The 270,845-nt window shown below is 37.6% G+C and overlaps 1 protein-coding gene and 2 pseudogenes across 4 annotated transcripts; all 3 read right to left on the bottom strand.

Annotated features, from left to right (window-relative positions):
• Positions 1-39,959: 39,959 nt before the first annotated feature.
• LOC119530501 lies at positions 39,960-40,666 on the bottom strand (annotated as a pseudogene).
• Positions 40,667-68,022: 27,356 nt separating this feature from the next.
• On the bottom strand, positions 68,023-215,272 carry GAB1 (GRB2 associated binding protein 1). 4 transcript variants are annotated; one of them, XM_037830726.1, is made up of 11 exons: positions 214,613-215,272; positions 116,633-116,927; positions 100,104-100,329; positions 95,568-96,169; positions 94,200-94,285; positions 93,705-94,008; positions 82,310-82,399; positions 80,201-80,294; positions 79,171-79,294; positions 74,559-74,681; positions 68,023-72,388 (listed from the first exon to the last, which is right to left on the bottom strand). In XM_037830726.1, exons 1-11 carry the CDS (start codon positions 214,682-214,684, stop codon positions 72,230-72,232), a joined length of 2,175 nt encoding a protein of 724 aa, XP_037686654.1. In that variant the 5' UTR covers positions 214,685-215,272; the 3' UTR covers positions 68,023-72,229. The 4 variants fall into 4 exon arrangements, with proteins under 4 accessions (XP_037686654.1, XP_037686653.1, XP_037686656.1 ...); XM_037830725.1 differs by lacking the exon at positions 214,613-215,272 and adding an exon at positions 200,269-200,412; XM_037830728.1 differs by lacking the exon at positions 82,310-82,399 and having other exon boundaries at positions 214,613-215,268.
• Positions 215,273-236,028: 20,756 nt separating this feature from the next.
• Positions 236,029-238,523, bottom strand: LOC119528857 (annotated as a pseudogene).
• Positions 238,524-270,845: the final 32,322 nt, after the last annotated feature.

The raw sequence follows: 270,845 nt of genomic DNA, 5'->3' as shown, positions 1-270,845 counted from the left end.
TAGCTATGTGACTACAGTCAAGTTAACTAACCTCTTTGAAGTTAGATTACTCTTCCCTCATTATGTCATAAGGATTAAAAGAGGTAGTGCATATAGGGTGCTTAATACAGTGCCTGGCATATGGTAGATATGGCTTCCAGCGGTAGATATTCTTATTCTGAAGAACCATAAACCTGCAAGTCAGAGTCTAGTTAAAGGAAGAGGAACTTAATGGCTTTTTGAAAGGAAGAGAATGAGGGGAATGAAGGCAGGAAAACTAGTGTTTTAACCACGTTTCAGGCAACTGTGTACTGCAATGTAAAACCATGTAGTTTTCTCTCCCAAATATACAAGCATATACTGTTTACACATACAATTCCCTCTGTGAAATTTAGCATGTTAGAACAGCATGTGCTGTATTGAAATAGAGTGGAACAAAGAGATGGTGCCAGAGGATAAAATACGCCAAAGAACCAGGACATTTTTATTCTTGATTGGGAACAGAAAGGAGTTATATGTTTCAAAGACAAAGTCATAATGCTGTAGCAATCCTCACTGCATATTCATTTTATGTTGTAAAAGTCTAGAAAAATAAAGTCTAGTTATTACATGACAACAATAAAACAATACTAGGTTTGTGAGTATCTTAAGAATGGGGAATTCCCAACATTAAATAACAGTGATGACACTTTGTATGTATCTTTTTTCAGAGATCTCTTACCTAAGTCATTTGCCAAATTAAAAGGATTCCGGCTAATGAGAAACATTAACTATACTCTTAATAAATTAAGGTAAGTAAGCTTTAAATACATGCTCCTCATATTTGATCACCAATTTGCATCATTGTATGATTTTGTATGTTAGGTGTATATATGCATATGTATGTTACCATTTAAATTCATATTTTCCTTACTATTTACAATGTAAAATTCAGTTCCTTAAAAAAATTAATTTCTTTGTGCATTTCATTACTGCTTGTTAAATATAATTTTTCTTTATCAAATTGGTTCTAGGGAAAATACTTCCAGAAACCCAAATGTTATGACCCAAAGTTGAATTATAACTGCCCCACTCAAATCTTTACAGGTTAACTGACAATTACAAAGCAAACTACTATTTCCACAACTTTCCTTAATAAAACTCAAAGAAAATAAAGATCTAACATTCATAAGAATTAACTGTAGCTAAACCTCAATTAAGGAATTATGGGTTCCTTTGTACAAAAATTTTGTTCACTGTTACTTATAAAAATACAAAAATTGTAATTTAAAACTCATTAAAAACATCTGGCTTTCAGTAATGGAGAAATAGCTTGCTCCTATCAAATCATTAGATAACACCTATAAACTCTAGAAAAATATTTTTAAAAAGCTAACTACCTGTTCTGGTTTGCTAATGCTGACAGAATGCAAAACACCAGAAATGGATTGGCTTTTATAAAAGGGGTTTTTATTTGGTTACACGGTTACAGTCTTAAGGCCATAAAATGTCCAAGGTAACACATCAGCAATCAGGTACCTTCACTGGAGGATGGCCAGTGGTGTCCAGAAAACCTCTGTTAGCTAGGAGGGCATGTGGCTGGCATCTGCTCCAAAGTTCTGGTTTCAAAATGGCTTTCTCCCAGGACGTTCCTCTCTAGGCTGCAGTTCCTCAAAAATGTCACTCTTAGTTGCACTTGGGATATTTGTCCTCTCTCAGCTTCTCTGGAGCAAGAGTCTGCTTTCTCATCTGCAGCTCCTGTGCTTTCTTCAAAGTGTCCCTCTTGGCTGTAGCAAGCTCGCTCCTTCTGTCTGCTCCTATATAGTGCGCCAGTAATTTAATTCAGACCCACCCAATGGGCGGCCAACTCCTCCATGGAAATTATCCAATCAGAGTCATCACCCACAGTTGGGTGGGGCACATCACCATGAAAACACTCAAAGAATTACAATCTATTTAACACTAAAATGTCTGCCCCACAAGATTGCATCAAAGAATATGGCTTTTTCTGGGGGACATAACACATTCAAACCAGCACAGTATCTGAAATGGAAAATTCACTGGATGGAATGAACAGTAGGTTGGAGACCAAAGATACTGAAGATACATCAATAGAGATTATAGTATCTGAAGAACACAGAGAAAAATAATGAAGGTATATATAAATGAAAAATAAAAATGTGTAAAAAATGAAAAGAACCTCAGTAATCATTGGGTTACCAACAGGCCTAATATAAAGAGTACCAGAAAGAGAGAAAATAGAGGAGAAACTAAGTTTGAAGAAATATTGGCCAAAAAGTTCACGATTTTTTTGAAAAATATAAACTTACAATTCCAAGAAGCCCAGTGAAGCCAAGATAGTAAAAATAAGTAAAATGAAAACTGCATCTAGTCACTGATGAAAATCACATATAAAGAGAAAATACTGAAAGTAGGCACTGGAAAGCAATACATTCAATATACTGGAACAAGAAATAATGGAGGCCAAAAGAACAGTGGAATGATATTTCTTAAGTGCTGAAAGAAAAAACTCAAAATGTCCTTCAAGAATGAATGTGAAATAAAAACATTTTCAAGTATAAAAAATGAAGAGAATTAATGGGCAGACCTGCATTACAGTAAATGCTAAAAGGAGAGGAGTCCTTCAGGTTGAAGGGAAATGATGCAGATGGAAATGTAGATCTTCAGGAAGGCATGCACATAAAATGCAAGTATATGGGTAAATATAAAATATTATTTTCCTTTTAATTTCTTTAAGTACATGTAATTGTTTAAAGCCAAATGATAACATTGTATTTTGGGATTTAAAATGTATGTATACTTCTGACAATTACAGCATAAAGGATGGGATGAAGAGTTGTAAATGGACATACACAGTTATCTATATGGAGACAAGATTTTTACATTTTTTTGTGAAGTGGTAAATTTTAACTATAGGCTGAAAATGTTAAATAATCCACAAAGAAAACACACATGCATGCACACACCACATACACAAACACACACAATGAGACAAAGAGGTATAGCAAAAATAGAATAAATAAAATGGATTTCTAAAAAAATCTGTTACAGCAAAAGAAGGCAGAGATATTGAACAAAGGAACAGAAAATAAATGGGACAAACAAAAAACAAGTAATAACATGAAAGACCCACAGACAACTATGTCAGTAGTTACACTTAATGTAAATGTATCAACAATGCCTAGATTAGTGTTTGATTGACTAATTAGTGCTGTAGCCTAAACAAGTTGACATATCAAATGACCACCATAATCCATCTCTTGTCAGTGTAGCTCCCAGACACATAGCTTTTTAAAAAAGTGAAGATATCAAACACTCCTGTTAAAAAATGTTGCTCTTGGGGTGTTTTGTACTCTCCAGAGCAAACACTCGGCTAGCATCCCAAAGAGTCAGCAAAAGTTTGCTTTCAGCAGCCATCTTGAAAATGTGTCTCTGAGCTGTTCTCCAAAATGTCATTCTCAGCTGCCCTGAGGTCCTTTTGTTTGTGAGATCTTTTATAGGACTCCAGTACTTAAATCAAGACCCACCATGAATGGGTGGGGTCTGTATCTCCATGGAAATAACTTAATCAAATGTTTCACCCACAGTTGATTGAGTCATATCTCCATGGAGACACTCAGTCAAAGGATTCCAACCTAATCAACACTAATATGTCTGCCCCACAAGATTGCATTAAAGAACATGGTGTTTTGATGGATATAATACATCCAAACCGGCTCACTTAGCATTTCCAAATGTCTGGGTCTGTCTCAGCTCTAAACTCTCTTCAAAATATCTCTGCCTTTTGTTTTCTCATAGAGGATGCCAGTAAACTAATTAAGACCCACCTTGAATGGGTGGGATCACATCTCCATGGAAATAATCTAATCAAAAGTTCCCATCCACAATTGGGTGGGTCACATCTCTGTGGAAACAACGTAATCAAAAGATCCCTCCACAATAGGTCTACACCCACAAGATTGGATTAAAATAACATGGATTTCCTGGGGTACATAATAGATTGAAATCAGCACAATGTATTAACAGGCTAGAGAAGAAAACTCACATGATCATAGCAATCAGTGCACAAAAGGCATTTACCAAAATTCATGCATTCATGATAAAAACTCTCAGAAAATAACAGAAATAAAGGGTAACTTCCTCCACTTGATAAAGTGCACCTACAGGGAATGTACAGCTTGCATTATGCTGAATGAGATCATTGCTTTTCCCCTAAGATTGGAAACAGGGCAAGGATGTCTGTTTTCACCATTCTTATTCAATATAGTGCTCTAAGTTCTAGCCAGTGCAATAGGGCAAGAAAAGGAAATTAAAGACATACAGGTAAGAAAGGACAAATGAAACAGTTCCTATTTGCAGAAGACATGATTATCCATGTAGAAAATCTCAAGAGTTTAAAAAAAGAAAAGACAAAAAGCAAAAAATCTTGATCCAGTAGCTGAGTTCTGCAGGGATGTAGGGTAAAAAAATAAACATTCAAATCAAACTTCTATATACTTCTATACACATGGCCACTGAAATAAAAGATACAATACCATTTTTAACAATTCAAAAAATACTTATATGTAAATTCAGCAAAGCCAGTACAGGATTTGTATGCTTAAAACTACACAACACCAATGAAAGAAATCAAAGAATATATACATAATTGAAGAAACTCATGATCATCAATTAGAAAATCCAACATAAAGCTGTCAGTTCTCCCCAAGTTGATATATAGGTTTAACGATTCTTATTAAAATTCCAACAAGATTTTTTTGTGTGTGGATATAGAGATGTTTATTCTAACATTTATATTAAAAAGCAAAAAAAAAAAAAAAAAAACTAGAATGCTTGAAACAATTTTGAAAAGACTAATAAAGAGAGAAGAGTCAGTTACCCAATTTAAAGATTTATTATATAGCTAAAATAATCAAGACTGTGCAGTATTGGAAAAGGGATAGACATATGCATCAATGGAACAGAAAATAACTCAGAAATAGATCCACACAAATATGCTTAGCTGATTTTTGACAAAATTGCACAAGCAATTCAATGGAGGAAGGATAGCCTTTTCAACAAATGGTGCCTGAGCAACTGGATATTCATATGCAAAAAAAAAATTAAAAATTTTTAAAATGAAACTTTATCTAAGACTCAAAACTTGTATAAAAAATTAATTCAAAATAGACCAATGCAAAAGATAAAACTAAAACTTTTGGCAAAAAAATAGGAAGAAATGTTCTGCATCTAGGGCTAGTCAAAGAGTTCTTAGCCTTTAACACTGAAGCTGTGTTCAGTATAATGAAATAATGAAAGTTGGATTTTCATCAAAATATAAACTTTTGCTATGCAAACATCCCTGTTAAGGGACCTCTGAGGAGCTGGGGGAAAATGTGGAAGTGTTGGACTTCCTCACCTGGACTGTTGGTGATGTTCTCACAAACATTGAGGACTATCAGTTTAGAATCCTGAGCCCTCTATCTTGGAGCTTGCCCTTAAGAAGCTCATTACTGCAAACGAGAAGCTAAACCTGCTTATAATTGTGCCTAAGAGTCTCCCCCTGAGTACCTCTTTGTGCTCAGATGTGTCCCTCTCTCTCTAGCTAAGCCACTCACCAGATGAACTCACTGCCTTCCCCTCTATGTGGGACCTGACTCCCAGGGATGTAAATCTCCCTGGCAATGCAGGATATGACTCCCCGGGATGAATCTGGACCCGGCATTGTGGGATTGAGAACATCTTCTTGACCAAAAGGGGGATGTGAAATGAAATGAAATAAAGTTTCACTCCCTGAGAGATTTTAAATGGAGTCAGGAGGTCACTCTGGTGGACATTCTTAATGCTCTTTATAGATAATCCTTTTTAGGATTTAATGTATTGAAATAGCTAGAAGTAAATACCTGAAACTATCAAACTCCAACCCAGTAGCCTTGACTCTTGAAGATGACTGTATAACAATATAGCTTACAAGGGGTGACAGTGTGATTGTGAAAACTTTGTGGATTGCACTCCCTTTATCCAGTGTATGGATGGACGAGTAGAAAAATGGGAACAAAAACTAAATGAAAAATAGGGTGGGATGAGGGGGGATGATTTGGGTGTTCTTTTTTACTTTTATTTTTTATTCTTATTCTTATTCTTATTCTTTCTGGTGTAAGGAAAATGTTCAAAAATAGATTGGGGTGATGAATGCATAACTATATGATGGTATTATGAACAGTTGCTTGTACAACATGGATGATTGTATGGTATGTGAATATATCTCAATAAAACTGAATTTAATTAAAAAAAAACTTTTAAAAAAAGCCCTGTTAAGATGAGACAACAAGGGTGGGAGGAAATATTTGCAAACCACATTATCAGACAACAGGCTACTATTTACACTATATAAAGAACTCTCAAAATTCTTTTTTAGGATGTAAGCAAATAATCTATTTAGTACATGGAGAAAAGGCATGAAGAGACATGTCCCCGAAGAAGATGTACAGGTGGCAAATAAAAAGAATATGAAAAGATGTTCAAAATCATTAACCATTGGGAAACACAAATTAATGCCACAATGAGGTTATCATACACCAATCAGGATGACTTAAAAAAATTAGTTACAACATCAAATTCTGGTGACAGATATGGAGAAACGGAGCATGCATACATTGCTGGTGGTAATGTAAAATGGTACAGTCACTCTGGAAAACATTTGAGTACTTTTAAAAAATCTAAACATGTAACTGTCATTTGACCCAGCAATGCACTCCTAGGCATTTATCCCAGAGAAATGAAGACTTAACATTTGTACAAAACCTGTATGAGGTTAGTCTGAAACCCCAATACATCCCAAAGTAATTTGGGCAGGGAATAAAAATGTACTTGCAGTGCCCCCCTGAGGAACTGGGGAAAAGTGCAGAAATATTAAACTTCCCCACCTGGTATTCTCACAAGCTATGAGGACTACCCATTTAGTAGGTTGAGCCCTCAACCTTGGGGATTGTTTTTATGAAGCTTGTTATTGCGAAGGAGAGGCTAAACCTGCTTATAATTGTGCCTAAGAGTCTCCTCCCGAGTACCTCTTTGTGCTCAGATGTGTCCCTCTCTAGCTAAGCCAACTCAGCAGGTGAACTCACTGCCTTCCCCTCTATGAGGGACATGACTCCCAGGGACGTAAATCTCCCTGGCAATGCAGGACATGACTCCTGGGGATGAGCCTGGACCCAGCATCATGGGATTAAGAAAGTCTTTTTGACCAAAAGGGGGAAGCAAAATGAAATAAAGTTTCAGTGCCTGAGGGATTTTAAATGGAGTCGAGAGCTCATTCTGGAGGGTGTTCTAATGTGCTATATACATATCCCTTTGTAGTTTTTAGTGTATTGGAATAGCTAGAAGGAAATACCTGAAACTGTCCAACTGCAACCCAGTAGCCTTGATTCTTGAAGATGATTTTATAACTATGTAGCTTATATGGTGTGACTGTGTGATTGTGAAAACCTTGTGGCTCACACTCCCTTTATCCAATGTATGGACAGATGAGTAGAAAAATGGGGACAAAAATTAATTGAAAAATAGGGTGGAATGCCCTTACCTCCAATATGGGATAGGACCCCCAAGATGAATGAGCCTTCCTGGCAACATGGGATATGGATTCCAGGAATGAGCCTGATCCTGGCATCAAGGGAGTGAGAATGCCTCTTTGACCAAAAGGGAGAAAAGAAAGGCAACAAAATAAGGTTTTAGTGACTAAGAGAATTCAAATAGAGTCAAGAGGTTGTCCTGTGCAAGCTTCACCTAGATGTGCCAAATGACCACAATATGATAAGCCCAAGTCAACAGTAGTCCCCAAAACTCTAAAGAATACCTGGATACCTATCTGAGACTCAATAAAACTTTCACTCACTAATTTTATTCATCAGAAACTTAAATCCTTTAGAGTGCTCCTATGCCAGCTAAGTCCTGAAACCCAGAGGCAATAGCCTCTTCAAGAACATCAACTAGATGTGTCCTCTTTGCTCATAAAGTTGACACCCCTTTTCAACATGAACAAGTTAGGGTAGTCACTGCCTAGACATCCCTGAAGATTGGGAAAGTGATCAGACAAGAGGAAATAGTAGCAACAGACAAGATGAAATTTAACAAAGGATTATGAATATTGAATCTTTATATAATTTTCTTTTTCTTAGTTGCTAGGGTATTAGAATAGTTAGAAGGAAAGAACTGAAATGGTGGGACTGTAACCCATAGCATCTGTTCTGGTTTGCTAAAGCTGCCAGAATGCAAAATACCAGAAATGGATAGGCTTTTATAAAGGGGGTTTATTGGGTTACAAAGTTACAATCTTATGGCCATGAAAATGTCCAAACAAAGGCATCAACAGTAGGGTACCGTCACATAAGAATGGCCAATGGCATCCAGAAAACCTCTATTAGCTCAGAAGGCACATGGCTGGCATCCACTTGCTCCCAGGTTGCGTTTCAAAATGGCATTCTCCAAAATGTTGCCCTTGGGGCATTTTGTCCTCTCTTAGCTGCAGCTCCTCTTCAAAATGTCACTCTCACTTGCACTCCAAAATGTCACTCACAGCTGCTCCAGCACCTGGGCTGTGTGGCTCTTTTTAAAGTACTCCAGTTATCCAAGTAAGACCCACCCTGAATGGATGGAGCAACACCTCCATGGAAATTATCCAGTGAAATTTGATTGAGTCCCATCTCCATGGAAATACTGAATCAATAGGTTCCAACCTAATCAACACTAATACATCTGCCCCCACAAGATTGCATCAAAGAATATGGCTTTTTCTGAGGGACATAATATATATAAACTGGCATAGCATCCTTTGAAATTTGTTCTACATCTACTTGTTAATTGTAATTTGAAAGCTATACCATTTTGTATATATGTGAGAGTTCTCAATAAGGAAATAACAAACTATAGTACTATAACTCACAATAACTTTTGAAATTTCCTATATACCTACTTGTTAAATCATACTTGGGAAGATATTACTTTTTTGCATATATGTTATTTTTCATAATAAGAAAATAACTAAAACTGTGGAATTGCAATGTATAATATTCTTTGAAATTTGCTCTCTAACTACTTGTTAAATTGCACTTGGGAAGTTATCACTTTTATGTATATATGTTATATTCTACAATAAAAAATATGATAAAAATAGGGTGGGATGGGGGGTTTTAGGTGTTTTTTGTTACTATTTTTTCTTTTCTTTTTTGAGTAATGAAGATATTCAAAAATTGTGGTGAAGAAACACAACTAAACAATGGTACTATGAACAACTGTACACTGTGGATGATTGTAGGGTATGTGACTATATCTCAATAAAACCGAATTTTTAAAAAAAAAACCTGTACAAATGCATATAACAGCTTTACGTATAATAGCCAAAGTCTGGACAACACAGATTGTCTTTCAATAAGGGAATGGTTATACAAACTATAGTACATCCATAACAGGGAATACTGCTTGGCATTAAAAAAGAATAAACTATACACATAAAAATCTGGGTGAATCTCTAAAGAATTATGCTTAGAATTATGGACAATCCCAACAAGTTAAATACTGTTTGATTCCACTTATATAACATTTTGAAATGACGAAACTATAGGAATGGGGAACAGAGTGGTGGTGGACAGGAGTTAAGGAGGGAGGGAGATAGGAAGGAAACAGTGTGGCTATATAAAGGAAACATTAAGGAAACTTGTGATAGAAATAGTCCATATCTTGACTGTATCATCAATATCCTGATCGTGGTACTGTGCTATAATTTTGCAAACTGGGCCATTGGTGAAAACTGGGTAAAGGATACATGGGGTCACTCTGTATTACTTATTTTCTTTTATTAATGTATTTGTAAATAGTAAAGTTGTAAGCTTAGAGAGAAGTCATGCAGAAAATACAGAGTTCCCATATATCCTCTGTTACATGCATATTTTTTCCTATTATCAACACTTTGCATTAGTCTGGTAACTTTCTTACATTTGAGGAAACAATAATATTATAATTATACTATTAACTATAGTCCATAGTTTACATAGGGTTCACTATATTGTACAGTCCTATGGGCTTTTTAAAATTTTTTATTCGAGTAACATACATGCAACCTAAAACTTACCCCCTTTAACTGCATTCAAATATATAATTCAGTGGGGATTGTATTCACAATGTGGTGCTACTATCTATTACCAAAATTTTCCGTTACTCCATTACCAGTCAAGGATTAACTCCCCATTCCCTACCCCTACCCTGGCTCCTGATAACCTGTATTCTAGTTTCTGACTCTATGAATTTGCTTATTCTGTTTATTTCATATTGGTGAGATCATACAATATTTGTTCTTTTGTATCTGGCTTGTTTCACTCAACATGATGTCTTTGAGGTTCATTCATGTTGCCACATATATCAGAACTTCATTCTTTTTATGACTGAAAACTGTTCCATTGTATGTATATATCATGTTTTACTTATCTCTTCATTTATTTTTTAATCCTAATTATGAGCATTTGGGTTACTTTCACCTCTTGGCTATTGTGACTAATGATGCTGTGAACATTCAGTACAAGTGTCTGTTTGAGTCCCTGCTTTACATTCTTTTGGGTATTGTGCTGATTGAAACTCTTATGGACTGCAGAAAAGCCAGGATCTTTTAACCCAATCTTGTTGGGTGGAACCTTTTGATTGAGTGTTTCCATGGAGATGTGACTTACCCATTTGTGGGTGAGAACTTTGTTTGGGTTATTTCCATGGAGGTGTGCACCCCGCCCATTCAGGTTCATCTTGATGGGTTCACTGGAGTGCTTAAGAGAGCTCAGGAGTCAACAGAGGAGCTAATGCTTGGAGACACTTAGAGATGCAGACAGAAGGATGTTTGTAGATGCTAAGAGATGAAGCCCAGAGTTTGCCCTTCAGAAACTAAGAGAGGACCTCCAGATGCTTAGAGAAAAAAAGCCCTGAGAGAGAGAAGGAAGGATGCACAGAAGCTGAGAGAGAGGCTGAGAGACAGAAGCCCAGAGAGAGACATTTTGGAGAAAGCAATTTTGAAACACAACCTGGGAGCAAAGGACAAGCAGACACTGACCACATGCCTTCCCAGCTGTCAGAGGTGTTCCAGACACCATTGGTCTTCCTTCGGTGAAGTTATCCTCTTGTTGATGCCTTGGTTTGGACACTTTTATTGCCTTGGAACTGTAAATTTGTAACCTAATAAATCCTCTTTATAAAAGCCAATTCATTTTTTGTATTTTGCATAGCAGCACCTTTAGCAAAATGGAACAGATATATACCTAGAAGTGGGATTGCCATGTCATGTTGTAATGCTATACTTAATTTTATGAGGAACCAGCAAACTGTTTTCCACAGTGGCTACACCATTTTACATTCCCAACAACAATGAATGAGTGTTTCAATTTTTCCACATCTTTTCCAAAACTCATTTTCCATATGAGAATGGTATGAAATGGTATCTTATTGTGGTTTTAATTTGCATTTCCCTAATGTCTAATGACATTGAGCATTTTTCATGTGCTTATTGACCATTTGTATATCTTCTTTGGGAAAATATCTATACAAGTCTTTTGTCCATTTTTAAATTGGGTTGCTTGACTTTTTGTTGTTCAGTGTAAGATTTCTTTATGTATCATGGATAATAAGCCCTTATGGAATATGGAGTTTCCAAATATTTTCTCCCATTCTGTAGGTTTTCTTTTTAATTTCTTGATAAGGCTTTTATACACAAAAGTTTTTAGCTTTGACGAATCCCTTTTTTTCCATTTTATCTTTTGTAGCTCATGTTTTTGGTATACAGTCTAATAAACAATTGCCTAACACATGGTCCTGAAGAGGCTTCCATATGTTATCTTCTAGAAGTTTTATGGTTTTGATTCTTATATTTAGGTCTTTGATTCATTTTGAGTTAATTTTTCTATATGGTGTGTGGTTAGAAATCTACCTTCATTCTTTTACATAAGGGTATCCAGTTTTCTCAGTACCATTGTTGGAAGAGATAATTTTTTCACCATTGAGAGGACTTGGATCCCTTGTCAAAAATCAGTTGGCCATAGATGTGGAGGTTGATTTCTGAATGCTCATTTCAATTCAATTCATCCAAATGTCTGTCCTTTTGCTAGTACCATGTTGGTTTGATTACTGTAGCTTTGTAATAAATTTTAGGAAGTGTGAATGCTCCAACTTAGTTCTTCTATTTCAAGATGATTTTGGCTATTTAGGGCCTATGGTAGTTTGAAGCTATTATGTACCCCAGAAAAGGCTATATTCTTTTCATCCATTCCTATGGGTGCAGACCTGAAAGCATTGAAACCCAGGAGCGAAGGACCAACACATGTTGGCCATGTGTCTTCCTATGTGACAGACGTTTCCCAGATGCAGGCAGCCTTTCTTCAGAGTTCAGGTGTCATCCTGGTGATACCTTAATTTGGACGTTTTCATGGCATAAGAACTGTAATTTGTAAGCTAATAAATTCCCATTATTCAAGTCCACCCATTTCTGGAATACTGTATTCCGGCAACTTTAGCAAACTGAAACAGATTTTGGTTCCAAGAAATGGGATTCTGTAAGAGAACAGCTTTATAACTGGATAAGAAGAAGATTATGTAAGAATTGTGAGATGCTTGATAGTAAGGGCCTAGATTGCTTTAAAGGGACTGTTGGTAGAAATATGGACACTAAAGGTACTTCTGATGAGACCTTAGATTGCAGACTGAAAGAAAGGTGACCCTTGTTTTAAAGTGGAAGAGAATTTGGAAAAATTGAGTCCTGATGTTGGATGAAGGCAGAGTTTGATAGTGACAAACTTGGATATTTAGCTGAGGAAATTTCCAAACTTAATGTGGAAAATGCAGCCTGGCTTCTCCTTACAGCTTATAGTAAAATGTGAGAGGAAAGGGGTAAGCTGAGGACTGAGCTCTTGGGTACAAAGAAACCAGAAGTTGATGGTTTGGAAAATTCTGGGCTTCCAGAAAGTAAAACCCCAGAGAATAGTGCCCTGTGTGAAGATTTAGCAGAACATAGAACCAATCAGCCATTTCAGTGCAAGTCAGGCTTGGAGATGGAGTTATCCAGAAAGGATTTGTGGAAACTACTATTGTCTGATGGCTGGGACCCCTATGTGCTGCATGCAAAACTCATGAGTTAGTTTTTCATTAAGATCTGTATGAGTGGAATCACTGCCAGCCTGGACTAAAAGAGACAGATAAGGGACAGATTGAAGGAAAAATGACTTCAAAGGCAGAACCTTGGAAACCAAGGTCTGGAACTAAGACACCTCAGGCTAGGAGAGCAGACCCAGCCATGCATGTAGAAAGGGTGAGTTTGCCTGGGAGCTCACAGAGGGTGGGCCTTCCACCGAATTGTTCTGAAAGAGTGTTACCACCCCAGGGCTCTTAGATGTCTGGGGGATTGAGGAGAGCTTGGTCGCCTGGTGGTTCAGGAAGAGTCCTCCTGCCCTAGGCTTCAGAGAAGGTAGAGCACATTCCCCAGGGGTTGGTGAGAGTCTAGCCACCACCCCATTTTTCCTGAAGGAATTGAGCCTGTGCCCTGTTGATGGCCTAGAGTCTGGCCACCACCCCAATATTTGAGGAGAGGAGATTCTAGAGTTCAGCTGCTACCCTGATGCTTGAGGAGGGTGGGGCCAAGAACATGGCTATCTCTCCAATGTCTGGAGATATTGGAGCCCTCATCCCAGTGTTTGGAGAGAGCAGGGCTGTTGCAAAAGCTCTTGGAAAGGGTGGGACTGCCACTCTATTAAGCCCTGAGGATAAAATGTCATTCTATAGATGACTTCCAGACCTGGAAATCAAATGAAGTATGTATACCCTGCAGGTTTTCAAAACTGTTTGGGTTCAGTGACCCCTGTTTTCCTTCCAGTTTCTCCCTATGGCAATGGGAATGTTCACTTTATGACTGTCCTTCCTTTGTATATTGGAAGCAGATAGCTTGTTCTATATTTCACAGGTCCACAGCCTGATGGGACTTTTGCCCCAGGATAGACCACACCTGTAACTGATTTTGATGAGACTTTGTACTAATTGTTACTGAAATGACTTAAGCCTTTTGTGATATTGTGATGAAATGAATGTATTTTTCTCATGGAAAGAACATGTCTGACCTTCTTGGGGTCAGAGGGTGGAGTGTGGTAGTTTGAAACTGATATGTATTCCCAGAAAAGGCCATGTTCTTTTCATCCATTCCTGTAGGTGCATACCTATTGTAGGTGGGACCTTTTGGTTAGGTTGTTTCGCTTGATATGTGACCCAGCCCATTCAAGGTGGGTCTTAATCTTTTTACTGGAGTCCTTTTTGAGATGATAAAAGACAGAAGAAGTGCAGAGAGCTTAGAGAGAGAAAAACCCCAGAGAAGCTAAGAGAGCACCTGTAGGACACAAAGAGGAAGACACTGGAACCAGAAGTGAAAGCATTGAAACCTGGGAGTGAAGGACCAGCAGACACCAGCCGTGTGCCTTCCTATGTGACAGATGTGTCCCAGATGCAGGCAGCCTTTTTTCAGACTCCAGGTATCATCTGCTGATGACTTAATTTGGACATTTTCATGGCCTAAGAACTGTAACTTATGAGCTAATAAATTCCCGTTGTAAAAGCCAACCCATTTCTGGTATATTGCATTCCAGCAGCTTTAGCAAACTGAAACAGGGATCTTTACTTTTCCATATAAATTTGATGATTGGCTTTCCATTTCTGCAAAGAAATCTATTGGTATTTTGATTGGGATTGTGTTGAATCTGTAAATTGCTTTGCTTAGAATTGACATGGTAACAATATTTAGTCTTTCTGTCAATAAACAGGAATATTCCATTTATTTAGGCCTTCTTTGATTTCTTTTAGCAATGTTTTGTCATTTTCTGTGTACAAGTCCTTTACATCATTGTATAAATTTATTCCTCTATATTTAATTCTTTTAGTTTTTATTGTAAATGGATGTTTTGTCTTGATTTCCTCTTCAGATAGCTCCTTACTGGTGTATAGAAACACAATCAATTTTTTTTAATTCAGTTTTATTGAGATGTATTCACATACCATACAGTCATCCATGGTGTACAATCAACTGTTCATAGTACTATCATATAGTTGTGCATTCATCACCCCAATCCATCTTTGAACATTTTCCTTACACCAGAAAGAATCAGAATAAGAATAAAAAATAAGAATAAATAAGAACATCCAAATCATCCCCCTCACCCCACCCTATTTTTCATCTAGTTTTTGTCCCCATTTTTCTACTCATCCATCCATCATACACTGGACAAAGAGAGTGTGATCCACAAGGTTTTCACAATCACACTGTCACCCCTTGTAATCTACATTGTTATACAATCATCTTCAAGAGTCAAGGCTACTGGGTTGGAGTTTGATAGTTTCAGGTATTTACTTCTAGCTATTCCAATACACCAAAACCTAAAAAGTGTTATCTATATAGTGTGTAAGAAGGTCCACCAGCGTGACCTCTTGACTCCATTTTGAAATCTCTCAGCCACTGAAGCTTTATTTCGTTTCATTTTGTATCCCCCTTTTGGTCAAGAAGATGTTCTCAATCCCATGATGCTGGGTCCAGATTCATCCCCGGGAGTCATAAGCTGCATTGCCAGGGAGATTTGCACCCCTGGGAGTCAGGTCCCACATAGGGGGGAAGGCAGTGAGTTCACCTGCTGAGTTGGCTTAGCTAGAGAGAGAGGGACACATCTGAGCACAAAGAGATACTCTGGGGGAAACGCTTAGGCACAATTATAAGCAGGTTTAGCCTCTCCTTTGCAGTAACAAGCTTCATAGGGGCAAGCCCCAAGACAGGGATCAGCATATCAATCCATTAGTCCCCAACATTTGTGAGAGCATCAGCAACAATTCAGGAGAGGAAGTCCAACATCTCTTCATCCTCCCCCAGCTCTTCAGGGGTTCCTGAATATATATTTTTATTTCCACCCAAATTACTTTGGGGTGTGAAACACAACCAATTTTGCTTGTAGATCTTGTTCTCCACCACTTCGCTGTTTTGCATATTCATTCTTCACAAAATCAGCAAAAACCCACTTTATTGTGGGTTTTTCAGGATTTTCTATATATAGGAAAATGTCATCTGCAAACTGGGGAAGTTTTATTTCTTCCTTTCCAATTTGGATGCCTTTTATTTCCTTCTTTTGCCTTATTGCTCTGTCTAGAATTTCCAGTACAATGTTGAATAACAGTGGTGACAGTTCACATCCTTATCTTGTTCCTGACATTAGGAGAAAAGTTTTCAATCTTTCACTTTGTGTGTGATATTAGCTATGGGTTTTCATATATGCCATTCATCAGGTTGAGGAACTTTCTGTTCCTAGTTTTCTAAGTATTTTATCAAGAAGGGGTGCTGGATTTTGTGAAATGCCTTTTCTGCATTAATTGAAATGATCATGTGTTTTTTTTCCTTCATTCTGTTAATGTGTATTACATTAATTGATTTTCTTATGTTGAATCAACCTTGCATACCTAGTATAAATCTCACTTGATCATGGTATATAATTCTTTTAATATGCTGTTGGATTCAGTTTGCTAGTACTTTGTTGAGGATTTTTACATCTATATTCATAAGAGATGTTGGTCTGTAGTTTTGTTTTCTTGTGATGTCTTTATCCCTCTTTGGTATAGAGGTGGTGGGTCAGAGTTATGTTCTCATATATGGCCCATTTTGTATATTCAGTCTCTCAAGAGGAAAAAGTGCCACTGATATATCTTAATAATCTTCTAATAATAGTTTGCTTGTATTTAATGGTTATGTTGATAAAATGCTATTTAGATTATCTTACTATATGTAAATACTGTAAGGTTCTCTGCAGTAAAAAACTATGTGTGTGTGTGTAAATATATGTGAAGAAGTTTAGTTCTAAGAAAACTACTAGTGCCTCTACGAGTTCCTACAGTATTATTTTTACTTGGGAAAGTCTGTTGTAAAACATGTGATTGTGGTAGACTCAGTTGTCCTCCAATAACCATTTTGTGGTGCTGTCTCATTTTAGCTGGGTATGTGGCCATCATGACTAAAGACTGCACTTCCCATCATTCCTTGCAGCTAGGCATGACCATGTGGGTGGAGGATGACTGCAATTTCTCATGCTTCCCCTACATGAGAGAGAAATGAACTTCTGTGTTGTTGAAGCCACTGTTATTTTGAGCCCCTGCTGCATACCACTAAACTACCTTCTACAATACAGTGTTTGATCTTTCTCTTTTGTACAATTCTGTTCTTGAAACTGTGATTTTTAAAATGAACTAGGAGGGCGGGGCAAGATGGCAGACTGGTGAGCTGTATGTTTTAGTTACTCCTCCAGGAAAGTAGGTAGAAAGCCAGGAACTGCGTGGACTGGACACCACAGAGCAATCTGACTTTGGGCATACGTCATACAACACTCATGAAAACGTGGAACTGCTGAGATCAGCGAAATCTGTAAGTTTTTGTGGCCAGGGGACCCGCGCCCCTCCCTGCCAGGCTCAGTCCCGGGGGAGGAGGGGCTGTCAGCTCCGGGAAGCAGAAGGGAGAACTGCAGTGGCAGCCCTTATCATAAACTCATTCTACTGATCCAAACTCCAAACATAGATAGACTGAGACCAGACACCAGAGAATCTGAGAGCATCCAGCCCAGCAGAGAGGACACAGGCATAGAAAAAAAACAACACGAAAAACTCCAAAATAAAAGCGGAGGATTTTTGCAGTTCTGGTGAACATAGAAAGAGGAAGGGCCCTGAGGCGCATATGCAAATCCCGAAGAAAAGCTGATCTCTCTGCCCTGTGGACCTTTCCTTAATGGCCCTGGTTGCTTTGTCTCTTAGCATTTCAATAACCCATTAGATCTCTGAGGAGGGCCCGTTTTTTTTTTTTTTTTTTTTTTTTTAATCCTTTTTTCTTTTTCTAAAACAATTACTCTAAGAAGCCCAATACAGAAAGCTTCAAAGACTTGCTATTTGGGCAGGTCAAGTCAAGAGAAGAACTAGGAGAGCTCTGAGACAAAACGCAATAATCCAGTGGCTGAGAAAATTCACTAAACACCACAACTTCCCAAGAAAAGGGGGGTGTCCGCTCACAGCCATCATCCTGGTGAACAGGAAACACTCCTGCCCATCTCCAGCCCCATAGCCCAGAACTGCCCCAGACAACCCAGTGTGACGGAAGTGCTTCAAATAACAGGCACACACCACAAAACTGGGCGTGGACATTAGCCTTCCCTGCAACCTCAGCTGATTGTCCCAGAGTTGGGAAGGTAGAGCAGTGTGAATTAACAAAGCCCCATTCAGCCATCATTTCAGCAGACTGGGAGCCTCCCTACACAGCCCAGCAGCCCAGAACTGCCCTGGGGGGACGGCACTCACCTGTGACATAGCACAGTCATCCCTCAACAGAGGACCCGGGGTGCACGGCCTGGAAGAGGGGCCCACTTGCAAGTCTCAGGAGCCATACGCCAATACCAAGGACTTGTGGGTCAGTGGCAGAGACAAACTGTGGCGGGACTGAACTGAAGGATTAGACTATTGCAGCAGCTTTAAAACTCTAGGATCACCAGGGAGATTTGATTGTTAGAGCCACCCCCCCCTCCCTGACTGCCCAGAAACACACCCCATATACAGGGCAGGCAACACCAACTACACACGCAAGCTTGGTACACCAATTGGACCCCACAAGACTCACTCCCCCACTTACCAAAAAGGCTAAGCAGGGGAGAACTGGCTTGTGGAGAACAGGTGGCTCGTGGACGCCACCTGCTGGTTAGTTAGAGAAAGTGTACTCCACGAAGCTGTAGATCTGATAAATTAGAGATAAGGACTTCAATTGGTCTACAAATCCTAAAAGAACCCTATCAAGTTCAGCAAATGCCACGAGGCCAAAAACAACAGAAAATTATAAAGCATATGAAAAAACCAGACGATATGGATAACCCAAGCCCAAGCACCCAAATCAAAAGATCAGAAGAGACACAGCACCTAGAGCAGCTACTCAAAGAACTAAAGATGAACAATGAGACCATAGTACGGGAGATAAAGGAAATCAAGAAGACCCTAGAAGAGCATAAAGAAGACATTGCAAGACTAAATAAAAAAATGGATGATCTTATGGAAATTGAAGAAACTGTTGACCAAATTAAAAAGATTCTGGACACTCATAGTACAAGACTAGAGGAAGTTGAACAACGAATCAGTGACCTCGAAGATGACAGAATGGAAAATGAAAGCATAAAAGAAAGAATGGGGAAAAAAATTGAAAAAATCGAAATGGACCTCAGGGATATGATAGATAATATGAAACGTCCAAATATAAGACTCATTGGTGTCCCAGAAGGGGAAGAAAAGGGTAAAGGTCTAGGAAGAGTATTCAAAGAAATTGTTGGGGAAAACTTCCCAAATCTTCTAAACAACATAAATACACAAATCATAAATGCTCAGCGAACTCCAAATAGAATAAATCCAAATAAACCCACTCCGAGACATATACTGATCATACTATCAAACACAGAAGAGAAGGAGCAAGTTCTGAAAGCAGCAAGAGAAAAGCAATTCACCACATACAAAGGAAACAGCATAAGACTAAGTAGTGACTACTCAGCAGCCACCATGGAGGCAAGAAGGCAGTGGCACGATATATTTAAAATTCTGAGTGAGAAAAATTTCCAGCCAAGAATACTTTATCCAGCAAAGCTCTCCTTCAAATTTGAGGGAGAGCTTAAATTTTTCACAGACAAACAAATGCTCAGAGAATTTGCTAACAAGAGACCTGCCCTACTGGAGATACTCAAGGGAGCCCTACAGACAGAGAAACAAAGAAAGGACAGAGAGACTTGGAGAAAGGTTCAGTACTAAAGAGATTCGGTATGGGCACAATAAAGGTTATTAATAGACAGAGGGGAAAAATATGACAAATATAAACCAAAGGATGAGATGGCCGATTCAAGAAATGCCTTCACGGTTATAACATTGAATGTAAATGGATTAAACTCCCCAATTAAAAGATATAGATTCGCAGAATGGATCAAAAAAAATGAACCATCAATATGTTGCGTACAAGAGACTCATCTTAGACAAAGGGACACAAAGAAACTGAAAGTGAAAGGATGGAAAAAAATATTTCATGCAAGCTACAGCCAAAATAAAGCAGGTGTAGCAATATTAATCTCAGATAAAATAGACTTCAAATGCAGGGATGTTTTGAGAGACAAAGAAGGCCACTACGTACTAATAAAAGGGGCAATTCAGCAAGAAGAAATAACAATCGTAAATGTCTATGCACCCAACCAAGGTGCCACAAAATACATGAGAGAAACACTGGCAAAACTAAAGGAAGCAATTGATGTTTCCACAGTAATTGTGGGAGACTTCAACACATCACTCTCTCCTATAGATAGATCAACCAGACAGAAGACCAGTAAGGAAATTGAAAACCTAAACAATCTGATAAATGAATTAGATTTAACAGACATATACAGGACATTACATCCCAAATCACCAGGATACACATACTTTTCTAGTGCTCATGGAACTTTCTCCAGAATAGATCATATGCTGGGACATAAAACAAGCCTCAATAAATTTAAAAAGATTGAAATTATTCAAAGCACATTCTCTGACCACAATGGAATACAATTAGAAGTCAATAACCATCAGAGACTTGGAAAATTCACAAATACCTGGAGGTTAAACAACACACTCCGAAACAATCAGTGGGTTAAAGAAGAAATAGCAAGAGAAATTGCTAAATATATAGAGACGAATGAAAATGAGAACACAACATACCAAAACCTATGGGATGCAGCAAAAGCAGTGCTAAGGGGGAAATTTATAGCACTAAACGCATATATTAAAAAGGAAGAAAGAGCCAAAATCAAAGAACTAATGGATCAACTGAAGAAGCTAGAAAATGAACAGCAAACCAATCGTAAACCAAGTACAAGAAAAGAAATCACAAGGATTAAAGCAGAAATAAATGACATAGAGAACAAAAAAACAATAGAGAGGATAAATATCACCAAAAGTTGGTTCTTTGAGAAGATCAACAAGATTGACAAGCCCCTAGCTAGACTGACAAAATCAAAAAGAGAGAAGACCCATATAAACAAAATAATGAATGAAAAAGGTGACATAACTGCAGATCCTGAAGAAATTAAAAAAATTATAAGAGGATACTATGAACAACTGTATGGCAACAAACTGGATAATGTAGAGGAAATGGACAATTTCCTGGAAACATATGAACAACCTAGACTGACCAGAGAAGAAATAGAAGACCTCAACCAACCCATCACAAGCAAAGAGATCCAATCAGTCATCAAAAATTTTCCCACAAATAAATGCCCAGGGCCAGATGGCTTCACAGGGGAATTCTACCAAACTTTCCAGAAAGAACTGACACCAATCTTACTCAAACACTTTCAAAACATTGAAGAAAATGGAACACTACCTAACTCATTTTATGAAGCTAACATCAATCTAATACCAAAACTAGGCAAAGATGCTACAAAAAAGGAAAACTACCGGCCAATCTCCCTAATGAATATAGATGCAAAAATCCTCAACAAAATACTTGCAAATCGAATCCAAAGACACATTAAAAAAATCATACACCATGACCAAGTGGGGTTTATTCCAGGCATGCAAGGATGGTTCAACATAAGAAAATCAATCAATGTATTACAACACATTAACAAGTCAAAAGGGAAAAATCAATTGATCATCTCAATAGTTGCTGAAAAAGCATTTGACAAAATCCAACATCCCTTTTGGATAAAAACACTTCAAAAGGTAGGAATTGAAGGAAACTTCCTCAACATGATAAAGAGCATATATGAAAAACCCACAGCCAGCATAGTACTCAATGGTGAGAGACTGAAAGTCTTCCCTCTAAGATCAGGAACAAGACAAGGATGCCCGCTGTCACCACTGTTATTCAACATTGTGCTGGAAGTGCTAGCCAGGGCAATCCGGCAAGACAAAGAAATAAAAGGCATCCAAATTGGAAAAGAAGAAGTAAAACTGTCATTGTTTGCAGATGATATGATCTTATATCTAGAAAACCCTGAGAAATCGACGATACAGCTACTAGAGCTAATAAACAAATTTAGCAAAGTAGCGGGATACAAGGTTAATGCACATAAGTCAGTAATGTTTCTATATGCTAGAAATGAACAAACTGAAGAGACACTCAAGAAAAAGATACCATTTTCAATAGCAACTAAAAAAATCAAATACCTAGGAATAAACTTAACCAAAGATGTAAAAGACCTATACAAAGAAAACTACATAACTCTACTAAAAGAAATAGAAGGGGACCTTAAAAGATGGAAAAATATTCCATGTTCATGGATAGGAAGACTAAATGTCATTAAGATGTCAGTTCTACCCAAACTCATCTACAGATTCAATGCAATCCCAATCAAAATTCCAACAACCTACTTTGCAGACTTGGAAAAGCTAGTTATCAAATTTATTTGGAAAGGGAAGATGCCTCGAATTGCTAAAGACACTCTAAAAAAGAAAAACGAAGTGGGAGGACTTACACTCCCTGACTTTGAAGCTTATTATAAAGCCACAGTTGCCAAAACAGCATGGTACTGGCACAAAGATAGACATATGGATCAATGGAATCGAATTGAGAATTCGGAGATAGACCCTCAGATCTATGGCCGACTGATCTTTGATAAGGCCCCCAAAGTCACTGAACTGAGCCATAATGGTCTTTTCAACAAATGGGGCTGGGAGAGTTGGATATCCATATCCAAAAGAATGAAAGAGGACCCCTACCTCACCCCCTACACAAAAATTAACTCAAAATGGACCAAAGATCTCAATATAAAAGAAAGTACCATAAAACTCCTAGAAGATAATGTAGGAAAACATCTTCAAGACCTTGTATTAGGCGGCCACTTCCTAGACTTTACACCCAAAGCACAAGCAACAAAAGAGAAAATAGATAAATGGGAACTCCTCAAGCTTAGAAGTTTCTGCACCTCAAAGGAATTTCTCAAAAAGGTAAAGAGGCAGCCAACTCAATGGGAAAAAATTTTTGGAAACCATGTATCTGACAAAAGACTGATATCTTGCATATATAAAGAAATCCTACAACTCAATGACAATAGTACAGTCGGCCCAATTATAAAATGGGCAAAAGATATGAAAAGACAGTTCTCTGAAGAGGAAATACAAATGGCCAAGAAACACATGAAAAAATGTTCAGCTTCACTAGCTATTAGAGAGATGCAAATTAAGACCACAATGAGATACCATCTAACACCGGTTAGAATGGCTGCCATTAAACAAACAGGAAACTACAAATGCTGGAGGGGATGCGGAGAAATTGGAACTCTTATTCACTGTTGGTGGGACTGTATAATGGTTCAGCCACTCTGGAAGTCAGTCTGGCAGTTCCTTAGAAAACTAGATATAGAGTTACCATTCGATCCAGCGATTGCACGTCTCGGTATATACCCGGAAGATCGGAAAGCAGTGACACGAACAGATATCTGCACGCCAATGTTCATAGCAGCATTATTCACAATGGCCAAGAGATGGAAACAACCCAAATGTCCTTCAATGGATGAGTGGATAAATAAAATGTGGTATATACACACGATGGAATACTACGCGGCAGTAAGAACGAATGATCTCGTGAAACATATGACAACATGGATGAACCTTGAAGACATAATGCTAAGCGAAATAAGCCAGGCACAAAAAGAGAAATATTATATGCTACCACTAATGTGAACTTTGAAAAATATAAAACAAATGGCTTATAATGTAGAATGTAGGGGAACTAGCAATAGAGAGCAATTAAGGAAGGGGGAACAATAATCCAAGAAGAACAGATAAGCTATTTAACGTTCTGGGGATGCCCAGGAATGACTATGGTCTGTTAATTTCTGATGGATATAGTAGGAGCAAGTTCACAGAAATGTTCCTATATTAGGTAACTTTCTTGGGGTAAAGTAGGAACATGTTGGAAGTTAAGCAGTTATCTTAGGTTAGTTGTCTTTTTCTTACTCCCTTGTTATGGTCTCTTTGAAATGTTCTTTTATTGTATGTTTGTTTTCTTTTTAACTTTTTTTTCATACAGTTGATTTAAAAAAGAAGGGAAAGTTAAAAAAAAAAAAAAAATAAGATGCAGTGCCCCCTTGAGGAGCCTGTGGAGAATGCAGGGGTATTCGCCTACCCCACCTCCATGGTTGCTAAGATGACCACAGACATAGGGGACTGGTGGTTTGATGGGTTGAGCCCTCTACCACAGGTTTTACCCTTGGGAAGATGGTTGCTGCAAAGCGGAGGCTAGGCCTCCCTATGGTTGTGCCTAAGAGCCTCCTCCCGAATGCCTCTTTGTTGCTCAGATGTGGCCCTGTCTCTCTAGCTAAGCCAACTTGAAAGGTGAAATCACTGCCCTCCCCCCCTACGTGGGATCAGACACCCAGGGGAGTGAATCTCCCTGGCAACGTGGAATATGACTCCCGGGGAGAAATGTAGACCCGGCATCGTGGGACGGAGAACATCTTCTTTACCAAAAGGGGGATGTGAAAGGAAATGAAATAAGCTTCAGTGGCAGAGAGAATCCAAAAGGAGCCGAGAGGTCACTCTGGTGGGCACTCTTATGCACACTTTAGACAACCCTTTTTAGGTTCTAAAGAATTGGGGTAGCTGGTGGTGGATACCTGAAACTATCAAACTACAACCCAGAACCCATGAATCTCGAAGATAGTTGCATAAAAATGTAGCTTATGAGGGGTGACCATGGGATTGGGAAAGCCATAAGGACCACACTCCACTTTGTCTAGTTTATGGATGGATGAGTAGAGAAATAGGGGAAGGAAACAAACAGACAAAGGTACCCAGTGTTCTTTTTTACTTCAATTGCTCTTTTTCACTCTAATTATTATTCTTGTTATTCTTGTGTGTATGCTAATGAAGGTGTCAGGGATTGATTTGGGTGATGAATGTACAACTATGTAATGGTACTGTGAACAATCGAAAGTACGATTTGTTTTGTATGACTGTGTGGTATATGAATATATCTCAATAAAATGAAGATTAAAAAAAAAAAAAAAAAAAAAAGACATAATGCGGAGCAAAATAAGCCAGGCACAAAAAGAGAGATATTGTATGTTACCACTAATGTGAATTCTGTGAAAAATGTACAATGTTTTATATTGTAGAATGTAGGGGACCTAGAGATACCAATTAGTGGAGGGGGAATGATAATCTAATAAGAACAGATTATGATTATGATTATGGTTTGTAAATTTTCTTGGATATAGTAAGATCATGTTGGAAGCAATAGAGTTATTTTAGGTTTTTTTTTTCTCTTATTCCTTTGTTTTCTTAGGGGTTGTTAATTTTCTTGGGGTATGGAAGGAACATGTTGGAAGCAATGTAGTTATTTTAGATTATTTGTTTTTCTTACTCCTCTGTTTGGACATGGTTTATTAATTTTCTTGGGGTATGGTAGGAACATATTGGAAGCAAAGTAGTTATTTTAGGTTATTTGTTTTCCTTAATCCATTGCTTTGTTTGAAATGTTGTGGGGTTTTTTTGGTTGTTGTTTGCCTGTTTGTTTTTAATTTTTTGATAAACAAAGTTAAAAAATTGAAAAAAAATCAGTAGAAAAATGGGAGTAAAAACTAAATGACAAATAGGGTGGGATGGGGGGATGGTTTGGGTATTCTCTTTTCACTTTTATTTTTTATTCTTATTCTGATTCTTTCTGATGTAAGGAAAATGTTCAGAAATAGATTGTGGTGATGAACGCTTAACTATATGATCATACTGTGAACAGTTGATTGTATACCATGGATGACTGTATGGTTTGTGAATATATTTCAATAAAACTGAATTTAAAAAAAAAAAAAATCAGTAGAAAAATGGGAGTAAATACTAAATGACAAATAGGGTGGGATGGGGGGATGGTTTGGGTATTCTCTTTTCACTTTTATTTTTCATTCTTATTCTGATTCTTTCTGATGTAAGGAAAATGTTCAGAAATATATTGTGGTGATGAACGCATAACTACATGATCATACTGTGAACAGTTGATTGTATACCATGGATGACTGTATGGTTTGTGAATATATTTCAATAAAACTGAATTAAAAAAAAAATGTCATTCACAATAGCATCCAAAAACATTAAATATTTAAGGATAAACTTAACAAAATATGTATAAAACCTGTACAAAGAAAACTAGAAAACTCCGCTGAGAGAAATCATACAAAAACCAATTAAAATGGAAAGATACCATGTTCATGGACTAGAAGACTTGTTATTATAATGTCAATTGTCTCCAAATTGATGTACAGATGCAAAGCAATCCAAATCAAAATCCCAGAAGACAATTTTAAAAATAGAAATTGACAAAATGATTCCAAAATTTGTATGGAAATGCCCAACAATTTAAAAAGCACGAAGTGGCCCATTTATACTGCCTGATTTCCAGACTGTTTATAAAGCTACTGTGAACAAGCGAGTGTGTTAATGTTATAAGGACAGTCATAATGGGACAAAAGAGAAAGTCTAGAAATAGACCCAAACATAATTTTTGAAGAAGGGGATATAAAGAAGGAGTTGACTTTTCAATAAATGTTGTGGGAACTAGATACCCACATGGTAAAAAATAAACCTCACATCTCACCTTAAAACAAATACAAATTTAACTCAAAATGTTTCACAAAACTAAAAGAAAAATCAAAAACTATAAAAATTCTAGAAGAAAACAGATGATAAAATATTTGTGGCAAGATACCTGGCAAAGGTGGAGTGAGAAGGCTGTTAAATCTTCCTCTCAAAAACAACTATAAAATGAGACAAAATTGTCAAAAAGAACAATTTTAGGGCTCTGGGAAATGACTAAGGAAAACTATATAGACAATTGTTTAGTTATTAAAAACTTAGACATCGAGAGAATAAAAATATATATGCAGGGTTCCCCTGAAGTGGGGGAAAATGCAGAAGTGATGGGCTTCCTCACCTTAATGGTTGTTGATGTTCTCACAAACACTGAGGACTGGCAGTTTGATATGCTGAGCCCTCTATCATGGGACTTGCCCTTATGAAGTTCTTTACTGCAAAAGAGAGGCTAAACCTGCTTATAATTGTGCCTAAGTCTCCCCCTGAGTACCTCTTTGTTGCTCAGATGTGGCCCTCTCTCTCTAGCTAAGCCAACTGGGCAGGTGAACTCACTGCCCTCCCCCCTACGTGGGGTCTGACTCCCAGGGGTGTAAATCTCCTTGGCAACACAGGATATGACTCCCAGGAATCAATCTAGACCCGACATTGTGGGATTGACAACATCTTCTTGACCAAAACTGGGATGTGAAATGAAACGAAACAAAGTTTCAGTGGCTGAGAGATTCCAAATGGAGTCAAGAGGTCACTCTGGTGGGCATTCTTATGCACTATATAGATAACCCTTTTTAGGTTTTAATTCACTGAAATAACTAGAAGTAAATACCTGAAACTATCTAACTGCAACCCAGTAGCCTTGACTCTTGAAGACGATTGTACAGCAGTGCAGTTTACAAGGGGTGACAGTGTGATTGTGAACATCTTGTGGATCACACTCCCATTATCCAGTATATGGATGCATGAGTAGAAATATGGGGACAAAAAACTAAAAGAAAAATAGGGTGGGGAGGGGATGATTTGGGTGTTCTTTTTTACTTTTTTTTTTAATTCTTATTTTCACTTTTTCTGGTATAAGGAAAATGTTCAAAAATAGATTGGGGTGATGAATGCACAACTATATGATGGTACTGTGAACAACTGATTGTACACTTTGGATGATTGTATGGTATGTGAATATATCTCAATAAAATTGAATTAAAAAAAATAAATAAATAAAATGAACTAATTAAGATCTACAGGGAAAAAAGCTGTTTAGAGACAAATATTCAAAAATGCCTTTTTGCATGGAGCTGGTGTCCTTCCATGCAAAAAGGAAAACAAAAGAATATTACCTGAAGATGAGCCCCCCACCCCCAAATCTGAGTTCACCATTTAGTGTAGCTTAATGCAGAGACACACTGAATGAGCTATGGAGAAAAAGAATGTTTGTTTATACTGGCAGGAGGGCAGGGGAAACTTCCCAGATCTGCCTCCCTTTAGTGATTTTTCTGATTTTTTGCATGACTTTTATACCCATTAGAGACAAAGAAAGATAATCACCTTGGGTAACAGGTATCGGGGTCTGGAGAACTTCATTAGTTCCTTATCTCAGTTATTTACCACTTCCTTTAGGATTTACATCCTCCCAGATACCTGGCGCATGGTGCCTCCAGTTCTTGGGTGATAGATGAAAGAACATAAACAATGGTGACTAATGTATAGCTCAGTTGGTGTCTATTCATGTCTGGGTGCATACTTTACATACTGCTCTTCTATGAGACTAAAACTCAAATACACAGTTTACTTACAGTTTTTTGTTTGTTTATTTGTTTGTTTTGTTTTGTTTTAAGAATCTTGCAAAGTTTATTGGGGGCATGGCAGGAATGAAGATAATTTCATAGGCTCATCACCTTTCACCAAGAAGATTTCAAACATGCAGGGAAACCCCACTTTTTTTTTTCCCCAAAAGAAACAATTTTCTGTCACCACCTTTTTTCCATCAGTTTAAAATAAATCCTACCTATTGGATCAGCTTGCTGGTCAACAAAGGAGGCATTGTTCTACATTTCTTCAGAAAAAGATAGGGCATAGCCCGTTTTGCACTGTTAAAAAACAAAACAAAACAAAACACAAAAATGAAAAATCCCATGGAGAGTGGCCCAACAGGTAAGAATGAGTAAATGAAACCTGAATGAGGTAAAGGTTTGGCTGCAGACTTTGGGACTCTCCTGGAAGGTAGAAATGAAACTTGGAAGGTAAATACAGTCAGAGCCACAATGATTCCTTTTTTATTTATTTATTTATTTTAATTCAATTTTATTGAGATACATTCACATACCATGCAGTCATACAAAGCATACAATCAGTTGTTCACAGTACCATTGTATAATTGTGCATTCATCACCAGAATTAATTTTTGAAAATTTTCATTACCACATACACAAAAGTAATCAGAATAAAAATTAAAGTGAAAAAGAACAATTAAAGTGAAAAAGAACACTGGGTGCCTTTTTTTTTTTTTGCTCCCATTTCCCCATTTTTCTACTCATCCATCCATACAGTGGACAAAGGGGAGTGCGATCCACATGGCTTTCCCAATCACATTGTCACCCCTCATAAGCTACATTGTTATACAATCGTCTTCAAGATTCATGGGTTCTGGGTTGTAGTTTGATAGTTTCAGGTATTTACTGCCAGCTATTCCAATTCATTAGAACCTAAAAAGCGTTATCTATATTGTGCGTAAGAGTGCCCACCAGAGTGACCTCTCGGCTCTTTTGGAATCTCTCAGCCACTGAAACTTATTTCATTTCATTTCATATCTCCCTTTTGGTCAAGAAGATGTTCTCCATCCCACAATGCCGGGTCTTCATTCCTCCCTGGGAGTCATATTCCATGTTGCCAGGAAGATTTACACCCCTGGGTGTTAGATCCCATGTAGGGGGGAGGGCAGTGATTTCACCTGCCAAGTTGGCTTAGCTAGAGAGAGAGGGCCACATCTGAGCAACAAAGAGGCATTCGGGAGGAAGCTCTTAGGCACAATTATAAGTAAGTTTAGCCTCTCCTTGCAGCAACATTGCTTACAGTTTTAAGGTTACATTTAAAATGCCAATACTACATACTGAGACACAAAATTGATAATTCTCAAGTTCCAAAAAATCAATTTCTTTTTGAAACTTCTGCTTTGCAGGTAAATATGTGTATCATCTGTCCAGAATAGCAGGGACATGTTTAATTGACACATTTAATAAATTTGTAATTATAAGTTTCATCAATTCACAGTATCATAGTTCTTAAGTTTCTGGAATTAAAATTTTATTAAGACTGTCAGAATGTTAAGTAATTTACTTCCTGTTTCAGATATAATTTTGTTTAAGTAATGATTACCTTCCTAGACTGAGATAAGTAGAAGAATCTAGCCACATATCTGAGCATCACCAATTTTTAAATCTTGGAAGAGGAAATAAATGAGTATAATGGCTTATGTTAGTTTGAGAGCTTACCTGTGTCTGTAGCTTCTGTGGTTTCTGAAATGGGGAAAGAAGGAGTGAAATGTCTCTTCTTTAGTGAAAGATGGGATTAAAGAAAGGAAAACCTTCTTTTCAGAAGTTCATTAACAAGGTACTAGGAGCTCCTGCAAGAGGACTGGGCAGCTAGAGCACATTTGAGCCTCCAGGAGGGGTGGAGCTCCAATAAGGCCATAAGGCCCATTTTCCCAGCTCCCCACAACACAATTAGAAAGGTCTGGCAAAACAGAAGCTGTCTTCCCAGCTCCTTGGTGACGGAAAAATTAAGGCAAGAGTGAGGAGAGGAAAAATACAGGCTCAGAGAAATTGCTCAAAATCATGCACATCCAGCAGAGTGAAGAGTAGGCTAAGGCCCTGGCCTCGCCCTAGGAGATAAGCAGATCTTGGTGAGATGGCTGTTAAAATGGCCTGCAGAAAACATGGAGGTTTCAGACTTGGAGTCTCCTTGGCTGGACTGCAAGTGCTAATGGGGTTTGCACAAGGAAGCCCTCTAGTACAGTATTACTTACTGCCAGGCAATAGTTACTCTAAAGTACTTGAATTTCTGGAAATTACATGAGGCAGGCACCCTACAAAATCCAGGCAGTTTAAAAAATTACCAGCCCTATTCAGTTCCAGAAGGGAAGCCTAATGCCTAGTCAGCCTGTTAAATTTAGATAAAACCATCCTCCATGCTCTGTGATTTTATTGGATACTCTCCACTTTGGCACACAGAAGAATGTGACTGTGTGTTCCTTCTCCATAATGACTTTGCAGTTATCATAGAATTGAGAGTGCTGATTTTCACCCTTATAGCCATTTTTTGTTGTTGTTTAATGCTGAAAATAGCTATAGCACTAACTTGATAAATTCTCAGTGATTGTTTTATGGAAAAGTGAAAACTTTTGGAAATGTCAGAAAATTAATTGTAAGGGTATTGGGGCATAACTAAATGTAAAATAAATATAAAACTGCAACTGAAATATGCTATAATAGAAATTGTTAATGTATTTTATGTTGGTCTTTATAGAATCTAAACAGTACTCGAAACACAGATCTACCACACTTGTGCTACTTAATTTTTTAAATCAAATTTTTAAAGTGTTTCTGATGAGTGTTTAGTGTTAATTTGATTATATATTCTAACTACCTTAATTGGCTTTTAATAGTTGAGCTAGTAGAATAATAAGATAATAAATATCTGAGTTTATATAAAATGCTTTTTAAAAACTTGAAAGTCGATACCAAAGCCACGTATCATCAAAGATAAATGAGGACACCAATGTTTCTGAAAGTAAAGAGTTAAATAAGAATTCAAGGCAAACCTTCAACGGCTTATATTTGTCTCTTTCAGCCACTTCATTGCTATTTTAGGTTAATTGTATTGAATTTTATTTAAAATATTTTCTGCTTTGAATTCTCTAATGTACCCTGGGGGAGATAAAAATTTCTTCTCTATTTTAAGAAATAAGATATTATCTGTATACGCTAACAGGAAGCAACATCTGGACAAATAATCTGTAACCCTAATCCAAACTAATTTGGATTAAAAATAAGAAATGTAAAAGGGTTTGGCTGATTGTGACACCAAAGCAGTAGGCTTTTCCTCCTCTCTCTCAACTCTATTTTCTTATTAAAAACTATAGCACTAAGAATAGACAAAGTATTAGAGAAATGTATGGCAGTAAGGTCAAATACATATTGTGTATGAGAATGACTGAGATGGCTTGTTCCTGTTGATAGCATTTTAAATCTTGGTTATATTTCCCTGTGTTATGCTGATTACCTCTTACCAGGTATCCCCAGACGCCATAAACCACATGGTATTGCTCTGACTGCAAACACCAATGGGTCCTAAATATAGTGCAAGAGCACTGTTTGGTCCAGAAAAAACTTTCCCCAAATAAATACTCTCTCCCACACATCACAGTCCCAGAGCTGACTATTGCCTGGAATATTGTCCTGCCCTCTCTCTCTTTAGAAGCCCTTAATTTTCCCCTTATTATTTTGTCTTGATTTGGTGCCTCAATAACTTATTAGGTGAATCTTTAGTAAGATAGGACATCTGCTGTTATGTTGACCATCTCTCATTGAGAAAAGAATCTACTGCCCTGAGCTAATAGGGTTTAACTTCTATTACAGATTAATTTAATCAGAATTGATAAAACTCTAAATAGAAAATACACTTAAAAAAATAATTGCAACTAGATTATGAACTTCTGTGAGTTTTCGTGTTTTCCGTAACTACTCTCATATCAAAGAGAATGGGAAAATAAGCTGTTTTGTTTTGTTTTAAATTTCATCCAGACCATTGAAACTGCAGAAAACTGAATGGAATTTTGGATTTGTGCCCATAGCCTAGCCCACGTGGGTCAAGGCATATTTCTTATCAATGTTCTACACAGACTCTAAGTCTGGGACCTAATTTACTGAGCTTTCTAAAAATTTTGATTTAGAGTAAGCCACCCACCTTTAAACAGCTTGGAAAGTTTATTTTATAATTAAAGCTTCTTATAGATTTCTGTCTCTAAATTAATTGTTTACATTTAAAATGGAATAATAGGAAAGACATGGTAGTGGAATATTCCACCTGCTTTACTTTTATTCATATATACTTAAATGTGGTATGGAATATCCATAAAGCCAGATTCTAGCCTGAGTTTGTGTCAGAATAACCTGAAATACATTGTGGTAGTTTGGAAGCTGTTATGTACCCCAGAAAGGATATTGTTCTTCTAATCCATTCCTGTGGGTGCAGACGCATTGTAGGTGGGAACTTTCAATTGAGATGTGACCCACCTCATTCATTGTGGGTCTTCTCTTCCTGGAGTCCTTCATAAGAAGAATAAAATACAGAGAAGCTTAGAGATGAATATTGAGAGAAGGTCACAGAAAAGCCCCAGAGAAGCTGACAGGAAGCCACTGAAGCCAGAAGCTGAAGCAATGAAACCCGGAGAAAAGGACAAGCAGACATCACCATGTGTCTTGCTATCTGACAGAAGAGCCCAAGCTTGCTGGTAACTGGTCTTCAGAGAAGGTATCGTCCTTTTGATGCCTTAATTGGGACATTTTCACAGCCTTAGAACTGTAAATTTGTAAGTTAATAAATCCCCATTTTTAAAAGCCAGTCCATTCTGGTATATTGTATTTTGTCACTTTTAGCAAACCAAAATATACATGTAGTCTGTTTTTCTCTAAAAGCCAACACTAAAATGTTTTATAGGAATGGCAGGTTAGCTTGTTTCAGAGTAACTTGCTACTGAAAACATCTAGAAAGGCTGTCCAAAGTATTAAAACCATATGTTTAAGGCACCTGCAAACTAACAAGGCAGAGAGGACTCAGGGGGCCAAGATCCTTAAGATCTGGAGAGGAGAGCTAGTCTGTTGATCCTGCTTTTCCCTTGAGGAACTTGCCAATTTGAAAGCTGTGCTGAGGAGCCAAGTAATGCTTTCAGCACCCTCACAGGGCCGGAAGGACAAATATTAGAGATTTTGGAGCCTGCTGAAAAGGAGGGGTTCTGGTAAGCACCATAAGCTTTCATCTGGGCCTCCTTAAAATTCTACCCTAGGAGTAAGAGTGAACAAGAAATAGATCAGATTAAAGTGACCTGCATCTCCCAGAAGCAAGCATGAAAACTTGGAGGATGGTAAAATCATCTGGAAACTCAAAATATCCCTACAGTTTTCCAACACAATGTCTGCAATTTGAATTAAAAACAAAACAAAAAATGAAACAAAACAGTAACCAGTCATGCAAAAATACAACTAGCAAAAAATATTAAGGAAAAAAAAATACAAAAGTACAATATTAATGAAAAAATTCAGATATTGGAGATATCAAACATAAACTTTAAAATAAATGTAATTATTGTGTTTAATAAATGAAAAGGTGACTATTGCAACAATTTGTAAATTATAAAACTATTCTGAATCTGAAAAAAGCATAATTGAAGTTAAAAACTCAATAGAAGGATTTAATAATAGATTAGAAACAGAGAGATTTGTTGAACTGGGAAATAGGTCAGGAGATGATATCCAGACTGAGGCACAGAGAAACAAAAGAATGTAAAAGGCATATAAGAAGTGCAAGAGACATATGGAACATGATGAAAAGACTTAACATGTGTAACTGTCATCTCAGTAATAGAGGAGAGAATGAGCAGAAGTAATATATCAAGAGTTAATGGCTGAGAGTTTTCCAAAATAGACAAAAGACACCAAGAATCAGATTTAAATAGTGCTATGAGCCCTAAGGAGCTATGTAAATGGAAGTCCATGTTTAGGCACATCATAGAAAAATGCTAAAAACAAAAGACAAAGAAAAAATCTTAAAATCAGCCAAAGAAGAAGGATATGTTACATTTAAAAGAATGTCAATAAGAGATTGCAGACTTCTCTAGAAAAGTTGTGTGACACCTCTACCTAAAAACTATTGAGTGAAAAAAGAGACCTAAATAAATTGATTTATGATATAGGTGGCACAACATAGAAAAAGGTAAATGGTGGTCTGTTCAATAAATACTGCTGAATCAAGTAGATAGCTTTATGGAAAAAAAATCCTCATACCATGTACAAAAATTAATTCATCATAGATTATAGATCTAAACATTCAAGGTAAAATATGAAGCTGCAAGTAGACAATATGGGAACATATCTTCATGACTCTGCAGTAGGCAAAGATTTCTTGAACAAGAATCAAAAAAGTGCTAACCATAAAATATTGATAAGTAAGACAGATAACTTATGACATTAAAATTAGGAACTCTTTATCAAAACATATTGCTGCTAGGATGAAAAGAAAAGTCCAGAATGGAAGAAGTTGTTTACAATACACATAATTGATAAGGCTCTTATCCAGACTATATAAATAACTCCAAAAATAAATAAGAAAAAGATGAGCAACTCAATAAGAAAATATACAAAAGGCTTGAGTTACAACATCACAAAAGAGAATCTCCAGATAGTTCAGTATTGATCAGGTAATACAAATTAAAATCATAATGAGATTTACTATACACTTACTAGAATGACTAACATTAGAAAGATTGACAATATCAAATGTTGACAAGGGGCGGAGCAGCTAGAATTTTCATATGCTGATGAATGAGCCTATAAATTGGTCTAACCACTTTGAAAGCTATTTGGCAGTATCTACTAATGCTGAATCGTACGTTCCTTAAGAACAAGCAATTCTTCTCTTAGGCTATATGCATAATAGAAATGCATACATATGTTAATCAAAAAACATAAAAATGTTCAGAGCAGCATTAATCATAACAGCCCAGCACCAGGAATTACCCAAATGCCTATAAACAGAATGGATTAAGAAAATTGTGGTATATTAATTCAATAGAATACTACACAGAAACAAAAATGAATGAATTGTTGCTGTATGGAACAGTATGTAGGAAACTCACATAAACAATGTTGACTCAAAGAACTTAACCACAAAATGATTCATACTGTCTGATCCCATTCATAGAATGTCTAAAAATAAGCACAACTAGTCTATTGTTAGAAATCAGGATAGTCATTATCTTGGTGGAGGCCCGGTGACTGGGAAGGGGAATGAGCCCCTCCTGGGGCTAGTAATATTCCATTTCTTGATCTGAGTGGGGGTTCTCCCTTTGAGGCAATTCATCAAGCTGTACGTTTATGATCTCTTCTTGTTTCAGGATGTTATACTTCAATTTTAAAAGTTGTATACAAAGAAAAATCTGACATGACGCTGAAATTCAAAATATGCTTAATCAAACTTTGTTCGCTAAAAACCGAAATTCTCTTAAGTTGTCATTTTCTGACTGATACTTAATCGTTAATTCATATGATAAAACATTTGACAATTTGCAGTAGCTTTTTGGAATCTTCTCAAAATGTGCGAATTCCCTGGCCATTCCAAATAAACCCATAACAACCTTCCTGCTAACTTGAGTGCAATCTGTTTTTGCAACAAATTCTACATTTGCTGTTCATGTGTGGGGAAGCATTTTTGAACAGTAACTAAACTCCCCCCATCTGGATATTTCCTTTTCCTTCTTTGCCTTTATCCTTATTCAAGCAGCTAGACAGGACTGTCCTCATTGTTTCAGAGCAGGGGATTCAACATAGCAGAGAAAAAAATGGAGTGTATTTACTGACTAATTCAACAAATATTTATTAAGAGGTTATGTCCTCATATTCCAATGGAGCTTACATGTTTGGTGGTTGGAGGGGATGAAAATATTATAAAGTTTATGAAAAATAAAAATATAAGATAGGGATAAATGCTATTCAGAAAATTAAAAGAGATCATTGTGTTAGACAATGATGGGTTTAGATTGGGAGGTCAAGACAGTCACCTAAGGAAATGATATTTTTTGCTGAAGTCTGAAAGTAAAAAAAAAAAAAAAGCCTTATAAAGATCAGAGAAAGGGCATTTCAAGCAGAAAACAGTGCAAAGGCTCTTGCTTAGGAACTTGTTTTAAGAGTGTGGTAAGCAGAATTCTCCAATGAGCCCCAATGACCCAGGCTCTTGTATAATCCCCTCCCTTTGAGTGTGAGAGGCACCTGTAACTTGCTTCTAAATGATACAATATGGCAAAGGAGGGGGAAAATCTATGATACAGGGAAAAGAAGGAATAACTAAACTCTTTGAAGTGGCTACAGATGAGATTGGGAACACAAGTAGACGTCTGACAGGAGCTTCACTCATTGATATAGAAGTGAAAGCAGATGGTTACGTAGAAATCCAGGTAGGTATATAGACATGGTGGTACAGAGATGGAGGGAGTTTCTTTTTAATTACCTCTACAAACTTAATAATGTATGAGTCAATTTCAATAGCTGAGAGTGAAGGTGAGAATTCATGGGAGTAGGGGTGGGGTGGGGTAGAGGGGAGTGGGAGAGAGGAAGAGTTGTAAAATCATTGTTTTAGACAAAGAAAGTGAAAATGATAGTAGGATGTCAAGTAGTATGAAATAGCCATTTGAGATTTGTGATGGAAAATATGAAGAGAATTTTGTCTTCTGTTTATCTCCATCAACGTGCTGATGCTTAGTTGCAGACAGGGAGTAGACACACAGTTGAGTTTAATAAGATCATGCAAATGAGCATGATGGAGAAAGAGTTCAAGGTTTCTGCAAGGCAATAAGTGTAATGATGGAGCATGGAATTTAAGCTTGCAAAGGGAGGATATGAGAGCATGATCACTGTGAGTGTTAAAGAAGTGGATGTCTTCATGAAGTTGATGAATTGCTGGCATGGGAGTAGTGGAGTAGATGAGCTCATAGGATGATAAGTGCTGACCACAGACTGGGAGGTTTAGAGTCAAGATTTTTGATGAGTCAGTGATGACAAGGTCAAGGATATGACCATGGAAATTAGTGGTAAGATAAGGTGTGTATCAATCTGGTCCCAATCAGAAGACCAAAACCACAAAGTAGTTTAAACAGGGAAGTTTTATAGTAAGAATTACTAAGCTGGGATACGGGGGTAACTATAAAGGTGTAAAGAGAACTCTGAAGGGTACCTAGAGCTAAAGGAGAATATCCAAGAAACGACAAACTTGGAAGGGGGACCCCTCTTAAAGGTGGGGTTCAAACTTTGTTGGAGAAGGGGTGGTTTCAGCCTACTGGATGACAGAGAAGTCTGGATTGTCTAGACCGGAGCTGGTCAGCAATAGCTGGGAAAGGAAGAAGCAAACTTCTGGAGTCTGAGTTGCAGCTGGTAGGCAGAAACCTAGAAGAAGTGGGGGCCCTCTGTGGATTTAGACCTGGGGTGTATGACGTTTACCTTGGGAAATCGATAGGAAGGTGGTCACCAGGCTGAGGGACTGTATGCTCTCTGGGGGAATGACAGGAGCAGAACACTACTGAAAGTCTTCACCCACCCAGATTGCTGAGCAACTGGGTAGCAGGAGCAGAAAAAAAGCGAAAGTGTAGTAACTTGAACAGGAAGGGAAGCCCCTTCCTTCTGCCATGTTCCTCCAGTGCCCTGTACTGATAAAGCTCCACATGGTGAATTTGAAGCTGAGAGGCAATTATAACCAGCACAGAATGGAAAAAGAAGAGACTTGTAAGGCATGATCAAGGAACTGAGAGATTAAGATGTTAGATGAATTTTCCTCTTGGATGTTGAAATCACCAAGAATTATAGTCAGCCTTGCTGTCTTTTTGACAGTTGTGTTTCAAAGACCAAGGCTCTTAAGGGAATTGCAAGGTCTCAGACATAGATAAATGATTTGAGAGAAAAGATTATGAATAAGAGTAAGTTCTCTCCAAATACACCCAAAAGATAGGAGCAAAAAAGGACTGATGAGAAAAGCTTAAAAAATCACCTAACTCCAGGGGTTTCCAACATCCTAGTGGAGCAGCACATTTTGGAACTAGACTAATTAGCCGTGTAACTTTTGCCATGTTCTAGTTGTCTTACTGTAAATTAGGGATAATACTAGTACTTATTTCATGGGATCAATTTTAGCTGGAAATGAGATAATATGTGAAAAATACTTAGATTAGTATTTGGCAATACATGAATGTTAGCTGTTATCAATGTTCCCTGGAGGTGTCTCAAGGAATGTACAGCAGTTATGAGGGAGGTTATGCATAAGATTATTTCAACTAGAATAATTGTTCATATAGCTGTTGAATACATTGGGATTATATTTAAGATTTTGTTTGAAATTTGTTCTGCTGCCAAAGAATTACAAAACCTCTCTAATCTACTGCAACAGTTCTTTACTTGATCAAATTGAGATTAACTCTCTAAAGTTATGTGGCCAGTTAGTCAACCTCTTTGACTCCAAAGCTAGTGATCATCATACTATATTTTTTTTTAAGAAATTAAATATTTATTGAACAAATACAGAATAATTGAACTAGGGTGTGTTTTAACCTGAAGATACAATAAACAAGTTCAAATAAACAAGTTCAAATAAACAAGTTCAAATATTCAGAGAGTTCAAATATTCATAACTCTAAAGTTATGTGGCCAGTTAGTCAACTTCTTTGACTCCAAAGCTAGTGATCATCATACTATATCTTTTTTTTTAAGAAATTAAATATTTATTGAACAAATACAGAATAATTGAACTAGGGTGTGTTTTAACCTGAAGATACAATAAACAAGTTCAAATATTCAGAGAGCTATCACACAAAAAGTGAAAGATTGGTTGTCCAGTATGTCTCCAAAAGGCAGAACATGAACCAAGTGATAAATGTAAGCAACCAATAGGCTGCAGGATAGTTGTGCAAGGTTTATCACTTATTTTAATAGCTTCTTTTCCAATATCATGCACTCCACACTTACTTTTCCCTTCTTCTGAAAGGAGATATTATAACTTAACGTTTCTCATGAATGCCTTAAGTAGGTTGCATTTTCATGGCAAGTCCTCTACTGCCAGCATGGATAAACTCACAGCATCAGAAAAACATCTGAAGTTATCAAACCGGTTTATTAAGGAAATGGTTTTTTGTTCCTCAGCTACATTTTTCTACATTAGTGATTATCAGGAGGTGGGGAAATAAAGAGAGCATATTCTCCAAAAAGGGTGAATCACAATCCCCAGAAATTGTGATAATACCTTCTTTGGACAATTGTCCTCAAACCCCAAATGAATCATTACAACTGTCAACCAGTGGTACAGATGGGAGTGTTGTGTGTTAGAGAAAAAACAGTTGTCAACCACTGCTCTACATTAAACAGGAGAGCTATATTTATGAGTTTCTCGGAAATATAAACTAACTGCATAATTCTGATGGGCTCCATCCAAATTGTTAAATAGTACAAAATGAGAATTGTTTCAACAACTATTTGGCATGATGTTTAAGGACAAAATAATATATGTGTATTTTATCATATAGTCAGTAAACAATGCTAAAGGGCTTAATCCATACAATAAATTGAGAATAAATACTTGACATTTCTGTATTTGTTGATATACTGGATTCTGAAGGTGGATCTTGAACTCAGAATGACAAATAGGTTTTCAAGGAAGGCCACATAATCCGTCAATCTGGCTAACATCTGTTCATTGGGGATTGGTGGAACTGGAGCAGACTCTAGTAAGGGAACATCCAGAGCCCCTGCTACTGGCTTTTTGGACATAATCATTCTTGTGGTGGGAGCATCTTGCCATCCTTGCTCTAATATTCTTTTATAGCCTTTTCAATGGGAAGTACAAGATAGGCTGCAAAGTCATCAGCGATTATGGAGGTACATGCTTCAGAAACCAGGGTGGAAGCTCTTCTCCTCATTGTACCTTTTAATGTTTGCCTGGTTGGCTGGACGATCTTGGTCCACGAGTGATGGCTACTAGTTGTGTAGATCCCAGGGAAATCTCTCTGCCTGATTCTCTGTCCTACTGACTAAATTCTCCCAAGTTCAGAATTGGCAGATTTTATAGAAGGTGGTATTTTTTCCCAAACATAACTTGCATTATTCATGTCATTATGGAGCAGATGTAAAGCTGGATGCTGACCATTCACTGGGGGTGTAGCAATTCCTCCAGGAGTCTCGAGCCCCTGATTCTCACATTGATCCAGCAACTTTTTGAAACTGAAGGCACTTTCTGCCGTCACCTCCACTGGCATCTTCCCCATTGGTCCCGCTGCCACCATACCTTCCCGAAAACCAGACCCCAGACTTTCCGTAGGGGTGTTGCACATGCAATGACATACCCCACCCCCAACTATATCTTTTTAAAATTATGAATTCCCCGTAGAATTTATAGATTTTGAAATTAGAAACTTCTTTGACAAATTACTAAAAGTCTCCTATAATGTTATTGATATGAGTTGCATTTGATTTCTGATGTTATTTATTGTAGTCTAAATGGTTCACATTATACTATCCCCTAATTCTTTAATGAATTTACGAGATTCAGGATTACAAAAAAAATTCTATCAGTCTGAAGTTTTGGTCTGCAGTTAGGGATAGCTGCTTTCAGGTGGACTGTGATGCTTTGACTTTGCTTCTTAGTTTAAATGGCTAGATTCTGAAGCACAGTTAAAATGATGCCAATCATAAGCAAAATTTTCTTCTGGGTTATATCTTTAGAAACCAATTTTATGTGCCTAAGAGTCTCCCCCTGAGTGCCTCTTTGTTGCTCAGATTTGGCCTCTCTCTCTAGCTAAGCCAACTTGGCAGGTGAACTCACTGCCCTCCCCCCTATGTAGGACCTGACTCCCAGGGGTGTAAATCTCCCTGGCAACGCAGGATATGACTCCCAGGGATGAATCTGGATCTGGCATCATGGGACTGAGAATGTCTTCTTGACCAAAAGAGGAATGCAAAATGAAACAAAATAAATCTTAGTGGCTGAGAGATTTCAAATGGAGTAGAGAGGTCATTCTGCTGGACATTCTTACACACTATATAGATAACAATTTTTAGGTTTTAATGTATTGGAATAGCTAGAAGCAAATACCTGAAACTACCAAACTCCAACCCAGTAGCTTTGACTCTTGAAGACGATTGTATAACAATGTAGATTACAAGGGGTGACAGTGTGATTGTGAAAACCTTGTGGATCGCACTCCCTTTATCCAGTGTATGGATGGATGAGTAGAAAAATGGGGACAAAAACTAAGTGAAAAATAGGGTGGGATGGGGGAGATGATTTGGGTGTTCTTTTTTACTTTTATTTTTTATTCTGATTCTTATTCTTTCTGGTGTAAGGAAAATGTTCAAAGATAGATTGGGGTGATGAATGCACAGCTATATGATGGTACTGTGAACAACTGATTGTACACCATGGATGACTGTATGGTATGTGAATATATCTCAATAAAACTGAATTTAAAAAAAAAGGTAATTATGTAAAGTACCTAATCAATGTCTGGCAAATAAGAGACATTAAAAAAATGCATCTATTATTTTTCATTTAAAAAAAAAACAATTTTAAAAATTAGTGCAAGATGTAAAGACATAGAATCTTTCATAAGTTAGCCTTGTTTTCTCTTTAACCCTCCTCGAACACTGTTATTCCAAAGGCTAGAATTAAAAGTACTCACTTTGAACCTTTGACATTCCAAGACCTCCACCTGGCCAAGGAAGTTACCCAATCCAGATTAATTCTCTGCCATGAAAAACCACCACAGACCACTTAAGTCCAAACACAAAACCCTATAAATATTTTACTATGATCTCCCTCTTGTGAGATACATCTAAGGTCTTTCCTTCCATCTAATCAAATTGCTGCAACATTTAAACTTCCAGCACCAACTTTTTAAAACAATGTTATTGAGGTATTATTTACATATCATAAAATTCACCTATTTTAAATGTAAATTAAGTGATTTTTTAAAAATTTACTGAATTGCCACCATCACCATAATTACATTTTAAAACATTTCTATCACTCCTATAGATCCCTCTTGCTCATTTACAATTAATCTGCATTCCCACCCTTGGCCTCAGGCAACAGCTTATCTACTGTCTCTATAGATTTTCCTTTTACAAGCATTTCATATAAATGGAACAATAAAATATGTGGTCTTTGTGTCTAGCTTCTGGTATTTATCAAAATGTTTTGGAGTTTCATCAATTTGATACTGTGTTAGTGTTTCATTCCTTTCTATTGCTGAATAATATTCTATTGTATGAATATACCACATTTTGTTTATATACTCAAAGCTGATGGACATTTGGGTTGTTTCTGCGTAGTGCTGCCATGAGCACTCACATGCTAGTCTTTTTGTGTATGTGTACTTTCTTTCCTCTTGGATTGATACCTTAGTGTGGAAATTCTGGATCATATGGTAAATTTATGTTTAACTATATTGGCTTTCTATTGTTGTGTAACTTTGCCACAAACATAACAACTTAAAACACCATACATTTATTATCTTACATTTTCCATAGGTCAAGAGCATGGGCACAGTTTAGCTGGGTCCTCTGCTTAGGATCTCACACTGAGGTATTCAAGGTGTCAGCTGGGCTGCATTCCTTTTTGGAGCTCAGGGCCCTTTTTCAGGCTCCCACAGTTGTTGGAAGAAGTCAGTTCCTTGTGGTTGTAGGACTTAGGTCCCTGTTTACTTGCTGTCTGTCAGTTGGGAGCTACTCTCAGATCCTAGAGGCCACCTGCAATTCCTTACCATGTGTCCTTCTTGCAGGCTCTCTTACAGTGTCTCTTACACTATGGAATCTTAGTTCTTCATGGCCAGCAAGAGAATCTATCCTTCCAGGAAGGGCCCAGTCTTTCTTTTAAGGACTCTCATTTGATTAGGCACTGGAAAAAAATATTTAAAGTACTGACAAACAATTGCCAACCAAAAATTTTATGTCCAGCAAGACTTTCTTTCAATAATGAGAGAGAGATTAAGACATCCCAGATAAACAAAGACTGAGGGAGTTCATCACCACTACACCTACCCTAAAAGCAATGCATTAGACAGTGGATCAAAGCAGCATGAAGAAATAAAGACCTCTGGTATAGGTAACCCAATGGGTTGTGTTTATTGGTATGTAATGCCACTTTTTGAATTCTTACAGGTTTTAAATGCAAATGTGTGAAAGTAATGATAAATGTAAAGTTTTGGATATATAATGTACAAAGATACAGTTTTCAAAAAGTATAATAAAAAGGTGGGGAGATGGAGGAGATAAGAAAGGTGCATGTATATGCTATTGAAGTTAAGTTGATGTTAATCAAAAGTGATTTTATAGATTTAAGATGTTAACTTTTAGCCCCATGGTAATGACAAATAATATATATGAAAAATATATAGAGAAGGAAATGAGAAGGGACTCAAAATGGTACACTAAAAAAATCAAATAAATATGAAAGTAGGCATTGATTGAAGAATTGAAGGAGAAAAAAGAATATTCTGTCTTACAAAGATAGAATATCAAAATGGCAGAAGAAAGTCCTACAATATCAGTAGTTACTTTAAATGTAAATGGATTATACTCTCCTGTCAAAAGGCAGAGAATGGCAGAATGGATAAAAAAGCATGACAGAACTATACATTGTTTGCAAACTCCCCTTATATTCAAAGACACAAAAAAGGTTGAAAACTTAGGAAAAAATACACCATGTAAATAGTAACTAAAAAAGAGCTGGGGTAGCTATACTGATACCAGATAAAATAGACTTAAAGTAAAAAACTGTTACAAGGGACAAAGAGATCACTATATACTGATAAAAGGGCCAATTCGACAAGAAGACATGCAATTATGAATATATATTGCCTTAATGGCAAGGACCTAGAATATATGAAGCAAATATTGGAAGATTTAAAGGGAGAAATAGAGGGTTCTACATTAATAGGAGCAGACTTCAATAAACCACTTTCAATAAGGGATAGGACATCTAGACAGAAGATCAGAAAAGAAATAGAAGATTTGAACAATACTAGAAACCAACTAAGCCTGACAGATATACCTAGAACACTTCACCCAACAGCAGGAGAATATACATTCTTCCTCAGTGCATGTGAATCATTCTGCAGGTTAGACCATATGTTAGCCTCAATAAATTAAAAAAAAGTCTCAATAAATTAAAAAATATTGAAATCATTCAATGTGTCTTCTCTGGCCACAATAGAATTAAGCTGCAAATCAATAGCAGAGGGAGAAATAGAAAATTCACAAATACTTGGAAAATAAACAATACACAATCAATGGATCAAAGAAGAAATCACAAGGGTGATTAGGAAGTATCTTTAGGTGAATAAAAATGAAAACACAACATACCAAAACTTATGGGATGGTGATTGAATCAGTCATCAAAAGCCTACCAACAAAGAAAGTCCAGGACCTGATGGCCTCATAGGCAAATTTTACCAAGCATTCCAAGAAGAATTAATACCATTCCTGCTCAAACTCTCCCCAAAAATTGAAGAGGGAACACTACCTAACTCATTCTATGAAGCCAACATCACCCTAATACCAAAGCTGGATAAAGATACTACAAGGAAAGAAAACTTTAATCTCTCTAATGAATATAAATGCAAAAATCCTCAATAAAATACTTGTAAAATAAAATAAATCTAACAGCACCTTAAAAGAATTATACACCACAGTCAAGTGGGCTTTATTCCAGGTATACAAGGGTGGTTCAACACAAGAAAATCAGTTAATGTAGTGCATCACTTGAACAAATTGAAGGGGGAATAACCACATGAGCATCAATTGATGCAGAAAAAGCATTTGACAAAATCCAGTAACCTTTCTTGATAAAAACACTTCAACAGATAGGAATTGAAGGAAATTTCCTCAGCATGATAAAAGGTATATGTGAAAAACCCACAGCTAACATCATACTCAATGGTGAAAGACTGAAAGTTTTCCCTCTCAGATTTGGAATGAGACAAGGATGTCCACTGTCATCATTGTTATTCAACATTGTCCTGTAAGTTCTAGCTGGAGCAATTAGGCACAAAAAGGAAATAAAAGGCATTCAAATCAGAAAGGATGGGCGGGGCAAGATGGCAGACTGGTGAGCTGTATGTTTTAGTTACTCCTCCAGGAAAGTGGGTAGAAAGCCAGGAACTGCGTGGACTGGACACCACAGAGCAATCTGACTTTGGGCATACTTCATACAACACTCATGAAAACGTGGAACTGCTGAGATCAGCGAAATCTGTAAGTTTTTGCGGCCAGGAGACCCGCGCCCCTCCCTGCCAGGCTCAGTCCCGTGGGAGGAGGGGCTGTCAGCTCCGGGAAGGAGAAGGGAGAACTGCAGTGGCAGCCCTTATCAGAAACTCATTCTACTGATCCAAACTCCAACCATAGATAGACTGAGACCAGACACCAGAGAATCTGAGAGCAGCCAGCCCAGCAGAGAGGAGGCAGGCATAGAGAAAAAAAAACAACACGAAAAACTCCAAAATAAAAGCAGAGGATTTTTGGAGTTCTGGTGAACATAGAAAGGGGAAGGGCCCTGAGGTGCATATGCAAATCCCGAAGAAAAGCTGATCTCTCTGCCCTGTGGACCATTCCTTAATGGCCCTGGTTGCTTTGTCGCTTAGCATTTCAATAACCCATTAGATCTCTGAGGAGGGCCCTTTTTTTTTTTTTTTTTTTAATCCTTTTTTCTTTTTCTAAAACAATTACTCTAAGAAGCCCAATACAGAAAGCTTCAAAGACTTGCTATTTGGGCAGGTCAAGTCAAGAGCAGAACTAGGAGACCTCTTAGACGAAACGCAGTAATCCAGTGGCTGAGAAAATTCACTAAACACCACAACTTCCCAAGAAAAGGGGGGTGTCTGCTCACAGCCATCATCCTGGTGGACAGGAAACACTCCTGCCCATCGCCAGCCCCATAGCCCAGAACTGCCCCAGACAACCCAGTGTGATGGAAGTGCTTCAAATAACAGGCACACACCACAAAACTGGGCGTGGACATTAGCCTTCCCTGCAACCTCAGCTGATTGTCCCAGAGTTGGGAAGGTAGAGCAGTGTGAATTAACAAAGCCCCATTCAGCCATCATTTCAGCAGACTGGGAGCCTCCCTACACAGCCCAGCAGCCCAGAACTGCCCTGGGGGGACAGCACTCACCTGTGACAGCACAGTCATCCCTCAACAGAGGACCCGGGGTGCACGGCCTGGAAGAGGGGCCCACTTGCAAGTCTCAGGAGCCATACGCCAATACCAAGGACTTGTGAGTCAGTGGCAGAGACAAACTGTGGCAGGACTGAACTGAAGGATTAGACTATTGCAGCAGCTTTAAAACTCTAGGATCACCAGGGAGATTTGATTGTTAGAGCCACCCCCCCCTCCCTGACTGCCCAGAAACACACCCCATATACAGGGCAGGCAACACCAACTACACACGCAAGCTTGGTACACCAATTGGACCCCACAAGACTCACTCCCCCACTTACCAAAAAGGCTAAGCAGGGGAGAACTGGCTTGTGGAGAACAGGTGGCTCGTGGACGCCACCTGCTGGTTAGTTAGAGAAAGTGTACTCCACGAAGCTGTAGATCTGATAAATTAGAGATAAGGACTTCAATTGGTCTACAAATCCTAAAAGAACCCTATCAAGTTCAGCAAATGACAAGAGGCCAAAAACAACAGAAAATTATAAAGCATATGAAAAAACCAGACGATATGGATAACCCAAGCCCAAGCACCCAAATCAAAAGATCAGAAGAGACACAGCACCTACAGCAGCTACTCAAAGAACTAAAGATGAACAATGAGACCATAGTACGGGAGACAAAGGAAATCAAGAAGACCCTAGAAGAGCATAAAGAAGACATTGCAAGACTAAATAAAAAAATGGATGATCTTATGGAAATTAAAGAAACTGTTGACCAAATTAAAAAGATTCTGGACACTCATAGTACAAGACTAGAGGAAGTTGAACAACGAATCAGTGACCTCGAAGATGACAGAATGGAAAATGAAAGCATAAAAGAAAGAATGGGGAAAAAATTGAAAAAATCGAAATGGACCTCAGGGATATGATAGATAATATGAAACGTCCAAATATAAGACTCATTGGTGTCCCAGAAGGGGAAGAAAAGGGTAAAGGTCTAGGAAGAGTATTCAAAGAAATTGTTGGGGAAAACTTCCCAAATCTTCTAAACAACATAAATACACAAATCATAAATGCTCAGCGAACCCCAAATAGAATAAATCCAAATAAACCCACTCCAAGACATATACTGATCACACTGTCAAACACAGAAGAGAAGGAGCAAGTTCTGAAAGCAGCAAGAGAAAAGCAATTCACCACATACAAAGGAAACAGCATAAGACTAAGTAGTGACTACTCAGCAGCCACCATGGAGGCGAGAAGGCAGTGGCACGATATATTTAAAATTCTGAGTGAGAAAAATTTCCAGCCAAGAATACTTTATCCAGCAAAGCTCTCCTTCAAATTTGAGGGAGAGCTTAAATTTTTCACAGACAAACAAATGCTGAGAGAATTTGCTAACAAGAGACCTGCCCTACTGGAGATAATAAAGGGAGCCCTACAGACAGAGAAACAAAGAAAGGACAGAGAGACTTGGAGAAAGGTTCAGTACTAAAGAGATTCGGTATGGGTACAATAAAGGATATTAATAGAGAGAGGGGAAAAATATGGCAAACATAAACCAAAGGATAAGATGGCTGATTCAAGAAATGCCTTCACGGTTTTAACGTTGAATGTAAATGGATTAAACTCCCCAATTAAAAGATATAGATTCGCAGAATGGATCAAAAAAAATGAACCATCAATATGTTGCATACAAGAGACTCATCTTAGACACAGGGACACAAAGAAACTGAAAGTGAAAGGATGGAAAAAAATATTTCATGCAAGCTACAGCCAAAAGAAAGCAGGTGTAGCAATATTAATCTCAGATAAAATAGACTTCAAATGCAGGGATGTTTTGAGAGACAAAGAAGGCCACTACGTACTAATAAAAGGGGCAATTCAGCAGGAAGAAATAACAATCGTAAATGTCTATGCACCCAATCAAGGTGCCACAAAATACATGAGAGAAACACTGGCAAAACTAAAGGAAGCAATTGATGTTTCCACAGTAATTGTGGGAGACTTCAACACATCACTCTCTCCTATAGATAGATCAACCAGACAGAAGACCAATAAGGAAATTGAAAACCTAAACAATCTGATAAATGAATTAGATTTAACAGACATATACAGGACATTACATCCCAAATCACCAGGATACACATACTTTTCTAGTGCTCATGGAACCTTCTCCAGAATAGATCATATGCTGGGACATAAAACAAGCCTCAATAAATTTAAAAAGATTGAAATTATTCAAAGCACATTCTCTGACCACAATGGAATACAATTAGAAGTCAATAACCATCAGAGACAGAAAATTCACAAATACCTGGAGGTTAAACAACACACTCCTAAACAATCAGTGGGTTAAAGAAGAAATAGCAAGAGAAATTGCTAAATATATAGAGACGAACGAAAATGAGAACACGACATACCAAAACCTATGGGATGCAGCAAAAGCAGTGCTAAGGGGGAAATTTATAGCACTAAATGCATATATTAAAAAGGAAGAAAGAGCCAAAATCAAAGAACTAATGGATCAACTGAAGAAGCTAGAAAATGAACAGCAAACCAATCCTAAACCAAGTAGAAGAAAAGAAATAACAAGGATTAAAGCAGAAATAAATGACATAGAGAACAAAAAAACAATAGAGAGGATAAATATCACCAAAAGTTGGTTCTTTGAGAAGATCAACAAGATTGACAAGCCCCTAGCTAGACTGACAAAATCAAAAAGAGAGAAGACCCATATAAACAAAATAATGAATGAAAAAGGTGACATAACTGCAGATCCTGAAGAAATTAAAAAAATTATAAGAGGATACTATGAACAACTGTATGGCAACAAACTGGATAATGTAGAGGAAATGGACAATTTCCTGGAAACATATGAACAACCTAGACTGACCAGAGAAGAAATAGAAGACCTCAACCAACCCATCACAAGCAAAGAGATCCAATCAGTCATCAAAAATCTTCCCACAAATAAATGCCCAGGGCCAGATGGCTTCACAGGGGAATTCTACCAAACTTTCCAGAAAGAACTGACACCAATCTTACTCAAACTCTTTCAAAACATTGAAGAAAATGGAACACTACCTAACTCATTTTATGAAGCTAACATCAATCTAATACCAAAACCAGGCAAAGATGCTACAAAAAAGGAAAACTACCGGCCAATCTCCCTAATGAATATAGATGCAAAAATCCTCAACAAAATACTTGCAAATCGAATCCAAAGACACATTAAAAAAATCATACACCATGACCAAGTGGGGTTTATTCCAGGCATGCAAGGATGGTTCAACATAAGAAAATCAATCAATGTATTACAACACATTAACAAGTCAAAAGGGAAAAATCAATTGATCATCTCAATAGATACTGAAAAAGCATTTGACAAAATCCAACATCCCTTTTTGATAAAAACACTTCAAAAGGTAGGAATTGAAGGAAACTTCCTCAACATGATAAAGAGCATATATGAAAAACCCACAGCCAGCATAGTACTCAATGGTGAGAGACTGAAAGCCTTCCCTCTAAGATCAGGAACAAGACAAGGATGCCCGCTGTCACCACTGTTATTCAACATTGTGCTGGAAGTGCTAGCCAGGGCAATCCGGCAAGACAAAGAAATAAAAGGCATCCAAATTGGAAAAGAAGAAGTAAAACTGTCATTGTTTGCAGATGATATGATCTTATATCTAGAAAACCCTGAGAAATCGACGATACAGCTACTAGAGCTAATAAACAAATTTAGCAAAGTAGCGGGATACAAGGTTAATGCACATAAGTCAGTAATGTTTCTATATGCTAGAAATGAACAAACTGAAGAGACACTCAAGAAAAAGATACCATTTTCAATAGCAACTAAAAAAATCAAGTACCTAGGAATAAACTTAACCAAAGATGTAAAAGACCTATACAAAGAAAACTACATAACTCTACTAAAAGAAATAGAAGGGGACCTTAAAAGATGGAAAAATATTCCATGTTCATGGATAGGAAGACTAAATGTCATTAAGATGTCAATTCTACCCAAACTCATCTACAGATTCAATGCAATCCCAATCAAAATTCCAACAACCTACTTTGCAGACTTGGAAAAGATAGTTATCAAATTTATTTGGAAAGGGAAGATGCCTCGAATTGCTAAAGACACTCTAAAAAAGAAAAACGAAGTGGGAGGACTTACACTCCCTGACTTTGAAGCTTATTATAAAGCCACAGTTGCCAAAACAGCATGGTACTGGCACAAAGAGAGACATATAGATCAATGGAATCGAATTGAGAATTCAGAGATAGACCCTCAGATCTATGGCCTACTGATCTTTGATAAGGCCCCCAAAGTCACTGAACTGAGTCATAATGGTCTTTTCAACAAATGGGGCTGGGAGAGTTGGATATCCATATCCAAAAGAATGAAAGAGGACCCCTACCTCACCCCCTACACAAAAATTAACTCAAAATGGACCAAAGATCTCAATATAAAAGAAAGTACCATAAAACTCCTAGAAGATAATGTAGGAAAACATCTTCAAGACCTTGTATTAGGCGACCACTTCCTAGACTTTACACCCAAAGCACAAGCAACAAAAGAGAAAATAGATAAATGGGAACTCCTCAAGCTTAGAAGTTTCTACACCTCAAAGGAATTTCTCAAAAAGGTAAAGAGGCAGCCAACTCAATGGGAAAAAATTTTTGGAAACCATGTATCTGACAAAAGACTGATATCTTGCATATATAAAGAAATCCTACAACTCAATGACAATAGTACAGTCGGCCCAATTATAAAATGGGCAAAAGATATGAAAAGACAGTTCTCTGAAGAGGAAATACAAATGGCCCAGAAACACATGAAAAAATGTTCAGCTTCACTAGCTATTCGAGAGATGCAAATTAAGACCACAATGAGATACCATCTAACACCGGTTAGAATGGCTGCCATTAAACAAACAGGAAACTACAAATGCTGGAGGGGATGTGGAGAAATTGGAACTCTTATTCACTGTTGGTGGGACTGTATAATGGTTCAGCCACTCTGGAAGTCAGTCTGGCAGTTCCTTAGACAACTAGATATAGAGTTACCATTCGATCCAGCGATTGCACTTCTCGGTATATACCCGGAAGATCGGAATGCAGTGACACGAACAGATATCTGCACGCCAATGTTCATAGCAGCATTATTCACAATTGCCAAGAGATGGAAACAACCCAAATGTCCTTCAACGGATGAGTGGATAAATAAAATGTGGTATATACACACGATGGAATACTACGCGGCAGTAAGAAGGAACGATCTCGTGAAACATATGACAACATGGATGAACCTTGAAGACATAATGCTGAGCAAAATAAGCCAGGCACAAAAAGAGAAATATTATATGCTACCACTAATGTGAAGTTTGAAAAATGTAAAACAAATGGCTGATAATGTAGAATGTAGGGGAACTAGCAATAGAGAGCAATTAAGGAAGGGGGAACAATAATCCAAGAAGAACAGATAAGCTATTTAACGTTCTGGGGATGCCCAAGAATGACTATGGTCTGTTAATTTCTGATGGATATAGTAGGAGCAAGTTCACAGAAATGTTGCTATATTAGATAACTTTCTTGGGGTAAAGTAGGAACATGTTGGAAGTTAAGCAGTTATCTTAGGTTAGTTGTCTTTTTCTTGCTCCCTTGTTATGGTCTCTTTGAAATGTTCTTTTATTGTATGTTTGTTTTCTTTTTAACTTTTTTTTTCATACAGTTGATTTAAAAAAGAAGGGAAAGTTAAAAAAAGAAAAAAGAAAAAAGAAAAACAAGCTAAAAAAAAGATGTAGTGCCCCCTTGAGGAGCCTGTGGAGAATGCAGGGGTATTCGCCTACCCCACCTCCATGGTTGCTAACATGACCACAGACATAGGGGACTGGTAGTTTGATGGGTTGAGCCCTCTACCACAGGTTTTACCCTTGGGAAGATGGTTGCTGCAAAGGAGAGGCTAGGCCTCCCTATGGTTGTGCCTAAGAGCCTCCTCCCGAATGCCTCTTTGTTGCTCAGATGTGGCCCTGTGTCTCTAGCTAAGCCAACTTGAAAGGTGAAATCACTGCCCTCCCCCCTACGTGGTATCAGACACCCAGGGGAGTGAATCTCCCTGGCAACGTGGAATATGACTCCCGGGGAGGAATGTAGACCCGGCATCCTGGGACGGAGAACATCTTCTTGACCAAAAGAGGGATGTGAAAGGAAATGAAATAAGCTTCAGTGGCAGAGAGAATCCAAAAGGAGCCGAGAGGTCACTCTGGTGGGCACTCTTATGCACACTTTATTCAACCCTTTTTAGGTTCTAAAGAATTGGGGTAGCTGGTGGTGGATACCTGAAACTATCAAACTACAACCCAGAACCCATGAATCTTGAAGACAGTTGTATAAAAATGTAGCTTATGAGGGGTGACCATGGGATTGGGAAAGCCATAAGGACCACACTCCACTTTGTCTAGTTTATGGATGGATGAGTAGAAAAATAGGGGAAGGAAACAAACAGACAAAGGTACCCAGTGTTCTTTTTTACTTCAATTGCTCTTTTTCACTCTAATTATTATTCTTGTTATTTTTGTGTGTGTGCTAATGAAGGTGTCAGGGATTGATTTGGGTGATGAATGTACCAGTATGTAATGGTACTGTAAACAATCGAAAGTACGATTTGTTTTGTATGACTGCGTGGTATGTGAATATATCTCAATAAAATGAAAATTTAAAAAAAAAAATCAGAAAGGATGAAGTAAAACTTTCACTATTTCCAGAAGACATGATCCTATATTTAGAAAGTCCCAAAAATCTACACAAAAGCTACTAGAGCTAATAAATGAGTGCAGCAAAGTGGTGGGGTACAAGATCCACATGCAAAAACCAATAGTGTGTTATCACTAGTAAGGAGCAATCTGAGGAGGAAATCAATAAAAATATTCCATTTACAATAGCACCTAAAAGAACAAAATATCTAGGAGTAAATTTAACCAAGGATGTAAAAAACTTCAAAACATTACTAAAAGAAATGAAAGAAGACCTGAATAATTGGAAGGACATCCCGTTTTCATGGATTTGAAGACCAAATATTAAGATGTCAATTCTACCCAAATTGATTTACAGGACTGTCCTAGTTTGCTAATGCTGTAGAATGCAAAACACCAGAGGTGGATCGGCTTTTATAAAAAAGGGGGTTTATTTCACTACACGGTTACAGTCTTAAGGCCACAAAGCATCCAAGGTAACACCTCAGCAATCGGGTACCTTCACCGGAGGATGGCCAATAGCGTCCGGAAAACCTCTGTTAGCTGGGAAGGCAGCTGGTGTCTGCTCCAAAGCTCCGGCCTCAGAACGGCTTTCTCCCAGGACGTTCCTCTCTAGCAAGCTTGCTCCTCTTCAAAACATCGCTCCCAGCTGCACTCAGTTTGTTTCCTCTCTCTGAGTCAGCTCATTTATATAGCTCCACTGATCAAGTCCCACCCCGAATGGGCGGGACCATGCCTCCATGGGAACATCTCATCAAAATCATCGCCCACAGCTGGGTGGGGCACACTCCAAGCAAATCCAACCAACACCAAAACTTCTGCCCCACAAAACTACAAAGATAATGGCATTTGGGGGACACAATACATTCAAACCGGCACAAGGACCAACATAACCCCAATCAAAATTCCAACAGACTTCCTTGGTTCAGATAAAAATAATTTGAATAGCAAGTGTTATGTGTAGGCATGTTTGTAAATATACAAAGGAGGAAGAAGGGGAAGTAGTGATCTGTATTCAGATTTATTCTGCAACCTATGTATGGTGAGAATAGTGCAACAGTATCCTCATCTGTAAAATTTATAACATAGCCACTATTTTGTGATATCAAATAAGATGATTATAAATATCCGAAAATTAAAAATACTATTCTGAAACTTTAAAAAAAATAATAGAGGGGCATATAGGGAAAAATATACCTATTGCAAACTAATTACAGTTAGTAGTATTTTAATGTTCTTTCATCAACAGTAATAAATGTAGTATACCAATACTATGAGTCAACAATGGAGGAGGGGTAGTTAGGGGTATGGGAGGATTTGAGTTTCCTTTTTTCGTCTGTATTTCTTTTCTGGAGTAATGAAAATGTTCTAAAAACTGAAAAAAAATTAATTGTGGTGATGGATGCACAGCTGTATGATGGTACTGGGGGCAACTGATTGTACACTTTGGATCTTTGGATAATTGTGTGGTATATGAACAATCTCAATAAATTAAAAAAAATTTTTTAAAAATGTACAGGGTTCCTATTTGGAAAGATGGAAATGTTTTGGTAATGGATGGTGGTGACGGGGGCACAACATTGTGAATGCATTGTGAATGCAGTTAACAGTACTATAATAAATATCTGAATATGATTAAATAAAAAAATTCTAACAGGCTACTTTGCAAAATTGGAAAAGCTAATTATGAATTTTATCTGGATGGGGAAGCAGCTTCAAATAGCTAAAAACATCTTGAAAAAGAAGAATGAAGTGGGAGGTACCACACTTCCTGACTTTAAAGCATATCACAAAGCTGCCATGGTCCAAACAGCATGGTATACTGGCATAAAGACAGACATATTGATAAATGGATCCAAATTGAGGTTTCAGAAATAGACCCAGGCATTTGTGGTCAATTGATCTTTGACAAGGCTGCCAAGTCCACTCAACTGGGACAGAACAGTCTTTTCAACAAATGGTACTGGGAGAACCAGATGTCCGTATCCAAAAGAATGAAAGAGGATCCCTATCTCACATCTCATAAAAAAATTAACTCAAAATTGATCAAAGACCTAAATATAAGAGCCAGGACTATAAAACTACTAGAAGAAGATGTCAGGTAGCATCTTCAAGATATTTTGGAAGGTGGTGGTTTTTTAGACCTTACATCCAAAGCACAAGCAATGAAAGAAAAAAAATAGATATATGGGACCTCCACAAAACTGAAAACTTTTGTGCTTCAAAGGACTTTGTAAAAAAGGTGAAAAGGCAGCCAACACAATGGGAGTAAATATTTGGACACCACATATCTGATAAGGGTTTAATATCCAGAATATATAAAGAAATTGTACAACTCAACAATAAAAAGACAACCCAATTTAAAAATGGGCAAGAGACTTGAATAGACATTTTTCCAAAGAGGAAATACAAATGGCTAAAAAGCACATGAAAAGATGTGTGTCTTTTGACACACTGAATTTCTTTATATCATCCAATAGTTATACAACTACTCTTTGGTTTCAGTAAAACACTGAAAGGTATCAAAAACACATTTACTAAATACAAATTTGAAACCATTATCAATACGCTATTAGAAAGCTGAAATGATACTATCATATCACTAAACACTCAATTATAGGCAGTATGCAATCCTCTTGCAAAGTTATTGACATTATTAATGAGGATGTAGATTCTAGAAATAGAGCCTTAAGCATAAATTGAAAATACCCACTTTAAATGTGTATTCTTAGGACTATTTTGGCATGATATTTTATGTCAAATACTGGTAGAATCAAAATACTGCAGGACTAAATTCAATGTACATAATGCCCTTGAAAGTATCAAAGAATTGAGAAATTCTATGAAGACATATAAAATGATGATGTTTACAAAAGCATATATTATTCATTTTAAACAAATACAGTTTCTTGACATTGAGTCCAAAATCTCCAATGTAGAAATCCTGAAGAAAGAGTAAGAACTGTCATATTGACTGCAAATGACAAGTAAAATGACAAATAAAATGATCCAACATTAAAGTAACACATTTAATCTCTTTGTTTCTACATTGGATACAACAATATTATCCTTGAGAGAGAGTTTCCTCGGTGTATACATATATCAAACCTCATCAGTTTATATACTTTAAATATGTACAGTTTCATGTAAGTCAATTAAACTTCAATGAACTGTTTTATTTTTCCAAAAAAAAAAAAAAAGAGAAAAGCTGACAATACTGAAACATCATGGCTTGTCCAATTCAGTGCTTCTCAAAATTTAATGCACACGTGAAACACCTGGGGATCTTATTATAAGGCAGTTTCTGATTAGTAAATCTGGGGTGGGGCCCAAGATTCTGCATTTCCAACAAGCTCCCAGCTGATGCCTTGGTCCTTGCTCGAAGAATTACAATGAGCTTGAACACAGCAACTTGCTAATAGTATATACGTGAAAGGAACTGATGAACATGGTATGAAATGTGATATCAGTGGTTCACTGATGTATCTGAAAACATTAGTTTATTTTCTAAAAATCCAGTAGGAATCTTGTTGAATTATTATAATGTATTTACAGCAATAGTTTAGTGAACATAGTTTCAAATATTTTTGGAGCTCTCAGAAGATATTTTTCTTTTCCAGTAGCCATTGCCTGTGAGACTGTAGCCTTTCAAATTAAAATTTATTTCAAATCAGTTAAGGTCTACAATGTCACAAGAAAGACTGTCAAATCTGTGGACACTATGGAAAAAAACAAGGTATTATAGTACAATTAAAATAGTTTCAAGAAGTTCATTTCCAGGGTTTTTAATTGATTATTAATTTATACTGATTATTTCATCCTGACTCTGAATTCCCAATTCTTTTTTTTTTAATTAAATTCAGTTTTATTGAAATACATTCACACACCATACAATCATCCATGATATACAATCCACTGTCCACAGTATGATAACATAGTTATGCGTTCATCACCACAATCTATCTCTGAACATTTTCCTTACATCAGAAAGAACCAGAACAAGAATAAAAAATAAAAGTGAAAAAAGAACACCCAAATTATCCCCCCATCCGACCCCATTTGTCCTTTAGTTTTTATCCCCATTTTTCTACTCATCCATACACTAGATAAAGGGGGTGCGATCCACAAGGTCTTCACAATCACACTGTCACCCCTTGTAGTCTACATTATTATATAATTGTCTTCAGGAATCCAGACTGCTGGGTTGGAGTTTGGTAGTTTCAGGTGTTTACTTCTAGCTAATCCAATACATTAAAACCTAAGAGGTGTTATCTTTATAGTGCATAAGAATGTCCACCAGAGTGACTTCTTGTCTCCATTTGAAATCTCTCAGCCACTGAAACTATTTTGTCTCATTCTGCATCCCCCTTTTGGTCAAGAAGATACTCTCAGTCCCATGATGCCGGGTCCACATTCATCCCCGGGAGTCATATTCTGCATTGCCAGGGAGATTTACAGCCCTGGGAGTCGGGTCCCACGTAGTGGGGAGGGCAGCGAGTACACCTGTCGAGATGGCTCAGTTAGAGAGAGAGGGGGCCACATCTGAGCGACAAAGAGGCACTCGGGGAGACTCTTAGGCACAATTACATGCAAGTTTAGACTCTCCTTTGCGGTAACGAGCTCCATAAGGGCAAGTCCCATGATCAAGGGCTCAGCACATCAAACCGCTAGTCCTGATGTTTGTGACAACATCAACACCAGTCCAGGTGAGGATGTCCAACACATCTGCACCTTCCCCCAGATCCTCGGGGCTGGGGAGGGGGAGGCTGTAAATATATTTTTTATTATCTGCCCAGATTACTCTGTGAATTCCCAATTCTTTTGATTACAATTTCAAACTTTCTATAATTTCATGTTAAAACATTATTTGTATAATTTATTCATAAGATTTTATACTAATTTTACATATGACTTTTTAATGTAATTATATTGAGATATATTCACACATCATGCAATCGATCCAACATATACAATAAATGTTTCACAGTATCATCACGTATTTGTGTATTTATCACCATAATAATTTTTAGAACTTTTGCATTACTGAAAAAGAAATGAAGAGAAAAACGAAGACCCTGAACTCTCATACCCCTTATCCTTCTCTCTAGTTGACTGCTAATATTGCACTCGACCCAATTTTAAGACTTACAATAGAGGTAGGTTAACTAAGACAGTGTAGTATTGTCAGAGATAGTACATATGACTTTTTTTGAGGAAAAAAATTATTGAGAAATAAATAATAAGTGAACTTAAAATCTTTTTCACTCATAAGTGCCACATGGAGAAGCAGCAGCTCTGAGTATAAGGTGTGAATGAATTGATGAATGAATTGGATTTTATCCTGAAGGCTGTGGGAGTCTCCTGAAGGATATTAGGCAAGTGAGTGATGTGATTGGATTTGTAATTTGGGAAGAGCCAGTTGGCAGGAGTGAGGATGAATAGAGATGGTGGATCCAGAAGTCATGTGAGAGGCTGGGCAGAAAACTAGAGAGGAGAGCTATAGCAGAGATCCCAGTGAGAAATGATGCAGTTGCAAATTCAGGCAGTAACAGAAGAGTGAGAAGAGAACAGATTTGAGAAATAAAGGAATATTCACTATTTTAGCTAAGAGAAAAGAGTGAAGGTCATAAAAATGTATAAAGAATTCTTCACAGTCAAAATATACCAGAAAACAGGCATTGATAACTATGAATGTGTCATTAATATATATCCATTTCTGAATATATTCCTTGTCTCCAAAATCTACCTGTCCATCAGTCTGTCCCCTCTCTGGGTTCAAGAGCCAGGCTTGCTATGTGTTGCTAATTCTCCTCTCCAAATTTTCTCCAGCTTCCTCTGGCTACAACATCAGGGAGTTAAAGCAGGAGCAAATCATACAGTCCCTAAAAGCTGCTAAGAAGGTGAAATAAAGCTACTCAACTTAAATGTCACAAAAATCATCAAAAGCTGTTAAATCTAGTCCATCCTGGGATGTGGTTGTAATGTTTTAAATAGTAACAAGAATTAAGTAAAATGAAGTAGAAACAATTCTGACAATTGGCCAATCGATGAATTGGTCTGTTTCCACAAGACCTAGGGTAGAATTGTGGTAGTGTAGGACTGAAGAAGTGGAAGAAAAGGTCATCAGAGTTTGAGGAATTGAGAGGTTAATATCCACAAGGAAATTAACGTCTCCCAGAGTTGAATGAAATACAGACGAGGGGAAGGTGGTGAGCCATGGGGAGTGGGAGGGAGTGACCACTGAATGAAAGGCCTGACCAGGAGTCATTAGATTATAACAACAAGGAGGGGAATGCCTTAAGCTCCTAAATTGCTAAGGTTTGGGAGGAGGAAGGAAAACTTGTTTGAAGCAGAACTGGAGAGGAAGAAGGGAACTCACCTTCTGCTCTCAGGACCTGGTGTATGACAGGAAAACAACTCCACTTGAAAGAGTTGGGGAAGTGACAACCTTGGGGGAACCAACATTCAATCAAGGTGATTAGCAGAAGGAAACAGTTGATGTAATGTTTTTCAGAAAACCCGAGGAAAGGCTTGGGAACGAGGGAAGGGGTGGGAGCCTGTGGAAGCTGATGGGGTGAACATCTCGAGGGCGAACAACCGAAGATGACAGATGGTAAGACTTCAGGGGAAGGCTGAGGTGACTGAGCATGTCAGGCACTCTAGCAGGTGCGGTGGCTGCCTCTGTGGTTGGGGTGCTTTCAGTGGTGCTATTGGGGGTGGCAGAGTGCAGTCCTGAGGAGGACAATTCCTTCCTCATCTTGTGAGTCTTTGGGTGATCATTTCAGCTCAGAAGGTCTCCATCTTTACAACTACAAAAGGAGCAAAGACGTGGAAACAACCCAAATGTCCATCGACTGATAAATGGATAACTGAAATGCAGCCTGTACAGTCAATGGAGCATTATTCGGCCTTGTAAAGGAATGAAACACTGAACATGCTACAACATGGATGAACTGTTTACATATAATGTTAAGTGAAAGAAGCCAGTCATAAAAGATCACATGTTGTGTGATTCCATTTATATTAATATCTGGAAAAGGGAAATCTATAGACCCAAAAGGTAGATCAGTGGTTCCCTAGGGCTGGGGGTGGGGTGGGAGAATGGATAGCAGCTGTTAATGGGTACCAGGCCTCTTTGGGGAGCAATGAAAATGTTCTAAAATTGATGGTGGTGCTAATTGCACAACTCTGTGAATAGTCTAAAAACCATCGAGATGTGCACTTTCAGTCGGTGAATTATATCCCAATACAAAAAGGAGAACAAATGCTCTTATTCTAATTCAACAAAATGTATGGATGTGAGAATACCTTGGAGACCAAAAAGCACCAAGCACGCTATGCCAAGTCCCGTGGACACGCTCTTTTGAGGTTAAACAAAAGGGCTAATATTTTGGGCCTGGTCATAACTGACTTACTGAAGCCATGAGGACAGACCATATGGCCTGAAGGAACTTTCAGAATAGTAATTCTGGGAAAGAATATCATGTACGTTTATTCCACTTTTTGTCAGGATTCCCCCGGCAGATTCAGTTTTCTGCACTAGAGGGCGCTGTCCACCAAATAATAACTTGTTCATACGTTCTGGAAACGCACGAATACAATCTCGGAACAAACAAAACAAAGTATCATCAAGTACAACTGAAATTTAAAAGTCCCATGAATATATATGAATTAATATATATGAATTTGACTATGAGTGCATAAAATATTTGGAAAGATACATAAGTGTTGACAAGAGTGAAAGATGTTTGACTATAATCTTTTACGCTTTTTAGTTTTGAACCATGTTCAAACATTAAATAGGAAAAAAGGTTATAAGGAAAATTATTTTGTGCTCTCATTTAGATAAGATATGAAGTTGAGAATAGGGATGTGGAGAATATCTGTAAAATATAAAGGGATTGTTCAAATGTTTTTAAAAATGATTGCCAATTCAACTTATAGCTTATATTTTAAAAAATACATTCTTCTAATGAACTCAAGGATTTTCCCATGTATTATTTATTCTTACCATTCTTTTTTCTTTTTTTAAAAAACCAGATACAGGAAAGAATTTAATTATTCCATAGTTTTTACTTTTATATTGTCAAATTTTTCAATAGGAGGGCTGAAAGAATAGTACAATAAATACCCACCACCTTTATTCAACAACTATTAATATATTCTGTTTAAATCATTTTCTCTTTATATATGTGTATGTGTGTGCATGTTTTAAATGTATTGTCATATAATTTTCTCAGATGCCCTACCCCTAAATATTTCAGCATTCATCTCTTTGATGAGGAATACTTAACAACATTTCCATCAGATTATTATTACACTTGAGAAAACTAAGAGTGGTAATCTAATATCATTTATTATCCATTTAAAATTTCCTATTTGAACCTAAAATGTCTTAGATTGCTTTTCCTGCAAGCCAAGAACCCATCAACATTTATACATAGTATTATGTTTGTTATGTCTCTTTAGTCTCTTTGATTCTATAAAATTAACATCATGTTAATATTAATGTTAATGTTAATATTCTATGACATTAACATTAGTGCAGTTGTGGGTTTAGAGAGCAATCATGCACAAAACACAGGATTCCCAGATACCACCCCACCACCAATACCCTGCATTGGTGTGGAACATTTGTTACAATTCATGATAGCACATTTTTTGTAATTGTACTATTAATTGACACCCATGATTTAACTTAGGGTTCATTGTTTATGTAGTGTAGTTCCATGGATCTTTTTAAAAAAATTTATTCTCTTACCATATATACAATCTAACAGTTCCCCTTTTAATCATATTCAGATACATATTTCCAAGCTGTTGTTTACATTCACAATGTTGTGCTACCATCACCACCATCCATTACCAAAACATCTCCATCATTCCAAACAGGAACTGTACATTTTGTTGTTGTTGTTGCTGAATTTTATTTTGAAATAAATTCAAATTTACAGGAACAGTTGTAAAAACAATACAAACCCCATACACAGAACTCCAGCATACCCCGACTCCCCTCCCCCGACACCCCGATCCACCAACTTGAACATCCTGTCATGCCACCATTTCTTTCCCTCCCTCCTCCCTATCATCCATCATCTGTTGCTCTTCTTCTGAACAGATGAGAGCAAGCTGCACACATCCTTGAACAAACAATATAATTCACATATACATTTCCCATGAACAAGAACATTCATTTATGCAATCACGTTAAGTGCAGCTAAGAAGAGGAACTGTATATTTTAAGCCTTAACTTCCCATTCCTTATCCCGAACCCATACCCTATATTCTAGATTCTGACTCTATGAGTTTGTTTATTCTAATTGTTTCTTCTGAGATCATACAATATTTGTCCTTTTGTATCTGACTTATTTCACTTAACATGTCTTCAAGATTCATCCATGTTGTTGCATGTATCAAGACTTAACTCCTTTTTACAGCTGAATAATATTCCATTGTATGTATATGCCACATTGATTCATCCATTCATTGGCTGATGGACACTTGGGTTGTTTCCATCTTCTGGCAACTGTGAATAATGTCACTATGAACATTGGTGTACAAATATCTGTTGGAATCCCTGCTTTCAATTCTTTGGGTTATATACCTAGTAGTCAGATTGCCAAGTCAAGTGGTAGTTCTATATTTAGCTTTCTGAGGAATTCCAAACTGTCTTCCACAGTGGATGTACTATTTTACATGGCCATCAGCAATGAATGAGTTTTCCTATTTCTCTGCATCCTCTCCAACACCTGTTATTTTTTTTTTTTTTAACAGCAGCATTTTAATGGTAGTAAAATGATACATCATTGTGATTTTTGATTTACATTTCCCTGATGGTTAATGATATTGAGCATCTTTTCATGTGCTTTCTGGCTGTTTGTATATCTTTAGAGAGATGTCTGTTCAAGTCTTTTGCCCATTTTTAAAATCTGATTGTCTTTTTCTGTTAAGTTGAAGGATTTCTTTATATATTTTGGATATTAACCCTTCACTGCATATATGGTTTCCAAATATTTTCTCCCATTATGTAGGTTGTCATTTTACTTTCATAATAAAATAGTTTGAGGAACGAAGGTTTTTAATTTTGATGGGGTCACATTTATCTATTTTTTCCTTTCATTGCTTGTGCTTGGGGTGGAAAGTCTAAGAAACCACTGCCTCACACAAGGTCCTGATGATGCGTCCCTATGCTTTCTTCTAGGAGTTTGATAGTTCTAGCTCATGCATTAAGGTCTATTAATCCATTTACATTTAAAGTCACTACTGATAGTACAAGATTTTCTTCTACCATTCTGGTATTTAGCCTTTGTAAGTGTAATACATTTTTTGTCCTTCACTTCCATTAAAGCCTCTCTTACATTTATTTGCTTTGTTGTGTTGTACTGTGTTGAGTGTCTTCTCACTCTATCTGGATATATTTTTTCATCTATTTTCCTTGTGGCTACCATAGGGTTAAAATTTAACACCCTAAATATATAGCAATCATATTTGGTTTGATAACAACTTCACTGCAATAGTGTGCATACAATTTTCTTTTACCTTCTTTCCCCCCAACATTTTTTTGGCACTTGTTGCCACTTACATCTTTGTACATTGTATATCCAAAAACCTAGATTTATCATTATTTTTTATGCATTTGTATTTTAGCACCTGTAGGAAGTAAGAAGTGGAGTTACATACCAAATAATAACAATAATATTGGCATTTATAATTACCCAAAGGCTACCTTCACCACGGGTCTTTATTTCTTTATGCTGCTTTGAATCACTCTCTAGAGTGCTTTTCTTAGAGTTTGAAGAACTCCCTTTAGCATTGCTTGTAGTGCTGATCTAGTGATGATGAACTCCCTCAGATACTGTTTCTCTGAGAATGTCTTATTCTCTCCCTCATTTTTGAAAGAGACTCAAAATTCTTGGCTGGCAGTTTTTCTTTTTTCCTTCAGCACTTTAAATGTTTTAAGCCACTGCCTTTTTTCCTCCATGGTTTCTGATGAGAAATCAGCACTCAATCTAAGTGGGACTCCCTTGTATGTAACTAGCTGCTTTTCTTTTATAGCTCTCAGAACTTTCTCCTTGTCCTTTGCATATGATAGTGTATTCAACATATGATGGGGTGTATTTTTCTTCATGTTTGTCCTGTTTGGTGTTCTCTGAGCTTCTTGGATGTGCACATTCAAATCTTTTGCTAAGTTTGGGAAGTTCTCTGTCATTTTTTTGACTATTCTTTCTGCCCCTTTCTTTCTTCTCCTTCTGGGACTCCCAAAATGCATATATTGATGGTGCCCCATAGCTGTCTTAGGCTACCTTCACTTTTAATAATTCTTTTTTTCTTTCTACTCCTCAGCTGGAGTTATTTCAAGTGTCTTGTCTTTGAGTTCACTGATTCTTTCTTCTGCCAGTTCCAATCTGGTCTTGAAACCCTCCTGGGCATTTTTTCATTTCAGTTGTTCTTCAACTCCAGTAGTTCTGTTTGGTTCCTTTTTAAAATTTCTGTCTCACTATTTAGATTCTCATATTGTTCATTCATTGTTTTCCTATTATCCTTTAGTTCTTTTTCTATACTTTCCATCTCCTTGAGCATTTTTAGTATTAATTTTTTAGGCTTTCTTCAATATGACCATATTCTTGTTTCCTTTGTTGTTGTTTTCTGTATTTTAATCCTTTTCCTTTGATGGGCCATCATTTCCTGTTTCTTTGTCTTGTACTCTTTTTGCACACTGTACATTTTAATATTTTAAAATGTTATCTCTGGGCTTTGGTCCCTGGAATGTCTGTTTGTTGGTTTTATAACTAGTTGATGGAAGAGATATTTTTGAGTTTCAGCCTTCCTATAACTGAAGGTCTGCCCAAGGTAAATGCAGTGAGCCGAGTTTTCCTTGTCTTTCTGGGCCCTCCTCTTGTCCTGGGCTTTTGCTTCTTAGTTATTTTACAGCTTCTCTATTTATAGGAATTTGATTGCTCCTGTTTCCCAGGAGGCAGATCTCCCTTTCCTGGGTATTCGACTCTGGGAGGCCTTTGTCCCGTACTGTGCTTCTATAGTTTCTTTACACCGTTTTGTCTCATGTTGCTTTTGCCTGGAGGGCAAATTCTGGGAGGAGGGTCACCTGGGAAAGGAATTCCCTAAGTCAGTCTTTCCCAGCCAAACAAGGCTAGGGACATAGGAATGGGGTGCAAAACTGACTCCAAGTGCCCTGGGGAGGGGATAAGGAAGGGCGCTAAGATATCTCCCATGGTTCCCAATGCTGAGCTTTCCTGGCCTGCCCAGCAAATGCTGCCCTTCAGCTAACTGTCCCCCAAAGCCCCGAGGAAGCCTTCTGTCTTTAAATCTCCACCGCCTTCACCCCTGTCTGGGGAGGGCTGCCAGGCCACAAGTATACTCTAGCAGTCCCGTATAGTCCTCGTGAAGAGGAATAGAGGCCTCCCAGCAGCACCAACTTGCCAGCTGGGTGAGCAAACCACCTTGGAAGCAGATCCCAGGGGACTGCAGCCCCGGCTGACTTGACAACAGTCTCACGAGAGGCTCTGAGTCAGAATTGCTCAGAATATCTGATGACTATTATTGATTTAAGCCACTACATTTTGGCTTGTTATGTAGGATTAGATAACTAATACAATCTTCATGACCCTCCACCCAGGACAGAGTCCTCCTTATTCTGTCTCTTTCTTCTCTTTTTACATCTTTCCTCTCCTCACAAAACAACTGAACAAATAGCAAGAAAACCCCTTGTTCATATTGTTCTCTTGTGGAATGCCCCCTTTCCCTCCACAGCCTATTAAAATCTTGCCAATCCTTCAAAGTGCAGCTCAGTCTCTATCTTCAGGAAACCTCTCTTGATGACAATGCTTTGACAGTCCTTCCTTTGGTAGCTTATAGTTCGTACCACAGAAGTAATTATCTAATTACTGCCCTGTCATTTGTTATTATTTCACACATATTAATTTGTAAAGATAAAGACAATGTAGTAAATCTCCTGTGCTCCCCATAGCCACACACATAGGGACCACTCAAGTTAAATGACTTAACTTTAAAAGGCCACCATCCAGGAGACTCAAAATCTGGCACAGTGGTGCTTGCTTCTCAGTCTGAATTCCAAAACTATTGTTTTGTCTAAAGATTGGAATAAGCGACTTTCAAACTCAGTGTTTTTACAAAGCCAATTAAAAAACAATTTTAGAGTTATAGAAGGTAGTATATTTTACATACAAAAGAAAAATTTTAAGTAGGGATAACTAAATAAGGGTGTTGAGGGTTAAGGTTATAGCATGTGACATGTGTAATCCTACAAACCCGAATGTTGCTAATGAAACTCTGTTCTTAATAGAATTTAAGATGGGGTTCTGGTACCCCATTCAGCAAGAATCCAATAATCTTCCTGCTCCTCTTAGCATATTGTTGTGGGGTTTTGTTTTTGTTTTTGTTTTTGTTTTTTGCCATGGGAGATGCCAATTTAAAGGTTCCTGGAGACAAAAAGTTATGGCCAGCAGAAGTGGTAACATGTTTTACTGTCAGTAAAATCCTTGGAAATTCATCAAAACTTCAATTTTAGAAGAGAAATTTTGTTTGGAATAAACACTGACAATACATTTCAAATTAAAACTCAAGATCATTGCTTGGTATGCAAGAGAAACACTCAGATGAATGAATTAGTACCTGTCTGAGAAAGTGGGCTTTTTTGGATTTATTTAATTTTTTTCTTTTCTATAGCACTGTAAGTCCCACACATCGAGTAAACCAAATGTTCTGGGTACTACATAGATCACAAAAGCAGAGATATATTTCCATTACTCCAAACAAAAAACAAACAAAAAAATTCAGAGACATATTGAGTAAAAGTTAATCACTTATAATCCCATGAGTAATAATAATAAAAATCCATGTAATGAAGTATAGAGTCACAGGTTTAGAAATAGTTAATTTTCTATAGGTTGTTCATTTTATTAAAAAAAATAATTTTGCATATTTAAACAGGGCATCTAAGTGGAAATGTTATCTGATCACGACAGTAATAAAATTCCTCCCATCACTGATGCAGTCCTTAAATGTGCAGTAACACACCATCACAGAATTTCCAGGGTTCTTTAAATAATTATTCTCCATGAGAACTTTCCTAACAAAACTGCAGCTCAAAATGTGTTTCTGTAAGAGGAAGTCGTTTTTCACCCAGAGAAGTTATATGCAAATACCCAGAAGTTTCACCATTTACAAGATGATAGACAAGTGAGAAGAGAATGACCTCAGAGAAGACAACTTCACCCTCCCAAAACTTTCCAAAAGTCAGAGTTGAAAAATGCTGAGCTGGCTGGACTAAAAGACTGACTTTTGCAATTCTTGGGGTTTTATGCAGTACCGGAGGTGTTTAAAACCTATTAATGAAAAAGCCCAGACAGCTAATAAAAAAGATCATTTCCCAAGTCATGTTTCACATATAAAGCCTATTTTCTGATGGTAAATGTTAACAGAGGCTCTTATTTGTCATTTTACTCAATTCAACAGTGGTAACACTGGCTAAATGGAAAAAAGTGATGGCCATATGCTTGTGGCAACACTCTCAGAAGGACTAGGAAGCCTAGGCAACAGCAGCATTAGATTTTTGGTCCAGATCAAGACTCTAACGAAGTGTTAGAAATATAAATTTATACATCCTTATTAGTTGATAATTTTAGTATCCAAACTGTCTATTTAAGGTCTTGAAACAAAACTGTTTGAAAAGTTTTATTTGGCAGCAGAAAACATCTACAACTGGATCTTTACAAAAAAGATGTGCGAGAGGGAGAAATAATTTTATACATAAGGTTTTGCTGTTGAAATTTAGTGTTTATAAACAACAATTTAGGTTACAAGATTTCTTACAAAACCATATGTCTTTTACCTAAAGGAAGCACAAACTATGTATATCTCATGACTAAGCAGTTTGCTGAAACTCATGATAGAGACTACACTGAACCTAAAGATATGGAATAGAAGACAAACTAAGTTATTTCAAACTGCAGTAATATATAAACATATTTAGACAGACTAAAAAAAAAAAACGATCTCAACAACCATGACACGTGATTTCTCATCAAGTCCATGATGTCTACAATATTCATTTACACCATGGTTTTTCATCGCATAGTTGTCAGTTTTAAAAACTATATACAAATTTACATAACATGTTTACTGACAGTAACTATCATGGATCTATGCCTCTCTCTGTCTCCACATGATTTGGTCATATGTACAATGTCTGTCGATTGCAAATATGACCCGAAGATAGGAAAAGAAGGATGAACCCACTTCGTTTCCAAATTTGTAAAGGCTTTATATTCATTCTGAATACTAATACCCACACTTTCAATGGGCCAAAATAAAAAGGCACTAAGAGTGTTTGGGAATACCCAAGAATTCTGGTCAGTGTCTACTTGTATAATGTACATGCACAAGTAGTTAACATTTTAGTAAAATACTACAAATACTATTTTCTCTAAAGAGAGAAAGCAACTTCCCCTTAGTAGAAAAAGTGAAACAATCCCTGGTGTTCAAGAAAAATTTCCAGTTTAAATACATTTATGAATAAGAAGATTGTGACCCCTACTAATTAAATAAAAAAGAATCCAGTAGAAATTATAACATAAACTAAATGTACAAGTATAGAAGTATTTCCCTATCAAAAGTCCATGATTAATAATGTTATATATATATATATATATATATATATATATATATATATATATATATATGTATGTATTATGTGTGTGTGTGTGGTATATACACACACTCATAGTACCTTTATGGGATTCTCTAAAATGCCCACAGTAGCTTATATTGTATTGATAAAGATAAAAACTTATGAACTAGAGAACACATTAAAAACATCTTTAATAGCTTACTAAGTGATATCTTCTAGGGGTTGAAATAGCTTAAACTTTTCAAGTTTGAATTTTGAAAGCAGAACTATGTTTTGGTATTCAAACCTTCATAAAATTTTACAGTTTTTCTAAATAAGGTATAAAAGTTAGAGAACATCAAACATGTGGGAAAAAAGACTTCTCATCTGGAACATCATACTGTCACATGGTTAACCAGTGGTTTTCAACCCTTGCCCTACTGAAACCTAGCTTCGTAGAGGTGAATTAAGGATATATTAAAAGGATTTGATTCAAATTTTGTTTTTATAAGTGTATATTTTAAAAACCTAATAAAATGCATGTTCTAAAGTGTTATATATCTCTCTTTTACCTTACTGGCGACTACTGATGAATTGTCTTCCATTACTAGGATAATTTATTTTTTTAATTTTTTTATAGACCCTGGAATTTAATTTCATCTATCTATATTTAATTAAAAAATCTCCCAGGTGTTTAAAACCTGTTACTATTGGCACTTACTTGTATCTGTGTGAATCAAAATTTTCTTGATATTATGCAAATAAAACATGGTACAGAAATAAATTACTGAGTTTTCATCAACTATCTATAACCCCAACTTCACATTTGTGTTATTCAGAAATCTTATTCTTAATAATGGACTCAGCTAAGTAAACACAAATGTGAACTCAAAATACATTTATCCTGATAAATTGGACTTTTCAGGCTTTATGTATTTGAGTTACGTATAAAATTTCACTTACGAAAAGATTCTACTGCTAAAAAATGTTTGGAAAATACTGTTAAAGAAATTGTCTTTTAATTTAATTTGTGAATATGATGTTTAATGTGATTTAGTTTTCTAAAGCAAACTGCCTTTCTAATACATTCCAATTCTTAAATTACCCTGCAAAATGAGAACATTCTACAAATTGGAGTGCTGCAGCTCTTCAAAAAATGGTGAATAACTTATAAAAAATTAAGGTAAAATCACACCAAAAAATACTCAATTGCTTTAGTCCTTTCTGACAGCCAGCTTTAAAACACAATTTTTACTTTTGAATTAACCATATATTTATCATTGTGTTTTGGATCTAAATATATGTTCATGCTCCAGGTAACACAATTTAGTATCTTTACATATTAACTGTGTTGTGTGTCTTGTGTTTAGGCACACTCCAATGATTTTAAGTTTTATTTTGTGGTCTCATCATAAAACAGCTTACACACCGAACTCAAACAACATTTTTTATTTAAAATTCCACCTCAAAATTCATTTCTGATTTTAGTTTTTGTTTAAAAAGAAGCAAACATTTAAAAGCATCAAATGTTACTAGTCTACAATTCATCTTGCTATGAACATTTTTAGCTTGTGTGGGGAGATAAACCTATTAGACTTGATTAGGCACAGTACTCTTGGCCAATAGGCCAGAATCAGGGCACATCTGTGTACTCAGGCAGCAATCAGAGGTCTGAATTGAGGAAGCCACACCTCAGCTGTGGCCACTCTTAGCTCTACGCCCCCTCCAAACCTGTTTGTGAGTCCCAGGTCAATGCATAAGAGATTGTATGTAACTTAGCAGAACAAACAAAACAACCACACCTGCCTTCAAAATCACACTGCAAAGTCAAAACAGATGAACAAAGTTGAAGCATCACTCTCATTTATGGTTTTGCTATCCACACATCACAGGACCATGTTATAGATAAGACGAATTGTAAGATTCTTCTGGTGACTTCAGAAATATGATTGGAAGGGGTCCATGACTATAAGATTTCACATTATAGCAAGGCTCCAATATTTCTTGAATTGGGGCAGTGACTATAAATCACAGTACAAAATTCTTAATTCTTTTGTTGGAAAAGCAACAGGTGCTACATACAAGAATCACTTATATAACATCTATTTTTTTTAATGAAGATATAAAGTATTAATTGCATAGGGATCTAAATATAAGGCCAAGAAGAACATTAAGTAAAAAAAAAAAATCATAAAAAGGGCACTATGGTGTCAAAAGAGAATTTTCATTCTCAGAGTAATAAATCTGAATTACTGCCTAATTAAAAATCACAGTATGTTGCTATAACTAACAGTGAACATCAACTGTTCCATTAACTCCAAATTGGAAACCAATATTAGGACTAACAAGAACACAACTAAAGCTCATTGTCTAAACCTGATCAGTGTATTAGCACATTCAGTGCCTGGTACGTACCTGACTAGTTACATAATCTACTTTTTGTAAATAATATAAAGTTTAATACATGTTAACAAGTGTAAAAGCACATCATCACTGCATGCTAGCAGTGATTTATAGGCTTACTGGATAGTTTAACTATTCAGTCTTTAAAGAGTGCAAGATCCCACCCGGCAGAATCTTCACCCAATGAACCAAAAACATCATAATTAACAAAATATAATAGAATTCCACCACTAAAAACTAAACGTACATGAACCAGAGAGCTAGTTCTTGAAACTAGTATGTACATTATCCTCAGCAATGAGTGATGAGTCCAACTACACTTTGTATTTTCAGCTACCCAAAGTTTCAGTTAGAAAGTTAAACTGTGAATCTACTTCTCATTTAATATTGTTAAAGTGTAGTTCAAACAGCAATTTCCAAATCTAAAAGTAGCTTCATTAACTTAGTATTGTTATAGAGAGTAGTGTGAGGAGAAGCAAGTACTCCCAAAGGAATTACGTTAAGGTACATTGGGAATACCCAAACCAATGTTTTAAATGAAAAAGTGCATAAATACTGTAATAATACTACAAGTGTGTTAACTGTGGAACAAATGTTTCTCTGGGAGCTAAACAATGCTATTTTTGTACATTATTTACATGTTATGAATTGTTCAGATACCACATAGCACCATTTAGGGTCTCAGTTGCTCGATTATATCTGCAAGGTCCTTTGACTTCAACTCCATTCACTGGAGGATCTGCTTAGAGTAGAAGTGTCAAATCATCTTCACTCAAACACTGCTATGGATGTGGTTCTGTTTTCAGGATTTTTTACAATTCTGTTCTCTTGTGTTCAGAAATGGCCAAGAAATATTTTCATTTCACGCTCTTGGTTGGTGTTTCAGATTCGGTGGACTGTCTCCCATCAGTCCAGGCTTCCCGGGTGCTCTTTAGTGCCAGGGTTTTCTGCTGGTCAACCACAACATAATCCACTCTCTCATCCGCTACACTGCTGCCGGAGCCACTGCTCTTTTGCTAAAAAGCAAAGGAAAAGAAGTTCCATATGTAAAGGAGTATTTCTGAGTGAAATATCAGTCTTGCAACACACACAAACACACAGAATACTCATGAAATATATTCTATGGGGTGGCAAAAAAAAATCTCAATTCAACAGGGTTGTCTCTCTCAATTATACAATACTTCTTCCTTAAATTAAAAATTATTTATATATAAGGATTCAAACTAATGTACTCATCACAGATGAAATTCATATAAAGACAGCACACCCCTCGTTCATCTTAAGATTCAGAGCTTGTATCTCCCTTTAGCCTTTAGCTTAAGCTTGACTTTTTTTTTTTTTAAGTCTTGAGAACATGTATCCATACTTTCAGAGTTAAGAAATCTTTTTTGAAAAACAACAGTTCAAGAATGGGAAATTGATAGGCTGAAGGGCCTGCTTCCTCCTAAGATGCAACTGGATACTTGCTAACTTAAAAGAAATACAATTATTGATGCATTTCTGGGCTCAATATAAAGTAAGGGAAATACCCACAGTGTAAGAGGAAACAGGGAGTGGTGAGCTGATAAATTATAAAGGCAGAGTTGTTTTTAGGAAAGATGTGACTCTCATTAACATACAGGAGACTAGGCCTTGGGGCCCAAGTTAGGAGGTTAGGAGTGCATGCTGAGTCTGAGATCAAGCGGTCCTAGGGTGGTAGCACCTACTAGCAGAAGCAAATGTAAATTCTTTTGAGAGTAAATTTAGACCAGCAGGATTCCCACAGATATGTTCAGCAAAAACAAATTCATAATAAAAATTTATGAAACCCAGAAGGAAATAAGCCACCAAGAGTTTGAGTCAGCAGAAACAATAAACACAGATTCAGACCCCCAAAGACTTCGGATATTGAAATTATAGCAAACACAGTATAAAGAATATCTATGTATAAAATGTTTAACGGAGTTAAAAAAACAAAAAGAAATGAAATAAAGTAACAAGTAAGGAATAAGAAACTATTAAAATCAGCTAGATAGTATTTGAAAAAGAACCAAACAGAACTTCCTTTCAGAAATGAAAAATAAAATAATTGAAGTTAAAAACTAAACAAATGGGTTAAACAGAAGAATTGAGAATTAGTAAACTAGACAACAGATATAAAAAATTACTCAATTAAGCCCAGAGAAAAGAAAAAAAAATATGAAAGAGTGGTAAAAAAGAGAACAGAGCCAAAGTTCTAACATAAGTCTCATCAGAACCTCAAACAAGAGAATAAAAAGAACAGCAGAGAAGAGAGCTTTAAAGAAATAATGACTGAGAATTTTCTGGAATTGACCAAAAATATGAATCCAGAAATAGAGACAGCACAACATCTACTAAACAGGATAAATAAAAAGAAATCTATACTTAGACACATTATCATGAACCTACAAAATACTGAAAACACAGAAAAGATCTTAAAAGCAGTCAGAGAGAAAAGTCAGATCACCTAAAAAGAGATTACAATTAGACCGACAGAATTTTTAACAGGAACAATAGAAGCCAGATGACAGTGGATTAGTATCTTTTATGTGTTGAGAGAAAATAATTGTCCATTAAGAACTGTGAACCCAATAAAACTCTCTTTCAAGAATATGGGCAAAATAAAGATGTTTTCAGTTAAACAAAAGCAAAGAATTTATCACCAAAGACCTCCACTAAAAGAACTTCTAAAGGATGTATTTAGGTGGAAGGAAAATGATTATAGAAGTAAGGTATGATATACAAGAAGGAATGAAAAAGAAGTTGGTTAACATGTAGGAAAACATTAATAAACACTGTTTATATAACATAATAAGAATAGTAATAATAATGTCTAACAAAAGACAGAGTTAAAATTCTAAACAAAAATGGCACCTGAGTCATATGGAAGTAATTTGAGCTAACACTGGAAAGTGAGTGAGGACACTGATTAACTTTAGAATTTATTAAGTAAGCATTTCAATGGTAACCATCAAAAGAGTAGGAAGTGTGTAACTGCCTATACGGTTAGAAGGGAAAAAATACATTTATCAGTTTTCATAACGTTGTTGTTACTTGTGATTTATGAAATAACATTACTAGACTTCATAAACTTAAACATACCCAATAAAGTTCACCAAAAGGAGATATGATTCTCCAGGTTTAAAATGTGAGCTAATGGTATTTATAGAACGAGGTTTCACTTACCTTTCGTGGTGGTGTGGATTTCCCGGAATCTAAATCTAAATCTAGGTATTCCACTTGTTTGTCTCTTTTGGGCTTTATCATAGGGCTGCTTCCTCCATCAAGACTATTACTACCAAAAAGATTCTGAAAACATAATACAAAGAAAATCAACCCTTGAACATTCACGAGACATACTGCTCATCTTCTTTGGCATTTGCTGAAGCCTAAATATTTATTTTCAAATGGGCATCACTTGAAGAAATACCTGCTTAGAAAATTAAATACCCTTGGAGGACTGGGGGAAAACAAGTAACATTTTTAAAAAAACTGCTTAAAACTTAGCTTCTTAGATGAAGCTAAAATAGTTTCAAAAGTCAAACTTGGTTCAAAGTAAGCTTGGGACATCAAGCTAGTTAGTTGCAATAGCTTAACTTGAACATTATTAAAAACATAGTTATTAAAAATGTAACTACAGTGTCCTTATACTCCTTGATTTTAAATTAAATTCAGAAAGAACCTTCTATAGTTCACTGAAAGGCTTTCACACTAAAATTAAGCTAGGTTCAGTATGTTAATTTTAGTCTATATATAATGACTCTACTGGCTAAGTCTATTTTGTTTCAACCATCTAGAATTTTTACCACTTAACTTCCTGTCTTCTCTTAGCCTGATCCCTTCTCTCCTAATAGTAATTGTACAACAGAAGGATTCCTCTTTAAAAATGTTAAAGAAAAAAGGAAGATAGAGAACAGCAATAAACAGCAAGAGCCAAAAAGCTTGAATCAGAAAAATGAAAAAGAACTAGGTTAATAGGATCTCAAAATAAAAATAATGTATGAATATATGACATGAACTTACATCCCAAATATACCCTCTAATTATGCCAGTCTTCTAAATGTGCTTCAACAAATGACTTATTTCCATTCTATGACTTGCTGCTTGGAAAGCCCATCTAGAAATGTTTGTGACCCCTCCTAGGTAAGACTGAATACTCAAAAGAGACTTTCTCACTCTTGTGCTCTCCACATGTTGATATTACCAATCACATATTATTGCAGATACTTATGAAGAAAATCATAATAATGTAATAAACTTAAAAAAATTGTATAGCCGTTATGATGTACAAAACAAACTTTGAAATCTGCTTAAATCTTGTTCTGTTGATTCTTTTATATTGCTATTCCATTTCTTTTTGTTCTGGATATACAGAATAAGCTATGTTTGGGAAAAGGCATTCACTGGAAAAATACTGAGTCTGTTTCCTCACTGGCGGCAGGGTTGTTGCCAGCCTGTATGAAATCTTTTTGTGAATTAGGTAAAGGTGCCCCTTCCTCTGGTAAGACACAGCTCTGCGCCAAGGCACACAGCTTGGTGAGTGGAACTGGGCCTGGATCTCATGGACTTACATACTCCTATGCAGTAAAAGGCTGCACAACTGAATGTGATGACCCAGATTTTTAAAACCAAATTCAGCTATTGCTAATAAAACATTTGAAAAATATTGACAAGAACATGTAGGGTACCAAAATGTAGGCAGGTTTTGGTGCTCAAATTGAACCACTCTGTCCCCACCACCCCCATTATTTTTTTTCCTAATTCATAAAATATGAAGAAGCTAAAATCATCAAGAAGTTTTTTTTCTGAATGACTCTGTATTTCGCTTTCACATAGAAAACCAGGCAGCTGTGTGTGTGTATAAGTGACATTCTCTATTCATATGTGAGCAATGAAAGAACCCACAGCCTGCAATTCCCTGACCACCAGTGGCTAGATGTGCTCACAGCATTACAGGGTCACAAAAGGAGCCCACGAGTTCCCATGACCTGTACCTAATTCCAATAAGTTGTTCCTAAAGAGAACTTCTAAGAATTGCTTAACTATTTTATGTCTAATTATTACTAGGAACTGGAATTTTTTTTCAACTGTAAGTACTGTTAAAATGTGTGTGCCTACAACAAAGTCTTGTTGCTCTTGATCTAATCTCAAATGGGAACAGCTTGTCTCTTGCCTTTAACCCAGTTTCCCCAAAACAGTTTAGAGAAACTCTGGATGCTAGGAGTTATTATAACTGTTCTGTGCATTAAAAAACTTATTCTCATGCTGTTTTTCTAAAAAAATATGTAAAATTTTAAAATGTGATTTATTATTATGTAACAATATTTATGCCTTTAATAACAGGATACCATCACTTGAATTTCAGGAGTCACATGAAGAGTTTACTTGTTGAATGCATGACTTCTGATCTTTGTACAAATGAATGGGCAACATTTACCAATTCATAGTTACACTATATATTGCCTTCACCATGATCATTGATCTAGAAAATGTATCATGCTTTAAAAATGTCAATTTACAGAATTTAGTATTCTTTGTATGTATAAATTAGATTTGAACAGATCCTGTTTCAGCTTCTCTGGGACTATATTTTAAGTGACTTCATCAATCCAAGCACACATTAGATCTTGTGAACTTCTCTGGTATTCCACTGATACATTAAGTCTTCAAATCAAGCAGGTTCAGGAAATACTGCTGTAACTATTCCACTGTCTTCTAAAAAAGAGTTGCATGGGTTACAATGAGCCTCTGCAGTTGGCACCATGCAGTGATGGAAATGGCACAGTTGACTTTCCTAGTGTACATGGGAGATGGATGTTCTCACCTGGGTTGTTTTTGCTTATTTCTAACACCCAGAGACTAAGTACCTCAGAAATTCAGCAGCTTATGGTTATTTAGACACCTCTACCAGGCAGGTAAATGAACTTGTCTGGCTTTATGTCAGGTTAAAAAGAATAATTTTATATCGTTATTTCCTTTGACTTTCTGATTGTAATGTTTTTCTTTCTAATCTTTTCCCTTCACTTAAACACTTATGCATGACAAACTGTATTTTCAAGCTTTCCTATTATTAAGTCCTTTTCAAGATTTTTTTGGTTATTTATTATCTTTGGCAAGATGATAGACTCTTCAGTATCTCTAACTAATTTTATAAAAAGAAAAAAGTTCATTCAATTACCTAAGGATGAAAATTGGTGACAATATCTACCCTGATGTAGCATTTAGGATTACTTAGACCCTTATGAGAGAATATTGACTATAATGAAGAAAAAAATGAAGTTAATAAATCATAAGACTGTTCAAGTTGAGAAAGCAAAAGCAATAGTCAATTAGTAAAAATTTGCTGTCTTAAAAAAAATTAGTTGAAAACATTACTGATATAGTTCAATGCTGATATAAACTTTTAAAATTTTATTATTCATTTTTAGACACTTTATAAATTTAATAATATTTTAAATTTAACTAGCTTAAGCACCAAATAAAACTTTTTCATATCATATAATTATGTTCCCTGACAACATATACTTGCAAGGAACTGTTTTTTGCCTAAAGCCTATTAAAGATAAAAAACAAATTCATCAATAGAATTGGGTTTTATATTTTCGGATCTCTAAAGAGAATTGTTTTAAAGAAAATAAATCCACTGAAATATTACTCATTCCAAGTTTTGACATTAGAGATTTGCTTATCCTGGCAGACAGTGCCTTGCTGTTCCCCAATATCTGCTTTCCCCTCTTCCACACGAATGGAGTTATCAGCTGGGCCCACTGCCCCTCATAACAAAGGCTAAGTTCCCAGCCGTTTTTGTATCTAAGTGTGGGTACATGCAGGCTAAGTACTGGTCAACAGTTTGCAGAAGGCAGCTGCTGGGAACCTTCTTTATGAGGCAGCTGGCCTACACCCTTTGCTTTTTTCTTCTCCTTTCCCTCTATTCTGTGGCTTGGAATGTGGATCTGTTGGCCAAGGGGTCATCTTTTATGAGCATGTGGAGCGCTGGAGAGGACTGTCACCCTGGGGACTCTGCAGACCGGAGCTGCCACAACAGCCCTAGATTGACTCTCTGGACTGTTACATGAGAAAGAAACATCTGCCTTAAGTCACAGTTACTTGTTTATTTTCTGTTACAGATTTAACCTAATCCTAAATGAAACTCATATCTACTAAAATGAAAATAACAGGGCAAGAATTCCAGCTGATTTAAGGAAAAGCAAAAGCAAACACTAAAAAAGTTAAAACTGGTTGTGTTCTCAAACATCTGAAGTGTTTTTGGCAACTACCTGATTGCTGAAGAATATAATGTTTCCTGTGATTACCGAAATACTCATCTCTTACAATAATACAGCCAACCTGAAACAAATTATGCTTCTAACCAGGTCTTATTTAATCTTCAAGCCTTAGCTAATGTATTATTGAAGGACTATCAAGAGACCTTTCCATATAAGACTATTTCAACACAGACATGGAGAACTGCATTATAAAATGATTCACGAATGGAGTATTTTCATAAATAGCAACAAAGATCAAGAACTCCTGAAAGAAATATAACTGGAAAATTTCTACAATTTTTAACACTTCAAATCTAGTTTATAGATATTGATATTACACTTTGACTATCGGTTTTAAACTTTACAATGCGACTTTTAAAAAGCATTTTAAAAAGCTGCCTTTTATCCTTCTTGCTTAAATACATTAAGAAAGTTACAAGGGTAAAATTTATAGCCTGGAAGAAAGGTTCTAACTTGAATGATTTAAAAGGGCTGCTCAGGAAGAAGGAAGTTAGGAAGCAGACTTTACATACTGTGTCTTCACTGGTCAAGTTTGGGTTCATGGGAACATAATTCTCTTCACTGTCATGTGAGTCACTGCTTGAAGTTGTGCTGTGCACTGAATCCGGTCTGGGGGACATGGGAAACCTAGAGCAGCTAATTACCAGAAATTAGGGTTACAAACACAAACTCTGATGAAAATTTCTAAAATCTCTTAAAAATATATGATATATTTTACTTTGAGAACTATTCATGTAAGTTTATAATCATTTATTATACACATTGTTACATCATAACAATATAGTATACACATTCAAATGCACAGCTAATATTTATAGCTATATTACAAAAGTATATTCTTGGGGACAAAATTCTTGTGTAAAACCAAATAAAAAATATTACTAGTGACTTGATGATAAGTAGAGTCACAGAAAAAATTCCTATAAAAATAGTTGTATGTACACATAAAACATGAACACATATTAACACATATATTCAACACAGGTTTGTAATTTCATATATTCTTCTCAATTCCCTAAAAACATTTAAATAAGTATACATTAGAGAACCTTACTTTCCAAATTCTCACTACCCCTTCTCTCTCTGCCCCAACACACACAAGGAATCACCATATTTTCCAGATTAGTGGGTCTCAGAAATTTATCTCAAGAATCCTTTATAATCTTAAAAACTGTTGAGAACTCTGAGGAACTTTGGTTTATATGGGTTATATCTATTTATATTTAATGTATTAGAAGTTAAAACTGGGAAAAAAAATCTAAAAAACACCATACAAGCATACATTCTATTAGCTTTCACAATGATGATGCCACCACCTATCATGTAGCCTCTGGAAGACTCCACTGTACCCTCATGAGAGAACGAGCATGGAAAAGGCAAGTAACAATTTAGTATTTTAATAAAAATAGTTTTGACTTCACAGAACCCCAAAAAGGGCAGTTCTCCAGTCCATCCTTTGAGAACCACTGTATATATTTTCCATGATAATAACTTTAGATATTCAAGTTAATAAATAATGACATATTTTAAACAAAGACTTACTCTCGTGCAAAACTCCTAGTGATTGGAGATCTAACTGGGGCTTGCAATTCTTCCCATTCTGGCAAAGGTTTTATTTCTAAAGGTGCTGGCTTGGCTGTACAGGAGAGAGTGAAAGAGAAAGAAAAAGAGATGTTACTGTAAAGAACTTTGGAAAACAAACAAGATCCTCTCTCTAGAGCTACATTTACATTTTATAGCCAGATTCACCTAAAACCACCTAGTTCACAGTGACCTCATTCCACACATGAAATGATGCTCATGGATGTTACATGACTTGCCCAAAGTCACACAGCTAAATAATTACTGGCAAAAGCTAAATCAGATAATGTTTCATGACTGCTGACTCCAAGACTCAAGCTCTATTACAATATGCTGGTTCTAAATTTAAGGAAATATTTTATGAATATAAACTAATTGAGAACAAGAAAGAGTAAATGTGAGACAACTACTTTATAGTTTTTTGATTTATACTTTTTATTATTTCATGGATTCATTTTCTCACTATTTTTAACCTCAAATATGGAGATTTAATCTTGTATGTAAAAAAGTTCCTATTATTTAATATTGAAGCATCAGTTATACAACGAAACATATAAAATGATGCACAGAGATTTAAAAAACAAAACTTTTTTTGGGTAATTGATGGTGGGCATGGTAGCACAACATTGTAAATGTATTTAACTCGATGGAATTATATACTTGAAAGTGGCTGAGATGGGAAATATTAGTTGTATATACACTACCAGAATAAAAATAAAAACAAATACAGAATTGCACAAAGAATGAACCCTAACGTAAACTATGGACTTTAATTAATGGTATAAATATAATGCTGCTGTTCCATCAATTGTAACAGTTACTACACTAATGCAAAACAAAATAAAACAAAAAAACTGCTAAAACCAAAAACCAAAAAATGATTTAACAGCCAAATCTTTTTAAATAATTCATGCCCAGTTGGAAACAAAGAAAACAAAATAAAATTTTATCTTTAGATTCAAACTCGGCTTGGAGAAAAGGCCAGAATCCCTTAAAACAAGTTACCTCATATTTTTAGCTTAATTTAACAATTTCCATTCTCAAATCAGATAGAATTAAAACTAACATCTTTCATGAGCTTTTTTTATAAGGGTCTTTGCTTATTTACCTCATTCTTAAGTAGACAATTATACTAGCACATAGTGCAGTTATTAGCCCTCTTCTTAAAGTCAAGACTATAACATATTTTTCAGAAATTTATGGGTAAGCAAAAGAACTAAAACAATGCAATCTATTAATTTTAATTATATTTCAGGAGACTAAACATATGAGATAAATATTTTAATAATGTTTCATCTCATCACTCTAAAGAAAACTTTTCAATTTTCCAGGTTCCCTTATAGTCTTTGTCCACATATGGATAATTTTTAAACATATGATAATTACAATTGAACTACAAAATAGATGGTTATTTGAAAGGACAATACAGATTCACTAAGGCTTATAACCAAGTATTTTTATCAACTCAAATACAAAATATTCAATGCAATTTTTTGAAGACTAAACTGATTTATTATATTGTGCTAAAATAATTTTGCTCATTTATATACTTAAAGATGGACTTGTACATAATAATGTCCTGGCTAAAAGTGTTTCTTTAACTCTTAATGCTTTATTTTTCTGAAACCTAAAGGCTAATAGCAGTTTAGTGGTCACATTCTGAACAATGGCATAAAAATTAATTCATGGAAATGATTCTATATACTGTCTCAGAACAGAATACACACACTATATTAAAATAAAGATAAGAGATATTTGGAACTCACAAGCAATTCACAAGATTAAAGAAAACAATGTATTGATGCCCCAAAAGTTAAAAGAATAAAGCAAAAGGACAGAACTGAATATCATAAATAATCAATTTTTAACATGCTGCTATTAAGGGCATAACAAGGAGACTTGTGTATTGTGGGGGAGCATTCACTTTAGAAATAATGTGCTGGGAAGCTTTATTTACAACAGCAATAGCATTTAGGTTCTTCTCCTTTACATTAACAAACAAGCAAACAAATATTACAAAGTAAATAAATTCCCAAAGTCCCACATAGCATGCGTTGCTAAAGTACATACCCTTTCTTCTTGTAGCAAAGTCACCTATGGTTTGTGAATCAGTTCGCTCTAAACCATGGGGTTTGGGTCTTAAAATTTTAGGACTTTGACCTAATTGGCAAAAAGAAGACTCTCTTAATATGTTATTTTTTAATTGGAAAAATGGATTCTTTAAAAAAAGCAACAGAGCCCTGTGTAGAAATATTACATCAAAAGCATTAACAAAAGCTTATTTGTGGAGGATTTTTCAGATCTTGCTACATATCATTCATGCTCACCACAATGGAAAGGAAGAAGTTGCATGCAACAGTGTAACATACAGAGTGTAAAAGATGGTAGGTTTTCAGTGGGATAACCAGACTGGTTAATTGCTATCTTTATTTGGGAAAGAGACGAAAATCATGTGCCATGTCAGTTTTCTTCTAGAATGTCTTAGAAAACCAGATAAAGTAAAAAATTATAAATCCCTCAGTCACATCTCAATTTCATCTTTTCTCTGAACTTTAATCTATCTGTGCACCTCCTCACCAAAGGCCTTCCAGAAAAGCACGTGGACAGTACGATATATGTTAATTCAAGACCAAAACCAAGACCAAAATTTATTTGTTTCCACTGGATACTCAGTGGCTTTCCAGTAACATCTTGCAAGGATTAGATTCCTAGATTCTGGCATTGCTGATTAATTTAAGGAATTAAAAGAATAAGTTCAGTTGCTGTCATTTTCCTTTCATTTAATCTCCCCCACATACATGTACTGCTGAAAAGCCCTATGAAAAGTATTGGGTTGACACCAGTACTCGGCCTCAGGTCTTTTCCCACAGGGAGCCTGGCTGCCAAAGGAGCAATACCGTTTGAATCAATAATTTCAGCCACACTATTCTCAAAGCCACCAGATTTTCTTTTTTCTTGAAATTTACAAAGTTAAGTTGACATCTATTAGATGGCAAGATTTGAATTTGCTGGTTAAATGATAATGTTACCTTATCTACTGAAAGCTAAACGTTTCTTAAAATGTGATATTCTACGTTAAAAGAAATGAAAATTCTCTAAGTTAGACAATTAATACATTGTGCTTATTCAGAAATAAGACAAATCTAAATGTGAACACTGTAATTTGGTGCATGATCCACATCTACCCTTTATAGTTGACCTCCCAAGAGCCCGCCCGGGCAGGGCACTGTTACCAAAAGAAAGGAAAATGTCAGCTTTTTAAACTCTCCTTCCCCCCAAAATAAGAGGCAAAGTTTTACAATTAGAAAAATACATTTATTTTAGAGCTAAAGGGCTCTTCAAGATCAAATCCAACCTCTTCATTCTATGGATGAGATACCCCCTGAGAACCAAAGAGTTTGCCTGACGCACTCAAGCCACAGCGTTAATCAGAGGTGGAGTTAAGGTTTCCTTTAGCCTCCCACCTGCTGGAACAGTGCACTACTATACCACATTGCCTTTGTCTCCCTAATCCCTCTTTGGAAATATTTTCCAGAGACTCGGCATTTAAAATGGGCGTGTTTGACTGTTATTCATCTGCAGCTCCCAGTTTTAAGATCTGACACTCTGCTATATAGCCCCTAAGAAACTCAATTAGAACGGAAAAGAAATGCACGTATTACTACCCCATGTGTACAGCTGACAGTACTTTGAATTTCTGTATTGTTTGTAGCACTGCATCTACCTGAATGCCACAAATAGTTGATAATTGGGTGGTGTGATGTTTAATAATTACTAAATGCTTTTAGAGCTACTTCTTGTTTGTTGGTGTTTACCAAGTGTGTCCCCCACCCTCCTCCTTCTCTGAAAGACTCACATTCATTAGTTCCTCCACACCCTCCTAAGTTTTCACTGTGGGTATCTCTCAATGATTAGCAGTTGTGTTTCTCAAACTTTTCACCCTCAGTATCTGATCTATGCTCGTGGTGACTTAAGAAATTGTGGCTGCAGAATCTATAGTTAACAGTTTCTCACTGTCTTTAGATCAACACAGTTGACTGATAGGTCATCTCCAACTGTCCTTACAATATTTGGAACTGAACTGATTATCTCTCCTCCAAACCAGTGCCACTTCTTTCCATTGACACCATTTCCTGGTTCTGTAGGCAGAAAACTTCAGTTATATTTTAATAGTCCATCTCCTTTGACCATCTACATTGTCTTCAAATGCTAATGCTCTGCCAAGATGGCAACAAACAGAACTTTCAAAATGAGAAGCACTAAATGGAAAGCGCAGACCATAAAGGTCAAAAAGAAAGTTATCCAATCTGGTATGAACATTAGCTAGATGGCTATAGCCCAGAATGATCAAAGGCTTATGAAAAATAACAAAGGAGGCTCTTTAAAAACCTACACTTAGAAGAATAAAAACAAGGTAAGAACAAACCTATTGTTTGGGAAGGTAGAGAGTAACCTTAATAGATAACCAAGAGACACTCTACTCTTATATCTTGCTTTAGACTTCTCCATCCAGGAGAATAATCTTCAAACTGAAAAGTATAGAAGAAACAACAATAAGAGGCAATTAAAAGCCAGATTATGTGAGAAGAGTACAGAGTACCCAGTTGCTTTCGAGTTTCAATTCAATGAATTATACAAGCCAAGACACTAGATGATTTTACAGACATGAATACAGAATCCACATTTGTAATATTGGAGGTCATGTAGAATATGAAAGGGGCCACAAGAGTAAGCTACAGATGCTTTTTGTGTTTTACTCCATATTCTCCCGAATTATGCACTGCTATTGGTAGAACATTCTTTTCTCTTCCCCATGTACAACTTTATAATCTCAATCCCTATGCCCCTTTTCTCCATTTCTTCACCATCAATATTCATAATTTCATCAATCATTGTCTATAATTTTTACACAAAGCTCAAACTGCAATACATTCTCTAAAATTTCCTTGAGATAAACCACTATGCTTAAATTAATGATTAATAGTTAACATTTAGTGAGGGCTCTAAGGACTCAGTTAATCCTCTCAACGACCATGTGAGGGAGGTACAAATAAAAGAGGTTTTAAATAATTTTACCAAAAAGGGGGTTGGAGCTTAGTGAGGTTAAATAATTTGCCAAAGTCATGCACATGTTGAGTGGCTGAGCTGGAATTTGAATCCAGCCAGAGAGTCCATGCTTTTTCCCTTTATTCTTATTCCAACCCGGAACGCTTTTCGTAGTTTTCTCAGAAGAATATTTCTGTTGTTTTGCTTTTGTGTTGAGTACAATAAAGTCCTCCCAACTAAATTTTAAGTACTTCAAACTGGGAGATGAAGCTCTTTTATCTTACCCATCTTTCCCATTACATTGACTGAAATAGGGCAAGCCCGCAAATAAAACTCCACTGAATTAGGGATGTAAAGTTATTACATTTTCGTCATGACTGGAAATTCTTATTGGTCACAATGAAAACAAAGTATAAAATTTAAGTGTTTGTGATGACGTATACAATGGGGAGTAAGTAATTTTCAAAGAAGTCACATGATTAAGGAGACATATTTCTACAGTGGGCCAAAGAATAAGAGGGTCAGATATAACAACTTTCCCTGGTAAGACTTAATCTCAAATTCTTCCTCATCACTGCTATCTTTTTCCCAGGAAGAGATCCTTCTTGGTTTTCTTCATAGAAAAAGATGATTGTAAGTGAGGTTTTAAAAGTGTATTTATAAAATTTGCATGTATTTTCTACTCCTAATAAAAGTTTTAGGTTAATTTTAGGGCAAAAATCACAATATATAAATGTTACACTGAAGTATATTGTGTCACTTAGGCATTTTGTTAGTTTCATTTCTTTATGTCCTTTGAAACTCAATTCAGGATTTACTTTGCAGACAGAATTGGCTTCTTCCCACCCAGGCCACCAACCATTGGGCACTTGAAAAGTCTAGGGAAAATCTCTTGGTCTTCAACTTTAGCTGCTTCTTTCTGGAAACTCTGCAGAGCTTTAGGTTCAGACTGTTCATCCTCTAGCTATTTCTTTTTAGTTTCCATGCTTCTTCTACCTTCCCTTTAAATTTACCCCTTAATCCCTTAAAGGGTTAAGACAATCTCACAATGGATTCTAGTCAATCTCTGGATTATGTGGTCTGCTCCTGTAACTTGGAATACAGCCTAGTAAATACTAATCTCTGGTCTAGATCTATCTCTCAAGCTCCTGATCTAGACATCTAATAGCCTACAGAACACCCCATGTGGATGTACCACAGTCACTCAGACTAAATGTACAAAACTGATTTCATCCTCTTGTCTATCACACACCTGTTTTGTTTCCTATATTACAACATAGATTTCTTAGGAGTCATTCTAGATTCCATTTTCTCTCTTACCTCCTCATACCAATTTTACTTTGTAATGACAATATAAGTTTGTTTTCACTACAAAGAAAGCTCCACTGGGGAAGAAAATGTAACTTTAATCTTAGTATCTTCATTGTCTAACACCATGGCTCAAATACACTAGGCATTCAAAGAGATGCTCTTTAAATGAATGAAATAGACCAAAGATATCTTAAAAAGCAGACTATTAAAAAATCTATTTTGAAAATATCAAGCAAAACTTTGAAGGAAAAAAGTTACATTATAAAGAAGTCTAGCTTTAAATGACTATTCTTTACCAATTTATTCAACATCTAAAAAGACAAAAAAAAAAAAAAAAAAAAAGCTTGCATTTTATTGTGAAATGACCAAGAAAAAAAGTTCAAATATAAGACCTGTAGCACAGACTAAAGCTAGATTTGGTCTCATCAAATTTGCACCTTGCAAAGTATATTTTACTAGCTGGTGTTTTCCTTTTATCAGGATTCTGAATTACCTGAAGGTATATGGGATAAAGAATGAATTTTTATTATTAAACATATTACAATCAAGGGCCAGAAAGCATAAAGGTGAGGTGGTCTCTACTAATCAAAAAGTATAAAAACAATATGTACTCTGATGGCATAACCATGTGTAAAACAACACAGATATGAATTTAGCAATAATTTTATCTCCTCCATGAATTTGTATTCTCTATGTCACAGAATTTTAAAACTAAAGAGTTTTCTTGTTATATACATTTTAGAGATGGGTCTAATCTAATCTTATATTTTGTTTTTCTTTTTTTTTAAACCTTACATTTTAAAATAAGAAAACTAATGTGAAGAGAAGTTAACCGATTAGCCTGATGTCACCAAATGGTAGTAAGTAGTTGTTAATGGTAGAAAGAGAAGTTAATTCTAGCCTTTTGGATTCTTGGAGTGATATTTTCTACTATTATATGCTCTGCAACTTCACCCCTGGAACCTATTTTAATGGCTTTTTAAAATAAAAACAAAACAAAACATTGTCAACTAGGGAGTGTCTGCTATTTGAAGCAAAAGCTCTCAACACATGATCCATAAGTCTCCTATTGCTTTGATCTCTTAGACCATTTGTGTTCTCACAGAGGACACTTGCAAGCCCTTAAAAAACAAAGCCCAACGAAAACAGCAAGCTGATTTTTATTCCAAGGAATTATCTCCAAGTACGCCAAAGAAAACAGCCTTGCCAACAGTGCAAGTACTTTGGCACACAGTAATCCCAAGGTAAAAAAGACCCCGATGCAGTATCACCACTCTCATGGAACCGTAAGAAGCTGAGCAGCACAGAGCAGGATGCTTTTTTTAAAATGAAGGCAATGACATGCTTCACACATTCACCCCAGAAAATAAAAAATCTGCATGTCTGATGCTGTATCTTTTGTTTTTTTCTAAAATGTGCATTTCAAAACATTGTTTCTCTGAAAGGGAAGACTTTGCACTATATGGCTATTTGACCTCGAGCCATACCAACTACCCTCACAACTCAAATACCATCTAAGTACCCTGAGGAAGCAACTGAGAGCCAGGAAGGGAGCTTTTGTTATGCCTTTCCCGTTTGATCTCTAAACCAAGGTGTCAAGAACACTGGATTTGGAAAGCTGAACAAAGCACTTTAGAACTGTCTGAGGGAGATGATGAAAAAGTGTGATTTTGTAATCTTAATCTTAAACCTTAAAAAGAGATTTTCTAGGGCCAACCTGAGTATGTCATTTGTCTGCATAAAATCCTTTAATGGTGTTCTCACAATAAAGCCAACCTCACTAGCCTGGCTTATAAAACTCTGAGGATCAGATACCTGCATGACATTCATCCCTGTCTGTCCATTCCTCCCACAACTCTCATCTCTTTTTGTATGATCTGAGTATGCTGTTTGTTCTGACGAGAAGATCCACTTCCATTCTGCCCTCCTCTGCCATTACTCTCTCAGACTTTTCTCAGGGGAGTCTCCCTAATAGTGCCAAGAGCTTACCTCAACCACAGCCCCTTCCACACTAATTGTGATAATGTGTTTACTTGTCTATCTCCTCCAATAGCTTCCGCAGAAAAGCGACCTTTTCTTCTTGTCTTTGGAGACTCAAGGCCTGGCAAAACGTACATCCTATAACTGGTAGGCACTTAAATCTGCATTGAATGAATATTAACTGCCTTTCTCTTAAAGCTGATGGTGTCTAAGCCCATCAGTGCCATAAATTTAGAGTGTTTTGCTTGTCCTTTAAGGGGAAAAAGGGAACAACTGAATGCTGTTTCAAAAGTTGGTAATTCCACGATTGTATAACTATGTAGCTTACATGGTGTGACTGTGTGATTGTGAAAACCTTGTGACTCACACTCCCTTTATCCAGTGTGTGGACAGATGAGTAGAAAAATGGGAACAAAAATTAAATGAATAATGGGGAATGGGAGTGGGGGAATGGGATGTTTTGGGTGTTCTTTTTAACTTGTATTTTTATTATTTTTTTTTTGGAGTAACGAAAGTTTTCAAAAATTGACTATGGAAATGAATGCACAACTATATGATGATACTGTGACAACTGATTGTACACTGTGGATAACTGTAGGGTATGTGAATATATCTCAATAAAACTGAAATTTAAAAGAAATTTGGTTATTCCAAATATGGAAGGCAAGGCTTTGTTTTGAATAAGTAGATATAATCCTTTTTTGCAAAGTCTACACATTTATTAAGCATTATTCTCATAGGTACTGCTTACAGAAATTAAACTCAAAGTGGAAAATTTATTTTCCATTTTAGTTCAGATTTAACTTAGCCTACGTTATTAGGTCTTCCAAAGTTTTACAGATTATGCTTCTATTTCCAGCAGGCATTTCAAAATCAAGAAAGAAAAATTATTCACTCTGCTAATTCCAAAATATAATCAAGGCAGCTTACAGTGAAAAATGTTCCTACTTATTTTAATGGTCTCATTGCAGATAAAAGGAATACAATAATGTAATCATGATTATTATACTTGAAGGTCAAGAAAATGCAGGAAACCTTCCCCCACACCCACACATGTTAAGGGTAGGCTGTAAAAAGACACGCCATATTTAAACTATAACACCAAGCCAAAATCCTGACTTCAATTGAAACTTTAACACTTGTTTATTAAATCTAGTTATATCTACTGGTATTATTCACCCATCGTCCAAACATTTATTACAGTATAAACTTCAATTTATAAAAGCACAAATCCAAGAACTTCTTTAAAAGAGATCTCTTGCAGAAAATGTTTAGAGCAAATTTAACTGTGCCCAAAAGACCCACCTGGGGAAACTTCCCTGGATTTGTTTCCAGATGTTCCCTACACCAAGGAAAGGATGCAGACCTCAAGACTTTAGAACCAAACTAATATACAAAAGCACCATAAGCAACCTTGCACTGCTTTTTTTTTTAGATCAGTGTACTAACTAATGGTCAGAACTACTGCAAAAAGGCATGAATGGATAACAATAACTAAAACAAAACAGCATTTTAGTTCAAACAGCAGCTACATCATATTAGAAGACTGGATGGGAGCGGGGAGGGTCTAAATAGGTTTAATGAATAAATATGATAAATTTATGTAATGACTTACTTTAAGAGAAGCCACTATAGATATCTTATGGAAATTTTCTGAACTTCATGAAATTATTCTTCTATTCAAAATATAAAAGTTTTAATTGAAGCAACCAAAACATAATTTGTCCTGTACTTCCCATTACTCATCTGCTTTCCCAATATTTAATACAATATGCATGAATTATGTTTTTCTATTCTATTAATATAACAAAACTGTGTTTGAAAAAGATATTACAGTTTCAGAAATAGCAATGATGAAAATATAGACACCATGAGTTGTGTGATGGGCAAAGGGTCTGTGATAATACATTAAGTTTAAGTGTTTAGAACATCTTTATATACTTCTGCAGCTTCAATTACGGAGAAGTATTCTAAAAACTCATCTGTACTGCAACTACAGCAGCTGACATCTATAATTGGGGTTATAAACAAGACTAGAATGTCACACATTTATTACAGACGCTTACAAAGAAGATGATCACAGAAACTAGTTATACTGGGCTTTTAACTAGTTCTATTGTACTCTGAAACTAATTAAGCTCTATTGGATAGACTTATGTTTGCTTATTGTGACTTCTAGTTAATAAGAGATAGTGGAAAATAGATTAAATCATTTATCAGATGTCACAAAATCTGAAACTAAAATAGACTCATGATACTATGAATGACAAGAAGAATTTCATGATTAAATAAGACATTTGTTTTACAATCTAAATTTTTGAAAATAAACTTTACTACAAGATTGGAATTTGTATTTCAAATGTGTTTTTCCTGAGTAGCTATAACTTTCTGCAGTCAGATGAAAGTTTGCTCTGCAACATTAAATATTTTCTCCTGCTTTCTTTTGTATCATGTCTCTTTAAATAGTAGAACAGACTAAAAAAGAGCTAAAACCTTTAAAAAATAAATAAAAAATTATTTTAGTAACCTCTTTACTGTTTTGCTAAACCTATTCTGCTTCATTTCCAAAAACTATGGGGTATTTCATTCTGGGTGCTCTTTCTCAGTTCATTTCGTTTCTAAGCAAATATGCTAAATAAATAACCTGGCCAATGAGCTCAGGAATACCTCTCAACAGTTCAGTTAATTTTTAACAGACTGAACGCAATCTTCAGAAGTATGCAAGTCCTACCTACTCTATTCTGTTCTACTGTAAGATCAGTTTAGGTTGGTTTAGAAAGCTAAGACAATCTCTCATGTACTAGAATACATAATGCTTTTATTAGGATGTGTAATTATACATATATGTACCACATGTAATAAACAGTATTACACATGCCATATTATTATACTATATTTAATGTAGTTACAGTGTTATGGAAAACATAAGCTATATCAGACCTAGATGATACTGAATGAGGTGAGCATATCTTTACGATCCCAAAACTTTTTAACATATAAATAGGGGCTTTTTTTCTTATTCGGTATTAGGCTTACCACATGGGATCATTAACTATGAGATATATTGGGAATTCTCAAACCATGTTCAGCAGAGCCTGAGGATGGAACAGGCAGAGGAGCAAAGTAGGCAGGACTTAAGAGTTCCATACCCTTATCCAAACTTGTAATACCTCCACATTTATGTAGGACCTCAAAACTTAAACTTAAAGACAGTTAAGTTTTGGGTTAAAAAGTAGAGAACTGCCACAACAAGCTCTAATTACAGGAAAATAAGGAAAGCATCAGTTTAGCACTAAAATAGTTATTTCAATGTTTTAAGGAGCTCATGACACTTGTATATTAATTTTTCAGTGACCCATGAACTTGATTATAATTCTATACAATATCCAAACATACCTTTGCATACTGTATGCAAAGAAGAAAATAACTAATAATTTATAAAATGGATTTAGAGACAAATGAAGGCAAAAGGGGAAAAAATCAAATAAAAAGCCTGTGATGCTCATACCCCTTCAAAGAGAAACCGTTTCTCATTATAGCCCTGCTGCCTGGGGGAGCCTCAGGTGTTACATATGACTATCTTCCTAGCTGTTCAGGCCAAAGGTGGACACTTAACCCAACGGCAGCCAATCCCTGGGCAGGCCCACAACTATCATGTGACCTGGTGTGAAAAGATGAATTAGACCAACCAAACCTCTCTGAGCAATCTGAAGTGAGTAAATAATGAATGACGCAATTAACAGCAGGAATTGCAGCTGCAACAGCACATGAAAAGGAGCCTTGAGCAGAATCACCACCAGGGCACTGCAGGCTGAAGCTCTCAGGAAGCAGAAACCATTTCAAGTAGAGGTTACAGTGGAGAAAAGAGAGAAAGGGGAAAGAGTGTGCAAGCTGGGGGTGAGAGAACAACATAGACGCAAAGATTTGCCAGACAGAATGCAGAGAGAAAGCAGGACACAGACACAGTCCCCAGACCTGCCTCGGTTTCCAATAAGTTCTAGTTTCAACCCAGGTGTATCCTTCAAACCAAACCAAACGTATTTTCTTAAGGCACTCTGAGTGAGTCTTAGCCTCTGTTCCCCACAAATAGAATGCAATTAGAATGAATATTAATGATCTAAGCCTAGGTTAATGAAAAATTTACACAAACATTACATGTTCTTAAAAGAGAAGCACACATATAGCACCTGAAACCCTTGTGCTAAGTCAGAAATTGAACCACTCATCACACAGCCAATTTGCTAACTTACTTGGTTCTCAAGATAAAGTCACACCAACAGCATGCTGGCACTTAGCAAGGTGTCTGTGTTTTAACCACTCAAATCCAAATTTTAAAAATGTGGATACATATTACCAGTTTGGCTGAAAAATTCTTTTACACTGAGCTCTTAATAAACCATGCTAGTTTAGAGTTTATTAAGGCCAGTATGAAAGAATAGACTAGAAACTCTTATTTATGCCACAGCATAGGAAAAATAATTTTTAAGAAGTTGTTATACTAACAGAATGGAAAGATTATAAAGGCAATCTCACGTCCTTAATGAATTATACTAAGTACATTAATAATTTTAAGTCTGACTTGGTATTGTACTCTCTAGAGAAGAGGTTACAAAAAGCAGCTGTAGGGTATATCTAGCTTGCAGAAATGTTGGATTTAGCCTGCCATACTTTATTTTTTTAATTTTAATTAAATTAGCAGATAGAACTTAAAAATTAAGAGGTCTATAGATTGATATTTCTGGCTTCTCTTGAAACATCAGAAGAGCTGCTCATACGAGCCCATGTTTTCCCAAGACAACAAAGAACTAGAATTGAGTAGCAATTATTCCATTTGGCTGGGATTAGGCGGTTCAGTTTTTCCTAATTGTTTCCTGTTCCCAGCTGATCCCTGTGGGTAACTTTGTAACCTCTGCTCAAGAGATAAAAGATTTTTAAATCTCACCTGGGCACCAACTATAATTATTAATCTACACAGAGAAGTACTACTTTACTCAAATACACTGATGGCTAACATAATATGAAATACTTCAGAATTTCTAGTACTAGTTCTGTTTTGGATGTAATGATAGTTAAATGCAGATCTAAATTGGCAACCCACGATCCCTTCACCACACCATGCACTCCTTACCTTTTCTGTCTGGCTTGAGGTTCCTATCCACGGGGGGTGGTTCACAGTCTGCAACAGGAACTGGCCGTCGGGGAGGGGTCTTTGGGCTGGACCTGAAGCCCATATGAGCAGGAGGGGGAACTTGCATCCCAAATGAAGAAAAATCAAATGTCCCTGGTGTCATTGGCACATAATTTGCTTCCTGAATTGGTTCTGTAAAACTGCTGGAATGTTGTCGTGGTGGAGAGTTGGGATTCATTGGGACATAATTTTCATCCAGTTCCTCACTTGATATACTTCCCACTGTCAACACATTTTTGATTTTCTAAAACACACACATGTATTTTTTTAATCAATAAAAACTACTATCAAATGTGAAAACACAATTTAAGTCACACTTATTCATATAGATATGGAGGTACTGTTATTTCATGATCTTGTTCAGTCTCAGAGCACTCAGTGCGAAGTTTCTGACAATGAAATACCCTCTTTGATGCCAAGGTCAATTATACTTACAAAGTGGTTATGGAAGCCTTCAAGTGAGCTAGATCTATCACTTGGAAACGTTCGTGGAATATCATAGCAGTCTTGAGAACTAGCATCTAAAACAAAGAATAAACCATCAACATTTCTTCCCATTGCTGCCAACTCTCAAGGTAATCAGTAATGACCTGTTCTCTCTCTCTCTCTCTCTCCACACACACACACACACACACACACACACACACACACACATTCACACATGCATCCATAAGTGCACACACAAGGATTTTTAAAAGGATGCTCACAGAATAATAATATCTTGAATTGGTAAGTTACACCACTGGAAAATGCAGAAACACCTATGCTATCAACACCAATATGGGATTCTGACAGAGAACGGATGTCCAAGTCTAGAATATGATGGGGTTATCTGAGGAGGGAGAAGAGAAACACTTTCTCATCTTTCGTGCCACCTTGGGACTAAATTATATATCTCACTTCTATTCAGGGTTTTCACTTTGTTTCAAGAAGGAAGTTAGAAATTGGTACCGAATGGTTAAATAAGTACTGTTTTAAGTACTATTCATGATGCATTAAATCTTTATGTTCTTTAAGACAGCTTGGATAACTCTACCACAATATACAGAAGTTTTAGCACATAGTTTTTAGAGTATGTGTATGTAAAACTTTGGCTTTCTATGTTTAGGAAGTTAAGAATCTCAGAGAATAACCCAGATCCAGTTTTCTCCTCTCAAGGTATGCAATTTTTGGTGGCAGGCAGGTATAGGAAAAGTATATTCAACTAGCAATAATTGAAGTGGCTAGGGATAAGGGGAGAGAAGATTCAGTGCATTAAAAAAAAAACACAGAGAACATCAAACAAAGGCATAATGGCTTGGTTGGAACCAAACATCACCTGTTAGACACAACGTAAAAATGGCTTTTAGAGGAAGGAAGGAAACAGAGTCCAACAGATGTGACAGAGAAGTGGCCATAATGGCACAAAAATACAGGAAAGGGTATGACTCGGAGAGACTTTGTGGCTGGTCCATTTCCTCTTCTTCTGCCCCAGTAGGGGTCTATCCACCCAGGATCTACAGAAAGTGGGAGAGAGATGTGCACACTTCCTGAGACAGGAAGGCATTCCTAGAACCACACTTCTTCAGGGATGAAAAACTTCAACTCTTTCTCCCTTCCAGCAGAGCAAGCATGCAGGCACATGTGCACACAGACCCTTCCAGAGATCTACTGAAATCTGTTAGCCTGGCTATACGATCGGGTAATTGCAGAGCTGGAAGAAAAGGACTGTCATTTAACAGCACAGTTTGCTTAAAAGAACAAATACTCAGAAAAACACTTTCTCATCAATCTCTATTACAAAAGAAGCCAATGAGAGCTGACCTTTTCGTAATTTGTTCAAATCCACAGTGGAAATGGTATTACTACGTGATGGAGGCATTCCTGCTGTAGGGATACAGTAACTACTGTCAGTGTCTGAAGCCGTGCGTGTGATACTACATGTTTCCACAGGAGATCTGTCATGAGCTGGATGTGGTTTCGGCGGCCGAGGTGGAGGAATATCTGGAATAGTCTCTAGCTTTGACGTCTGTCCCAAGGTTCCTTCTGGAAATGTTCGTGGAATCTGGTAAGTATTACCAGGTATTGGAGGAATGTCATAACTAATAGACACATGCCTCATTTGAGTCTCTACACTTGATGTCCCTGATGGGGTATTAAAAACATAGAGTTCTCCATCTGCTTCGGTACTTGATGGAGATACCTTTGGTAAAACATCGTGGGAATAACTCCTGGGCAGGTTATAAAGGCTGGAGTCTACAGAAATAGATGCAGCACGTGATAGTGGAGAGTCATACATCATTTGCTGCTGAAAAAAGCCATTCACTCCTTGTTTGTTCAGCGAGGAAGCAGGATTTTTATGAGAAGGGACGTTATCATTGCAGTCTGTTTCAGAGGAGGTGGATTTTGCAGGATCAGCATGTGTTCTAAATAAAGATTGTTAATGACAGAACAAAATGTTAGTATGATAGAGACATAAGACTACATTTTAATAAATATATTTATAGCTTAGCAATCAAAATGCATGGCTCTTTCCTTTGGATTTTTTTTTTTTTTTTTGCATGTGATCCATAAGATTTAAAGCACAAATGTTGCTTAATTTTGTAAGATTATATACCAGACCAAAAAAGAAAAGGCCACCACAAAACCACCAAAAGCATTCTCCTTAATTCATGTCCAGAATCTGCTCACATCCCCAACTCCACCTATTAAATCCACACATAAAACCATAATCCCTGTAGCACTGGAATTAGATTGGTAGAAAACTCTGAGAAAGGCAAATGATTAAGGCATAAACACAGGAATAGCTTTTCCTCTGAAGAGCATGCAAAAACTCAGAGCCAATACATTTCATAAAGCTGACTAATTGCTCTTTAACCCCCCTGTGGCAAATTTGCTGTTCTGTAAAACGAAAAGTCTGATGATTACATAGTACTGAAAAAACTCAATATGACCTACATGGAGATAATAACTTAATGGGTTTTGTATATATTCCATTCTATGAATTTTCTTTAATAATCTTTAGCCAACACTATAAAGAGGATCAAAATGTAAGAAATTTAGCCAACTGCAAACAATAATTAAGCTTGAGAAATTTCATTAGAGTATACTTTATGCTTTAGGTACATTTTTAGTCTCCACATTTTGTGGTATTGCAAAATTTGGGTATAACTCAAGATGAGGCTAATGATACAGCACGCTCATACTTTTTTAATGCTAAACAAGATACCTATGCATGTTGTCGAAAGTTCTGCAGGAATTTAAACTTAATATTTCTTTAAATAACTTGTGATCATTTTTTAAAGGGTGCATCTTCTCTGATTTCTTAGCAACACCTGGCACTGTGTATTGCATTTATTCATTGAAACTCTTCCCTTCTGTTAACAGAGAACCCATATTGAACTATCCTGATTTTCCTTCTTCCTCACCTACTATTCCCTCCTTTCATTTCCCAGCTCCTTCTTCCTGTCTTTCCACCTTGGAATGCCAAAAGAGTTCAGTTCTCTAATCCTTTACCACATACACAATTAGAGAATCCTCCTTTCTCATAACTTTATCCTCCACTGAATACTGACAACTCCCATCTTCTCACCAAAGTCTAAGTCCCATATTTTTGAACTGCTCAAAAGATATTTCAACTTGATTAACCCACTACCACCACCTTGTTCAGTGTGTCCCAAACCCAATTCAATTTACTCCTCAATTGATTGCTCTTCCTCACCTACATTAAAAGAAAGGTCTTAATCCAGCTTCTCTAGGCTCAAAATCCAATCAGCTCTGATTCCTTTTCTTTGATCACCACTGTCACTCAGGCACAAAGTCCTCCTTCCTGCACAGGTTTCTATTCCCCTTCTCTATTCTCTCTCACCACCCCAAGTTCAGTCCTGCGTCTGCTGAGATCCACATTTATGAACCCTCCTAATTGGACTTCTTTCCTCTTGTGTCTCCCTCTTCCAATCTATCCATGAGTCCACACTGCTATTCTGCTATAAGATTAATATTTTCAAAACCATTTTAAATCACTCACCTACTCAGAGAAAAACCTAATAAGGGCCTCTACAGGCTGTAGGAACTACATGCAGGTCACAAACCACTCCACCAAGCATTGCGGCTACTGATAACCTGGCTCCACTTTGTATGCACTGTCTTATGTCCTACTTCACCCCAAATCGAACCCTTTATTCCAGGCAGGCATTCTCCTTACCATTCACCTCCTACCACGCTCATTCTCACCTCTCCTTTTCTCCTATCAACTGTGTGTAGGTCAAACCCCACTCCTCCTATGCAGCTTCTCGCTGTTTTCTCCATTTTAAAATAACTTAAACTTTCTCTTCTTGGAATTTTTAATATCCCTAGGTACATCCTAAAATTTGGAATTCACTTAGTTCAAACATATGTGCTAAGAGTTGCTAAAGGTAGAAAGAGTAACCAAGTCTGTTCCTTGCCCCTGACTAGCTTATACATAGTGGAGAATACATAAAAAAAATCAAGCTATTTCCAATGCTGTGATAAAGAGACATATGAAGGCACAACCAGGATGCCATGGAAACCCAAAGGAACATTTAATCCAACCTGAGAGTTTGGGTAATGTTTCCTTGAGGAACACATTCATGTCTTAGCTGAATCGTGCAGAGTTTGCAAGGCAATTTTCATATATTATCTTGGCCTATAAATACTTAATGTGTGTATGCTTGGATTTCTTAACAAGCTTTACTTGTCACCTCTGAAGGTGACTGTATCTGAGGTACTTGATCTTAAATAGTCTGCACCTCCACAGCACCTAGTATAATGATGGGCAAATAGAGGTACTTTATAAATATTTGTAATTCAACTGGGGGTCACTTTTGCAAAATATTGATACGAAATACATCTGGGCCACAATTTTGAGCATAATTTCTACTACCACAGATAAGTTGTGATACCAGTGAGATCACTGTAAAGCACTAGATAAAACCAAAAACAAAAATATACTGAAAAATGTCACTTAGCTGTTGGCTTTTAAAAAGCTGATATTGAAAAATAATTGTGAATCTCCATAAAATAAGATCTTAGTTAGTAGCACAGGCAACAAAGTTGCAAGTGTGTGACTGTAAATACTCACAGCAAACAAGCAAAATCAAGTTAGAATTTGATAGAATTAACTAGCATTGATTCATAACTTTTTTTTTTGTTCTTACAGGTAAAATCCCATTACAACAAATATAGAAACCCATCTTTGGAATGTTTGTGAGCTATTTCCATTATCTTAAAGAATGGTTCATAGAAACTATTTTGTGGATCTTAAATTCTACATAAAGTTTTTTTTTAACGAGTGCTCAGTTTCTAGCTCATGGAACTGTCACTTCAAGGGAAAAAAAAAAACAAATCTTTTCTTTTTTCATAAAAATAGCAACTTTTTATATTTAGAACCCTGTTTAAAAAAACATTTCTACATCTGTTATGCAATTCACCCCCACTTAATTCTGTAAAGTCAGATAATACATACATCCAACTAACCAATAATTTCACTAATGGTCACACAGCTGTTAACGGGAGAGACAAGCCTCCTGTGCAGCATTTTCCTGCTTCCTTTTCAAACAGTAAAACAGCTGCCCACCAACTCCCTCTGTTGCCTCAAGTATTCCAACCACTCAATATCAAATGACAACAAAGATCAAATTAAAATATCTTGTAGTTTAGAAGAGGAGGGGTGTAGGAGCAGAGACGGCTGACAGGGAAACCAAGGATTTGTGAAAGGCTTTATGATGCCTGCTGTCAAGCACTGAACACCATATACTTTTTTCTACTTAATAATTTATAAAGTCAAGGCTTGGGGTAAAGCTCTGTTTCATTTCTAGGTACGAAGACTTGAAAGATAGTTTCTAGCAACATATTTAATTTCTTCAAATTTCCTCAAATCCAATTTGCATATTCCGTAGAATTTGCTATAATGGGACTTTACCTGCATGATTAATTTCTCACACAGATCCAAAACCACCATGACACACTCACTGCAATGAAATCCCTCTGCTTTCAAAGTCTTCTAGCAGTAGGTATTCCTCTCCTTCTTCAGAAACAAAAGATGACCCTTGGCTGGTTTACAATCACATAAGAAATGGAGCAAGATCACCATTTATAAGTCAGTGAAATCTGTTAAGCAAGTAATACTGTGAGTCTGCAACAAAGACTATGAAACAGTAAACAGATTTCCAAAAGAGCCTTGTAGGTACAACTGTTCTTTGCCACAGATTACAGATCGTTTTATCAATGAAATCTCTTGAATATCAGAAATCATCATTGAAGGAATACAAACCTGAAAAATAAGCCTATGTAGATGGCTTAAGTGTAAAATGTACACACACACACACACACGCAATTTACCTTGTGGGTTCAGGCTTCTTGCTTTGACAGTTGATTAGCAAGAGGTAGTCTTGAGGATCCTCCTGGATGCCAAGAGTTTCCAGGTGTGGTGGAAGGTTAATTAGCTGATATGGAGGAGGTAGAGTAGCCGAGGAAGAATCCACCTGGGTGGACAGTGGGGCTGTGTTTATAGCTAAAGGTAAATCAGCTGGTGCTTGTAAGGAGTTGCCAGGTGGCTTCACAGCATCTGCAACACAAAAGTTTGATTATCATTGTCTCACATTTAAAGAGCTTTTTCCCCAACAAAGGTACTTCTGAGTTTGGAGATAACTTTAAACACACAAACAGAATAAACCATTACAGTGTCAGTTAAAACAAATACTACCTAAATGGCAACATTTATACAGGAAATAATTAATTATTGTCAAAGAAATCTGAAGAGTAGGGTTCTTGCTCCATTTTAGAGGCTCTAGCCCTGCTTCGTTTAGTGTTGAAGCTACTGGGAAGGAAGATGTTCAAGAGACAGATTTTTTTTTCTGTGATAATAAACAAAAGTGCTAACCTTCCAAAGAGACCAATTTTACAGTTCCCTGGTGCTTTGGGTACTAGGCTCAGTTCTTATGTTTACTCTGCTGTTCAGTCTTCTCTTTCCGTTTCCAGCAAAGAATTCCTTAGGCAAGAATATTTCTAATTCCAGGACTGGCAAAAATAAAATCAACTCATGTTAAAGGAAAGAGCTTTTTTAAAACATCAGCTCTTTGCTCAGCTCATAGCCTCCTTTGCCATTTAGTGGATTTCTGTAGTACTGTCATTAAAAGGGGGCTGGCAGTAATTATTAAGCACTTACTATGTTCTAAGAAGACATGAAAATAGCTAAATTGTGTAGAAAGAAGTTATTTGAAAACAAATTGAAAACCTAGAAATAAAATCCCATGGTAATCACTGACATAACCAAATATAATTTTAAGAGCCCAAGGAAAAAAAAATGCTCTATTAGTCTGGTTAGGAATTCAAGGCTATAAATAATGCGGAAAAAGTAAATGCTCATACATGAATGAAGAAATTTGTTTGCTGTTTGTTTATATCATAACAGAAAAGGATGGGTTGAAAATGAGATTTTTCACAACAAAATATTACATAAAAGATATTTTAAAATGTTAAAAGAATCAACGTATTTTTCCAAATAAAATCAAATGCACGTCTTTTTGCCTGTTAATTCACCAGGGAAGAGCTAAATGTCAGCTCTGTCGTCTCTGGATACTACAGAATGAGTTAATATCTGCGGGTAGCTGAGCTTGTGCCTCGACTTACCAGGCCTGGGCCAGGGGACCTGATATCACCCCCTGGGGAGGGTAGTAGGTACGGGCGTGAGTGCCCTCTGCAGCCCCCCCGAGCCTGGGGAGCGAGGTCAGGGCAGCTCCCTTTTCCTCACCCAAAATGCCACTGGCAGGGGAGGCTTGCCGGAGGAAACCGCCTTTCTCCCAACTGCCCTTTCCCCACTTCCTTATCTTACCCACATACTCCCTTGTGCCAAGGCCACTCCTGCCACCGCCAGTGCGCATGCACCGTGGCCAAAACAACCCCCGCCCGCTGCAATGGCTCCTGCGTCCTCTCCGAACCAATCCTAGCCCCTCTCCCTTCAATATTGCCATTTTAGGCTACTTCACCTCCTTTCCAGCCCTGCCCCTCTTACCAGCCTATATAACCTGTAATCACCCCTGAATAAATCTCTTTGGCGCATACTCCTACTGGATGAAGAGTGTTTTTGTCCTTATCGCCGCCCTCCACACCTTGCACGCCTCTCGCCGAGGACCCTGGCCACGTCCTCCGCCTCGCCCTCGCCTCCGGGAAAGAGCCCCCGCCGCCGGTACCCTTTAAGCAGCCCCGAGAGCTGAGGGCTCGGCTACCGGCCGCCACTCCCCCTAGAAGCAGTAACCCCGACCGCAAATATCCACATATGCACCACAGCAAACTTTATTCAGCTCATTTTCTCTCTCTTCTTCCTCGGCATAGAAGTTCATATCCTAATTGTAAAGCTTGAATAACAACACATCAATATAGCTAAAGATAACAGGTTATCTCTAACTTTGGGTCCCGAAAACAGAAAAGGATCATAACTCCCAGACTTCACTGTGCCTTAAATGTGGCGGATACTCGTAGATGCTCAATAAATGTTTCCTCCACCCAGCAGAAACTCACTGAGCACTTACTGTGTCAGGTTGGAAGAGATTTAAAAGCATGGGGTACCCCCAAATTCACAAGAACCATTCTTCTGTATATAAATTTTGGAATTTACTCCTCAGGGAATCTGTGAGCCCTACTAAGTACTAATTACATTTGAAAACTTCTTTCAGTTAGAGGATTTGGCCTGAGTAAATACGTTAATTTCTATCTTTTTGTAATTTTTAGGATACTGTTTCATGAAATTTCAAGTCCCTATGTAAGCGCACCTAAAATCTAACACCATATTCCAGGAGTAAATTAGTTAATTCTTTCTTATTTATGGAAGGTGAGTACAGATAATGGTAAGAAAAGAAAAATGAATTTTTGGGTATTATACAATTAATGCAATAATTTCACTAGTATTTATAAATATCTGGTGTCATGTTTAATAGATGGTGATTATAAATGGTGTATATAATGTACCCTATGAAATATTTTACTTTTTTGATTCAGTTGCAAATGTACAGAGATTTATTTAAGGGAGTTTAAAATGCCACAGATTAATCAGTGACTCAGGGCAAATCCTTGTAGATTGTTAAATTTAAGAGAACTCTGAAAATATTTACCTTTCAAAGAAGAGCTTTTAAAGGTAAATACTATATATATATATATATATCATTGAGAAAAAAGAGTGGAGGGATCAGAAAGCAGTTAATGTATTTTACAGGCTGTTATATAAGTTATTTTACATATTTCTTCCCTATACAGTAGAGGCATGGTAAAACTGCATAATTCAGTTCAGTGTTAAATTCTGACCAAAACAAAATAAAGCAAACACTAGAAATACTTCACTATATAAAAGAGTATAATTTCTAGTTTTCTATTTTAACTCCTAAAATAACTTTTCCAGGTGGCTGTTTTTATAGATACACTTTAAAAAAAATTTTTTTTTTCTAAACTATGCACTAAATGAATTGACTGACTCACCTTGAAGAGGAAAAAAATCACCCAGCCTGGCAATCATGTTTGCCTGACCTGGTTTTATTAACATAATGGGACCTTCTCATTTTTAACCATCTATATCCCCTAGCTGCAAATGACGAAAGTGTTTTATTCTCTTTGTTGCTCCAAGAGGCTCTCAATTTTCTGAAAAGAGGCCTGCGATTGAAAACGTTCCTTTTTGTTTTGTTTGTTTTAATATCTTGCTCACAATATGGGGAGACTTATATGAACTTCTAAGAGGCAAGAACTAGAGAAAAACTTCTATTATGTTCACCAGCAAGCTCATGAAAGGAAAGACCTTTACACAACCATGAAAAGAAAGCCATTCCAAACAACACTGGCATACAAAGGACTTTAAAAGGGAAGAAGGAAATGCTCAGAAAATGCACTACATCCAAAGTTTTAGTCTTCAAGATTATTCTACTCATATTAATTAGACTATACTCAGCTCGGTATATTTTAATAAAAGCATTGTGTTGTGCCTAAATATTCTCTAATACAAAACTTTTGTCCAAAGTTAACCAACTGGTCTGAAAAAAGAAACATGTTTGTTCTGTCTTACAAAGTGATCTACTCCTGTTTCATGCTACAAGTAGCCAAGCAGACCAATTTGCTTTCTACCTTGCTTGGGTTTTTAACTTACCGCTCTTTCTACGTAATGCTGGTATCAAATTTCTGAGAACCAAACATTGGTTTAGGGTTTGCTTCTGTGCGTAAAATTATTTCCAGTCTCTTAATTCAGAGGGCACAAAGAATATAATTAACATCCATTTAAGGCCTAATAAGCTACTGGAGCAAATCTTAATAGAAATTTACTTAGAAAGAAATTAAGGACTGCCGAGGAAAGCCTTAACAAGCCTTCAGTGAAGAGAAACAGATTATCACACAAGGATATCCAACAAAGAATCAAGTGGCGCATATGACCCCCAGCCTGTTTTATCCATTCCTGTTGGAATGAAATGCCCTGGTGATAGTGTCCTCACAGAAGGTAGGGTGCAGGTAGGGTGCTTAGATAATGTCTCTAAAAAGTTAAAAATAGCTCCTTTGTTTTAACCAAATGGCACAAGAGCTTAAAGCCCAGGGAAGCAACTCTATTCTTTCTTGTTGCTAAGGTACCATTCAAAATTGACGTCACAGGTTCTGATTTTATAATCACTAACTTACTGTATCTGAGCAGATGGTAATGAAACTATGGGGTTGCCCATCATCTTGTCAAGAGAGCACATGAGATTCTATGAGGATGGGCTACATCTGCTGATAGACTTGATTTCTACTGCCAAACTGTTAACTTTATGTACATAATTAAAGGTGAAGAGATCAAGGTTACTGTTTGTATTGATTAATGATTTTCCTAAATTGCCACAGTGTGCTAAATCCCAACCAAAAGTATTCCTGAAAACCTAAGAAAACCCAGGTAGGGCTCTATCTAAGACTCTATAAAAATTTTACTTATTAAGTCTATTTTTCAGAAACTTAAAACCTCCCAATTGTTCCTATGCCAGGTAAGTCCTAAAACTTAGAGATACCAGTCTCTCCTAGAACATCAAATAGTTGCACTCCCCTACCCCATAATGTCGACACCCCTTTACAACATGAAGAATTTAGAATGGTCATTGCCCAGATATCCCTGAAGATGGAAAGAATGATCAAATGAGAGGGAAGAGTTGTAAAAGAGAAGTTAGTAATCAACAAATGATTATGCCTACTAAGTCATTACACAGATATTTCTTTTTAGTTTCTAGAGTATTAGAGCAGTCAGAAGGAAATACCTGAAATTGTGGAACTGTAACCCACACTACACTTTGAAACTTGCTCTATAACTACTTGTCAAACTGTACTTTGAAATTTATCACTTTTCTGCATATATTATATTTCACAATAAAAATGTTTAGAAAAAGAGAAGCATTTCAAATAGATACTGTCTAATGAAACTAGCAAATAAAGAGAGTCCACAAAAAAAGTTACTGTCGATGCTAAAATAACCATCTTTTCACTTTTGAACACACCATTTTTTATGGAAGAATATTTTAAAAAGGCAAATCTAACAAGTGGATAAAAACAAGAAACAGCAATACTTGCAATTTTAGTGAAGCAACCTGTAGTTTTTTCAATTTATTTAATCAGATACTGAAGATCCTTACTCATAGCTCAATATCTTCAATGTGTTTCAAACAGAAATTTTTTTTATATTCTTACCTGTCATGACTCTCTCTTTACTGGATTATGAATACATTCTTAGAGACTTTAAAACAAACCCTTAGGTTGTGCCTAAGAGCCTCCTCCCGAATGCCTCTTTGTTGCTCAGATGTGGCCTTCTCTCTCTAGCTAAGCCAACTTGAAAGGTGAAATCACTGCCCTCCGCCCGACGTGGGATCAGACACCCAGGGGAGTGAATCCCCCTGGCAACATGGAATATGACTCCCGGGGAGGAATGTAGACCTGGCATCGTGGGACGGAGAACATCTTCTTGACCAAAAGGGGGATGTGAAAGGAAATGAAATAAGCTTCAGTGGCAGAGAGATTCCAAAAGGAGCCGAGAGATCACTCTGGTGGGCACTCTTACGCACACTTTAGACAACCCTTTTTAGGTTCTAAAGAATTGGGGTAGCTGGTGGTGGATACCTGAAACTATTAAACTACAACCCAGAACCCATGAATCTCGAAGACAATTGTATAAAAATGTAGCTTATGAGGGGTGACAATGGGATTGGGAAAACCATAAGGACCACACTCTACTTTGTCTAGTTTATGGATGGATGAGTAGAAAAATAGGGGAAGGAAACAAACAAACAAACAGACAAAGGTACCCAGTGTTCTTTTTTACTTCAATTGCTCTTTTTCACTTTAATTATTATTCTTATTATTTTTGTGTGTGTGCTAATGAAGGTGTCAGGGATTGATTTAGGTGATGAATGTACAACTATGTAATGGTACTGTGAACAATCGAATGTACGATTTGTTTTGTATGACTGCATGGTATGTGAATATATCTCAATAAAATGAAGATAAAAAAAATAAATAAATAAAACAAACCCTTAGGAAGTCCTGCCAAATGCCATGATTCTTAATTAGGGGTGACATGGCATCAGCATCACTTGTGAGGCTTTTTAGAAATCTAGGTGCCTGGGCACAACCTCAGGAGACTGGATAAATCAAAATATCAGGGGCAGCAGCTTGAAAATGTGTAATAAAATATAACAAATCAGAAAGCAACAAAAAAATTACTCTCTGGTTGAATTAGTCCTCAGGAAAATACAAATTTAAACCTCAATGAGATACCACTACACACCCATTCAAATAGCTAAAATTAAAGACTGACAATACCAAGTGTTGGTGAGAATGTATGTATTCTCATACACTGCTGGCAGAAATGCTAAGTGGTAAAATAACTTTGGAATAATAAAGCTAAATATATGTATATCCTATAACATAGCAATTCTACTCATGGGCATATGCCCAAAACAACAAGTGGTTATATGTTCACTAAAAGATACATGTAAGAATGGTCACATTTTGTATTTGTATTAGTTAAAAACCAGAAACAACCCAAACATTCAAATGGAAAAATAATTTGTGAGATATTCACACAATGAATGATACATAACATGAAGAAGAAGGAACTCTTGCTACATGCTACAACATGCATGGGTCTCACGGACCTAATACTGGAAGAAAGATGCCAGGCTCAGTGGTTCCATTTATATGAAGTTCAAGAATAGGCAAAACTAAGCTACATGTGACATAGGTGGAAAAATGATTACATTTGGACAAGGGTTTTATTGGGAAGAAGCATGAGGAAACCTTTTGCAGGGTGGAAATGTTTCATTTCTTGATCTGACTGGTGGTTACACAGACATCTATCTCTATGTCTAGATACAGAAGTAGATATATAAAACTATATTGAACTATATACTTAAGATTTGAGCCCTTTATAGTTGTAAGTCATACCTCAACATAAAAGTAAATAAAAAGAAATAAAAAGCTGCCCTGATTGAGAAATACTACTTTACAGGATGAATTTACTAGATGTGTAGTATGACAAAACGACCCAAAGGAGGAAAAAATAGAGGTGAATTACAGAATTATAGATGTGCCATCCTGTGTGATTTCAGCTGAACATCTAAAGCTGATCAAAAACAGCTGTTAAAAACAAAAAAGCAAACAGAAAAACCAACTTTTCTTTCAATTAAAAGACTTTGAAGACATCTGAACCTCCTTTCAAATCCAAAATCTCTCAACTTAACTATTTGTTACATACAGTCCTCTAGGAAAAATGATGCATTTACCAGATAAACCATACCCAAGGAAAACCATGATCCTAAACCTAAGAGTCTACCTTTTAATCATTTCATTTTGTACTTTTTTTAACATAAAATTTTATATTTAAATAGGGAAAGCCTACTCAACAATGCAAAACTCTACTCCAACTCAAATATTTTCAGAATCAGTGAATCACCAGTCTTACAATATCCAACTGTCAAGCCGGTATTTGCTTATGTTGGAAAGATACGTGGAAATGTAGATAAAAACTGATCATCCATTTATTATCTTTTGGCAGTTTTTGGCTTTGGTGGAAAAATAATAACAGTCATAATAACTAACATTTATTGAGAGCTTACTAAATGCTAACCAATGAAAATTAACTCATTTAATTCTCAAAACAACCCTATAAGGGTTGATTGTAAAGTTTTGGTAACAGATGGTGGTGATGACAGCACAACACTGTAAACATAATTAACAGCTTTGAATTATATATTTGAATGTGATTAAAAGGGGAAGTGAAGAGTTTTTATGAGGGCTAGGATATTTGTGTGATCTTAAAGTGTCTCCCCACAGATTGCTTATGAGTTACAAGGGGAAAAATTATTTTTTAAGGAAAAAAAAAGGAAAAGAAAAACACAGTTAGCTTATACAATAGAAATATGAGAGAAGCCCATGAGCGGAGGATTACAATTAACTAATGAGATGTGCACGGACATTGTGTGCCTCTAATGTGCTACCCTTAGAAGGTGTCACTTGTGTGTGCAGTATTCCAGATAAGAAAGCACAACTTGAATCTAATCACAAGGAAACATTAGGCAAACCTCAAAAGAGGACCTTCTATTACAAAAAGGAGGTGTGGAAGGTGGGGGGGGGGGATTCTTTAAAAATGTCAATGTCATAAAAGAGAAAGAAAGGTTGAAGAACTGTTCCAGCTTAAAAGAGACTAATGAGACATGATGACTAAATACAATACTGGAATGTAGATTGGATCCTGTACCAGAGGAAAAAACTGCTATAAAGGACTTTATTGGGTCAATTGACAAAACAGGAATACAAATGTATACATTCAACAAACATATATAAATGTTGAGTTTACTAAAGTTGTTAACTACATATGTAAGAGAATATCCTTATTCTTAGGAAACACATGCAAAAGTATTTAGGGATAAAGAGCCATGAAGTATGAGACTTACTCTCAATTAGCTTGGAAAAAATTATTATATGTGTGTGTGTAGTGTGTGTGTGTGTGTGTATACAAATGTGTATGTATCCATATCCATCTAAAGAGAGAGAGAAAAAAATGCAAATATGAAAGCAAATGGGGGAAAATGGTAATCAGTGAATCTGTTATTCATATTCTTGCAACATTTTGTAAGTTTGAAATTATTTCCAAATAAATTTTCTTTTAAGGATGTACGTATACTAAAACCTAGTTCTTTGCATATCTAAACAGTGTACATAAACTGTCTTAAATCCTTACCTAAAGCAAAGGCTAGGGTGGAAAAAAATAAAAAAGGAAACCCAAAATGAATTAAAAAATAGGTTATATATTTTCTTGAGTACACACATAACACGTGGAACATTCTGTGTATACAGACAGTAGGTAAGTGTGCATATGTTCCAGTTTCTCATGCTCCTTTATCCTTTAAGATGCTGTGATAATTTATAATCCACGCAAAATCTGTTTTTTAAAGAAAGAAAAGTAAAACTAGGTGTATAAAACTTAATTTGTTCCTGCCTCCAACATACCTACAAGTGTATTTTTTCTCAAAAACAGCTTTTTACCTAAACACAGTAGGGTATAACATACTTTAATTCATATGTAGGTCATTGAGATTCTTGTCATTGTGGTTGCTTTGCCTAGTTGCAAACAAATTCAGTACAGAAAAATCAGATTTATAGAACTGATAAATAAGAATGTGATAAAGTTTCTTCGTATTGTCAGCTTTCACTGAATCTTTAATGTACCATTTAATGGTTAAAAATTCAGTTAATAACTTTTCTATCTAGATACATACATGACGCACATTTTAACTTCCCAATCTTTATTGGGATGGTCTAATATGAATTGATAGATTTTACTCGTACCTCCAAATCAGAAGACCTGGACTCTTTGTCCAAAAAGAAAACGTTCTAACCACCTGTCCTGATTTCTGTGTCTTGGAGCATTCCCTGTAATGCAGACATTTTGGGAAAGACCCAAATAAGAGTGGGCTTAAGAGCCTATCTAATGGAGACAGGGTTCTCCATTGTTTTATGGTCTGGATCCAATTTTTCTGGACTCGCTCCCATGATAAGAAATAGAAGTAGGGCAACCTTTGTTTCAAAGTATTCATTCTGGAGGGGTTACCATCCTAAAAGTAAATGGACCATTTTTGGCACAAATGTCCAGGTAACTGAAAGGCATCCTAGCCTAAGGTGATATAAGAAAATGAAGGCACTATACATTAAACAAGGATGACAGAAGGTGGAATGCATCTTTTCTTTTTTGCATGAGGACAAAGTTTTTCATTCACATGTTTAACAATAGATGAATGGATAAACAAAATGTGGAATATGTTTGCAATGGAATATTATTTAGCCTTTAAAAGGAATGGAAGTTTTAATACACACCATAATACAGATGAACCCTGAAGATACCATGCTGAATGAAATAAGCTGGACACAAAAGGACAAATATTCTATTTGTATTTTATGTATATGAAATATCTAGAATAAGCAAATTCAGAGACAAAAAGTACATTACAGATTACCAGGGGACAGGGCAGCTGGGCAAGCGCAGTAGGAATGGGGAGTGCGGTGTTTAAAGCTGCGCACCCCAGAAAAACATGTTCTTAAACTCAGTCCATTCCTGGTGGTGTGAACCCATTATAAACAGAACATTTTGGTGTGGTTATTTCAGTTAAGGTGTGGCCCAACTCACTCAGGATGGGTCTTAATCTTATTACTGAAGGCCTTATAGGGAAGACCACAGAGAGAAAAAAACAGAGTGAGCAATCAGAAGCTGAAAGTCAGTGGAACCCAGAAGAGAAGGAAAAAGCCAGGACAGGCTGCCATATGCATTGTTGTGTGACAGAAAAACCAAGGACCAAGCATCGCCGGAGGCCAGCCCCAGAACACCAGTCTTCTGGGAGAAAACATTGCTTTGAGGATGCCTTGATTTTGGACTTCTGACCTCAAAACCATGGGCCAATAAACTCCCATTGTTTCAGCCAACCCACTGCGTGGTATTTGTTTCAGCAGCCAGGAATCTAAAATACGGAGTTAGTGCTTAACGGATACGGAGTTTCTGTTTGGGGTGAAGAAAAACGTTTTGGTCAGAATGGGTGGTGGACAATACTGTGAATGTAATTAATGTCACTGAATTGTATCCATTAAAATGGAAATTGTGTTGTATGTATGTCACCACAACACACATTTTTTAAAAATTTAAAACTGCTTTATTGAGATCCATGGTGTGAAGGAGAGGGAGTGTATATTCTTCTTAGATATTTAGTTTACCTATTTTCCCAAGGAGAAGACTATCAAATAGAGAATAGCACTTTTTTGTTGTTTTAAATCCATTATTATGTGGGAATTTTTGAGAAAAGCAGCTCGGAGTCAACGTTCTAATCTTTCATCCTGAAATTAGACCAAGAGCCTTTTCTCCAAGTTAGTCATCTGTGTCCAGCCTTCAGGCTGTGTTTCCTGGCACTTGTTTAGCAGACTTAACAGCTTCCACCTTGGAGTTGTAGAAACAAATATAAATCCGCACATTTCCAAGAAAAACAAAAGAAATTAGTCTCTTTACCCTCAAAGCTACTAAATAAAAACATTCAGAGGAACCACACACAGTTCAATGAGTTCGAGTTTAAAAACAGTTACAGGCTGCCAGCATTCTGAGTGTTCAATAATAGCAGTGGCCACCTGAGGCAGCGGAAATAACATGGTAACGATATTTTGAGAGGTTCCTGGAATCAAAACACAGGTCAGATTTTTCCCCTTTCCTTTTGTTGTCAGGAGAAAATTAGTTATTCTCACAGGGATTAGGGATAGTTATTTTCTCAGACTTTGATATCCAAGCACAGTGTATTTCTTCCCACCTCTAGCCTGAAACTAGCACAGTGAAAAATCATATCATATTACTGGCCAATTTTCAAGCCAAAAGTTGGAGCATATTCAGCTCTCTGAAATGGGAAGAACTCGGGGCTCAAGAGACAGATCTAGGTAAAAAGAAAACTGAGAACTACTTATTTAGTGATTGGCAGTAAGATTAATTTGGAAGCAAGAGACTACAGTTAAGAACAAAGTCATTTTGATATTGATCTCATCATATTAAACTGTATGACTATGATTACAAAGGATAATAGTTCTCTACTGTTCAGAATATGATACAAATCTTTAAACATGTGAATTTTTTTAAGAAAGCATCTAGCAAAGTCAGCAACTAAAATGCAAAAGGAAATGTAATGGTTGACTTTACAAGCCTTTTTGCAGTTTTGCTATGATTCAAAAATCAAAATTACAGAATAAAATATGTTTTGACTCCTTTATACTACACAATGAAGGACAGTTAATTTTTCACTGATTTATTCCACTACATTCAAGACCTCAACACAATATAGTCAGCCTTTCTAACAGTGGCTTTCTGGGAAGATGGACAGAATGAACTTGTGAAGTCTATAAATTGTAGAATTAATTAAAAAAAAAAGTAGTTGTATTTAAATATAGCTTATGAACTAAATTTAGAAAGTGCTGGCAAATTAAAGTCCTTAGGGGCTTGTTTTAACGAACAGATAAAAATTATCTGTGATTAGCATAGCTGCTATTGCAACCAGTTCACAAATTATAGGTATCAGATTTGATTAATCATACTATCACTTTTGTTGCAACCCATCCTCCTTTATGGATATTGTGAAGATTAAAAAAAATTCATAAATTGAGAGTTTCATTCAACCCCAACATTCTTCTTATCTGTTTTACAAGGACTGTGAGTTTTGCCATTGAAAAGTCACTGTAGTTTTCAAAAATTTTGAAGCTTCACCTTTCCCTTTACTGGTAGAAGGTTTAGAGTGAAAAGAGACATTGTGCTTCTGTGTACTAAAATCAATGAAAATGTCCCCTTAAATACAAAAATAAAGTTGTTAGACATTATCAGTTATGCTCACAGAGCTATTTAAAATTAGGCTTCTCCTGATCCTCTTAAGACTAAATCAGGTGCTGCTTATCTATTCTTTCTCTAGCAAAGCATTTATCAAAAGGTATTGTAATTCCTGAATTATTTATCTGTCTCTCCTAGTAGGCAGCTATAAACTTATGGGACAAGGACTGTATTTACATATTCCCACAGTATCATCCTTATACATATATTGCACTTGTCAAAAACTCTAATGAATTATTTTCAATATTTTTTGTATGTATGAACTGCATTATTATTATTTTTAATATAAATTGTTTTTATTAGAGAAGTTGTAGGTTTACAGGAAAATCATGCAGAAAATATAAGTTCCCATATACCCCCCACACCCCCCAAATTAGCACCTTGCATTTTAGTGTGGTATCCTTGGGTACTTCTTTTTAATGAATGCTCTCCCATAGGACACACATTTCCATTTCTGTAATGTTCATTATTTGTATCCCTGACAAGCCAACAAATATATACTTGCTGAAATCTTAAAGCCGAGTAGAGTGCCTGGCAAACTCAATAAATAATTTGGTGAACTAATGAACCAATTTCTTAAAGCTGACCAGACTTTTCTTATTCCCAGAGCTACCTAGGTCCTCACAGAGCTTCAGATGTTAGAATCTTTCTAACATGGTCAAATGAACCACATTCTATGCCTTAAAACTTGCAAAGGCAATCGGGGACACTTGAGCATTAGAAATTCCAAAGATTTGTGAAAAGATGTGTCTACCCTCCTTTCTTTTTCAAGTAGAAGAACAAGAAAATGTCCCTGTAATTGCAGTCATGCTAACATTTCTCTAACTCTCCTAAGGTCACACAAAAGCCTTTCATTAGCTACAGAGCTCTAGGATTAAAATAATGCGCAGAACAAGCCCAAGCTAAGTGGTAGCAGTGATTAGGAATGAGAAAAGCACGTAGCTTCTTCCGTCTCTTCCTTGGATACTGGACAGTTTTGCTGTATATAACTTTGCCTTTGTGTTGCAGGCATGATTAAACAATCATAAAGAAGGTTTAAGTAAGACAGCTGGAGTTTGACTGTGATGATGCCCTAGTTTCTAAATCTAATAATATTTTCCCAGTTTTTAAAAGAACACGGGGAAAGAATTAGCTAGAGGGATTTTATTCCTGCTTTAAAAAAAAAAATTAAAAATTTTAAGCAAAAATAAGATAATGATTAAATAAATTATAATACAGCCACATAGTGAGATCACTTACAACCATCAAAAGTACTATTGCAGAATATTTAATGGCATGAAAAGATGATTGCACTGAATATTTTAGTTTAAAAAGTAAAAAAAAAAAAATCTAAAAAGTATGTATAACATGGTCATACTTTTTGTTAAAACTTACTATAATGTATGCACAGATTAGTCTGCTCTGTGTGACACTATTAAAAATTATTTTTTGTACTTCTCTAACTTTTCTATTCTGTACATATATTATGCTGTAATAGGGAGAGAATAATTGTAAACAAAAAATAATCACATAAACCCTTCTTATTTTGGGAGTCCTGAACTCCACCAACCCCTCAATGGGCTTCCAAAAATTAGACAGTCATATTCCTTGACTGAAGAATGTACATCCTCTGATAGGGATTCTCATTTCCTTTGTTAAATATATTTTGGAGAAATATAAAAAGAACAAAGACAGAAGAAAACCTACTCAGCTTTTCAGATCAGCTGAATCTATACAGGTGACCAATGGAGACAGATGTCTGGCCCATATGCCCCCCCAAAACAAATCTAAATTGAAAAGGTAGCAGGCAAAGGAAAAAGAATGATCACAAGGAAGACAAATTATTTTAACTGAAAATCCATCACATAATGAAACTCATGTGGTGTCTAAATCCATAATTATCATTACTGGCTAAAGAACCATTACCAGGAGAGCTGTCTCACTCATTTGGGACTTTAACTTTAAAATCATTTACTGAATTCAAATAGAAACTATATATGCAAATCAAGAAAGGAAAGTACTTTAACTGAAGTTGGAAATGATACTCCCTATGCCCACTTAAGATGTGAACATACTTTGCAAATTCACAAAAACAACTGAAGCCTTCATTCCAATTGCAAAACAATTTCTCAAGGCTTTTGATCACTAGAGCTCTTCGGAAACTCTCTGGTTTGCTTATCCCCTCCCAGTCAACCTGGAATCCTCCTTCCCTCTTTCAGGGCTGCTTCCTTGGGCGTTCTGGATTCCCTCACCAAGGGGCTTCCCCCACCCCACTGTGCCAATCCCAGCCCTTTAAGGCTCCTGTCCCCAGGCTGCAGACTGGCTAGAGAGGAAGCAGCAGGCTGACCTGAAGCTAATTAGAGATAATTGTTTCACTTCAACAATGACTGTTGTTGATTGTTAATACAATTTCCACTCCTCACTGAATCTCCAGCAGTCCTAAATGTGGATACTCGGAAATGCACACTTCTAAACTTGAGTTTAACCATGAAAACAATAAGGTCAAGAACTTCAGTTCACTTTTCTTTCTTATTTTTTGCTCTACAAACCTAAATTCATTTTGGAATCACCTACATAGGTTCTACTATTCACTTAAAAAGGCAGAGAAGTAGAGAAGTCGGAAGGAAATCAGTAGGCAGGACAGCTATAAAAAGGCATCTGAATAGGAATCCCACTTGAAAATTCTTCTTGAGACTTCTAACCATTCAGCCTTTCTCAGGTTAGGCAGCTCCAGAGCCTCTGGCTAGTTCAATCGGCATCTCTGCTTTCCCAGACTCCAAAGTCACTTCCTTCAGAGCTATGTCCTGTAGTATTCTGGATTACCTTACAAATACATTTATGAGTCATACAGAACTGAGAACTTTGGAGTTACACTGCTTGTTCTTAATCTCCTTTTACTGACCAAAGACTGCTGATTTTTCAATATGTTCCTTTGTTTCGTGCAGAAAAACCGCTAATCAAATGAAGTAATGCATATAAAGAGCCTGGTACAGGGCTGGGTACATAGCAGACACTCAGAAAATGTTACCATTAGTAAAATTATCATTATCTCTCTAACCCATCATTTCACACCTGACTAAATGTAAGTGCTTCTGATTTCTCTTCATATCAAGATATCAAACAGCTTCTAGAATAATCCTTGTCAATCACATACCTCAGTTTCCCACCTGAGAATATATATATGAGTTCTCACCCAAGATCTCAGTCTTTTATTCAAGATCCTTAACCAGCTTTCCCCTTGCCTTTTTTAGTCATAGCTCTTCTGCTCCTATTACATAAAATGCTACTCTATCTCTGGATCCTTTCTCTTCCTAGACCCTAAGCTCAGAGGTTTCTGCATCCTCTCTTTCATTTATTTAGAAATATTACCTCCTTCAAAAACCTACAATTCACAATTTGTCTTCCTCCAAAAAGCTTTTCTTCACTACCATGCATCCCAGCTTGAGCCCTTTTCTTCATCCATGCTATTTTTAGGATCTCTGTATTAAGTAAACTCAATTGTTTGGTACTTTTTCATCATGTTTTGTGACTTAACTTCATTTCTTCCTTTGCTTTTCATAGATATTCATAATCTCCTTGGCTGTTTCACAACTTTATAATCTAATATCTTTTTTTAAAACTATCATCTAAAGAATTAGGTAGTATCATATGAAAATGCAAATGGTCAAAAATGGTCAAATATAAGTAGTATTTTAAGGATCAACTGAATACTTATCTGGGAACTCAGTATATGCTCTAAGTAAGCATGTCTTCTTGCCACCTTCTTCCTCAGGCCATTTATAGAGATACTGCCTATTGGTTAAATCTTTCTTTCTAAAGCCTAAAAATTTTATCCCCAAACTAATTAAACGATTCAGTGTTTTTCCCCAAATGTGAAGTTATTATTATGAAAAAAACATAAAACATTCTGTCAAGTAACTGAAATAACAGAGAGTTTTGTGACAGTTCTAAAAATGCAGCAGCTGAGAAGTGCTCAGGCTGAATAACAAAATCTTGAACTTACCTTCTTCTGTAGGATTAAACCCACAGATGTCACAAATACAACGAACCCACTTATTCATCTCCTCTTCACTGTCTGCTACCAAGTAGAAAATCCGGTCAATAGTGTTGATATCAAAAATGTAACTGTTTTCAAACTCTTTTTTGTTAAATGTCAATCCAGCATCAACTTGCTGACATAAATTTAAATCAATAATACGAATAGGCTTCTTGGCATGATCATTTTTGTAATATTCCAAGACATCTGGATCTCCAGTTAAACGGCCACTGCGTAACACAAACCATCTCCTCTTCCATGCCTAGGAACAAAACAAAAATATCTGTTAGTATTAATTTGAGAGGGAGTTTTCAAGAAGATGCACATTTAACAAAACTATTTTATAAACGTATTGTCCTGAGAAAGTCATATACAATGTTTTCTGTTTCCATAGGATATTGTGTCACTCTGAAAAGCAAAATGTACTTGATGGCTTCAATTAACTTAATATTGTATATATCTCGCATCTTCTGTTAAATTTTCTACTTTATAATAACAAGTCAATAAACCAAGGAAGGTTTGGTTTTACAAAAAGATGCTTCTTCATAAGACTCCTTAAGATTTTAAACTACAGGTTTTTTTTTTGAGGGGTGGGGCAAAGGGTGGGGAAGGAAAAAATCCAGTGACAAAAGCTTTCCTGCTTTCTCACCTGAAAGCTTCTCACCTGAAAAGTAAGCAGAAAAATGGGCTGTTCCTTTCTTTTGGCAAGACAGCCTGTTGTTCAAGGATTACATGGATAAGATCTGTATTTTTGAGTATGAGATACAACTTTATGTCTTTCTCCTCTTCTTCCCAACAAACACAGGTTGGCAATCTGGACTTAAACTCACCATACACTCCATCTACAAGTTCTCATAAATTTTGAGTTTAACACTATGCACAAAGAAGCCTAAAATTATGTTACTATCACCCTCCCTAAAATTTATATTAGTCAAATAATAAAAGCAGAATCAAATGAGTGAAAGTCTTCTTCAGCAGCCTTTTGTGTTTTGTTTTGTTTATTTTTTTATTTGTAATTTTCTTCTTCAGTAGCCTTTAAACCCATGTCTGACTAGGAACAAAATCAAGCATACTATTCTTTGACGTTCTCCCTCAGCTGGCAGGCAGCTTGACTTAACAAAGGCCTATTTTAGCACGTTTCAGCCACCTGCTAAGAGGCATTCTCCAAACTGAACATGGGGGGTAAGATCACCCAAAGAGGACATTCTGGGAAAAGGAAGTACAGAGAAACTTGACATTTTATGAACCTCAGTGGAATACAATATTCTTACCAGCCAGTGCATATTGCAACTAAGTACCAGTTACAATGTCTCAAGATTTAGTTTTTTTTTTATTCCAATTTTATTGAGATACAGTCACATACCAGATATTCATCCAAAGTATAAATAAGTGGTTCATAGTATCATCATATAGTTGTGCATTCATCACCACAATCAATTTTTTTATCTTCATTTTATTGAGATATATTCACATACCACGCAGTCATACAGAACAAATCGTACATTCGATTGTTCACAGTACCATTACATAGTTGTACATTCATCACCTAAATCAGTCCCTGACACCTTCATTAGCACACACACACAAATAACAAGAATAATAATTAAAGTGAAAAAGAGCAATTGAAGTAAAAAAAAACACTGGGTACCTTTGTCTGTTTGTTTGTTTCCTTCCCCTATTTTTCTACTCATCCATCCATAAACTAGACAAAGTGGAGTGTGGTCCTTATGGCTTTCCCAATCCCACACAATCAATTTTTGAACATTTTCATGATTCCAAAAAAATAAAAATAAAAATAAAAATAAAAAAAGAACACCCAAAACATCCCATACCCTTTATTCCCCCTCCATTATTTATTTATTTATTGTCTTTATTTTATTACTCATCTGCTCATACACTGGATAAAGGTAGTGTCAGTCGCAAGGTTTTCGCAATTACATAGTCACACCTTGTGCTGGTTTGGATATATTATGTCCCCCAGAAAAAGCCATGTTCTTTAATGCAGTCTTGTAGGGGCTGATGTATTAGTGTTGATTAGGTTGGAACCTTTTGATTGAGTGCTTACATGGAGATGTGACTCACCCAACTGTAATTTCCATGGAGGTGGGTCTTGACTTAATCACTGGAGTCCTATAAAAGAGCTCACAAACAGAAGGAGCTCAGAGCAGCTGAGAGAGATATTTTGGAGAAGGCTGTTGAAAGCTGATACTTGGAAATGCAGACAGAAGGACTTTGGAAATGCTAAGTTAAGAGATGCCAGCCCAGGATTTGCTCCACAGAAACTGAGAGAAGACCCCCAGATGGTTAGATGCACAGGACATGAAGAGGCTAAGAGCAACAAGCCCAGAGACATTTTGGAGAACGCCATTTTGAAAAGCAACCTGGGAATAGCAGACGCCAGCCACGTGCCTTCCTAGCTGACAGAGGTGTTCCGGATGCCACTGGCCATTCTTCAGTGAAGCTATCTTCTTGTTGATGCCTTAGTTTGGACACTTTTATGGCCTTAGGACTGTAATTTGTAACCAAACGAAACCACTTTATAAAAGCCAATCCATTTCTGGTATTTTGCAAAACAGCAACATTAGCAAACCGGTACACACCTAAAGAGCTATAAAGTTATAAAATCATCTTCAAGGATCAAGGCTACTGGATTACAGTTCAACAGATTCAAGTATTTCCTTCTATCTATTTCAATACACTAAAAACTACAAAGCGGTATCTATAAAATGCATACGAATAACCTCCAGAATGACCTCTTGACTCTATTGGACCTGGGAATTCCACTTCTAGGTGTGTGTATATATATATATAAATTTAAAAAGCAAGGACTTAAGCAGATATTTGTACACTAATTTTCATAGCAGCATTATTCACAAAGAGCCAGAAGGTAGAAGCAACCCAAGTGTCTATCAATAGATAAAAAGATAAACAAAACATGATCTATATACATACAATGGAATATTATTCAGCCATAAAAAGGAATGAAGTTCTAAGACATGCTAAAATATGGATGAACTTTGAAGACATCATATGTTGAGAGAAATAAGCCAGATATAAAAGTGCAAATATTGTATGATTTCACATATATGAAATGCCTAGAATATGCAAATTCATAGAGATAGAATGCAGACACAAGTTACGAGGGACTGGCAATGGGGAAGAAATGGAGAGTTAATGCATAAAAGGCTCAGGGCTTCTGTTTGGAATGATGAAAAATGTTTGGAAATGGATGGTGGTAATGGTAGCAGAACACTGTGATTGTAATTAATACCACTGAATTGTGAGTAGTTAAAATGGGAAATTTTATGTTTATACTTTATATATGTATATCATCACAATACATTTTATTTATAAAAAAGTACAGAAATCCAAATAAAGTATGGACTTTAGCTAATTAAAAAAAAAAAAAATTCTCTACAGATACTTCCCGATCAAGAAGTAAGCTTGTAAAGGTAAAGGAAAGATGAAGAGAAAAGAAAATACATATTATGTCACTTATCTAGAGCCATCAAGGAATTGGATCTTTAAAAGAAGCAAATTTTCCAGAGAGTCAAGGTTCAATCTTTAAATACAGAAATGACTTTTTAAAACTTTAATGTCCTGTGTGGAAATCTCTCTCAAATGCCGTACTACATAATTCACTGAACATAATTCATCTATTCCCCAATCATTCAGGCTAAGTATTATGGGCATCAATTTCTATACCATACTTTAGTGAGGCAGGCTCTCAGAGGCTACTGGGCTATAGGGAGGGTCATCTGCCTCTATAATAAACTAGTGCCATATTATTTTGCTTGTATAGCTCATGCATAATCTCTTAAATACTGTTTTCTGTCTCTTCTCTGTCCAGATTATGAATTGTCATTTCTCCCTCCTGACAAGATTCAATTCTTTTATATATATATCCCTAGAAGTGGAATTCCCAGGTCATATGGTAATTCAGCTTATAAAATGCTAAACTCTTTCCTGCCTCAGGGACTTTGCATACATTACTCCTTAAGTCTGGGATGTTCTTTTCCCTAGTCTTTGCCAGGCTGGCTCTAACCTTCAGGCCTTCCCTTCCCTGACTACTCTTAATTTGACCAGCCCCAGTGTAAAAGGAAGGCATTGTTTTAGGGACTCCACTACTTATCTTTATATTGATCCTTATAATTTTGAAATTCAGTTTTTCTTTGTATTAATTTATTTAGCATCTCATTCCCTAACCAGATTGTAAAGTCCAAGAAAATAGGGACTGTGTATATTTTATTTGCTATTACATACCCAAAGCACAGCACAATATCTATATTCCTGGTATATACAAATAGCTGCACAATAAATAAACATAATTGCCCTGATAATACAAAGACATAAAATTTTCAAGAATATTAGATTACATATACAGACCACAATGAATAGAAAGGATGGCTAACAAAACCTCTTCCACTTGAAAAAAAAGAGCCCCAGTGCAAACATATAATAAAATAAACACAACTAAGATAACTAAGATAACTTTACCAAACACATGCACAAAACACCTGGAGTAAATGACAAAAGCAGAAAATAATGAAATGTGTCCTTTTGCTACAGCTATGTGTCCTGGCAATCAATTTTTGTCTCTTGACTGACTGTAGCTTCCCAATCTATTTCTTTGCTTCCCTGTTGAAACAATATTGTTAACATTCAAAAGGCCCTTGGAAACGAAAATAAATAGCCAAGAAATGAGTAGCAGTGAAGTGAGGTACACTAGTTATACTGGGCGGGCGATTACAGAGGCTGAGTAGACATTGTACAAGAGATGAACTCTGAAAGCAGGAAATTACAGCATTAAAACACAGAATTTAGCCAAGCAGCACCTGCCACTTATTTATTTATTTTTAACATGGTCCAAATGTGAGTGTTTGTCTCAGTCACAAAATGAGTCACTCTCATTGAATCTGGCACAGATTAAACTGGAAAACAAAAGCAATTACATAAACTACACACTTTAATAAGGCAGATACAAAGGTTCTCTGGATTATAGTACAAAGCACAATTTAGCCACAGAATAAAGCTTGATGCTCGACAAGAGAACTGACATCAGCACCCTTGCTAATCACAGCACAAAAGCTTCTCTGTGTTTTGTCAAAGCACAAAATGAGCCCACATAAACCAGTCTTTGTTATCTGAAAATATCTCGGATTCTTAAAGTTTGTCCTATTTTTATCTTTGCCGCTGCACTGGTAGCCCCAGAGAAAGCTGCACACTGCCTCCCCAATTCTGCAGAGCAGTGAAAGACAAAAACGGAAAGTTTTCTAGAAACTTTCAAAATCAAAACCCCAAATACCCAAAGCAATTTTAAATAAAATTCATATGAAAAAATCACTGTGACTATTAGGCTTCCATTACAAGCAGGTTTGCTCAAGCACAATCACGCAAAACTTCTTTGTTGTCACTTTTGATACTCAATAGTCACTTCAATTTGAAGTTGAATAAATGATGCAGTAACATGATTTCATCAGCAGGTCTGCACTTTGAAGTAGCTTCAAAATATCATATGGTGATACTAGTGTCTCAAGGTTTCTAGATTAACTTTCGCCACTACCTAAACACCTGAAGTGGACAGCATGCACAGTTGCAAGGATGCCTTTGGAAATATATTCAGATTAGAATTTCTTCATATCAGATTGCCAAATTGAATATGTATAATGCTTATAGTTTTTGCATTGCCACCTACCTATTATCCATGCCCAGTGACTGCCTACTGCCTATAGTGATAAAGCCCAGGCTTTCTGGCAGGGCACACAAGGCCCTCCAAGCCCCTCCCTCATCTCTCCAGCCTCACTTCTTGCCTCTCTGCCCCCCAACCACATAGGCAATGCCTGCAGTCTGCTTACACTCTGCTCTGCTGCCCCTAGGCACCACCATCCCCATCCACAACCTGGATTCAGTTCAGACCTTTATGTGGTATCATCCCTGGGCTGGTCCCCTTTGAGCTCTCTGTTTCTATCATTTCTATTTAGCGTTTGACACCTTCCATGTGAGTTTTTGAGGGCTAGAGCCATGCATTATTTATCTTTCACCTTCCCTTATCCCACTGCCTAGCACCAAATAGGTACTTAGTCAATGCCTGCAGAATATGTCCATCAGATGCTCTTTGAGGCAATGATAAACATACGGAAGGTTTCACACTACCTAAATGTTATGGGGATATGGACATGACTGCAATCTGGCCAGCCCATTTACAATTTGGTTGACAAGAATTATAAGGCATGGACAGAGGTGTATAAACAATAAATTGATTTATTTTTTTAAAAACTCTACAGATAAGAGAGGTATTTTAAACTTCCTTCTTAAATAATTGTTCTTTAAAGACTCTCAGAATTTAAGTAAATTGCATATGTTAAGCTGAAGACAGACTTGTCACACTGAAGGTGGTCTAAGAAAGACTTATCATAAACCCTGCAGAATATGGTTATGTACACATTGGCAAGAAAGTACAGATAGAATAACATTATTTAACAGAAAGAAAAAAAATTTCGGTCTGGATTAGCTCCAAACTATTATCTGCAATAGTATTATTAATCAATTCACAAAATTTGCCTAATTTGATAGCAAATGGGTTCAGTTCTGCAGAAAACAAAAACAAAAACAAAAACATTGTAACTGCTGCACACTTGTTTTCTGAGTTCCCCGTGGTATTACTGATTGAACACACACCTGGTATAACTCTTGCCAAGACTCCCTTATTCCTCCCCTGTACCTTTACTGAAAGGGCTAATTATTGAGGAAATAGCCCCTATGTGAGCAGGCAAAAGAGAGGGGCAGAGAAGAGTTCAGTGCAGTATGGTGGTTCCCATCTCTGACTGCACATTAGAAATATCTGGAGAACTTAACAAAAATTGATTACTGGGGCCTCACCTCAAACCAACTAAATCATGATCTCTGGGGTAAGGTGGGGTGGGGGTGAGGGTGTCATCCCTGGCATGGGAATAGGTATTTTTAAAAGCCCAACAGGTAATTCTAACGTACCAACAAGATTGCAAACCACTGGTCCAATCAATAGATAGAATTAAGAATTAAGTTTCTCTTTAAAATAGAATTCCAAAAAACCATAGGCCCTTTCAAGCTTTTGTCCAGTTCCTTATCTTTGCACTCCTTCTGCTCCTGCCAATGTTGTCTACAGGTCTCCCTTCTTTGGTTCTGTTCACAACTCCTTTCTGCTACTGAAAAAGCAATCCATTCTTCAAGATTCTGTCCTAACCTTCCCCACTCCTTACTGCTCCTTATCTGGACTCAGCAATCAATCAGGAACTGTCTTGAAATGTCTCCTGCACTGCTGTGGAACAGTTTGGAACAGTCTGTTATATCACTGTTTATACCTCCAAACTTTCCAAATGCTTATGAATTACTTTCCCAGCTAGACATCAAGTTTCTTGAAAGCAGAGATCATTTCTTAAATTTTTTTGTATCTGCTACAGCACTTCATCGTAAGCCCTCAAAGTATCCACTGACCAGGAGATTTTAAAGTTTTCTGTTCACCAGAATGATTGCAGAAAGCCAGTGAACTTAAATGAAAATATATCAGGGAAAGAAAAAAGTCCAAAATAGTTATTAGGGTAAAGTCCAAACTCCTATAATATGGTGACATACGATGTTCTTCAAAAGGTGAACTTACCTACCTGTCCAATCTCTTACCTCCACAGATGGCCGCAGCCACCGCTCTTTCACTCCACCATGACTTTACATATTTTGTTTTGTTTTTGTCTCATCCTGAAACACCCAACGAGAAACACCCTTTCTCTACTCACCTTCAAGACCCAGTTCAAAACCTCCTCTTGGAAGCTTTCTTCAGCCTCCCCAAAGTCAAGGCACTTGCTCCCATTCCTTTAAGCTCTTGCCATACATCTCAGAAGTGGCCCATTAAACAAGCCCATGAACTTATGGCTCTTAAGAACTCTGATGACTGCATATAGGTCTCCGGAGAGCTGCCCTAACAAAGTTTAACTTGACCAGATAAACTGAAGAAACAGCATTTTCCACATTCCTGAGTCAACTGCCCTTTTACCATTAAACGGTAATTTTACTAACCCTGTGTTGTCACAGGAACTTTTTATTTTGAAATCTCTTGAAAAGTATGTACAACTGATATTTAAGGAAAAAAGATTACTATTCTTTGGTAGAACTCAAAGTTTATGCATAATCTCAGCAACTTGCAAATGTTAAGGTTAAAGATATGTGTTCACAAGATGAAAACACTACTTTTAATAAAAATGGCTTTAATCTAAATGTCATTAGCAGTGTAATGGTTAAGTAAATTACAGGACATCTTCACAATAATATATCTATGCAAAATATTTAAAAAGTGAGATATATTTTTCATATATATATGAAAAATGCTCACAAGATATTGTTGAATAAAAAAATTAAGTTGAACTGTACATATGATTCCATTTTTTATGAAAGAACTGTGTGTTTGTACACTCACAACATGCTCAAACTATGCATATTTGTCTGTTTCGAGAACAGGTCTGGAAGGATACACACCTGTGTATCCTAACTGTGGTTAACTCCATGAATAGGGATCAGAGAGGGCCAAGCAAATTTCATATTTTTACTTTATATACTTTGATATAGACTGGTTTTCTTTCACGGAGCTTCCATGTATTATTGGAATTTTTAAAATATTACATGTTTTTAAAGTTTTTGTGATGTATGGAGAATTAATTTCTTATTACTCTGCAGTAAGTGAATGAATTTAACCTCTCTTTTAAATATAGAATTCCGGGATACATCTGGAAGGAATCTTAGTCAGGAAATAACTTAGACAAATAAAGTACAGCTACTTTGTTTTAAAAACTGGAACTCATGGGTTAAAAAAACAAAAAAAAGGAAGATTGGGAGCACTTAAAATACGAGAACAAACTTCTCCTTCTCTTCTTCCCTTAAAGTCTAGTGGTTATAATATTCATACCGCTTTAATTTTCTTTAAAAACCTTGTCAGTAAATGGTAATATGTTTAGATATTTAAATATCTAAAATAGGCACTTTCCGGATGACTTTACTCATTAGAGATACTAAATTTCCATAATAAAGCTACTATGATAAATAAAATAAAGAAAAACAAATTAACCATGAAGCAGGGACAAAAGAAAACTATTTGCTTTAAAATACTTGAGTTGTTTTCCAGGAAGCACCATCTTTTCTCATAGAGCAAAATAAGGAAAAAACAGGCTCGGTGGAAGTTTCCACTCCACTGGCTCTATCATTATGATCATCTGTTCCAAACACACACAAGCCTAAAATTTCCTGTTTTCAAACTATTGTCACCATTTTCTAGTCTTGTGCTATCTGTGCTAACTTTAGCTTAGTAATACAAACAAAAGAATATATTGAAAATAATACAGAACAATGCCTAGATGTAAGCTTAAAACTGTTTTATTAACCTTTTAAATATTTGAGTTTACCTACATTGCCTGGATAAAAACAAATTAGCTGGAATGGAAACAATTTCACAATAACAAAATTTTTAAAAACAACTCATAAATACTACAGTAGCTAGAAAAAATTCCAGGGAATTTAAAATTGTCAATAAATAGTACATATAATTTACTTGTTGAAATCACTGCTAAACTGATAAAGTCTAAGCGTAACTCCTACATAAAACAAAAAGAGCAAGGACAAGAACTCCTTAGTACTTAATATACACAAAACAGTTCTAAACCTTTTCTGGGTCATGGACCACTTTGAGAATCTGATAAAAGCAACGAAAGTTGTTTTTTTAGAAGACACATAAACACATAATATTATACACACTTGCAGGTGTTCAAAGGACCCCTGGGCCACATTAAAAACCCTTGAAATAAGACTTTGGGTGCAGAGAACAGTTTGGTATGAGGCTGGTTTGCCTTGGACCCCAACCAGGGAAATTTGGTTAATAAAATTCTACAGAAAAGTAGTTCACCTCAAGGCATTAACTCTTAATTGTGGAGCATGTATAGTATATTTTTCTTGTAGGTAATGTAGTTTCTCCCATCAAATTCCCAATTGCCAGGGCTATGGGTGCTTTCAAGGCTTCCTTACCCTAAATAGGAGGAGGCTGAAGAGAGTCCAGAGCCTGGCTAAGAACAGACCCAAGACAAGCATGTGATGTTTGTGTGACTGGGGATGAAGGCCTGGGGTGATAGTGTAGCTAAACCTGTGTTGGGAAGACCACGTGCCCTAGGGTTCATCTGACCTCACTCTTCTCTTATCACAGTGTGCTGTAAGAACTCAGATCAGGATGTGGTCATAGGAAAACTGGGTAAAGAAGTCCACTCCACCTCCTGGTATAGGCCTTCAGCCTGCCTCTGGTCTAGATACAATACAGTTTAGGTTCATCTGCCATCTGGCTAATTACGGAATAGGGATGGGAGCTTCAGTCAGTGAATAAGCAAGTATGTACCTGGCTCTAACTTCTGCTTATCTCCCTAAGAATCTGTGAGGCAGAAGGTGGTGCAAATGTCCATGCAGACTCCTGCAGATACAGCTGAGTGCTGCAAAAATGCAATAAAGGACCATAGGTATTCTCATGAGCACCAAAAACGCCCATAGCCATTGAGCCATTAATTCCATTTCTAGGAATCTAGCCTAAGTGAAATGCAGCTAAATACCTAAGCACCAAAATATTCAACACAGTGTTGTTTGTAATAATAAATATTTGAAACAATACAATATTCAACAATAGGTAGGGTGACTAACCAGTCCAGTTTTCTCAGGACTGTCCTGGCTTTAGCAAAGACACAATGTCCCATGTCTTGGGAAACACCTTGGTCTTAGAAAACCAGGACGGTCAGTCACAGTAAGGGGCTGATTAAATTATGATACATCCTCATATAGGAGTATTACCTAGCCATTCAATGATGCTTATGAATACCATTTTCAAAGATTTTTTCTCCATGGTTTGCAAAATTTCCAAAATACTGGGAGATCATAACAAGGAACTAACCTCTTCATTTGGAGTAAGTGGACTCTAATGTGAAGGAAAACTAACCAACACCTTCCTTCTTGCCTATTCTGGCTCCTGTTACCTATGCAGGCAGAGCTTACTGCTCTGGGGTGTCCGAGTACCTTGTGCAAACCTCTATCATAGTACTCTCCCCTTGCATGTCAATCATCCTTTGTACAGCTATTTTCTTCCCTGTCTTATTCTTCTTTCATCTGAGTACTCACCATAGTGCAAAGTGCACAGGGGACTGGGCAGCTAAGAGGCATGTTTGATAATTGTTACCTGAACAAATAAGCAAATGAATGAATATCTAAATCTCCTGGTGACTCTGATGATGTTCCTCATTAGTACAGTGGGTCTTCAGGTATGATGGATGACACAACAAACCAAGAGCAGGTCTCCTTGTTGCTTTATGTGTTCAGGCATGAACCCTATCAAATCTCCATCCTACAAGTCTCAATCAAGAAGTGAAACTAACCTAATCAAGGAACAAGTCCATATGAGCCACTGGACTGAAACCATACTAATATGTTAATATTAGGAACCTACAACTTTAGACAGTGCCTACAGTATTAGAGAGGTCCATATAATGCAGTTAGAAAACGTTTTAGTGTATTTACCTATATACAGTGATATTATATATATATATAATTATACAACATTGTTGCATGTGTGTGTGTAATGACATTCCAGTCTCTCAGATGGTAAAATGTAATGTCATCAGAGATGATAAAAGCAAAATGCCATGTGCTATCAAGGAGCGCTGTACATGCTTAAGTGATGAACAAGACGTGAGAAATTTACTTAAATACTGCTGTTTAAGCAGCAGGAAATCGATATCACATCTTAAATTAAAGCCACAAAACTTTCCAGCACAGAAGCAATTCTGAGTGGCAGATCCCAAGTAGTGCTGGCCAACAGCAATGATGAAAATGGTTGCAAAGACCATCAGAGTAGCCACCAGCCACATGTAGTTACGGAGAATTCGAAAAGTGGCTGGTGCAGCTGAGAAACCGGTTTTCTAATTTATTTAATCTGAATTTAGCCACATATGGCTAGTATTTATCATATGGACAATGCAGTTTTAAAGGCTGTTTCTTCATCTTGAAGAATAATACAAATCATTGAAGAGGCTACATCTTTAAATAATAAAACCCAAAGTGAATGTTTCAATTGTCTAGTGCTACTATAAGCTGTTATACCTGAGATCCTAACAAGTAAGTGAACTTGATCCTGATTTCACTGCATTTCACAAACTTACTTTGCCCCACAAATTCATGTTATCTACATTGTTATTAATTATTTCTTTTGAAAGGACATGCTTGCTTAAATAAATTCAGATTATTTTTAAAACATAACACCCATAACAATCTGGGATTTTTTAAAATGAAAATGTATCTTTCATAAAACCAACAGCTCTCTAAAGTCTATTCCTTGTTCCCATAGCCAGATATCCACTCCAAAACAATTATTTCTAGGATAGAACTAGTGTTTGAGTCCAGCAAAACATATAAAAACATTCTTATTTTCTTCTCTACATTTCTTAACAACATTCACAATTCACAATAGAGGAAAACATTGGTATATTCAGATTTGGACCACATTTAAAAAACAACACTTTCATATCAAGAAACATCAAATTTCTATCATTTAATTTATATTAACAAGCCAAAATGATGCCCAGTATAATTTTCTTCTGAACATATTAACTCAGTCTAAAGCTTCCAGAACAAAAGATAGCTGTCCATGAAAATTTTCCTTAGAAAGACACATATTCATAGAGATATAAATTAATGCATTCTGAAGTCACTGACAATAAAACACATTAAATACAAGATGCAAGGAAGAATAACTTCCTCCAAGAGGAGAACTAAATCCACAGCCCAATGCATTACAAAAAGTATTCTGCTGATAATGAAATCAGTAAGCTTTCTGAAGCCAATGTGTCAGGTTCAACGCACTGCTGGTGACGACACCTCCCCACCCTGGGTGAGGGCTGGAGGTGTCACCCTTTCCTAAAACATGATTCTTCAGGGAAAACACTTTTTCGTTCATACAACATGCAGATAATGATTTCATCGTACAAGAAAAGCTGTTCACCATTTACCTCTTTCTCTTTTCAACAAATCCAAGTGCTATCTTGCCCATTCTATGGTGTGTCAGCCCTAAAAATGAGCTCGCCTTTCTTTTTCCTGTCAACTTTCCATCTCACTCTACCCCACCCAAGCCTCACAACTTTTGGCCAACAGGAAGTAGACACAATGGACTGAAAATAACAGCGACTGTAAGGATTTGTATATGGATGACTTAATGCTTGAGGACCAGGAGAGAGGGGTTAGGGCGAAAGAGAATGACTAGCCAGAGGCATAACAGTGCCATTTAGCAGGACCTGACTCATCTTGAACTTCAAGCAAAACTGTCACCCAAACTAGTTCATAAATGCTAAATATACATACATACATACATACATATATATGTATATAAACAGCAGTACAATCACTGCTATACGGATATGCTGCCATATGCAACAGACACAAGATAGTGTATATACTCATCTGCTTTAAACATGTTAGAAACCTTGTGAGACCATCAGAATCATTCACAAAGTGCTGGCATCTGAGGTAACAGGATGGACAACCGACTGTGCCTGACTTGCCAACTTGGAAGTTCACTAAAGTCTGCAGTAGCTAAAAATAACCATATAAACATGTTTATGCATTTTAAAAATACAGGATCCACACTGTCTTCTAAATATAAATCTTGAGTTCAGAGTGCAGGGATTGGCTTTGGGTTTTCAAAAACGTCATCAGGACATCCCACACTTCACCACAGAAATTCAAATTTCAGCATTTTACTTTAAATATACAATTGCTGGTATTTAACCAGAGTGAAGGAGGGGTGGATTTGGATAGGGGGAAGGTGACAGGGAATGGAGAAGACAGTGCCTCTTCTACCATTTAATTAGGGGCCTCAGAATACCATAAACCCCCAACTCTTCATGAAATATTGTTAAGGGGATACATTCGACCTGTATTTTTCCCCTCACAACATCCACTCTCTAACCTGGCAGTACCTTCTCCCTCCCTTGTTTTTAAGATGCTGCTGCAACAGTTAAGTGTAGAAAGGAAGTCAAGTGGAATATACATATATATATATGTAAAAGTCCTCACATCCCAACTGGTATATGAGATCAGGCATGTTGAACACAATTCTAATTCTTGTCCTGTCCTGAAAAGTGACATAATTCCAAATAGAACACAGGAAAAATTTTCCAACTGAAAACATAAAGCTAGCATCAACTGAAATTACCTGGGAGAGCTGCACTGACTACCAAGAATTCAGAGGAATATTTTATTAGTATATAAAAAAGGGCTATTTGGTATTTGGTCTCTATAAGTTATGTGAAATTAATCTTTGATATTAATTTCTGGATAAAACTGGTTTAATTTTATCCTCTGCCTTTAATTCCAAGAAGTCTTAAAAATTTAGCAGCTGTTAAAAAAACAAGAAAAAAGAAAAACCTCCTTAAGCATTAGGCTTAACTCTAAACTTGTTTAATGTCTTAAATTTCAAAACTCTGCGTCCCTTAAACTACTATGGTGGAATCCATATTTCTGGAGACTAATGCAATATCTAAGGCAAAGTGTTCTCTGGAGTAAAATTGTTTCAGTTGTGTGGACATTTTAAAAAATAATTTTATAAATAAACAAACTACTAGCAACAATAAAGTCAACTGAAAAATCAAGGGAAAAATATAATATAATCCCACCACCATTAAAGAAAATCTTTATTTTTCCATTCTCTCATCTAATCTTTATTCATATACATATTTTTAAGCATCTAGCTTTTTGAATAAAGATGACTGTATCTCTGGTTTCATGTTCTAACTTTCAGAGGCAGGTTTAAAATTTTAATTCATTTATTTTTCACTTATCGTGACTTTTTCCAAGTCTTGCTAACCATGCTAGAATTAAGGGGGTAATGGTGAAGCCCTCCCTCATTAAAATGCTTTCTGAAACTTATTTAGTATGAAACATATTAAATAAAACATATTTAGTGATTATAAAAACAACGATATTAATTTACCATGGGCTTTCTAACTTAGCACAGCATCCCAGATACAGTCTAGTCATTAACATATTTAATCATAATGCAAAGAATGTCCTGTTATGTCTATTCCAATTTGGTACAATATGCAGTTGGTGCTCTAAGCAAATAATGACTAAAACAAATGTGTAAAATCCTTTCTTGACAGAAATGCTATCATCTGTTTACCAATAACGGCACTCTCATACTGTTTGGACTGATTCATTAAATCTAATACATGAAGAATTTATGTCAGGAAAAAAGATCCCATGTTATTTCAACTTATGTTAGGCATTGTAACCTGAAGACATTCTCAGAATAAGTACCTTTACTGCACAGTGATTTAAATGTTTATACTTGAAATAGTAAAAGACTAGACAACCTATTTGTAGTTATCTACACAAAGGGTAGCTCCAAAAGTAGAGGGGAAGCTGAGGAGAAACAAAATATCCCTAGTTAAAATTTGAAAAATTAAAAAAAAAAAAGAAAGAAAAACAAAAGCCTATATTTTGCTGAATAAGTGACATGAGAAGCAAAGTGATGATATTTTCACTCCAAGATTTCAATAAGGTTTTGTACCCTTAGATTGGCTGCAGTAAATGATAACTGGATCTGATTCTCAATGGAGCAAAGAAAAAGGAATAATAAAAACATTAACACCTTAGCTAGACCCCTAAACATGCACACATTAAGAGGAGGGGCTTGAAATGGCCAATAGAACATGAAGAGATTGCTCAGAATCATTAGTCAATAGGGAAATGCAAATCAAAACCACAATGAGATGGGATGCCACTTCATACCCACTAGGATGGCTATTACTTAAAAAAATAAATAAATAAATAAAAAAGAAAGAAAAGAAGTGTTGGTGAGGATGTGGAAAAATTGGCACCCTTGTGCATTGCTTATAGGAACGTGAAATGGTATAGCCACTATGGAAAACAGTTTGGCAGTTCTTCAAAAAGTTAACATTAAAATTACCATATGAGGGAGGCGGGGCAAGATGGCAGACTGGTGAGCTGTATGTTTTAGTTACTCCTCCAGGAAAGTAGGTAGAAAGCCAGGAACTGCGTGGACTGGACACCACAGAGCAATCTGACTTTGGGCATACTTCATACAACACTCATGAAAACGTGGAACTGCTGAGATCAGCGAAATCTGTAAGTTTTTGCGGCCAGGGGACCCGCGCCCCTCCCTGCCAGGCTCAGTCCCGGGGGAGGAGGGGCTGTCAGCTCCGGGAAGGAGAAGGGAGAACTGCAGTGGCAGCCTTTATCGGAAACACATTCTACTGATCCAAACTCCAACCATAGATAGACTGAGACCAGACACCAGAGAATCTGAGAGCAGCCAGCGCAGCATAGAAAAAAAACAACACGAAAAACTCCAAAATAAAAGCGAGGATTTTTGGAGTTCTGGTGAACATAGAAAGGGGAAGGGCCCTGAGGCGCATATGCAAATCCCGAAGAAAAGCTGATCTCTCTGCCCTGTGGACCTTTCCTTAATGGCCCTGGTTGCTTTGTCTCTTAGCATTTCAATAACCCATTAGATCTCTGAGGAGGGCCCGTTTTTTTTTTTTTGTTTTTTTTTGTTTTTTTAATACTTTTTTCTTTTTCTAAAACAATTACTCTAAGAAGCCCAATACAGAAAGCTTCAAAGACTTGCTATTTGGGCAGGTCAAGTCAAGAGCAGAACTAGGAGAGCTCTGAGACAAAACGCAATAATCCAGTGGCTGAGAAAATTCACTAAACACCACAACTTCCCAAGAAAAGGGGGGTGTCCGCTCACAGCCATCATCCTAGTGGACAGGAAACACTCCTGCCCATCGCCAGCCCCATAGCCCAGAACTGCCCCAGACAACCCAGTGTGACGGAAGTGCTTCAAATAACAGGCACACACCACAAAACTGGGCGTGGACATTAGCCTTCCTTGCAACCTCAGCTGATTGTCCCAGAGTTGGGAAGGTAGAGCAGTGTGAATTAACAAAGCCCCATTCAGCCATCATTTCAGCAGACTGGGAGCCTCCCTACACAGCCCAGCAGCCCAGAACTGCCCTGGGGGGACGGCACTCACCTGTGACATAGCACAGTCATCCCTCAACAGAGGACCCGGGGTGCACGGCCTGGAAGAGGGGCCCACTTGCAAGTCTCAGGAGCCATACGCCAATACCAAGGACTTGTGGGTCAGTGGCAGAGACAAACTGTGGCAGGACTGAACTGAAGGATCAGACTATTGCAGCAGCTTTAAAACTCTAGGATCACCAGGGAGATTTGACTGTTAGAGCCACCCCCCCCTCCCTGACTGCCCAGAAACACGCCCCATATACAGGGCAGGCAACACCAACTACACACGCAAGCTTGGTACACCAATTGGACCCCACAAGACTCACTCCCCCACTCACCAAAAAGGCTAAGCAGGGGAGAACTGGCTTGTGGAGAACAGGTGGCTCGTGGACGCCACCTGCTGGTTAGTTAGAGAAAGTGTACTCCACGAAGCTGTAGATCTGATAAATTAGAGATAAGGACTTCAATAGGTATACAAACCCTAAAAGAACCCTATCAAGTTCAGCAAATGCCACGAGGCCAAAAACAACAGAAAATTATAAAGCATATGAAAAAAACAGACGATATGGATAACCCAAGCCCAAGCACCCAAATCAAAAGACCAGAAGAGACACAGCACCTAGAGCAGCTACTCAAAGAACTAAAGATGAACAATGAGACCATAGTACGGGAGATAAAGGAAATCAAGAAGACCCTAGAAGAGCATAAAGAAGACATTGCAAGACTAAATAAAAAAATGGATGATCTTATGGAAATTAAAGAAACTGTTGACCAAATTAAAAAGATTCTGGACACTCATAGTACACGACTAGAGGAAGTTGAACAACGAATCAGTGACCTCGAACATGACAGAATGGAAAATGAAAGCATAAAAGAAAGAATGGGGAAAAAAATTGAAAAAATCGAAATGGACCTCAGGGATATGATAGATAATATGAAACGTCCAAATATAAGACTCATTGGTGTCCCAGAAGGGGAAGAAAAGGGTAAAGGTCTAGGAAGAGTATTCAAAGAAATTGTTGGGGAAAACTTCCCAAATCTTCTAAATAACATAAATACACAAATCATAAATGCTCAGCGAACTCCAAATAGAATAAATTCAAATAAACCCACTCCGAGACATATACTGATCACACTGTCAAACACAGAAGAGAAGGAGCAAGTTCTGAAAGCAGCAAGAGAAAAGCAATTCACCACATACAAAGGAAACAGCATAAGACTAAGTAGTGACTACTCAGCAGCCACCATGGAGGCAAGAAGGCAGTGGCACGATATATTTAAAATTCTGAGTGAGAAAAATTTCCAGCCAAGAATTCTTTATCCAGCAAAGCTCTCCTTCAAATTTGAGGGAGAGCTTAAATTTTTCACAGACAAACAAATGCTGAGTGAATTTGCTAACAAGAGACCTGCCCTACTGGAGATACTAAAGGGAACCCTACAGACAGAGAAACAAAGAAAGGACAGAGAGACTTGGAGAAAGGTTCAGTACTAAAGAGATTCAGTATGGGTACAATAAAGGATATTAATAGACAGAGGGGAAAAATATGACAAACATAAACCAAAGGATAAGATGGCTGATTCAAGAAATGCCTTCATGGTTATAACGTTGAATGTAAATGGATTAAACTCCCCAATTAAAAGATATAGATTCGCACAATGGATCAAAAAAAATGAACCATCAATATGTTGCATACAAGAGACTCATCTTAGACACAGGGACACAAAGAAACTGAAAGTGAAATGATGGAAAAAAATATTTCATGCAAGCTACAGCCAAAAGAAAGCAGGTGTAGCAATATTAATCTCAGATAAAATAGACTTCAAATGCAGGGATGTTTTGAGAGACAAATAAGGCCACTACGTACTAATAAAACGGGCAATTCAGCAAGAAGAAATAACAATTGTAAATGTCTATGCACCCAACCAAGGTGCCACAAAATACATGAGAGAAACACTGGCAAAACTAAAGGAAGCAATGGATGTTTCCACAATAATTGTGGGAGACTTCAACACATCACTCTCTCCTATAGATAGATCAACCAGACAGAAGACCAATAAGGAAACTGAAAACCTAAACAATCTGATAAATGAATTAGATTTAACAGACATATACAGGACATTACATCCCAAATCACCAGGATACACATACTTTTCTAGTGCTCATGGAACTTTCTCCAGAATAGATCATATGCTGGGACATAAAACAAGCCTCAATAAATTTAAAAAGATTGAAATTATTCAAAGCACATTCTCTGACCACAATGGAATACAATTAGAAGTCAATAACCATCAGAGACTTAGAAAATTCACAAATACCTGGAGGTTAAACAACACACTCCTAAACAATCAGTGGGTTAAAGAAGAAATAGCAAGAGAAATTGCTAAATATATAGAGACGAATGAAAATGAGAACACAACATACCAAAACCTATGGGATGCAGCAAAAGCAGTGCTAAGGGGGAAATTTATAGCACTAAACGCATACATTAAAAAGGAAGAAAGAGCCAAAATCAAAGAACTAATGGATCAACTGAAGAAGCTTGAAAATGAACAGCAAACCAATCGTAAACCAAGTACAAGAAAAGTAATCACAAGGATTAAAGCAGAAATAAATGACATAGAGAACAAAAAAACAATAGAGAGGATAAATATCACCAAAAGTTGGTTCTTTGAGAAGATCAACAAGATTGACAAGCCCCTAGCTAGACTGACAAAATCAAAAAGAGAGAAGACCCATATAAACAAAATAATGAATGAAAAAGGTGACATAACTGCAGATCCTGAAGAAATTAAAAAAATTATAAGAGGATACTATGAACAACTGTATGGCAACAAACTGGATAATGTAGAGGAAATGGACAATTTCCTGGAAACATATGAACAACCTAGACTGACCAGAGAAGAAATAGAAGACCTCAACCAACCCATCACAAGCAAAGAGATCCAATCAGTCATCAAAAATCTTCCCACAAATAAATGCCCAGGGCCAGACGGCTTCACAGGGGAATTCTACCAAACTTTCCAGAAAGAACTGACACCAATCTTACTCAAACTCTTTCAAAACATTGAAGAAAATGGAACACTACCTAACTCATTTTATGAAGCTAACATCAATCTAATACCAAAACCAGGCAAAGATGCTACAAAAAAGGAAAACTACCGGCCAATCTCCCTAATGAATATAGATGCAAAAATCCTCAACAAAATACTTGCAAATCGAATCCAAAGACATATTAAAAAAATCATACACCATGACCAAGTGGGGTTTATTCCAGGCATGCAAGGATGGTTCAACATAAGAAAATCAATCAATGTATTACAACACATTAACAAGTCAAAAGGGAAAAATCAATTGATCATCTCAATAGATGCTGAAAAAGCATTTGACAAAATCCAACATCCCTTTTGGATAAAAACACTTCAAAAGGTAGGAATTGAAGGAAACTTCCTCAACATGATAAAGAGCATATATGAAAAACCCACAGCCAGCATAGTACTCAATGGTGAGAGACTGAAAGCCTTCCCTCTAAGATCAGGAACAAGACAAGGATGCCCGCTGTCACCACTGTTATTCAACATTGTGCTGGAAGTGCTAGCCAGGGCAATCCGGCAAGACAAAGAAATAAAAGGCATCCAAATTGGAAAAGAAGAAGTAAAACTGTCATTGTTTGCAGATGATATGATCTTATATCTGGAAAACCCTGAGAAATCGACGATACAGCTACTAGAGCTAATAAACAAATTTAGCAAAGTAGCGGGATACAAGGTTAATGCACATAAGTCAGTAATGTTTCTATATGCTAGAAATGAACAAACTGAAGAGACACTCAAGAAAAAGATACCATTTTCAATAGCAACTAAAAAAATCAAGTACCTAGGAATAAACTTAACCAAAGATGTAAAAGACCTATACAAAGAAAACTACATAACTCTACTAAAAGAAATAGAAGGGGACCTTAAAAGATGGAAAAATATTCCATGTTCATGGATAGGAAGACTAAATGTCATTAAGATGTCAATTCTACCCAAACTCATCTACAGATTCAATGCAATCCCAATCAAAATTCCAACAACCTACTTTGCAGACTTGGAAAAGCTAGTTATCAAATTTATTTGGAAAGGGAAGATTCCTCAAATTGCTAAAGACACTCTAAAAAAGAAAAACGAAGTGGGAGGACTTACACTCCCTGACTTTGAAGCTTATTACAAAGCCACAGTTGCCAAAACAGCATGGTACTGGCACAAAGATAGACATATAGATCAATGGAATCGAATTGAGAATTCGGAGATAGACCCTCAGATCTATGGCCGACTGATCTTTGATAAGGCCCCCAAAGTCACTGAACTGAGTCATAATGGTCTTTTCAACAAATGGGGCTGGGAGAGTTGGATATCCATATCCAAAAGAATGAAAGAGGACCCCTACCTCACCCCCTACACAAAAATTAACTCAAAATGGACCAAAGATCTCAATATAAAAGAAAGTACCATAAACTCCTAGAAGATAATGTAGGAAAACATCTTCAAGACCTTGTATTAGGCGGCCACTTCCTAGACTTTACACCCAAAGCACAAGCAACAAAAGAGAAAATAGATAAATGGGAACTCCTCAAGCTTAGAAGTTTGTGCACCTGAAAGGAATTTCTCAAAAAGGTAAAGAGGCAGCCAACTCAATGGGAAAAAATTTTTGGAAACCATGTATCTGACAAAAGACTGATATCTTGCATATATAAAGAAATCCTACAACTCAATGACAATAGTACAGACAGCCCAATTATAAAATGGGCAAAAGATATGAAAAGACAGTTCTCTGAAGAGGAAATACAAATGGCCAAGAAACACATGAAAAAATGTTCAGCTTCACTAGCTATTCGAGAGATGGAAGTTAAGACCACAATGAGATACCATCTAACACCGGTTAGAATGGCTGCCATTAAACAAACAGGAAACTACAAATGCTGGAGGGGATGTGGAGAAATTGGGACTCTTATTCACTGTTGGTGGGACTGTATAATGGTTCAGCCACTCTGGAAGTCAGTCTGGCAGTTCCTTAGAAAACTAGATATAGAGTTACCATTCGATCCAGCGATTGCACTTCTCGGTATATACCCGGAAGATCGGAAAGCAGTGACACGAACAGATATCTGCACGCCAATGTTCATAGCAGCATTATTCACAATTGCCAAGAGATGGAAACAACCCAAATGTCCTTCAACAGATGAGTGGATAAATAAAATGTGGTACATACACACGATGGAATACTACGCGGCAGTAAGAAGGAACGATCTCGTGAAACATATGACAACATGGATGAACCTTGAAGACATAATGCTGAGCGAAATAAGCCAGGCACAAAAAGAGAAATATTATATGCTACCACTAATGTGAACTTTGAAAAATGTAAAACAAATGGTTTATAATGTAGAATGTAGGGGAACTAGTAACAGAGAGCAATTAAGGAAGGGGGAACAATAATCCAAGAAGAACAGATAAGCTATTTAATGTTTTGGGGATGCCCAGGAATGACTATGGTCTGTTAATTTCTGATGGATATAGTAGGAGCAAGTTCACAGAAATGTTGCTATATTAGGTAACTTTCTTGGGGTAAAGTAGGAACATGTTGGAAGTTAAGCAGTTATCTTAGGTTAGTTGTCTTTTTCTTACTCCCTTGTTATGGTCTCTTTGAAATGTTCTTTTATTGTATGTTTTCTTTTTAACTTTTCTTTCATACAGTTGATTTAAAAAAGAAGGGAAAGTTAAAAAAAAAAAAAAAACAAGGAAAAAAAACAAGGAAAAAAAAAAAAAGATGTAGTGCCCCCTTGAGGAGCCTGTGGAGAATGCAGGGGTATTCGCCTACCCCACCTCCATGGTTGCTAACATGACCACAGACATAGGGGACTGGTGGCTTGATGGGTTGAGCCCTCTACCACAGGTTTTACCCTTGGGAAGACGGTTGCTGCAAAGGAGAGGCTAGGCCTCCCTATGGTTGTGCCTAAGAGCCTCCTCCCGAATGCCTCTTTGTTGCTGAGATGTGGCCCTGTGTCTCTAGCTAAGCCAACTTGAAAGGTGACATCACTGCCCTCCCCCCTACGTGGGATCAGACACCCAGGGGAGTGAATCTCCCTGGCAACGTGGAATATGACTCCCGGGGAGGAATGTAGACCTGGCATCGTGGGACGGAGAACATCTTCTTGACCAAAAGGGGGATGTGAAAGGAAATGAAGTAAGCTTCAGTGGCAGAGAGATTCCAAAAGGAGCCGAGAGGTCACTCTGGTGGGCACTCTTACGCACACTTTAGACAACCCTTTTTAGGTTCTAAAGAATTGGGGTAGCTGGTGGTGGATACCTGAAACTATCAAACTACAACCCAGAACCCATGAATCTCGAAGACAGTTGTATAAAAATGTAGCTTATGAGGGGTGACAAGGGGATTGGGAAAGCCATAAGGACCACACTCCACTTTGTCTAGTTTATGGATGGATGAGTAGAAAAATAGGGGAAGGAAACAAACAGACAAAGGTACCCAGTGTTCTTTTTTACTTCAATTGCTCTTTTTCACTCTAATTATTATTCTTGTTATTTTTGTGTGTGTGCTAATGAAGGTGTCAGGGATTGATTTGGGTGATGAATGTACAACTATGTAATGGTACTGTGAACAATCGAAAGTACGATTTGTTTTGTATGACTGCGTGGTATATGAATATATCTCAATAAAATGAAGATTAAAAAAAAAAAAAAAAATTTACCATATGAGCCAGCAATTCCACTCTTTAGTATATACCCCCAAAGAACAGAGCAGAGACTTGAATAGATATGTGTACATAACAGCATTATTCACAAGAGCGAAAAGGTAGAAACAACTCAAGTGTTCATCAACAGATGAATGCATAAACAAAATGTGGTATATACATACAATAGAGTATTATTCAGTCATAAAAACATATGAAGTTCTGATACATGATACAACATGGATGAACCTTGAAAACATTATGCTAAGTGGAATAAGCCAGACACAAAAGAACAAATATTGGATGATTTCATTTACATGAAATGCCTAGACTGTGCAAATTCATAGAGACAGAAAGTAGATTAGAAGTTACCAGGGGCTGGGGGTAGGGAGAATGGGGAGTTACTGCTTAAAAAGCACAGTTTCTCAAAGTTTTAGTAATGGAAGGTGGTGATGGTAGCACAACATTATAAAAGTCATGCACTAAATTGTATACATAAAAACGGTTAAAATAGAAAAATTTATGATACACACACACACACACACACACACATATATATATATCCACAATAAAAGAGGGACACACACACACACACACACACACATATATATATATATATATATATATATACACATCCACAATAAAAGAGGGGCTTGTTCCCTCGCTTACTATTGAAGCCCCCACTCCAACTCTGTGTGGCCTTCTAATCATTAGCAGTTTGAAAAGAATAATCAGAAACAAAAACTACCCAGAACTGCAGCCATCAAGAATGTCTTCTGATTCCTCTCACACTCCAATCCTTTCACCAAATGGTCAAAACAGCAGCCATTATTAGTCATTTATACTCAGTCTCCTAGGCTCTCTCTATTCACTACTCTATTTTCAAAACCTAACATATACAATGCCTGACAAAAGATGAGGACTTGAGTGTTCAATGAGTGCATGGACAGTCTTGATGCATAGTATAAGGTGAACTAACTCTACAGGGATCATCATCAAAGTCATCCATGAAAAATTATTACATTTCCATTACTAAGTGTTTTCATGGTGATATACCAGAGAAGCAAAACAAATACTACAGCAATTAATTAACTGCAAAATGACCATTAAATTTGTATAAATATGCTTACTTTATAAATGTAGAAATAAGCATACTGAAAAGCACTAAAAATGCTTATATATGAAGTACAGCTAAATAGAAAAAATTTCCCCTAAGGTATCCAGAAGAAACAGCAAAGATAAGGCACAAAGGTATAGTGAAATACAATGGATTGATTTAGGTTTCCTTTCTTTTCCATTCTTTTGTCTGCCCCCTAGTGGAGACTTTAAAAGATACTGCAAGCATCAGCAAAAAGAAAACAATACAAAACAAAGAGAAAAAAAAAAAACTTACTACAAACACCTACAAATTAGTCACTAAAGAATAAAAAATTAACTTGTGAATCTGTATTAAACACCTTTGCCCCAAAGACAAAACTTTTATATCAACTTAGGTGGGTAAACTATTTCCTTGTGCACTTTTGGACTTTTGACCATTACCATTTAAGGAAAAGCTGACACCTCTAGACTGCACTAGGAAGCATATGACTTCTCAAAATTTAAGAAGAAAATTTACTGGCTGCTAGTTTCTAGGTTGACATGGTCTGGATACTATCTTTTTGATTTTCAGGAGTCCTAAACATGAATAACTAAAACAAAATCATTTCCATAAAGAAGACTGGAAATCTAAGGATTCATTTCCAAAGTACTTCAAGTCAAAGAAGAGGTAAAGTGAAATCATGAGACGCTGTTTCAACCATGCCAGGCGTGGCTGCGTGACTCCTCCAGAGAAGCATGCTTATCTCCATGGGGATCTGCCTGTCTAGAAAGGGGTGTGGGTTTTGTCTATGATCTCATCAGCAGCAGCAGCAGATTCTCCTCTAAACCAGCTGCCCATTTTTATACTAGTTTCACACTAACATATACAGCTCTTTAAACACAGAGATGACACTACCACTGACTTACATAAACAACCAATCACATGACCTCCCCACCCCTACCCGGTAACTGGTGACACACATTTTTGCAAGGCAGCCAGCCAGGATTATACGAACTACAGTCACTGAATAGAACATGAGAAAACGATCCCTAAAGATGAGGTGCAAGTATCTAGCATAGTTTCTAGGCTTAAGTGAACCAGTGGTCCCATTTCTTAACATCTAGAATAACCAAAATGAATTATTACAAACAGAATTCTGTTGTGATTATTACAAACAGAATGATTTGAGAAGTAATTCTAGATTTTCTCCCAGGTGTAAACATTTGAACACATATAAAACCCCTCCTGAACTAGGAGGAATTTTGTTTCTTAGAACTGCACAAAAATGAAACGAGAGAACCCATATAAAAAACATTTTAAGATGAATAAAGACACTAAAATAGTTAATTAAATTACCATTTTTAACACTCTTTGGAGAGGTGCATTAGTGTGACAATTCTAGCAGTACCTAAAAGCCGTTAGCTTTCTGTAATTAAGACTACATCTTACATGTATGCAGTGTCAGCTTAAAACACTCTAAGGAGCTTTTTCATGTAGGAAACAGAGTAGCCTAAATCAAAGTAGATGAATTACTCAGGTGTATATTTTAAGAAGAACTTAATAAGCAAAAGCTCAGGATATGGGAACAGAGCCCTTCAATATTTCTGTTCTCAGCTTGTTCTCTTGTGGAAAGTTTTGAATGTTATGAAAGGTGGGAGAATGAGGGGACAGTGACATGCACCTCCCTAGGTTCGTTTATCTTCCTCTCTTGGACAAAACCATGCAGCAATAGGAAGAATCAAGAGAGACAGGATAAAACTCCTGTCCTGGAAATGCTTATCCCAGTTTTTCTATCGTTGCTTAGATCTTTAGGAGAAAATCAAGGAAGGGCAAATTCAACCAAGGACCCCAAAAAGACTTATTCTGATTATCAAGGTTCACAAACCAGGAGGATGAAGGCAGGAGAATTTTTCCAGCCATCCTTGGGTTTTTTTAATCCCTTGTCTGTTTTACTGCAAAATTACTTAAGGATAATTAACTTTCTTAAAATTTACTATGTTTAAACAATGATATCACTGCTAAGTTTTAAATACATTAACATTATGATATCATTCTTAAAGCATGCTTATACATCTAATTTAATGTTTTGGAATCTGTTCAAATTATTCATTAAAATGAGTAACAAAAGAACAAAACAATGAAGATCCATTTGTAGATCTGATTTTCAGCATGTAGTGTATTTACAGTTAAACAGAGCAAAATAGGCTACTCAAGAAAGAAATGTTCTTGTTTCCAAATAATATTTTTAAAATTAGTAAAGTATCATTATTGAAGAATTAAGTTTGTAGAAGCAGCACTTTTTTGTGTGCTATGAAAGGAAATGTAGTATTAATCACAATTTGTAATGATATTTGTCACGTTTTTTGTTTGTTTAGCATCTTGTTTTCCCAACCAGATTAAAAGTACTTGGAGGACTGTTTGGGTCACTACTGTCCAAGCTCTTAGCACATTAGAATTAAAAAATAGGTGCTGAATGAATTAAAGCATTTATGTTAAAATGTCCTCTCCAAAGTCATACCTGCAAGAAGTTAAAATATCAAACTGTACAAAAGACCTTATCAGCAATAGTCCTGTGCTAGAATTCCCACCCCCACTTCTGTTCTACAGAGAAGCACATCTCTTAGTTACTCCCTCCTTGGTGCTGGTTATTCCTGGTTTGCACCCCCACCCATTCTCTGCCCTCCTCTGTGATCCAGGAGGGGAGAGGTAGGCATATTTATTCCCCTCCTCCCCTGGCTTCAACTTCCCCTTCTGGCGTGGGTGTTCCTCCACCGATCCAGTGCTCACCAGGCTCCTGCAGAGTTTTTTAAATTGACATTTATTATTTCTTCCCCTACCCCTCCAACTCTAAGGATGTAAGAACCCTCACCTAAACCCAGCCCAAAGCTCCATATGTAGTGCCTTCACCAGAATATGCAACTGAACCATATGATGGGCCAAATTCAGCCTATCAGAGCAGATACAGAGATACTTCCTATTTCCAAATAAAATGCTTATATATGATTTATCACTCTTAAACATTAGCTATTGACGTCATTAGCTATTGACCTCATGCCCTGATGGGTGGCTCACTTTCTCCCTATGGTCTCCTTCCCTCCTTCCTCCCAATGTACTGATAAGGAGGTCCCAGTTCCTCAACTAGACAGTTCTGCAACATTAAGCCACATACTTAAGCTGCTGTTTCTTATTTCCATCAGCCATAAAGTATATCTTTTAACTGTTTGGGTACAGTTAGTTTCCATCCTCTCCCTCCAATCTTGTCTCACACCATTCAATTTCCTAATTTCTGTCTACTGCACATAGACTTTCACATTGTCAAGGCTGATAACGTTTACATTCTGTTCTTTAACAGTTCAATTTCCTATGAATTTTCACAAACTAATCAAAGGTTGATTACTATAAGAGCTTAAAATCAATAAACAGCATTTACACTATGATGGTCATGGATGTGTTATTCCCTACAGTGCCAAGTAGGGGCTAGGATTAATTTCCTTCTCCACTTGTCCAGGGTCAGTGTCACCACCCCCATGCCTTTCAGTGGAGAATGCTCAGTGTCATGGTCTAATGGATTCTCCTCTTCACACGTCACCAATTGCCTTTATCAGATCTTTGACTTTTCCCACACCTCCCTTTTTACTACCTAGTTTATCGATCCCCTCTTTTCCTGGACCCATCCTGTCCCTTCCTTATCTCTTTTCAAACGGAATGTGTGCTGGCAGACCCAGGACTTGGCTTTCATCCTGACTTCCCACAATGCCCTCTCAGGCAGATCTACCAGATCTCTGCACGCCATGACCTTCTCGTTCTTGGTTTACTCCCTCTTCTTCTTACATCCTCAAGTCCTAAGAAAGGGTGTGTGGAAAGTACAATTTCGAGGAGGCAGCATAGCGTGGTGGTTAATATAGTATTTTATAATTCAATTCTACTTGAAAGAAAGCAGTTTTTAAAATTAGCATTTATTATGCTATCCTCTTAGAATAAAGGAAAAAACAATGATATTTAAAAGCCCTCTCAAACATTTCTGGGGATGAGAGTTGCAGCTAAATTAGGTCTTAACTGCCTGGGTCATGTGCATCTAACAATCCTATCATTCACCATTTAATCTGCGAAAATATTAATCAATAGAAACATGGATTTCCTGTTCAGTTTCCCTTTTATGTACTCAACTGTATATGTATTAAATAGAATTAATTCAAAATTTAAAATACTCTTCATAGCACAAAGTCATTGAAAACAACATCAACTGGCAAACTATCTGGATTTGGAGGATATTTTGGTGAAAATAATAAGTATATTTAATTTATTCGTTCACGCATTCAAAAATACTTACTGAGACTCTATATGTGTCACTGTTGTACGTGTTTGAGGAATCATAGTTCAAAAAACAAAAATTCGCCTCCCCTGAATTTAAAAAAAAAGTCATAACAAGAAAAAAAAAAAAATTGCCTCCCGATATGGGAACTATGTACTGAATGCATGATTTTTCTACAACTGCTCTAAATTTTTAAGTAAAATTAAAACAAAAAACTTAAGAAAATAAAAAAAAAAAACTCGCCTCCCTCAGTGAACTAAAATTCTACTAAAGTGAGACAAACATGATTTTAGGATTCCACAATTGCTCTGAAGAAAAACTCAAGTTGCTCTGAAAATCCTAACCTTACCTAAAAATATCCAAGAACATGGGGAACTGTAATAATACTCACATAAAATATACTATAGTACACTAAGCCACCCCATTTTAACACAATCCCACTGGGCAATGACAATTATCAAGCTCTTGGGATCAGAACCTGGGAGCTATAAGCTTGAAAGCTCTGCAATCTTGTCCTTTCAAAAGTCTCCATCAGCTAATGAGATGAGGTAATCAATGTGCACAGTGTAATCTCGATACAACTCCATTACTTCAGTCCCCTGACATCATCAAATACCCATCCTGGAACACTCATCACTCCACTCCAATATCATAAACAGAATAAACATCCGAGTTTTTTTTTGTTTTGTTTTGTTTCTTAAAGAGTGAAAAAGAGAGAATGAATTACACTTCATTTTTTTTGATTTTTAAAATATTTTCTATATTTTATAAATAACATATGTTTTCTTACCATACTTGAAAGAGCAAGTGGAAGAAATAAAAAGCTATCAGAGATGAAGAAAGGCATTTAGGAATCCAACAAGTTTTGATGATGATGATGATGATGATGATGAAGAAGATGAAGATGATGATGATGATGACAACAATGACAACAATGATTAGAAGAGAGCTAAAGGGAACAGAAATGTTTGGCCTAAAAAATAAATATAGAAAATACAATTTTGTATACAATTGTGACAGGGTTTTAGAGGGACAACACCTTGCATATAAAGTGTGTTCAGTAAACAGACTGAATGAATTTATTTCTGCAATGAAAAATAATCAAAAGTAGGCACAAATTACCTTGAAATGAAAGCAGTTAAACTGGACATGCAAAATAACTGAGGTGGGCTCCCAAGGGAAGAAGTGATGTCAACACTGGACATCCTTGAAATGAGAAGTGAGAAACCTCTGGCCTCCCTTTGATCTAAATCTTTCTCTGCTGATCTCCTTTCTTCTTCTTGTTTTGCTGTTTCCCATCATTTCCCTAACCATTATCCTCTCTTCTATCTCTCTAATTTCCACTTTATTTCTTATGCTTGCGATAAACTACATCAAAGATTTTTTGTTGTTGCTTTTTATTTAAATTTTTGTCACATTTAATGAATGAACTTTGATTACCCTATTCTTAAGCATAAAATACGTTACCCTTATACTTCTTTTTATGTTTTAATGACTTCTTAATGTTTGAGTACAGATGGATCTGCCTTCACTTTCTTTTTTCAGTAAAACAGGTACTGTTAAAAAAAAAGGATGCCTTCATCCTTTTTTTTTGTCTTTACATATTTTTTATTATAGAATTTGTAGGATTATAGAAAAATTCATGCAGAAAATAGAGTTCCTATATATGATCCCTTCATGCAGAGTTTTCTCTATTATTTAACAATTTGCATTAGTATGGTACCTTTGTTTCCATAGCCCCAAACAGAAAGTATGCACCCATTAAGTGTTAACTTCCCATTCCCTAATCCCAACCTGGCCCATGGTAACATGTATTCTATATCTGACCCTATGAATTTGCTTTACTCTAATTATTTCTCATCAGTGAGATCAATATTTGTGTTTTTGTGTTTGGCTTATTTCACTCAACATGATGTCTTCATGTTCATCCATGTTGTCCCATGTATCAAAACTTCATTCCTTTTTACAGCTGAATAATGATCCCTATATGTATATGGCATATATACACAGGCTATATGACTGTATACATACAGGTTGCTTCCGTTTTTCAGCAATTGTGAATAATGCTGCTATGAACATCAGCGTACAAGTATTCTTAGGGTCTCTGTTTTCAATACTTTTGGGTATACACTCAGAAGTAATTCTAGACTTTAACTTTCTGAGGAACCGCCAAACTATTTTCCACAGCAGCTGCACCATTTTACATTCCCACCAACAATGAACATATGTTCCTCTTTCTCCACATCCTCTCCAATGCTTGTTATTTTCTGGTTCCAGTGGGTGTGAAATGGTATCCCATCATGGTTTTCATTTGCATTTCCCTAATGGCTATGATTTTGAGCATCTTTTCATGTGCTTTTTGGCCATTTGTATATCTTCTTTGGAGAAATGTTTATTCAAGTCTTTTACCCATTTTTTAATTGGTTTGTTTATCTTTTGGTAGTTGAGCTGTAGGATTTCTTTATATATTCTGGATATTAATCCCTTATCAAATATGTGGTTTCCAAATACGTTCTCCTATTCTGCTGGTTGTCTTTTTACTTTGATGATGAAGTCCTTTGGTGCACAAGAGTTTTTGATTTTGATGAAGTTCCATTTATCTTTTTTTTTTTTTTTTTTTTTTTTGGTTACTCATGCTTTTGGTATAAAATTCTAAGAAACCATTGCCTAACACAAGGTCCTGAAGATATTTCCCTTTATTTTCTTCTAAGAGTCTTACAGATTTGGTTCTTCTATTTAAGTCTTTGATCTACTTTGAGTTATTTTTTATAGGGTGTGAGGTAGGGTACAATTTCATTCTTCCACATACGGATATCCAATTTTCCCCACACCGTTTGCTGAAGAGACTATTCTTTCCCCATTGAGTGTACTTGGAACCCTCATAAAGTTAATTGGCCATAAAGTCTCCCTTGCAATGTAGGATATGACTCCTAGGGATGAGCCTGGCCCTGGCATTGTGGGATTGACAAGACCTTCTTGACCAAAAGGGGGAAAAGAAAGCAAACAAAATAAAGTTTCAGTGGCTTAGAGATTTCAAAGAGAGTTGAGAGGTCATTCTGGAAGTTACTCTTACACAAGATTCAGCCACATATCACAAATTGCCATATTAGGCCAAACCCCAACCAACAGTATTCCTGAAAACCCTGTAGAATAGCTTTAGCTCCATCTAAGACTCTATCAAAGTTTTACTTAGTATGTTTATTTTTTCAGAAACTTAAGGCCTCCTGTTTGTACCTATGACAGATAAGCCCTGAAACCAGTCTCTCCAAGAACATAAACCAGTATCAACCCTCTATCCCATAATGTCAACACCCCTTCTCAGCACGAAGACGTTAGAATGGTCATTGCCCAGCTATCCCCGAAGATTGAGAGAATGATCAAAGGAGAGGGAGGAGGTGTAACTGAGAAATTAGTATTTAACAAATGATTATGACTACCAATTTATTATATAGATATTTCTTTTTAGTTTCTAGTTTACCAAAATATCAAGAAGGAAATACCTGATAATGTTGAACTGTAATCCAGCAGCCTTGATCTTTGATAATGATTGTGTAACTATACGGCTTTTATCTTATGACCATGTGATTGCAAAAACCTTGTGACTGACACCCTCTTTATCCAGTGAATGGGTAGATGAGTAATAAAATAAAGACATGCATGAAAAAAAAATAGGTTGCAAATAGCGGAGAAAAACTACTCCTATGTAAACTATAGACAATAGTTAACAGCACTACTTGAATAATTTTTCACCAATTGAAACAAATGTAACTACTGTTAAAAAATAATAAAATTACACCAAAAGTGTTACCATCAATTGTAACAAATTTTCCACACCAAAGCAAGCGTTGGTGGTGGGGTAGTGTATGGGAATCTTGTATTTTATGCAAGATTGCTCTGTAAACCCACTTCTCTAATAAAAAAAATTTTTTTAATTAATTGGCCATATATTTGAGAGTCTATTTCTGAACTCTCAATTTGACTCAATTGGTCTGTATGTCTGTTCTTGGGCCAGTGTCATGCTATGTTGATTACTGTAGTTTTGTAAGATCAGCGTGAGTACTCCAACTTTGTTCTTTTTAAAGACAGTTTTAGCTATTTAGAGCCCCTTTTCTTTCCATATAAATTTGATGACTGGCTTTTTCATCAAATTTTCTTTTCTGCAAAGTTGATGCAATTTTGACTTGTATTGTATTGAATCTGTAAATTGCCTGGGGGAGAATTGAGATTTTGACGATATTTAGTTTTCAAACCCATGAACACGGAATGTCCTTCCATTTATTTAGGTCTTCTTTGATTTCTTTCAGCAATGTTTTGTAGTTTTCCATGTACAAGTACTTTACATCTTTGTTTAAATTTATTCCTAGATATTTTATTCTTTTAGTGCTATCGTAAATGGAATTTTTTTCTTCATTTCTTCTTCAGATGGTCATTACATAGAAACACTACTGATTTTTGCAAGTTAAACTGGCACCTTGCCACTTTGCTGACTTTGTTTATTAGTTCTAGTAGCTTTCTTATGGATTCTTCAGATTTTCTATATATAGGATCATGGTATTTGCAAATAGAGAAAATTTTGTTTCTTCCTTTTCAATTTGGATGCCTTTTATTTCTTTTTCTTCCCTAGTCGCTCTGGCTAGAACATCAGGTAAAATGTTGAATTAACAGTGGTGACAGTGGACATCCTTGTCTTGTTCCTGATCTCAGGGGGAACACTCAGTCTCTCACATTTGAGTATGCTGTCAGCTGTGGAGAAACCGTTCAGTCTTTCAACACTGAAACCACCTCTGCTAAGGTAGTATATTACATTAACTGATTCTCTTATATTGAACCACCCTTGCATCCCTGGGATAGATCTCACTTTATCATGGTGCATAATTCTTTCAATGTGCTGTTGTATCTTCATAAGGGATATGGGTCTGTAATTTCTTCTCTGGTGGTATCTTTATCTGGCTTTGGGATTATGGCGATGCTGGCCTCAGAGAATGAGCTACAAAGTGTTCCCTCCACTTCAATTTTTCAGAAGAATTTGAGCAGTATTGGTGTTAATTCTTCTGGAATGCTTGATAAAATTCACCAGTGAAGCCATCTTAGTCTTGAAATTTTTTTTGTTGGGAGGTTCTTGATTATTGATTCAATCTCTTTACTTGTTATTGGTCTGTTGAGATCTTCTATTCCTTCTTCAGGCAGTGTAGATAGTATGCATGTTTCTAGGAATTGGCCTATTTCATCTCGGCTGTCTGCTTTGCTGCCATACAGTTGTTCATAGTATCTTCTTATGTTCCTTTTTATATTGTGGGGTCAGTAGCAATGTCCCCACTTTTCTGACTTTAGTTATTTGTGTCCACTCTCTCTTTTCTTTGTCAGTCTAGCTAAGGGTTTCTCAATTTTATTGATCTTTTCAAAGAACCGAATCTTGGTTTTGTTCATTTTCTCTACTGTTTTTTTTTTTCTCTCTATTTCATTTATCTCCACTTAAGTTATTTCCTTCCTACCGCTTTCTTTGGGTTTAGTTAGCTCTTCTTTTGCTAGTTCCTCCAATTGTGAGATTAGGTGTCTGATTTGAGAGCTTTCTTCTTTTTTCATTTAAGCATTTACCACTATACATTTCCCTCATAAGAATGCCTTTGCTGCATCCCATGTTGGCATGTTGTGTTTTCACTTCCATCTGCCTCAAGATATTCTCTAATTTTCCTTCTGATTTCCTCTTTGACCCACTGGTTGTTTAAGAAGGTGTTGCCTAATTTCCACATATTATGAATTTTCCAGCTCTCTGTCTGTTGTTGATTTCTAGCTTCATTCCAATAAGACTGGAAAAGATACATCTATGATTTCAATATTTTTAAATTTATGACAAGTAACCTAATATTTGGGCTATCCTGGAGACAACCGATGTCCACTAAAGAAGAATATGTATTTTGCTGCTGTTGGGTAAGGTGTTTTATATATATCCTTTAGGTTTACTTGGTTTATAGTATCATTCAAATCTTCTATTTCTTCATTCATCTTTTGTGTAGATGTTCTACCTGTTATTGAAAGTGGTGTACTGAAGTTTTCTACTACTAATATAGACCCATCTATTTCTCCCTTCAAATATGTCAATATTTGCATCGTTTATTTTGGGGCTCTGCCATTAGTTCCATATATATTTGTAAATGTTATGTCCTCCTATTGAATTGACCCCTTCATCAATATATAGTAGCCTTCTCTTTCCCTCATAACAGGTTTTTTAACTTAGAGTCTACTTTATACCAGATATTAGTATAGCTACCCCAGCTCTCTTTTTGGTTATGTGTGCATGATTTATTTTTTCCATCCTTTCACTTTCAACCTGCATATGTCTTTGAATTTGAGGTGAGTCTCTTGTAAACACCATACAGTTGGGTCATAGTTTTTTTATCCATTATGCTGATCTCTGCCTTTTGACTGGAGAGTTTTATCCATTTACACTTAAAGTCACTATTAACAATGTAAGACTTTCTTTTGCCATTTTGCTATTTGGTCTTTTTAAATAGCAAAAAAATTGTCCCTCAATTCTTTCATTAATGCCTACTTTAATATTTATTTAAGTTTTTGTAGTGTACCATTTTGAGTCCTGTCTCATTTTCTTCTGTATGTATTTTTCAGGTATTTCCTTTGTGGCTAAATTGGGGCTTAAATTTAACATCTGAAATCTATAGCAATCACATTTGATTTGATACCCACTTAACTTCAATAGCACATACAAACACTTCCTGTAACGCTTGTCCTCCCACCTTTTTTGCTGTATTTGTTACAAATTACATCTTTATATTATATATGTCCAGAAGCATAGGTTTATCATTTCTTTTTATGCATTTGCATTTTAGAACCTATAATAAGTAAAAAGTAGAGTCACATACCAAAGAAATACAATATAATGGTAGTGGCATTTATAATTACCACATGGTTAAATTTACTAGAGGTCTTATTTCTTTATGTTGCTTCAACCCCCTATTTAGTGTCCTTTCATTTCAGTCTGAAGAATTCCCTTTAGCACTGCTTATAGTGCAGGTCTATGGTGGCAAACTCCATCAGCTTTTGTTTTCCTGGAAATGTCTTAATCCCTCACTCATTTTTGAAAGGCAGTCTTGTAGGATATAGAGTTCTTCATTGGCAATTTTTTTTCTTTCAACACTTTAAATACTTTGTGCCACTTCCTTCTTGCCTCCATGGTTTCTGATGAAAAACTGGAACTTAATCTCTGGGGGCTCCTTTGTATATAACACATTGTTTTTCTCTTGCAGCTCTCAGTTCCTTTTCCTTGCATTCAACAGTTTGACAACTCTGTCTCGGCATGGTTCTTCTCTTCGATTTTATCCTGTTGGGGTCACTATGCTTCTTGAATGTACACATTCATGTCTTTCATTAATTTGTGAAGTTTTCTGCCATTATATCTTTGAATATTCCTTCTGCCTCCTTTTCTTTCCTCTTTTTCTGGGACTTCTGTAATGCATCTATTGGTATGCTTGATGGTGTCCACAAGTCTCTTAGGCTCTGTTCACTGTTTTTTCATTCTTGTTTCTCTGCATTTACTGATTCTTTCTTCTGCCAGCTTGACCTGCTGTTGAAATATTCTAGAAAATTTTTCATTTTAATTATTGTGGTCTTCAACTCCAGTATTTCTGCTTAGTTCTTTCAGAAATGTCTTTCTCTTTATTGAGATCTCATATTGTTCATTCATTGTTTTCCTGATTTCCTTTACTTCTTCTCTGTTTTTTTTTTTTCATCTTCTTAAGCATATAGAAGTTCGTTTTTAAAAAGTCTTTGTCCAGTATGTCCAAAGTCTGGTCTTCCTTGATGCTTTCTTGGTTTTTATCTTTTTCCTTTGGATGGGCCATCATTTCCCATTTCTTTGTTCATCTTGTAATCTTTGTTGCACACCTTGTTACCTCTTAATATTTCAAAGTTTTATTAGCCCTGGGATTTAGTTCCTGAAACATTTGTTCCTTAACTTTGTATCCTGCTAGTGATATGACAGAGATTTCCTGAATGCCAGGAGCTAACACAAACTAACAAACCAGAACAGAAAGCATCTTTCCAAGTCTTTGCAAATTGGCTTTGTGTTGACTGTTGCTCTCCTTCAGAGTTTAGCCCTCCTATCAAATCAGGCAGAGGCAAAAGTAAGGTGCAGGCTCTTCTCCACCTTTTTTTGACCTTACAAGTTTTGTTCTGGGTTTTTGCTTGTTCGCAGGCATTAGAAGTTCCCCTGTTTATAAGAATTCTAAGGCCCCCTCTACTTACTATGAAATAGATTTTCTCCCTGTCTGGGTGCTCTCCTGTATGACTTAAAGCGGGTAATCCTCTGCCCGAGGCTGCTTGGACTTAATTTTTCTTACACTGATCCAGCTATCTGCAAGCTGCCTCTGCCTACAGGGAAAGTTCTGGGTGGGCCAGTCAGAGATGAGTTTCCTGGTTCAGCCTTTCAGGCTGCCACCACATAGATTGGCACCAACATACATGCACCCCGGTATGTGCATAAGGGATACTCTTCTCCCTCCAGAACAGGCCCAAGGACCCACCATATAAGCACAGGCTGGCTCCACACTGAGCCAGGCAGGAGGAGGGAAAGGGATCAGCAAGGATGGCATGAGCTTTTCCTGCATTTTCTTTATCCAGCACTTGCCCAGTTAGTTACTACAACCCTGAAGCTGTTTCCTGGAGTTCTGAAGACGATGCCTCTACCCAGTTTTTGCTAGATCAAAGATTCTGTGGGGAATCTTAGAACAGCATCCTGGAATGTCCTCTGCTGCCATCTTGGCCCTCATCAATTTACCCTGACCCTCCATTCTTGATGAAAACAGAAAATGGATTTTGATCATTTGAGCACTCCCTAGCTGAAAGAAAAGAACTGGTTTTGATGATCTCTGAAGACTTTTTCCTCCACCACCACAATAATAATAATAAATTGCTAACAATTACTGAGTAGTCAGTAAAGATCAGGTACCGTTCTAAGTACTTCATTAACTTAGTTTTCACCACAATCCTATGAGGTAGGCATTGTAATTACTTCCATTTACAGGTGAGAAAATAAGTCACAGAGAGATTAAGTAACTTGCCCAAGGTCATGTTGTAAGTGGTAAAACCAGGATTTGAACCAAGGTAGTCTGGCCCCAGAGCCCCTGCTCCTAACAACTTTACATTACACTAATTTGTCTATTACAGGCAGCAGCAAACTTCTTCTGTAAAGAGTCAGTTAGTAAATATTTCAGACCTTGCAAACTATACGTAGTCTCTGTCATATTCTTCTCTGGTTTTGTTCTTTACAACCATTTAACAATGTAAAGAACTAGCCAAACCCTGTTCTATGATTTCATTATTTCATATGAGCCAGACCACTACTTTTTGTTTAAACAAATTCAAACAGAAGCAAAAGCCAAACATTCCAGATAAGTAGGCTCACAATCCACAGCCCATGCATGAATGCCCAGGAGCTATCAAGCTGTTGGTAGCCACCGAGTGGCAAAGGTACAGATAAATGCCAAAATCAAAATCAAAGACTTGTAGCTGGTTTCAAGGACATACTGCTCATAGATACGAATCAGGTGCAATTATCACTAATAGGAACTAATAAGAAAGCACAAATCTAAGTGAGCGTCATCAACCTATTATTTCACAAGGAGTAAACTCCAGATGTTCACCTTCCTTACCTTATGAGTCAGATAAAACAACTACTGTAATTTGCTCACTGATATACAATAACAACATCTGAATATTTAAAAAACATTTCCTTCTTCAAATTTCCTTATATGTACTAGTTCACCCTTACAGTATCAAAATATTCATTATCCTCAATGTCAGAAACTAAAGAGTAGCTAATTAACTGCTAGCTCAAGACTTCTGAGGAATTTGGAAACCATAAGGATACAAATTTCTTCAACCTGCATTCTTCCTGGTCTTCTGGCAAGGTCCTTAGTAAGACTCACATAAAATATTAACATGTCATCAGCACTTAATACCCTCTTAAGATTTCAGAAACTTTGAACCAAATTTTGGTAGGTTCCATATATTTTACCACAATATTTATTTTAAAAATCAATAGCTATATTATAAATGAATTCAGCAAAGTGACAGGGTATAAGATCAACACTACTAGTAATAAGCAACCTAAGGAGGGTATCAAGAAAAAATACCATTTACAATAATAACTAAAATTACCAAATATCTAGGAATAAATTTAACCAAGGACTTTTACATGGAAAACTACAAAACTTTGCTAAAAGACATCAAAGAAGATCTAACTAAATGGAAGAACATTCCATGTTCATGGGCTGGAAGACTAAATATTGTTAAGATGTTAATTCTACACAAAATGATTTACAGATTCAACACAATCAACAATCAAAATTCCAACAGCCTACTTTGAGGAAAAGGAAAAGCCAATTATCAAATTTATTTGGAAGGATTAAAGGCCTCGAACGGCCAAAACCATCTTGAAAAAGAAAGAAGTTGGAGAACTCACACTTTCCTGACTTGGAAGCTTATTGCAAAGCTACAGTGGTCAAAACAGCATGGTGCTGGCATAACTGTAGACATAGGGACCAATGTAATCAAATTGAGAGCTCAGAAATAGACCTTCACATCTATGGCCAACTGATTTTTTAACAAGGCTGCCAAGTCTACTAAATTGGGAAAGAATAGTTTCTTCAACAAATGGTGCTGGGAGAACTGGATATCCATATGCAAAAGAAAGAAGGAAGACAGTATATATAAAAATTAACTCAAAATGCATCGAAATCTAAATATAAAAACCAGGACTATAAAGCTCCTGGAATTAAATGTAGAGAACCATCTTCAGGACCTTGTGTTAGGCAATCATTTCTTAGACTTTACACCCAAAGCACAAGCAACAAAAGAAAAAAAAACAAAACAGATAAATGGGACTTCATCATGAAAGTTAAAAGACAACCTACTCTAGGGGAGAAAATATTTGGAAACCACACAACCAATAAGGGTTCAATATCCAGAATATATAAAGAAATCCTTCAACTTAATGATAAAAAGACAAACAACCCAATTTAGAAATGGGCAAAAGACTTGAATAGACATCTTGCCAAAGAAGATATACAAATGGCCAGAAAGCACATGAAACAATGCTCAACATCGTTAGCTATGAGGCAAATGCAAATCAAAACCACAATGAAATACCACTTCACACCCATTAGAATGTCTGCTATTAAAAACACAGAAAATTACAAGTGTTAGAGAGGATGTGGAGAAATAGGAACACTCATTCACTGCTGGTTGCAATGTAAAATGGTGCAGCCACTGTGGAAGACAGTCTGGCTGTTCCTCAGAAAACTTACGATAGAATTACCATATGACCGAGCAATCCCACAACTATATACCCAAAAGAATTGAAAGCTGGGACTCAAACAGATACCTGCACACTCATGTTCATAGTGGCCTTATTCATCATTCCCAAAAGACGGAAGCAACTCAAGTGTCCATCAGCCAATGAACAGATAAACAAAATGTGGTATACACATGCATTGGAATATTATTCAGCATTAAACAGGAATGCAGTTCTGGTTCATGCAACAACACGGACGAACCCTGAAGACATTATGTTGAGTGAAATAAGCCAGACACAAAAAGACAAATATTGTATGATCTCACTGATGTGAAATAATTAGAATTAGCAAACTCATACAGATATCTAGAATATAGGTTATCAGGGGCTGGTTTGGAGGTAGGGAATGGGAAGTTAATGCTTAATTTGTACAGAATTTCTATTTGGTTTGATTGTAAAGTTTTGGAAATGGATGGTGGTGATAGTAGAACAACATTCTAAGTATAATTAACAGCACTGAATTATATATGTGAATGTGGCTAAAAGGGGAAATTTTAGGTAATATATCTGTTACAGGAATAAAAATTAAAAGATAAAACATAGGACTGTACAACACAGTGAACACTAACATAAACAATGGAGCATAGTTAACAGTACAATTATAAAAATATTCTTTCAGGAATTCTAACAAATGCAAGGTGTTAATAATAAGGTGGTATATGGGGGAAAACTACATCCTAATGTAAACTATGGACTACAGTTAATAATACAATTATAATATTTTTTCCTCAGTTGTAACAAAGGTACCAACCTAATGCAAAATGTGAATAATAGGGGGTGTATATGGGAACACTGTATTTTACATGGTTTTTCTGTAAACCTATAACTTCCCTAATTAAAAAAATTAAATTAAAAAATCTATTAAAATAAATAGTCTAAGCAGTCCCAAAAAAATCAATAGCTGTATTTCAACAATGCAGAAATCATTTAGATAAAAGCAACCAGAATGCAAGAATTTAAACAATTTATATTGGCTTTTGACTCTACCAAGCCAGACAGTTCAACATACAAATGCTATCTTTTAGAAATTCTACTCCTTAGAATATCAACATTTAGATAAAATTTGGTTCAGAGTATATACCATTAATTTAATTTTTGCCATTTTGGTGGGGTGAAAATAAAACTTGAGAAACACACTCATTTCTACTTTCCTCCTTACCAACTGTGGTCCAACTGTTTAAAATAACTGCAGCTATTTTTAGCAGTCAAGCAATGGGTTACTTATAAAAACAAAAACAGATGCCTCCTCTAAAAGATCACCCAGTTATCAAACATATGAGCACTATTTGAATACAATACAGTCCAGTGTATATTTCTTGCCAAGCCTAAAACGGCAGATTTTTTTTTAAATACTATGTAGCAATTCAGGACTTCATTTCATTTCCTCTAATTATTTTCAGCAAATACTAAATACACAAGAATAAAATAACTTGTAGGCAATTTTTATAAGCATCTTTACTCACAACTTGGCTGTCCTTAAGAATTTATGCATTTATTCTGTTGAGAAAAGTTGCTTACTTAATAGTTAATTTTCACCTGAAGTACTTTACTCTAAATGCAGAAACAAGTGCACTTCACCTTTGTTTTTCCTTTGGCAATGGTGATAAATCAGAGATGAACTCAATGAATATTTACGTAACTTTCTTCCTTGCATAGTACAAAGCATATTTTTTAAAGAGAAAAACCAAGACAAATGTTTTTCCTGTGCAATTGCCCTCTTCTCTTCTTTCATTCTATGCTTTGCAATAACTACCATGTTCCCAGAAAAAGCTGCTTTAGATGCCAGTGTACTTTGTCCCTGACAGGTCTGATAACGGGTTACATTTAAATTTACTGAGCAGGTCATTCTTGTTAGTAGCTGGCTGAGAGGAAAGAACACAGATAATCAACATTCACTTCTTTTATCATATTTCCACCCCTTTTACTGTTTTTTTTACTCCTCCCCCCACTTTCTATTTTCCCTCAAGACATCTAGATTTGAGGTTCACTACCTTATTTAAAAAACAAAAACAAAAAACACACTAACACCTTGGGTTTAATCCTGTGCTACAGCAGCTCTTTAATTCGTCTTCTCCTATAACGAGGATAGTTAAATACCTACTAGTTGCTCACTGAAATCTGTTCTTTCGTTCTTCCATACTAAATGAGTTGTAACTGGTACATGGATGCCCAGCTAGAAACTCTCAGGCAGTCAGATGCGGCTGTGTGACTCAATTCTGCCCAATGGAAAGTGAGTGATGGTGAAATGTACTTCTTCTGGGTCTGGGCCTAAAGACAATGGGCATGCCACCTCCACACTCTCTCTCCCCTTCCCTCAAGCCAAGACACAGGTGTGCCCATGGCCTAGCTTTGGCCGTGTAGAAGTAATCTGCTGTATAGGGAAAGTGGTGCAATAAGGTGGAAGGAACCTGGGTCCCTGAATTTCTAGGAGGAACACAACAGCCTTACAAGCCTGGAGTGCTCACCTCATTATATAAGCAATAAATAAAGTTGTACCTCCTTTAATTCACTGTATTTTGGGGTCTCTTAGCTCCAGCAGCATAGGCTTTACCATCACTGGTATACACTTAACATATGTAGCACTGTTATGAGAGCTTCACATAAATTATATCATTAACGAGCCTTATTTTCCAAACGAAGAAACACAGACTTAAAGAAGGTTGAGTGACTTCCCAGGGTCACAGGGTCATGAGGGACAGTACAGGATCAACTGCAGGGCTGAAAGACGCAAGTTCAAACATCTAACCACTATGCAACAGTGCCTCTCCAAACACACCTACTAATTACTTTGCAAATTATCTCATCCTTCTTGAGCGTTTCCTTCTGTCTTATCTCTTACATGCCTAGAACAGAAATACCAGGAGCTCAAAAATTAGGGGATATACATTATATTCGATTTGCTCACAGATACCATCAATCTACAGTTAGCTGAGGATCTAAATTTGTGTAAAACCCCCAAACTTTGAAGAAATCAAGGCAGGCCAACCAAAAATAGCCTTCTGGATGAAACTGTTTACTCCATTTCTAAAAGCCTATTATATTCCACACAAAGCCTAAATCTGTACCCCATTTAAGCACTCTAAGACATAAGATTATTAATTAAAACCAGTGCACTTTGGCTGTGTTTAATATTATGTTTATTATGAAAGAGCCCATGAAACACGGTTACACAACTCTGGGGTTTTCCTTTCAGTAATATGAGGCCACACACCTTTATTCCCCACAAATCTTTTGAAACTAAAACCAGGAGAGCTGCCAGAGAGGTATGTATTGGAAGGAGCTGGCAGGGATGAGGGGAGGAGGGAAAAGAGAATGAATGATAAGCTTCTTTTGTCTTTACATTTCACCCCTTATAAAATCATTTTGCGTAAGAAGCCATTTAATCTTCCAGAAAGCTCGTGTAATTAAGTGCCGGTATCCACTGATTTATTCATTCAACAAATATGTACTGAGCACTTACTGTTTGATGGGTACTGTGTCAGACAGTGGACATAGAATGTTACATAAAAGTAGAGTTAGAAGAAGGAGGTAAGCAGTAACTATCATATAATGACTTTTTTATCCTTACTTTAATTGTCTTATTCCTTAATAAGTGCAAAATTCACAGACCTCAAGAAAAGAGAACCCTTCCCCTTCCCTCATCACTTGTCAGACATCCTTTTGTAAGAGAGGGCTTTAAGGACTATTTGTACTTACGCGTCAAACATAAGTTTTTGAACTCACAGGTGAAGCCCTACCACTTTGTCTGGGAACTATCTTCCCTATTAATCCTTTCTGAAAGTCTGAATATATATATATTAAAATTCTTGCTTATCCATCTGCTTCTCAACATCGCCAACTTCTGTAGGTTTTAATTAATAAGAGATGACTGAACAACATGCATTCTCTGCCAGCATAAGCAACTATTTCATTATTTAGAGTTTTCTCCTGATTCTATGCTTGGTTAAAGAGACAGAAGAAGAAAAAGGGTGACACCTCCATAGGGTAAATCATTTCTATAAAAATAAGAAGCAAAAAGCTGTTTTTGATTGTGGATCATGGAAAGCTGAAGCTGTGAAAACATTGCCTTCTGTGAGTGTAATGTGAGCGATTTTAGATAGATCCTCTGCGTAGTAAGGTATGTCTCTGGTAGCCTTGTTTAGAAAATGCTCCAGTTCTGCTCTGTTGAGTGGACTGTGTGGTTTTACTGCAGGTGGCCCATCTTCTGCCCTCCCAGGGGGTTCTGGCCACATGGTCCTCCTTATGCTTCAAAAAGCTCTTTCTGATTTCTGGCTCAGCCTTGGTTTTTCAAGAAAACGTTTAAAACTTTAAATATGAATGCATCCAAATACTATTTCAGGTCTTAAGAAAACACTTTCAAAATGTAGCTTTCTTTTACTTAGAAACTAGCTAAAAATCACAGGGTTTTCAAGATCTTACTTGACACTCGTTTTCAACACAATTATTAGAGCTCTATTTTCATCTGCACCTAAATTCTTCCAGGTAGTAAGGTAAATTTTTGTGAGAGACACAAATTTGTGGATGGCAGCATTTGCAGATGCTGTTATTCTAACACCGACCCACAAAATACTCACTGGGCACTTACTAGATGAAAGTGAAGCCTGCACAGCTCAGGCAGCTCTGGACTGACACAGAGGCCTCACAGTCTCTGTAAGGAGATTAGAAATACACAATGAATAACTATAAAACCACACAGAAAGTGGTGAGTGCTGCCAGAGATATAAACAAAACACTATGGAAATTCAAGGGGGTAGAGCTTACCCTAAGGTTGAGGGGAAGAGGTCCAGGTAGAGAGGGAAATACGTATGTAGGAGGGACTGAAATGAAATCAGCACCCCCAACTGCCCCAGCAACAAATGTGCTGACCACGTGCCAGCCATGGTCTTATGTCCCCAGAGCCTTTGGACAGAGTGAGGCTGAGGAAACAAGAGGAGAAAACACATGGAGATGGCAAAGTACAGAGCGGGTATGATGTATTTCCACCAGGTGTATGTAAATGTAAGACTGTAAAGGAAAACCAGATAGGGGAAGAGTGTAGGGCCAAAGGGTAGGAGAAGGTTGACTAACAAACCAAGGAGTTTGGGCATTATTCGGTGGGTAATAGGGACCTGCTGGAGGTTTTCAAAAGAGGAGTGGCAAAAGAATCACAGTTTAAGAGGGCTGCTTTGGAGAGTGGGAACAAAGACTCCAGAGACCCTAGGCAGCAGGACCAGTGAGGTGGCTCACACAACAATCGAAGTAATGGGTACTAAAGGTCTGGCCTATAGTAGTAGCAGTGGGAATAAAGCAAGAGTCAAATGCAAGACAAAGCAGACAGAATTAACTTGGCTGAGCCACCAAGTGGATGTAGGGCTAGTATAACGGAATGAACCATGTTCCCACAAAGACACGTTCAAGTCCTAACCCCCCGTCCTATGGATGCAAACCGATTTGTAAATAGGATCTTTGAAGATGTTATTTAATGTGAGCCCAAATTGATTCAGAGTGGGTCTTAATCCAATATGACTGAAATCCTTATAAGCAGAGGAAATGTGGACATAGTCAGTAGGAGACAGAAGGAGACAGATGGCCGTATGAAAGAGGTGGGGATGAGTTACGGATTGCTGACAAGCCATCACCAGAATGCTGTGGATATCAGAGGAACCGTGATCCTGCCAACACCTTGATTTTGGACTTCTACCCTCCACAATCACAAGACAATAAACCCCTGTTGTTCAGTCAACAGGTCATATTGTACAACATAAGGTTTATTTAATTTATGCTTATGTTTTCAGCTAAAAATAATCAAGCATTGCTAATATTTTTCCTTATTTGGCTCTCTCAACAGTACTGGCTCCTAAACTAAGCTGTAACAAACTGTCTAATATTGCAATTCTTTTTTTCTATAACTTTTATGGAAAAACTGACTCCTAAGCCCACTTATGTGAAGTGGTATGGGGAAACAAAGAAAATAACAATGTTGCTTTATTGTTTTTCCATTTTTAAAAAAAGGATGGGGAGAAAGTACTTGAGTTATGATGTTCCACTTTAAAGATGGAAGCTCATTGTGGTAAGCAACCTTCTCTAACCTTTCCTTCACCTCCACGAGGCTACATCATATCTGGTTCCTTAAATCTATTCTTAAACATTACTACTTCAACAACCACCTGCAGCTCAACTCACTCACCCGTTGGCCCCTAGTCTTCTTTAGTAAAAGGCAAAAGATTTATATGATCTGAAGAGAAACTAGAATATTCCTAGTCTTCTTAAGTACAAAGTCCTAACTTTGCATTTCCAAAGCAGTGACTGACCCTGCTCACCAGATCCCTTGCTGTGGCAGAGACTTCTAGTTGCTCCCCAAAAATCCATTTCCCCTCCTTCTGTAACAGAGGTTAGCAAACTTCTATAAAGGGCCAAATAGCAAATATTTCAGACTTTGTAGGACATATGGTATCTGTAGCAACTAATCAAGTCTCCCATAGTAACTTGAAAGCAGCCATAGACAATTCATAAACAAATAGGCATAGCTTTGTTCCAATATAACCTTATTTAAAAATTCTGGCTGGCTGATTTGGCCATAGAATATTATTTGCTGACCCCTGTTCTGTAGCAATAGAAGCTTTAGCAGAAAGATTACATTTCCTAGGCTCCCTTGCAGTTAGCTGCAGTTCTATGATTCTGTTCCGGCTAACAGGATGTGACTTTGTACAACTTCTAGATCATCCCCCTTCTCTTGGGCTGAAAATGAGACAATGGAGTGCCATCTTTGGCTGTGAAGATCAATTCCTAAAAGGTGGCAGAGAAACAAGATAGAAGGAATTCATCTGTTGAGGCACCATACCTCTGAACTATCTACATGTGACAATTCTGAAAACTATTTACATGACAGTTCTTGAACAAGAAAAAAAGGGAACGTACCAAAAAAAATGCACCCAAAAAAAATAAATATATAAGCACTTTTAACTTCAATCCAATATAGTTTGGGGCATCTTTATAAAAAAAATGTGCATTTTTAAGTCTAACTCAATAGGTGAGACTGAATTCAGGAAGGGAAATGACTTTGTTCCAGACAGTGGTCAGATGGCTCGGTACAAATCTATCATCATCACTGGATAAACACCTTTCACAGGAACTAACATCTAGTGTGGGCTTATTCTGTACAATGCATATAAAACACAAGCTCTCACTTATCTTTAAAGCAATTTTTATTGTGATCATTTTTAGAGGAGATTCAGAGAGGTTAAGAACTATGCCCAAAGTCATACTGCTCCTAAGTGGCCAGGCAGGTATAGAAACTCAGGGACACAAGACTCTCAAGCCTGTTCTATTTCCCAAAGCAACTCCCTGTACAAAGTACAAGCCACAGTACTGTTACTATATAGTCAATTCTTGGGTGATATTTAGAAATGGCTGTTGATTTCAGGTTTCAATTTTCAAACTGAAAACCACCACTACGATCCACTGACAGATGACTCCATTTGTTTTAATTACTACTCCCCTTTAAGAGCCAAGTAAACCAAAATGACACAAGGTTAAAAGGCTTACCCAGATTCCTTTGAAATACAGTGAGAATGCCAGAAGGCGGATTTCATGAGACAGCCACAGCGGCTGCCAACTCAGCCCCGGCAACTGCTACCACCACCTCTTCTGCTGCCGTTAGAGGCTAACTGCCCGAATATGTGCTAAACCAAACTGAAGAGAGCCTGAAAAAGTAGTTTCAAAATACGCCAGCAGACAGGAAGAGCTTCTTTTCTCTCCAGGAAAGAGTAAGCAATCCCACGGACATTTGCTGTTGTCCCATGTCTGTCAGGTGTAGCATTCTTTTTCTGCTGGGGGCTTGGCACCCACCTTGGGGACCAGTCCTGATACAGTCTGGCTACTCAAAGGGAACTGAGTTCACCTCGAAATGACAGCTCTGCCAAAGCACCAACTGATTATAGCAGATAAAGCCAAATTCAACGGCAAGAACTCTAATCTTCAAATTTAAAGGGAAGAACAGTTTCAAAATTACTTTGAATTTTTTTCCTGACATAATTTGATTTTTGAGAACTTCACTAGCTTAATTAGCTATGAATAGCTAATTAAAACTTAGTAATGCTGAATAGTTATTGCTATACCAGTGATCATGTAATTAAAATAAAGAAAATGTTTGTGCTGTTTCAGAAACATAGCAAAGATGACTTAATAATAAGTAAGTCTATCTTCAGTAAAGCACAAAATTAGCATGTTCTCAATTACTTTTAAAATTAGGAAGGTAAACACCACCCCCAAAATGGACTTTTATCCTTGACACATATTTAACTCTTTCCAGAGCCAAACTATAATGGATGCAAAACTATGCAGCCATTTAAAATCATATTTTCACAGAATATTTTGTGGAAATGTGGAAAATGTTCTTACACACATTGTTATGTGTAAAATGCAGGTTTCAAAATGATTAATAGACAGTCTCCAAAGAGAATACGTATATACCTATATCTATATAAATGCATAGAACATTAGTCTGGAAGTAAAAATCTCAAAATTTTAACTACGGTTTCTCCATGAGTAGTAGAAATACAAATGATTTTTATTTTCTTTATATTTCTCAACATTCAAGAAAATCTTCTATAACAAATCATAAGTATGTATTTTTAAACAAAGCAGACTATATTAAAAAACCTCACAACCTTCTCTTTCAATGTCTTCTGAAGAAGGATGCCAAATGTGGTTTGGAAAATAGTGCAAACTATTTTGTATAAAAATCCATGAGATCTCAGAACCTCACAAATAAAAAGGCACATCAACTCTCAATAACCTGATGGTGGACACTGCAGAAATATCAGGGAGGTACTACAATGAACCAAGATACAAAGTCACTGGGGAGAAGGTCTAGACTCTTTACAACATAGTTATTATCTCCGTTTTATCTCCACTAAATCAACATTAAAGATGGAGAGGGGAGTATGTGTAGCACTCAAACATCTGTGACATATTATGGAAGAAGCATATTTCTAGGAATTCTAATTAACAATTACTGTTTTCAGTCTGAGAACACAGAAGTTAAATTTAAAAGAAATACATGCTTGTCACAATTTAGCAGTAGTCAAAATCAACTAGGAATCAGTTTCTATTTCACAATGAGAGTTACTAAAACCACATAAAACCCCCATAATCAGGGAACAGAAGTCAGAATAAATTTAAAGCTGGAGAATATATCTCCCACCCTCAGTCACAAGACACAGAAGAGTCTGAGGCCAAGTCTTTTTTTTTCAGATATTGAAACAAAAATGCTTAACAGCTCATGCTAACAAATCACCGCCCTGAGTTTCCTACTAATAGTCATATGATCCTCCAAGTACTGTGTCTCTGTATCTTCCTCTGACAGTTTCTTCTTTTATAAAGCCAATGGAAAATCAAAAAGGTCTAAACTAACCAAGGTCTTTTACTTTTTAAATGATGGAACTTCTTAAAAAAACAGAACAATATTTTGAAAGAAACATTTCAGGAAAAGGTGAAGGCAGCTAGTTTCAGGAAAACATCTGATAAAATTCCATTGCTTTTCCATATCAACAAAAACATAGTTTCCCGAGCTCCAAATATAAAAGCATAGCAGAAAAGAAAGCAAGTACTCTAATTACAGCTATTCCAGAGGGAAGCACACTCTCACTTGCTACTTTAATGACTATTTTCTCCACAGGGTTACTTTATTTGCAAAGAAAACAGACAATATAATTTAGATGGACTAATCCTCAAATGTCTTAATATGCAGCACCTAAAGAAAACTATAATTTTATTAAGAAATTCTACATGCCTTAAATAAATATTTAATTAACTGAAGCAAAAAAGGAGATTTTCAACAAAGAACAACAGTGGAGAAAGACATACAACAAAACAGCATTTGTCTGTCTAACCAGAGTACAAGCAAAATGACAGCCCAAGGGATAAAGGGTGTATAGTAAAAGAAAAATATCAGTTAGGCACTGAGTAAGATGCTGATGTATTAGCATGAATGTGATGAAGAAAGCAAACACACCTTTCATGCAGGCTCCCTAAAAGGACAGCTTCCCCCCTGACTTCCATCAACCTGTTCATGACTAGAGTCTAGAAAAGTAATATATGCCTGCAGTAATGCTGCCCTGGACTGCACCCAACTCAGTGATTCACTGTTTCTCATTAATAACAAAAGCCATATACAGTGGACATGCAGGGAGAACAGAAGATGAAAGACTCTGGTACAGACTTAAAACAGCAAAGCTATCTCCTATTAAAGAAATTGGCCAAGTACCATTCAGAAATAACAGACTCCTCAGTTAAAAATATCAGTTTTCTTTATAAAGCTTATAGCAGTACCATGCAATTTTTTAAAAGTCTGCATTAAACTCCAACAACAAAATAATCCCTGTTGTAATTGACTGTAGCAAACACAATGAGTTGCTATGCGCCAGGGACTGTTCTAAGGACTTTACACAAATTAACGTTCTCATTCTCCAAAGACCCAATGGGGTAAGGACTATTAGCATTGGTTTACAGATCAGGACACTGAGGCCCAAACAGGTCACTGACTTTTCAAGATCACAGAACTGGTACAGTTGAACCCAGGCTCTCTGGCTCCTGAGGCCAAGGGCTTACCCATGACCCCAAGCCTCTCCACTGAACCCTGCCAGTGCTCATTCCCTGCCTGCCTAATCCCTCAAGGAAGGCTACAATTTTGTTCCTGCTTTATGAAGGCTGCCAGGATGTCAGGGGAAGGGGGAGGGGGCTAACTCTTATTGAGTACATACTTTTATGTCAGATCCTTCAAAAAAGATAAAGGCTCTCATCCATCATGTGATATAAGCATCATCTCCGTCATCAACATTATCATTACCATTTTACAGATGAAGAACTGAGATTGTGAACGGTTAAGTCAACTGAGAGGTATGCCAGCATGCGAACCTAAATCTGATTGTACATGGCCCATGTTCCTGCCATTACAGAAAGCATCCTGTCTCCTTAGTGACAAGTTCACCCCCCAAATGGGTGACTTATCCAACAGCCTGAGATGATCTCCCATATTTTGAGTAATCATTTCATAAACAAGAGCTGCTTGGACTATTAGGAAGAACATGGAGAGTGAGGGAAGACAGATCAGTAAAATTCCAACACAACACTAAAAAAAACTCTCACAGTAGAAAATTCCCACAGAAAGAAGCATATCTTGGCATGCATGCCCTGCAGATTGCTGCAGAGAATGATAAATTGTAAATAAACAGAACTGGGCATATAATTCTGGTGTACGTAAACTGAACGTCTATAAATCACATTGCACTTTAATGCATGAATATATTTTAAAGGAGCTCACTATTTAAAAGAATTCTGTGATAAAATCCTTCTGTAAAATCAAAAGCTCTTTTACAATATATATCCTTTCTAAGTCTGTATTTTCCAAATCAGGTGTATTCTATTTTAGACAAACACAATGTGGTATATACTAATCCAAGTTATTTCACAAAGGTTTGCGACATAATTCAGACCACTAGATATTCTGACCATTATGTATCTCCAAACGCTTTCTAGACTATGGTTCTATGAATTGCTAAATTGCCTATCACATCAGCTGATAAACTGATTAGCTTCTACAGCTTGGCCAAGAATTTGTTGAAATAAAAAGAAAAGACTAGTAGGGATTAAAGGTCTGATGAGGCTGTGATTCACAGAATGTACACATATAAGCACTTCAGAGTTCCAGCTTCACAATTTATAGATAAGAAAAGAGAGGTCCAAGAGCTAAATAATCTTTTCCAAGTCTTAGGGAGTGTCAGTGGAAGAAACAGGAAAACAAGAATGGAACTCGGTGCCTAAGATCTAATTCAGTGGGTGCTGCATGGTCCAGCAAGGGCACCCTCTAATGATGCAGCATCACACAATACTGTGAGCTCCAAAAGAGAGGGAACTGTGCCATATTTCTTGTTATCTTCATAGCTCCTACAATTTGCCGTCCTTACTTAATAAATAGTACTCATTCTCCCTGTGGCGGGAGGTAACAGAAAACAGTTGCCTCCCACTTCATTCTGAAATTTGGAGACTGTTAGGCAGATCCTGAGGTCTCAGCACACTACTGCGCCAACCTTACACAGAGGACGGAGGAGTGGCGAGATCTATGTGTAGTGTCTTACAGGCATCCTATGGAAGGACTCAGGATTAGAAGGCAGGAGGCACTGGCAAGTCAACCTGTCCAGCTTAAGATTCCTCATCCTGGAAATGAGTAAGCTGCACTTCCTGATCTCTACGGGGTCTTCCAACTTTAAATTTTATTATTCTGCTTGTTCCTTAAAATTTATAACTAACTTTGACACAAAAATTAATAATGAAATAAGCCCCTTGTGATCTGTCTCTTTGGGCGATTACTGTGAATTTTACATGTATACAAGTAGTCCCCACCTCAGCCCCTGCCCCAGTGAACAAAGCAGGGAATGGGAAAGCTTTGATCTGAGATGGCCACTGAATCCCCCTTTCCCTTCCTAACACAACTTCTACTAGAAAAACCCCTTGGATTTGAGGGATTAGGCCCATGGCATTTCTAGTTTTATTTAAGCATCAGGGCCCAAAGCTAGGCCAGTTATATCAAAAATACTGTTGGGAGGCTGTGGGCCCTCCAGACAGGCTGCCTCTGGTCTCCAGAAGACCTCGAGCAGAAGAGGGGCCAGAGGCTGAGTCGGTCAACTGCAGGGCCCCCGCAGTGAGCTGGGTCAGCCCAGAGGCACAGGGTCAGAAAGAGGCCAGGCCCTGGAGTGTGTTCCCTTGCTGTGTAACCTGAGACCTGAGAAGGTCATTAAGACAGAGATGGGCAGTTAGACAAGGAAAGAACAGGAGATTCTGAGACTGAAAAATGGGAGAGAGAGAAACAGAGAAAGAGGGGGAAGGAGGAAGAGATGTCACTTTGGAAGTTTCCATCAAGTGTCATGAAAAAAAGCAAATGTTATTGCCTTCTGAGTCAAAATAACTATGCATTTATTGTATTTGTGAATAAATGGGACTTATTAATTGCTGTTAAGCCTAAGAGTTATGCCACTAATGTACATGTGTCAAGAAAAAGAAAGGCCATAGGATTTTCAGAATTAATGGAAGAGCCAGAACTTACATTTTATATTTATATAGCACTGTAGAGTTTCAAAGCACCTTCCTGTGCACATCTGCTCTGATCCTCACAACTACCCCATGACATCTGAGGAAACTGAGGCTGGAGAGGTTGATTCACTTGCCCAAGATGCTCACACTGCTTAGCACCTTCAGGTCCATATAGTCTCTTCTGCCATACCGTCATCTCTTTCAAACTACTTTTCTTCAAAACTCACCTTTTAAGAGAAATAAAATTCGTTCCTTATTCATGTTTTTATTTTTCAATTTTATTTAATTCCTACCATTGAAACAGATCGCAAAACTGCTATGAAAATCTTTCAACAGTGTTTTGATATACTATACACCATTGTTCCTTGTATTGCAAAACACTTTATTAGACGATGGGTTAAATAAGCTCTGACGACTAGCCTGGAAGCTTTACCACGACATCCTAATGTTCTTATGGGAAGCTCTTGTCCAAGTTCCAATCATCTGACTTAAAGGGGATCTTTTGGAAGACATGTACATGGCTAAAAATAATCACCACTGCAAACTTAAGGAATTTCGTGGATTTCACTTTCTCCTTTCATTTCATTTAAACGTATACAGATATATACAGAGCCTGTTTTCATTGAACAGTTCGTATGGTATGAAAAGCTAAGCATTTCACTCTAACAGAAGAAATTTTATAAAACTCCTACACAGTGTGATTGTGGAGCACATAAAGAAGTGGGAAAGTCCCATTCTGCCCCCAAACTGTGCCAAGACATCTGACATGCTCATGTCTGCCAGGACTCTACAGATATTCAAATCTGAATCCATTTCCTAGAAAAATAAGCATAATATTGCAATGATTCAAAAAGTTCAAAAAGGACTTCTTGCCAGAATAATTAACTTATTGAGGTCCTCTAAAAGATTTGTTCTAAGAAAAAAAAGACTCCCTGTCAAGGGATTTCAAACACTAAAAACAGAGTGGTAGGTTTTCAGTTATGAATTCTCAACAGGTTGAAAGTTTTTCACTGAGAATAGAGGTACCAAGTTTAAGTAGACGAAAACAGGATTCTTTTCTAAACCCAGCTTATAAAAAGAGATAAATCAGAGCACTGTTGTGATCACTATGGCTATTAAAGGTGACCAGAAAATTAATATAAATCCAAATGAAAAGTTCTCCTGAGGCTTTTTTACATACGAATTTATTCTAAAAATGGATTCACTCCTACTTTTCCAGAATATTCTTGCATGTAAGTTCAGATGTGACTGTAATTATGCTTAAACCAAAGCAAACAAAAACAAGACATAACATCAGAATAAATCTAAATATTCTAACAAAAAGCCTTCAGTTGGATTTTACCCTACCTCAAATAGCAGGTATTGTGTGAACCCGGTGGCTCAGTACACTGCCATTTTCTCTTGTGCCCTTAGGACAGTCCTTCCAGCAGAATCTTTTAAAAAGACAGACTAAGAATGATAGGGCTCAAAACAAAAAGCAGCCTACACGCATGAGAAACTCTGAATTGCCTAATTTCAGTCACAAAGTGCCTCAGTCTGCCAAACCTCTATCATTTTTGATGCAGTACAACATAAGCCTTTTTAAAGCTGGCTGTAATCAAAAGGTACAAAGTGTGAGAACCAAATTCTCTTGGTTATTGAGATGAGTCTTAAAATAACCACAGCAGCTAATATTTAATTTGGTGTTCCTACCTTTATGTGAGAATTCTTAGTAAAATACAGAATACCCTTATAAAACATAATTTAGCTTACAGTAGAAATATCTTGTCAGGTAGGCCATTATCTCTGTTATCTAGAAATAAAAAGCAAGTTATTTTTTGAAAAAAGCAAATTATTAGTACTTTAAATACTCTTCTGTGTCTCTTTTTAGATACAAGCATTTAAAATAGCCTAATATGAAGCCTATACAGCTCCCACAGGGATGTGCCAGGAATCCAATCATTTTCTAGTGAGTTTGCTCTATTCTTTTTAATGTGAAAAACAGTCAACATACTTCCTACATTCTTTTGGGTAGTGTTGGGCATTAGTTATTCCATGATATGAATCCTTATACCCTCATATATCTGTTTCTATAAGCCTATATTTTCTTATTTTGAGTTGCTTGAAAGTAGACACTTTCATGATCCACAAACAAATTTTAAAAAAACAAATATACACACAGTCCAAAATCAGTATCACTTCACATACTTGTGATTTTTCTTTCCTGTGTTCCCTAATGCCCCTGAGTCATAGTTTCTTTAGGTAGCGTGTGGTGGTAGGTGTTGGAGGGAGATCATGGGTGGGGAGGAGTAGGGGAGTCAACATGCTAGATGATTTCTAAGTTCTCTTCTAACTTCAAATTTCTATTATTTGGTGGTTTCTCTGGTCAACATTTATCTCAGACATGAGCTCCTGTAGAGCAGTGGTCTCAACTGAGGGTTGTTTTGTCCCCCAGGAGAGACCTGGCAATGTCTGTGACAACATTTTGGCATCACAACTGGAGAATGTGTGCTACTTCTATCTAGGAGGCAGAGACCAAGGATGCTGCTAAATATCCTACAATGCACAGGGCAACCCCCTATGACAAAGACTTATCCTGATCAAAATGTCAACTGCACCAAGATTAAGAAGCCTTGCTGTAGAATAACAAGCTTGTGAAACTAAAGGACATGTCATATTCAGAAAACTGTGGAGGACATTTTCTAAAATATTTCCTACCTTTCATAGTCCTAGAGCAGGCAGCTCAGGTGCTTCAACTCCTAAAAGGGAAGCAAGAAAGTAACAGGGCTTATTCACAACTCCCTTTCTTTTTCTATCTCCTTCTTCCTCTCATTCATACCTCTCAAATGACAAGTTCTGGAAGGCAAGATGAATAAGCCATGGTCCCTGCCTTCCTTCCAGGTGCTACCATCTAGTGAAGGAGAAAAATTTGACAGAGTGGTAAGTGCTCAAATAGAGAATGGGAAATGGGGCTTGCAGAAGCTCACGGACTCCTTAAAGGTCATTAGATATCAAAACTGCATTCAATCAACAGATATTATTAAGAAGCCTTCAATGGCAAGTTTTTATATAGATCAATTCCGTTAGAAAAGTTCTCTTACCTTAAGAAAATGTGTTTTCAATCTTCCAAAATGATGAATGTTGTTCCCTTCCAAAGGAGTATGTAATCAAATACCCCCAAGAAGACTAACAGTATTCCAAGGATCACTGGGTTTACATGGCCCTACAAGTTATTCTGGATTCTATTTGTAGGAAAAGTGAGTTACGAAGGCCCAGAGGTCAGAGCAATGACTACACAGAGGGAACCACTCACTTTTCAAGATTCTATGGGCTGTAACCAGGGAAACCATACAATTTTTCTCCCAAACCAAAACATTTTTGAGAGCGAGGACACGAAGACAACAGGTATAAACAGGACATGTTTTCACCAGAGTCATGACTGCTATGGTAGCACTTCTGAAGCAACCTCAAAGAGACAATAATGCCAACACCAATCTCCGATTAGCTGCAGCTCCGATTAAATCAGCTATAGTCAAAACGAAAGAAATCCAACATACAGTATTGAAATCAACCCAGAACATACTCAAGCATAAGCCAAATCTGGAAAACCTGAACATACACTATTTATGAATCTAAATTATAAGATTTCCACAATAGTGTGCACCAGATAGGGTTTGGTCTTTTCTCTGCAGCACATGAAAAGCAAGAAAATTTGTTAAACAGCTTCTTTTCTTTAAACTTTGCTAATATACTGATCTTACAACTAGCACAAGTACATTTCTGGTATTTGCAGTCAATACAAACTCAGTTAAAAGTTACCAGAATACAGACTTGGCACCTTTAACCACATTCTAGTCCATGGACACTTCTGTATTAAGCAAGAGATGGCTTCAACAACTCTCCCCCTCAAAGTCACACTGCCAGCAAGTGTATGGGTTCTTGGGCACTTGAGCAGGGTTCAAGATGTTATGCTTACTCTAGAAAATCATAGCAAACAGGATACCAAACTCCTTGAAGAACAAAGATATTTAAGATCAATACTCACCCTATCTTAATTCTAACCCATAAACAAGGAAGCATCTAAAACAAGACATTGCAGTCTTTCAGGGAACTCAAAAACCAAACCAAAAATATGTACTAATGCTTTAGGAACATAACCAAGACAGAATGCAAAAGTTCACTACCTGTAAGAACATCAGGAAGGCCAGATGGGCCCTGAAAGATCTCAGGTACAAATGGCATCACCAGTGGCTGCAACCATGGCAATGTATCTATACTCCCACTTTCTTTTCAGCTTTATCAGAAGCAAGATAAAAATCCTGGGGAGGATAGGACAACTTTCACAGAAGTCAAAAGGTAGAAACTCAACTTCCATTTTATATCTGTTTTACATTTGATCAAGGAATCAACTTAACACTGGAAATAGGGGCCCATCCTAAAAGGAAGGAACAAAGGTCACTTTACATTTTAGCCTCACCTCATCCTCAATAACCAAGGGAATATGCCGGAAGGGTGGGAAAAGGGTATGGGAAAGGTTTGAAAGCCTACACTGGCAAGCTATCTGGAATCAAACAAGAAGGTAGAAGTTCTGAAAAAGAGGAAAAGGATAAAGACCAAAAAGGGTAAATCACAGACAGGTAAGCCTGGTATCAATTCAAGCAAAATTCTACCTTGGATTTTTAAGCACATAGACTATGAAAGGCAGGGGTGAGGGGAGGAGAGGCAATTGCTTATTGTAGTTCAAATGTCATGTCAAATTAACCTAAAATGTTTTCCTGTAAGCCTGGTATCAGACACAAATGCCATAAATAGAATGTATCTCCATTTCTTGAAAACATTTGGATAAAATGGACAAATGTGAGACAGATGACATAATTAGGGGTGTTCATAGTTATCTGGAATGCCATGCTAAAAAAGCGTTAATTATCGAGCTGCTGTAATCTGAAGGAATGGCCTGGTGTCATTATTCTTTTTTAATTAAATAATTATATCGATCACATACATAAAGTTTGAGAATATGCTTATCAATTTTTTTAGATAAACAAGTTAGATGAAAGACATATTTGAAAGGATCTTAACAATGTAGGTATTACATGGATGGCAACACGAGGGCATTTTAATAGAGAGAAATGTTGAGTCCTATATTTAAATGTAAACATAAACTATACAAGCAGAAATACATAAACTATACAAGCAGAAATACTGGAGATTTGGCTTAACTTCAACACTGACAGCCAGAAGCAAAACTGCCATTACTTGGCAGGTGAAATCACTGCCCTCCCTGCTAAGTGGGATCTGATACCCAGGAGAGTGACTCTCCCTGGCAACGTGGAATATGACTCCCGGGGAGGAATGTAGACCTGGCATCGTGGGATGGGGAACATCTTCTTGACCAAAAGGGGGATGTGAAATGAAATGAAATAAGTTTCAGTGGCTAAGAGATTCCAAAAGGAGCCGAGAGGTCACTCTGGTGGGCACTCTTACGCACAATACAGACAACCCTTTTTAGGTTCTAATGAATTGGAATAGTTAGCAGTAAACACCTGAAACTATCAAACTACAACCCAGAACCCTTGAATCCTGAAGACAATTGTATAAAAATGTAGCTTATGAAGTGTGACAATGTGATTGGGAAAGCCATATGTACTGCACTCCCCTTTGTCCAGTGTATGGATGGATGAGTAGAAAAAATGGGGGCAAAAAAAAAAAAAAAAAGGCACCTAATGTTCTTTTTTGCTGTACTTGTTCTTTGTCATTTTAATTTTAATTTTTATTATTTTTGTGTGTATGGTAATGAAAATGTTCAAAAATTAATTTTGGTGAGGAATGTACAACTATATAATGGTACTGTGAACAACTGAATGTACGCTTTGTACGACTGCATGGTATATGAATATATCTCAATAAAATTGTATTAAAATATATATATATATATATATATATATATATATATATATAATGCAGGAAAAAAAAAAAAAAGACATGGCTTCTCAGAAGGTCCCAGTGGGATTGAGCCCATTTGTCCATAGCAGTGACCATATCAATAACACATACTTGTACTTCTTTTCCTTCATTCTCTCCAGTCCCCAACTCCTGCTTCTTGGGATTTCTTCCCCCACTTCACTGTTAGTAAAAAGCGGGGTACTGATAACCCCTAGCATGCACAGGTATCACAATTACTAAGATGCTTGCTGGTGGTGGACTAGAATGAGGGGCAGGTAAGAGATGAAAGAACCACTGACTTAGGCTTTTAGCTGGGGGAACTTGCATGGTATTGGGGAAATGATAATTATATAAAGATTATAGAAACAGTTTGCTTTTAAAAACTATTTTAGAAGTTCTGAATAAAGAAAATGTTAGGCTCAGATTAGCCAACTATCAACTTGAGGCACAATATAAAAGTGACAAGGATTCCATGACTGCATTTAAAAGGTTTGCTGCAAGGTAAGCTATACTGAAAATCAAACCCATAATTTAATTTATTAAATCAGGCTATGAATAAATGGTGCTCAATCCCAGTAGGATCTTCTGAGGAGTCAAAATGTCAACACAAGGGACAGAAGAGGTAGCAAAGCTTCAAAGGAGAGTCAACAGATTGCCTAGCCTGGCTGCCTAGGCCACATTCAAGGCCCAGATAGGAAATGTTTGGGACCTGGGATGAGAATAACTGAGTGGATGAGCTTGAGAATCTTGAACCCTCAAGTTTCCCTGAACACTCTGAGCTGCAAGAAGCAGTTCCTTCCTCCTTATTAGAGGAGAGCAGCCTCTCTTTGCCAGGATATCTGACTTGTTCTCCTTAAAGTCTTTCCCCATCTCTCCTAATTACATCCTGTTGGGGGATGAATCATGTCTCCCACAAAAGGGCATGTTCAGGTCCCAACCCCTGGTCTTGTGGATATAAAACCCATTTCTAAGTAGGACCTTTGAAGATGCTATTAAAGTGTACACAAACTGAATGAGGGTGGGTCTTAATCCAATGTGACTGAAGTCCTTATAAGCAAAGGAAACTGGACACAGAAGAGGAAGCCATGGGGGGCAGCCTGAAGCTGGAAGTCAACAGAACTCAGAAGACAAAAGAGAAGATGCTGCCATGTGATGGAACAGCCAAGAAACCCCAAAGATTGCTGGCCAGCCAGAAGATACCAATCCAAGAGGAAGTAAGCCTCCAAGCCTCTGAAACTGTGAGCCAACAAATTCCATTTTTATGCCAACCTATTGCATGGTATTTGTTTTAGCAGATAGGAAACTAATACACCTCCAAATAGATAACTAGGGCAAGGTAACAGCACAATCTGACCAGGAAATACAATCTCCACTCCAGAAGGGAAATAATGTGCACATCCAAAGGACTGTAAAACCTGGCTAAATTTACTTGCAAGAATCAGTGAAACATGAGGGTCTTAAGGGTGTTAAACCTGGAGATGAAATATAAAGTTAGGTAAGGGAGAATTTACTCTTTCTAACTTGGTGATAACATTCTGGCAATACCTGCAACCAATATGCTGCTGGAATGGATCCTTGAAACTTAGACACAATGATGACCTACAGAAAATGAAGAAGTGATAGGCATTGAGAAGGGGTGAGAACACTTAGGAAGTGGGTATGTAAGAAAAGAGTTACAATGTGAAATCAAGAACCCACCACATAATTATGTTCCCTGGGAGAGCTCGGAAGACACTGTCCAAACTGAGGAAATAAAGAATGCTCTGGTGACATCTTTGAGAAGCTTGGTGGTACCATCCACTGCAGGCTGGAGTCGACAAAAGGAGATGAAAACCATAGAAATGAAGTCCCACATATCAACAGGGATGATAGGTATATCCCATTGAATATAGGAATCTCTTCCAGGACATTTGTGCTGGACATCTTCCATCTACCCCTGTAGATCCAGTGTCCACCCAGCTCTATCCTGCTGGGTATGGGGAGGCTGAACTGTAAGGACTGCATCATCTCATGTCCCCTGGCTTCCAGATGTGATTGGTCAATGGGAAACACTGGCTGGAGATCAGAGGGAGAGAAGCTGAGGTCACAGGATTGATTCCCTTGCTGCATCCCTGCATGTTCTCAATGATTGGAGACTTCATCTCCTACAAGGCAGCCATTTCTACACAGCCAACTCTCTTGGGGCTTGATAATATTCCCTCCTCTTTCTTCTTCAGATTTAGGTACTAGTTCTTGCCCAACTCCTCTTACTTGGGTAATTTCCTTATACCCTTTCATTTTTGTAAATGGTATTTTCATTAAATGTACCTCAACTTGACTGTGCTATTTTCCACCAGGACCCCAACCAATGCAACATCAAAGTGAGCACTTATCTAGCTTCTGTTTAAACACTTACAGGAACAGGGAGGGAATGCATTATGTTTTGGAAAACTCGGGCAGTTCTAATTGTTAGAAATATATTCTTTTTATTCAGCCAACTCTGAAGCTCCTTCATTAGTTTAGTCCTGCTATGACAATAACACTAGTCCTTTCATATGTATGAAGCCAATTTTCAACGACAGCTGCAACACTGGGGAGGCTTACACCGTATTGTCCCTTAACATACAAGTCCCTATACTCCCATATGTGACAGACCTGGACAACAGATCTTTATCCTACACAAAACAATACCCAACAATGAACAGTCTGACAGAAGACCCACTGTACAGTTTGCAGTTAGTCTTGTGTCTTAACACAACTGCTTAAGTAGCTTGATTTCCTGTACATTCTGTAATAGCAGTTTCCTGGTTTAGCAATCATTCTGGCTTCACATCCAATCATTCCTTCAGAAACAGGAAGCAATGTCAGGTTATCATGCAACAATATCAGATTTTGGGCACAAATGGCAGTTATCAGGAAATCATGTATATATTATGTTCTTTCTCCAGATATGAGTTTGTGAAAGAGCAAACAGCACCAAACTTCTCTTTTTCATCTTTTATTACTGAGGCTTACTTTTTGTGAGAATTCCTGGAGCAATAGGATATTTTCACCTTGGACTGATTTTTATCATATAAAAAGTGTAGTAAGTAGGAAAATACAGTCTTTTCTCATTACAGACAGAATGGAATAAAATGAAGTAAAATGATGGGTAATGGTTGGTATTTCTTTATATATCCTAGTGACAAAGTAAACATTAAAGATCAAGTGGGAAAAGCATACATAAAAGTACATGAATTTAAACAAATGAAAATAAACATAACTTTACAGGTTATAAAATAAAGAGGAAAAAATCTTGAGAACAGGGCAAAATATGAAGAAAAATCTCCATTGGAATCTAATGCTAAGAACAACTGCTCATGTATTATAATTAAAATATTTTTAAAATTTTATACACTTATAGAAAGTAGGCATATTTGCAGTAACTTCTAATTTTAAAATATGACCTACAAAAAGTCATGACTTCTATTGTTTAGAGGGGTAGGAATAGAGAAGTTAAAAATAAAAGCCACAAAACTTCTATAATTCCTACTGCAACATATTTTCCAACTGTTCATATCTAAGTTTTAGATATTTAAGTCACTAACAGCATCATCTACTTCAAAAAACAGCATAGTTCAAGAAAACTGTCAACTGCATGGGAAAAGCAGAAACTAAGAATCCCAAGAGTCTAGTGCTTACGTCTTCCAATATTGTGCTGCTGTTCTGCCCAGGACTCCCTTTCTCTGCTCTTTGACCACATAAAGTAATTAGAACTGGAATATATGAAACTCTTTGCCTTGTTGGCAGGAAGCCCTGTTTACTCTTTTTCTTCTTCAAAAACAGGGCCTACAAATAAGATCCCTTTCAAAGCCCTTGCACCTAGAGAACTTATCATTACAATCTGTTTTATTAAGGCTACAGTGGTAACTGTAACTTACTCCACTAGAAGGAAAAAGAAAAAAGCCAACACTTACTGACATATCCAAATATGACATCTCCAGTACAGAAGTGGAAACAAACTGCTCTGGGGATCTTCTGAGAACAGGTAGGCTCCATACATGTTCCTCAATTGACCAACATATGCTATCACTCCCTTACTCTCTCGTAAACTTGGGGCTTCTACGTATATTTATAAATAAATATAGAATTTCCTTTCTAGAGATATTGAAAATTTCCACATCCCTGCCACCAGAGGCTGAGCCCAGGTCAGCCAGAATTTACTGAGTTTCACTATGTACCAGATACCAGGTCACTAACAGACAGCCATGTTTTTCCAAAAATGAAGTTATCTTCTCTAATTCCTGGGACAGTTTTGTGGCATCTCAGCTAGAATAAAACTAACCACCAATTACTCTAAGTTACAGCCTTAGTTTTGTGATATACAAGTGATCTCCAATTATCTCATTCATTAACTTAAAAGTATTTAGACTGCTGGCTATTTACAAGGATATTTCCGATCGGAACAGAAATGGTTCTGTCTCACAGATTAGAATTTAGCATGAAAGACAAGTATATAAATTTCAAAAGCAAAAGATGAAACTGTGGCATGGACAAAGCTCTATGGGAATTTGAAGGAGGAAGGGACTTATTACTCAAGGAATCGGGAAAAAACATGTTTGAAAGGAGGGGGCATTTGAGATAGTCCTTAAAGAAGGAGATAGTACAGTAAAGACCCAGTCATGAAAGGTGTGGGAGTGGACAGAGAAAGGTAAGAAAAATCAGTCTGGGAGAATTATGGAGAACCTTGAGGGTTGTGAAATTCTTAATTCAAAAACAAATTTAATCTATTTTGGATAAACAAAATGTGGTATATCCAAACATTGTAATATTATTTAGCAATAAATAGATACATTCTACAGCAGGCATGAACCTAGAAAATATGCTAAGTGAAAGAAGCCAGTCACACAAAAGGCCACATATGTGATTCCATTTATATGTAATGTCCAGAATAGGAAAATCCATAAAGACAGAAAGTAGATTAGTGGTTGCCTAGCAGATTAACAGATTAGTGGCTAGGAGGGGTGACAGCTAATGGGTATGGGGCTTCTTTTTCCAGGTTAATGAAAATGTTCTGGAATTAGATAGTGGTTTTGGTTGCACAATGTTGTGAATACACACACACAAAAAAAAGGCCACCGAACTGTACACTATAAATGGGTGTACTTTACAGGACATGATTTATATTTCAATAAAGCTGCTATTAATAAATACATGTAATCCATTTTAATATATTTATACAGTATATGAATACCTAGGCTAGTGTCTTGTACATATTATTTGCTTAGAAATATGTATTAACTATGTATAAAGAATACCACATCTGTACAGAACATAGGACATAACAGCAGGTTGATACTTGAGAATTGAAGATTCATTGCTTAAACCTTCACAGAGGAAATGAATCTGCTACCTTTTTACCCATAAAAATCAGATTCACTTCAGATATTTGAAAATAAGTAACAAATAAACACAAATTAATACTGTGTTCAACAACTGAACACATAGTAAAGTAGTTAGCATAAGGGCTTTACATCAGCTTTAATTTTTCAAATGACATTTTCTTTGAAAATCAGGGTTGCATTCCATCGTGTATGTTTTCTAAGATAATATGAAAGACCAACCACACATTTTCAAATGCTGGTTTTTGGTTTGTATTGGCTGTTCATTTGTTTGTTCTTAATTATACAAGGTGAGTTTGATATGAGTATTTAACTAATTCTGTCTTCCACTAAGAAAGACTCAAAGACTTTAGAAAGTTAACAGTTTCCCATTTTGAGTTATATTTTCTATAAATTTCTGATTTTGTGCTTTGCTAACACAATGAACTTGGGGGGAAAAACTCAAGTATAACCCAAATTGGATTCATCACAAGCAAAAATCTAGCTAAATTACATGTTTATTTTAAAAGTAAATGAAAGTGAAAACAATATAACCACACATAAAAGGATAAAAAATCTTACCAATTTTATATCATCTGTACATATATTTAAGGCACAAATACAAAGAAGGAAAATGCTTTACAGTGCCAGACCTGTAGAGTGTGACATAGCCTTACTTTGAAATCTGAATGTCTATCTTCTTTGCCATAAATGAAACTATTTATTGTGCACCTATTAAGAACCAATTATCAAGAAAAGCATTTCCCCCATTTTAAATTTGATCTGTTACTTTGCAATAATGTGATTTTCTCCTTAAATGGAAACTTTATTGAAAACAGTCTTCCAATGCACCTGTGAAAACCCCTCCACTTTTAAATTCTGTAACGGTGAAACAATAAGTATTGATTAAACCAAAGTAATACACATCCAATTTGTTTTAATAATTCAACTCTATTAGATAAAAGTCTCCTTTTTGGTCAACAGAAACATTCAATGTATACCTGGCATGAACTATCATTCTGTATTAAATGGAACAGCAAGGAATACTTAAAGGATCACGGACACAAATTACCGAAAAAGTTATGCATTCTTCTTTCACTAAAATCAAACTATTCCTCAAATGTGAGTTTTCAATTTCCCATAACTATGGGGACCAGACTCTAACTAAAGATTGATTTCTTCATTAAAAGTAACTGCTAAAACGATGGGTGAGAAACTAACAAAACAATAAAGTGTAGTTTACTAGTTGTTATTTTAGAGAAGAAAAAGAACATATATTTGCAAATTGAAGTTTTAGATCTAGTTCAGGGATTTACTATGTGTGGACCCTGATCACTAGATGAAACTCTTGAGGTTAGAAATAATACCTATTTCTCTACAGTTCCAAGCAGGAAGCAGTCACTAATTCACACCTGCCAAAAACAGTTAATACATTACTTGAATTACATTCTTTAATTACAAATAAGAGATCCACTATGAAGAGTCTTGTCAAAACAGATTTGGAATCAACCATCAGGTAACTTTTCCAAGTTTCAAGGTATAATAAGAATATTTCCACACAACTCAAGTCCCAGCTTGGAAAGCTCAAGAAACATATATTCGGCTTCCAGAAACTAGGTTTTTGTTCATCAAGTATTTATTAAGACACATGGGTAAATGATCTTGGGAAAGAAACATTCCTTACTGAAATATTTTTACTCAACAAAAGAAATACTGTGTATGCATAGTCATGTGTAAGTTTGTATGCGGGTGATGGTAGTAGTGGGGGTAATTCATTAATTCATACTTGCTATGAAAAGTTTGAACATTACAGACAAGTATACAGGAAAAAAAAACTTGTAATCTCAACACTTATATATGTAATCCCTGCAGTATACATACACGTTTAAAAGTAAAACCCCCGATCTATTCTATTTTTATGTCAACCTCATGCTGTCTGGTTCTCTTTTTTTTTTTTTTTTTTAACCATAAAAGGCTAGAATGAAAATAAATGGTTTCTTCCTGGCTTTTTTCATTCTTAATAGTAACATTTAGAATTACTTAAAAGCTATAAAGGTGGGGGTGGCTGCTATTGTTACTCACAAATGTCAACCTTCTTTCTCCATCATTACCTAAAAATATATTTTACAATAGAACCATGTATGAGAATGAAAATGGGGTGAATGAGTAGAGCAATTCAAAACCACAAAATTACTGAATTTCAGAGCTGGAAGTGACCTTGTGGGCTGAGTCCAATTCCTTTTTTAATGGAAACCTGACTCTGAACTCGCCAGAATAGGGTCCATACTCTATTCACATGTGAATCCTTCATACAAAGCCCTGCATGTGCTGGGCACTCTCTATAATTACATGTGAAATAAATGACCAATGTTTGTTGGATGAATGAAATTCATTTTAATGCAATAACTTATAATCTCAGAAGGAAAGATTTCTGGCCTCTGGTCCTTCTACAAATAAATGGCTTATTGTTCATTTATATATTAGTAATGAATAAAAGTCTGAACTAGAGAACATGTAATGGCAGCCCCCAACTAACGGAAAGGTTGTAATCCAAAACTTTGTATATAAATAGGTTCATTTGCACTCGGAATGCATTTTCCCATAGAAACAATGTTGTACATTATGGCTCACTTCTCTGGTCAACCCACAAAAGCCTTCTTAAATATACAATTTCAACAGACACTAACCAACAAGCAGAAAACATTCCATGGGAAAATGTGTCCAGCACCCCACTGTGGGAACCATCTTCCTGCTGCTGCCCAGAAAGCAAGACCCTTCAGGATTAGGGACTGGAGGTAAAAATGGGTAAGAATTCAAACCAGGGTGAGGAATGGGAAGTAAGGATAAAGTTGTCAAGAAGTTTAGAGAAAAAAATGATTGTTCACTCTCTTTCCACTTCACTAATTCACCAAGCAAGCACATTTCGAATTTCTTCAGTATGTCACTGGGCACTGAGAGACACAGCAGAGACCAAAATAGATATGGTCTCTCCCTTCTGGAGGTTATATTCTAGTAAGGAAGACAAGACACTGAAAGGTTAGAAGAATAGGGGTGGGAGAAAGAATGTCAGGGGTGTCAGCTATCATTTCTCCCTTTCACCTTCCTTCTCCATCCACTTCATTATTGAAGTGAGAGGAGATGAGGGACAGAAACAAACAACTAAAAAGCAGATGCAGGGAGGGCTTTTATTTTCACCTCTCCTATTTCCACCTTTTTTTATACATCCTAATCGCAGGTAGTGCAGAACAAAGATGAATAGCCTTGGGGCACTCTAAGTGGGGGGAAAGTGGACTTGCAAACATTGGGACAATAGCACTGAAGATAAAGGACTGAGAGGAGGGAAATCCCCACAACACCCCCAAAAGAAAGGAGAAACAGTGCTGTGATCAGGAATGCACAAAACAAGACTGCACCTAATCAAGAAAAAGGCACCCAGGTGAGGAGCCATCCAAGACACACACTGCTCTGAACATGTAACTTTACAGGTATTAAAATCTATTCCAGGGACTCGGGCAAGATGGCGGCATAGAGAGGAGTGGAAGCTAAGTAGTCCCCCTGGAACAACTACAAAAAACCAGAAACAACTAGTAAATAATCCAGAATAACTGCGGGGGGACAAACGAGACCATCCACTCATCATACACCAACCTGAATTGGGAGGAATGCCCGAGAACACAGCATAAAATCTGTAAGTAAAACCTGCGGAACCAGGTCGGGAGACCCCCTCCTCCATAGCCCGAGCTGTGGAGCTGCGTGGTGCCAGAGAGAAGCTCTCTCCCAGCAAGCGAATATAGCTCAGCTGAGCTCCAACTGGGGTTTTAAGTAGCGAGTGTGAACTGCTCACTACAGGTACGCAGCCCCAAAAAACAGACAGAGGCTTTGGGTGACGACTGACCTGGGAGAGCCGGAGGGTCGCCTTGGACTGGGTCTGAAGGGGACTATCTGTTTCTTTTTCGGCTCAGTGGAGAAAGCCCCAGTCATTTTCAGTTTCCAGGGCTGTGACTCTGGGAAGGGTGGAGACACCACAAGCAGAGAGAGAGACCATTGAAATGCTAATGACCTCCACCTGGGGGCTCTGTCTTCTCTAGGAGGAAATGGGTGGGGCCCTTTCCATTCAGAACCAGACCCCAGAACCTGGGGGAACACAGCCATACCTCCTCACACCAGTCAAGAATTATAGGCTAACAGGCATCACCTGCTGGGCAGAAAAGCACAGTGACCTGAGGCATCAAAGGGTAGAGCAATTTTCTAAGACACACCCGCAGGGGAACCAGATACTGAATATTTCTTCCCTCTGGGACCTGAGCCTGTTCTGTTCTGGGAAAACCTGATTTGGATAACCAAGGAAACCATGCCTAGACAACAGAAAATTACAACCTACACTAAGAAAAACAAAGTTATGGCCTAGTCAAAGGAACAAACGTACACTTCAACTGAGATACAGGAATTTAAACAACTAATGCTAAATCAATTCAAAAAGTTTAGAGAAGATATTGCAAAAGAGATAGAGGCTGTAAAGGAAGCACTGGACATGTATACGGCAGAAATCAAAAGTTCAAAAAAACTACTAGTAGAATCTATGGAAATGAAAGGCACAACACAAGAGATGAAAGACACAATGGAAACATACAACAGCAGATCTCAAGAGGCAGAAGAAAACACTCAGGAACTGGCAAACAAAACACCTGAAAGCCTACATGCAAAGGAGCAGATGGAGAAAAGAATGAAAAAATATGAGCAACGTCTCCGGGAACTCAAGGATGAAACAAAGTACAATAATGTACATATCATTGGTGTCCCAGAAGGAGAAGAGAAGGGAAAAGGGGCAGAAGCAATAATAGAGGAAATAATTAATGCAAATTTCCCATCTCTTATGAAAGACATAAAATTACAGAACCAAGAAGCACAGCATACTCCAAACAGAAGAGATATGAATAGGCCTACGCCAAGACACTTACTAATCAGATTATCAAATGACAAAGACAAAGAGAATCCTGAAAGCAGCAAGAGAAAAGCAATCCATTACATACAAAGGAAGCTTAATAAGACTATGTGCAGATCTCTCAGCAGAAACCATGGAGGCAAGAAGGAAGTGGTGTGATATATTTAAGATACTGAAAGAGAAAAACCACCAACCAAGAATCCTGTATCCAGCAAAGCTGTCCTTCAAATATGAGGGAGAGCTCAAAATATTTTCTGACAAACAGACAATGAGAGACTTTGTGAACAAGACACCTGCCCTACAGGAAATACTAAAGGGAGCACTACAGAGTGATAGAAGACAGGAGTGTGTGGTTTGGAACACAATTTTGGGAGATGGTAGCACAACAATGTAAGTACACTGAACAAAGGTAACTATGAATACGGCTGAGAGAGGAAAATGGGGAGCATGTGAGACACCACAAGAAAGGACGAAAGATAACGACTGGGACTGTGTAACTTGGTGAAATCTATTGTATTCAACAATTGTGATAAAACGTACAAATATGTTCTTTTACGAAGGAGAACAAGCAAATGTCAACCTTGCAAGGTGTTAAAAATGGGGAGGCATTGGGGGAGGGATGCAATCAGCATAAACCAGAGACTGTAACTAATAGAATCATTGTATTATGCTTCCTTTAATGTAACAAAGGTGATATACCAAGGTGAATGCAGATAGGAGGGGGGTTAGTGGAGGCATGTTAGACACTTGACATTGGTGGTATTGTCTGATTCTTTATTCTACTTTGATTTAAGGTTATTTTTTCTTTTGCTGCTTCCTAGCTGTCATTTTTTTTCCTCTTTCCTTTGCTTCTCTACCTTCTTTGACTCTCCCTCCTGCCTTGTGGAAGAAATGTAGATGCTCTTATATAGATAGTGGTGAATGTGGTGAACACATAAATGTATGACCATGCAGAAAACCATTGATTATTTACTTGGGATGGAATGTATGGTGAGTGAACAAAACCATATTAAAAAAAATGGGTTGATGACAAAACCTCGAGGGTAATATACTGAGTGAAATAAGCCAGACACATTAGGACAATTATTGCAGGGTCTCACTGATGGGAACTAATTACAATATGTAAACTCACAGACATGAAATATAAGGTACCAAGATATAGGACGAGGCTTAAGAATGGGGAGCGGTTGCTTAGTATGAGCAGAATGTTCAATTAGGATGAACTTAAATGTTTGGAAATGAACAGGGGTGTTGGTAGCAAGATGTGAGAATAACTAACAGCGCCGAATGGTGTGTGAATGAGGTGGAAAGGGGAAGCTCAGAGTCATATATGTCACCAGAAGGAAAGTTGGAGGTCAAAAGATGGAAATGTATAAAACTGAATCCTGTGGCGGGCAATGTCCATGATCAACTGCACAAATACTAGAAATCACTTCATGAACCAGAACAAATGTATGACAATACAATTAGAAGTTAATAACAGAGGAGCATATAGGGAAGAACTATATACCTATTACAAACTATATACTACAGTTAGTAGTATTTCAACATTTTTTCATAAACAGTAACAAATGTACTATATCAATACTAGGAGTCAACAATTGAGGGGGGTTGGTTAGGGATAGGGGAGGATTACAGTTTCCTTTTCTTTTTTTCTTTTTTCATCTTTCACTTTATTTCTTGTCTGGAGTAATGAAAAGTTTCTAAAAATTGAACAAAAATTAAGTGTGATGGATGCACAGCTGTATGAGGGTACCCAGGGGCAAGTGATTGTACACTTTGGATCTTTGGATAATTGTATGGTATCTGAACAATCTCAATAAAAATGAAAAAAATAAAAAAAAAAAGCTACATAGCAAAAAAAAAAAAAAAAAATCTATTCCAATACATATCTCATTTTCTCCATAATTTTCTGTAACCCATTCAAGAATACTTTTATTCTTCCTTGCATCTATATTTTTACTTATATGCCGGTGTACAAACATGTAAGTTCCTAAAGAGGAGGGGATTTAAATGACAAACAGTAAATAGCTAAAGTTTAATCACTCATCCTTTCTGAAGTTTAATTACAATGAGGCTTTAAGGTAATAGGTCCTTTTTTTTTTTTAATTAAATTCAGTTTTATTGAGATATATTCAAATACCATACAATCATCCATGGTGTACAATCAACTGTTCACAGTACCATCATATAGTTATGCATTCATCACATGAGAAAGAATCAGAATAAGAACAGAAAATAAAAGTAAAAAAGAACACCCAAATCATCCCCCCCCATTCCACCCTATTTTTCATTTAGTTTTTGTCCCTATTTTTCTACTGATCCATCCATACACTAGATAAAGGGAGTGTGATCCACAAGGTTTTCACAATCACAGTCATCCCTTGTAAGCTACATTGTTACACAATCATCTTCAAGAGTCAAGGCTACTGGATTGCAGTTTGATATTTCAGATATTTACTTCTAGCTATTCCAATGCATTAAAACCTAAAAAGGGTTATCTATATAGTGTGTAAGAATGCCCACCAGAGTGACCTCTCTACTCCATTTGAAATCTCTCAGCCATTGAAACTTTATTTCATTTCATTTCCCATCCCCCTTTTGGTCAAGAAGATGTTCTCAATCCCATGATGTGGGTCCAGATTCATCCCAGGAGTCATATCCCGCATTCCCAGGGAGATTTACACCTCTGGGAGTCAGATCCCATGTATGGGGGGGAGGGAAGTGAGTTCACCGGCCGAAGTGGCTTAGCTAGAGAGAGAGAGGGTCACATCTGAGCAACAAAGAGGTACTCAGGGAGGAGACTCTTAGGCACAATTATAAGCAGGTCTAGCCTCTCCTCTGCAGTAACCAGCTTCATAACGGCAAGTCCCAAGACAGAGGGCTTGGCACACCAAACCAACAGTCTTCAATATTTGTGAGAATATCAGCTACAATCCAGGTGAGGAAGCCCAACACCTCTGCATTTTCTACCAACTCCTCAGGAGGGCCCTGCATATATATTTTTATTCTCTGCCCAAATTACTTTGTGATGTATTGTTGTTTCACACCAACCTATACAAACCTACCAGGTCTCACTTCATATTAAAAGTTCCAATGTAATCACGGTATTTGAACAAACTGTATGAGTTAAATTGTTTAGGAAATACAGATCCTGCATCAACTAAACATCTCTTCCATTGGTCTCACATGGAATTTGAAGTTTTAAAACACAGTATCGTCCTTTACCCTTTGGCACGATTTGCCCTAGTCCTAACCACATCTGCTTCATTCATATCTCTAACTGAAGTCTGGACCCTTTTTCAGCTTTTTTAACATTTGCTATATGTTCTAATACTGACATTCATATCTGCTAAGCTCTAGCTCTGAGTTTCAGGTGGGTGACAGGCTCTTTGGATTTGCAAAAAGACAAACCACCTAAGTGGTTGTAAGATTTCACAAGGCTGTGTGAGTCGAAAGAAAAGTGGCGGATTAGTTTCAACGTGGGCAGATAAAAAATAACAGAATGAGGGGGAATTAATCTAAGTCACATTTGAGGGACAATGGCCTCTGAACCTACAAATGTGACTCTAGAACAGGATGTAGGAAACAAAGACACAGCCCCAAAGACCACCAAAACCACAGCATCATTACAAGGAATTAAAATTTTAAACAGAAAATCCTAATGCCCATTGAGTATATTAACACAAAATACAGTGGGATGTTTCCATTACTGCACCTCAAGAATTTACAGAGAAGGGGAAGATTCAGAGAATATAATTTTAAATTGCAAAAGATCCCCACAATTTCCTGTTTGACCAGTCCAAACCAATGGCTTATTTTCCATCTCATCCTATATTGATTCCCGTAGCACCTGGCTCCTGATCATACCCTCCTTAAACTATGCTCTGGGCTTCCTTATCAGGCCCTGTAACAGTGACTTTCCAAATATAATCTTAAAACTGTAAGCAAGCAGGAAATTGTAAAGTAATCTTAAAATGTAGCCTTCAAAGCTGGAAGCAGGCTATAACAGAAGCTCCTATTCTTTTAAAGGAGCAATCTGCAAATGTAAAGTCTGAAGCAGTATGTAAATATAAAGTTTGCACTCAGATTTGAATATGCATTCATCTGTGGTCCCCAGACCTCCCAGATATGAAAAGCCTTTTCATCTATCTCCCTAAACACCTTGAGACACCTTTCATTGGTGTCTCCTAGTTCCTGAAGAAAACAGGAAACAACCAAGTTCTCCAAACCTGTTACATGTTAACTAAAATAATTAACTCTCTTTGTCTCTAATGGGCTTAGCCTATTAAAGAATCACAGGGAGATTGCCCTAAACCTCCCAGATATAGATAAATCTTTTGTCTATCATTCTTGCTGCATGTTAATTAAATGATTATCTCTCTTTGTCTCTGAATCTGCATAAAAATCAATTGAAGAAACACTTCGGGGAGCAGATTTCAGAAAGCTTCCCCTGACTCCCACCGGTGTGTCAGCCTGGTTCAGTGTGATTTCTATCGGCTGCGCCAAGCAACGAACCCAGATTTGGAAAATGCCCCTTCACCATTCCCTATTCCGGTTCTCCTCCTATCAACTAAAATCCACTGTGCCTTTTGCCAGTTCCTTTTCTGCTGACCCTCCCCAAATCTGGTGTTCTGTAAGGTCCCATCATCTCTTCTCCTACTCTACAAACTCTTCCCTGACATCACTGTTGCCCAAAATGCACAGGGACACTTAAAATCATATGACTTTGGAATCTGCAGCTCTCATGCCAGTCACCCTCCTGAACCTAACCAAGTCTCAAAACTTAAGACAATACTTAGATTATTAAGGGAAACAGTGCAAAAGCACCCTCAAAATTTTCTGGTTTAAGACAGGGGACAAATGTGATCTTTCACAAAATTTCTGTGAGGAGGATGTCTGGCAAATAGAACAGAGGTTTTGAAGCAGACAGGTGTGGTTTTGAATCCCAGCACTGTTACAGAAGGGGCACTTCCCAAATCCGGGTTTGTCGCTCAGTGTGGCCAACAGAAGCCACATCAAACCAGGCTGAGAAGGAAAAGAGGGTTTATTTACGCCAGCAGGAGGACAGAGGAAACTTTCCCAAATCAGCCTCCCCAAAGTGTTTCTTCAATTGGCTTTTACACCCATCAGAGACAAAGAGGTACTCATCTTAGTTAACAGGTCTGGAGAATTTCACTAATTTAGTTATTCCCTATTTCCTTCAGGAACTAGGTGACACCTGTGAAAGGTGCCTCCACATGTCTAGGGTGAGAGATGAAATGGCTTTATTCATATCTGGGAGGTCTGGGGACCATAGATGAATGTTTATTCAAATCTGGGTGCAGACTTTACATTTACCTACTGCTTCAGACTTTACATTTACAGATTGCTCCTTTAAAAGAATAAGAGCTTCCATTATAGTCTGCTTCCAGTTTTGAAGGCTTCATCTTAAGGCTAATTTACAATTTCCCGCTTGCTTACAGTTTTAAGATCATATCTAAAAAGGCACTGTTACAATTTCTCCCTTAAAACAATATTCATTTCCAATCATGGGAATTGAGCCATCATTTGTTCTGGCTACTTCCTGCTGAAAATTGGGGCAAAGTAATTAAGGGGTCATCTGGTGAAATCTCTGAGACGTAACTTGTAGATACTGTTGCTTTCCTTTGGGGGAGGATGGATCATTTTTAGCTGGAGTTCTGAAAGATGAAAAGGGTTTCATACATGTTTGAGTTATAATTCAAGTACATAGAGACAAAAGGCATTTAACTAGAACAAGAATAGATATAGCAATTAGGAAATTACAAGCACAGTTGGAAAAAGTCTGTAACCATGACCCTATTCCTGAAGGTAGCCAACCAAATAGATCAGAAAAATTTATCAATTGTTGTAACTTGATCATTTAGGTGTTCTAGGAGAGACGTTAATGTCGGAAATAAAGTGGTACCTGTAAGGAAATAAACGCTCTCTCGGTTCTGGAGGAGAAAAGAATTTATTTACAATCTTGCAAGATAGGGCGTCCAGCCAAACACATGGAAGGCTGGCGCGCCAGAGGAAGAGAATGGCGATGTTTAAATCTCCTACTCCTAATTCGCAAGTCCCTCCCCTGTTTCCCCATTGACTGGGTACTACAGAGGTTACAGCCTATCCGAGAACACTAACTAATTCATCTTTTGAGATTTTAATTTGTACAGCCAATCCCAGAGAGCCAACTAGCTCATTATTGAGATTTTGAACTGATTAGCCAATCCCCCCCCAAATTTTTATTTTTTTGCTGTGAGTTCCCGCCTCTGATACTACCTCATGTCTCTTTACATCAGGCAGATTCTCTCTTCTCTTTGTCTGGGGCTTGTTTAAACTGGTTTTGCCTCCATTTCCCTTATTCCATGCTGTCTCTATGTGAAAACGAAACTTATTCCTTTCTTACAGTTAACAAATTTATCAAGAAAATAGGTACAGCATTCTATTTTGACTAGAGTACATGTTTCTCCTTGGGAGGTGGTAAGGATATTTAAGGTCATTTTACTTTGTAATACTGCTTTGCACATTAAAGCTATTTTTACATTTACTACAGTTATTCTATAATAGCTATTATTTAATGCATATAACATTGGCTATTACATTTTTAACTCTCACAGATGGGACAAATGTTGCAGCTACATGATTATTAGATTCACTGGGTTTCGTTAGGGGTGACAATATATTTTAGGTCTCACATTCCTGTTAGTTTTGTACCAATTATTAGCTAATAAAATGATGGTTTGCTTATAATTTCTAGAGGGTAACTGTCCCATTTTGCCTATCAAGGAAGGGATGTGTAGCAAGGAATGATTTTTTGTTCCTACCAAAGTGGGCCTCCTGGCTCAGTCTCCTATATCTTGGGTAAGTTAAATTATCCTATTCTATTGATCCTTGGCTTGGCCACTTGTTGCCATCCTCTAATTCATACTGAGGCCAAATTACTTTATATAAATGTTCATGCTTTTCTTTGTCACAGGCTCATATCCAAATTGCTTCCAATGCTTAAGAATGCGATTTAAAGTTCATCCTTCTTAATTTCCTTATGCTTCTCACTTATGTTGTTACCCATTTTTAAAATTTTTTTGGATAACTTGAGACAACAGGACAAGACAAAACACAAAACAATAACTCAACCAAACCACAAACAAAAACAAGAACAAGAATTAAAGCCAAGATGTTATTGAACACTTCTGAAATCATTGCTTAAAAGGAATGAAATGATGAATATATTACCATGCTGTTTTAAGAGTAGTATCTAAAATGTGATTTTTTTTTTTTTTCTATCAGACAATAGATATAATAGAGTACTGGCTATACTCTGAAAAGCATTCACAGATACTTTCTTGTATGCTCTCCAAACACTTGAATATTTATCTCCCACAATAATTCACAAACTGTGTTGCCATTCTATTAAGCTGGCTTAGTCAGCATCACACTGTGTTAATCTGATAGAGAAATCTTAAAAATATGTACCCTTGGGGAAAAGACAGGGTGGGAATTGAAAACTGCAATTTTTAAAACTGCATATAAGAAATCATACCTCACCTTTAATTAGAACTGATAGTTCTGCTAGAATAATCTAATTTCAATCACCTTGGATAATGCATTTTATTTCTCCTAGTCACTATAACTAAATCGTATAGCGGTTCATATTAAATTTTCCTTTTGGGTTTATTACCAATAACTTTTACCACTGTTCTTTAAACAAAAATCTTTTCATTAAGACCCAAATTACTGTAGAAATAACATGAAAAATGAAACTTTGGCACATGAAAAAAAACTCTTATTAGCAGCAAGCAGCAGGATTCTGAGAAAAATCAAATAACAAGAAAACTTTTTTAGCATGATGGCAAGGATTTTGGAAAAAGGAACTTACAGGAAAAAGAATTTATGTTGCCAGTTATTCATTCACTTTTTGTGTGTGCTAGTTTTACAATGTCCAAGTGGCATTCCTTATCCTGAACCTAATTTTACTTTCTATTTTATTCTGTAAATGTCTCACAATCTTTTGATTATAAACTCCAGTAGTTAATCCCTGAAAAGATGGTAATTTCATGATGCAGGTTTTTTAATTTCACTTCAGAAAATGAACAGAATAGGAAAAAAAGGATTTTGGATATCAGTTTAAGTTTAAGCAAACTTAAAACAGCATAAATATAGGAAAAAAAAAAAAGAATCAGAATATGAATTGTTTGAAAAACTTCCCAGTTCTGAACTTTTTTTTTTTGGATGTGATACTTGGATTATTCTTTCCCTCATTATTTCCTATTAGGACACAGAGTGGTCAATCTACGTATATAAATGAAGGTTCTGTCTTTAAGTCACAATTCATACAAAGTTAGATCATTTGCACAAGGCCATATAGTTTTATGCAACATTCACAAAAGAGCCATTTCCTCTTCTACTCTGTAAAATCATTATAAGCGAAAGATACTAAAAAAAATCAACCTGCCAGATCTATAGAGATGAGAACCCCTTTTAGGATCTTTTGAGTTAAAAGGACTCATGGAACACAATCAGGTTGTTGTTCAGTTGAGATCTTCTAAATTAGGTTTCCCCAGCCTCTGAGTGGAGGAGCCCTGAGATCTGAGTGAAGAAGCGAGGGAGCAGGAGCATCTTCATCAGTTTAGGTTTAACAAACACGCTTTGGTACGCTGGAGCCTGACGATAAGTGAATATGACAAAGTCAAATCCAACACCGAATGGGACACACAACCCTTCGGGGGATTTAGAACACACAACGTGAGGCAATGCACATCTTTCATAAAAGCAAACAGAGAAAGGCAGCGTGTGCTTTTTAGAAAATCCAGTAATCCTACCTGGGGACTACTTAAGCACGGTACAGCTGCTTAACGCAGTTCTATGCCGCCATTAGAAATGCTCATCGCAAAACCACATGGAAAAGTTCTCTCTTTATACCCTGAGGTAGGAGAAAAGCAGAACTCATCGAATTACCTTCTTCCTTCAGTGTTCTCACGTTGGGCACAGACAGATGAAAATGGTTTCACCCAGTTAAAGAAAACCAGTTTGTTTTTGCCTACATACAAAGATCATTAATAGACATCTTTAACATCTATTTCCAGCATCAGACATTTCCATTATCAGACACAGCATGCTGGCTGTCATCTAGATGGACTGGTCACCTGGCCAGGCTCTACCATGGTTTCACGTTTATTTCCTGTCACTCAGAGAAAAGGGAAATGGGTCCCTAAGAAGGCAGAACCTGGAGCACCTGACAGCTGAGGCCCTCTGCCACATCACTCCTCCAAGCACTGCTTAACTTCTAATGCCATTTGAAATGATCACACATTTACTTAGCTCTAGTTTATAACAAACCTACCAAACGGGACCAGCCAGTCTGGATTATACAATATGTCAACAAGCAAAGGAGCCAGGGAGCACGCCTACAGTAGAACCATTTAACAGTGGTTAAATGAGTTAAACCTCATACACTTGAAGACAGCCTCTTCATTCACCTTTCTCTTCACAATGCTTTACAGCTAAAGTATAGAGAATATAAAAACTAATTTAAAAAGTTACATGTATCCCCATCTAGTAAGTCCCTAAAATTAATTTAAAAGGGTTAAAATGTCAATATTTAAATTTTGTTTAGTTTTTCTTAGCTGGTATACCTCCTGAATAACTCATATTTAGACCTGAAAAATATTAACATATTCTAAAGGGATTATCAGTACTTAATATCTTCTTCCCACACAGACACATGCTATCAGTTTAACTGTGGGCCCATTATCAGAATTCAAGTTTCACCTGTTTTGCTTAATGACTTGAATAAAATTGTTCTAGTTTCATGCATGTACACATTTGAAAAATACATTTTATAGCCACCCTCAGGGATATTAAAGATGTAGTATAAAATAAAACTAATAATCTATAAGTATCCTACCATATAACAAACCAAAATAATAGAGAAGCTCCACAAATGCAATTAACATTTTATAATAAAAAGAGAAAAATAATGAAATGATAATCAGAGTATTCATTAACCCTACACTGCTTCATGAAGATTACAATCTCCTATAAATCTGTCTCTTAAAAGAGGCTGTTACAAACCAACCGGAAAAAAAAAAGCTATGAAGAATCAAAATTGTAACTGTACAATTAAAGAGTAGATGATGATAATGTAAATGTAAAAATCATGCACATACTGACAAAACAGCAAGTAAATCACTGAAATTCAACAAGAGCTAGCTGAAATTTAATAACTTCAATCTAGAAAATGTAAAATAAATAAACATGCTCATTAAAATATCTATTAGAAATTTGAAGCTTGGTTTAAGGTACTAGAGTTCTTTTCTAGGTTCTCATTCTTTAGAAGTTATTTTAAAAAAATAGCTGTCCTCAGATTTGTTCCTTCCTGTTTTTAGTATTCTATACTGTGGTTTAAAAATAACTCTAAGAACAACTTTTGAAGAGATTAAAAAAAACCTTTTTCTTTCAATTTTATTAAATGCACATTTAACATATTATTTCAAAATTTTTGATAGTCACAAGGGTGTTGGGGTCATCAGGCTGTGTCTTTCCATTCCAAATGGTTAAGCATGAGGCAGGGTTGAGAACTGGCCTAAACTGTGGAAGTTACCACACTGTGGCAAGTACCCCCGCTTTAGCAGCTTCTAGATTCAAATGATGCCCAATTACACTGTTCTGTTTACCCACCCTTCACTGCAACAGGTAAATGGGAAGCGAGGGGGTTGGCAATCAAGGTAAATGGTTCTTGAAAAAGCTCTTTGGTAATTTGGATACTCCTCTGACCTGCCCCGTCAAAATGAGAATTAGAGAATTAAACATATGCTGCCTCATCTCCTCACCCTTAAAACCCTGGACATCAAAAGGTTGAGAACCCCTAGTTTCAAGTGATTAGTACCTTGCCCATTTTAGAGCCCAGGGTTGCGATTTCAGCCAGACAGCTGAGAACTGAAAAGATGGTGTCAATGACAAGTCAAAAAAAGTACTTCTGGAAAGACACAGATGCAAGCCAAAAGGCTGGAACCTTGTAAAGACAATTTCTATACCATACAGACTTGAACAAGGCTGGCATTTTTATGATCCAAGCACCCACAGTTTAGGAGTTTACGAGCACTCTAGTTTATCCTGTCTGTTGTGTTTCAACCATTTGTGTTCACATGATAAGCTTGCAGAAGCAGTTCTCCAGCTAGGTTCACAGAAAGGGCTACAGGACTAATTCTACAAAGACGAAAATCAGGCTAAGCACCCAAACTCATCCAGAATGGATTACCAAAAAGGTGTTTCTGAGATATGTCCCATAATATGTACTTTTTTAAAGTAAAGTCATGGTGGAAAAAGAAGATCTGAAATTTTGGCACAATTTAAAAAAAAAAAAAAGGTTGCTCCATTGGGAGGGTAAAGAGAGTATCCCATAGTATCCTCTAAATCTTTACTCTCCAAAAAGAAAAAGTAAAACTTTTACAGGCTCAAATCTCTACAGTCCTTGCAAAAATTCTCATTGCTCAATGGCAGGCCTCCCAAATAGCCTGGCCGAGCTGGCAAATATTCAAATACAGTTATTCACAATATGTTAATGAAGCCAACCTGGCACTTGAATCACTTAACCCCACCCTCCCTCTTTCTTCATGTGAACTGAACCTATGCAGGTTAAAACAGGTGTGCCAAACACTTGCTAAGTGATATTACTGTTCGCTGAATCTCTGCCAATTTAAAATAAGCATTTAGGGAAAATGGCTTTGCTCAAATGTATGCTATATTTAATAATGGATACAGACTTTCATTTTGTGGTTCAAGTCTCTCCACTCCCATATGCTTTTATGAGTGTAAAAAATAAGCACATTCTTTATACAACACATTCAAAGTACCTTAACAATTCCAAGTTACTTAACAAATATTCTTTTTTTCAAATAATTTCCCAATGAAGTATTTTTAATCTAAAAATGAAGAAATGGAAGTAGTGATTAAGCACTGTAAAGAAAATAACAGTAATCAAATACAGAACTCAGATATTTTATCATTTAAGTACACCTATTCCACAATATCTCTTTGGCTCAAAACAAGTATTTATTTTGTGTATACAATGGAATCACAAGGCAACTAGTTTACTCATCTTTCACTTGTACATTTTTGGAAAATCTCAAAATTTCCCTCATAACATCAGACTATCTTAAAATTTTCAGTCGTCTTCCTCCCTGTCGCCCCAAAAAATCACCAGCTTGTTTCTTCATTCACACAGACATTCCACACATAGTTTGAATTTCAGAACTTAGGCCACACGGCTTCATTTTCAGCGGAACAGAAAGTTCTGTTTCCAAAAAAATCTCAACATCTCCCAGTCCCTAAATTAGGCCCCAATCACCAGCCCTTATGCAGGAAATTGGGATCCAATATCTTGAATTTTAAAAATTAAACAGGGGTTAGAAGGAAAGGTATAAATGGGATTACATACTTGACCATGGTGACTCATTCTCACATGCTCAAGATTAAACTGAGCACCAAATCTAGGATCAGGAAAGAATTTTTCCTTGGGGCAGACAGGGGTGTGAGATTTCCAAATGTGCACTTAAGCAAGATCATCTGTGTGGATCAGGTGAGCAAATCCCACATAATTAATTTCCTACTACTATGAAGGAGCAAACATGGGTGAAGCACACACCTTCCCCAAAGGTGTCTGTATAAGACCCCTTCAGATGTGTCCAATGCTACAGAGCTTGGATGGAGAAGCAAAAGGGATTGGAGTGAACAGATGATACTGCCACTGCTCTGAGGGGGAGCTAAAATGCTCTTGAAATGTGAAAGGGTTTCAATTTCAGAAACTATACCAACCCACTAAAACATGGAGGTAGATATGGCAGATTCGGAATGGCACTGGACTGGGAATCAGGAAGCTTGTGGTCTAGGCTTAACTTCTGCTTTGCTAAAAGCAACTGGTGTTAGACTAAGGCTATTCCCCTAGGCCTGGATTCCTAGGTCCTCATTTATCTCTTAAGAATAACAAAGAGTAATAAAAGTGTTTCTCCTACCATTGCTTTAAGAAAAATCTGCTATTTTCTTCCTTGCGTTATTTTCTTCCAGTTAAGTGTTTCAAAAAAAATCTCAGTTCTGAAATTTAATTCTGCTTTGGAAATATACGGATTAGAAACAGAAGTGATCCTATTTGAAAAGAGACATGAATACTTCAAGGCTAGAACTTTATTTAAAAGATTAAAAATATTTCAAAATCAATGTTCCCATATTCGTAAATTAGTAAAAGCACAGGTTTCTCAACATACAACTATTTCTCCAACTTGGGGAAAAAACACATTTGCTAACAAACATAGTACACATAAAACCCGTTCTAAAAGAGCATCTTTGAGTTAAGAAATGTCAAAATAAGTAGGTAGATACGAAAGATTTAAATATACTTGGGTATTAAAAATTATAAAATAATACAGAATCAAAATACAAATATACTATGAATTTTAAGTTAATCTATATGGTAATCCAAAAACTGAAAAATTTAACTTAAAGTACTCCCAAGGAGAATTTATAAGCTGTATCTTTTATGCCTCACTTGGATGACTACTTAATGTTATGCTTCTCCCTAAGAGCATTTATTTTCAACAAATATAAATATTCATTAAAAACACTCATAACTATTTCAAACAATATATGGTTTAAAAGAATAAATTACAGAAAAATACCTGAAAAAAACAATTAGAAATATTAACAGGCTCATAGGAAAAAACCCAAGTAAATGGTGTAAAAAATACAAGAAAACAAGGTCACCTGAAATGAAGAGAGCAAGTCCTGAGTCCAGCCTTGGATTCTTAGTGCAGGACAGAATTCACAGAATTCAAGCCTTTCTTGGGTTATCAGAGTAAATGGTAGAAGCTGGTTCTGACTCTCCACCACCATCCGACAACCTCCCTTCTATTCACTTTAGGAGAGAAGGGATCTACCAGCCAAACCGACTTGGTCTCTCAGTGCAATGAGAGGGTGTGGCAAACACTTCATATAATAACAATAATGACACCCAACACTTACAAAATGATATGAAGACTCTGTGGGGCTGGATACTAAGAGGCTGAAGTATTTCTGAAGAAACAAATGGAGGAGAAGGGAGAGAGCAGGGAAGAAGGAAAGAAGAAAGAAAGGGAGGGAAGGAGGGAGGGCAGGAAGGATGAAAAACAGCCAATGAATAGGATACCATAGCAGAGAAATGTTCTAACATGTAATACGGGTTCCTAATACGTGTTTATGGAAAAATGAACACTTCAACGCAGAGATGGTTAGAGTAAGGAAAGAAAATAAATGTATTTAACAAAGCTGATGATACCCATCATTTTCTAAGTAATTCCCCGAATTGTTCTGTCAACATCACTCTTCAAGGTATTTGAATGGAATCATTAAGTTCTTCTAGGGAAGTAACCTGTCAAAATAATAATAACAGCTTTCTAGAAGCAAAATAATTTCAGTTTGTAGTTGGAAATAAAATTCTTTACTTAGTGCATTCCTTTTATAGTTCATTCATTCCTCAAATAACCATTCCCACTTGGTCCACATCATGACCAATCTTATAAAAAAGTCTGTCTCTCTCTCTAACATAAACTTTAAAATCAAAATTTATGTTGAGATAGATTAGAATATATATTAAATGCAAAAATACGTACACAGAAAGAGAAAAGTTTGAAAAACAAGAACTTCTTTGGTCTAGTAGCACTACTTTGGTGTTCTTGTACAAATCAACTACAGCTCAACTAACCAAAAATTAGGGCAAGCCAGATATGTATTATAAAGACAATAGGAAAGAATATTTGAAATTAGAACTATTCCAGGAAATCTGGACTATACCTTAATAACATGCTTTCAGATAACCAGAACAACCAGAACTTCTGGTGAAGAGCTAATCTTCCTTCATCTTTAAACCATCCATAAAATCTTGATTCAGGAATGCACATTATTTTTTGAATCAATACCTACATAATACCTTCCTTGATCTAATCACTTATTTTGAATTTCTTGGCAACAGTTAGGTACTTTCTCACAGTCTAACTTTTCTAAAAATCCCCTTTCACTTTGTCATCCTCTAAATATGTTCTCTTTGGGGAACAATCTCAATCACTAACCCTTCCTCCCCTCCAAAAAATCTAAAAACATATCTTTTTAAGCATCACAGCATATTCCCCTTATCTCAAAGAAGATGGGGTAAAGTTATTTTCTGAGTTTTGATTCTTGCCTTCCTATTTCTTTCTTTAAAAGTATTCTTGCCATTGGATTTTCTTTGTTCTCCCTTCTTTTCTCTAGTCCCAAATCAGAATTTCTCCAGGTATAATCTAAAGACCACCTACATCAGAATCAACAGAAGTTCTAGTTTTCTGATCCCTAGCCTGGACTTACTAAACATACAGAAAGGTGGATAAGGCCCAGTAAACTTCATTTTTATCCAGGTGGTTGTTACGCACACTGATGAGAACCGCTTCCCCAAACCCTTGATTCTGCCCAAATCAAAGGACACCAGGACTCTACCAAGTTATAAGTACCTTCAGAGCATCTGAAGAGAGAGCGCAGTGGCAGTTTTCTTTTCACCTTCCTTTTAAAATACAGATGGAAGAGGCAAGGAATCTTGGAGAGTGGAACATGCACTGAATGTGAAACATCAGCAAAAATGTGGACTCGTCAGCCCTGCTCTGTGGCTACTGCCAATTACAGTAGCCAGACCTGCAAGAGGACTGATTACATGTAATTTATAAAAAGTAAACAAGCTGGGCGGCTTGCGAACAATGAATGGTGATATTCAAAGCCACGAGGTAATAAAAAGCATGAACAAATGACTCAGCAAACCCCCACCCCCACCACAGAAAACAATTGGTTGTAGTCTTGCTAGGATTAGTGAGGGCAAGATGAGTATTTTGTTAATGACTTAAACGACAGCAGATTGTTTGACAGACATTTTGCCTATCAAATAAACCTTTGTGAAAGGGTTACACTGAACCAGTATCTGATGTTCAAAATTCAGGCACCTCAAAACAGAAAAAAAATGTTAGATTCCAGTGCTACAACACAATCTTGCATCTGAATTATGGCTTTTAATGGAAACAAAGAGAAATAAAACTACATACATAAAAGATCTAAGAACCAAGCTTTATGAAGGATTCTTCTACACAAGGGTTTCTCGACCTCAGCACTATTGATATTTTGGGTCAGATAATTTTTTGTGATGGGGCTGGACTGTGCATCAAAAGATGTGTTTAGCGGCATCCCAGCCTCTATACTCTAGATGCCAGTAATACCCCGCGCTGCACATTGACAACCAAACATGTCTCCAGACTCGCCAACTGCCCCCTGGGGGACAAAATCACCCACCACCTCCGTTAAAAACCACTGCTCCTACACAGAGACACCAAGAAGAAATGTGCATATTAGGTAAACAGCTTGTAGAACATATTTCTGTCATCAAAAAAAACTCACGGTTTGCTGTTACATATACATATTAAATAAATATCTTTTAAGTATATCATCTGATTTTTCTGAAAATTTCTAAAAGTACAAAAAGTGCCATAAATGTTTCCATTACCAGGGACTAAAAAGCAAAATCTTAGTACCGTTTTAGCGAGCTATAACAGCCATTGCAAAAGTGCCACATAAAAAAGTAACTTTCCTAGTCCCAATCAGTAGATGTATCCTGTCAACTTTATCTCCAAAGTATTTCTTATGGCCATTTAACAGCTGACTTATCCATCAGGCATGGCAGACACAGTGCCTACGACCCATAATAATTTCAGGGGCCCCCAAAATGTTTAATTTTAATTTCTTTTAAAGATAGATAAAGTGTGATAATAGTAAATATAAAATAACAAACCCAGCTGAAAATATATTTGTCTTCATATCAACACAAAACATAAATTTTAATATTTTTTTATGAGGGAAAGGGTCCATGAAGGGCAAGAGTCTCAAAGGCTCACAAAAGTCACAATGTTGATGGGCCATCTAAAGGGGACATAATTAAACAAGCAAGTAAGATAAAGTGTAACAGTACTATACCACGGAACAACAGAGCATCACAGGAGGACAAAACAGATGTTCCTGGCCCACTGTGTCTGTGGTTGTAGGGGGAGTTCAGGATAGGCTCCCAGAGGGAAGAGAATAGAGAAGACAGTCTGATGGAGGCGGCAGAGGAGGGAGAACCAAGAATTCCTGGAGAAGAGAAGAGCACGTGCAGAGGCCCAGAGGGTGAGATCACAAGGCCAATTTGGGACCTAAATTGCAGTATCACTCAAGTGGAGAGTATGAGTGGAGCGCATGGCAGCCTACACTGCTAGAGAGATGCAGGCACCACATCACCAAAAATCTTGCAAGCCAAGGGAAGAGGTCTGCATATCCCTAAGAGCTAAGAGCACTGCAGGACAGCTTCAAACAGGGGAATGGATTTGCGTTTCGGGAAAGGTCCTTCTGGCTGCCTTGATGAGGACAATTCACAGAGCATCAAGATTCTGCAGGAAGATCAGCTGGCTATTTAGCAATCCGGAAGAAAGGCAAAGGTAGCTGTTTTCGTTTCCTAAACATGAAATGGGTTGGCTTTAAAAATGGGAATTTATTAGCTTACAGTTTAAGGACAGGAAAATGTCCAAATCAAGGCAGCATCAAGGCAATGCTTCCTTCTCAAAGATGGGCTGCCAGTGATCCCTGACTCCTCAGCCACATGGCAAGACACATGGCAGCATCTGCTGGTTCCTCTCTTCTCTTCCAGGTTTTGTTCATTTCAGCTTCTTGCTTCTGCAGCTTTCTTTCTCTATGTCTGAATTTCATTCTCTTATATAAGGACTCCAGTAAAAGGATTAAGAGTCATCCTGAATGAGGTGGGTCACATCCTCATCAAAAGGTCCTACTTACAATGAGTCCACACCCACAGGAATGGATTAAATTTGAGAACATGTTTTTCTGGGGTACACACAGCTTCAAACCACCATGGTAGCTTAAGCTACAGGGGACTGGTGAGTCAGGAGATATTTAGAAGGTAAATTTGATTTGGTCACATTGGGTGTGGAAAAAAAGAGACCAGTCAAAGAAAACCTGGCTTAAGCCAGTGAATGGAGGGATGGTGACATAATTCTGAGACAGGGAACAGTTAAGGGGATCAGGTTTAGGGAAAGGGTAATAAGACATGTTGTGGACATTCTGACTATGAGTTGCTGTGGGGTATCTAAGTAGTTAGACATAGGAAGTACGTATGTCTGGTGTGAGAAATGGGATGAAATAGTCTTCAAATCATCAGCATATAATGCAGGAGTATTTAACTGGACTGTAAATTTCATGAATGGGCTTTAAGGTCAGCAAACATACAGTTATAATACATGCGTATAAGTTTGTAAGAAAAACCAAAAGCCCAGAGCTTTTACAAAGTTTTCAAAGGCGTTCGGAGCTGCAAAACAGATGAATAACCACTAACAGAGATGGGAGAAGAGACCACCTAGGGCTAACCATAGAACTCTAACATTTAAGAAAACCAGAGCATGATGTCTGGGAAGTAACAGGAAAGAACATGTTTGAGAAGAGGGATTAGTCAGCTCCATCAGTATAGCTAAGGGCTCCATAAAAAAATAAGAACTGAAAAGTATCTGCCAGATTTAGCAACAAGGAGGTCTTTCAGAATATTAATGGGAGCTGTTTAGATAAGGGTGGTAGAAAAAGGAGCAAGGCTGTATTCCATTAAGTGGGTGGCAGGTAAGGAAGAAGGCGCAGTCAAGTTAAAAAGACCCATTTAAGACTGAAAGAACAGAAATCAGGTCTCAACCCTAACCCCATCTTTGAAAACCAAATCCATCTTTTAAGGTCCTGGTGAAATCTCCCCTGCCACCTTCACTAAGTCTTCGCAGAGCCCCTGAGTTTACCTCTCTCCTGAAATCTTCCAGAGCTGTGTGTTGTCTATCACTGCTCAGGGTATAATCTGCACTACTGACTGCATGATATGGTCCTTACTAGCCTACAAATTCCTGAAAGGTAGAGGCTGTGTCCTCTTCCTCTTCTTTTTAGTTCTTTACAGCACCTTGTTCACAGCAGGCATTCACTCAGTGACTAAAAGGATCTGACTGGAGAGGTGGAGATCCAAATTTCAGTTCTGGCCCTGCCAGAACAGCTGGTTAAGTTTATATGACCTTGGACAAATCAGTTAGTCTCCCTGAGGCTAATTTCAATTCCCTGTAAATTGAGGAGGTTGGACTCTTGACTAGTGGAGGAGATAGGTATAATCTGAAAGAAAATATTCAATATAGCTATTGTTTTTATAGTGCAAAAATTATATAAAGAAAGACTGGATTAAAAGCCAAAGGACACTCAAACAATACACAGGGGAGCAATGGATTAGAAAAGGTTAAGAAATATTGGATTTGATGATTTATATATAATTTCAGGTTCAAAAATCTACAATTATTTGTTCATGCTTCAAGAGATTGTGCAAGGTACATTTTAGACACAGAGAACAAATACCATCTTTGTCCTCTGGAAGTTAATATCTTATTATGCATACCAAAGAATGATGAACAAAACCACGATTTTCTTTGTAAACAAATTATGTGTACACATCTTCTACTGTGTATTCTGTATGTCACTGTGAAAATAATCTAGAAAACTACATTAGGCTTGCTTTTCCTGATTAGAGCATTAAACATTTATAAATTTGACCTTTGACAATTTAACTGCTTAAAGGAAGAGAAAGGAAAAAAAAGAACACTGTTCAACAGCACCAGTTTAATTTTGTACCCTATTCTTTGGAGAAAAATGACCTATACACTCAGCAAAGACTACTGACAACCCTTTGGTTTTTATGCAACTGCATCACTAGGAACAAATCACCTTCCCAAACATCTTGCATTCTTATAGTTCAGTATTTCCATTTACCTCTTCTCAACACTTCAAACATTTAAAGCTGGCACTTACAGAGAGAACCTGCAAAGTCCAATACTCCTACACAACTTTGGGTCAATTATAACTTAGCCAGAGGGTAGGGGGTTCAAATAATACTTCCCTAAATGAATGAGGTCATCATTCCTCATCAAACTCTGCACAACACCATTGGAATTCAAAATGCTGAAGGCAGTGTTTTACCAAGTATTTATCTTCCAAATGTTAAAGATTAAAGTGCTTTTCTCCCACTGATCAAGTGGTCATCCCTCAACCGGAAGTACTTTAATCTTACCTCCTTTGACTTTGGACAAGGCACTGATGGGAATGGGTTATGGATCGGAGCTGAGAAAGCACACCAGGCACTCAATTCTTTAATCAGGTAGTCATCTCAGGGAGGAGTTCTGAGAGTCAGAAAGTCACCTAACCACATTTCCCAATACAGTAGTTACTTAAAACTGCATTTCAGGAGACAAAAACAGTTCACATGCTGCGTGGAACACTATTATTCCTATTCTTCTTTCCCACATAACAGTGACATAAATTGACTCCCCCTTTTTTAGAGAAAAGGGGAAAGAATGTGCGTGAAGCTTTTAACACAAGCACTTTGGGATGTTGGTTACGCTTGTTTTACAGAGGAAGAAGTTGAAACAAATAGTCAAAGAGCAGGAGGGTAAGGTACTAAGAATGCTTTTCACTTTCTCCTACTACAGAAGTTACAAAGAAAATTATACAGCAACTGGCTAACTGATGCATTAAATACAACAATAAAAATGACAACAAAAGTAGACTGACTTCTCATTGTTCTCCTGATGCTACTGCCCTGCATTTTCATTTCATAAAAACAACCCTCTTAAACTATAGTCACCTGATTATTTAATGTTTGTTTATTTAATATTTAAAATATCTCCAGGCACTAATGATAAATATTCAATTCAATCAAGCAACATAAAAGAGTCAGTTACTAAGCCTTGGTACTCTCTTGGACATTTTTCCCCCTCTTCAGACCAGAGGATGGCTTCCACTCACTTTTCCCTTGAAATGTAAAACAGAATCTTGATGTTCTTTCCCCCATGTGTAATGTTTGTAAAGAAGAAGAGTATAGAACTATTTAAAAAAAAAAAAATTTAACTACATGATTCAAAGCAAAGGAAAATAAAAAAAGGAAAGGAAAAACAATGAAACAGGACAGCTAAAGCAAAGTTTAGTATTTTTCTTCCTTTAAAAAAAAAGAAACCCAAGATTCTTACATTGAAAAGAAACGTCTGGACTCAGTATATTATTTTTAATTCATGGAACAATGTAGCTATTGGTTTTTATCCTTTAGGACATTGTTTTCTGAACATATAACTCAGGAAATTACCTAGGCCATAGGTAAAAAAAAAAGCTTTACCATATGGAAGACTTGGGTAAATTTCGCATTCTTTCCAGTGTATAAAAATAAAAGGAGAACTCAGTTTAGAAATATGTTAAAAATTTCTGAAACAAATGCAAACAGATAAATGAACAATTAAATGGTGGGAAAAAAAGTTAAAGCAACTCACATTTCCCCAGAAGCTCTATTCCTCTGCAACTTAGATGTTCGTGTGCAGTATGCATATAGTGGCTCTGCTAAAAACAACCACATGGAAAATTTTTGTACCAGATAATACTGCAGGACAGGACTTGGCAGCTACAAGTTGTAATCAGAATGCTTCAAGAGCAATGTAACAGAGATAACAAGCAAACATGCACTACAGTGCACAGGCTTAACTATTTTTTATCAAGTAGGGCTGTGAGACAGTCAAAAGCTGTTAGGAGGCCCTACCATACTTGCATTCAGCGATGAGAATTCTTCTCTTCAGCTGGGGAGAATTTTGTTCCTATGAATAAATAAACTGCTTAAAATACAAAAGACTCTTTTTTTCCAGTTAATGCATTCTCGTATTATGTAAGATACCACATAGAAGCCTGGAATAGTCAAAAACTTCCAGTTCATAAAATAACTTTTCCCCAGCAATTCCACAAGCCTAAATTGCCATCTACAATTAATTGAGGCTCTTGCAATAATCCAGTTGGCAAATGAAGGGGCAACTTATTTAATAAATGTGGAAATCCACGGTACAATGAGCCACTTACCGTGTCCCCCCCCGCACCGAAGTAATATAAAGAAGAAAAGAATGCTAATTTTATGTATGCTTGGTAGCCTAGGAAAGGAGAATGAAAAGACTTGTGACTTGATAAGTTTTCTGTACTCAACTGAGGGACTGAGATAAAAGGAGTCACAGACATGCTGTGACTTCTATCCAAGTTCATATGGCAAATTCAGATGGAGCTCTAACCTAGTGGAAATTAGCCACCACATTAATGCAAGGAATGTGAAATGAGAGAAAATTCTCCATCAACAGTCAGAAGGAGTTTAATATGATCCAATAGCATTATTCTCTTTCCTCTTAAGACTAGCTGGCGCACACACACAGCTGGGCTAAGATGGCTTCCAAAGTCCAAAATAAGACACTAGCCTAAGGCAGCCTGGCCCTCCTGCTGGAACTCAGAAGCAAATGAATCAAAGGCTCTTTTATTCTTCCCCCCACCAGAACATGCTCCCTCTCTGTTATAAACTAAATGCTTGCCAAAATGAATTATTTAGTTCAAAACAGACATACAGAAATCTTAACGCACGTCCCTTAGAATTCTAATAAGTACAGGTAACCAAACAAGTTGTTTTGTTTGTTTGTTTGCTTCTGATTTGATATAGAAAATTTACTTGTGGTCAGGTTTCCATCAGGAGCACTAGGTCATGGCAGAAACAGAAACCTCTCAAACTAAAAGTTACAGCTGATGTCCAAACTCCATAATTGATACTGAGATGTTTTGAAGCAGTTCTTTTCACTAAGATGTCTAAACTCAATAGAAAGTCCTCGTTCTTCCTCTAAAACCAGTCTGCCTTTACGCTTTTGCTATTTCTGCCAGCAGTGCCTCAATTCTTCCTAGAACAGAGCTTGAAATTTATTCATGAAGTCTCACCTGTCAGCCACCTTCCCACCTCCCTCTCACATGCACTCCAAAGCACTTACTGTCCGCATCATTTGTTTGGCAATTAATCATACATGGCCTTGTAAAATGGTTTCAAGTTCATGTGTTTACAGCCAGTCTTCACAATTAGATCAGAGGCTCTGCAAGGGTTGGGAGTGGGCCTTTCCATTGTATCCCATGCACAACACATTTTAAAAACTCAAAAATACCTGTTTATACATGCAGTCAACAGATATTTGTTGAACTTCTACTCAGAGCCAGGCACTGCCCTGGAGACACAGCACCCAGCATAGTGAACAAGGGCAACCAAAGATCCTGTGCTCAGGGAGCTTGCATTCTTTTAAGAGAAACTCAGGAAGGGTCCCAAAAAATTAAGTTTTGGCAGTTAGCAATACATTCACTAACCTATTTAAGATGAACAATAAACTAAGATTTATTTCCCCCAAAGGAGGCCTATTGAGAAGCCTCCCACCGGCCTCATTCTACTCAAGGAAATGTCTGAGAAAAGGAATGTTAAACTGCAAGATAATTTAAGATCTAGACCTTTTACCTCCCCTCCCCCATTTTACCAATAAGGAAATTGAAGATCAGAATCATTAAATAATCATCTGGGTCCTTGGGAAGACTGTCGCTGCAAAGGAGAGGCTAGGCCTCCCTATAATTGTGCCTAAGAGCCTCCTCCCGAATGCCTCTTTGTTGCTCAGATGTGGCCCTCTCTCTCTGGCTAAGCCAACTTGAAAGGTGAAATCACTGCCCTCCCCCCTACGTGGGATCTGACACCCAGGGGAGTGAATCTCCCTGGCAACGTGGAATATGACTCCCGGGGAGGAATGTAGACCCGGCATCGTGGGATGGAGAACATCTTCTTGACCAAAAGGGGGATGTGAAAGGAAATGAAATAAGTTTCAGTGGCAGAGAGATTCCAAAAGGAGCCGAGAGGTCACTCTGGTGGGCACTCTTACACACAATATAGACACCCCTTTTTGGGTTCCAATGAATTGGGGTAGCTGGTGGTGGATAGCTGAAACTATCAAACTACAACCCAGAACCCATGAATCTTGAAGACAATTGTATAAAAATGTGGCTTATGAGGGGGGACAGTGGGATTGGGGGGGCCATAGGGATCACACTCCCGTTTGTCTAGTTTGTGGATGGATGAGTGGAAAGGTGGGGGAAGGAAACAAACAAACAAACAGACAAGGGCACCCAGTGTTCTTTTTTACTTTTGTTGCTCCTTTTCACTTTAATTATTATTCTGGTTATTTTTGTGTATGTGGTAATGAGGGTGTTGGGGATTGATTTTGGTAATGAATGTACAACTACGTAATGGTACTGTGAACAATCAAATGTATGATTTGTTTTGTATGACTGCGTGGCATGTGAATATACCTCAATAAAATGAATAATTAAAAAAAAATTAAACAATCATCATCCGGGTAGTGGCAAAGCCATGACGTTAAGTCACGGGGTTCGATGGCAGCACAACATCCCACTAAAAGCATCAATGGTTGCATCAAATTACCTTTAAAAAACAAAACAAAACCATTTTCAAAAGTAAAGTAGAACTCCACCTATTAGATGTCTCTTCTGTCTGTGTTAATCTGTAAGAAAATTGAAAGTGCTGGCACTTAATGTACGTTTTGAATCTATCACCTATTAAACTTCCTCAAACCACAAATTATCAAGACCTTCTCTACATACTTCTGTGTTGACTCCAAAATATGGACCATGACTTAATCTCAAAAAATGCTTTATCATTTTATTAAGCAAATTTTATTATGGCAGACCACACTGAAATAATCAATTCAACTGTCAATTAGATTATCCAAATACAACTTCTGCCATTTATTGCATTTTGTTCCAAGATGATCTTTAAAAAAAAAAAAAAAAACGTAAGCAGCAGAACTACTGCTCTTCAAATGGACACACCTTCCTAATGGTAACTTGTGAATCCCAAAAGACAATGATCAAATTTAGAGTTCTTGCAAATTTTGCATTTACCATTAAACCCAAGCACAACAAAAGAATTAACTATCATTAACGATTGTAAAAGCTTAATGTAATTGCTAGTTGATGATCTTTCTTAATAGAAACAATATTCTTGTCACACTTGAAGAGGTAAAAAGAAAACATCAGGAATCTGAACTGAATGTTTACTAACATGATGACTACCAGAAAAAATTTCCTTCAACAACAACATAATTACACTCCTTCGTCACTATAAGCAAAAATTTCAGAATGTGTTGACTTGTTGGTCATCACTAAAAAGGGGGAAGGGGGCCAGAAAGAGCTTCCGGACATTACTGTTCTCTTCGGGGGACGCTATTGAGCAGGGGACTTAGGAAATGCATAACAGTCCCCAGCAGTTCTTGAACTAAGGAGATGCCAACAACTGTCAAAGTCCCACAGGTCAAATGTTTTCTGACAGAATCGTAATGCTCAACGCCCTTAAGTCTCATTTAGCAATTATAGTCTCATGCATTCAAGATATCTTTTCACAGCAAATACATTCATTAAAAACCATTATCAAGCAACATTTTGCCTATTTGGGTGGCCAACAATGTTTCCTTTCATCCAGAAAATAAAACAGGTATAAGAAATGCATCTATACACATCCATATTTTTGATGATCAAAAGCTGCTTTAGCAAAAGCAATCTAAGTTGGATACCAAAGTCAAAAGATCAACCAATAATCTGGGAATGTCAAAATCTTCTGGGCAATAAATTTGACAGCTAAAATACAAGACAAGCCTCATCTAACATATAACACTCCACCTTAATCTTCTTACCCACCTCAACTCAGACAGCTGCCCTGCCCACTGTCTTCCCGGACCATCTCCATGCACTCCACTAGTGTGTAAAGCAAACACTAGAGCTCTGCTGGGCAAGAAAAACCTATCTCCTTCCAGCTGTTAGACCTGTTCTTTCGTCTGTTGGGCACATAATTATGAGCCCACTGTGTCCCTAAAGTTTTCCCATGGTTCCAATCTATCTTGAGCTTGTTCCTCAAAACAGCTAAAAATATCCACTCCACTCAACATGGGCACAGAATCACAAATGACTTTGCACCATTGGCTCAATTTTTTTCACATATACTTGGTTCATCTTCCCAAAGACTCAGAAAGCTACTTGAAGGCAAAGACCCCATCTTATGCTTCTCTGCACTCCACATTTTGTCCACATAACACCTCTTCCTTGCATTCTCAACTAATATTGATAGATTCACAGGAAGTTATAATCGGAAAGGACCTTTACAGATGATCTAGTCTGAGTTTCACATCTGAAACAAACCAGATGAGAGCCATCAATCTTTATAGCCCAGTGAATCAGGCAGACCTCGGTTCAAATCCTATCTCTAGCCTGTTCTGCTTGTATAGACTGTTTTCTCATCTGTAAAACAGAAATAATACCTACCACATTAAACTGTTGTAAGGATCAAATGAGATGAGATAACATATATTTTATTTGGACTTTCCAACTTTTGTTCTTGTTAAAAAAAAAAATTGGGGTTGATTTTCTTCCTGGTTTAAAGTACATAAATTCAAGTCCAAGAGGCAGGGCTTTTTGTTTTGCCTATCATATTTTCTAAGCTTACAGTACAGTGCTTGATATCCTTTGAGACAGCCATAAACTAAGCATGTGGAAGAATGCATTAAACTTCTGTTATCAGTACACAGTTCAGCAAATGTATTATTCTATACTTCCCCATCAATGTAGCCAACCAGTTCTCTGTCTTTCCTAAACTGTGCCTTCTCAAAACAAATATATCTCTCTGTATTCTTACCTCATACCCTTCCTCCAGCCCCCCTTCTCCCTTTCAACTAAGAGTTGGAAAAAACCATGGCCTCTCTCCAATTTTTGGAATAATGTTAGCATCTTTACTGAATATCCAGGCAAAACTGTTTGTGATAGGTGGAAGGAGAGGATTTAGAAAGATCAAAATCTCTGTAGACAAAAAACAAAACAAAACAAAACCCCAGAATTTTGGCATCAAATGAGAATTGCTTGTCTATAACAAATTCTGGCAGAAAATAAACCAGAAACTCATTGGTAAGCTGTCAGTGAAATTAAATATTGCACTTCACTCTGTTCCAGGCAAGCAAACAGTGACTAATAGGATTAACTTCAACTCTAGGTTGTATCTATCTTCTCCAACAAGAAACAGGTTCCACTGGCACAAGTGTCAGCCCCAGGTAGAAAATTCGTATTTGAGGGAACATAAATTTTGCTTTTGAAAACATTACTAGAAAAACATCTCTCCATAAGCCTGGAAAAAAGTGTCATTTTTTTCCTTTGCTGGAGGCAGTGACAAAAGAACTCAGACACTGAAGAGACACCGATTTCCACTAATATTGTTTCTTTCAAGGAATAGTTTTCTTAACTGCTACAACAGTTCATATACAGCATCTTGTATCAATTACAAAAATACCACTTAAGCCACTCTGGTGCCGCAACACACAGAAATCCCTTCTGGCCTCAGCTGTCCCCTCCTGCAAGGCTTGACAGCGCGTCCAAGGCGCCCAAACACCAACCACCAGGCTTCCCCCAGCGCCCTCCTCTCGCAGCAAAACGCCAAGGCTCTCGAGCCAAACTCCAATGTCCCTGGATTCAAAACCGCGAAAATGTGAACCCTGCTAAGCGAACGGTAGGGCGCAGTAAGAACTTCTCCTTTTCTTTTGCGGGGATTTGAGATGACTGTCTCTAATACCAATTTCTTAACTCCACAGCAACCCCCCCCCCCCCACGCCACCCACCGAGAAGGGTTGGCGGTCCCTGGGGAGTTCTAAAACCTCATCGGTTTTCTTAGTGCTGGAAATTCAGTTACACACTAGCTCCATAATAATGATGCAGATATAAAGAAAGAAGAATGCGTCTCTCCCCTCCCCTCCCCACCCCGCCCCACTCTAGCCATAGGGAATAATAAAATCATGCAGCGGGCGTTTATCTGGAGATCCTGGGCCCTTCTATGGGACGATAAGCCCAAAATGCAGCCGTCTGGAATCTGGACAGAGAAAGTTGCCCAGCGAAGTGTAACTCGGGGCTTGAGTGTAAGGCACTAGATCCCGAATTCGATCGGAGTAAGGGGCAGAGGGGGAAAGATATCGGGATTAAGTTGAAGAGCCAGCCTCGCGAGCGGCCAGCTGCAGCCGCCCGCCAACGGGCCGGGCAGGAGTGTCGGCGCGAAGGCCCGCGGAGCGGCGCCCCAACCTCTACTCACATAACGCTTCAACTTTTTCTCCGGGGGGGATTTGCGGAGCCATCCCGAGCAGACCACTTCGCCGCCGCTCATGGTGCGAGCCTCTCCGGGACCTGGCGGGGCAGCAGAGGGGCGGTCGGGCGCGCTCCCGACACAGCCGACGCCTGCGGGCGCGCAGCTGCGAAGACTTCGCTCTCCTGGCTGCACTCCCCTAGAGGACCGAGCGGGCTGGCGAAGCGGAGCGCGCTGGGTTCTCTCTTGCCGGCTTCCCGCGTCCGAGCCTTCCCAACTCAGGTCCACGTACGTGAGCAGAAACTGGCTGCACCGCCTCTATCGACAGCTCCAGGCAGGGGCCGCAGGGTTTGGACCCTTTCAGGCGCTCGGCCCCAGCCTCCCTTCAGTGTGTCCGCCTCGCCGCCAGGCGCGCCGTCCCGCCGGCTGCCTCAACAGCGTTCCGGCTCAGCCGGGCCGGCGTCTTCGCGGGACTCTGCCCTGACCGGGAGCCGGAGCCTCGGTCCCTTGAGCTCCGCCCCTACAGACGAACCTCCCCAGAGCGCTTTCCGAAACAGACACATACGCAAACATACACACACAATGCCCCCGCGCGGCGCCTTCTCCAGTCGCCCTCTCTCGGTTTCGGTGCGCCCAGCGGGATCCCCTCCTTCCCCCTCCTCGGGGGAGGGTGGGTCACTTCGCGGCGCTTGGGAAGCGGCGGGGGGGCGGTGGGGGGGGTGGGACCGAGCCACTAGGTTCCCGCGGGTAGGGGGCGCAAGCTGGGCAGGTCTGGGACCACGGGAGGAGCCGCTGAGTCGGCGGCGAATAGCCAGGCGTTGGACGCTCGGGAGAGTGCAGGTCTTGCCGGAGGGCGGGTCCACTCTCGCCGCCGCCGAAGAAGGCGGGGAACGGCGGAGGAATGAGGCGCTCGGCTGCTAGGCTTCGGGGAAGGATTGCACTGTCCCGTCCCTTCGCGCTCCTCCCCCGCCGCCTCCCCCACCCCGGGACGCGCGACAGGTTTTGAGCGGCCCGGCCCCCGACCCCGATCCCTCCCTGTCCCGGCCTCCACGCTCCTTCTTCCTCCCTTTCCTCCTCCCCTTCCCACGTTCGGGCGGGCTCCGGTTTCTGCCAGGCTTTCTCTGAAACGCTGCCTGAGCGCTTCCAGCCAAAACTAGAGCTGGGAGAGGAAAAGAGGGAGGGAGCGGGAGTCCGAGAGGCACCCTGGGATCTATATTTCGGGAAGCTGGAGAGGGGGTCCTCGGCCGCCCGGCGGTGGTGGCGACCGGAACCCGCAGCGTACTCCTTGCAGGGGCTGGCGGTGGAGGTCTCAACACGAAGTATCCAGGAACGTTCGAATGCTAAATCCAGGGTTTGCCATCTTTGGTTCAGTCCGGGTGTCACTTCGGAGTTTGTACTGTGCTTTAAACCAGGAGTTTTGGGGGTTTTCTTTACTTGACAGCCTGCAAAGCAAAGCGGCCGGAAGGAAGACCGTGGCGCTGTGAGAAGACCTGCGACCCCGCGGATCTCCTCCGCGAGAGACGCAAGTGCCAGGACACGAGGGCGCGGGGAAGCGTGCCATGGCTACCAGCTTGGGGAGGAGGACTGAGTGGGACCTACTGAGGCTACGGTGTGATGACCCGCAGAGCAGCACTGAGAGTGTAGTGGATGCTCTTAGTGGGGCCAAAGGATTTGATTAGGTCTATCTCTGGGACATTTTGCAATCTAACACTGGTCAGTTTGTTGTCAGTTTCTTAAACTTTACGAAAAATCTGCCCTTGGGATGTTGAGCTAGAAAAAAAGGAGAGTTACTGGATGTCCTAATTCTACTGGCCTACTTGTGTGTGTTTACAATTATCATACCTGGTACTGATTTTAACATGATCTTGTAAAAGAAATATATTTTCCAATTTATTTATAAAAAACAAAGTCCTGAAAACATTTTAGAACATTCTATAAATAATCAGGTAAAGGTGCTAAAATATAAGGAAATAACATTTCTGGAAAAAATAACTTGAGGTGTTTTCTTAATAAAGCAAAATTCATATTTAGGAGTTTCTGGGTTTCAAAATGTTTGCACAATTGTGGTGAGAAACTAATTAGGGGCTAAATAACTGAACAATAGGTTTACTGACCTAAAATAGATCCTCAACACTGCCCTTGCTGCCTCGTTTTCTGGGGCCTGAAGCTTATTGGTTTAGAAGTTCTTTTAAAGGAAAAGGGTGGGTGGGGTGGTGACAACACAGGTCCTGGCACTCATGGAGGTGGCATTCCCATAATAGTAAACAAATAAAAGGTCAACATAAGTACAGATTGAGATAAATGGTGTACAGTGAAGATAATAAAACCATAGGGTGGAAGAATAATGGGTGGAGCTAGGTCATATAGGGTGAGGAGAGAGTCTTTCTTGAGATATTTAGCTAGAAACTTGAAACATGTACGGGAAGACAAGAAAAACAGACTTGTTTTGTGGAAGGATAAAGTGGATAACCATAAGGAGGACTGGAAAGGGAAAGAATAAGCAAGGGAGTTACTTTATGGAGGTCTCAAACATCTGGAATGTGACCCTAGTAACCAGACTTCTGCTAGTCCTATGTGACTACTCCAAAAAAAGAGTTCTCCCAAAGCTCTAGGACATAAGTCAGCAGGGAGGCTGCTGAATTGTGCAAGCTCTAGACCCCTAAATTGGGTCACTGGCAAGTGATACCACCATTACACAATCATGAATGGCTTCATCATTCAGTAACTCACCATTAGGTTAATATCTCCATTACTGTATCCATGTCAGAAAATACCAAGAAAATAGAACTAATTTACAGTTATGCGAAAAGGAAGCTGATATTCTAGTGCCATCTTCAGCTTATATAAAGAGCATTGTTAATAGAAAAAAAAAAAATAGAAGAAATCTGGTTCTGTTGGGTTCCTTCATCTTTGGGCAGTTAATTGGAGTATGACAAAGGCTTAGCTTCTTCCAGATCTGAATTCATTGCTCAGGTCACAGTACTCATGACCTTGCACAAATTATACAATATCTCTGAGGTTCAGTTTCCTGCTATGTGAAATGGGAACGATAATACTTTCTTTGCAAATTTTTATAAAAATTAGCAATGATGGAATTTTAAATGCCTGGAATGCACTAGATGTTGCAGAGGTTTTTTATTTATTTATTTTTTTCCTCACATTTTAGGGCTTTTAAAAACACGAGTGGGTGTACTTTTCATGGTAGCTGATAAACCAAAACAATTCTTGTTGGGTACATAAGCACAGATCCTGCCACAAGTCCTGCAAATGAAAATAAATCATTTAATTTATTTTCCTCTTCTCCCATAAGTAGTGAGTCAAAGCATTTATGATTAGCATTGTGTTCTAGTTTGCTAATGCTGCTGGAATGCAAAACACCAGAAATGGATTGGCTTTTATAAAAGGGGGTTTATTTGGTTACACAGTTATTGTCTTAAGGCATAAAGTGTCCAAGTAACCCATCAGCAATTGGGTCCCTTCACTGGAGTATGGCCAATGGTGTCGGAAAACCTCTGTCAGCTGGGAAGGCACGTGGCTGGCGTCTGCTCCAAAGTTCTGGTTTCAAAATGGCTTTCTCCCAGGACGTTCCTCTCTAGGCTGCAGTTCTTCAAAAATGTCACTCTTAGTTGCTCTTGGGGTGTTTGTCCTCTCTTAGCTTCTCCAGAGCAAGAATCTGCTTTCAACAGCCATCTTCAAACTGTTTCTCAACTGCAGCTACTCTCTCAGCTTCTGCGCATTCTTCAAAGTGTCTCTCTTGGCTGTAGGTCCTCTTCAAAATGTGACTCACAGCTACACTGAGTTCCTTCTGTTATGTCAGCTCATTTATATGAGTCCACTGATCAACTTAGACCCACCCGGAATGGGCAGAGCAACACCTCCATGGAAATTATCCAATCAGAGTCATCACCCACAGCTGGGTGGGGCGCATTCCAAAGAAACACTCAAAGAATTACAGTCTAATCAACACTGATAACGTCTGCCCACACAAGATTACATCAAAGATAATGGCATTTGGGGGACACAATATATTCAAACTGGCACACATTGGTAAGGCTAGTTTGCCATTAAGTAATAACTCTTGGATTTAGCACTCCACTCCTGTTATAAAGGCCTTTTTAAATGGAAAATTGTAATATATCTTCTACTATTTAGCTTTTGGATATCCCAATATTTTTTTTTTCTTTATTTCAAATAAGTTATTCAATTATCTAATTTCTATATAAGGAATACTTAAGTATTTTTCCCTATTTCCTACTGTATTGTTTTAGATTTATATTTCAGGAGATCAAATAAGTGTTGAAGATAGGTTAAAGATAGATGTGTCTCCATGTGTGTATTTTAGAAAAGATATTTGCATTGTTAAATTATATGCCATTTTTAGGTTATCTGTTAAATCACATTTTTTATCTTTATACAGTAAAAGATTTGCTGGGAAAAGCTGCTAAACATAAGTATTTTAAATTTCATTCATAAAATAAATATTTATGGAATTCCTTGTATGTGCAAGTCCCTGAGGATTGGGGATCCAATAGAGGAGAAAACCAGACCTATTTTGCTGACATCCCCTTTGCCTGATTTTCATTTTATTCTATTGAGGGCGGGTATTGTTAATTCCTCCTCACCCTTCAGATCTCGGTCACCCATCTCTCCCATAGGAAACCTTTTTCTCGTACCCTCAAACCTTTTCCTATTCTGCTTTCCCTATGCTATGCACCTTTCTTTCAGAATATGTATCATAGTTGTCATTTTATGTCTGTTTGTGAGATTATTTTACTGAGAGGAGATGGAGCAGAAATATAAGAGATAAGGGCTAAAAATTATCCTAATTTATTGGCCACTGTAAACACACAGATCCAAGACACAACTTTGGTGAGAGAAATTAAAGAAAACCTAGGTAAATGAAGAGATACACTGAGTTCATTAATCAAAAGACAGTATTATTGAGATGTTAATTTTCCCCCAAGTTAATCTATAAATTCAACACAATTCCAAAGAAATACCTCCAGTAAGCTTTTGTTTGTTTTTGTTTTTAGCATAATTAACCAGTTTACCCTAAAAGTCATGTGGAAATACAAAGGACCTAGAATAACTAAAACAACTTTGAAAAAGAGCAAAGTTGGAGGACTTATATTACCACTACCTGACTTCAAGACTTCTTTAAAGAAAGCTACAGTAATGAAGATAGTATTGTGTTAGTGGCAAGATAGACAAATGGATTAATGGAACAGAAGAGAGAGTCCATACATAGACCTATCCATATATGGTCAATTGAATTTTGATAAAGGTGCAAAGGCAATTCAAAAGAGAAAGGATAGTCTTTTCATAAGTGATGCTGAAATACTCAAGCTATCCAAATCCAAAAAAAAAAAGTAATAACTTTGATCCATACTTTGAATCATATACATGAGTGTACTCACAAAATATCATAGACCTAAATGTAAAACCTGATAAAGCCTGATAAAAATAAAACTTAAAAAAAAAACACAGGAGAAACTCTGTGTGGCTTAGAATTAGGCAAAGGTCTCTTAGATATGACACCCAAAGCATGATCCATAAAAGAAAAAAAATGATAAATTAGACTTCATCAAAATTAAGAATGTTTGTTCTTCAAAGGACACTGTTGAAAGAATGGAAAAACAAGCCACAGAGTTGGGCAAACTATTTAAAAATCAAAAATCTGATAAAGGGCTTGTTTTATAAAAAGAACTCTCAAAACTCATTAATAAGAAAACAAACAATTGCCAGTTTAAAAATGGGCAAAAGAATAGTTCAGACACATAACCAAAAAATACATATAGATGGCAAATAACTACATATGCCCAATATCATTAGTCATTGGGGAAATGCAAATTAAAATCACAAGGAGATGCCAATATACACCTATTAGTATGTCTAAAATCGAAAAGATTGACCATAGCAAGTGTTACGAGGTCACGGAGCAACTGAAACTCTCAAACACTGCTTGTGGGAATTTAAAATGGAAGACATTGTGGCAGTTTCTTATAAGTTAAACATGCACTAACCATATGACCCTGACATTCCACTTCTAAATCCACAATAAATGAAAGCGTATGTCCATATAAAGACTTGTGCACAAATGTTCATAGCAGCTTTATTTGAAAAAAAACAAAAATAGGAAACAGCTCAAATGCCCATCCATAGATGAGTGGATAAGCAAAGTGTGGTATATCTATACAAAGGATATACTCAGCAATAAAAAGGAATGAACTAGTGATACATGCAACAGCGTGGATGAATCTCAAAATAATTATTCTGAGCTAAAGAAGCCAGGCAAAAATAAGGACATACTATATAATTCCATTTATATAAAATTCTAGAAAACACAAACTAATCAGGAATAGAAGGCAGATCAGGGGTTTCCTGGGATTCGGGAGTGTTGCAGCAGCACAGAAAAATGGGAAAGAAGGAAGGCTGTGTTCACCATCTTGATTGTGGTGATGGTTCTATGGTGTGTACATATGTCAAAACTTATCAAATTGCACACTTTAAATTTGTGCAGTTTATTGTATGTCAGTTATACCTTAATAAAGTTGTTTTTTAAAATGAGATAGCCAACCTGATAGAAAAATCAGCAAAAGATTTAAACAGGAACTTTACAAAGGAGGGTATTCAATGGCCAATGAACATAAAAATAGGCACCAGATAAAAAGAAATATTTAAAATGAGAAATAACATCAATGAGATACTACTACATGCCAATTATAATGACTAGAATTTAAAAAAAAAAGTCAATACCAAATGCTGGTTATGAATGCAAAGCAGCAGGAACTCTCTTTCATTGCTGGTAGGAATGCAAAATGGTACAGCCACTTTGTAAGACAGTTTAGCAATTTCTTATAAAGCTAAACATAGATTTCCCTGTAACCTTACAATCGTGATCCCACTCAACTGATTTGAAAACTTATGTTCACACAAAAACCTGCATGTAAGTGTTTATGGCAGCTTTATTCATATAGGGTAAATTCATATACCCTAAATTGGAAGCAGTTGAGATGTTGTTCAATGGCTGAATGGATAAATAAACTATAGTACAGTCATAAAATAGAATATTATTCAGCATTAAAAAAGAAGAAGCTATGTGTTCAGCCAATAACATGGATGAATCTTAAATACACTTTAAGTATAAGAAGTCAGACTAAAATGTCATTTATATGAAATTCTAGAAAAGCAAAACCCAGCAATTTCATTCTTAGATATGCATGTCTCGGCCTTTTGGCTGAAACTAAGTGTAGATATACACCCAGCATAAATGTGGGAATATGTTCACTAGAAATGTGGACAAAAATGTTCACAGAAGCAGTATTTATAATATCTAAAGCCAGAAGTAACAGAAAAGTTTATCAAAAAAATGAATGCATAAATACATTGTTATATAGTCCTAAAATGGAGCAATAAGAATGAGAGCAATAAGAATGAACGGAAATCACCAATACAAAATGAACATGAATATCTCAAATATGACATTGGGTGAAACAAGGCAGGAACAAAAATTTCATTTACATAAAGTTTTTAAAAATAGAGATAAAACTAATCTGTGGAAGTCAAGAGAGTGATTGCCTTGGGGGCAAGGGTTGGGAGATTGCTTCTAGTAGATAGGAATGTTGATTTCTCAACCTGGGAGCTGATTGCCCAGGTGTGTTTACTTTGAAAATTCCTCTAGCTGAACACTTATGAATTGTGCACATTTCTGTATATTTTCCTTCAATAAAAATGCTTATTTGTAATAATTTTTTTAAAAATTATCATACATCCATGATCATGGGGCAGAATTTTGCATCATAACATCAGCTCTGTTTCAGAGTAAAGTCTCTGCTGCTCCTATTGTGGGAGATGAATCTTCTCATTGTGCTTTTCCAGGTGGTAGAGAAGTTTCCTCAGACATTTCTCAGAAAGCTGTTTATTATTTTTATAAGTGAGGGATATGCCTATTTTAGCTTCAAAGAAATCAGCAACCTCTTCCAGACAGGAAATTGCTTGGGAAATGAAATTGGATTGTTCAGGATGTTAATGCGCTAGATTCCAATGGGCGATACTTTGGCGTGCTGGCCAATTTGCCTGTTCAGCCCATGAGCTTCTTCTCTGAGAACTGCCTCCCTTCCTGAGCCCAACAAGGTGGATCTTTTGGTAATGGTTGTGCTCCCTGCTGCTGTTGTTTCTCACCGAGAACATAATTGTTAAACTGTGCTAAAGCAATCAGATTAGCTCTTGCAGAATTTGAAACTGGGACAGAGACTGTAGTAGGTAGTGATGGACCCTGGAGCTGGGAGGTCTTATATCTCTCCAGTAAGGAGAAATAGAGATGTCTGCTGAGGGAAAGAGACCTGAATGCTCACGAAGCACCAGAAAGACAGTGAGACCCTCCTGGTTTCAGTCTCTGGGGGCGCAGCTGGAGTTCCTGTCCTTAGAACCCATCAGATTCCATGAGTTAACTTAAATAAAAACCTCCCTTTTTATTTAACGTAACCTGAATGGGCTCTCTTCCTTGCATCTAAATTCTTCCTATCTAAGACATCTGGCAAGTAATAAATCTGAGTAAAAATCTGTGCTATGGTGGCAGAAGGGTAAAGTCCTGTCATAGTAGAATCTTAGATTTTTGATGAAACTTCAAAAGTGTCCAAGCCAAACCTCTCCCCCATTGCAGTAATTCCTTCTATAAGAGAGCCACTCTGTCTCTGCTTGGCCACTTCATCTTTCTTCCCTCCATTCTTCCCTTCCTTTTCCCATTTCTCCTCCCCTCCCCCCAACAAGCATGTATTGAATAAGTACTATGAACCAGGCTGTGTTCTGGGTGCCTGGGATTCAGCAAACTAGACAAAAATTGAAAAGACTAATGCCCCTGACTTCCTGGAGCTTATGTTCAAGTGAGGAGAAACAGATAATAAACAAGAATATCAAAGAGTAATTTGCAAAGCATGTTAGAAGGTGGTAAGTAGTATAGGGGAAAAACTGAGCAGAATAAGGGACATAGCCAGTAACAGATGTGTGGTAGGGGGATACAATTTAAAATAGGGTGAGCCTCACTGAGAACATGCCATTTGCAGAGACTAAAGGAAGTGATGGAGTTTAAGGAGCAGAGAAGAGCAGAATGAGCTGGAGGAGGAGTTGCAGGAGATGAGTTAGGAGGCATAACAAGGGCCAGGTCATTTGGAGCCTGGTAGCCACAGCAGGGACTTTGTTTCTCAGACTGAGTGAGATGGGGAGCCACTGCAGAGTTTTGAGTGGACATACATTCTCCAACTTACCACACAGAATAAGATTCACTCTGGCTTCTGTTTTGAGAACAGACTATAGGAGAGCAAAGGACTCTCAGGAGCATAGTGATCATCCCTAAGACAACCTATCTATCTGTTGAGTCAAAATCTGTGTCTTTGCCAATTTCTTCCACTGGAGAAGTTGAAAAAAATTTTATTTACTTTTCTTTTAAAAAAAGAAGCCTTATCCATTTATAAAAGTTACCATAGATGTTTGTAGTATAATAATTGGGAAACACACACACACACACACAAAAAACAACCAAAAAAAAGTAAGAAGCACTTATTATATTTACCTTTGGAGAGAATCATATTTTCATTTTCTTTATAGCAATCTCATATTTTCATTATGCATGTATTCACACATTTTAATTCCCTTCCCCAACAAGTCTGAGCTAATTGAAGACAGATATTCATATTTTCTCCCTTAAATATTTCCTTCTCTTGGTCAGAGTTTCTTATTTTGGCATCAATGGATACATTTCAAGGTTAAAACTGTGTGTGCATTCTTCTGTGGAGAGAAAACATAAGTTTCTCTAAATTCTCATAGGAGCCTAGGATACCAGAGAAGATTAAGAAACATTTAGAAACTTTTGGGGCATTTGCCTGCTGGAGAATGCTTTCATTAATCATCGGAGTCTGTATTTGCAGGTATGGGTTCCTAGCATCCATGTTTGTCTAACACGACTTCACCCTCTTGACCATAGATAATAAGGATGGTGTAGGTGCTTGACCCATGCTATACCAAGCAGAATCCCTTCTATTGGGAAACTGGGATTGACATCAAGAGAAATCCAGCCTTTGGCAAGCAGACTAAGCATTGAAGAAGGCTGTCACACAGACCAAGAAAAACGAAGCAGAGGGGAGAGATGGAGAGTCACTACTGCCAGTCTTCCCAGTGACATTCCATTTCCTGGCTCTAGCCCTTCCTAAAGTTCAGCTCTATTCCTACCCTTGGATTCTATGAGACACTCCTGTTTCCAAGGGTGATATTCAAAATATTTAAAGCCAGTGCTCTATGGGAACCAACAAATCAGAGCAGATGCCGGAGGTAAATAACTGAGTCAGCCACACCTATGCAGCTCATCTGAATGGCAGACTTGCCCTCATCATTAGGGCTTGTGCCCCCTATTTGCCTAAACCAGCTGAATTTTCTGTTGAACCAAGAGTCTTAACTGATATAGAGGCACTGCTCTGGCTAAACAATTGTCCCAACAATTACTTGTGCAATGGAGGGCCCAGATCCTTCTGCCCTGGTCTACTTTCCTTGAGCTGTCTGTGACTGTTCATGACCCTCTTGCAAAACGGAGGTGACAACTGAGCAGTCGACTGTTGCCTGACCAGCTGAAGGAAGCTATAGTGAGATTATTGCTCTGTGTAATTTGAACACTATCCTATTAATGCAGCCCACAGGAGGATTAGCTTTTAGAGCACCTAAGTCACATTATGCTGAACTTACAATCAACAAAAAAATCCAAGTCTTTTCACATGGAATAGTCATTTTTCCCATCATCTGTATTTATGGATTTGTATCTAGAGCACAAACTCAAGATAGTTAAATTTCATTTTGTTGCTCTTGATCCAGTCTTTCAACTTCTCAATTCTCTCCATTTTATTATTCCTCACTCCTAGCTTTGTGTCATCCTCAGATTTTAAAATTTATCTCTATAGCACCCTAGCATGACAAGGCTTGTCAGAAATCAAGTCTGGGAGCGTGCCCAGTCAGTGACAGGAGTCTCCACTGGGCATCAGATCTTGCCCAATATCTGGAAGACTGGATTGTGGTCAGACAGCTGAGCTGGCAACAGGCATTCTTGTGAAAAGGCACTGAGAAGGATTTTAGGAGATGTCAGAAATCTGTAGGCCAGGAGCAAAGCTGATTTGTAAACCAAGTAGAGGCAGATTTCAGTAACCCAGATGGTGGGGAGTGAGGAACCAATTTATATTGACAGGGGACTTGGCCCAGAGCTGCTCTTCTGAACTTGAGTGTGTGATCACTGTTGACTGCACTGGCCTCACCAGCCTGGCCACTGTGGAGTAGTGCTCTCCCTGAGTGTGTGGGGTACACACACCTCATTTCTTCCTACAAGTTGTTTTATAGAAACATTCAAAGATGCTAAAGAACTAGATATTGCTAGACCTATAAATCTACCCAACCATATTACTGCCAACCCACATTGTTTGCTGTTGTTTTAATAATCAATGCATGATCTCACTTCTCTAACTTGTCCACAAGTATATCAAACCTCTAACTGAAGTCCAAATTGCACAATACTATCTATCCCAAGTGATTTTATCAAAAAAGGAATGTTATAACTTTGGCTTAAAGTTATAGCATTCTTGGGGAACTCGCACTCACTTTTTAGAGATTGCTGTATGGATTCCAAATATAAGCTAAAATATTCTGTTGCAATAATTGTCTTTAGGATTTTGCAAGTGGCAGATTTCATGGACTGGCTCATGTAGGTTTGAATATTAAGACTCGGCTGCCCTTTTCCTATGCTTTGGTATATTCCATGATTTCTCAGTTTCCCATGGGGGTCTATCATCATGTCTATAAATTTTTCCATACCCTGAGATAGTTCATGTAGGCTTGTGTGCTTTCTCACAGTCCTATCTGCCACCTTGGGATCAATAGTTTCTTGACAGTGATGACATTGTCCAAGTGCTTGAAATTTTCTTTAATAAGAAATACACAATGTGATGAGTAACAGTGTGATCACTAATAAGTACAGCAATAAGACTATCTCATATGTCTTATAGTCTATAATCTTATGTTTCTTTTTATAAAAGCAAAACATATATACTTTAGATTACATCATATACTTAAGGTGTGTTTTGTTTTTGGAATACCTTTGTAGCAATCCAAAACTGTCTATATTTTATGGATGTCTAAAATATATTCCAATTACTTAAAATAAATTGCCACTGTGCCTTTTATAAGTGATATTTCTTAATCATTTTTTTACATTCACTGAATAAATATTTTTGGTCATGTGCTACATTAAATTACTGCACTACGTACAAATATATATCAGGCCTGATCCTTGAAGCACAGAAGATAAGCCAGGTATATAAATTATAATCCAAAATAGAAAATATGTGTTCAACATCATTAGTTATTAGGGAGGTGAAAATTAAAATCACAATCAGATACCAGTATACCAGTATATACCTACTAGAATGTCTAAAATCAAAAAGATTTACTGCATCAAGGACTGGCTCATGTAGGTTTGAATATTAAGACTCAGCTGCCCTTTTCCTGTGCTTTGGTATATTCCATGATTTGTCAGTTTCATGGGTGAGGATATTATGCAAGCAAATGATACTTAATGTCTGAAGGAACTTAGAAGAGGGAGATGTCACTTTGTCAAGGGGACAGAAGAAAGATACATGGAAGGAATCCCTAGTATTTCAATAGATCGAAGTGAGTGGATTTTTGAGGTGGGGGGATTTGAGGAAGCAAAAGCATCAAAGTGAGAAGGCATGGGACAGATTCAGATAATATCGAGAACTGCAGTTTGGCTAGTGTGTTGGGCCTGTAAGGTGGCTTGGATATTGGAGGGTCTTGGTAAGACAGAGGGGTATGTATGTGGGGCCAAATATCAGGATGTCCATAAAGGACTGCACACTATGTCATTTCCTTGGAGAAGCCATCACATTCCAGGGTCACAGCGTTGGCAAGCGGGAAAGCCTGACTTTATCTTAACACCAGCATTGTTCAAAATCAGATATTGACTATGAAAAGCAAACCCATTAAGGGTAGGATGGCTTACTAGAAAAAGGACAGCTTCTGAGTCAGACCTGTATTCACATCTTGTCTCTGCCATTTATGAACTTGAGTCCTTGGTCAAAAAACTTAACCTCTTTGAAGTACAGCTTCCACATCCAAGAAATGAGGGCATTACTATCTACATCCTAGTTTTGTTGTATTTGTTATAATGTTATATGTAAAATACCTGGCACCCAATTTGGTAGACGGAAAACAATACAAAAATTAGTAGTAAAGAGACTGATGGATGATATTCTTTTGCAGGTCCCAGAATATCCATGGCTTCCACCTGGGCCCTTCCTTTCTGGTATTTGGGCTGTATTAGGAATCAGAAGGCTGCATGGCAAACCCAGAATCAAGTAAAGAGAGGGGGTATTTAATCTGACCGTACATCCTTCATCATATCAGATCCTTCCTTTCTGAGGAATATATCTGTGTCCACAACAGTCAGGGTCTCCCTCTAGAAAGTTTCTGAGAGATATGTACAACTTCTGGCTTTTCTCTCCTATTCTCCAGGTAAACCATTCTACTTTTGCTAGTATTCATCTTTTCCCACTTAGAGGTATAATGCAATCGAGTAGGATTCAGCTTGATAATTACACAATCCATCCCAGTCTCATCTCTCAGAGGATACACCAGGACATCTTGACTGAATGCTACAGTTTCCCAAAACTCTTCAGTCATACGTTACAGGTGGATCTCTTGAGTTACATCTACAAATGCCCAGTCTTAGCCATTACATGTTGTGGCAAAGTTTTCATAATGTAGAACTGCCTGAGTTCCATAGGCAGAAATGGGGACCTGAGAGCACTCCAAGCATAAACAAGGCTTAAAGACAAGAAATTGAATTCTGTTCATGGGAAATGGTGAGTAGAACTGTCTGGTTGGAGCATAATCCCACTATATGGGTGTAAGTCATTTACCAGACAAGCCATAGGTAAGCTATGAAATTCTAATACCAGGCTTGTGAAAGAAGAATTACAAAGGGCTGAGGTCAGAAATTATGAGACAGAAGGAGATGCCAAATCTAAATAGTAACCAGAATCCAAAGTACAAGTCTGAGGAAGTGCCCACAAGAGATCCTGATGTGTTTTGCTACAATGGAGATGCTTTTAAGTGCCAGCTATTTCACCCCAGACTTTAAATCCTCCTGGTTTAAAGAGTATGGTTACCTGAACCAAATATCTGTGTTCACTGTAAAAGTTCTTTTGCACAGTTGCAGATAATGGTTTAGTCACATGTTTCACTGTAGGTTTTCTTTTCTTTTTATGAAGTTCTAAATCTGGAGATCTCCTCATTGAAAACCTTGATTTAGTTACCTGAAAATAAATATACCTTTACATTCCTGGATAATTGACTAATGATCTTCTGATTGTTAGTTGTTTGACAAAAAACTTGAAGTTGGTGATGAACAGAGAAAAAACAAACAAACAAAAATAACCATAGTTATTAATTTATTACAATTAGCTGCTTGGAATCAATAAAAAGTTAACAAATTTAAGGTTTGTCCACCATTTTTGATTTCCAAAAGTTGCATTGCTTTCTAGTCAAGGCTTTATAATCCTATTATTTTGTACCTTAAGATTTTTCATGCAATCATTACACAAATATCTACTATTTTTTAGTGGCGTATGAAACTATTACAACTTGGTCATGGTTTCTCAGGATTTCTTTTTTAAAATTTGCTAAGGTTATTTAGAGTTAAGGGCTAATGTGTTCCAACAAAGATATAAGTATTCTTCTTTTTTCCTTTTCTTTTATCCCTGCATATAGGTACCTAAGTAAAAAAAAATAAGTAAATTGATTAAAAAAAAAAAGCTCATGCATTATCATCAATATGGAAAGATAAAGAAAACTCCATGACGAGACTTGGTCCACCTCCTCTGGTGCCCATGGGAGAAGGAACTTTGGGACACGAAGCAATGAGAAGTGGTCCCCAGACACCCATCCACCAACCCCTGCCCCACAGAGTAACCTGTGGGCCATCTCAACACTAACGTATTCTTTTCTCTCCACAGCAGTATGAAGTAGTTTTTTCCTGAGTTCCCAGATTCAATGTGCCATAACCTAGATTTCTGGGCATTACTGGGTTGGCTTAGAGAAATATGTTCTTCTTGGAGACTAAAATTTGATATTTGGAATTCCTTCTAGGGAATACGATTTATTCAGTTACTCTTTACCTTCCTTGTAAAAGACAACATCCTAGGCCAAGTGTGGGGAGAACCAAGAAGAATTTATAAAAATGTCTTCCATCAAGGAGCTTGTAGTCTAGTAGGGTTAATCTCCAGGTTGTCTAAATTCTTGGGAGTGTAAATAGTACTAAAATGTTGGGATAGGACCCATCTACTCCTTGAATGATTTGTCTTTGGGCATCCACAGCTCTAGTTTGCATGCAAATTGCCACTAAGATGTCCTTCATTCCCCAAAGTGTCTCCATGGCCCCTATAGGTCCTACACACCTCTCAGATGCTCCCATGCTATGCCTAAAGGCCCAGGAATTAATCTGCTGTCTTCTTGCTAAGCCAAGGTTGCATCTTTGTGATGTCCATGTCCTTATTTGTTCAGTCACATCTTACGGACAACCTCTCTGGGGTCTTTCTGTCTCCCTAATGTTCTGTCCACTAAGTGTCATACGGATGCCCATTGCTTTCAGTCCCCATGCCTCTCAGAGGTTTTGTGACCTCTCCAGGATTCTACCTCAATGCATTTGAGGAACACACTCTCTGAGATCCACTATATCAATGTGCTCAGCACCTCTCCTTTATCACTCCTTTCTGCATCCAATCTGGGGGAATCTTATGCTAGACTCTTTCTCTCTTTAACCTAATTCTTTAAATTGCTTTAGAAATTTAGGCTGATGGGACACAAGCCAGAGGTAGTTTTTGTTTTGTTTTGTATTGTTTTTCCCCTGCTTCCTTCCCTGTGGCCAGAGCTCAAGTCTATGTGCTTAAATACGGTAGGAAGAGGAATGGAAAGAGAAGACCCAAGGAGAAAACAGTGGTTAATATTTGAAAAACAAATTTCCACACAATTCTAAAATAACAATGAGGACTAAATGCTAAATTACTGGTATGGACCTGTAGTGCTATAGAAAGCGTTCAGAGAAGGGAGAAATTAGCATTAGCTGTGGGGGCAGGGCAGGCTCCATGGAGGAAGAGGTAGAATCTGAGCTGAGCTTTGATGGGTGGTTGTAGTTGGGCAGATATGAGGTTAGAATCTTACATTCCAGGTGGAGAAGAATGAAGTCCTCAAAGGCCCAGGTGCAGGAAGGTGAGACTAGGGACCATTGATAAGAAGCCTGGAAGATTCTGGAGAGCCTTAGATACCAAGCAAGATCAATCTTTTTTTTTTTTTTTTAGTGTTCTTTTTTACTTTTACTTTTACTTTTATTCTTTTAATTATTTTTTTTAGAGTAAAGAAAATGTTCAAAAATTGTGGCAATGAATGCACAACTGTATAATGATACTGTAAACAGTTGATTTTACACTTTGGATGATTGTATGGTATGTGACTATATCTCAATAAAATTGCAGGAAGAAAAAAAGTCAGGGATGATTTTTTTTTTTTTTTAAAGATAACTACTTTACTTCCAACACGTTCCTACTCTACCCCAAGAAAGCAACCTAATACAGCAACATTTCTGTGAACTTGTTCCTACTATACCCATCAGAAATTAACAGACCATAGTCATTCCTGGGCATTCCCAGAACGTTAAATTTACCCACGATAGCTTATCTGTTCTTATTCGATTATCATTCCCCCTTCCTTAATTGCTCTCTATCACTAGTTCCCCTACATTCTACATTATAAACCATTTGTTTTACATTTTTCAATGTTCACATTAGTGGTAGCATATAATATTTCTCTTTTTAATATGTAGAGCAGTATTTCCTAAAGTGAGTTAGATTTGTATAAATACAAACATACAAACATACTCATAAACAAAGAAAGTCTTCTATGATCAAATGAGTTAAAACAAAATTCATGAATTCTCTCAAATGTTTCTTAGGTGTTTAGTATGATCCGGTTTTTGTTTTGGAAGTGGGAACTTGAGCGATAAATAATGGATGTAGCTCTCACTCAGATTTGGAAGGAAGATATTTTAAAAAGACATTTCTAGCAATGAATGCTGTGACAGGAGAAGTATTAAGGGTATACGGTAATGTTAAGGAAAGGCCCTGTTTGAGAGAAAGGATTTTTCAGTTCAGACCTGAAGGATGAGTTGGAGATTGTCAGACGAGGAGGTAAAGGAGAATGTGCCAAGCAGGGAACGGTACATGCAAAGACTGGGAGGAGGGATGATGTTGAACATCTGAAGCACTGAAAAGATTTCCATGTGACCAGAGTGTAGCATTACAGGGGGTTTAGGCTGGAGAAGGGGTCTGGACCACCTTAGGGGTTTTGGACTTTGCATCTGATTTTGCATAGGGAGATGATTTACATGCTGAGATTATCCTAGCTACAGTATGAATTAAAGGGCCAAGAACAGAAGCAGGTAAATCTAATCAGGAGGCTACTATGGAAAGACAATAATAATTTGAACCTGGATGGCAGTTGAGGCTGCAGAAATGAACAGAAAAAGTATGTGTATTTGGGGGGTGGAGAGTGGAATGGGGAGTGGGCTGGTGGTTCCTGACAGTTTCTGATATGGATAACCGGATGGAAGACAATAAGATAACATTTACTGAAACAGGAAATATTAAAACACATGATAGATTAAGTTATACATGTTTCTTTACAACAGGAGTTTGTACACTTAGAGTTTCTAGGAAGAGGATATAATGTGCTGTGTTTTCTAATGACAGTTGATCATTAAACCTCCTTTTTTTCTCAAGAGAATGAATAACAGCAAAGGCATCATCATCATCATCATTGTCATCAACATCAACAACCAAAATGATGCCTGAGAAAACACCCCTGCAAGAGAGAGAGTGGATGCTGAGCAAAAATGATGGAGTCAGAATTCCTGGGTCTTGGCCAATTCAGTTGACCTTTCTGAGCCTCAGTGCCTTCATCTCCTAATGGGTCAGGCTCATTTTTGCCTCATCCAGGGTCTATAACAATGGATAATAGCTGAGACCACCAAATGAGATGGACCTTATCTCTGCTACTTCCACTGATCGACCCTAGGCAACTTATCTAACATCTCTGTTCCTCAGTTTATTTTTGTATACTCTGAGGGTTAAGAACATCTACCACACTGGTTGTTAATCTGGGAAGGTAAAACAGCATATGGCACTCAAATATTACTTCCCTTTTCCTTTCTTCCATTGGGAGGAGAGTGACTTGTTCAGAGCCCCACACTTAGGAAGCAGTAGAGCCAATTCTTGGACCCAGGTTTCCTTGTCCAAGGTTCATTTTATATCACTTATTTCATTGGTTCCCACTCATAGCGGGCAGTGATACTAAGTCTTGTTCAAATTCTATTCTTTAAAATGATAAGACCCCTGTCCTTTGGGGCCTTCATTTCCTTCCTCCTCTGTCTCTAGAAATAACCTTGTGTTGTTATGCCAAAGGAATCCTGGCCAGAGTCCCAGATTCAGCGCTTTGACCTCTCTTTGTGACCTTTCTGTCTCCATGGACTTCACAACACTTTTAGCTCCTATATAGTCCCTTTCTTGTGTGAAGATTAAGGTGGGAAAAGAGAAAAGCTCTTGTTCCAAAGACAGTAGTAGTAACTGCTATCAAAACCCATTCTCCCCTTCTTCCTTAATGAGAACTCAAGTTTTATTTGGGGAAGCCAAGTGCACAACTTAAAGGCTACCTTTTCCTGACAATTTTGCAGCTGGGTGTGGCCCTTGGACTCTGTTCTGGCTGATGAAAAGTGAACAGAAGTTTTTGGTTGAGACTTACAGGGAACATACAACTGCCTGTGATGCAGATGTAATTTTGAAGCTTCACATTTTATCATAAAGTGACCTTGAGGAAGGAAACCACATGATAAGGAGGCCTGAGCACAGAAGCAAAAGGATTCTGGGTCCCTGATGATGATGAGTCACCATACCTGCCCTAGGCTGCTCACCAGTGCTCTCCTCCTCCTCCTCTCCCCTCCTCCTCCTGACAGACAGAGAGAGAGAAAAGAACCTCTGTTTTGTTTAAACCACTGTTGTTGCCAATCCCTGTTAGCAGCAACCAAACACAATTCCTTACTGACATCAGCTGGCACACCCCTTCCCCCAACCCCTTGGCCTAGAGAGAAGATCTTAAACTACAAGGTAACCCGTGGAGAGTTTACTAGGCGGTGGGCATTATGCCAAGCACTTGACATGTGTTAGCTCATATAATTCTTATAAGAATCCCATGAGTTAAGCATTATTATCTTCATTTTACAGAAGAAGAAACTGAGGGTTATGGAACTTGCCCAAGGTTGTACAGCCAGTAAATAGCAAAGCTGTGATTCAGACCCAGCAATTCCATCTGGCTCTAGAGTTTGTGCTTTTAATTGCTGTAACCAGGGTGTGCTACTTGCAATTACCCTGATTTGATATTTATCAGTAATCCAGATCATAACATATCTCATTACATTAACTCACTTTGTCTTTAGAAGAGGAAAAAATGAACTTTTGTTTAGAGATGATCTGTGTATTTTAATATGATTGGCAACTACATCTCATTGAAAACTAATAAGTAGGCATCTTGGACTAGCCTTTTGGTTTCAAGATCATGATAACCTGATCATACCAAGTGTTTATTCTAAGGAAAGCTTGAAAATCAGCCACATATGTCACAGTCAAGACAATGCACTATACCACAGAAGCCATGAATTAAGGAAAAGGCCTTAGCCTTTCTTTTCTTTCCATCTCTTATCTGTTAACACCTACATGTCCTTCCTGTTCTCTTGTGTTGTCAGTGTACAAAGGCCTGTAAGCACAAAACTAAGCAGCAACGTACACCCCAGGATAAAGCATTATGATAAGTGAAATGAAATGGAGAAATTTTCCTTCCCAGAACTCCAGAGGCTTTTGAGGTTCTGGCCAGGGGCCTAGCTCATACTCCCTGAAGGCAAAGTGAGAGGGAGAGGCGGTAGGAAGACAGAGGCTGCAGTATGGAGATTTGCCATTACTGCTCTGGATATCCCTAAATGGTAAACCCACGTGGGCCAAGGACAGAGCTTTGAGCCCAGGCTGGTGGGTGATGAAACCCAGATTATTGGAGCAGACGCAGGAGCAAAGATAGAAGGGACCATTAGGTTAAGAAGCTAGGAATTCTTGGGGAAAATGCTAGGAGGCCCTGGAATTGCATAAGCCACATTTCTGGGAGTTCAAACAAAGTTTCCGTAAATCTCCAGGGGTCAAGGAAGCTCTTACATGAGATCTCAACAGCGGAAGGACAGGAAAAGATGAGGATGCTGCATCCCAGAAGGGAACCCTCCCCTGCTTTGATAGCACTGTTAGAATTCTTACACTGTGGACAGATTCATTGTCTATAGAAAGCCTATCTTACAATGCAATTTTAAGTATTTTAATATTGATATTGAGGTGCCTTTCCAGCTGCCATCAGGAAACATTAACTTAAAATATAATCTTTTTTAAAAATCAACTTTGTGATTTTTATTGACGGGTGACTTTGTACTCCTAGATATCACTGAACTGTGTCCAATTAGAGATGCAGCATTAGAGAAGAGCAGAGAGCATAATCAAACAGAGCCTACTTAAGGAAATATACATTTTCATTATTTTGCCCATTTTTCACTATGCACACAGAAGCATGAGTGTAATTTGAAATCTCTGAATGACAACAAAGTTACAACTCATATATGTAGACTAACATCTTAACTCCAAATATTTGATCTGCAATGTGTACATAGCAGTTTCTCATCACACAATTATTAAAAATTCTTGCTAGGAACCAGCAACTTATTTTTTGTGTTAATTAATCAATTTATGCATTTTGAAATAAAAACTGTTTGTCTTCTGATAACTGGGTGTATTTTTATCATTTATCAGAGACTAAAGGGTGGGGGAGGAGGAAAGCATGATAGATTAAAACATTTTATTTTTTAAGGAAAGGTAAATTTCATTTTCACAAATTTACAGGTGTTGTTGCTGGTACAGGATTTATTCTACTAAGCAGTTAAACTGGGAATCAAATGCAAATTCCCCTTTCTTATCTTAGGAATCAGCATTATTTTAGAAATATGGGCTTTTGTGTATCTTCTTAAATCAAGCAACAGTCTATTTCAACCAAACAATTCTGATTTGGATGTTAAAAGTCAACATAAACTATGCCGTACACAAAGCCAAGGAGCCTCTTTTCCATTCTAGCCCATTTTTGCAAAAGGGAGAAAAAGATTATCTCTAAAGAGCCACTAAAGAGAGGAAGAAAGTTTGTGAGCATTGGCATTGTACAAGCGAGCATATGGCACACGCACCCAGGCCAGGTTACAGCAGGTCCATGTGGCGGTAGTTTGGGAGGTAGGCTGTGCACCTGGTGGCTGGCTTCACCACCTGGTTCTGGCTGATCACCTTGACCGTCTGGTCATCAATGTGCAACCAGCCGTTGAGACCAATCTGGAAGGCAATTGTGGTGTAATGACCACCCGTCGCACTGTTGCCATGTTCGTAGACCACTGCAAAGAGCCTATAGGTTCCGTGGCATTTAAAATTCTTATTTTGAATTTCTGGAGAAAGTAATACTTTAATAATTTCCAAGTCCATGGGATATTCAATATTTCTGATGAGCTTCTGACTTCAACCAGAAGTCAGAAACTATAAATAAATAGTTTAAGATGTAACACAAGAATGGAAGGAGTTTTTCCAGAGTCACTCTTAACCTCTTGTTTGGTTTTTGTGGTATAACCTTGGGCAGAATCTCTTGCCACTAAGCTCTCCCATGCATCCTGAACTGCACATATCTTGTCAGACTGGATAGCCAACTGCAACATGAAAAACAGTGACAAAGTGGCAGATTCTTTTGAACTCTGCTGGTAAACCACAGACCTGATGTGTCCACCAAAAATGCCAATGATTGGGATCTGAACAAAATCCATCTGGCGAATGATTGAAGTCATTCCTGGGGCCCACTTGTTCCCATTTGTCCTTGCTTCCTTTGCCTTGTTCTTCCCATTCTTCTTTGTTTACCAAGTGGCTTTTGGGTACATTAGAAACAGTAAGCTTTTCATTATTTGGTGAGAGAAGTGTCTTCAGGTTCCTCTCTTCATGAAGTCCATTAGAATAAAGCCTAAGCATTCCTCAGCATCTTCTCATCAGTCCTTTTCATTCAGGCTTGATTTGATAACAGACAGGAGTCTATAAATATATGTGGGTTCAAAGACAACTCTAGGGTGGCTGTCCCTCGTGGTTTTATCCCCAGGAACTTGTCTGGGATTTGGAGGTACTGTCATATTAGTAAACTCATTCATTAGGCGAACAAAGCTATTTGTCACAGGGGTTGACATACAAGACTGTTGCACTTTTGAATACAGAGTAATAAACCTCATCAGGTAATACATTGGGTGGCAAAAAACCAATGGCTACAACATGGCATTGATGTAGCACCAGGTGCCTTTATTGATCACTGGTTGCAATGACACTGGTTTATGTATTAGAGACATTCTCCAGTAATTCTTCAATCTTATGCTACATGATCCTCTGAAATTGGAATGAGCTTTTCTTTGACTTTGACCTGCTTTTCAGAGAGCAGGGAATATGTGCAGGAGGGGAATACTTATCTTCCACATAAGCCACACGTGAGGAAGAAGAGGGCTTAAAATCATGAAAAAGGCTAGCCCATGGCCTAGCAGGCTGGCTGAGAGGAAGGAAGCCTGCCGCTGAGGCCACGGGGTCAGCAGGTGATAAAATACTCTCTGATTCAGCTGGGTCTGAGTTGGTGCTCTCCAGCAGGTTCAATTCTACCCCGTTGGCAGCTGAGCCTTCATTGAAGGATTCAAGAATTTGTCTATTAGCAAGGCCAAGGTTTTCAGTAGTATCAGTGCCAACACAAGGCTGAGCCGCAGCTGTCCTTACAAGGCTGTCTCTGCCAGCCTCTGCAGGGAGGCATAACCGCTCAAAGTCAGTAAGGTGGCAAGTCTTGGGCTGCCCCACAGTCCTGGCATTGTTGGTGAGTGCTCTGGGGAAAAAGCCATCAGGCGTGGTGTCACTGACACAGTCCATGGAGCTCTGAGGGCTGTTACAAGTCCTGGATGTGACCAATGGCATGCCACCCATAAACTCGGCATCCTTCGGAATTGCACTGTTTAGGACTGCTGAACTGGCATGCCCGTTGACCAGGGCTTCAATGGGGACACTCCCATCACTGCCATCCTGCAAGTAATTGTAATAGCCAGGTTGTCGTTTTTCCCTCTTTCTATGTTCCCTTTGTCCAAGACCATCTGAGACACCATCATTTTCCAAAACTTCAGCATCCATGTGAGAACTGCTATCCAAGGGAAGGGTACAGTCTGGGCACTGGCGTTTGATGGAGTTGTATTTTGCTTCTTTATCTATGTCATCAGCAGTTTTCTTGAGAGGTGTGCAACCAAGAATAAATTCAGGGGCCTGAGGATTCAGTGTGTTTGAAATAGTGTATTTGGGGGTTCTTGACAAAGTGTGATTGGGTTCTATTACTTCATTAATACCAAACCCAGTTCTCTGATATTCTGGTCCATCATGTAGTTCATCTGTAGCCCACGTACCACACAAAACTGTTCTGTTGTATGAAGGAAGATCAACTGAAGAGCAAGGAGTCACAAAGAACTGATTGAACTCATCTGGGCTAAAACCTCCCAAAATGACAGGCTCGGGACCGATGCTCCATATGCATAGTATCATCCAATGTGTCTCATGTCTGCGGGTTGTGGAGGGCCATGGCAGCCCGTTTCAATGAGACTCACCGCTCCTCCGGATTCCTCATGCTGCCCACCCTGCTGCTGCCATCTTCTGGCACACACATTACCTAAAATATGATCTTGCATCATTTTTCAACATCATTAAATGTAGGGAAGGGGAGTGTAGCTGATATATTTGTACTTAAACAAATAGAAGGGAATCTTGAAAAAGGAGTTGGAAAATAATGTGGGTTTTTTTTAGTACTATCTAAGGTAGAGGGTAGCAATTCTAGAGCAGTTGCAAGTAATTATCCCCTAAATGGAAATAGTTGTATTTAGCACCGAGACGTTCCCCAACTCCACTGACTCCAGTGTCTCTCAGATGAGCTGCTGGTCTCTCCTCATGTTGGCTTAGTTCCAGCCCCTCCCCAAAACAGTTCTAACTCTAAGCAGGAAGCAGGAATCCTTTCAGTAGTCCCAGGCTCCCCTCAAACTGGTGAAGGGTTAAAGTCTCTTGCGGGTTTCTCCTAAATCTAATACCCCAGTTCTGGCTCTGTGCTGCAAATCTGTGTTGACGACTAAGTTCCCCCAATTTGTAGTTTGTTCGTCTGATGCACTGACCTTAATTATGGGGGTTTTGCCTTCAAATTTCTGAATTTATTTTCAGACACAAACACATCTTCCCCCCAGCTCTGGTTTATAGGTCCAGTTAGAACTTCGGCTTTTATTTTATGTTCCTATCGGAATCATCTGTTTAATCTTCTAGTCCTGATATAAGATCTGGAATCTAGCCTTGCACAGACTATTTCCTTCTTCCTAGAGGCTTGGCCATGAGAGTGGTAGAATCTTTAGGACACTTATCGTAGATTCACTGTGGCCATGCTAGTCCATTTCTTGAGATTTCTGTTCCTTCCTTTGGGACTTTCCTGGGCCAGCCATTCCCCTGACCTGAGAATAAAGTTGAGCATGCTCTTACATTTGTTCTGTTATCATCATGCTTTGGTGGGTTGGTCTAGCTAAGAGGTCAGCAAACATTTTCTGTAAAGGGCCGAATTGTAAACATTTTAGAACATAGGTTTGCAGGCCATAGGTCTTTGTTGCAGTCAATCAACAATAATGTTGTAGCATGCAAGTAGCCATAGGCAATATGTAAATGAAAGGGCATGACTATTTACTGATAAATTTTTATTTACAAAGGCTGAATTTGGCCCGCACACCATAATTTGCTGACTCCTGGTCTAGTCTATAACTTGTCTCTTTCTTGCCCCATTTCCCACTTTTTTATTCCTCTCACCCTTTCTTCCCCTTCCCCAGTATTGCAGAGAGTAAAGCACCATGCCTTAACATCAAATCCTAAGATAGGACACTATTCACCACTGGTTACATCAATAAAAATTAGTCTGTATACCTGAGTAAAAGTATAAGTTTCAGCTCCATGGGGGAAGCACACAGATTAAGGTCCTGGATGGTCAAGACTTAAATCAGATGCCTCACAGACAGTATTTGCTGCTCCTTCTCTGGCAACTAGGTCCCTGCCCTTAACTCTGATACAATCTAGTTGGTGGTAGCTGTTAGTTGCCTTACTCAATGTTATTCCTTCCTTATTCCTTGCATGAGATACCTGGGTTTGTTTAGCTTTGGCAGCAGTGTGAGTAGGGTAGATATGTCTCTCACAAACTGTAGGAGTATTTTTGCCTGGGATTGGTATTGGATTAAATCTGGGACCCAGTTCTGGTCACTGAATGGTACTGGGGGAAGTCTCCTCAGGCTTCTAGGAAATTATTTTTCTCCTTGATAAGAGAAAGATATGAGAAAAAACCCATGTCCCTCCCTTTTTGTTCTTGGTTGTTATATGAAAATGATATTCTTGTAGCTGCTGCACCCATCTTGCAAACCTCAGGGGAGACATGAGCAACACTTTAATGTTGGTAGAGGGAAAAAACAGAGTGTGATTATGGTTGCCCCATTCTCTCTGAGGTGTACAGTCTATGCACCATATTAACTTCTTAAAAATCTGAAAAAAAATCAAAATTCTGAAAAACATCTGGGCTCAAGAATTTTAATAATATATTCCATACCTTTTGTATAATTTGTATCCTGCATTGTGTAATGAAATCCCATTTCTCGGGGTGAAGAGTCTTCCCACAGTCTAGAAAGCATATTTTTCATATACTAACAAAGAAGAAGCTATTGTCTATTCAGAACTTCCCCAGATTCTTCACCTCACAGAGTTGAAGTCTACAGATGAAGAGAAATTACTGGCTACTACCCATGAGCATTCAGTGGTAGCTTCTCCCTCAGTATACATTTGTTGTTATGAAGAAAACTTTATACAATGGTTCAATTAGCTGGAGGTCACCTTGCTTGCAAAATACTTGTTTGGAATACAGCATAGCAATGTGGGACAGAGAGATCAATTCTCCTCTCTCCTGACCCTGTATGCAAATTGCATACTGAAATATGCATTGATGATATGCGACTTATCACTTCTCACTGAAGCTTCTCGTTTCAACAAATTTCCCATTTATAATAAAAAATCACTGTCTCTGCCTGGATGACAAAAATCTATTTTAATAAGGCCTATGTGCTTTGGGTGGTCCACAACAAATCTTCCAGGGCAATAAATTGCATCTTGGAAATACAGGCTTTTAGGAAATGTGTCTCTACATCAGGACTCTGGGGGATTTAAATGCAGAGGGATTTGCAAGGTTTGCATTTTTCATTCATTAAGGCAATGTTGCTGCCAAACATCTCTTCCTGTTAGTCATACAGGGAGGAGGGCACATCACAGCAGGCTGATCATAAATTATTGTGCGTCTCAGAGCAGCCCAAATGTAATACCAAGGGAACCATAGATCTTGGCACAAGTGTTGTGAACAATTTTTGAGAAATCCAAATATATTGAAAAATCACATGTTTGCAGAGGAATGAAAGAGTCAACCTATCTTTAAATTCAGCAGGCCAAGAATTAAGCTTGTCCCTTATCTAAACCAGTTTGAGAAGCCCAGAATTAGATGGCTGTGAGTAGTGTACTTTTGTAGCATTCCACAGAAAAATTACTACAATTAAATGCTTATTTAGTCTTGATCTGATTCTTAAACTTCTTTTTTTTTTAGATCCCTTTGAGAATCTGAAGAAAGCTCTGGACCTTCTGATCGGAAATTGCCCACAGATCCATGCACAAGGGTGGATACCGTTTCTGGAGGTTCATGGACTCTCTGAGGCTTATCCATAATCCTCAGGTTAAGAATTCCTGCTCTTTATCCTAGAAGCTCCTTGATGGTAACAATTATGTCTAATTATATCTAATGTGTATAGTATCCCTCCTCATTCTGCCTAATATCCCTTTACATACTCAGAAATTCTAATAAGCGTTTCCTCCATGAACTTCCAGTAATAAAGTTCCCTTCTATTTTTAGATTGTTCTTTTAAAAGTCCAAGGTGTTTATTTGACCACAAATTCAAGTATCTCCTTTAAGTTCTGCAGTGTATCCTTATATTCTCTTGATGCAGAAAAAATACTAAAAAAAGTGCTTCTTTCCTCTTCTCTAGCCCCATAATTACTCGGAATCAAATTTATACTTAGGCAAAATTGAAAATGCAATTGTTGCTGCTGGGAATTGTGCACTAGCTGTGTAACTTCTGCCTCAGGTGGGCTTTTAAAGGTCCCAGACTTTACTTATATATCCCCAGATCAACAGTGTAAAAGGTCCCTGCTGGCGTTGCCCTGAGCCATTCACACACACTATCATGTGGACTTGAGTTCTCACCCAATACTGGTAACAATGCCATTGCTGAGTCCTTACAGTGCTAGGGAAATGTATTTCTTCAGTGCACTGGCAAGTTAGATATTATCTCCATTATTCACTTGAGGAAACAGATACTGAGAAAGCTGAAGTGATTTGCTCACAGGCATAAAACTGGTAACAATCACAATTTCAACCCAGAATTTTTCTGACTCTAAATTCCCGCACTTAGCTACTGCCTTTACCCTCTTTCCTTTGAATATGCATATTTTCCAATACAGTTAGAATGAAGAGTTGACACCAATCCTTCTCAAACTCTTCCAAAAAATTAAAGAGGAGGGACCACCTCCTAACTCATTCTATGAGGTCAGCATCACCCTAATACCAAAGCCAGATAAAGATACCACAAGAAAATGGCATTACAGACCAATATCCCTTAAGAATTAGATTGGAGAGATGGACAGGGAAGAGATCTATTAACCTTCCTCCCATCCCAGGGAAAATTTCCCAGGAGATGGTGTCTGAAGAACTTCAGGTTATTGTCGCTTCCACAGATATTAGCCAATTGCTTCTATTGATGTTCATGAGAAGGCACCTCTGTGCACAGTTTTTATTTATCGAAGAAGAGTTGAACATAAGCTGTTTGGGGTTTAATAGAGTGACCCCAGGAAAAACTGGGAAGAAGGTGGTCATTGTCTTGGGTCTCCCCATCTTTTCTTTTATCTGTCTCACACCTGGGGTATTGTCACTCTTTTCATGGTGGAGGTACACTGATATGGGGAGTTTTTGTGTTTTCTCACTGACCTGTAAGAAAGTGGCAGAAGGGAGAGATGCATGGGAAGAAAGACTCATAAAGAAGCATTTGGAGGCTGGGAAGTTCAGAATCTGAGACAGGTTGTGTGTGTTTACGCGTGTGTGTGTTTGGGGTGGGGATGGCTATAGGAAGGGCACATGTGCAAGCTAGCTAAAGAGAAAATTGTTTCTCTTTTCTCTAGTCTGATTCATCCCAGAGGTGCCCTGGGGACTCCCAGGTTGGAGAAAGATTCATTTTCCTAGGCTGAGAGCACTAACCTTATCATCCAGGTCTGCCAGCTCTGCTCCCTGACCTCTAACTGGCTTGTTCCCTGGGAAAACTGAAAAATGACTAAATCTGGATAAGTTACTGAAGGAACTGAAAAGAATGAATAGATGATATTCCATTTTATACTTTCTAGGTAGACCTTGATAACGGAAAGGATTAGCCTGGACTTTATGCTGTAACAAAGGGGGACCAAAAAGAGTTACCTAGCAGAAGCCAAGGTTGTCAGGGTGCACAGCATGGAGGGAAAGAGGAGGGAGGCTGTCTTGGAACACACTTCCCAGCAAAATCCAGGGTGGAAACCTGAAAGCCAAGGGCAAGCTTTTCCTTAACTTTACACCACCCTTGGAGAAGAGTCAAAGCCTCCTGGAAACTGCATCACGCCTCTGGACATCTCTCCTTTTCAAGAAGTTTGGGACGTTTGGGGGCGCTATCTCTCTGAGTACAGAAGGTTGGATCCCTGGCTCCTGATGAGACATGGTGGTGTGGAAAGAAAAGCCTCAGCAGCAGTATTTGGATGACACGGGATGCTGGGAAAATCTACCCTTGCTATAGTGCTAAGTACTAAGTTACTGAGTAAAATTAAAATATCCCGAGGGTAATCACACCAAGGCAACATTTAATACCTTAACACGTAATGTTTCTTGGTCGCTGCCTAAATCCATATTTTTATTGGGGTTTAAAAAAAAGTAGGCTGCTTCATACCATTACCCAGGGAGGACTACAAAGCTGCAGGACCCTAGAATCTGTTCTTGGGGGTCTCCAGATAAAAAAAAAAAGTCTATAATTTTTGAGGACCAGACATAAAGCCTTCATATAGAGATTGACCCACAAATTTACCATGCAAGTCAGTGTAGGATGCAAACAAACAATCCTGGTTATCTAAAATCTGGTCTCCTGATGCTTCTTTCTCTGAGTGGTGAACAACAGCTTATGCCCACTCTTTTTTTTTTTTTTTATTATTAAATTCAGTTTTATTGAAATACATTCACACATCATACAATCATCCATGATATACAATCCACTGTCCACAGTATGATAACATAGTTATGCGTTCATCACCACAATCTATCTCTGAACATTTTCCTTACATCAGAAAGAACCAGAACAAGAATAAAAAATAAAAGTGAAAAAAAACACCCAAATCATCCCCCCATCCCACCCCATTTGTCCTTTAGTTTTTATCCCCATTCCTCCACTCATCCATACACTAGATAAAGGGGGTGTGATCCACAAGGTCTTCACAATCACACTGTCTCTCCTTGTAATCTACATTATTATATAATTGTCTTCAGGAGTCCAGACTGCTGGGTTGGAGTTTGGTAGTTTCAGGTATTTACTTCTAGCTATTCCAATACATTAAAGCCTAAGAGGTGTTATCTATATAGTGCATAAGAATGTCCACCAGAGTGACCTCTCGACTCCATTTGGAATCTCTCAGCCACTGAAACTATTTCGTCTCATTTTGCATCCCCCTTTTGGTCAAGAAGATACTCTCAGTCCCACGATGCCGGGTCCACATTCATCCCCGGGAGTCATACTCTGCGTTGCCAGGGAGATTTACACCCCTGGGAGTCGGGTCCCACGTAGGAGGGAGGGCAGCGAGTTCACCTGTCGAGATGGCTCAGTTAGAGAGAGAGAGGTTATGCCCACTCTTAACCCCATCATAGACAAGGATTCTCATCTCTGGGCAGGATCACAACTAATTGAAGGAAAATGCAAGAAAAATAATCCGAATTACATATTCAAAGCAGGCAGGGGAAGAGTCCTGTAAGATGAAAAGGGTTTACAAATTAGCCTTCTTTCCCCTTTTCAGGGGGCAAAGAAAGGAACACTCTAGGACTATTTCTCTTTTCTACCTTTCTACACTTTTTTTCCTCACTTACAATAAAAAGCACATTTATTGACCATCATAAGTGCTCAAGACACTGTCCCAGGTATCACTGAAAGTACAAAGGTGGACAACCCATGGTTTCTTTGCCAGTGGGAGTTCTAAAAGTGGGAGGTGGGTTAGGATAAGTATTGATCACAAACGACTACAATACAAGGTGCTTTCTGTGAGTACAAAGACAGTGATTGAGCAGATAGGGATAAATATGTCTTGCTGGGAAGGATCAGGAAAGACACCTTGATGAAAGTAACATTTGAAACATGCATTGAGAAATGAATGACGTTTAATTAGTGGGAGGAAGATTGAGGGTTGGAGGAACGTGTCGCTGGAGGAGGAAAGAGTTTGAGTAAAGGCCCAAGGACAGAAGAAATAACAAGGAGGCCATTGGGACTGAAGTATCTGGCACATGCCAAAGTGGGCCTCTGGAGTAAAGGCTCCAATAATCTGCTCTTAACCTCACTGGTGTAGCCTGCCCCTGCAACAGGTGCCCTAAGAGCCAAGATTTAGCAGAGTGCAGAATAGGTGATAAAGAGCAGATGGCAGGGTTTTCTATGGCCTCATCTGATTTTCCTCTTTCCCCTGTTCATCTTACCTTCTCCTTCTATTTCCAAGTATTGTAGGAAGCTAGTTTGGCCTTCTGCACTGATAAGAGCCTTTCCATTCATTGTGCTTTGGAAAATACAGCATTGGATTTTTAAATACCCAAGGAGCTTTATTCCCATAATAATAAGTAAAACATGACTTTATGTAACTTTGGCTTGGAAGGTAAATATCAAGTTTACCATTTCAGTTTCTAAAAATTGCTATGATGATAGATGTATGTGCTCTGATGCTAAGCAAGACAGGACTTACCAGCTATTCAACAATCCTAAGCAAGCAGCATGCCTGAACAAGGAACATCTTGACTACTTTACCATAAAAAACTTTTACAAGTTTTCTGACATATATTATTTAATGACATATTCTGGGAAAAAATAACCCATTCAATTCTTCAGGAATTTGAGGAAGTCACATGGGTCTTTGAACTCCATTGGGTTTTATTGGCATTATTCCATTCCTAGGTAAAAGATTGTTCATGGAAAGATTAAATCTCTTTATTCAGAAGAAACCACAGCAGCAGAAAGGCTCACCAAGTCAAAACCTGGTATTCTTAGAGCAGATTTTGGCACACTTTCGTATGGGAATGCCAAGTCACTGACAGTCCCCTGACTGATTGGGATTTGAATGATGGTAAAAAGTGATAGATCGGGAAGAGATCCACCTAGAAAAACCTCTCAGCTTAAAATTTTCTCCATATAGCACTAGAAAGTCACTAACAGCTCTTTGTTTAAAATACAGATATCTCTTTGAAGAGTTGGACCCATTTGTTCATCAGGTGGTGCAAATTACTTTACTCAGATAACATTTTACTCTCATTTCACAAATTGGGACCAAGAAGATCAAAGCATTGGAAGTATTGATAAGAAGTTGGTGGAGAGAGAAGGGTTAATTTTTGAGCAAGGGGTGATTGCCTCAGCCACTATTATTAGATTTGTTTCTTCTTTTACAGAGGGGATAACACAGTCGCTGGGTAGTAGGAGAGGAATTGGAGGGGGAAATGGGAAGATGGGAAGATTGTAAACCCCACATGGCCTACTTTGCAATGTTCCCTAAGGATCTGGTGGTGGGAATCTCCTTGACGTTGAGAAAAACCTGCCAATTACTTGTTCCACTCTCAGTGTCTGTTCTAAATGAGTGCATGAATGGCTTAAAATAAATTAAGTATTGCAGAGCTGGTTTGAATGTCCCCGACAGCAAATTAGAGTGACTCATGGAGAAGTTTACTTGGATTGAAACAGGCTCTGGTTCTGCCATGAACATGCTGTGTGATCCTGGCATATTGCTTAACTTTGTTGAGCATCATTTTCTTTTTGTTCACATATAAAAGAAGGTGCAATAATCCGTTTTTCAGGGTTGAGGTGAGGACTACATAAAATAATATATGTTAAAAATCTCAGTACAATACTTTTAGTAAATACTACATTTCTTTTTTTAAAAAGCAGTTTTGCTAAGATATATTCACATACTATACAATCCAAAGTGTACAAGCAATCCTATTAGTATAATCACAGAGCTAGGCATTCATCACCACAATCAATTTTAGAACATTTTCATTACACCAAAAAGAAAAACCCATACCCCTTAGCAGTCACCTTTCAATCCCTCATCCGTCCCCAGCCCTACTAAACCACTAATCTAATTCTGTCTCTAAAGATTTATTTACATTTACATTTTCTATGAATGGGATCATACAATATATAGTACTTTGTGCCTGGTTTCTTTCACTTAGCATAATGTGTTTTTAAATTGTTGTTGTTTTTAATTAGAGAATTTGTAGGTTTACATAAAAGTCATGTAAAAAATACAACAATCTAATATATCTCATATTGTTGACACTTTGCATTGGTGTGGTACCTTTGTTACAATTGATAAAATAATATTAAAATATTACTGTTAACTATAGTCTATAGTTTACATTAGGTGTATTTTTCCCATATACCACACTATTATTAGCACCTTGTAATAGTGTCATACATTTGTTATAATCATGAAAGAACATTCTTATATTTGAACTATTAACCACAGTCATCTTCCACAACAGGGTTCACTGTGTTATACAGTCCATGTTTCATCTGCTAATTTTTGTTCTAGTAACATACACAACCCAAAACTTCCTCTTTCGATCACATTCACAAACATAATTCAGTGTTATTAATTAAACTCATGATAATGTGCTACCATCACCACTATTCCATTTCAAACATTTACCATCAACTTTGTTACATATTTTGCACAAATTAAGCATCAGCTCCCCATTTTCTGTCCTCATTCTATCTTCTGGTAACCTATGTTTTAGATATTAACACCATGAGTTATATTTAATATATTTATTATTAATATATTTATATTTATGCTAGTTATATTTAGTTCATATTAGTGAGGTCATACGATATTTGTCCTTTTCAAGTTTGACTTATTTCACTCAACACTTTATCCTCAAAGTTCATCATAGAGTCACATGCATCAAACATCATTTCTTCTTACAGCTGAATAATATACCAACGTATGTATATACCACATTTTGTTTATCCATTCATCAATTGATGGACACCTGGGTTGCTTCCATGTTTTGGCAATTATGAATAATGCCACTATGAACATCAGTGTGAAAATTTCTAATTGTGTCCCTGCTCCCAATTCTTCTGAGTATACACCTAGTAACAGGATTGCTGAATCGTATGACAGTTCTATACTTAGCTTCCTGAGGAGCCACGAAACTGTCTTTCACAGAGGCTGTACTATTCTACATCTCCACCAACAGTGATTAAGTATTCTTATTTCTCCACATCCTCTCCAATGTTTGCAGGTTTCTTTTTTTAATAGTGGCCACCTTAGTAAGTGAGAAATATATCTCATTGTAGTTTTGGTTTGCATTTCTCTAATAGCTAGTGATGTTAAACATCTTTTCATATGCTTTTTAGCCATTTGTATATCCTCTTTGAAAAAATGTCTATTCATGTTTTTTGCCCATATTTTAATTGGGTTTTTGGTTTTTTTAACATTTAGTTATAGGATCTCTTTATATATCCTGGATATAAAACCCTTATCAGATATGTGGTTTCCAAATCTTGTCTCCCATTTAGTAAGCTGCCTTTTCATCCTCTTGACAAAGTCCTTTGAAGCACAAAAGCCTTCTATTTTGAGGAGGTCTCATTTATATAATTTTTCTTTCATTACTTGTGCTTTGGGTGTAAGGTCTAAGAAACCATGCCTATCACAAGATCTCGAAGATGCTTCCCTACGTTTTCTTGTAGGAGTTTAATGGTTTAGGCTTTTATATTTAAGTCTTTGATACATTTTGAGTCAATTTTTCTATAAGGTATGATATGGGGTTCCCTTTCATTCTTTATATATGCATATCTAGTTCTCTCAGCACCATTTGTTGAAGAGACTGCTCTGTCCTAGTTTAGTGGACTTGGCAGTCTTGTCAAAAATCAGGATCATACTTTTTATCCATTTGGCCAATTTGCTTCTTTTGATTGGGGAGTTTAATCCATTGACATTCAATGTTATTACTGTAAAGGCAGTACTTCAACCATTTTATCCTTTGGTTTTTATAAGCCATATCTTATTTTTGTCTCTCTTTTTACCCATTTAGTTACCTTACTGATAATCTTCATTTCTACAGTCCCCTCTAAGCCCCTCTCTCCAGTCTTTTCCTTTCAGCCTGCAGAACTCCCTTTAATATTTCTTGTACAGCAGATCTCTTGTTGATGAGCTCTCTATTTCTGTTTGTAAATATCTTAAACTCTCCCTCATTTTGAGGACAATTTTTCTGGATAAAGAATTCTTCATTGGCAGTTTTCTCTTTCAGTACCTTAAATATATCACACCACTGCTTTCTTGCCTCCATGGTTTCTGATGAGAAATTGGCACTCAGTCTTCTTGCAGTTCCCTTGTATGTGACAAATTGCTTTTCTCTTGCTGCTTTCAGGATTCTTTCTTTGTCTTTAGCATTTGATATTCTGTTTAGTATGTGTCTTAGAGAAGGTCTATCAGGGTTTATCTGTTTGGAGTATGTTGCACTTCTTGGACAGGCATATTTGTGTCATTCATAAGAGTTGGGGAATTTTTGGCCACTTATCTCCTCAAATGTTCTTTCTGCCCCTTTTCTCTTCTCTTCTCCTTCTGGGACACATATGTTTGTGAGCTTTGTGCAGTCATTCAAATCCCTGCAGAGATCCTGCTCAATTTTTTCCATTCTTTTCTCTATCTGCGAGATTTCAGTTGTCCTCTCTTCTAGTTCGCTGATTCTTTCTTTTGCCTGTTCAAATCTACTGTTGTATGTCTCTAGTGTATTTTAAATCTCTTCTATTATGTTTTTTATTCCCATTATTTATGTTATGTTTCTTTTCATACTTTCAAATTCTTCTTTTGTGCTCACCCAGTGTCTTAATATCCTTTGCCTCTTTAGCCATATCTTCCTTCATCTCCTTCAACTGATTTAGGAGATTTATTTGAACATGTGTGATTAGTTCCAGAATTGGTGTCTCCTCTAAAGCTTTAATTTATCCCCTTGACTGGGTCATATCTTCCTATTTCTTAGTATGGCTTGTAATTTTTTGCTGATATCTAGGCATCTGATTATCTTGATGAATTTACTCAGGTCAGTTTCTCTCTCTTGCCTAAGGTTTTGTTGTCGATTGGCTTTGTGTTAAGTCTCTTTTTTGACAGTTGGTTCAACTTATTCTATACCTTTAGAATTGTGTTTAACTTATCAGATTTTTTCAGCTCTTCTTGCCCTATAAATGTGATACAATTTTTAAGATTGCACTATTTGTGCAATTGTTTCACCCCCAGGAGAAAGCTTCTTTTCCTTCTATGGGAATCTTGATCTGTTCTGTTTGTTTTTGTTTTGCCTCTGTAGTTTGTTTTCTTACACTCCTTTTTTTTGCCTCTAGCTGCTTTTGCCAGTAAGCCAAATTCTTGGAGGAGGGTCACCCAAGAAAGGACTTTCCCAAGTCCATATTTTCCAGCCAAAATAGGGCCAGGGACCCATGCAGGGGGCACAGACAAGCTCCAAAGAACCCCAGGGAGATGGTTCCCCCAAACTGAACTTTCCTGGCCTTACCAGCAGATGGAGCCCTTCAGCAAACTGTTCCCCACAGCCCTATGGAAGTACTGTGTCTTTAAACCTCCACCAGCTCTGCCCCTATTGGGGGCAGGGTTGAAACAAAGAGGTCCCTATCCAGAGCCAGCTAAAACAGCAGGTCAGAGTCAGGACCCAGCAATTGGAATTTGCTGACCAAAAGCCATGATCAGTGCTCAGCCACACTCTCCCCCACCTTCCACCCCCATTCTCGGGGAAGAGGACTTCCATGTCCCTCTCTGTCTGCAGTAGCAAGCTAGGGACTGGACCCCATGGAGGCCTGCCTCCAGAGTGGGGGATGATGGGTGTCGGCAGCTGCTGTGGACAAGCTAAACGCAGTCCTTTACTACAGTTTCTCAGCCTCTTCCTTCCACTCTTTGGATGCTGTACAATGCTCCTTTGGCCTCCAGAGTCCCAGAACAGTTGTTTCAGATGGTTCCAGACTGTCCACTAGCTGTTTGGAAGAGGGGTGAATCCTGAATTCCCTACTCTGCCATCTTCCCCAGAAGTCAGAAATCAATATTACATTTCTTTGCCATAGTGCTTCATTCCATTTTGGAGTTCTGGAAGGATGGGCTCCCAGTGAAGAACAGAACATCCTTGACGGGGTCCTCCACGTCTCCTCAGCTGCAGACCACACCTTCGGGGCTTTGAAGTGGATTTATTCTCTCAGAGGACATGAGAGCAGAGGAAGAGGCAGACTTCAGTTTACTGCCAACTAGAGCAGAGCCTTTCCAGAGCTGTTCTAAGCCCAAGGCGTTTCCCTGGAACTGAACCAGCGGTGAATGGAAGAGGCATGACTTCACTGTGTTTGGTTTGCTTTGTGGTTTCCAAAGAACCCTGCCAGGCTTCTGCCAGACGTGAGATGCAGTTCCCTTTTTCTCTCAAAGCTGTTTATGTTAATTCAAGGAATTTTGGAGCAGGAATTCTTCATGCAGAGTACATTTCCCACAAACATTCCAGCCCAGAACACATCTTCCAAGCTAAAAATATTTTGTGTGCCCTACCCCTACAACTTTATAAATTACCATTCAAGCATAAAACAGGGATAATTTATACATGCTCCTTAACTGAATGTCATTTGAGGTGACAAAAATCAATAGTTATTCAAGCAAACATCTAATGTATTATAGAATCAATCTCAGCCTCTAATTTGCATGGCTTCAAGCACTTTAAAAAACCATAGGCCTGAAGAGAAAAACTAATTGGGGAGTTACTATGTGTTGATGTGTCAATTCTCTTTTATGTATGGTTCTCTGGAATGGTCAAGTGAAAATTCTGGAACTATGCTTTCAGTAGATGTGTCAGTTCCTTTATATTATGGTAAATATTTTTGTAAAGCATAGTTCACCTGGCAAAGTTTGTGACTGTAAACATTGTTAATGGCACATCTAAGCTAAGCCTTACTCCTCCACATAAAGGAAGATTGGTAATTGGGTCATCATGAAAGGGAGTAGTTTCTGTGGGAGGAGCAAAGAAGTTAACTTTTCTTTTTTCCTACTGCTTGGAATAACCTTTGGAAGTGGAGTGGGAGTTATTTTGCTCTTTAGATTTCCTATTCACTTTTCACTCTTCTTTTCCCATGTAGCTGGTGCAATGAAAGATGGGGCCTGAGGTAGCCTGTCAATTAGAAGTAGTCTTTGAAACTTTGGAAGTCCTAGAAGGACCCAGGTAGGACTCTGGGAAAGGAGGCTTTGACTAGCTGTTCTTGCCCTTGGGTAGAGTGTTCTTTTCTTTGACTTGTCTTACCTCTTTCTGCCTTGGGAGCTGTAAGACTCTGAACACAAGGTCTAAGTGTGGATCTATAGCAGTGGTTCTTAAAAGTTGTGGTCTCTGAACCAGCTGTACTAGCAACACTGGGGAGTTTGTAAGAAATGCATATTATTGGGCCCTGCCCCAGATTTATTGAATCAAAAGTTCTGTGGGTGGATTCCAACAATGTAGGTTTTAACAAGTCATCTGATACACACTACAGTTTGAGCTATTTCTAGGCTGCGCCTTAATGAATATAGAAGGGCTGTTCCTACCCAGCTCAATTGAGGAGAAGAGATATGTGGTCAGAACTTCAGCAGTTAACAAAGTATACAGGCATGGGATGATTCTATGGATATCCCTTTTGGTACCTGTAGCAGTAGTAAGAGTCTCATTTAGTACTCAAGAATCTGAGTCAATTTACTTCTTGAAGACACAATTTAGACACTAGTTCTGTCTTCCAAATATATTTTTGTACCAGCAGCTGACCATTCTGAGCCCTAGCACTGGATTAACTGTTGCTTTGCTGAAAGATCGTGTATAAGCCATTTTCCATATATCAGATAGAGAGTGCTTCTAGCTAGGGCAAGCCAAGGTCCTACAGTTGGGTTGGTCTTTAAGGAAGGGACCAGTTTCTGCTCTTCTTGGTGTCCAAAGCCCTCATGTTGCCACTTGTGGACGAAGAGCTCTTCCGGCTGAATGTCTCTGAGGACTTTTTCCCAAAGTAATTGGTTATGCTACCCATCCCAGCTCACTCTTGAATTTAACTAGTTCTTCTGGGTGGCTGACTAGAAGTGTGAAATCCCTGGCCCTTGGTCATTCCAGTATTGAAGGTTTCTGGGCCCTGGACCCTTTCAGATTTCTGTGACTTTCCACCATCTAATATTTACAAGCAAATGAGAAGTCATAATATGAAAGGTTTGTACACAAACCAAAAGAAATGGCCAGCGCTTTGTTATAGATGTTAGTTCAGTAGAAAGACTGTAGGCTTGATATCAAGAAAGACCCAGATTTGAAAACAGGCTCTAACACTTACAGGCTTTGAACAAGTTGCTTGGTCTTAGTTTTCTCAACTTTGATATAGGAATAGTAACTTCTCCTTTCTAAGTTAAATATAGTCAACATCATCAATGCTTAATGGTAACTGTTATTATTGGTATTAATAAAGCAGTAGCTCCAAGCTTAGATAGTTGACAAGTCTTTTCTGTTTGACTTTGTCTTCATCTTATGTTTGCAATGCCATATTGTTTGGGTTAATATTAATACTATTCTTTAGTCAGTAAGTATACACATTGATAGGGGCCTGAAAGTTACCTGAACATGCTAGATCTTAGGAAAAGGCCATAATGAGACAACATTTACCATGGGTAGCTGACAAATTTCTAAGGGCAGATAATTAAGCCAAAAATTTTAACTGTTTTTAATTCTACTTTTAAAGAGAAGTGCTTTCTTTCATTCTACTCTGTTGTTTGTTTTGTTGTTTTTGGGTTTTGTGGGGGAAGGGAGAAGAATACCTTATCAAAGACAAGTGAGGTTGAAGCTTCTCAGTTCTGGCACCTGCCAGTTGTATGTCCTGGGGCAAGTTGCTTAACCTCTAAGTCTCATTTTCATCATCTATTAGAATATACTAATACCTAACCATTCAGCAGTGTTGTAAGGTTAGAGATTCCAGACAACTCTGATTCTCTGCCTTAATGGAAGAAAACAATAGATATTCCAAAGACAGTGAATTTCTCTTTGACTTTGGAGGCATCATACTATTTTTCCCTACAGATTTATCTTCCTAATTTTTGTTTAGGCCAAGATGAAAATTTCTTTACATTTTTTTGGGTCTGTGAGGGTTATGGGAATATACCTGTGTGGCAGCAGTTTGCCAAGGAGATGTGCGAGTCTTTTGCAGATAACTGAGCACTGACAATGAAATGTCAGTCTAGTCAAAGGTCACAGGCTTTTGGAAATACCCTCAGTGCTAGTTTATGTTCCAGATGGTGTTTCATGTGTGTGCCAGATGGAGGGAGCAGGGAGAGGTATGGATCCAGCTGAGTGGGGAGTGAATTTCTGGGCCAGAGAACACACCCTCCCATGTTGAAGGTGGCCATTTCTCATAAAGCAATACAAATGACTTCTCCAGAAACAACATGGGAAAAAATGCAAGGGTCATGAATCTCAATTTTCTCATCTGCAAAATAGTGATATAGCACATATTTCACATTATTGTCCTAAGGAGGAAATGAAATAGCTTTGTGCATTCAGCGCATACTAAATTATTTTATTATGGGGTCTCTTTAAATTCTAATTGGCCTTGAATAGTTTTCATTACTTTATATCTCCATTTTCTCTCCCAGAGAAGCAATATTTCCAATATGTAAAGTATAAAAATAGATTATTTCCACCTGATACGTCCCACCCTGATTCTGCCAAAAAGAAAATAACCTCATTTCTTGAGGAGAGCTACCTAATCCTTTCTCTTAATTTACACCCCACAATATAGCTATAGCCTGGTCTTTTCTTTCTTTTTATGGTTAAAAGAGGCATTGCCAAACACTGAACATGAACTCAGTGATGTTCCCGAGGGTTTCAGGCCCTCATTCTGCCCAACAGTTAAAACACAGCTAGTCCAAAGAAAGGATTGGACCTCTCTAAGCATCCTCACATCTGGTTTTGTCTCCAAGTCTAAATTACCTTGTCTCATTTTCTTGAAATGAGAATCCTGTTGAGTGTAGCTAGTATTCTCTTTTTTTCCTTGAAATTGGTAAATACATTTTGTTTTCCCTGATGATTATTTACCAATTTCTGTATATTGTTAGGTTCCCTGTTAACTTGTTTATTAATATTTGTCTGTTCCTTCATGCTAAAGGAGACTGTGGTGAAATGGCAGTATGGTGATGTGGAAATTATGCATGCTTTTGAGTTCAGTAGGCCTAGGTTCAATAGACTCAAAGCAGTCTGTGGAATGCCAACTGTGTGGCTTCAGATAAATCACTTACCCTTTCTGGGCTTCAACTTCCTCATCTATAAAAGGGGAATTATGCTGCCTACTTTATAGAACTATTGAGTAGATTAAAGATAATGCATTTAAAGTACTTTGCACATGGTAAGCATTCCACAGAGTACAGTTCTGATTGATTCCTAACACTAGAAACTGTAACATTGACAGAGAGTTTAACGAAAGTTATGCTCTTCACAATTACCCTTTGAGGCATTGTTGTACTTTTTTTTGCAGAGGAAGGAATGGAGGCTCAGAGAGGTTACGTTAATCTTAAAGATATGCAAGTAGAAAACGAAAAATAAGAATTCAAGCCCAGATTTTCTGACCCTTGATTTAGGGCACCTTGTATTACATACCAGATGGTGTCTTGGAATGAAAACCTAATTCTTGTGGTTATCATGGAACCCAAAACTGTGAATACCGAACACTTTGCCTGTTTCTCTTTAAAGGCACTGATTACCTTCTGCCTCGAAGTATAATTCCTTATACATACGTAATAGTTTCTCCTTTAGACTATGCCAAAAAGAAAGAAAGAAAGAAAGAAAGAAAGAAAGAAAGAAAGAAAGAAAGAAAGAAAAAGAAAGAAAATCAAAACAGAGTCTGACTCTAGGCATTCTTGTATCCTTCGTAGTATCAGCACAGGGCCTTGGAGTCAGTGGGCACTAAACATACATTCATTAAATAAATCTAGAGCTAGGAGGTACGGGTTTATGCCCAGCTTGTAAGACAGAACAGCATGGCATCCCACTCCCCATTTGTGTCTCTCAGAGTTCAAGTTTTTAAAAGAGGATGTGAATAAAGACAGGCAGACAGGGGAGGAGAAGAGTCAGCCAACAGCAGGCTGCTAGCGCTCCTAGGGAAGGGGCACGTTGGGGGAGCCGGCGGCAGCCGCCCCCAGCCCGCCGCGCGCCTGCGCCTGAGGGAGGCGGGGCGTCCTCTGTCGTAACGCGCCGGCCCAGCGGCGCGCCCTCGAAGCCCTGAGTCCGCCGGGTGTGCGGTCGTAGCCGCGAGAGCCCCGCGCTCTCCACTCCGAGCAGCCCTCGGCCCCAGGCTTCGCCGGCCTCCGGCTGCCGCGGACACTCTCCCCCAGTCATGAACCCCCCCAGAGGGGGCAGCGGCGGAAGGAGGGGCAGCGAAGGAAGGGAGAGCAGCCACGTGGACGCCTTTTTCCAGGACAGGTTGGAGGACAAATTCCAGTCCTCTTAACTAGGCCTTAAAAGTCTTGGTGGAGTGGACACTCTCTGGAGACTGTAGAGAGTAACACACAAGGAGCTCACTGCCTGACGTGGTTAGGAGAGGCAGGAGTAAGAGCCGATATGAAGGCGTTTGAGAGTGGGAAGGAAGTTGGAATTCAGCTTCTCGCGGCCCTTCACATTGAGATCCACAATGGATATAAGAGATGTGACCTTACTGAATGCAAAATGGAACCTCCTTCCTGCACACGGAAGCCCTTCTTCACTGCAAGTTATTTCAAGGGAAACGAACAAGCCTGACTTCCAAATACCATGAAACGAAATGTCTAAATGATATAAGGACAACTGAATGCGTCTTCCGTGTAGGAAGTGTCGGTGTGAGTTAGAGGAGGTCCATTATGGAGATAATACCAGGACTTCCTTCCTAGTGTTCCAAACCCCTAATTCCTGCTGCTTCTGCTTCTGAAACCGGAGCATCCTCAGCGAGACTACACAGGGAACAAATGCAAAGAATTGGAAGTCCGCCTAGCTGTATTCGAAACACTGACCTCATAGTTACGATGACGTTTGAAAATTAGAAGGGAATAAAAAGAGCAGTTTGTTCTGGTGTGTTTGTGTGAGGGCCTGGAAGTGTAAGTTGTCTAGACGGTTTCATGCCAGCATCAGTCATGGGTCTGGAATAGACTCTTGGCAAACCTCTTGAGAGCAAGGATGTGAACAGGGCAAATGGAAGGATCGACAAAGAGCAAGCAGCGCCTCCAGGACTTGCCAATGGATGGTTGGTCACTCACACAAGGAAGGAATTGTAGGTAATGTGATAATTTTCTTGAGCCAGCTTTTGTGTTTCCAGAAGCATTAGAAATAGAAGAGCAGCTCCACATGGAGTATGTGAAGTCTTACAGAGAAAGAATAGTAAAGTATTTGCTTTGATAAATCACCTTGCAAGTAATATGAAAACACTTTGGAGAAAATTGTCCTCATCTCATGTATCCCATAGTCATGTCTCTCATAGCTTAAATCTGTTAATGACATTAAGTATATTTCTGTGGTGTTCTTTATAGATATTTATAAGCTGGATGTACATCAGAAAATATGGAGCAGAGAAAAATAGGTTCTAAAGCACATAATAGGTTCTAGAATTAGAGCTGCATATAGAAGTAAGGAGAAATGATATAAAGATATCAGAAGAAATGTATAAATACTACCACAGGACCCTGAACTATTTTAAGGCCTTTATTTGGGGTTTGGGAAATTGGATACATCAATAAAAACGACACTGAGAAGCTGTAGAAAAACAAGATAGCATAGATTAGTGATGTCCTTTTGGGAGTTTAAAACAAAGTGTTACTCAAGAAAGATTAATATCTGACAACCTTAAAGAACTCCAAAGTGTAGTTTCACGCTTTAGAAAGATATCCCAGTTCTGTGAGCCCTGAGCTCCAGTCCAGACAATGGTAGATTTCTGGATCTATTCTGAGAAGATTTCAAGATACTTCCAGAGGGTTTCTGGGCTGAAGAAAGCATACTAAGGATTGTCCTGATGAGCCTTGTGCCTTTAAAGCCAAAAATGGCTACTCCTGGGCTGGGTACCTCCTGGTCATGCACCTATTATTTCTCACCTACAGTTTTGCTCCGTGCCAACTTCCAAGCTGTGTCCTCCTCTTTCTGAGCTTCCCTGTGTGTAGCCTTGCATGTGGCCTGCCTGACCTATTTTTAATGCCTGAGGATTTGCTTCTACCTCTACCTGACTAAACCTTGGCCAAGCTCTGTTTACTTAGTTGCAACAGTTACCTGCTGCAAGGGGCCATCACAGCTTTCATCATAGCCCCTGCTGACTAACATGCAGTCCACCTGGAACCCTGCTTCTTCAGTAGTTATGTGGGCAGGAAGAAACACTGTCTTTTTGAAGTCACTGCAGAGGTCACACTTAATTTACAAAATCAGTTCTTGCAGTGCTCAAATTGGATAGTGACCTTGACTGAGACCCCCCTTTTCCTCTGTTTCAGATGAACTCAGCTGGTGGTTAAAATCTCAGTGTACTCCCTCCAACTTATATAGAGGAAAGTAAAGTGAAAGAGTTCATCAAGAATGGAGAACTACATTTTTGGCCATTACTGCTGCATGAATCTTGGATTCAGGGCTCAAAAGCAGCAGTATGAGTGCAGATGGCACTGCTGCTGCATTTTCCTGGCTTACATATTTAAAACAAGCAGCATATTTAAGCCTTCACTGTTGGAAAGGTATTTTTAAATGCAGACCCAAAAAATACTCGGGTGTTTCCTTCTAGGATAGAGCTGGGCATTCTGTCCTACAAATGTCTCCTGCAGCATGGGTAGAGGGCAGAGTCTTCCATGTCTCTTGTTCCCAAAACTCTTCCATCTTCTGGAAGCTTGAGAAAGATGTGGGTCTATGACTTGAAATATTTGCCTTGAACAAGAATTACTAACCTGTAGAAAACTTTTCTTAATCTGAGCATGCTCTCAGTTTGCAGAAACCTATGGAAATAGCAAAATAAAGCGTCAGGAGCAGCAGTAACTCTACAGGTTGTTAACTAAGTGGATAACCTGAAAAACAAAGTTCCATGTGCCAACAACTATCTAAAAAAAAATGGGTTGTTACACCTGTCTCTGTTCACAAAATGCTCGAGGTGGTTCATTGCTTAAATTAATCTGTACCTGCCTTCACTGATTCATCTGTAGGGATTAACAAGTTCACATGCCAATGTGGAAAAGAAGAGGGAGGGGACAGGCATTTTATCATTTATCAAGAGACAAGCACTGACGTAACAAGATTTTACGCAAAAGGAATTTCTGTTTAAATACATCAACTAAGAAAAAATATATATATTGCAACCAATTTCCAAGCAATGGTTTGCAGAATATTAATGTGGTTGAAGGACTCACCAAATACCAAAATCTAAAAGCATTAATCCTGTGGATGCCTCCTCCCACCCCACCCTGCCCCACAAGCAGCTCTGCACTTAGTAAAGGCTTTATTTAGAAACAATTCTGCATGTAGAATTATAGGATTACGTCTGGTCCATTTCATGCCCTGTCCCTTTTGAGAGAGGAGTTAGTTTCAGAATTTACTCAGTGAATCCCAGAAGGAACAACATCAATCAGACCTACTCAACACAGCCAACCAATCAGCACTGAGTGAGGGAGAATTTACACTGACAGTTAAGTCCTAGTGAATATGTTTTCAGAACTAATCAACCTGAGGAATTAATTAGGGAATCGGGTGCTCTGAGAGTTGAGTTTCCATGGAAGTAGGGGGCAGTGACAGTAAGGGTCACATGCTTGGATCTCAGGAGTCATCATTTTCATCTTCTAGTTTTGTGATTGCTTTTTTGGTTGTTTTAGTCTACAACTGCTGTGTGCCTTGATTTGTTCATTTAGAACAGTGGTTCATACCTGGGAGTGATTTTGCTCCCCAGGGGAGACTTGGTAATGTCTGGAGACATTTTTGGTTGTCACATCTTGGGGGAAGGAGGGTGTTGCTGCTGGTATCTAGTGGGGAGAGGTTAGGGGATGCTGCTAAATATCCTATGGTGCACAAGCCAGCCCCCCTCCCCCCCAACAAAGAATCATTCAGCTCAAAATGTCAATAGTGCTGAGGCTGAGAAACCCAGATATAGAGAGAAATATCCTGAATCTAGCCGCTTGACTGGAATGTTAGAGATTTTACTTTTGTAGAATACTTTGTGATCCTTGGATCGAAGTTGCTGTGGAAGTGAAAAAAAAAATCATGTTGCTGCAAGTCCCTAGGCCTCAGCAAAGCTTGCTGACAGGGTCTGACTCAGCTCTTTTCCACATTTTAAAGGGTTATCATTTGCTCTCATTGAGGTTTGTCTTTTTTAAAAATTTGTTTCTCTTCCTAATGTATTTTAAATTTTAAAGTTTTGGTACTGAACCACTTAGTTATTTAAGTCATTTCTGACACATTATCAAGATTCTTAAAGAGAATTTTTCTACTTGGTCTTGCTTCTGGGCTAATGGATACTTATTTTCCTGAGGCCAAGGAACCAGGAGAGCCTTTAAAAATTATTCCATTGCTGTCTGATCCAACAGCTTACCCACCTGTGTAAAAAAATTAAGTTAGTAAGACCAAACTGTGTATTTCTGTCTCCTCTATTCCTTTTGCTCCCAGAAAATTCTCTTCAGCAGTCCCTGGGGATTCACACAGAGAATGACAGAGACGGGAAAAGTAGACACTCTCAAGAATAGTATTTATTTTTTCTGGAACCATCTAAGAAAAAAAAAAACCACACGGACAAGACAATTTTAAACAGAGCCTGCTTCTGATTTAAGTCATTTCCTTTCTGCTAGCCTGTCAAAATTCAACTGCATTGTATCAGGTTGTTCTGAAAATCAGATTGGTGCATGATGTATTTTAAAAACTCCTTTGACTTTGGCAGACTATAGAAAATATCAAATGTGTTAGAAATCCAGGAGACCAGGGGAATGGAGAAATGGAGTTTATTTTCATGGAAAGTCAGTTGTGTATTTAGGTTGCTGGGAATATTTTCCCTGTGAAAAGATGACTTATTAAGACCAAAGCAAACCACTGAAGATTAGGCAAGGAAATAGAATTTCTACCCAAGAAAATTTATTTTGGCATGAAAAACTCTACCTCATTATCCAAGGGAGAGCATTCTGCTATCTCTGTTAATATTTCATGAGTTCAGTGAATTCCTTTAGTGGATGACAAAAGTCATTAAAAAAATATCACGAGCCAGACTCTTTCTCATGGAGGACAGTGGAAGAATATTCATGTGGATATTGGAGAAATATCCTAGGAGGCTGCTCTGAGAGTCAAGAAGCAATGAATTAAAAACAGGTTACCCATAGCTGTTGGGCACTGCAACATTGCTCTCAGCCTTACATTTGATGTCCTCAGAATAAAAATTTCTCTCAAGTTTTCTTCCTTCCACTGTTTGAAGGGGACTGTGGGAACACAATTGGCTCACTGTGATGACATTTGCATTATGAATAATGCTTGGGGGCTAGAGCTAGGATGCTGAGAACTGACTGTTGGATTCCCAGAACATTTTACATAATGATGTCTGGGACGCCAGGTCAGCAGATGACTGTCAAAGGAAATGCAGGCAGCAGAAATTCGTTGAAAGTAGTTGTTAAAAACTACAAACTTAGAGAATTTTGCAAGAACTTCTTCATTTTGTTTTCAGTGTGGTGTGGTGGTGCTGCTATATTTTATTCTTTATTAATAGAATTATATGTGAGAAAAGATATATTGTTGCTGCTACTTAAGTGTGATCCCTCTATCTCTATCACTATCTCTATCTCTATCTCTATCTCTATTTCTATCTCTATCTCTATCTCTTATCTCTTATCTCTCTCTTCTCCCACCCCCTCTCTCATCTTGACTTCTTACGATTCCTGTAATAAGTCATGGGATTGGCAGAAATTCATGACTTACCAAGAAACCAGAAGTCACTTTTATGTTTGTGTTTTGATTGTTCTCTTCCATGTAGGAAAATGGAGGGCTATAATTAAGTAAACAAAGAAAATAACTTGATCTGATTGGTAGAGCATTAAGGTAGGAATGAGATTTTTCTTGCACGCTGGAGCTGCAGCAAGGAGATTTAACTTTTGTAGAAGAGTGAAGAGATGTGGTTCAAGAATATTGGCTATATCTAGAGTGAGGAAAGAATGCTTGCTCAAGTTGGGATAATTTTTTTAAAGATGAAATTTTTTTAAACAACACCATAAATTAGATGCCAAATTAGGAGGTAAGGTGGTTTAGAGGAAGGGTTGGCAAACTTTATCTTAAAGGGTAAATAGCAAATATTTTAGCCTTGCTGGCCATTTGGACTCTGTAGCTACTACTTAATTTTGTCGTTGTGGAGTGAAAGCAGCCATAGACAGTGAAGAAATGAAGGGGTGTGACTGTGTTCCAATAAAACTTTATTTATGGACACTGAAATTTGAATTTCGTGTAATTTTCACATCACAAAATACTATTCTTCTTTTGATTTTTCCAGTCATTAAAAAATGTAAAAATCATTCTTAGCTTGCAGACAGTACAAAAAGAGGTGGCAGACTAGATTTGGCACTTGGGCTATAGTTTGCCGACCCCTGTTATGGAGGAAAGCATAATCATTTTGGAATCAGACAGACCTGTGATAAAAATCTACTACTAGTACTGCCTTATACTAACTTGTTGCTTGTTTTGGCTGGGGACATATCTCTTTTCTAAGCTTCAGTTTCCTCAAAGGAAAACAGGATAGATAATTAAATCTCCTCTCCATGGTTGTTATGGGGATTAAAAAAGATAACATAAGTAAAATGCCTAGTACTCTGTCTGCTCTCCTTTAACAAATGGTAACAGGACAATGGAAACCATTATCATTAATTACATCTACCAAATTTCAGAGTCTTCCACATTTTGCAATGGGATTGTGCCAATATATATTTCTTTGAAAGATAGTATAAGACCAGATTTTCTCAGGCCTGTCACTTTAGTTTTATTTCACAAGGATTCTCTTCATCCAATTATGTTTCTGTGGTCTCTTATGAGAGTCCACAAATCCAGATTTAATGTGAACCCTGGTCTATATAGCCTTTCCCACATGAACAGATAAATTAAAATTCAAAACATGTTTTTTCCTAAGCCTTCTTACATTGCTCCAGGGAGAAGTTTGTCAGGTCCAAGTTGCAATTTAAACCAGGGAGTTGCTGTGCCCCTGGTTTGCCCTTCTCATTAGACCTGGCAGGACAGGATTCTTTGGTTTCACTTCAGGGCCTAAGGTCTGTGACAGAGCAAGAGATAATTGTGAGAATAGTGTGCATGGCTTTGGCTGGGTGACGTAAATGAGTACCTTGAAGAAACTTTATTCAGAATGAGTCTCCCCATCTAATTCTCCAGGGTACAAGCATTTCTCCAACACCCTAATTTATGAACATAGCTCCCCAAGACAGCTACCGGCTCAAGTGTGTGTTCAGTTGAACTCAGATGCTTAGGTTGAGGAATTTGAAAGGAATATCTCTGTTTCTCCACCTTTTAATCTAACAGTACCAAATCAAATTTTGAAGAAAAGTATGACCTATAGGACCAGGCCTAGAGTAAGGGTGAGTGCCTTCCTTGCCTCAGGTGCAAAATATAAGGGATGCCAAAAAAACTCAGTAATTAAGATAAGTATATACTGCAATATTTTAAAAAATCAAAATTAATGCAAGAAAAGCCATGCTGAACAAAATTTCAAAATTTGAAATAAAGACAGGATCAGCAACAATGCTGGCCAGCCCATATTGGAGCCTGGGGGCTGGAGCCAATAGATTGTATTTAGACTTCTTTACAATTCTTTCTCCCTTGAGGGCAGGGCCTAAAATTATTAACATAATTAAAAACATTGACTTAGAAACTGAGTTAATTCTGTCTCACTGTTTTCCCTCCTTCACTGCTTACTCTTTCCTTTCCACAATCTCTTCTTTCCTATTCTTCTGTCCTCTCCTTTTTATTCTACCACTCAGTCACATTTCTTTTTGCTACTTTCTTTCTGCACTTTGGCTTTAACCAATTTATTCTTCATCAGATTATGCAAGGAAAATGATCGAAGAGCTCTTTTATTTATAGGAAAACTGAGTGTTTTCCTATAAGCCCGATACTAACTCTAAGACTGAAATGCCTTTCCTTCATGATGGTTTATGTCCTATTGGCTAGAAGCCGATATGGTGAACTCTTTAACAATTCTCATCATTCCTTGGAGTATGCAAGTTTTTAATCTGGGAAACATTGCTCTAAGTGGAAGTTGATAAACTACAATAAAGTCTAGGGATTTCCCTTTACTCTATCAATGGTAATCTTAGAGTGAGGGTTCATGAATATAGCAGGCCACTCCTGATAGTTACCAGCACATTCTTTAGAGAGGAGGGTTTGAAAACCAAATGTTTGAAGTATGCACCATTGGGATGTGTAGGGTTATTAATGTGGCAGCATCTGGGATTTGTAATCTGAACAAAAGCTCCCTTCCTCTTTTTTAATCTTTATCCCAGATGGGAGAATGGCTCAGTACCAAGAAAGTTTTCATTTTTTTTTCCCAGGGAAAACTAAGCCTGAAACACAGAATGCCACAGGGAAGTGACCATGAGAATAGGAGCCAGAACTTTCATATATTCCATGCAGCGGCTGGAGTACCATGGGGACATAACCTCTGATGAATGATTTTTAAATGCAAGCAATTACATTAACACTGATTAAATCCAGCCTTGTGATTCTATGGCAGATCATCTTGCAGAATTGTGATTTGGGAGTATTTTTACTATTACCTGGTGTTTAAAATATTTCTTACTCCTCTGTTGCCCAAGAGTGAGTTATGTTATAGTTCTTTTAGTCCAGAAGTTTAAGCTCTAAACAGTAAAATAAACATGTCATATGTTTATTTGCATATTGCCCAAACACACACCAAGTGCTTTTTGTGGTTGGTTTGAAGTTTTGATTTTGGTTTTCTGTGTTTATTTATTTTTCTTTTAAGAAACAATGTGAATATCCTGAGCTGGGGTGGGGTGGGAGTTGGGGAAGTTGGCTCTTACCAGTTGAGGGGAGAAACCGAATTTAGTTCCTCTAGGCTTGGAAGGCTTCCTGCATTAAGTAGAATTAGAGATGACCTTGAACAAGGCATAAAAGTAGTTCTCAGAGAGGAGCGGAAGCTTTTTCAGGCCGGTGGGAACTAGTAGCTTTCTGAGGTTTAGTATGCATCAGAACCACCAGTGGGCTTGTTAAAACCCAGATTGCTGGGCCCAGCTCGCCAAAGTGTTTCTGATCCAGAAGGTCAGGGTGAAGACTGAGAAGTTGCATTTTTAAGAAATTCCATGTTGATACCTATGCTGCTGGTCCAGAGACACTTTGAGAATCACTGGTATTGACTAAAGGTTTCTTATCTTTACTGGCTAGACTCCATTGAGCATCCAAAGAAAGCTATTAGATTTTCCTTAGAAAACTGCATGAACCAAAATGTGAAATTTTGTACGTAGTTTTGGGAGTCCAGAGATCCAAATTAAAGATACCTCTTTTGTATTGCTCATTTTGTAATGCCCCACATTATCCCCAACTCCATAATCTAATTCTTCAGTTAGGGACTTTGCCTTCAGCCCAAACTTATAAGGCACTGACTTCTGGTATGACCTAATTTAGGCATCTGGATTTTACTGAGATTCTTAAAAGATGGAAAGGATTTTTAAGAGAAATCACTGATTTCTTTAAAAAGAAAAATTTTAAAGTTCTGTTTCATTGTTTTTACACAGTATTCTCTAATACATCATAGGTACGTAATTCATTGTCAAATGAACCAAGTAAAACTATAAACCTCCTCTTAAGAAAGTTGACTCTGAATTAAAGGATGAAGGAAACCTGAGGACTCATAAAATATATTGAATGCATATGTTTTAAACACTGGGGACCAGTTTCATGCAATTATTTGTTAAGAAAGGGAGGAACTCTTGAACAAGATCTTGAGCAAGCAAGTAAAGAAAAAACAGCTAATCCTTTGAAAATATTATTATTTGTCAATCACAGGCTATGGTATAAGGAGAGGGAGCAGAGTGAACTGCAAAAGACATGAGCTTTTTTTGGTCAGAAGACTTAATCTTGAACCAGGTACTGACATTTACAAGCTGTGCAAACCTGGTAAGCTATTACTCTCTGGAGTCCCAGCTTCCTGTAAAATTAGGATATTATCTATCTCACAGGTTAATTGTGAAGATAAGATATACATGTAAACTTGCCTGGCATATAGGAGTCACTCAATAAATATCATCATCTGGCATAGCTTTTCCCACGGCTCAGTAGTGTCCCCTTTCATCCTTGCAGGTGGTTCTTTCCTCAGACTTGGGTGATTTCCTCACTTGCATGTGTTGATCAAAGCTCTGCGGAATTCTTGAAGGGCACCCTCTGCAGATCTCGGGATTTCTCTCTCTGTGCTGCTCTCCTCAATCAGGTTCTCTATCAACGTTGGTTTCTTTGGACTTTCAGTTCTGCCTCTTCAACTCATGAAATCTTCTGGGCTCTGCCTGAGATCCCTTTCTGCTCCTTGGGCTAGAACCTCTCTCAAAGCAGAAAACTGAAGTAACTGTAGGGATCACCTCATTTATTTCCTGTCTCTCAGTCACTGTCCTTTATCGCCTTCTGGTATTCAGTGTTTTGAAACCACTGTTTTGTCCTGTTGCTGTTGTTGTTGTTTTAAACAGTAGAGTAAATCTGGTCCCTATTACTCCATCTTGGCTAGAAACCTGTCTTTTGTTTTTTATTGTGAGATGTATTACACATAGAGAAGAGCATATAAAATATATATGTAGCTGTTTAATGAATGAAACACCCTTCCATACACCAACCAAATTATAAACTAGAACATTGAAAATGTATTAGAATTTCCCTCTTCGCCTCTTTGCAATTCTATCCTCTTTCTTTCTCCCCAAAGAAAACAATTTTCCTGAATTTTATGTCTATCATTCACTTGTTTTTCTTTATAGTTTTATCACCAATGTGTGCATGATTAAATAATATATTTTTTAGTCTTGCCTGGTTTTAAATTTTCTTTAAATGGAATCATAGTTTATGTATACCTTCATGGCTTGATTTTTTTTATTCCACATTGTATTTGTGATATTCATCAGGCAGATGTAGTTCCTTCATTTTCATTGCTGGTTAACAGTCCACGTTTCATTTATCTATTTTGCGGTCAATAGACCTTTGTGTTGTTTTGCATTTAGAGTTATTATGAACCATGCTGCTTTGATTATTATTACACTAGTCTCCAGGTGCTCATGTGTATAAGTTGATCAAGAGTATAAACCTTGACAGAAGAAGATGGTGGCATAGAGAGGAGTGGAAGCTAGTCAATCCCCCTGGAACAACTAATAAACAATCAGGAACAACAAGTAAATAATCTAGAATAACTGCAGGGGGACCATGGAGGCAAGAAGGAAGTGGGGTGATATATTTAAGATACTTAAAGAGAAAAACCACCAACCAAGATTCCTATATCCAGCAAAACTGTCCTTCAGATATGAGGGAGAGCTTAAAATATTCTCTGACAAACAGACAATGACAGAGTTTGTGAAGAAGATACTTGCTCTACAGGAAAGCACTACAGACAGAAAGGAAAAGACAGGAGTGAGTGGTTTGGAACACAATTTTGGGAGACAGTAGCACAAAAATGTAAGTACACTGAACAAAGATGACTGTGAGTATGGTTGAAAGAGGAAGGTTAGGAGCATGTGGAACACCAGAAGGAAAGAGGAAAGTTAAAAGACTGGCACTGTATAACTCAGTGAAACCTAGGGTGCTGCACAATTGTTATAAAAGGTACAAATATGTTTTTACATGAGGGAGAACAAATGAATGTCAACCTTGCAAGGTGTTAAAAATGGGGTGGGATTGGGGGAAAAATGCGATCAATGCAAACTGGAGACTATAGTTAACAGAAACAGTGTATTATGCTTCCTTTAATATAACATAGGCAATATACCAAAGCTAAATGCATATGGGGGGGGGGGGACATAGGGGAAGGGTATGGGACTCTTAGCATTGGTATGGTGTCTGACTCTTTATTCTACTTTAGTTTAATGCTGTCTTTCCTTTTGTTGCTTACTAGCTGTCATGTTTTGTTTGGTTTGGTTTGGTTTGGTTTGGTTTCTCCCTTTCTTTTTTTCTTTTTCTCTTGTCTCTCTACCTTCTTTGACTGTTCCTCCTGCTTTGTTGAAGAAATAGAGATGTCCTTATATAGATAGTGGCGATGGTGCTGAATACATAAATACATGACTATACAGGGAATCATCAATTGTTTACTTAGGACGGAATGTATGGTGTGTGAACAAAATCGTCTTTAAAAAATGGGTTGATGAAGAAATCTTGAGGGTACTATACTGAGTGAAATAAGACAGACACATAAGGACAAATATTGCAGGGTCTCACTGATATGAACTAATTATAATATGTAAACTCATAGACATGAAATGTAAATTATCAGGATATAGAACGAGGCTAAAGAATGGGGAGCGGTTGCTTATTATGAGCAGAATTTCAACTAGGGTGAACTTAAACATTTAGAAATGGACAGAGGAGGTGGTAGCACATTGTGAGAATAACTAACAGTGCTGAATGGTGTGTGAATGTGGTGGAAAGGGGAAGCTCAGAGTCACATGTTCACCAGAAGGAAAGTTGGAGGTTAAAAGATGGGAATGTATAAAACAGTGAATCTTGTAGTGGACAATGTCCATGATTAACTGTACAAATATTAGAAATCTCTTTCATGAACTAGAACAAATGTATGACACTATACCTAGAAGTTAATAACAGAGGGGCATATGGAAAAAAATACCTATGCAAACTATATACTACAATTAGTAGTATTTTAACATTCTTTCATCAAAGTAACATGTACTATACACCAATACTATGAATCAATAATGGAGGAGGGGTGGTTAGAGGTATGGGAGAATTTGAGTGTCCTTTTTTGTGTGTGTCTTTATTTCTTTTCTGGAGTAATGAAAATGTCCTAAAAATTGAAAAAAAGATTTAATTGTGGTGATGGATGCACAGCTGTATGATGGTATCATGGGCAATTGATTGTACACTTTGGATCTTTGGATAATTGTATAGTATGTGAACAACCTCAATTGAAAAAGAAGGAGTATATTACTGAAATTGAAGTGTATATGCAAGTTTAAATTTATCAGTGATGAAAGATTGTTTTCCAAAATGGTGATTTATACCTCCCACAAAGTGTCTGAGAATTTCCATTGATCCACTTTGTCTTCTACAACTAGTATGGCAGACTTTTTCATTTTTGTCAAGCAGGTAGGTGTGGAATGGTATGTTATTGTGGTTTTTATTTGTATTTCCCTAATTACTAATGAGGTAGAGCATTTTAGATATGTTTGTCATTTGAGTTTCTGCTTTAGTGATATTTTGTGGCTTGTCCTTTCATTCTCTTTCATGATGGCTTTTGAGGAATTCTTAATTTTAATGTAACTGGATTTGTCAATTTTTCCTTTGAAGTTGTCCATTAGGAAAAATTTTTTTTTTTTTTTTTTTTTTACCCTCAAAGTCGTGGAGATATTCTCTTATGCTACATTCTTAAAGCTTTATTTTTGCCTTTCATATTTATGTCTTTATTCCCCTTGGAGCTGTTCTGTGGTACACGAACTGTATCATCCTTTTGCACTGAACTGCTATATCAACTATGTCATTTATCAAGTGGTTATAAATACATAGGTCTCTATTTTTTTCCATAGCTATTTGTTTGTTCCTGCTCCAAAACCATGTTATGGAATTACAATAACTTTACAATAAATTTGATAGCCAGTAAATTCCCTACCTCCTTCTTCAAATATGTCTTGGCTCTTGTTAGCCCCTTGCACTTTCATATACATTTTTAAAATGCCTTGTCAAGTTCCACAAAAACATTTTGGAATTTTCTTTTGGATTATATCAAATCTGTAGATCAATTGGAGGAGAACTGACATTTTTACAATATTAAGTCCCCAAATCCATAAATGTGATACAGATTTCCATTTATTTAGGCCTTCTTTAACATGTTTCAGAAATGTTTTAAGATTTTCTACAAAAATTTTCCCACATATTTTGTTATATTTATCTTAGGTATATTTTTTATGGTATTGGAATTGGCATTTTAAAAAGTTTGTTTCATCTATGTGTTGCTGGTCTATAAAAATATAATTCAGTTTAGCATATGAACTTTATACCCAGCACAACTGCTAAATTCTTATTAATTTTAATAATTTATCCATAGATTCTTTTGGATTTTCCATGTATACAACCATGCCATTTGTAATAATAGTTTTGTTTCTTCCTTTTGAATGTTTATACTTTCTTTTTCTTCTTACATTACTGCACTGATTAGAATCATCAATATGCTATTGAGTATATATATATAATATAATCAGTATAACATTGAGTACAAGTGGTGATAATGAGCTTCCTTATCTCAGTCTCAAAGGGGATATTTTCAATATTTTACTAAATATGATGTTAACTAATGAATTTTTTGAGACAGCATTTCTCTCCTTACATTAGCAATAATACTTCATTGTCTTCTGACTTACAGTTTTTTGTG

The sequence above is a fragment of the Choloepus didactylus genome, chromosome 3 (assembly GCF_015220235.1).
Source record: "Choloepus didactylus isolate mChoDid1 chromosome 3, mChoDid1.pri, whole genome shotgun sequence".
NCBI classification, from domain to species: Eukaryota; Metazoa; Chordata; class Mammalia; order Pilosa; family Megalonychidae; genus Choloepus; species Choloepus didactylus.
Note: the sequence above shows the minus strand (reverse complement) of the source record. Positions and strands in the feature narration are given on the sequence as shown.

Coding starts and splice junctions, on each gene's coding strand:
- GAB1 (XM_037830725.1), bottom strand. CDS start 200,397: ATGGTGGTGGAGAGTCAGAACCAGCTTCTACCATTTACTCTGATAACC. Junction 94,286..95,567: donor TTTGAACAAATTACGAAAAG/GTCAGCTCTCAT, acceptor TCTTTGTTTTAG/ATGCTAGTTCTCAAGACTGC. Junction 79,295..80,200: donor ACTAGGAGTTTTGCACGAGA/GTAAGTCTTTGT, acceptor TCTGGTAATTAG/CTGCTCTAGGTTTCCCATGT.